Source organism: Typha latifolia, chromosome 10 (assembly GCF_019914945.1).
Source record: "Typha latifolia isolate L0001 chromosome 10, TyphaL0001v2, whole genome shotgun sequence".
Classification (NCBI taxonomy): Eukaryota; Viridiplantae; Streptophyta; class Magnoliopsida; order Poales; family Typhaceae; genus Typha; species Typha latifolia.
Genome location: NC_133095.1, coordinates 203,088 through 468,126, shown reverse-complemented (window position 1 = coordinate 468,126; position 265,039 = coordinate 203,088). Strand labels below are relative to the sequence as shown.

The 265,039-nt window shown below is 38.8% G+C and overlaps 51 protein-coding genes, 2 long non-coding RNA genes and 2 other non-coding genes across 117 annotated transcripts in view; 24 read left to right on the top strand and 31 right to left on the bottom strand.

The window, feature by feature from the left end:
• Window positions 1-528: 528 nt before the first annotated feature.
• On the top strand, window positions 529-7,492 carry LOC140796636 (homeobox protein HOX1A). Of its 3 annotated transcripts, none has more exons than XM_073149710.1 (9): window positions 529-747; window positions 2,330-3,019; window positions 3,554-3,719; window positions 3,833-3,956; window positions 4,060-4,172; window positions 4,299-4,871; window positions 5,823-6,194; window positions 6,378-6,467; window positions 6,604-7,492. In XM_073149710.1, the coding sequence occupies exons 2-9, from the start codon at window positions 2,463-2,465 to the stop codon at window positions 6,994-6,996; spliced, it is 2,388 nt and encodes a 795-aa protein (XP_073005811.1). In that variant the 5' UTR covers window positions 529-747; window positions 2,330-2,462; the 3' UTR covers window positions 6,997-7,492. The 3 variants fall into 3 exon arrangements, with proteins under 3 accessions (XP_073005811.1, XP_073005809.1, XP_073005810.1); XM_073149708.1 differs by having other exon boundaries at window positions 6,378-6,494; XM_073149709.1 differs by having other exon boundaries at window positions 551-756; window positions 6,378-6,494.
• Window positions 7,493-8,300: 808 nt separating this feature from the next.
• On the top strand, window positions 8,301-10,829 carry LOC140796099 (cyclin-A3-1-like). The gene is made up of 8 exons (XM_073148968.1): window positions 8,301-8,954; window positions 9,065-9,297; window positions 9,400-9,475; window positions 9,565-9,641; window positions 9,781-9,814; window positions 9,963-10,112; window positions 10,234-10,368; window positions 10,446-10,829. The coding sequence occupies exons 1-8, from the start codon at window positions 8,625-8,627 to the stop codon at window positions 10,512-10,514; spliced, it is 1,104 nt and encodes a 367-aa protein (XP_073005069.1). The 5' UTR covers window positions 8,301-8,624; the 3' UTR covers window positions 10,515-10,829.
• Window positions 10,830-11,417: 588 nt separating this feature from the next.
• Window positions 11,418-14,531, top strand: LOC140796098 (TIP41-like protein). The gene is made up of 8 exons (XM_073148967.1): window positions 11,418-11,648; window positions 12,070-12,255; window positions 12,635-12,725; window positions 12,949-13,053; window positions 13,146-13,205; window positions 13,279-13,320; window positions 13,862-13,996; window positions 14,249-14,531. The coding sequence occupies exons 1-8, from the start codon at window positions 11,503-11,505 to the stop codon at window positions 14,363-14,365; spliced, it is 882 nt and encodes a 293-aa protein (XP_073005068.1). The 5' UTR covers window positions 11,418-11,502; the 3' UTR covers window positions 14,366-14,531.
• Window positions 14,532-15,176: 645 nt separating this feature from the next.
• Window positions 15,177-17,205, bottom strand: LOC140796097 (cytochrome P450 81Q32-like). Its single transcript, XM_073148966.1, has 3 exons — window positions 16,523-17,205; window positions 16,025-16,390; window positions 15,177-15,930 (listed from the first exon to the last, which is right to left on the bottom strand). Exons 1-3 carry the CDS (start codon window positions 17,144-17,146, stop codon window positions 15,319-15,321), a joined length of 1,602 nt encoding a protein of 533 aa, XP_073005067.1. The 5' UTR covers window positions 17,147-17,205; the 3' UTR covers window positions 15,177-15,318.
• Window positions 17,206-17,583: 378 nt separating this feature from the next.
• LOC140796207 (cytochrome P450 81Q32-like) lies at window positions 17,584-21,254 on the top strand. The gene is made up of 2 exons (XM_073149129.1): window positions 17,584-18,697; window positions 19,058-21,254. Exons 1-2 carry the CDS (start codon window positions 17,810-17,812, stop codon window positions 19,676-19,678), a joined length of 1,509 nt encoding a protein of 502 aa, XP_073005230.1. The 5' UTR covers window positions 17,584-17,809; the 3' UTR covers window positions 19,679-21,254.
• Window positions 20,060-21,254, top strand: LOC140796208 (uncharacterized). The gene has a single exon (XM_073149130.1). It carries the CDS (start codon window positions 20,060-20,062, stop codon window positions 21,053-21,055), a length of 996 nt encoding a protein of 331 aa, XP_073005231.1. The 3' UTR covers window positions 21,056-21,254.
• A 2,180-nt stretch (window positions 21,255-23,434) lies between these two features.
• LOC140796210 (uncharacterized) lies at window positions 23,435-24,132 on the top strand. Its single transcript, XR_012110420.1, has 2 exons — window positions 23,435-23,612; window positions 23,752-24,132. It is a non-coding gene; the product is annotated as an uncharacterized lncRNA (long non-coding RNA).
• Window positions 24,133-24,312: 180 nt separating this feature from the next.
• On the bottom strand, window positions 24,313-31,773 carry LOC140796206 (CSC1-like protein HYP1). 2 transcript variants are annotated; one of them, XM_073149127.1, is made up of 12 exons: window positions 31,356-31,773; window positions 31,011-31,166; window positions 30,218-30,281; window positions 29,646-29,855; window positions 29,173-29,367; window positions 28,414-28,712; window positions 27,868-28,144; window positions 26,435-26,707; window positions 25,643-25,876; window positions 24,855-25,085; window positions 24,655-24,745; window positions 24,313-24,585 (listed from the first exon to the last, which is right to left on the bottom strand). In XM_073149127.1, the coding sequence occupies exons 1-10, from the start codon at window positions 31,631-31,633 to the stop codon at window positions 24,930-24,932; spliced, it is 2,142 nt and encodes a 713-aa protein (XP_073005228.1). In that variant the 5' UTR covers window positions 31,634-31,773; the 3' UTR covers window positions 24,313-24,585; window positions 24,655-24,745; window positions 24,855-24,929. The 2 variants fall into 2 exon arrangements, with proteins under 2 accessions (XP_073005228.1, XP_073005229.1); XM_073149128.1 differs by having other exon boundaries at window positions 24,655-24,738.
• A 412-nt stretch (window positions 31,774-32,185) lies between these two features.
• On the bottom strand, window positions 32,186-35,416 carry LOC140795975 (probable receptor-like protein kinase At5g61350). Its single transcript, XM_073148808.1, has one exon. It carries the CDS (start codon window positions 34,932-34,934, stop codon window positions 32,397-32,399), a length of 2,538 nt encoding a protein of 845 aa, XP_073004909.1. The 5' UTR covers window positions 34,935-35,416; the 3' UTR covers window positions 32,186-32,396.
• A 1,620-nt stretch (window positions 35,417-37,036) lies between these two features.
• LOC140796901 (transcription factor bHLH112-like) lies at window positions 37,037-38,734 on the top strand. 10 transcript variants are annotated; one of them, XR_012110552.1, is made up of 7 exons: window positions 37,037-37,461; window positions 37,540-37,614; window positions 37,717-37,785; window positions 37,951-38,016; window positions 38,135-38,185; window positions 38,277-38,451; window positions 38,532-38,734. XR_012110552.1 is itself a non-coding variant. In XM_073150079.1 (7 exons), the coding sequence occupies exons 1-6, from the start codon at window positions 37,174-37,176 to the stop codon at window positions 38,449-38,451; spliced, it is 711 nt and encodes a 236-aa protein (XP_073006180.1). In that variant the 5' UTR covers window positions 37,037-37,173; the 3' UTR covers window positions 38,532-38,734. The 10 variants fall into 10 exon arrangements, 9 of the variants coding, with proteins under 9 accessions (XP_073006180.1, XP_073006178.1, XP_073006182.1 ...); XM_073150079.1 differs by having other exon boundaries at window positions 37,720-37,785; window positions 38,287-38,451; XM_073150077.1 differs by having other exon boundaries at window positions 38,287-38,451.
• A 524-nt stretch (window positions 38,735-39,258) lies between these two features.
• Window positions 39,259-41,013, bottom strand: LOC140796421 (cytochrome P450 81Q32-like). The gene is given in 3 exon segments (XM_073149459.1): window positions 39,259-39,975; window positions 40,054-40,223; window positions 40,225-41,013. Coding segments are annotated over 3 exon segments (1,596 nt in total). The 5' UTR covers window positions 40,934-41,013.
• A 2,339-nt stretch (window positions 41,014-43,352) lies between these two features.
• Window positions 43,353-49,467, top strand: LOC140796972 (uncharacterized). Of its 5 annotated transcripts, none has more exons than XM_073150202.1 (10): window positions 43,353-43,862; window positions 45,493-45,861; window positions 46,357-46,440; window positions 46,534-47,067; window positions 47,424-47,559; window positions 47,667-47,829; window positions 47,933-48,061; window positions 48,157-48,351; window positions 48,485-48,607; window positions 48,933-49,467. In XM_073150202.1, exons 2-10 carry the CDS (start codon window positions 45,597-45,599, stop codon window positions 49,044-49,046), a joined length of 1,743 nt encoding a protein of 580 aa, XP_073006303.1. In that variant the 5' UTR covers window positions 43,353-43,862; window positions 45,493-45,596; the 3' UTR covers window positions 49,047-49,467. The 5 variants fall into 5 exon arrangements, with proteins under 5 accessions (XP_073006303.1, XP_073006301.1, XP_073006304.1 ...); XM_073150200.1 differs by having other exon boundaries at window positions 43,364-43,862; window positions 46,357-46,446; XM_073150203.1 differs by lacking the exon at window positions 43,353-43,862 and adding an exon at window positions 44,603-44,858.
• Window positions 49,468-49,780: 313 nt separating this feature from the next.
• LOC140796639 (probable WRKY transcription factor 4) lies at window positions 49,781-52,506 on the bottom strand. The gene is made up of 4 exons (XM_073149712.1): window positions 52,183-52,506; window positions 51,200-51,795; window positions 50,965-51,120; window positions 49,781-50,601 (listed from the first exon to the last, which is right to left on the bottom strand). Exons 1-4 carry the CDS (start codon window positions 52,450-52,452, stop codon window positions 50,301-50,303), a joined length of 1,323 nt encoding a protein of 440 aa, XP_073005813.1. The 5' UTR covers window positions 52,453-52,506; the 3' UTR covers window positions 49,781-50,300.
• A 1,188-nt stretch (window positions 52,507-53,694) lies between these two features.
• Window positions 53,695-56,864, bottom strand: LOC140795961 (uncharacterized). 3 transcript variants are annotated; one of them, XM_073148788.1, is made up of 7 exons: window positions 56,458-56,864; window positions 56,277-56,371; window positions 55,714-55,828; window positions 55,466-55,584; window positions 55,200-55,386; window positions 54,836-54,979; window positions 53,695-54,392 (listed from the first exon to the last, which is right to left on the bottom strand). In XM_073148788.1, the coding sequence occupies exons 1-7, from the start codon at window positions 56,761-56,763 to the stop codon at window positions 54,102-54,104; spliced, it is 1,257 nt and encodes a 418-aa protein (XP_073004889.1). In that variant the 5' UTR covers window positions 56,764-56,864; the 3' UTR covers window positions 53,695-54,101. The 3 variants fall into 3 exon arrangements, with proteins under 3 accessions (XP_073004889.1, XP_073004891.1, XP_073004892.1); XM_073148790.1 differs by having other exon boundaries at window positions 54,836-54,976; window positions 56,458-56,853; XM_073148791.1 differs by having other exon boundaries at window positions 55,200-55,323; window positions 56,458-56,853.
• A 659-nt stretch (window positions 56,865-57,523) lies between these two features.
• On the bottom strand, window positions 57,524-60,314 carry LOC140796117 (eukaryotic translation initiation factor 5A-2-like). The gene is made up of 6 exons (XM_073148991.1): window positions 60,186-60,314; window positions 59,969-60,100; window positions 58,694-58,816; window positions 58,551-58,607; window positions 58,377-58,451; window positions 57,524-57,902 (listed from the first exon to the last, which is right to left on the bottom strand). Exons 2-6 carry the CDS (start codon window positions 60,089-60,091, stop codon window positions 57,801-57,803), a joined length of 480 nt encoding a protein of 159 aa, XP_073005092.1. The 5' UTR covers window positions 60,092-60,100; window positions 60,186-60,314; the 3' UTR covers window positions 57,524-57,800.
• A 1,254-nt stretch (window positions 60,315-61,568) lies between these two features.
• LOC140796115 (mitotic checkpoint protein BUB3.3) lies at window positions 61,569-65,422 on the bottom strand. The gene is made up of 9 exons (XM_073148990.1): window positions 65,216-65,422; window positions 64,987-65,117; window positions 64,598-64,680; window positions 63,726-63,980; window positions 63,264-63,336; window positions 62,695-62,775; window positions 62,368-62,446; window positions 62,163-62,263; window positions 61,569-61,912 (listed from the first exon to the last, which is right to left on the bottom strand). Exons 1-9 carry the CDS (start codon window positions 65,318-65,320, stop codon window positions 61,849-61,851), a joined length of 972 nt encoding a protein of 323 aa, XP_073005091.1. The 5' UTR covers window positions 65,321-65,422; the 3' UTR covers window positions 61,569-61,848.
• Window positions 65,423-66,165: 743 nt separating this feature from the next.
• LOC140796559 (uncharacterized) lies at window positions 66,166-72,381 on the bottom strand. Of its 5 annotated transcripts, none has more exons than XM_073149606.1 (5): window positions 71,880-72,381; window positions 71,134-71,191; window positions 69,977-70,200; window positions 68,943-69,741; window positions 66,166-68,458 (listed from the first exon to the last, which is right to left on the bottom strand). In XM_073149606.1, the coding sequence occupies exons 3-5, from the start codon at window positions 70,196-70,198 to the stop codon at window positions 66,372-66,374; spliced, it is 3,108 nt and encodes a 1,035-aa protein (XP_073005707.1). In that variant the 5' UTR covers window positions 70,199-70,200; window positions 71,134-71,191; window positions 71,880-72,381; the 3' UTR covers window positions 66,166-66,371. The 5 variants fall into 5 exon arrangements, with proteins under 5 accessions (XP_073005707.1, XP_073005708.1, XP_073005706.1 ...); XM_073149607.1 differs by having other exon boundaries at window positions 69,977-70,209; window positions 71,134-71,179; XM_073149605.1 differs by having other exon boundaries at window positions 71,134-71,179.
• A 4,437-nt stretch (window positions 72,382-76,818) lies between these two features.
• LOC140796495 (uncharacterized) lies at window positions 76,819-78,866 on the bottom strand. Of its 2 annotated transcripts, none has more exons than XM_073149539.1 (5): window positions 78,672-78,866; window positions 78,488-78,561; window positions 78,308-78,387; window positions 77,483-77,634; window positions 76,819-77,078 (listed from the first exon to the last, which is right to left on the bottom strand). In XM_073149539.1, exons 1-5 carry the CDS (start codon window positions 78,817-78,819, stop codon window positions 77,002-77,004), a joined length of 531 nt encoding a protein of 176 aa, XP_073005640.1. In that variant the 5' UTR covers window positions 78,820-78,866; the 3' UTR covers window positions 76,819-77,001. The 2 variants fall into 2 exon arrangements, with proteins under 2 accessions (XP_073005640.1, XP_073005642.1); XM_073149541.1 differs by having other exon boundaries at window positions 76,819-77,072; window positions 78,672-78,855.
• A 659-nt stretch (window positions 78,867-79,525) lies between these two features.
• Window positions 79,526-83,218, top strand: LOC140796860 (probable inactive purple acid phosphatase 2). Its single transcript, XM_073150007.1, has 2 exons — window positions 79,526-80,266; window positions 81,588-83,218. The coding sequence occupies exons 1-2, from the start codon at window positions 79,574-79,576 to the stop codon at window positions 82,827-82,829; spliced, it is 1,935 nt and encodes a 644-aa protein (XP_073006108.1). The 5' UTR covers window positions 79,526-79,573; the 3' UTR covers window positions 82,830-83,218.
• A 2,043-nt stretch (window positions 83,219-85,261) lies between these two features.
• LOC140796380 (probable WRKY transcription factor 57) lies at window positions 85,262-88,867 on the top strand. Its single transcript, XM_073149387.1, has 4 exons — window positions 85,262-85,730; window positions 86,958-87,101; window positions 87,481-87,879; window positions 88,482-88,867. Exons 1-3 carry the CDS (start codon window positions 85,429-85,431, stop codon window positions 87,863-87,865), a joined length of 831 nt encoding a protein of 276 aa, XP_073005488.1. The 5' UTR covers window positions 85,262-85,428; the 3' UTR covers window positions 87,866-87,879; window positions 88,482-88,867.
• A 2,633-nt stretch (window positions 88,868-91,500) lies between these two features.
• LOC140797009 (uncharacterized) lies at window positions 91,501-97,478 on the bottom strand. 2 transcript variants are annotated; one of them, XM_073150256.1, is made up of 3 exons: window positions 96,873-97,081; window positions 95,517-96,768; window positions 91,501-91,637 (listed from the first exon to the last, which is right to left on the bottom strand). In XM_073150256.1, the coding sequence occupies exons 1-2, from the start codon at window positions 96,948-96,950 to the stop codon at window positions 95,584-95,586; spliced, it is 1,263 nt and encodes a 420-aa protein (XP_073006357.1). In that variant the 5' UTR covers window positions 96,951-97,081; the 3' UTR covers window positions 91,501-91,637; window positions 95,517-95,583. The 2 variants fall into 2 exon arrangements, with proteins under 2 accessions (XP_073006357.1, XP_073006356.1); XM_073150255.1 differs by having other exon boundaries at window positions 95,517-97,478.
• Window positions 97,479-99,599: 2,121 nt separating this feature from the next.
• LOC140796379 (UDP-glucose 6-dehydrogenase 4-like) lies at window positions 99,600-102,630 on the bottom strand. Its single transcript, XM_073149386.1, has 2 exons — window positions 102,353-102,630; window positions 99,600-101,300 (listed from the first exon to the last, which is right to left on the bottom strand). The coding sequence occupies exon 2, from the start codon at window positions 101,287-101,289 to the stop codon at window positions 99,847-99,849; it is 1,443 nt and encodes a 480-aa protein (XP_073005487.1). The 5' UTR covers window positions 101,290-101,300; window positions 102,353-102,630; the 3' UTR covers window positions 99,600-99,846.
• Window positions 102,631-104,466: 1,836 nt separating this feature from the next.
• LOC140796386 (uncharacterized) lies at window positions 104,467-105,478 on the top strand. Its single transcript, XR_012110445.1, has 2 exons — window positions 104,467-104,658; window positions 104,753-105,478. It is a non-coding gene; the product is annotated as an uncharacterized lncRNA (long non-coding RNA).
• Window positions 105,479-105,620: 142 nt separating this feature from the next.
• On the bottom strand, window positions 105,621-118,334 carry LOC140796385 (sister chromatid cohesion protein SCC2). Its single transcript, XM_073149398.1, has 28 exons — window positions 117,805-118,334; window positions 117,603-117,712; window positions 115,961-116,097; window positions 115,783-115,882; window positions 115,434-115,684; window positions 114,928-115,035; window positions 114,694-114,805; window positions 113,322-113,418; window positions 113,044-113,230; window positions 112,530-112,964; window positions 111,846-112,369; window positions 111,567-111,774; window positions 111,412-111,462; window positions 111,163-111,321; window positions 110,921-111,088; window positions 110,472-110,771; window positions 110,240-110,392; window positions 109,724-109,893; window positions 108,832-108,940; window positions 108,364-108,525; window positions 108,180-108,284; window positions 107,885-108,112; window positions 107,656-107,789; window positions 107,306-107,572; window positions 106,933-107,227; window positions 106,537-106,629; window positions 106,295-106,420; window positions 105,621-106,093 (listed from the first exon to the last, which is right to left on the bottom strand). The coding sequence occupies exons 1-28, from the start codon at window positions 118,038-118,040 to the stop codon at window positions 105,854-105,856; spliced, it is 5,265 nt and encodes a 1,754-aa protein (XP_073005499.1). The 5' UTR covers window positions 118,041-118,334; the 3' UTR covers window positions 105,621-105,853.
• A 579-nt stretch (window positions 118,335-118,913) lies between these two features.
• Window positions 118,914-119,736, bottom strand: LOC140796657 (expansin-A2-like). The gene is made up of 2 exons (XM_073149730.1): window positions 119,650-119,736; window positions 118,914-119,533 (listed from the first exon to the last, which is right to left on the bottom strand). Exons 1-2 carry the CDS (start codon window positions 119,729-119,731, stop codon window positions 118,914-118,916), a joined length of 702 nt encoding a protein of 233 aa, XP_073005831.1. The 5' UTR covers window positions 119,732-119,736.
• Window positions 119,737-120,596: 860 nt separating this feature from the next.
• On the top strand, window positions 120,597-130,025 carry LOC140796083 (uncharacterized). Of its 4 annotated transcripts, none has more exons than XR_012110403.1 (18): window positions 120,597-120,953; window positions 121,082-121,118; window positions 121,216-121,295; window positions 122,598-122,663; window positions 122,748-122,819; window positions 123,354-123,426; window positions 124,581-124,618; window positions 124,691-124,807; window positions 126,035-126,148; window positions 126,250-126,330; window positions 126,421-126,489; window positions 126,826-126,903; window positions 127,035-127,196; window positions 128,088-128,195; window positions 128,482-128,550; window positions 128,635-128,647; window positions 128,800-128,933; window positions 129,466-130,025. XR_012110403.1 is itself a non-coding variant. In XM_073148945.1 (18 exons), the coding sequence occupies exons 1-18, from the start codon at window positions 120,945-120,947 to the stop codon at window positions 129,830-129,832; spliced, it is 1,737 nt and encodes a 578-aa protein (XP_073005046.1). In that variant the 5' UTR covers window positions 120,597-120,944; the 3' UTR covers window positions 129,833-130,025. The 4 variants fall into 4 exon arrangements, 3 of the variants coding, with proteins under 3 accessions (XP_073005046.1, XP_073005048.1, XP_073005047.1); XM_073148945.1 differs by having other exon boundaries at window positions 128,635-128,697; XM_073148946.1 differs by having other exon boundaries at window positions 120,621-120,953; window positions 121,219-121,295; window positions 128,635-128,697.
• A 254-nt stretch (window positions 130,026-130,279) lies between these two features.
• LOC140796084 (14-3-3-like protein GF14 iota) lies at window positions 130,280-132,884 on the top strand. Its single transcript, XM_073148948.1, has 7 exons — window positions 130,280-130,650; window positions 131,247-131,553; window positions 131,740-131,827; window positions 131,892-132,001; window positions 132,072-132,220; window positions 132,337-132,389; window positions 132,490-132,884. The coding sequence occupies exons 1-7, from the start codon at window positions 130,590-130,592 to the stop codon at window positions 132,493-132,495; spliced, it is 774 nt and encodes a 257-aa protein (XP_073005049.1). The 5' UTR covers window positions 130,280-130,589; the 3' UTR covers window positions 132,496-132,884.
• Window positions 132,885-133,367: 483 nt separating this feature from the next.
• Window positions 133,368-135,116, bottom strand: LOC140796457 (uncharacterized). 3 transcript variants are annotated; one of them, XM_073149494.1, is made up of 6 exons: window positions 134,853-135,116; window positions 134,693-134,765; window positions 134,171-134,222; window positions 134,015-134,084; window positions 133,717-133,818; window positions 133,368-133,607 (listed from the first exon to the last, which is right to left on the bottom strand). In XM_073149494.1, exons 1-5 carry the CDS (start codon window positions 134,925-134,927, stop codon window positions 133,732-133,734), a joined length of 357 nt encoding a protein of 118 aa, XP_073005595.1. In that variant the 5' UTR covers window positions 134,928-135,116; the 3' UTR covers window positions 133,368-133,607; window positions 133,717-133,731. The 3 variants fall into 3 exon arrangements, with proteins under 3 accessions (XP_073005595.1, XP_073005594.1, XP_073005596.1); XM_073149493.1 differs by having other exon boundaries at window positions 133,368-133,818; XM_073149495.1 differs by having other exon boundaries at window positions 133,368-133,818; window positions 134,693-134,753; window positions 134,853-135,115.
• On the top strand, window positions 134,998-135,071 carry TRNAK-CUU (transfer RNA lysine (anticodon CUU)). Its single transcript has one exon. It is a non-coding gene; the product is annotated as a tRNA-Lys (tRNA).
• Window positions 135,117-135,350: 234 nt separating the features above from the next.
• LOC140796456 (protein CANDIDATE G-PROTEIN COUPLED RECEPTOR 2-like) lies at window positions 135,351-137,715 on the top strand. The gene is made up of 6 exons (XM_073149492.1): window positions 135,351-135,821; window positions 136,412-136,603; window positions 136,846-137,008; window positions 137,090-137,192; window positions 137,277-137,358; window positions 137,478-137,715. The coding sequence occupies exons 1-6, from the start codon at window positions 135,531-135,533 to the stop codon at window positions 137,553-137,555; spliced, it is 909 nt and encodes a 302-aa protein (XP_073005593.1). The 5' UTR covers window positions 135,351-135,530; the 3' UTR covers window positions 137,556-137,715.
• A 711-nt stretch (window positions 137,716-138,426) lies between these two features.
• LOC140795927 (PLASMODESMATA CALLOSE-BINDING PROTEIN 2-like) lies at window positions 138,427-140,488 on the top strand. Its single transcript, XM_073148749.1, has 4 exons — window positions 138,427-138,706; window positions 139,088-139,327; window positions 139,422-139,455; window positions 139,979-140,488. Exons 1-4 carry the CDS (start codon window positions 138,655-138,657, stop codon window positions 140,199-140,201), a joined length of 549 nt encoding a protein of 182 aa, XP_073004850.1. The 5' UTR covers window positions 138,427-138,654; the 3' UTR covers window positions 140,202-140,488.
• A 714-nt stretch (window positions 140,489-141,202) lies between these two features.
• LOC140796028 (uncharacterized) lies at window positions 141,203-142,939 on the bottom strand. Its single transcript, XM_073148864.1, has 3 exons — window positions 142,503-142,939; window positions 142,060-142,398; window positions 141,203-141,974 (listed from the first exon to the last, which is right to left on the bottom strand). Exons 1-3 carry the CDS (start codon window positions 142,791-142,793, stop codon window positions 141,462-141,464), a joined length of 1,143 nt encoding a protein of 380 aa, XP_073004965.1. The 5' UTR covers window positions 142,794-142,939; the 3' UTR covers window positions 141,203-141,461.
• Window positions 142,940-143,942: 1,003 nt separating this feature from the next.
• On the top strand, window positions 143,943-150,440 carry LOC140796358 (probable inactive purple acid phosphatase 1). The gene is made up of 12 exons (XM_073149356.1): window positions 143,943-144,395; window positions 144,575-144,666; window positions 145,256-145,322; window positions 145,434-145,556; window positions 146,143-146,235; window positions 147,205-147,334; window positions 147,659-147,740; window positions 147,914-148,046; window positions 148,322-148,527; window positions 148,632-148,757; window positions 149,411-149,720; window positions 149,977-150,440. Exons 1-12 carry the CDS (start codon window positions 144,222-144,224, stop codon window positions 150,280-150,282), a joined length of 1,842 nt encoding a protein of 613 aa, XP_073005457.1. The 5' UTR covers window positions 143,943-144,221; the 3' UTR covers window positions 150,283-150,440.
• Window positions 150,441-151,040: 600 nt separating this feature from the next.
• Window positions 151,041-158,371, bottom strand: LOC140796357 (uncharacterized). 2 transcript variants are annotated; one of them, XM_073149354.1, is made up of 15 exons: window positions 158,148-158,371; window positions 157,775-157,898; window positions 157,478-157,666; window positions 156,525-156,718; window positions 156,273-156,408; window positions 155,784-156,170; window positions 155,597-155,661; window positions 155,334-155,448; window positions 154,874-154,979; window positions 154,189-154,282; window positions 153,001-153,194; window positions 152,414-152,513; window positions 152,222-152,338; window positions 152,018-152,074; window positions 151,041-151,460 (listed from the first exon to the last, which is right to left on the bottom strand). In XM_073149354.1, the coding sequence occupies exons 1-15, from the start codon at window positions 158,247-158,249 to the stop codon at window positions 151,356-151,358; spliced, it is 2,085 nt and encodes a 694-aa protein (XP_073005455.1). In that variant the 5' UTR covers window positions 158,250-158,371; the 3' UTR covers window positions 151,041-151,355. The 2 variants fall into 2 exon arrangements, with proteins under 2 accessions (XP_073005455.1, XP_073005456.1); XM_073149355.1 differs by having other exon boundaries at window positions 157,478-157,697; window positions 158,148-158,288.
• A 229-nt stretch (window positions 158,372-158,600) lies between these two features.
• Window positions 158,601-163,904, top strand: LOC140796985 (cell division control protein 48 homolog B). Of its 3 annotated transcripts, none has more exons than XM_073150218.1 (12): window positions 158,601-158,860; window positions 158,960-159,004; window positions 159,814-159,869; window positions 159,995-160,144; window positions 160,249-160,356; window positions 160,509-160,608; window positions 160,852-161,136; window positions 161,211-161,380; window positions 161,947-162,075; window positions 162,607-162,700; window positions 162,784-162,861; window positions 163,467-163,904. In XM_073150218.1, the coding sequence occupies exons 1-12, from the start codon at window positions 158,729-158,731 to the stop codon at window positions 163,767-163,769; spliced, it is 1,650 nt and encodes a 549-aa protein (XP_073006319.1). In that variant the 5' UTR covers window positions 158,601-158,728; the 3' UTR covers window positions 163,770-163,904. The 3 variants fall into 3 exon arrangements, with proteins under 3 accessions (XP_073006319.1, XP_073006320.1, XP_073006321.1); XM_073150219.1 differs by having other exon boundaries at window positions 158,619-158,860; window positions 160,252-160,356; XM_073150220.1 differs by lacking the exon at window positions 159,814-159,869 and having other exon boundaries at window positions 158,644-158,860.
• Window positions 163,905-164,322: 418 nt separating this feature from the next.
• LOC140796077 (large ribosomal subunit protein uL13w-like) lies at window positions 164,323-166,037 on the bottom strand. The gene is made up of 4 exons (XM_073148937.1): window positions 165,716-166,037; window positions 165,523-165,639; window positions 165,301-165,388; window positions 164,323-164,610 (listed from the first exon to the last, which is right to left on the bottom strand). The coding sequence occupies exons 1-4, from the start codon at window positions 165,985-165,987 to the stop codon at window positions 164,467-164,469; spliced, it is 621 nt and encodes a 206-aa protein (XP_073005038.1). The 5' UTR covers window positions 165,988-166,037; the 3' UTR covers window positions 164,323-164,466.
• A 712-nt stretch (window positions 166,038-166,749) lies between these two features.
• LOC140796076 (protein LONGIFOLIA 2-like) lies at window positions 166,750-172,268 on the bottom strand. Its single transcript, XM_073148936.1, has 5 exons — window positions 171,619-172,268; window positions 170,778-170,842; window positions 168,429-170,675; window positions 167,810-167,960; window positions 166,750-167,694 (listed from the first exon to the last, which is right to left on the bottom strand). Exons 1-5 carry the CDS (start codon window positions 171,779-171,781, stop codon window positions 166,865-166,867), a joined length of 3,456 nt encoding a protein of 1,151 aa, XP_073005037.1. The 5' UTR covers window positions 171,782-172,268; the 3' UTR covers window positions 166,750-166,864.
• A 2,692-nt stretch (window positions 172,269-174,960) lies between these two features.
• Window positions 174,961-179,752, bottom strand: LOC140795878 (uncharacterized). Of its 3 annotated transcripts, XM_073148649.1 has the most exons (8): window positions 179,442-179,752; window positions 177,106-178,928; window positions 176,769-177,033; window positions 176,594-176,675; window positions 176,403-176,469; window positions 175,815-176,000; window positions 175,632-175,692; window positions 174,961-175,547 (listed from the first exon to the last, which is right to left on the bottom strand). In XM_073148649.1, exons 1-8 carry the CDS (start codon window positions 179,467-179,469, stop codon window positions 175,375-175,377), a joined length of 2,685 nt encoding a protein of 894 aa, XP_073004750.1. In that variant the 5' UTR covers window positions 179,470-179,752; the 3' UTR covers window positions 174,961-175,374. The 3 variants fall into 3 exon arrangements, 2 of the variants coding, with proteins under 2 accessions (XP_073004750.1, XP_073004749.1); XR_012110377.1 differs by having other exon boundaries at window positions 176,785-178,928; XM_073148648.1 differs by having other exon boundaries at window positions 176,769-178,928.
• Window positions 179,753-180,192: 440 nt separating this feature from the next.
• Window positions 180,193-189,631, top strand: LOC140795879 (serine/threonine-protein kinase 1). The gene is made up of 18 exons (XM_073148651.1): window positions 180,193-181,107; window positions 181,808-181,896; window positions 182,658-182,765; window positions 182,955-183,062; window positions 183,573-183,663; window positions 183,820-183,872; window positions 184,419-184,481; window positions 184,619-184,663; window positions 184,823-184,858; window positions 185,694-185,749; window positions 186,194-186,275; window positions 186,465-186,587; window positions 186,684-186,789; window positions 187,429-187,576; window positions 188,322-188,556; window positions 188,728-188,928; window positions 189,019-189,104; window positions 189,201-189,631. Exons 1-18 carry the CDS (start codon window positions 180,402-180,404, stop codon window positions 189,298-189,300), a joined length of 2,436 nt encoding a protein of 811 aa, XP_073004752.1. The 5' UTR covers window positions 180,193-180,401; the 3' UTR covers window positions 189,301-189,631.
• Window positions 189,632-190,273: 642 nt separating this feature from the next.
• On the bottom strand, window positions 190,274-195,296 carry LOC140795880 (cleavage stimulation factor subunit 50). 2 transcript variants are annotated; one of them, XM_073148653.1, is made up of 14 exons: window positions 194,959-195,296; window positions 194,779-194,862; window positions 194,557-194,681; window positions 194,298-194,370; window positions 193,676-193,759; window positions 193,448-193,534; window positions 193,248-193,318; window positions 192,893-192,944; window positions 192,714-192,771; window positions 191,964-192,064; window positions 191,691-191,845; window positions 191,459-191,567; window positions 190,723-190,779; window positions 190,274-190,645 (listed from the first exon to the last, which is right to left on the bottom strand). In XM_073148653.1, exons 1-14 carry the CDS (start codon window positions 195,055-195,057, stop codon window positions 190,490-190,492), a joined length of 1,311 nt encoding a protein of 436 aa, XP_073004754.1. In that variant the 5' UTR covers window positions 195,058-195,296; the 3' UTR covers window positions 190,274-190,489. The 2 variants fall into 2 exon arrangements, with proteins under 2 accessions (XP_073004754.1, XP_073004753.1); XM_073148652.1 differs by having other exon boundaries at window positions 194,557-194,699; window positions 194,959-195,212.
• Window positions 195,297-195,789: 493 nt separating this feature from the next.
• LOC140797034 (uncharacterized) lies at window positions 195,790-200,364 on the bottom strand. Of its 2 annotated transcripts, none has more exons than XM_073150301.1 (6): window positions 200,122-200,364; window positions 198,550-198,931; window positions 197,797-197,993; window positions 196,949-197,090; window positions 196,380-196,533; window positions 195,790-196,262 (listed from the first exon to the last, which is right to left on the bottom strand). In XM_073150301.1, the coding sequence occupies exons 1-6, from the start codon at window positions 200,190-200,192 to the stop codon at window positions 196,231-196,233; spliced, it is 978 nt and encodes a 325-aa protein (XP_073006402.1). In that variant the 5' UTR covers window positions 200,193-200,364; the 3' UTR covers window positions 195,790-196,230. The 2 variants fall into 2 exon arrangements, with proteins under 2 accessions (XP_073006402.1, XP_073006403.1); XM_073150302.1 differs by having other exon boundaries at window positions 197,797-197,988; window positions 200,122-200,246.
• Window positions 200,365-201,468: 1,104 nt separating this feature from the next.
• On the top strand, window positions 201,469-207,257 carry LOC140796290 (PI-PLC X domain-containing protein At5g67130). Of its 5 annotated transcripts, XM_073149252.1 has the most exons (10): window positions 201,469-201,623; window positions 201,741-202,228; window positions 202,314-202,436; window positions 203,044-203,181; window positions 203,276-203,374; window positions 204,338-204,641; window positions 204,963-205,186; window positions 205,850-205,936; window positions 206,477-206,577; window positions 206,985-207,257. In XM_073149252.1, exons 2-9 carry the CDS (start codon window positions 202,145-202,147, stop codon window positions 206,510-206,512), a joined length of 1,095 nt encoding a protein of 364 aa, XP_073005353.1. In that variant the 5' UTR covers window positions 201,469-201,623; window positions 201,741-202,144; the 3' UTR covers window positions 206,513-206,577; window positions 206,985-207,257. The 5 variants fall into 5 exon arrangements, with proteins under 5 accessions (XP_073005353.1, XP_073005356.1, XP_073005357.1 ...); XM_073149255.1 differs by lacking the exon at window positions 201,741-202,228 and having other exon boundaries at window positions 201,498-201,623; XM_073149256.1 differs by having other exon boundaries at window positions 201,615-201,887.
• An 89-nt stretch (window positions 207,258-207,346) lies between these two features.
• On the top strand, window positions 207,347-209,921 carry LOC140796289 (UDP-arabinopyranose mutase 1-like). The gene is made up of 4 exons (XM_073149251.1): window positions 207,347-207,856; window positions 208,732-208,982; window positions 209,077-209,245; window positions 209,439-209,921. Exons 1-4 carry the CDS (start codon window positions 207,347-207,349, stop codon window positions 209,781-209,783), a joined length of 1,275 nt encoding a protein of 424 aa, XP_073005352.1. The 3' UTR covers window positions 209,784-209,921.
• An 85-nt stretch (window positions 209,922-210,006) lies between these two features.
• On the bottom strand, window positions 210,007-210,078 carry TRNAD-GUC (transfer RNA aspartic acid (anticodon GUC)). Its single transcript has one exon. It is a non-coding gene; the product is annotated as a tRNA-Asp (tRNA).
• Window positions 210,079-210,314: 236 nt separating this feature from the next.
• Window positions 210,315-215,533, bottom strand: LOC140796874 (uncharacterized). 3 transcript variants are annotated; one of them, XM_073150031.1, is made up of 5 exons: window positions 215,312-215,533; window positions 212,788-214,372; window positions 211,594-211,707; window positions 211,261-211,410; window positions 210,315-210,820 (listed from the first exon to the last, which is right to left on the bottom strand). In XM_073150031.1, the coding sequence occupies exons 2-5, from the start codon at window positions 214,201-214,203 to the stop codon at window positions 210,680-210,682; spliced, it is 1,821 nt and encodes a 606-aa protein (XP_073006132.1). In that variant the 5' UTR covers window positions 214,204-214,372; window positions 215,312-215,533; the 3' UTR covers window positions 210,315-210,679. The 3 variants fall into 3 exon arrangements, with proteins under 3 accessions (XP_073006132.1, XP_073006133.1, XP_073006134.1); XM_073150032.1 differs by having other exon boundaries at window positions 214,737-215,500; XM_073150033.1 differs by having other exon boundaries at window positions 215,347-215,445.
• A 534-nt stretch (window positions 215,534-216,067) lies between these two features.
• On the bottom strand, window positions 216,068-219,451 carry LOC140795883 (ACT domain-containing protein ACR4). 10 transcript variants are annotated; one of them, XM_073148661.1, is made up of 10 exons: window positions 219,280-219,451; window positions 219,144-219,175; window positions 218,997-219,060; window positions 218,847-218,922; window positions 218,710-218,755; window positions 218,468-218,582; window positions 218,295-218,371; window positions 217,614-218,207; window positions 217,381-217,485; window positions 216,068-216,742 (listed from the first exon to the last, which is right to left on the bottom strand). In XM_073148661.1, exons 4-10 carry the CDS (start codon window positions 218,858-218,860, stop codon window positions 216,428-216,430), a joined length of 1,266 nt encoding a protein of 421 aa, XP_073004762.1. In that variant the 5' UTR covers window positions 218,861-218,922; window positions 218,997-219,060; window positions 219,144-219,175; window positions 219,280-219,451; the 3' UTR covers window positions 216,068-216,427. The 10 variants fall into 10 exon arrangements, with proteins under 10 accessions (XP_073004762.1, XP_073004769.1, XP_073004766.1 ...); XM_073148668.1 differs by having other exon boundaries at window positions 218,468-218,598; window positions 218,847-218,891; XM_073148665.1 differs by having other exon boundaries at window positions 218,847-218,891; window positions 219,280-219,448.
• A 2,622-nt stretch (window positions 219,452-222,073) lies between these two features.
• On the bottom strand, window positions 222,074-222,905 carry LOC140796420 (senescence-specific cysteine protease SAG39-like). Its single transcript, XM_073149458.1, has 2 exons — window positions 222,902-222,905; window positions 222,074-222,660 (listed from the first exon to the last, which is right to left on the bottom strand). The coding sequence occupies exons 1-2, from the start codon at window positions 222,903-222,905 to the stop codon at window positions 222,074-222,076; spliced, it is 591 nt and encodes a 196-aa protein (XP_073005559.1).
• A 782-nt stretch (window positions 222,906-223,687) lies between these two features.
• On the top strand, window positions 223,688-226,276 carry LOC140795887 (two pore potassium channel a). 4 transcript variants are annotated; one of them, XM_073148678.1, is made up of 3 exons: window positions 223,688-223,858; window positions 224,899-225,838; window positions 225,957-226,276. In XM_073148678.1, the coding sequence occupies exons 2-3, from the start codon at window positions 224,937-224,939 to the stop codon at window positions 226,108-226,110; spliced, it is 1,056 nt and encodes a 351-aa protein (XP_073004779.1). In that variant the 5' UTR covers window positions 223,688-223,858; window positions 224,899-224,936; the 3' UTR covers window positions 226,111-226,276. The 4 variants fall into 4 exon arrangements, with proteins under 4 accessions (XP_073004779.1, XP_073004781.1, XP_073004780.1 ...); XM_073148680.1 differs by having other exon boundaries at window positions 223,721-223,858; window positions 224,880-225,838; XM_073148679.1 differs by lacking the exon at window positions 223,688-223,858 and adding an exon at window positions 223,867-223,992.
• A 432-nt stretch (window positions 226,277-226,708) lies between these two features.
• LOC140795886 (meiotic recombination protein SPO11-1) lies at window positions 226,709-231,276 on the bottom strand. 9 transcript variants are annotated; one of them, XM_073148672.1, is made up of 15 exons: window positions 231,092-231,276; window positions 230,920-231,019; window positions 230,283-230,356; window positions 230,021-230,176; window positions 229,675-229,748; window positions 229,325-229,341; window positions 228,818-228,887; window positions 228,706-228,742; window positions 228,466-228,513; window positions 228,327-228,385; window positions 228,215-228,246; window positions 228,018-228,123; window positions 227,382-227,502; window positions 227,229-227,292; window positions 226,709-226,993 (listed from the first exon to the last, which is right to left on the bottom strand). In XM_073148672.1, exons 1-15 carry the CDS (start codon window positions 231,144-231,146, stop codon window positions 226,867-226,869), a joined length of 1,140 nt encoding a protein of 379 aa, XP_073004773.1. In that variant the 5' UTR covers window positions 231,147-231,276; the 3' UTR covers window positions 226,709-226,866. The 9 variants fall into 9 exon arrangements, 7 of the variants coding, with proteins under 7 accessions (XP_073004773.1, XP_073004774.1, XP_073004771.1 ...); XM_073148673.1 differs by having other exon boundaries at window positions 230,021-230,122; XM_073148670.1 differs by having other exon boundaries at window positions 230,920-231,276.
• A 697-nt stretch (window positions 231,277-231,973) lies between these two features.
• Window positions 231,974-232,742, bottom strand: LOC140795888 (uncharacterized). The gene has a single exon (XM_073148682.1). The coding sequence runs from the start codon at window positions 232,510-232,512 to the stop codon at window positions 232,159-232,161; it is 354 nt and encodes a 117-aa protein (XP_073004783.1). The 5' UTR covers window positions 232,513-232,742; the 3' UTR covers window positions 231,974-232,158.
• A 1,055-nt stretch (window positions 232,743-233,797) lies between these two features.
• LOC140795885 (alpha-1,6-mannosyl-glycoprotein 2-beta-N-acetylglucosaminyltransferase) lies at window positions 233,798-235,661 on the bottom strand. Its single transcript, XM_073148669.1, has one exon. It carries the CDS (start codon window positions 235,214-235,216, stop codon window positions 233,909-233,911), a length of 1,308 nt encoding a protein of 435 aa, XP_073004770.1. The 5' UTR covers window positions 235,217-235,661; the 3' UTR covers window positions 233,798-233,908.
• A 1,709-nt stretch (window positions 235,662-237,370) lies between these two features.
• On the bottom strand, window positions 237,371-238,783 carry LOC140796469 (uncharacterized). Its single transcript, XM_073149513.1, has 3 exons — window positions 238,575-238,783; window positions 238,189-238,270; window positions 237,371-238,026 (listed from the first exon to the last, which is right to left on the bottom strand). The coding sequence occupies exons 1-3, from the start codon at window positions 238,755-238,757 to the stop codon at window positions 237,461-237,463; spliced, it is 831 nt and encodes a 276-aa protein (XP_073005614.1). The 5' UTR covers window positions 238,758-238,783; the 3' UTR covers window positions 237,371-237,460.
• A 10,572-nt stretch (window positions 238,784-249,355) lies between these two features.
• On the top strand, window positions 249,356-254,648 carry LOC140796664 (oligopeptide transporter 3). The gene is made up of 6 exons (XM_073149737.1): window positions 249,356-249,968; window positions 251,120-251,217; window positions 251,923-252,492; window positions 252,846-253,101; window positions 253,209-253,391; window positions 253,482-254,648. The coding sequence occupies exons 1-6, from the start codon at window positions 249,465-249,467 to the stop codon at window positions 254,094-254,096; spliced, it is 2,226 nt and encodes a 741-aa protein (XP_073005838.1). The 5' UTR covers window positions 249,356-249,464; the 3' UTR covers window positions 254,097-254,648.
• Window positions 254,649-255,195: 547 nt separating this feature from the next.
• LOC140796941 (mitochondrial import inner membrane translocase subunit TIM50) lies at window positions 255,196-262,455 on the top strand. Its single transcript, XM_073150159.1, has 10 exons — window positions 255,196-255,676; window positions 256,147-256,235; window positions 256,834-256,870; window positions 258,755-258,816; window positions 258,917-259,030; window positions 260,218-260,322; window positions 260,395-260,493; window positions 260,845-261,001; window positions 261,116-261,218; window positions 262,057-262,455. Exons 1-10 carry the CDS (start codon window positions 255,418-255,420, stop codon window positions 262,100-262,102), a joined length of 1,071 nt encoding a protein of 356 aa, XP_073006260.1. The 5' UTR covers window positions 255,196-255,417; the 3' UTR covers window positions 262,103-262,455.
• An 861-nt stretch (window positions 262,456-263,316) lies between these two features.
• LOC140796249 (transcriptional adapter ADA2) overlaps window positions 263,317-265,039 on the bottom strand; it is an 8,559-nt gene continuing 6,836 nt past the window's right edge. The window contains exons 12-13 of the mRNA XM_073149190.1: window positions 264,020-264,337; window positions 263,317-263,667 (exon numbers count right to left, since the gene is read on the bottom strand). Of these exons, the coding sequence (XP_073005291.1) occupies window positions 263,461-263,667; window positions 264,020-264,337 (525 nt within the window). The 3' untranslated portion in view covers window positions 263,317-263,460. The remainder of the gene's footprint in view (window positions 263,668-264,019; window positions 264,338-265,039) is intronic.

The window sequence follows — 265,039 nt, the reverse complement described above, 5'->3', positions numbered from 1 at the left end:
TAGTTATTGAAAATAATTTTCATCCTTCATAAATTAAAGGGTATATAAGATATTTTACATATATGACTAGATTAATTGATAAAAAGATTAGAATTTAAGTATTTTCTTATTGCTTATTTTTATAACTGTTTTCTTAATAATAGAACTGTCAACTTCTACCAATTTATTATTATTTTTATTTTTTATAAAAAAATAGATAGCTAAGAGAGAAATAAAATATGACTAATTTACCCTTACAATTTAGAAAAGTGATATATATATATATATATATATATATATATATATATAATTTAGAAGGGCATACATGCAAATAAGGAAAATTGGAGGTGGTATAAGTAAAAGCCTCACTGAAATAAAAAGACGTACTCTAAGCCCAAACACGGCCCATTTCTCTAAGAGGCGAGCCTGCTAGATCTGTGGCCCATAATAAACTACAGATAGCGGAGTTGGGCCTTTGATTTCTGTCCAAGTGGCAAAGATTAGAGAACTTTCTCTCTCTCTCTCTCTCTCTCTCTCTCTCTCTCTCTCTCCCACATTATATCTGCAGAGGTGCTCGTTAGTGCCACAGTGGAAATTAGACAAACAAGTAGAGGGCTATCTCAGGGCACTCGGTTCCGCTGTCCTGGGCGAGAAACACGGCGCGATCGAACGCATCGACTGCAAGTTTTCGACCGCTCACCGCATTCTCCGTGGCCGAAGAGAGCCATAGCCTGCGGTCTGCCGAGCCAAGCGAACAAGGACGACAAGGTACCAACGGTAAAATTAGCCCTCGTCTCTCTCTCCCTCTCCCTCTCCCTCTCCCTCTCCCTCTCCTATCTATCTATCCGCAATCTTGAGGACTTCATTACTGGGACTGACACTGACCTTAATCGCTCGTACCTCTCTTCTATCCTCCAAGCAACCAAAGATCCAACTCGTCACCTTCACTCTCCTCTCTCTTTCCATCACTACATTCTTGTGGAGGAGGGTAGAAAGTAGTCCTATTTTAGGGTTTGATTCATTTAAGAAAGAATTCAGAAGAGAGTTAGATAGATTATTTGTGTTTATTCTGCAAAGAGATAGTAGTTCTATTTTTGTGGGGGGTATAAATAAAGATATCCCTCACGCTATTCTCGAAACAGAAGCAGAAAATAGGAAAAAGAAAGCAAAGAAAGAGAGGGGCCAATTTTTCTTGTGATGATATCGTAAAATCCCGGCAAAAAGCCCCTCTTTGCACCCCCTTTCTTCACCGCGTAGATTATTACGGTTAGTTCCGGCTCCCTTCGTCTTCCTTTCTCTTTTTCTTTCTTGTGTTGTCTTAAGTTCTCTTTCCACTTAATTTCTGTAGATTTGATTGTACTTCATCATGGCGGCATGCTGGTGTCCAGATTCTGGAAAGATTTAAGAGGGTGAACTCATTGAAGTCGCCTTTGTTGTGAGAGTTTAGGTGAGATTAAATGGGTTGAGAATATGCAGCAGTTGATCTGTTAAATTATTCAAGATTAGCTTTGGGAAACCTAGTAGGGTGGTCTTTTTAAGATGAGGCAGGTGGTGTTGGTGGTAATGTGGGTGATCATGAAATTAGGATTGAAGTAGAAATCTTGTGCATTAACTGCAGTGAGATTCCGTATGCCAGAAAATAGGATGATTTTGAACAAGAAATCAAGTTTGGGAGTTCTTGATTACAAATGCTAAAAGGAACCTATGTTGAGCTGACGAATGTCAAGTCTAAACTTCTTTTGGAAATTATTGCCTGTAATAGTAAGTTGAGAATTGCTTTTGAATTTGAATTTTATTGGTTCCCATGTAACAAGTAACTGAATGCGAGTTCACTTGCAACATAGGTGAGCTCCCATATGCGACAAAAGTAGTACAAGCTAAGAGAACAACAATTGAGATCCTCTGCCAAGTTGCTCATTATGTAACTAGGAAATTGTTAAGCATAACAAACCTAACTTGGTGTAGAAGCATTCCCCAGCTAACAGTGATTGAACATCAGACTTTTAGTCATCTATGGTAGAAATGCAGTAAATGGACAGTGCCCATAAGGTGTCGCTATTCTATTAAAGACAGAAGGTAACTTTCAAAGTTATACACTGTTTCAGCTCTATTCTTTCATATCATACCACATGTGAGCGTATGCTAGCAACTATTGATGTTGCTACATCTTTTGCTTTTCCTTTAAATAATCTCTTGGCTTTCTCATTCCTTGTTTTCTTCCAGCTGATCTGCTTCTCTTGGTAAATAGGTAAATAATACTACCTGCTAATATGTCTGTAGTACTTATACAGTCTTCCTGTTATTTTTTAGAAATACAATTACATATATTATTTGTTTTTTAACTATGTAGGTACGTGTGCGTACTTGATCAGGACGAAGCTCACTGGTTCATTATGGTTCTACGGGTGCCTTAGCATTGCTAGTGTGATGATCCAATTGTTTCGCAAACAAAATCAGTTTTAGATCTTTCTTGTGGGGAAGAAATGAATATTCCCGGCCGTATTGAAGACAATAATGATGCTGGAAATGATGCATGCTTTAAGAAAGATTCAGAACTAAAAGAGCAGGACCTCAAGTCAGAAAATGGTTCTGCAGATATTATGTCTACATGTCCTGATGGTGTAGATCCCAACAAACTGTCTGTTGTAGCTGAGCACGAGAGAAAAGTTCTGTCTAAATCAGAAAAGGAAGATATGACACAAGGAATGAAAAAGTGCTCCAAGAAATTATCACAGAAGGGGAAGAGAGTCCCTCAAAAATTAAGAGGTAGAAGATATTCTTTAAGATCCTCTCAAGATGGTGTTAGAGTACTTCGATCTATGTCAAATGTGAAGAGTAAGAGTCCTGCAGAGGCAATGAAGCCTGCGGTACAGGCTGTACAACCAATGACGAAAAGAAAAAAGAAGAGGAGAAAAGCACAAAGAACTTCCAATGATGAATTCCTGGCAAGTAGGAATCGAGTGAGATATCTTTTGACGCGGATGAGCTATGAGCAGAACTTGATTGATGCTTACTCTGGTGAAGGATGGAAAGGACAAAAGTATGCCGTCTTGAAATTGCATTTTAGATGTTCTTTTTTCATAACTGCTAAATTCTTGATCCGACGTTTTTAGAATTTTGCCTTTTAATATTTTTAAATGTAATTAAGTTGCTTTTTTTTCTTTTTAAATCATGTAACATTTTGTGTTGTTAATAAATGCATGAATGAAACACATTGAATTGGTATCAACAGATATGCCAGGCATTAAATTTAGTGTTACGTCAAGTATTTGATTGTTTGATACTAAAAGTAGAACTAGAAAGTATCTAAAATGTGAAAAATGTGACTGGTACGCAACCATCTCATTTGGAGTTTAATTGATTTTAAATACATCACATGGGAAAACCCTCTATTGTTTAAATTTGTAGACTTACCACATCATGAACATCATAAGCAAAGCATGTCTTATCATCTTCCTGCTTTCGCTTAGGTGGTTTTACCACTACCTAGCATGTTTCTTTGTGTTGTAGTTGCTACTTGATAATTTTTCATATTGCTCTTTCTACCATGGCTAATTTGTCCTCTAAATTGCAGCTTGGAAAAGATTAGACCTGAGAAGGAGCTGGAACGAGCTAAAACTCAAATTTTAAAATACAAGTTAAGATTACGTGATGCATTCCAGCGTATAGATTCTTTGCTTTCTCAGGGAAAGCTTGAGGAGTCTTTATTTGATGCTGAGGGAGAAATTTGCAGTGAGGATGTATGTGAACTTGTCTGACCATACCAATGTACAATCTCATTTCATTTTATCCTGTATTGCTGTTTAGATTATTAAGACAGTAACCTGTGGAACATTACATCATCTTATTGCAGATTTCTTGTGCCAATTGTGGTTCAAAGGATGTGACTTCTAATAATGATATCATTCTTTGTGATGGAATCTGTGACAGAGGGTTTCACCAAAAGTGCTTGAACCCTCCTTTGCTGACTGAAGATAGTAACATCTGAACCTCTAAATATTTGTGTTTAAATTTTCAAGTATTATTTGGTAGTGGTGGAACATTTGAAAAATGATGCTAATTAATTGCTTTTTCTTGCAGTCCCTCCAGGAGATCAAGGGTGGCTGTGCCCTGCATGTGATTGCAAGGTAGATTGTATCGACTTACTTAATGAATTTCAAGGAAGTGATCTCTCAATAGAGGATTCATGGGAGGTAAAACTTAATGTAGTTCATTTTTGTTTGAAAATTTTGTATATTAAAGCTATCTTATTTTTCAAGATGTATGAACCAAGTCATAATCCAATAAATGGCTGATCTTTTCTTCTTCTCTTTTTGCAGAAAGTTTTTCCTGAGGCAGCTGCTATTTCAAACGGTGCTAAGCAATATGATGAGTCAAATTTTCCTTCAGATGATTCAGAGGATGACAACTATGATCCTAATATCTTAGAGTCTCATATAGAGGATCAGGAAGAAGGATCAAGTTCTGAAGAATCAGATTTTACTGCCTCATCTAAGGATTCAGAGCATTCAAAACAGAAAAAGCAGTATGATAACCTTGGATTCCCTTCTGATGATTCAGAGGATGATGATTATGATCCTGAGGGTCCAGATCCTGATAAAGATAGCCAGAAAAAACTATCAAGCTCAGATGAATCAGATTTTACATCAGACTCTGATGATTTCTGTGCTGAGCTTGTTATTAACTCAGGTCTGGGTGAAGTTTCAACATCTTCGTTATCATTTCTCAAGCCAGTGGATCATGGTGATGCAGTCAAAAGTGTGATGGATAGCAAGGGGAATTCAGTAGGCCAGGAACTCTGTTCTCTAGAGGCTGACCTGAGACAAGAGCAGGTCTCACCCGTTCAGGGAAAAAGACAGCGCTGTCGCTTAGACTACAAGAAGCTATATGAGGTATGTTCCCTTCTTCTACACATGCATTTCCGCACATGCATATCTTGCTTGAAGACCTATTGATTAAAAAAAAGATTGTTATTCATTATTTCCAGTGTGCCTCTTTTGCAACAACAATTATATCCTTCCTCATAAATTTTGTCAAGTAGGTAGTATGACAACTTACTGAACTTGATATCATGAGTTACAACATTGGTCATCCCATTTGTCTAACAAAACTGTGAACAGAAAACTAAGACTTTTATATGTAATATCTAGGCCTGCTCATGTGAAAATCTTAGCATATTAAATGTATTTCAATTGATATGAAAAATTTATGTGTATATATATATAGCCATTGACTGTGCCTTCCTCTCTGAAAGACTACAAATATTATGTTAACTAATCAAAAGTCTGATATTCCCATTTGCCGCAAAAATCTCTGAAGGTGGTACATATATCCTCGAAACATTAGATTGATGCTCTAGTATTACACAAGAAGGATATCTTGTTCTCAGTGATATGTTGCCAACTTACCATTTAATGGACCTATCTTGGTTAATATTCTTTTCGAATTTGCATTTTCATGTCTTTGTCATTTTTCCATTACTGTGTAATGGTAACCCCACAAGTCACCTATGGGTCCCTTCTCGTTCACCCAAGCCCACCATTTTTTTCCCGTCCCCCAAGCCCATCATTTTCCTACTCTCTCCTCCCATGAATTGTTACGAATGTGAATTTGATAAATCATGTAGGTGTGCACTATGTTCTACTGATGCATGTTCTCCCTTCAGCTCTTGGTACATCCAACATTGATGGATATTGTTTGAGATGCTGATTTATAGCCGAACACACGTGTCTATTTCGCCTTCTTAGCTTGTTTGTTATGGGCAATTTCAAATTTGTACGTTGTCCATTATATGTCATCTAACATTTCTCATCTGTTTTTATATGGGATATTCGAATTCAAAGGAGACTTATGGTAAGGAATCTTCAGAGTCAAGTGATGATGAAGATTGGTCTGAAAGGAGCGCAATGAAGAAAGGGAAGAAAGATGAACATTGGACTACCTGTGAGGAATTGCACTCCACAGAGAGTCGGAAGAGCTCTAGGAGGACTGGGGTCATGCATAAGGATGATGCGGCAAGAAAACTAGATTTAGGTCAAATACAAATGTCACAAGCAGTGCATGAAAGCTCTCCAGGGGTTGCACATCAAAAGTTGCACTCTGCTGGCATACACGATTCAGTTACTAGACAGTATGCTGATGCTCGGGAGCCTGATTCTAGTGGTGCCAACTCTTCTACTGTTCAGAAAAAGCATTTTGGTCCTCTAATTTCTGAGGTATTTGAAATTATACCTTTCTAGAATTTTTTATGGTTATCTCTATACTGCTGGTTTGAGTGAAATTTTGTGCAACATGCTTTACTTCATCTTTATAGTCATCAAAGATTGTGAGTTCCTTTAATTGCATTTACTGAAAATTAATTCTTGTGTTTACTCTTGTTTTATTTTATTTGATGGCAGAAACTTCGTGAATATTTCAATGTAAACCGATATCCTAGTCGTGAGACAAAAGAAAGTATGGCACAAGAGCTTGGCTTGACATTCCGTCAGGTCCTGTCTATCTCTCTCTATATATGTGTGAGTGTGTGTGTGTGCATGGGTTTCAGTCTATCTGCTTGCTTATCTGGGTATGTTTTGTGGTGTGTTTTGCTCTTTTAGTACTGATACCAGAATGTGTTGCTTGCAGATCAGTAAATGGTTTGAGAGTATGCGTCATAGCATGAAAGTTTCTTACAAAGAAGCCTACAACCCAGCAGCTTCTACCACTGATAAAATTTCTCGCACCTGTGACCCAGCAGCTTCTACCACAGAGGAAATTTCTCGCACCTGTTATCCGGTAGCTTCTACCAGTGAAAACAGTAGCAGGTTGGCGAGAACTAGAAAGAAAATTTTCAAGTCTGATAAGGTGGTAGAGAACTTGCCGAGCAAACAAGAGGGGGCTAAAGATTCAAAAGGCGCTCTAAAAACCAACATTGGATCTGCAAATGACATAAGTGGTGCCGAGAGATTGAAAGAAATTGCAGACAGTAGCAGGAAAAAGGCAATATCACGTGAGCTGAGGAGGAGAAAGAGCAGGTAATAGTCGTCTTAGCTAGCTGCAGTGGGATAGTTATGGAAGAGAGCAATCTTGGTGCAATCAAGGATTGTCTGTATTTCAAAGTTGAATGGCAGAAATCTTCTAGCTCATCAAGACATGCCTTTGTTGTCACTTTGTAAATCAGTTATCCATGGTCTAGCAATCTAGCATAAAAAACTATCAAGGTCGCTGATGATTCGTACATATCTGGCAAAGCCTCTTGAGAAGCTAAGCTTATTTGCAGTTTTCTCCTTAGATGCATGTCTGGCTACCGACAGACAGGAAGGATTTAGTGTAATTCTGACCCTCCATCAGATGCCATTCATTTACAAATTCTCCAAGATTTAAACAGCATAAAAATGTAACAATTAATGAATTTTCTCATGCATGGACACATGGTGGTGTCAGTGTTCTCACTGTCTCATTAGTCATGGGACCTTCACAAGATGTAAAGCATGTTATATTTGAGGAAAGAGATGTAGTTAGTTTCCAAACCTAATTCTTGTTTTGGTTCCGATGCCATGGTTGTCTATTTCCAGTTCCAGACATGTATGTACCTATTATAACTAGTGGGGGCAGGCTTAGACACTTCAAATTTGGAGGAAATATAACTGATGTTCTGTTTCAATTCTCATGCTAATGTGTACCGGTTCCTAATTTCATAAACGTTTATCGGTAAATAATAGGATCTAGCAAAGCTTTGTGCTGTAGAAAATTTGCAACTACGAGTTTTAAAGAAACAAAAACGTCGCGACTCTTTGACAACTTTGAGTACTGAGGTTTGGAACTTTGGATCTCACGGTTGACGTAAATATATTTTACTTCTCTATATTAATGTTTAACATTATTTTACTCACATGTATTTTTAAAAGTCATTATCTCTATATTTATGATTAAAATAAAATTATTAAATATTTTTGTTAAATTTAATTAAGCATCATGACTATTTTAGTTATTTAACAGCATTATATTAAAAATCTGCATATCTTTTCTTAACAAATATAATATAGTATTTTAGTGATGCTCAATTAAATTCAATTAAAAAAAAATTAATTATCTCACTTTAATTATAAATATATAAAGACATTTTAAAATACATAATAATAATAATAATTTTGAACATAATTGCATGGTGTGTTTTTTTAACTTCAAAAGTTTTGGCAAAGTTAGGGGCAAAAGTGTAAATAAACAACAAGCCGGGGAACGAAATAATTTTGAGCTCCAGCTCATGAAAAACGAAAAGACGTCCGTCCCGCTTTGGAGCTGAATTAAATCCCCGCCAATGTCGCGTCCGCCACTCCCGAAGTCGAAAACTTCCCCCACCCAAAATCCAAAAAACTCCCCAAAATTTCCAACTTTCAAAACATCCCCCAAAATCCAAACAAGCTTCCTCTTCGAAGCGCGCCCGCTTCCATTCAACAGGAATCATTCCTGTTTTATTTTCTTTTCCCACTCTTCTTCTTTTTTCGAATTCCTCCCTCTCCAAAAATGGCGGCTTCTTCTCATCTCCCCTCCTTTTCTACTTCTACAAACCCCCCACCCCCAACTCCATTCCCACCTCAGTCCTCCTCCCTTCCTCTCAATCCCTGGCACTAACCCTAGCGAGAGGATTAGACGAAGGGAGCGGGGAAATGGCGGAGAAGGAAAACCTCGCCCCTCGCCTCACCCGCGCCGCCGCCAAGCGCGCCGCCGCAGCCCCATTAGCTGCCGAGCCTAATCACCCAACGAAGAGGAAGCGCGTGGCTTTGCGGGAGCTCCCCAGCCTCTCCAATGCCATCGTTCGCCCTTCTCCCGATCTCCTCCTCAAGCCCAAGATTAGATCCGAGGAGGGGGAGACGGTGCTGATCGAGGAAAAGAAGAAGCTTTCCGTAGATGTCGGTTGTGATCTTGAGTCGGTTGACGACCCGCAGATTTGTGGGCATTATGCATCTGATATATACCAGTACCTTCGATCCATGGAGGTAGTCTTTTCTATCTGTTGGATTGCGCAAGTTAGGTCCTTTTAGGTGGGATTGTTCTTGCAATGGCGTGAATTGATTTGGGTATTGGTTATTTTCGGGGGATTTTATAGGTGGAACCGAAGAGAAGGCCTGTGGCGAACTATATCGAGATGGCTCAGACGGATGTCACTGCTAATATGAGGGGGGTCTTGGTGGATTGGTTGGTTGAGGTGGCAGAGGAGTACAAGCTTGTGTCGGATACTCTCTATCTCACAGTCTCGTACATTGATAGATTCTTATCCTACAATGCTCTCAATCGGCAGAAGCTGCAGCTTCTTGGGGTGTCGTCTATGCTCATTGCATCGTAAGCTCTCTTATTAACTCTTTTGGCTAAAGATCGTTACTTATTGCTCGTCATGATCTGTTTGTTGATGAACGCGCTGTGGATTGGGATTCAATCGTGCAGGAAGTATGAAGAAATCAGCCCTCCTCATGTTGAGGACTTCTGCTATATTACCGATAATACTTATACAAAGCAAGAGGTAAATTTTCTGCTCGTTTTTTATATATATTTTATCAGATCTGTTGCTTCCAGAGCCTATGAATGAACTGTTAGCTTGTGAAAATGCAGGTTGTGAAGATGGAGAGTGACATACTAAAATTTCTCAAGTTTGAGATGGGCAATCCTACCATTAAAACCTTTCTCAGGTGTGGGCCTTTTCCGAGTTTTGAACTTAATTTTCATTTTCACAGAAGAAATTATGCGTGTTTGCATGATTACATTTCTTTTGATTGCTTCTCACAGCAATACACTTGCCTAACTCTAGTTGGTGTTTATTGTTATCAGGCGATTTACAAAGGCTGCTCAGGAGGATTCCAAGGTGAATATTAGTGTGTATTGATCTTTTCAGTTTGGTTTTTGGTGAATTTGTATTGGTCTTTTTTTAACTAAAAAGAATCTGAAGACTGCTGATTAGTCTCCATTGCTAGTTTGGGTCACTCATGATGGTTAAAACTACTCTTTTGCAGTTCTCGAATCTGTCATTTGAGTTCCTTGGAAGTTACCTCGCTGAATTAGGTCTACTGGATTATGGGTGTGTTCGGTTCTTACCGTCAGTTGTTGCTGCTTCAGCTATCTTTGTTGCAAGGTTCACTATTGACTCAGAAAGCCACCCTTGGGTAAGAGAATGTTTAGCCTACAAACTTTTAAAATTATTGAATCTATTCTTTCTTACATGAATGACACTATATTATTCTGTTTGACTAACCGTGATATGTATATATATATATATCTCTCCAGAGTGAAAAGCTTCAAAATTGTACTGGTTATAAGGTGTCTGAGTTGAAAGACTGTATCCAAGCAATACACGATTTACAGTTGAGTCGAAAAGGGTCTTCCTGGACAGCTATAAGAGAAAAATACAAGCAGCATAGGGTTAGTATCTTCCAATCAAGCAGCTTACTTGGTATTTGAATCCATTTAGCTGAATTGCATATACTTGTTTGTAACAGTTCAAGTGTGTATCGTTGTTGCAATCTCACCAAGAGATTCCTGTCTCATATCTTCATGACATCAAATGACAGCCTTCCAGATAAGATTTTGATGCACTGCCAGAGTTAATGCTTCATGAGATTTCCTAGCCTGGAGCAAGGATAAAGTGCCATGTAAATTACAAACTCAGGTTGTGAAGCTAAAAGTTCTTTGGAGATGGAAGTTTTCAACCTTACATTACCCTCAGGAACACAGAATGAATCTATTTCTCGAGTAGCCGTCGATGTTAAACCTAGGCTTTTTTGTACTAATGCATACAAACAATCATCCTTAGCTCCTGGAGTTGAGATAGCCATGTATCATAAATCTCATGACTCAAGATTTGCTGATCACAATTTTGTAAATCTTGGAATCTTTAGTTTTTTCTGCTCTTTTTCTTTCACTCAACACTATGCTTTTCTGTACCAGTTAAGATATTCCATCATCCTCTATTTGTAGATTTGAGGTAGAAAGGGATTGAAGAAATATATGCAGATAAATCATGTGTCTATTTAGAAGATCAAGATCAACTGACCTTTTGGCAGTTTGCCATGAAACTTAGGACGTGAGATTTATTATAAAGAAAATTTCTTGCACCATTCAGATGATGTCTGGGTACCATGACTTCTAAAAATTTCTTTCTTTGTTTGCAAGAAAGTTTTGAAAAATATTTCTAGGAATCAATAAAGAGTTTGTTTGCAAATACAGGTGCAATAAAGGAGCTTTTCTGCAAATAGACTAAATTTTAGGTGATAATGTGCACACGATCCAAAAAAGAAGGGGTTTATTTTGCAAATAGTCACAGGAGTTAAAAGAATTTATGATGAAAAAGCTCCTCTCTTTGTAAATTTGAAAACAGAAGGATGGTTTATGCAATAAGATCAAATACAGGTGATTATTTGCAAAAAACCAACAAAGAAAAAGGAAAGCCTTTTTTCCGGGTCAGTCGAATCGGGCAGTTCCAATCCGACCCGTTTCGAAGCCCTAGTTACTCTCGCCGAGTCGCCGTGGTGAAAACGGAAATAGGGGAAGAGAGAGATGGCGGAGTGGGGTGGCGCAGAGGAGAGCGATCTGAAGGCGGCAGGGGCGGAGAAGCTTCTCGAAGGGAGATGTGGGATTCGAATGAAAGGTTGGCTCATCGAATCCTACAAGCGCCCCATTCTCAACTCCTCCGCCCTACGCGAGTACGTGGATTCTTCTTATCATCTCCAAAACCTCTCTTTGATCGCTCTATGATCGCTTCTTGATTTATTGGAACTCGAATTGATTAATCCAGACTATTCGGTTACATTTCAGAATCTCTAGGAGTTGGATCTCAGCTGTTGCTTGTTGCTTTTGGTAGTTTTTGAATTATTCATTCGAAAAAAAGATAAAGTTGAGATTGTAATCGAAGGAACACACTCTTTCTTTTGTTTTGAAATTTTTCGTAAGAAAAGGATTTCATTGCCCGATTGCCGGGAAAACCAGATTAAATACTTGATATATTTAACTAGGTTCTTCACAATTCCGTAGGCAAGAACTATTTTTTATTTTTATTGTTTAATGAAAGCGTTTACAGCTGTAACGATGGAATGCTGAACTATTATCTGCTTTGGTTTCTTTCAGGTGGGAAGAAAAGCTTGGAACATCTCATTTCCCAGAGATGGTTTTTGGAGAGAGTTCTTTGTTTCTCATACATTTTAAGACTGGTGTTAAATTGCACTTTAATGCACTAGATGCTCTTAGGGGATGGAAGCAGGAGTCATTGCCACCGGTCGAAGTCCCTGCTGCTGCTAAGTGGAAATTTAGAAGGTCCATTTAAATGGCATTCTTTGCATGTTAGGAAGCATCAGATGCTATATTATATCAATATAAATTTAGTCCCGATTGGTAACTTCTTCTTTTCTATTGTATATGGCCTAAGAGGTAGTTTTACAAGTTAGTAGGATCTTAAGAGAAACTAAAGTTAATCTTCTTTTGTCACCATGGTTGCAATAGAGAATCAAACTTGTTACATCTTTGCTTGAAGTAATGGAATTTTACCTCTAAGCTTAAAGGAGTCTTCAAATTTCCCTCTGAGCTTTCTTGAAGAAGGGTCTTGTTGCAATTCTCTAACTAAAGTTCTTTGAATACCGCTTTTAAGCAGATGAAATAAGATTAATCAGGTTCTTATGATTTTTTTGTCTTTCAGTAAACCCACAGAACAAGTGATCCTTGATTATGACTATACATTCACAACACCATATTGTGGCAGCGAGACAATAGAACCAAGCAGGGAAAAGGTTTGGACTTTGTATTCTCTACTAAAAGTAACAAATTATAATCATTCAGATTTTTCCTATAACATCAGTGGCCAGATCTTGCTTTCTATTGACTTGTTATATGTTGCAACCATAATGTCGTTCCATGCTTATTCACAACTTGATTCATTTAGTTTGTTATATATAGATAGATAGCTGAGAACTACACACTAATTCTCCCTTTCAAATGTTGGTTGGGGTGCAGAGAATTTCAGATGATGGGTGTGGCAACTTGCACTGGGAGGATACTGATGAACGACTTGATCTCGCTGTGCTGTCATCAAAAGAACCTATTCTTTTTTATGATGAGGTTGTCTATGCAATAACTGAGTGATGGTTTAACGCTTTCTTTATTATATTGATGTAGCAGCATCTTTTAACCAGTATAATTTACCTACATAGGTCGTTTTGTACGAAGATGAGTTAGCCGACAATGGAGTATCATTGTTGACCGTGAAAGTGGTAAGTGGTTTTAAATTGTTTGACTATTAAATTGGGGATCAGTTGTTACAATCTTGTTATCACTTATCTGCAGCGAGTGATGCCAAGTTGTTGGTTTCTTCTCTTGCGTTACTGGGTAAGTTCTACCTTGCTTTTTTAATGCATACTTCTTTATACATATTTCCTATCAGATATGCCCTAGAGTCTGGGACCCAATTTGTGTAGTGACCTGACTCAGCTAATCTGTAATAGCAAGAAATTATTCTGATATAAGAAGAGTTCAAAGATAAACATCTTAATCTGCTAGACCTAAGAATTGAGCTATGATATCTTCATCTAGGAGATGTTCAAATATCATTCTACCATCTAGTTGCCATGATAGATGTTTTTTTGGGATGGAGTTTGGCCTAGAAATTAGATAATTGTTGTCAGGTCATTAGCTGATAACAGAATCAACTTGGAGTAGTCTTCCATAACGGGCTTATTAATCACTAGCTGGTAACAGAATTAACTTGGAATAGTGCTCCACAACAGGTCTTATTTGATGAAAGAAAGATTTTGATGATCATGATGATAGTATGCCAACTTTTCTTGGCTTAGTTTCCAATGCATTAAAACTTCTGTTGTTTTGACATTTATTATTACTCTTTCAGTGGCTGAATGTGTTATGTTGACAGCTTAGAGTCGATGGTGTACTAATGAGGTTGAGGGATACTCGAATATATTGTGCTTTTGATAGTAATGACAATGCTGGACCCACAGTTCTTCGAGAGAACTGCTGGCGAGAAGCAACAATTCAAAGTTTGCGTGCTGTAAGTGTTCATGCACTTCAATTCAGTTGAATTTCTTTACATGCAATTATGTTCTTCAGCTGATCAAGAGTAACTACCACAACTACTGCTTCCAGCTAACTATTTGACAAGCCAGAATAAGATAAGACAGGAGCCTGCATTTGATGCCAGCCTCATGCATTAGGAACCCTCTTTGTTTAAACTTTTCTTTTACAGCTAATTTAAATTTTTTTAAGAGATGAAATGTTTTTTACATTTCATTGTATTTTGTAGAAAGGCTATCCTTTGGATCCTGCAGCATATGGAGATCCAAATGTCATAATTCAGAGGCTTCCTGTGGTGATGCAAAAAACCCAGAGGCTGAAGATATCCAGCTTAGCTGATTCCTGAAATCATCACTTACAAGATGTATGATATCACATCAGATGTTTTTATTGTCTTTCCAGTTCAAATCACTGTTCCATGTATATTGATTGGCAACCAAGTATTGTGGACTCTTTAGATACAATCCCTTGCTATTTCTATCAGCTGTAAATTTAATTAAGATTTTGAATTATCTGGGCTCGGCGGTGATGCAGTTTCAATTTCAAGTTTCGCCAGGGTGACTTTGTGCAACAAATGCTTCGTTATTGTGATCCTGAGGTGTTTGTTTCGTGCATGAAACACTGAATTGGCAGCCATATAAGTGGAGTGGCACTTAAAAAGTATCACAATACAGGGGAAAGCATCGACCAATATCATTCACGGAGAAGACGTTCGAGTCCAGATGATAACTGAATTGTCAGATAACGATAATGTCCTTTTTAGTTAGAGCTGTTAAAAAAAATTGCCTGTTATGACACACACTCATGAGATTAGCTTGAGATCTAAAAATAAGCCGAGCTGAGTTAAATCTTTTAACTCGAAAAATTAATCAAGTCTAGAAAATTAGCTCATGTTTTTTAATATAATATATGCTGTCTAATTTATATTAATTTGTTGTAGCGTAATTGATTATGATATACAACTGTGGATCTTTTCTTTTCTTTTTGGTGCACACAACTGGTGAAAAGAATTGTTATCATACTCATCACATTGAAAGATTTTAAGAGCGGTAGACAAATGATCTTTTGACGCATTTATGTAACATCAAGTTCTTTCTCTCACGAGTATGTATGTTTAATTAGATGCCATCGCATTCTCACAAATATGACATTTGAGGTTGAAAATAGAAACCATAGCCATAATTATTAGATGAACAAGACTCTTACAAACAAACAAACAAAAATCATAGACCTCAAAGGAACTTAAATATAATCACAGAAACGAGACTAAAATGATAAACAAGGCAAACATAAAACAAATCAGAGAGTCGAAAGAACATCAATGATGGTTTTTCGTGGTCTATACCAAGCTTCCAATGGCAAGAGCTTAGGCATGGTTAACCCCGAGCCTTCGGTCATATCTACCTCTTCTTCTCCGAGTCTTTCCCACTCAAAACACTGGAGAAGAGTCCCTAACACAAGCCCAACCTCTCGCAGTGCGAGGCCTTCTCCGACGCACTTCCGCCTTCCCATGCCAAAAGGTATTATCCACCGTCTCTTTTCCCCGTCTTCAAATCTCTCCGGCATGAATCTCCGGGGCTGCTCCCATATCTTTGGATCCCGCTGAATGGAGTATGCGTTGACCAGTAGTATCGTGCCGCGTGGGATGGTGAAACCTCCAACGTGGCACTCCTCGGATGACTCGTGGGGCAGGAGGAGTGGGGCCACGGGGTAAAGCCGGAGTGTCTCGGTGATGACGCAGTTAAGGTAAGGAAGGTTGGAAAGGTCGGACTCATCGATCAACCGTTCTTTTCCTACGTGTGCATCGATCTCCGCAATGGCTTTGTGTAAAGCTGTCGGATTGTTGAGTAGGAGTGACATTGCCCATTCAATTGTGGTGGACGAAGTATCACTTCCTGCAGACACTACACTCTTCGAAAGGCAAAATTAAATCATTATTAGAAGAAACGAGAAAGAAAGTAAAAGGTAGAGAGATCTAAGAGGAGGTATAATAACTAAAACTCACAACAAGGAGGGCTTTGATATTTAGATCGGTATAGTAGTCGGGATCCATCTTTTGCAACAGTAGCAGTTCTCCAACAAGAGTCTTCTTCTCTTCCACCCCCCTCCTCTTCTCATGATCTATCATTCTTTGGGTCAACTCATCCCTCTCCTTGGCAAACCTCATCAACTTCTTCTTCGTCCCTCCAAAATCCACCCACCTCATCATCGGCACGAAATCCCCAACATTCGACGCTCCAACCAGCTTAAACCCCTCCTCCATTACCTCCCTAAACCTCCTCGCCTCCTCCTTGTACAAGTACTTCTTCCCCGCCATCATCCGCATGATCACGTTAAGCGACAGTTCATATAGCCTCGACTTCATCTCCACCTGTTACGTACTTAATTTACTCTATCAGCCTAAGTTTTAGGAAATTAATCTAAAATAATGATGTATTATAAGATCACTTGTTGGGAGTTAGGCTTTATCTCGAATTCAATAGAGTAGAGTCGACAAGGTCACCTTGACTAAGGACGACTCATCCGTTGACATCGTCCTCCAATCCAAGAAGAGCTTTCGAACCAGCTCTTTGACCTCGTCGGAGCGAACGTGAGACGAGGAGAGAAGGCGGTGGGCGGAGAGGAGCTTCACGGTGGCGATCCGGCGAAGGTTACGCAAGTGGGGCCCATAGCTGGATAGGCCGAGCGTGGTGTAGTTGTACGAGACATGTTCAAGAGAAGGGAATTTTGGGCGGTCGGCGAAGGTGACGTCGTTGGTGGTGAAGCACTCGTCTGCTGCGGAGCGGGACGAGACGACGAGGACGCGGCGGGAGCCGAAGCGGAGGAGGATGACGTCGCCGTGGAGGGCGGAGAGGGTGGAAAGTGCGCGGTGGAAAGGATTTTTGATGAGATGGAGATGGCCGAGGAAGGGAAGGGAAGGAGGGCTTGGGGGCAAGTTGGTCTTTCTATCCCTCTGTTCGGAGGAAGAGTAGAAAAAGTAGAAGAAGAGGAGGAGAGCAACGGCGAGGGAGAGGAAGAAGAGCTCGAATGATTCCATGGTTACTAAGCGTAGAAAAAGTTGGGTCTTTTTATCCCCTCTGTTTAATGATTTATTTGCTTTGTTCAATGTACATCTTAGATCCGACATCTGAGATTAAAAAAAAAAAAAAAAAAAAAAAGAAGGTCACGGACTTCTGAATGGACTGTACGTTAATCATCAAGCTTAGGAAAAATGAAGGGATGAATTCCACGTGTCACCGTAAGGTGAAAGAAATGTATCAAATGTCTAATTTGACCTTGATGGATTTATCAATTTGACTAATGAGACTACAATAATGTAGAAGATAAGGTCGAGAGATTTTGCACATGACTGAATTATAAGATAGAGTTGAAACGATATGCTTCTAGATTCGAACTCCTAATCCTATCTATTAATTTTATATTAAATATAAAATTGTGTGACGACCGACCACGAGATAATTATCTCAATCGAATCGTCACCGTAAATGTTAATATCAACAAAAGAGAAAGAGTAATGAAGACTATGTAGGCACTATCTAAAACCTTAGTGGGTTGGTCAAGACTATTCCACATGTTATCTACGCCACACAAAATGTTTTCTGTTGTTACATGTGGAGGAAAGATATTGGATAGTCTTAAAATTAATAAGAGAATTTTTGTTGTTTTTTTTTTATGGAAATTATATTTATAAAATGACGAAAATATTCTCACAGCTAATATTAATCGAAATATTTGGTGTGCAAATATATCATAAACTTTTGTTTATCAGCTATTCTTAAAAACCAACGAAATGGTGACGACAACGGTGATCTATTGCTTCCTCGCCGTCCTCCTCGTTGTTCTTTCCATCCTCCGACGAAACCCTAACGCTAAAGCGAGAAGAGCCCCACCAACGGTCCCCTTCGCACTCCCCGTGCTCGGCCACCTCCACCTCTTGAAGCAACCCATCCACCGCACCCTCGCCGCCCTCTCCTCCCGCCACGGACCCGTCCTCCTCCTCCGATTCTGCACACGCCGCGTCCTCGTCGTCTCCTCCCCCTCCGCCGCCGAGGAGTGCTTCACCACCAACGACGTCGCCTTCGCCAACCGCGCCAACCTTCTCTCCGACAAATACTTCAGTTACAACTACACCACCATCGCATCCGCCCCCTACGGTCCCCACTGGCGGAACCTCCGCCGCATCACCGTCTTCGAGCTCTTCTCCCCCGCCCGCCTCGCCGCCCTCTCCTCCGTCCGCGCAGCCGCAGTCCGAACCTTCCTACGCCGCCTCATCGGCTCCGATCCGCACGACTTCCGAGGCGTGGAGATGAAGACGAGGCTGTCGGAGCTGACCTTCAACGTGGTGGTGGAGATGGCGGTGGGAACGGTGGGGGAGGAGGAGGGGAGGAGGTTTAAGGATTTGATCGAAGAGGTGTTCGAGGTGAGCGGGGCAGGGAGTCCGGAGATGTTGTTGCCGTGGTTGAGGTGGATCGGATTGAATGGTTTGAGCAAGAGGATGGCAAGGTTGTCAAAGGAGATGGATGAGTTATCCCAGGAGATGGTCGATGAACGGCGCAGGAAGAGAGCGGAAGAAGAGGAGACGACGACGAAGAAGAAGACGTTTGTGGATGTGTTGCTGGAGATGCAGGATAAGGAGCCGGATTACTATACCGACAACATCATCAAGGGAATTCTCCAGGTAATTTAATGCTTATAAATTAATCAATTAGATAGATATCTCCACTTATCTCAATATTCTTCCATAATATAAAAATTTATATTCCAAGGATATAGGATGTTGAAGACATGTACGCTTTCAACTTGCAAGTTGTTATTTTTGTTTACTTTTCTTCCTTTTTTATTTATTTATTTATTTAGAGACTAATTAAACAATTTTCACATTGAATACTGGAAATTGGTAATATAGCGCGACCTTTTTGTTATTCTAACCACACGTCTAATCAAATCCGGTGATTTTTAATCTTTACGAAATTACTTGGAATAAAGGGTAACAAACTTGATAAATTGTTATTATTTATTTATTTATTTGAATTTTCAGAACGTTATGTTCGCCGGTACCGACACTTCGGCGGGGACTATGGAGTGGGCACTGACTCTACTCCTCAACCACCCGGAATCACTCGAGAAAGCCCGAGAGGAGGTCGACTCGCGAGTCGGACAAGAGCGACTCGTCTCCGACTCCGATCTCCCCAACCTCCCTTACCTCCACTGCGTCATCAAAGAAACCCTCCGCCTCTTCCCTCCCGGCCCACTCCTACTCCCGCACGAGTCTTCCGAGGACTGCACTGTCCAAGGCTTCCGTGTCCCGCGTGGCACCATGCTGTTGGTCAACGTCTACGCTATTCAACGAGACCCCGAGTGGTGGGACGATCCGACCGAGTTCAGACCGGAACGATTCGAAAACGGAGAGGTCGAGGGGTTTCGTAGTTTCCCGTTTGGGTACGGGAGGAGGAGGTGCCCGGGAGAAGTGTTGGCCATGAGGCTCATGGCCTTGGCTTTGGCTTCGCTGGTCCAGTGCTTTGAGTGGGAAAGAGAGGGCGATGAGTTAGTGGATTTGGAGGAAGGAGTGGGACTCACCATGCCAAAGGCTAAGCCGTTGGAAGCCTTGTGCAAGCCTCGGACAGAGATGCTTCCTCTTCTTCTCTCGCAGATTTCATAAGATTTTACGCCACAATCCAGGTGGAATACTGCTCCCTACGTCTTTTATATATATGTATGTATGTGGAACATACGAATTACCAAGCATATATTGACGCGTGGGGGAGAAACGTATTTTACAAAGTTTGGATTTTAATAGTGATAGGTAAGGGAATTTAAGAATTAATCTTAAACGAATAATTTTAATTGAAAATTGATTAGTTTAAATTAATGTGGGTGAGATATAAAAATGAAAAGTAGATAGACCGGATAAAAATATTAAAATATAAGATTATCCGGTCTATCTAGAGAAGAATAACATCTATACTTTCCTGTGTCTCCGGACCGCAATTTCTCATCTCCTCGTTCCTGGAAACCCAAATCAAACCTCGCAACCACCACCATGGACTCGTCGCCGGCAACCACCTGGATCGAGATGCTCGGCGGCGTAATCCACGAGTCGAAGCGCGTCGTCTCCGCCCACTCCCGCCACTTCCTCGCCCTATCCGTCCTCTTCCTCCTCCCCCTCTCCTCCCTTCTCGTCGCCTTCCCGTCCATCCCCTTCTCCTTTATCTCTAACCCTAGCCCTTATCCACCCCAATCCCTCCTCCGCTCCTCCTCCTCTTCTCCCCCTTTCTCCGCCGCCTCCTCCTCCATCGTCGCCGCTGTCTTAGCCGCCGCCCTCCTCCTAACCCTCTCCGCCTCCGCCGCCGTCGCCCACAGCGTCCACCGTGGATTCTTCGGCCGCCCCGTCAAGCTTCTCCCAACCCTCCGCTCTCTCCCCGCCTCCCTCGGCCGCCTCCTCCTCACCCTCCTTGCCGCGGTCCTCCCCGTCGCTCTTCTCGTCACCCTCGTCTCCTCCCTCCTCCTCCTTTCCCTCAAATCTGTCTACTTTTTCCATTTCTCCAACACCCATCTCGCCGTCATCCTCATCTACTCCGTCTTCTCCACCATTTCCACCATCGGCCTCATCTACATCCTCTTGAATTGGTCACTTGCGGGTGCGATTGCTATCATGGAGTCGAGTTTTGGCTTCGGCGCCCTCAAGAGAAGTGCCCGTTTGATCCGTGGGATGCGGCTGGCCGCGCTCTGCCTCTTCCTCTTCTTTGCCGCCGGAATCGGGAGTATGCTTTGGGGTTTTAGTCTGGGTAGGGCGGCGGGTGAGGCTGGGGGTTGGAGCAAGGTGGTGCCGGTGGTGGCCAGGACGGTGTTCGGCTCTGGGATCATCGCGGTGCTGCTTCTGTATTCTATAGTGACGAATGTAGTGCTGTACTTATACTGCAAGGCGCTGCATGGGGAGCTGGCGGAGGAGATCGCAGGGGAGTTTGCTTCGGAGTATGTCTGCCTCCCTTTTGACAACAAGAAGGCGCCGCATATTGTTTCAGTGATTCTGCAGTGATCGCGGAAGGTTCAATGTGCGCGAACGAGGTTTGATGAACTCTTGATACTTTATTGTTGCTTCACTGTTGGAATGTAGTATCATGATGCTTACATCGTGAAACTTGTAACTTTTTTTATGCTATACTTGTGCAAACTTCTCTTTGGAGACTAACTTAATGGTCGGTACATATTGTGAATAATGGGAAACTGGTTTTTAATTTTCCTTCTTGTAGACTTATTGCTAGTTCTTGAATTTGGAATGACTGATTTTGAAATACATGGTCATAGAATTTCGAGATATATGTTATTGCTTTGCTACACAGTATTGCTTGGTGCGCATTTATGATTTGGTTTGAATCTTTTAGTGTTGTTGCTATCGGCAAGCAGAGTCTTAAGTCCAATTGCTGGAGATCATGTCTTCATATGAAAATCATAATGTAGATATGGATAGGAGATGTGGTGGTTAGTAGAATAATATTTCGGTGGGTAATCATCAGTAGGGCATAGCTCTTATTCATTTGACATTAAGAGAAAGAAACAAAATATATTTTCGATCAATCATTTGTTTCTATAAAGCTCTGTCATTGTACAACTACCTTTTAAACTATCTTGTTAGGACCAAGATCAAGCATGTCACAAAGAACCTATGAGATTTATGAAAAAAATTATACTGACTGCATATTTCTTGTTTTCTTCCTTGCTTAATCAGCACAGCTATCTGACCAGAATATTAATTTTCTAGGATTTCTTTTTCTTCCAAAACACATCGATTCTACACATTTTTGTTTTACACTCCACTTATCTAGTATCTTACCTAACTCATTGCAAAATCAGTTTTCTTTTGGACTTTCCCTCTGATTCATAAAATTAGTGAGATATGAAGGTCTGTTCCAAAAGGGATGATTATGGTCTATAGAGTTCAAGAAGTAGTGCCAGCTTATGCGTTTGGTGTCATCCATTAGTTTAATTGCAGCTATTTGATGGATGGAAGGATGTTCTAGAGGTAATACATATCAAATTCTACTGTGGCTGGAGTCCTAAAGTAACTCTTCCACAATATTGAGATTGTTTACCTTTCTTTTTTGCTATTTGCCTCCTCCACTTCTTTGTTATTCACGAAAAGGAGAACCAGTTGCACTCTTCAATAATCAAGAATCAATATGATGCATTCTGTCCCTCTTAGATAGACAGATAATCAGTGAACTCATAGTCTGTGCTTGTTAAAAATGTTTGTGTTAATCTGTGACAACTTCATGTAGACTAGACTAGACCAATGAGTCCTTGCATACTTGCATGAATGTGATCATGGTAATATTTGCTTTAATATATTGTTGGGGTAGGAAAAATTCACGAACGGGTACGACATGGTATATTGTAATACTTATGGGCATGGTTTGAAGTTTCAACTGAGATGAAACAGTAACAACCAAAATTTAATAAAAACTATGGTCGAAACTCATTGGTTAATGCCAAAATTATCAAGATTTCTAGTTTTGACTTTTATTTTGGACCACAATAGGCTAAAACTATGAGTAGGCAGACCCATCAGATGAAAGATCAGACATAATTCCTAACATTAACAAATATGAAGATGACTTAACTCTTAACACATCAAAGGATTTCAATTTCCTTATGTTACGTGGTTACAATCATCAGAAAGATCAATCGTAGATCACTTCTGTTTATCAGTGCATTCTCCATCCTTCAATGGGTAAGATAGATTCTTCCATGCCTCAGCTACTTTGTGTGACACTGGTATAATATTGGACTAATTCTTACATGCTTCATCTAACATGGCACACTTATGTGTTGTACTTTGTGCCGTGGATTGCCTACAATGCTCTACTTACTTGTGATTTTACTCTCTAAGTATCTACTATCTGTAACTTGTAACCTCACTAGTCACTACGATTCTCGTTAATTTTCTTTCGCTTGCTCTTTGACAGTAAGAATTGCATTAGCTGATTCTTGTTGAATCAAGTAGATAACTTCCATTTATTTATATAAGTTTAAAGAATTTCATTAATGATCAACTCCGGGTCGTTACATATCTTTGAATCACACTCGTATTTCATTCATAGTTCCTTGCTTTTTGATTATATAACCTTTCTACTTATCCTGTTACTGCTGCCTGTTCCTTGGCCTTCGTCGTATCTCAGTTTGGGCTAACTATTCCCAGATCAACTGTATGTAAATACAGGAAAATTGCAAGAAATCCTGTTCAGTACTATAGTTTGGTACTGGATTTTATTATTGAGTCGACTGTAACTTTTTGGCAATGGTTGCCAAAAGCAGCGCCATCTGTTGATGATATAAGGATTGGATTGCTAATATCGAGTACTGCATCTGAACCCAAGTTAACGTATCTTCAATTTCTATTCTCCAAATTTCTTTTTAGGTGTGGGAGAGTTGTTTCTCTCGGTGAAGTAATACTAGAACCTCACCCACCTCACAGCCGGACAGCCATCCGCTAGAACCTTCTCGTACTTCCACCCTCGTTCCCCTGCCTTTTTGCATGCCTTTCCAAACTCGAATCGGATCTCCGTCCTCTCAGCAATCCAACGGCGGCAATGCTGGTACTCTCACTCACTCACTCTCTCTCTCTCTCTCTCTCTCTCTCTCTCTCTCTCTCTCTCTCTGGAAAGAGGAAGGATCGATTAGGGATCGAGAAGACGAGATCTGAGGTATATTAATTGTGGGACTGTGGATTTGCAGCAACCCCAGATCATACTATTGCAGGAGTGGGGCGGACACGTCGCAGGGGAAGGTGGCGCAGATGGTGAGCAACATCAACGCTTGCACTGCTCTGGGCTCTCGCGGGATGGACAAGATCATCCACGAGGACAAGTGGAACGCCACGACGAACAAAATACTTATTGCATGGTATCATTTAATATCTATATAATTCTTAGCTTTTCTGTGTTTTTCTGTTATTCAGTATATAAATAAAATAAATTAGTTTAAATTTTGCATTTGTTTCATTATTACATCGAAGCTCACTTGAATTTCAGTTTGTTTGAACTTACAACTTATGTACTTTTTGTTCCTTTTCCTTTTGACTTATACTATACTTAAATAACTTATCCATTTTATGTATCATGAGGACTTGTTTTTTTTGGTGATGGTGCTGTCTGGTGGGGGTGGGCGAGAGGACTAATTTCTAGTTGAGATGTGCAATAGTTTCAGGAATAGTCCTGCGATCGTCTATTAACTATTATCAACCATTTGGTTAGTATATGCAGCAGGTAATTACTTCTCATGCAATTACTAAACCAGTACCGTATAATTTTTTTCCTACTGCTTTAATGCTCCACTAATGAATCTCTAGGAGATTTAATGTACCAATCTACATTAGCATTACAAATGAACGCTCTCAGATAACACATTAAAAACAGACGAGGTGGAACGAGTTGATGAACAATAGTCCCCATAGAGAACGCAGTCAAGCTTTCTTACTGGGACCATATGACGTCGACCAATTCATTATATGCCTCTACAGTGCAAACCCACTCTTCGTTACAGTGCCTTGGCTAGTTCAGTATGATCTAACTGCAGGCAAGTAACTTGCATCAGTAGCTTTAAAGTGAAACTGTAAAAACCGGCAGATCGGAACACTACCTCAATATATTCCTCATGAATGAACAGTCTGTGTCTGCATTTCATGTAAGAATGGCTTGCATATAGCCATACTGGTATCATCACCTAGATGCTTCAAGAACAGCAGATGTGGCGTTATACGAGTTGCACAAAGTTTTAAAAAAAAAACAGAAATAAACAAAAGAAAATTTCTCAAAAAAAGAAGAGTTAAAATCTCATACCTTCGACATGTCAGCTGAACCGCCTGGAGGAGCATTAAAACAACACGCTAAAGGTGGGAAGACTCCCAAGCTAGATTAAGAAGGATGTAGCAGAGGGGAGTTCTGCTCATTTGTGTTAAGAGAATGGTGAATTGGCATCAGCGCTGGGTCACGATACGCTCTCATTAGATTATTGAAGAACTCACTAATTGCTGGATCATTCTGATCTGCTCTGTCTTTCTTTATCAGAGTCTGCAAAAACAGATTCCAAATATAGACAGATTAATATGAAAACTAGCATCAAGAAGTAATAAGACCACTAGAAAATAGATAGAATAAGAAATGGACGTCCTAATTTAAGTGTGGAGTCATCTAACACTCCAACTAAAGAAGGCCTCTTCTATAGTAATAACCAGTGAAGTAGTAACAAGTATGAGACATGAGGCTTGTTCCATAGTAACAACCAATGAACCCTAAGAATTTTATATGTAGACATAACATGAAAATCTCAACAATATTTCACTTGGACATGCACAACTGAAAACATTGGAGTCTATTGCCCTAATTAACCATGTCACTGTAACTTCTACTGGCTACTCACCATTGTAGGTAAATGCATGACCTTATTCCAATGTAAAATACTTCATACCAATGTGATCAAACAAATTATAAGCCTAGATGGTATTAAAGAATATAAGATCAATAAGATCGACAGATTGCCTTTGGTAAACCTCATAAAGCAATATTATTGAGAAGTTTTATAATTCATCTCTTCAAGGCAGATTAATTACTATAATTAATATTAGTACCTCAGCAGAATATGCTTGGAAAATAGGCAGAAAACGTTTCCTGCAGTACTCATTAAACAGCAGTGTGAACACTGGAAGTGGCAAAATCAAGCTTGATGCAAGTGGAAGCTTCTTAAGCCCAAATATTCCAATTGCAACTATGTGCATAAGTATCAGAGAAAATATTGTCGAATTGTGCACAAGGGGCCAAAACCTTCCACCAGTGTCATACTTCGGTGAGTACACATTAAAAAGCTGCATAAAATGTTCAGACCCCATAAATAAACAACATGAACCAAAAGAATGACAATCATATAATCAGGGAGCAATCACGTTATAGAATAATTAACTAGAGTCAAAAAGAAACAAATCAAAATACAATGAAGGCAGTGAAAAGCTTCAAAATCAGCAAAAGTTTCAATGGGTAACAGGGCAAAATTAAATTTATGATATATGCATGCATGCATGATTTTTGTTTGGAGGAAAATTGAGGGAAACCCCAGTAAGGACTCAGGACTATTCATGCTATTGCAAATCCATATAGCATAGATGACAGACAAAATTTACATGCATGTAGACAAGTATGCCCATAGGTACATTTATCTCTTGTATGAATAAATTCTTTTCTAGAATGTCATTAGACCATTTGATATATAGTAAAATTCAGGATTTGAACACGTCAAAAAAATAAATGTCCCGTCACTCATTTGGAATCCTCAATAAAACTTCCTACTATATATTTGATTTCTTAAAGAGGTGAAATTATAAAACAAGAGAAAAGAAAATAATGCAGAGATACAACAGTAGTCTCACCTGATTACGGTAGATAATATATCCAATGCAGAAGAAAACCAATATAAATGGTAGAATAAGTGGAGCTAAAAGAAAGTATGTGAATCCAAGCAATCCAAATAAGAGAATTCGAGGTATTTCACTATGATAAGGAATTGATGGGATCCTGAAGTCATCACCCTTACAACTTGAACAATGTTTGCCTAACAAATGACCAATGAAAGACAAGGTCTGAGTGAGTTCTGAGGATACGCTAGTCCATGACGTCACCACATAGGCAATGAAAAAAGAGGCCTGAAAGGTAGATATTAATTTATCAATATGCATGTAATACTTTTAAGAAAAAATAAGAGAAAATGAATGAATATGTGTTGCCTATTTGTGTCCAGTCACGTAGTAACATAGCCAGCTCACAAGCAAATGCTTCAAGTGAAACATATGCCCATCCAAAAATAAAAGAAAGATTAAGTTCAACATACTGCATATATATGTAATTCTATGATAAATAAAAGGCATAAGGCATGTTACGAGTACTTCATAATTGCTTATTTGATGTGCACCAAACCAATACATACAAAAAGTGATAATATGCTGCAGTAAGTACCATCTTACTAACTCATATATATATATATATATATATACCATACAGCTGCGAAATGTTCCGTTATATGAAATTTTTTCGATCATGTCAAGGAACTAGGATATATGGAAATGTTCTTTGTTTTAAGTATATTGATAAAGGAAAAATGGTAAAGGAACCTACAGCAATTGTTTGCCTATGACAATCAAGACAGATTATATGAATATACATATGTATATCAAGTGTTGTTGGCGTGGTAGTCAAACCAAACATACTAGCAAAATGATATGAGTGCAAAGAAATGGACAAGAGTGAAGAAAAAGAACTTTTGCACCTTTACGTGCTAACTGTAGCATATCATTTGCAAAGAATGAGTGCTAGTCAGTTTGGTATAAGTGTACTATCTGTAGCACGTATGAAGATGCGAAATTTGTGTCCCTCAAAAAGTTACTTCATAAAATGTAAGTCATCTTTCATGGCCATCTGAACAAAAAAGGACATATAAATAGCAAATGGACGTGGAACACTTATCTTCCATATTTTGCAAATACTTTGACCATTCTTCTTTACTACTTATTCTGTATTTCATACTTCATGGATGTAAACCTGCTAATATCAAATGCACATGTGCCCCCATTTGCATCTTTGTAATGCATATTGCAGTATAATCCGGTGAGGATGAAAGTGTTTTTGTTCCTCAAAACTAGTTAGATATATTTCATGGAAAAAACTCCTCCAGGTAAATAGAAACTAGCTGTAACATACACAACTAGAAGATCACCAGAATATCATGTTTCAGCAGTCTGAAATAAATAGCTTCTAAAAAGTACAATAAACCTAATGTAACAACTCCTAGAGAGACAGGGAGACTTACTTGAGCTGGTACGACAACAGCAAGTCTTTCAGGAATATTCTTTGGATCAAGAATTATCTGAATCTGACTAGTAACTGATCCTGTAAGCACATTCGCAAAGAAGAGACTCCATATAGTAAACCAAAGCATCTTACTGCAAGCACTTTTCTCAATCTCACTTCTAGAGATATATCCTTGCATGGTTGAAAAGGCGATCATGATGGGAGGAACAAAAGATGAAAGAACGTGAAGAATGAGACTGGGAAGATAGCCAGTAATTATTTGACTCACAACAGCTCTGCAAATATATATTACTTGCATCAGAACATTTTTCAGTAGTCCAATTTATAGTTGATGCATTGCTGATCTAGTATTAACCATAAAAGAAAGATGGCCAGGCAGATATATATACGTAATATAAGAGTGACACAAAAAAATATATCTTCAGTTATTGAACCTACCTGCAGCATTTATAGAAGAAGCAGTACAACTTCACTAAGAAGAATCACTCCATAAAAAAGAAAACGATACAAGCATTTTGAGACATTGCCAACTTGAAAGACTTACATCTTCAGTATCTTTCTCAGGAAGGGCAACCAAATCTCTAGCTGTTCCAAGTAGGTTAGCCCTTGGACAAATGCCGCTACTATAAGAAAAACAACTATGAGAAGAAATGACGCGACAATAATCACCAGCTTGGAAATCCATCTTTGCATGAATGACGTAGAAAAGAAAGGCCAATAAACATCCTGAGGTTCAGGGGCTTGCTCTGTTACCCACTCTGTTGGATTGATTGATTGTTGAATGTTAAGAGCAGTTGCAGCACCATAACGAGATCTGAAGCTAACAAAGGCAGCAGGAACTTCCTACGGTATGAACAAGAACTTCAATAATATGAACTTCCAGGAATACAAAGCTAAATTCTCAGAGAAGACCCCAAGAAAGTGCAAGCGTGCTGACTTGGATAAAAGAAAAGAATATTATTATAGGTAATGAAAAATAAATGAAGCAAAGAAAAAAGTAGAAAGGATACTACACGAGGAAAAAGAGTTGGTAGATATAATTATTATAATCTACATCCCCAAAACTGTGCAGACAATAAAGTAAATAATGCAGGCTGATGCTGTCATGAAAAATATCAATAGTATGTAAAAGCATGCAGCATAAAAAAGACATAACTGATAGCAGACCCTATGACTTAAAACCAAAATTAAGAGGTTCTGCAAACAGCTTTTCAAGGATCATCCATATCAACTACTAATTTAAAGGGACAACTGACAAACAATATCTAGAAGCTGACTGAAATAAGAAGCAAAATGAGTGCACCTCTCCAGTCATAGAAACATCTGATTGTCCTATTCTCACATTCTCTTCCAAATCTTCCAATTGCTTTGTGTAGTGACCAACAAGATCATTTTTCTTCCCAAACAAACCAAGAAAGCAACTCCTTTGGCGGTTTTGTGAAGAATGTGGCGTGGATTTTAGGTGAGTGAGTCTTTTATAAAGATTCTCAGTATCTTCCTGGACAGGAATTAATGAAACGATCATTATCAAGAATTGAAGGTAAGACAGTACATTGCAAAACATTGCAAATTCACACTTAACTAAGACATGGAAATGATTAAAATTTTAATGCCAAAACATGACGGTCTTCAGAATAATCTGCAATTCAGAACAATAAAAGAAAATAGGATTCTTGGCAACACAAGGCATGAGATAACTAATGCTTCTTTGCAAATTAAATTGCAGAGACTCGTATAGAAGGTAAGCATTCTCTGGAATTTGATGTAAACTCTTACAACAAGACGCCGAAGCTTGCTTGTTTGATGAACCACGGTATGGGACAAGTATGTTGAGGGATGATACTCCGTGAAGAAACTCTCGATAGTATCGCTGACAGAAATCCCCTCACCTATTGGTACACCTCGGACAAGGATTGTGAAGTGATGTGGTAATAGTTTTGATGCCATATAGTGGGCAAGCCTCTTACCTGAGATGTATTTATACTCCTGCAGATTAAAGAAAAAGTTATGCTAGTATATTAGCAACTTTATAGCCATATTAAAATGAGGAACTCTGCTGATCAGTAGAGTACTAAAGGTATGTAAATCAACCACCAGTAACATTTTTGTGGACTACCTCTAAAGGATACTTATGGCACACAAAAGTCACATCCTAATAACATGAGCTAATTTCCTTGCACTATAATTTTCATTAGAGGAAAAGAAATCAGGAACACTATAGTAGGTAAAGCAAAAAAAAAAAAAAAAAAAAAAAAAAAAAAAAAAAACAGACTAACTCCTAATGAAAGTTCTATGGGAATAAAATAAAAAATAATAAAAAAATTAATAAAAATAAAAATCTGACTTACAAGATATAATAGGTAGCATACTATTCCCGTAATAAGGTATGCAGCAGAAAAGTGAAACCATAACCTGCAATTACAATACAAGCTTAGTAAAGAGCAAGTGTTCTGTTTTGGTTTTACACCAAAGAAACCTGTGTGAGATGAAATTAGTTAACAGAAAATAACAAATTATATGCAATTATACGAGCAACAGAGATTCACAACGAACACATAAGAAATTACATAAAGAGGTTCCATCTTGTTATGAGTGATTTAATAATCATGTAAGGGCGTGGATATGTTTGTTGCCATCTTTAAGGAGGTAACCTCAAATATCCTCTTTGTAAATTTTCTTCAATTGATAGTTGATATGCTTGTTGTAATATTTAAGGAGGTACGTCAAATATTGTAAATTTTCTTTAATTGATAGTGGATACACTTGTTGATAAACCATGGATGTAGCCCGGATTTGGGTGAATTACGTAAATTTAATTATGATGGTGTCATACTTCTCTATTATTATTTTCTTTTAATTATTATGCATCTAGTCTGAATCTTGGCTATTTATTTTGAATTGGTTTGTTAATAATCTAAGTGGGTTGAAGTACAAGAGGTCTCTCCGTCCTGTTTTTTTTTTTCCTTCACACATCTCACGTCATAATCACTAGGCTATCGACATGCTATTATGCTATTGACAGTTTCTCATCCATCTTATTCCTCAGCTTATACAAGGGTTAGATCGATTTCACGAATGCAATTATCAGCATATTCTTCCGCAATTCTAAGAGCAACAACTTAACAAGCAAATAAGACTCACCACTTCGATCCATCCTGAACATTCGAAATGCTGAACATATCCAACGACTTATTCGGCAGATCTGAGAAGTCAATTTCTCGCAACTGATCCCCAAAATAATTTACCGGAAGAAGAACAAAGATCCCTACGGCCCCCGCGACCGAGAAAACCCTCAAACTGCATTAAGAACCAAATCAAGAAACCAAAAACCTAAACCGACACAAGAGCGAATCGAGATCGAGATAAACAAGAAAACCTAAAGATAAATATCCGCAAGAAAACAACGGCGTCGAGGCAAGATGTATCGAGAAACCAAAACCCTATATCGACACAAGCGTGAATGAGAAACAAGAGAAGAATGATAACCTAAAGATAAAGATCCGCATGAAGACGACAGCGTCGAGGCCGGAGGAGGCTAGGAGGTCGTCCTCGGATGGTTGCCACGCTCGCCGTACCCATCCCGGCGAGGGGAGGAGTCTGTCGATGTGGAACTCACTCGGCTGAGATCCGCCCACGGCGATGAGGCGAGGGGCGTATAACCCGGAGCTCCACGGCTGCTTCCGGAGGATGGAGTAGAGGGCAAATAAGAGGACGGTGAGGCCGAGGTTGATCCCCACGGCGGTGAGGAGAGCTGAGACGATCATGGATTTCCTTGTTGATTCGAAATTAAGAAAGCTCGAGTTGTTAGATGTTAAAAAGGGAGTGTGAGTGTGTGACCGAGACAATTAGGTGGGAACGAGGAGGAGAAGAAGCCTTTGCCGCGCAAAACCGAGCCCTTTTAGTACGCAAAGCAAAGCAATGTGTACTCGATCATTAGATGCTTCCGTGTCGCACGAGAGAGCGGAATCCGATGAGCGGATGGCGGTCCATTGGAGCCACGACTTTTACTATTTTCTTATTCATGAAACAAATCTGATAATAGGAAAAGGATCCCATCAAATGTAAGAGGCTGTAAATTTTCATGTGAAACGCGTTATCCGGGGTAACTCTCGTGGCCTCGTCCTTATCTCCCGTTTGTATTACTACAGCTATCGAGGAAGTTTAATTGAATATATTATCCGCTTTATAATTATATTACCGAATAGGTCAAAAAGTGCTATTTTAGCTTTTATGTTTGGACCTGGTAGTATCATTATATAGAGAATTTAATTTGCATGCAAATCATTCGGAATTTAACCAGAAACAAGACCGGCCTCTTAATTTACAACCGATAGCATAACCAGAGAGAGAATTCTTAAAGTACTTTGCAAACACGTCCTTATTCGTACAACCTTTAGTAAAAGTTAAAAAAAAATTTCACAAGAACAAAAGAATAACTAACTAACCATCTCCAATTGCAACACATTTCACCTCAATTAAATCACTTTAAAGATAACTTTAAACACGCCGCGATAAATTGAATTTGTTTCATCTCCCTTGCATCAACGGAGGCGGCACTGCAGTCCCGGAGTCATCTCCGACGGCGACGAATCCGGCCACCTCTATGCTCTTCAACGGAATTCCATCTCCATTATTCTCCACCGACGAAGGATCGCACTTGGCCTCTCCCTTACTCGCCTCTTGGAGCTGCAAGGCGCACTCAAGCTTCCATAACACATCCCCCATCGACGGCCGATCGACGCCATAGTCGGCCAAGCACTTTTCTGCCGCCTCCACGAACTTCTCCAACGACTCTGCCTTGATCGTCCCGGCGATATGCGGATCGATGATCTTCTCGAGAAGGCCTTTGCGATGCCATTGCAGAGCCCACTCCGCCAAGTTCACCTGCTCCCGGGGCAGCGCCGGGTTAATCGCCGGCCTCGCGCATAAGACTTCGAAGAGCACCACCCCGAAGGAGTACACGTCGGATTTCTCCGTCAGCTGCTGACGTCGGAAGTACTCCGGGTCGAGGTACCCGAAGCTCCCCTTGACGGCGGTACTGACGTGGGTGTGTTCTAGCGACGGCGCCGCCTTGGAGAGGCCAAAGTCGGCGACTTTGGCGATGAGGTTCTCGTCGAGGAGGATGTTGGTGGTCTTCACGTCGCGGTGGATGATGCCCTGCGCCGCGCCGGTGTGGAGGTAGTGTAAGCCCTTCGCCGCGCCGATGCTGATCTCCAACCTCTGCTTCCATGAGAGCGGCTCTTTGTCACTGCTACCGTAGAGGTGGTCTCTCAATGGGCCGTTCGACATGTACTCGTACACCAAGATCATCTCGCTGTTCTCGTCGCAGCATCCGATGAGCGACACGAGATGCCGGTGGCGGAGCTTGGATAGCAATTGTATCTCCGTTTGGAACTCGTTGATGCCTTGCTCGGATGAAGGATTTCCACGCTTGATGGCCAACGTCGTGCCGTCGTCCAGCTTCCCGAGGTAGACCTTGCCGAACCCTCCGACACCGATGACGGCTTTGTCGTCGAAGTTCTTCGTCGCCTTCTGCATCTCGGCGAAGGTGAAGTAGCGGCCGACGCCGTAGGTGCCAGAGGAGAAGAGGCCGGAGAAGCCGCTCTTGCTCCGGGTGTCGCCGAAGCGAGTCCTCGACATCTTGCTGCAGCCGCTCAAGAAGCTGGATTGACTCGTGTTTATGGGGAGGAGCCAAGAAGTGAAGCTGTTGTTCTTCTCGTCCCATTCCGTTGGTTGACATCTCCGTCTACATAGCATTGTTATAAGTAGAACTAAAGCAAGACCCAGAGTTGCGAGGCCCAATCCGGTTACTACCATCTTCCCAATACTCCTCTGGTTTCCATCAGTAACGGAGTAGAGTCCGTCCAAGCTGCCAGCTTGGTTGCTAATCTTCATAATCTCGAGGCCGTTAAGAATGGCGTTTGGGTCGCCGGAGACAGCTGTCATGGACGGGCCGACTTGAACTCTAATCGTGGAATTGATGATGGATGACGAGTCGAGCACTAAGTCTCTGTAGTAGGCTACCGCGAGGCCTAAGGTTAAGGAGGAGAGGTCGAGGTTGGCGACGCCCATGAGGCCATTGAGGTAGACGTTGAAGTAGAGGTTGTCGAGGGTCTTGCTCACGATGTCGCAGAAATGGAGGCGGATCAGGTACGAGAAGCCAGGCTCCGCCGCCATTTCCCACGTGATGTTAAAATTGGCGTTGCTCGTGTTGGACTTCGCCATCTGCTTCGCCGTCGCGTAGATCATTGGCGGCGCAATCAAAGGCGTGAGGGAGCCGTCGTCCGGGTACTTGATCGTGCTCATCGGAACCCACGCGTCGCTCGCCGCCATCGGAATTTTTAAGAAGGAGGCGTCGGACTGCCACGTCCTTGCTAGCGTGTCGTTGGACGGAAGAATTAGGCCGCCGCCCATGGTCAACCGATATACGACTTGCAAGGCGTTGTTGGAGAAGTCGACGTCGCTCTTGGGGGAAACACCGGCGGTGGTGTTGGGGATAAGGTTGGGCGGAGCCGACACCACCTCGATGGCGTTGATGAATGCGGCGGAGCCTTTTTTCGGGGAGAAGAGGAGCTTTAGACTGTCTCCCTGGGTGTTTACCAAGTACTCTTTTAGCACCGGGGAAGGAGCGGTGGATTGGAAGGAGAAGTCATGGAGGAGGACGAAGTCTTCGGTGGAGACGGAGAAGACGGCGGAGGTGAGGTTGTGGTCCTGGTTGGCGAAGGGGAAGAAGTGGAGGCGAAGCCAATGGCGGCCGGGTTGGGAGATGAAGAAGGTGTAGGTGGAGGGCTCGGAGAAGACACGTGCGGTAAGGTAGAGTGGGGAGACCGTAGAATTAGCGGCGGTGGAGATCTTTATGTCTACTGGAGTCGAGAGGAAGGAGGAGGACTCGGGGTCGGAGCGGAAGGTGCGGCCGTCGTCGAGTCGTGTGCTCCCCGGCGCTCCGCAGTTGAGGAGGTAGTTGTCACGGGGATCAAATATTTGTGCCGGTGGTGGAATTGCATTGGCGATGTTGGTGGTGGTGGAGAATAGAATAATTAGGAGGAATAGAAGAGAGGCGGCCATTGCTATGCTTCTTGGCGTGGGAAAGAGAAGCACAAGAAATCAATGGCGATCACAGCTCCTCCTCATAGGAGTAGGAAGGAGTAGTGAGGGATCATTGCCTGGGCTTGGCTTTGGATAGAGAGAGATAGAAAGGGATAAGTTTATCAAAGACAAAAAAATTTAACAATAGTAGCTGAGGTTTTGGGTTGGAGGCACGTAGATCCCGGCCGGTTACTGACGGTCCGCTACGTAGTGGAGAGCCATCAAGGGGAATTGGTCCTAGGTGTCGTATTTTGATTGATGGAAGACGAGAAGATCTAGGGGTCAACCTCTGTTAGTGATGGGCCCAGCTATCTAATGTATATAATATGTATGCCAATAGTGGGAGACATGCTTGATTGCCGTTGGACTGCGGACGTGGGAGCCTTGTTGCTTTAAAAACCGCGTTGTCCAGCTGTCAAGGGCCCCCAAGGAAAAGTTGACTGGCTAAGAGTAAGTGATAGTTGCTATGTTGACTTTTTGACCGGTGCAACATTCATACAGGTTAAACTAACGGGCCAATCCAGAGCTGTTTCAAAACGGTTGGGAAGAGAGGCCCATGGGAGCAAAAGGCTGACGTAGAGCTAAGTCAACCGAAGCAGGTCCAATAATTTTGATTGATGATGCACGCATTAGACTTGATTCTTGATCAGATGTGTCATATTTGATCGTAACCTTTATCCAACTCAATCAAAACACTCGTCTAGTCTCATGCAACCATCAGTCCAATCGCATATCTATATTGGCACATTTGAAAGCAACTATTCTCCAATTCGAATATGAGACTTGTCTAGTCGTCACACGCATCCTGAGTCCTGACACATATCATATCATATCATACTATGTATATATATATATATATATATCTTAGGGTCGTAGGCGTCACAACATTCATTTAAGCGCTAAATATATTTACAGATTTAATATAGAATAATAGGAGTAAGTAGGAAGTATAGAGAATATATATATATATATATTTATCAAATCCGAGAGAGTTAAATATAGACAGAATGCATCACTTGGAGGAATAATTTTGAAATATATATTAGCAATCCAATTTCCGTTCACAGTGATAATAAGTTCAACAAGCATTCAACTTCCTTAGATCCACATTCGCAACAACAAGCATGAAAGTTGATGAGAAAAAAATGGTACTAAGGATTGCAGAAAGAAGAAGCTAACTCTTAACCGGATGAAAGGTCCTCGATGACTAGTTGTTGACAAATCTTTGAGTAATCAACAAGCAACAAATATAAGTATAGAAGAAAAAAAAAAAAAAAAAAGCTAAACACAATAGGGAAAGAAAATATAATGCAATAATGGATAAATTCAAGCAAAAAATGATTATATGCTGAAGAGAAAATCCACATAAATAGATCAAAGCAGTGAGAATTTTCCTGGTAGGATGCGCTTGGGGATAGGAAGGAAGATTTAAAACCCTGACTAGCTTGTCGTGTATATTGGTACCATCAATCCGTGCAAACATAAGCTGCTGCTTAATAGACCATAGAGAGAATTAGAGCAAACATAATTTGTAATATCATGTACTCGACTACAGCACCTGATGCTATACTTCTATGTCATAGCCAATCCAAACTATAAGTCTCGTACCGGATATTAATTAAAGGACATCAATCATTTGTCCTGCTCTTTTAATTTTATTTGTTGGGGTTAAATTTTGGTCCTGCTTTTACCGTCCATCTCTCTCGTGATTTGTAGTACTGACTACCTGAGAGGAAGCAAATAAAAGTAAACAAATCATAAGCCACTAGATCGAGCCAAGTTCGAAATAGGCCGTGATAATTTGACCCAATCTTGATCCCAGTCCAAGTCGCTCGAGCTCGATTAGTTTTACATGCCTAATTTTGGAGCTCGCTGGTTTGGTTGGACTGGGGTCAGCGTTTTGACCGGGAGACACCAACCCGAAGTCTGAAGCAGCCTCGAAGCATCCGATAAGACAAAGTCCCCTGGAAACCAATAGGATGCTGTGGGCCCTTCCAAAGAAGCACATCATCCACCGTCCGTTGAGTTCGATATATAAATTGCTTTTCTTTTTTTCCTCTTTAAACTCTTCTTCGAGCTGGAATGGGTCCATTGGGTTAAGCTCTGAGCGTGTGAAACAAAGAAAGGAAGTCTTTTGACTCAGGAATACTGCTCTGATCTCATCTCCCGTTCTTATTTTGGGAGTGTTATTCTATTAATTGGGTCTTGAAAAAGGTTGATGGATGGGTTGGTGATGGAGGAGGAGAACCAGATGGAATTTGAGGAGGCGAGCTACTTGGAGATGCTGGGTTCAGGAGAGGAAGAAGGGCACCTCCTCTGCCTTCCTTCTTCTCTCTCTTCTCCACCCTCAGGTTCCTACTCGTCCCATATGCTATGTTTTGGTGGGCATGAAGAGGAGGTCTTTCCTTTCCATGGCGTTCCTCAGAAGTCTAGTGATTCATCTTCTATGTCTTCGCTCTCTTCTTCTCCGACTTCTACCACCTTCTCCAGCTCCAAGTCATCGAAGGTAATCCTTTCTTACTTAATACTTTCTCTCTGTATCTTTGCTTGCGGTGGCTCATACCCTGAAGTTCGAACTAATCAGAAGAAGGTGGAGAGTAGTGGAGATAGGAATAAGAAGCTCAAAACTAATAGCTCAAGTGATCGTGGTACAACCAAGGTAATCTGTTTACACACACATACATACATATATATATTTTTTAATGAAAAATTATATGTGCTTGAATTAGTAAACAATTTGGGGGTTTGTTGAGGAGAATAGCAGGTGAGGAAGGAGAAGCTGGGGGAGCAAATCATGGCGTTGCATCAACTGGTTTCTCCTTTTGGAAAGGTAATTAATTAAACTACCACTCGCACCACTCAAAACTTGATGAAGTTATAGTAGAGCATTAGAGCAAGTAATAACTGGTAGTAATTAAGAGACACTGATGGGCGCCTAGAAATTATCTCGTGTGCTTTGACTTTTGACTTTGACTGGTTGCGGGAATGCATGCAGTCGGATACAGCCTCGGTTCTGCACGAAGCGCTGGGCTACATACGGTTCCTGCATGACCAGGTTCAGGTGCAGTAATCTCTCTCTCTCTCTCTAGATTTCTCTTCTCTTCTCTTCTCCTCGCACTTAGCTTAATTTCTCTCTCTCTCTCTCTCTCTCTCACTCTCCTACATTTCTTATCAATTAGGTTCTCAGTTCTCCGTACCTGCAATGCCTGCCATCCTCTGCCCACTTGCATGTACAAGACAATTTCCTCTCTCTCTCTCTCTCTCGATTAAGTAATTGCCTCTCTATCATTAACTTGCAGTTAACTCTGATAACAATTTTAGTTCATTCCAGGAGGGAATAATAGGAGGAGAGGCAAGAACAAGTGATCTAAGAAGCCGAGGGCTATGCTTGGTACCGGTCTCCAGCACCGAACACGTGGCAAACAGCAACGGCGCTGATCTATGGTCCCCGGCGTTGGCAAAGAACAACTTCTCTTCTTCCTCCAGAAAGCACTAGGTCTCTCTTCTACCTCTCTCTCTCTCTCTCTCTCTCTCTCTCTCTAACATGGAAAATGACCATTTTGGGTTTCACACCAGCCTCGGGTTGCACAGAGGAAGGGAAGGTGTATAGGGCAGTGAAGGGAAGAGCGCTTATTAAAAAAAAAAAAAAAAAACTCTTTTTTTTTTTTTTTGCATGTGGAGTAGTGTCAATTACTGTATGTCTGCTGCTTCTCCTTTCTTCTCACGTACATTCTTGGAACTACCTGGGATTGATTAAAATTTGAAAGCATCGATGGGTCGACAAAGCTTTAAAATAGAGTGCCAATTGAACTCATCGAAGTCCTGGCGCTTGACACCGTGCAGTCAGTCATTTGGTTCTTCTCTTCTCTATGACTCGCTGAGACAAAGGGGGACCCACCTGATCCGATTAATATAAATCTACGGTAACCATGGATGGTGACCTCGGAAGAAGCTGACATGTTCTGCTATATAATTATGGATTTATGGCTGCGTAATATTCGTTCTCAGCAGCTATCGTTGAATAAGTTCTGTGATGTCTGTGGGTAGAGTTGAAAACGATAGGATTTGGGTAGGAATATGGCTTATCCGACGTGCTTAATGCCAACTTCCGAGTTAATTGGTGGTCCTGAATCTATAAGAGCTTGATGCTGACTCTTTTGGGCTTTCATAGGTCTGGGCCAAGCTTTAGGATTCGGCCTGATTCTACGACCGAGAACTTTGGATAGGTCATTTATTCGATTCAGCCTTATGGGGGGTGTGCCCAGTGCCCGACATTTTTGGGCCGGACAAAATAATGAATGAACTATAGTCTAATAGAGGGGCAAAATCTCATTTTTGCTAGCTTGGTTTTATTGTGGGACAGTAAAAGTATAATGAGTGAATGTACATGTACATGCGAATCCATATTCATTTGCGAGAGAACACTAAGCATCTCCATACGACGCTTGCACAAGGCTTCCAACGGCTTAACTTTGGGGATGGTGAGCCCCACTCCTTCCGCCAAATCCACCAACTCATCGCCGGCTCTTTTCCATTCAAAGCACTGCACCAGCGAAGCCAAAGCCAAGGCCATGAGCCTCATGGCCAACACTTCTCCCGGGCACCTCCTCCTCCCGTACCCAAACGGGAAACTACGAAACTCCTCGACCTCTCCGTTTTCGAATCGTTCCGGTCTGAACTCGGTCGGATCGTCCCACCACTCGGGGTCACGTTGAATGGCGTAGACGTTGACCAACAGCATGGTGCCGCGCGGGACACAGAAGCCTTGGACAGTGCAGTCCTCGGAAGACTCGTGCGGGAGTAGGAGTGGGCCGGGAGGGAAGAGGCGGAGGGTTTCTTTGATGACGCAGTGGAGGTAAGGGAGGTTGGGGAGATCGGAGTCGGAGACGAGTCGCTCGTGTCCGACTCGCGAGTCGACCTCCTCTCGGGCTTTCTCGAGTGATTCCGGGTGGTTGAGGAGTAGAGTCAGTACCCACTCCATAGTCCCCGCCGAAGTCTCGGTACCCGCGAACGTAACGTTCTAAACAACAAAAGTAAAAATCTAGTCGTTACCTTTAATTTATAGTATCTGTATATATGTATAAGAAAAGGCTCGTACTTGTATAAAGCCCTTGATGATGTCGTCCGTATAGTAATCCGGCTCCTTCTCTTGCATCTCCAGCAATACGTCAACGAACGTCTTTTTATCGCCAATCTCAGATCTGCGCCGTTCATCCACTATGACCTGGAATAAGCTATCCATCTCCTTCTGCAACCTGACCATCGTCTTATCCACAGTACCTAACCCCGTCCACCTCAACCACGGCAAGAAGTCCTCCGGATTCCCACGCCCCGCTCACCTTGAACAACTCGTCGATCAAATACCTAAACCTCCTCCCCTTCTCTTCGTCCACCCTCCCCGCCGCCATCTCTGCCACCACGTCGAAGGCCAGCTCCGAGAACCTGGATTTCATCTCCACTCCTCGGAAATCGCACGGATCAGATCCGAGGAGGCGACGAAGGAGGGATCGGACGGCGGCTGCGCGGACCGAGGAGAGGGCAACGAGGCGGGCCGGAGAGAAGAGCTCTAGGGCGGCGATGCGGCGGAGGTTCCGCCAGTGAGGACCGTAGGGGGAGACCCCGATGGTGGTGCCGTTGTAGCCGAAGCGAGCGACGGAGAGGAGATTGGGGCGGTTGGCGAAGGCGACGTCGTTAGTGGTGAAGCACTCCTCGGCGGCGGAGGGGGAGGAGACGACGAGGGCGCGTCGTGAGCCGAGTCGGAGTCGGAGGACGGGGCCGTATCGGGAGGAGAGGGCGGCGAGAGTGCGGTGGATGGGTTGCTTCAAGAGGTGGAGGTGTCCGAACACGGGGAGGGCGAAGGGAACCGTTGGCGTGGTGCTGATAGGGTTAGGGTTAAGGATTTGGAGGAGATTGGGGAAGGCGACGAGGAGGAGGGCGAGGAGAAGTGCGAGGACGCAGTAGATCGCCGTCGTCTCCATTGCGTCTAAGGAATAAAGAATACATTTCCTTTTGCTTTAGAGTATATAATTCGAAACAAGTCCAGAATACAACGTGCCAACATAATTCACCAGTGGAGTTGGATGGTTAAAATTGGTAGTTTTTGGGGCTTCATATGTGGCCCATTTCATTAAATGGACTCTATATATAATCAAATTAGCTTTTGGTCCAAAAGCTAGAAGTGAGTTTCTATTGGGCCGGAACTTGTTCAAGCGAGATACTCCCTACCAAGTCGGATTAACTTTGCCACAGAGCAATTAGCTAAATTCCAAATCTAAATATATTAAATAATCATACTTTGCCTATCGATACTTCAAAATTCCAGATACTCCAAAGTAGGGGATTCACTGAATCTTCTATTATCTGGAGGAGGGTAAATCAAATATACTAAAATTTTATAATATAAGGTGTCTCCATTTAGATAGAGACACCCCTTCTGCAAAAGATAGGGAGCTTGATATCATTACCGTTAGTCTCGATGATATTTTTTCAAAGCCACGTGGACTCACTCACATAAAAATCAAACTAAAAGGCTTAAATTCCTTCATTTTCGTCACTGAGATAGTGCTCGTCCATTTTAGGTGCAATGACTTTAAAATAGAAAAAGATGGATGAGAAAGAGAGAGAGAGAGAGACTATGTTACCTTTTCCTGGTAGCGTATAATGCAAGTGATTGATTGTCTGACTCGTTCTCTCCCGTAAAGAAATTTATTGTATTTGATCTCAAAGAACGGGATAGTTGCTTCCCATGTGAATGTGATCCAACGAGTCCAGCCAAAGCCAAGCCAAGCCAAGCCAAGCCAGCTTACAAGTTATTAATGGTGGGTTGTTGTTGGGCATAATGCATTTAATATTTCCTAGAATTGTAGATTAAAGTTATATAAATAACCTCTTATGAGGGTGCCTTGTTTATAAGGACAGAGAGAGATAGATCTATCTAAGTTTTCCAATCCTTATCAGGCGCATCGCACGTGCACGTGGGGATACCTTTATTGCTCGGCCGCTCACATGTCCCCCCCCCCCGTTCAAACCCACCAAATCCAAGGCCTTGGAAGCATCATTAGCTTATTAAAACTCATAATTTATATACTCGAGGCGAATTTATGACTTCCAAAATACACGGCTGTAGGAAATTCCAACAATCACGTCCTTAGAAGACCCGCTGTCTCCAAATAGTCCGCCCAACTCCAGCCGCAAAAAGTTAGCCTTTACGTAGTCAAAAACGTCCACGTAGTGTTTTCTGGTCAATTTTACCATAAGGACCCTCCTGCGCAAAGAAGGAAGAAGAAATTCTCATTCCGCACCTTATATTATACGTGTTTTTTGAGCTCAAAAGTATTATATATTAATTAACGCTATCTTTCTTTTTATCATTTCCTTCCGCGAGTATTTTCCGTAGCATATTTATTTTATAGAAGATGACAAGATCATCCCAAGTCAATATATCATATAATGGCATAGTACTAAGCGGCGCAGCTAAGCACACGTTATTTATTCCACAGGCTACTTCCGGCACTCAAAAAAGAAAAAGGTCAGTAAGACCATATTATTGAACTCCAAAAGAGCAAAGAGAGAGACAGATCTCTCTCCATTTGGATCTCTCCATTTGATGGATCTCTTTGGTTGGAGTGTGGGTATCAAACGAGTGCATGGTTGTCGTCCACCTCTTAATAGAAAAGCCATTTGCTGACGTGGACGATGCACTGACGCAGGTGGGGCTTTTAATTACTATGTAGCATTGTGCCACATAATAAGGTCGACCTACCACTTGAGTCGTTTGTCATTTATGAACCAACTTTAACACGCTGTACCAGAAAACACCCTTTTATATTTGTCTTCTTAGTAGCAGGGAAGAGATTTAGAGATATATATAACAAAGTGGCCTCACTTTAGCTTAATATCGATAAAAGGATTGGGTACTAAAAGATAGCTAGGTAGCTAGCTAGCTCAATCATCATTGCCACTTTCACTACTATCTTATCACCCCCATTCACCGACAATTCTTTATTAATCGATGGGACATCTCACTTTACTTTATTTATTTATTTATTTATTTTCCCTTTATAGTGGTAAAAAATTAGCTGTTAGTAATACAAAATAGTGGAAAAGTGACGCGTCTTGTCTATTAACTGTCTCTGCTACTACCTAAATTTTGGTCTTTCTACGGTCAGATCCAAAGTCGGGATAAAGGAAAACAATGTAGTTTAGTTTAGGATTATGAAAATGGAGATAACTATCTATTCATTTACTGCTGGATTTGATGGAAGAGTGGTTGTTAATGTGGTCAAACGAGGTGGGCCTACGTGGACTGAACCTTCGTTACTTAGTTGCAAGTTTGTGATTTGGACTTTAGTGGGTGGGGATGAGATTTTTATCTATATTTTATGTTGTTTTATTAACAACACTATTGTACCGATAAAGTAATAAGACACCAAAGAGAATAATAGAACTTGGATTCATCGCCTCTATACTGAATCCGTAGCAGTTGCATTGATTGCCACTCTTGAGAGATCGATCGATCGATGCAGGCAGAAGAAGGCAAACACAAAAGATTTTGGCGGGATTTTGTCTATTTCCAAATCCAAGCCGTGGATCGTGATGCGATGTTACTTTCTTAAGTAGCATCATTACTACTCCTATGAAACTAAACTAATAAATTTCAAGGCTAAAGGGAAGGAAGACTCGAAACTCGCGAAAGCCGAAGCAGTGGGAGAAGAGAAGTAAACGGAGGCATCTTTCCATTCTCTCCTTCCTGTTATTTTTATTTTTATTTTCTATTCTTCCAGTGGAAGGACGAGCTCAGCTTGGGCTTGGATCGCGTGCGACTGCTCTTTTGTGCGCGATACAGTCGTCTTCTTCTGTCTGGACGAATTGAGTCTTCCCGTCTTCCGTCGGATGCAATGCTGATAGGTTTGGATTGATCCCCCTTCTCTCTTCTCATCAGCCGAGAGGATTAGAAACCTCGGAATGCGATCATCGGCTTTCTAACTGTTTGTTCATATGGGTTTTCTTTCTTTTATTAAAAGATCGATCCTTTTCTTTTTCTTTTTTGTCCTTCTTCTTTTGAATCGGTGGGTTTTCAAATTCTTTGGTCTAATATTTGGATTCTCAGCTGTATAATGTTGATTTAGTTTTCTCATGAAATGCTGTTAATCTTTAAAATGTTCTTGGACTCCGTCACTATGAACTCAGTTATTTCGAAACATAGTCTAAGTTCCTTTTCTTTTGTTTTTATGCCAATATCTTAATCACCAATTTGCATCTCATTCGTTTTATATTGGGTAGTTTCTGGTTCTTCCCCTTCTAAGTTTTATACTAAGTCAACTTTTGGAAAGATTAAACTAATTGCAAGAGCTATGTAATTTACTTTGGCAGAGACCCCAACCTAAAAAGTTCCATAAATGATTGATTTTTCGAGATTAAGTCTTTTCTTCTTGTGAATAGTTCTTTGATGAAGACTGCTTCAGGAGTTGTTTTGTGATGCCCCCCCCCAAATCATCAATCCCTCCCTTTCCCATTGTTTCCTTTGTAACCACCGATTAGGATTGGAATCCGCGTCAACTCTTGTATTGAGAAGTCACATCTACTCGATTTGTTGGTTGGGCTACTCTGGAATCTTTTATTAATAACACGGAGATCACGTTGTGGTAGCGATATGTTACTCAGCTTTTGATGAGGTATATGTAAGCTGTCATGGATATGGTGGAGTGCTCGTCCGTGAGTAGTAGACCCTCAATATGCCGAGCTAGATTATTTACACCATAAAAAGGGCCTAGCTTTTCGTCCACTATTTTTCTTCTCTTTTGAGTAAAAAAAATTCTGCCTTTGAAGTTTACCCACTTTCTATCATTTTGTTTCAGAGCTATCCACTGTCTAAAATCAGATTCTTTTACATCAAACGATTAGGTAAGTGTCGATCGTAAAAAATCTGTCTACTTGTTATTCGGGATTTCTGCACAAGTATTTGAATCAGATGATGGATTTGATCGTTGTTCTGGCTTTTAGTTATATCATGTTGAATTTTTGGAATTGCATCCTACATTGTATCTTCACTATGTTGCATTCTTCAAGAAGCTATGAAGTTTTTATCCTTGAAAAACCAAAGTAGGGAAGTTATTACGTCTTCAGTTACTATGGACTTTCTCGATGGTGTTTCTAGATGAATGGTTATGAAGATCTCTACTTGATTACATTTTGAGGATTTATAGAGAGTAAACTGAGAAGCAATGTGCTAAAGAAATGATGATCATGAGGACATCTAGTTCTCAAAATCTTTAGCCCATCCTAATTTCTGTGCCTTTTCTATGCTTAGCACATCCAGATACATGCTAGGAATGCAGTCGGAGGATTTCATTTATATAAGTAATACCACCTAATTCAGTAAGGAGTCTTTTCATATGGGCATCACTGCTTGCTTTACATATATGAGCATCATAAATTTGACTACACATGAACCACTAAACTATCTTTTAAATCACTCTGCAAGAGTTGATTATATAGAATGTGTGATTATCTCTTTGACAAAATATATTCTTTTCAGGTTCATCTATTTTCTATATTTCACAAGATCTATGCTGGGTTTTTTCCAATAGGGCAGCATAGAACACAAGTTCTGGTGTTGCTGTATCATACAGTATTATCATCATGGGTTCCTGCGTGTCCACATCAAACAGAAGATGTAAATCTCGGAAATTCTCTCTTAGAGTCAGAAAATGCCGTGGAAAGGTTTCTGCGGCAATCCCTGATGCAACTGTTATCCGGATCAGCAATACAGGAGATTGTTTTACTCAGAGTGAGGTTATTCATGTTGAGACTTCGACAACCACTCAGCAGAGATCAGAGGTCTCAAATCTGATGTTCCATCTCACTCAGTTGCAATGGCATCATAGTCAGATGGCTACAGGAAATGGTATCTTAATTTCACATTTTTTACTTATGGTAGACATATCAGAAAGAGATGTAGGATTTTGATCACACACTGATAAAGAAACTCATCTAAAGCCATTAGATGTTATATAAATTGCCAATACAGATTTAGGCTTGTCATTTGGTTTCTATCAGTCAATATCTTGTTTTGTTCACTAGGAGTGCGCTCTGGTTTCCACCATCTGTCTATATCATGTGGATAGATTGCTTCAGTGTCATTTATGAGAGTAATAGAAGCCCATAACCATAACTTCAAAGAGAGGAATCTGTACAATATGCAGATTAACATTCCATTCAGATTCTAAAAATGCCCTGCTGCAAGCCAAATAAGACAGATTCAGAAAATACATATTTCTTGTGTTGGATTAAGTCGATCAACACGCTGATCTAGTATAAGTTATTTTCTTTTTTATCCTTCTTATTACTGTCTGAAATTCGTAGTCCCATAATTACTAATTTGAGCTTGACATGATTGCAGTAGTGTGTGAAGAAGAAGCATGGTTTGATTCCGTCAGTGTTCTTGAGTCTGATTCCGATGAAGATTTTTCTAGTGTCAATGGGGGTATAGGTTTGCCTGACATTTTCAGTTAATCTAATCACTTGTCATTCTTACCCAGATTGTCAAACTTATTTTTTTGGTGTTCATTACTTGCAGACCCTCTCCCTGCTGTAACCAATGCAATTGGCACAAAACTGTTGCTGTCCGAAGAAACTTCATGTTTTGTGGATGCTGTACATAACTTCGAGGAGTTTTTTGATTGCTGCCCGGTAGCTCTTGCTGTTGAAGAGTACCTTAAAAGAGATATAGGTAGAAGACAAAAGTTTTTGCATGAAGATGAAATCCGAGAACCCAACACATCCAAAACCATACACCCAGAAGGCCATAGCATATCTGTTCCAAAGGTTGAGGAGGAAAATGGTAGAACTAAAGGCACAGAAAATGTTACAAAGTTAAAAAATGTTGAAGACTTGGCTGGTAACTTTAAAGATTTAAAAGAAGATAGTCATGACAGACAAGAAAAAGCTGTTACATCATCTTGCACACCTCGGCTAGTTCTTTCTGGAAATTCTAGCAGCAAAATCCAACCAATTTCTAGTGATAGCCCACGATGTCAAAAGAGAAAGTCAGCGGTTATTAGGCTTTCATTCAAGAGAAGATCCTATGATGGAGATGAAACTACCGAAATCAGTGAGTTCTTTGAAATATTCTGTATTTCTGCTTTCCAGTAGATAGCATGTTTTGGTCAGTATGAGAGTAACAAGTATTGAGAATGGGATTCACTGAAGCTATACACTATCTAACCATACAACTTTTCATGAGTTCAGCAATAATCTATGATTTGCAGAGATTCCTCATTAACTGTGTTGGTGAGTATCTGTTAAAACAATATCATTAACAAGATTAGTTTTAACTTTTAACTAGCTACCTGGAAACTTTTTCATGTAATATTATTTCAGACAAGACCAAAGTAATCTGTTGTTTGTTGGCTACAACAACTTATCAATTTCCTGTATGTGACATACAATTTCACCTTTGTCCAATAGGTGCTTCTAGAAGATATCTGTATCGTCCTAGAGCGGGGTTATCTGTCCCTTGTTCTGGAGGGGACAAATCAACACAAGGATGTTGGTCCATTCTGGAACCTTCATCCTTCAAACTTCGAGGGAAGAGCTACTTCAGGCAAGAATGACTTGATAAGCTCATCTTTGTCGTTATACTGCGTGAATATACTTTTATGTCATGTAACTGTGTTGGTGTATTCTGAAACTTCATTTGTTTCTCTGCAGAGATAAAAAGAAATATCCTGCTCCAAACCAATCCCCATATATCCCTATTGGTGTTGATTTATTTTTGTGCCCCCGGAAGATAAATCATGTTGCCCAATACATTGAGCTTCCATCTGTAAAGGCACATGAGAATGTTCCCGCCCTACTCATTGTAAATATTCAGGTGATTTTCATACTAAGCTTGAAGTTTTGGTCAACTACACTGGAAATGTTGCATGTCAAGTTTGACTATTCATTATGCCATCATAATGCATTGCTTTTGACAGATGCCTACGTATCCTACCGCAATGTTCCTTGGTGATAGTGATGGGGAAGGAGTAAGTCTAGTTTTATATTTCAGAGTCTCAGAGAACTTTGATAAAGAGATTTCTCTTCAGTTTCAGGATTCTATTAAGGTAAACTGCTTATCAGCCTAGAATAAATATTTCACATTGTTAGGCAGTTTCCCAGAGAAGCTACCTCCAAACTGATATTATCTGGTCCTCTGCAGAGATTTATCAGCGATGAAATTGAGAAGGTTAAAGGATTTCCATTAGACTCCAATGTTCCTTATAGGGAGAGATTGAAAATACTGGCTGGATTAGTGAATCCAGAGGATCTACGTCTAAGTGCTGCAGAAAGGAAGCTTGTACATGCTTATAATGAAAAGCCAGTCCTTTCACGCCCGCAACACAACTTTTACATGGTAAAGAAGCTAGAAAGGCTACAGATTAGTATGCTTAGTATTTCAATTCAATGATGCAGTATCCAGTCGTCTGCTTAGAAGTAGCATGTGCATGAGGTTATGTTATTTATAATCCTGTGTTGATTATATACAGGGTCCAAATTATTTTGAGATTGACCTAGATGTACATCGGTTTAGCTTCATATCAAGGAAAGGGCTTGAAGCATTTAGGGAGCGTCTTAAAGATGGCATACTTGATCTTGGTTTAACTATCCAGGTATAATGCTTATTAATGCACCTTTGATCTTCCTTTCAATTCCCTATAGTCTGTTAAACAAGAATTAACAGGAATAGTCTTTATAGTGAGAGTTATAAGATGTTCTCTGGCCTTGTGAAGAGTATCATGCTCAAGAGTTCTAAGAATTAACAAGGTTTTAGTATCCAGGTGTAATGCTTAAGATGTTCCAATTTCCTCCTAAAAGAAACTATACCTATCGTATTAATATGAGCTCTAAGCTTGCACTCTTGATATTATTCTTTTAAAAACCTGTCTTGGTTGTTAAGTGCTTCATTACAAGCCTACTCGTCGCAAACCAACGCAGGCACAAAAGCAGGAAGAACTACCAGAACAAGTCTTATGTTGTGTGAGGCTGAACAAGATTGATTTTGTCGATCATGGACAGATACCGACACTCGTGGCACTAGATGATGACTGACATCCACATCAAAATTTTGCTTTAGCTTTCTATTAGTCATGGGAGGATGCTGCCTTTCTTACACCACACCACGATGACAGCTGGATGGACGGACGGACGGATCCGTCCGACGGAGAACAGAGCTAACTTGCTCTCTGGACTTATAAAGAATTAAGTTACCTGGACGAGGAAAATGTTCTGACATTGAGCCCTCCTGTCTAAGCATCTGGATGGTCCTTAATGGAACTAATTTAAAGAGATCATCCCTACTAATTTAGGCACACTACATCTATCCCCTCATTGATGTCTTTACAATTTTCACTCGTGTACCTGATGTGTTTACTAAATGCTGATGTATACGCAAATCAGGAACAACTGTAAAAAGATGGGTGGGTTTTCTGCTTGTAATAAAGTAAGAAAAGTACCATTTGATTTTTTGTTACTATCTGGCACTCTGTCAAGCTGCAGTTTGCAAGTTAAAGGAGAATCAGCATTTGGAATGATACTTTCATCTATAATATTTAAGTCCATCTAAGATTCGATCTCTTTGGACTCAATATAGAGCAGATCAACAGAAGCATTAATAGTTACATACCAATTTAGTTCCTTTTTTTTGGTATTATTGGAAGAGCGTTCATACCAAAGTCTTAAATCTATAGAAAGAAGAAAAAGAAAAGGGCTCGTACAAATATCAGTCTGAGAATATGATACCCTGACCATATCTTAAGAGGAGGAATTTGGAGCACCTGGAAGAAGGAAAAAGAAATATTGTACACCTTTTCTCATTCATTCATCTTTTTCTTTTCAGTATTGTCAAACAAACAAGCTAAGGATTTATACTTACAGCCTCAAAAAATATCAATACAAGAGTACGACAATGCACTTCCACCAGCAACAACCACAACAGCAATCAAGCGTTCCGTTATACCTATATGATTCTCCATTCAACTCTATTTAGTTTAAGATTCTCCACTCTTGCCACCACTGTTTATGCTTCTGCTTCTTTTTGATGCATCTTGGACTTGAATGCATTAATTCAAATATCCTGATGAGGAAAGAATCACATCATATGTGCAGCAGTGCAACTTCTTGGTCAGATAGAACAATACTTTGTAACATTTACAAAGAGCTGCAGCTTTCTAACCAATATCTCGTTCTGCTGCCATTTCAATGATTGAACAGAAGCCTCCTAAATCTGCATACTATGTTTTTTTTTTCCCTTCATGTACTCACTCAAAAATCCATTTTCATGCAAAGCACGCAGAAACAAAGCAACTAAACTATCCATTTTTCTTCTTTCATCTGATGAATAATGACAGGTTGTTGAATGGCATTTCTCAAGTCACTTTCACTTATTGAGATTTGATTATTATTAGAACTGGGATTGATTGCTTTTGGTCGTACGATGCTTGTTGCGGCAGCCAAACTTGTAGAATTGTGGCTGCTACTCCTAGCTGCTGGCACATCGTGGTTATGTTTTCCTTCGTATGTCGTTAAAACAGCTTTTCTATCTGTCGAAGCCCTTTCTATGTGTTTCCTAACATTGCATCCCACATTGGTGCACTTGTAGTAACTCCTGCACATCACAAAAGGAAATCTCATCAATGTAATGTTGGTAATCTAATACTTTGTTATGCCAACAAAGGAAAGGGGAAAAAACCAGTTAATGAGTCATGGGAGTGTATAAATATACATATTAAAGGAAACACATGGCTTAGTGGTTTTGAGTTAATATCAAATGGATCAAATTCTAACATCAGCCAAAATTCGATAGAATGTGGTACCCAAAATGCAACTTCAGCCATCAGTTTCATATGTTAGATTTTAATTAGCATAATAGTTCATGATAACACTCATTCCACTGAAACCTGAATTCAGTTGGACTGCATCTAAGATCTGAATAAGCAAAACAGAAGACAATGAACAAAAAAGTTTATACCTTGGATGGGGATTTCCTTTCACAACTTTCTGCCCATATTTGCGCCACCTATAACCATCATCTAGAAGATCAATTTCGCTCGTTGTTTGTACAATAATCTTCGGCTCGGTCACTGTTTTGTGAGGGGTTGATTCCTTAACTCCCATATCCATGTTCCTGTTCAAGCAAAGAGATTTTTTTCAGAGACCGTGCTACATAAGAATTATTTGTTTTACTAACTCCATGAATTGATAACCTTCTTTTCGTATCAGGCTTGCTATCTCCCTCATCTGTTGCAGCTTCAGTATCATCCACTTCCTCGCCTTCGCTTGAACCTGACAAGCTTTCAGATGCTCCTCTTTTGGATGTGGTATCACTTGATCCAGGACAATCTTGCGCGATATCACCATCCTTGCTACGCCTACTCTGTGGCGGCCGCTGATGACTGTGCTGACCCTTGTAGATTATCTCCGTTATATGTCCGTCATGCGAACGCTCAACCTTCTTCTTGACTGGGCATTTTGGGTAAGTACATTTATAGTAGCTCCGGGGAAACTCACCACCCTTCACCTGCTTCTGCCCATACTTCCTCCAATTGTATCCATCATTAGCAGGCTTATCGACGATAAGAGTTGTCGGCTGATGTTGCCTACTGAACTGAAAACTGTTAGGAGAATTGAAGATTGCATTATCGAATGAGATGGGCGGCATCTGATGATGGATTGAAGACATATGAGCAGCAAAGTCAGCCGAGCTTGTTGTTGCCTGTGTTTGAGAAGTTGGATATTCTGGTTGAAGAAATCCATATGAATATGAGTTGGCGGGTTGTTGGTGGGGGAATTCGTACAGGCCCTGCATAGTTATGGATCAGCCAAGTTAAGTTAAAATGCTCGACTTCTTTCCAGAATAACATACAAAAAGAGAGAGATTTTGATCCAAAAGAGAATAAAAAATTGAATAAAATAGCCCAATTGCAAGATTTATTTTGATCCATTTCACAATTGTTCATGCAACAATTTCATCAAACACTTAAAGCTTTACGGAAGAAGATATCAATCTCATTTGAATCATTTCAATAAACACAGTAAATTATCTTTATAGGAAACAAAATCCAATCCATGAACTAGCATACAACATCAAACCGCTCAAAACATCCCTATATTTAATCATTCACCTTTTAACTTATAATTAGCAGGAGAAAAACTAAATAATAATCGATTTTTTAGAGCAACGACTCACCGAACTGGGCGAGAACAAGGTCCCTGGAGATCCAAGAAACCCAGTGGAGCTAATCCCAGGCGACATCATAAAGGACGGCGAATGCGTGGACGCTATGCTCTGCCTCGAAGTAAACCCTATCTCTCTAGCCGTCGCCAAATCATCCGCCGGAGAAACCATTGATCCGGTCATGAGCTGGGAGAAGGAGAAGTACTCCAACTCGTGGTCATCGGGGAAGAAGCTCGACGGCGGCGGCGCCGCCTTCGTAGCTCCGTTTTCGCCCTCTGGCATTGAGAAAAGAGAGGTTGGGTTGGGGGGGGGGGTAAGGAAACGGGAAAAAGATGCTTCCTTTTTTTGGTCTTTTAGGTTGAGTTTTCTATTTGCGGTTTCCGACCGGCCGACCGTTGATGGATTTGATTGGATGTTTTCGGTTTTGTCTTGGAAAATTGAAACGTCAACGCTCGTGGGAGTTAAAACTCCCTCCAAATCAATCTTTAAGATATAGGCGTTGACTTTGGAATGATTAAGATATACTACAAGCAATACCCCTTCGCAAGTTTCAAGTGACAGGAATGATCTTTACGAATTTAGCATTTGACGAATAAAATATAATATAATATAATATAATATTAGGAGGAGACAAATTTGTAGTGTTAGTTTAGCTATATAGAGGTCTTAATATTAGGCCAAATTTACTTATATTTTCTTGAAAGAAGTTGAGAGCTAATCTATGGTTCTGCTAACTTAGTTGCTCCCATTAGCTATAGGTAATGTGCGATCGATGCTTCTTTTGTATTATAAATTTATAAATGGTGCTTTATTTTGCTAGCTCTGAGCTGCATCATTACATCCTTCCAACAATGCTGGTGCTAATTGTGGAGGACCAGTACTAGTTTCTTCTTCTTTTGGCTTTCTATTATGTAGTGCTTGGAAATTGGAACTGACCCAATAAAGACATAGGGTCAAAGAAAGCCAATCACCAAAGACTCTTTAAACATTCACTTAGAAAACTACTTTAATATGTTCTATTCACTAATCCCAGAGTAACATTACAAGAAGAACAAAATTTGATACCACACTAATTCTCCAAAAAAATTGTGGTATCTAAAGGTGTAAATGAGCTGTAGAAAATAATGTTAAAAAAGCGTGTCTTGATGAGGATATTTATTATGCTTCTTTCAATGGTGTTGGCAAAGAGATAAACACATCGCCTTAGATGTCTTTTTCTTTGCTAATTTTTTTCCTTTTTTCTCCAACGCAAAGTCTTCAATGGGATTTCGCGTGCCTGCGGATGCAATCTCTATCATATCTTGTAACAATTGGTGCATTTTTTAACAAAAAGAAAAAGAAAAAGAAAAAGAAAAGAAGAATGAAGTCTTAATAATTATAATAATATTTGGTCCGCATAGTAATCCAAGAAAGATTGAGCTAGAGGGCGTGATTAAGATCTACCAACATATGAATAATATCAAATTGGTTATTAATAGTGATGGAAAATATAGGAAAATAGGTAGCTTATCTTGAATGCTAAGATATAAAAAAAGCATGCATTCACACTATAAAATACGAATTTTAGGGTAGAGTGCATAAAAGATATTCAGAGTATATGCAAATTCAAGTCTTTTCATGGGCCTACAGAGTACGAACGGAGGAAAAAAGTGAAAGATAAAAATAAAATCTGGGATTTGCTTCTGTCTAAAAGACCATTTAATCCTTCCCCTAGACTTTGAATCTGTTGGACTATGTCTTGTAGTAGGAAGCTTGACGGTATTAGGAGAATCATGACCGTATTGTAGAATGACATCCTATTATAGTTCTTCTACTTACGCATGTGATACCAGCAGAGTGTTGCAATGTGGGCTTCTGGATCAACTGGCTCATTGCATGAACAATTCTGAAGGCCGACAAGATGATCGCCCCAAAATATGAATGCAGGCTGCTCATACTTTGGTTTCGTAGAAGTAAGTCGATGAGACTGCCAAGCCCTCGACGTCATAAGTGCGAACGAGCCGCTGCCTCTTCCCCGATGACTCCATCCAGCAGAACTCTAGATGGAAGGATTGTGATTGTGCAACACTCTTGCCAACGTCAGATGGGCAACCAATGTACATTCCTCCAGGTAGCAATGTCATCTGGAATCCTCCATCAAAGACAACCAAGTTGTTGTTTACTGTTCCAGTCCAATGAACATTGGTTGTCGTGCTACTCCCTCTGCTGGTCGATGTAATGTCCTACATGAGTATTAAAAGGAACTTTGGTTATCTGTACAAGAAATTATGAGTTCAGCATACCAGGGAAAGATCATCCTAGTTACTATGAACTTGAAACTATTTGTTAGCAAGGCTTGTGTAAAAGTAAAGCATAAGTGTAACCCTGGTAAATAGAAGCAAGTAGTGCTTTCTATATGCCCGACGAATATTGCAAACATCCATAAAGATCTGGTTCGACATGTTCACAAGAGTTACAGTCATAATCTGACATTTCCTAAAGCTCTCATTTGTCAGGATTTATCCATGAGCATCAATGTTGCATTTTCAACTTTTTCATGTATTGCGAATGTTGTATTTTCTTTTCTCTCTGTGATGCTCGATTTCTTCTGGTAGTAAACATATACCACATAATTTGGGCTTTAAAGAAGGTATAACAGAAAAGGTGAATAGAAACATAAGCACACCTGAATTAACCGACCCTTATCCATTTCAAGCAAAGCAATTGTATCAGCCTCAGCTGCTGTTGCTCCATAAACGCCACTTCGTTTAGTTATGGAGTGACCCTCCCATCGCCCAAGTAGTGGAGTTATTCTATCTAGTTTGTCCTGCTGGTAATAGCAAAAAAGAAAAAAGAAAAGAGAAGGTAAGGAGGACCCACGATCCACAATAAAATGTTCTGAGCTGGCAGTTTGTTTAGCAAACAGAAGCCAACTTTGCACACAACAGCTGCATAACCGCTTATAATGCAATGATGCATTTAAAAATATAGTATATCATAAGATATCTAACCAGGTTCTAATTCTGGAAAATGTGGCCACATATACTAACCTCAATGTCAGAAAACGAAGAAATAAATGGTGCCTCATCTCCTGGTTCTTCAACAAAAACAAGAAGCGTGTCAAGAACTCCTTTTGGGTCCAGTATGTGAAAAGCTCTTGCTCGCCTCTTTCTCCTGAGAGAATAAAGGCAACTCTCACAAACAATGGATGGCCGACGAGAAGGTATCTTCAAGTTTCTGGAAGAATAAGTTATAAGTCATAGAATATACTGGTTTTCATGGACTGAAATCTTGGTTGCTGCAGGAAAATAATTACTTGGGATATTCTTCACCAGTGTCATCTTCTCCAAGCACACCAGCTCGAAGGACAGTCTCTAGCATCCCAGCAGTCTGGTACCTCAGAGAAAATGCTTTCTCTTTAGGGAAGAATCCAATCTGCACATTCAACAGAGCAGTGATGAAAAAAAAAAAAAAGAATGGAAATATGGGGAATTTAACAGCTGGAAGTAGACAGATGAACAAAGTTAGTGTTTTCCAGTGCTTCCAGTATATATTCCGTGTCACCTGTTGATATTTGTCAACAGTAAACATGTTAGTCTCTTTGATTTTGTACTCCATCCATTCAGATTCAGCATCATCATCCACGAATGTTCTGGAAGGAGGCTGCTTAATGTACAACCTACAAAATTGAAATATGACTAACTAGGGATCCAAGTTTCTTTATGTTGAAAGATCAGGTTAACTTGACAATGCTATCCTTAATAAGCATTTTAAAGAAGTGTAGAAGAAATTGTAAGCAAACATCAATCAACTTCTAAGTGGAATTAAAGATGAACAAAGTACGTTACTAAAGGTATACATTTCCTGCATTTAACATGCCTACCAAGCTTGGAAAGCACAATTTTACAGAAGACACAATGCTCCCACGTGCATTGATCTTCTATGATCACACAGTCAACTAAAAACACTTGAATTACACCATTGAATAAGGCATAAAGCTTAAAAGAGCCAAAAGGATTACAATTTTGACCACAATGTGTGTGTGTGTGTGTGTGTGTGTATGATTAGCGAGAAAAGACAGCGCTTTATCAAGCATAAGATAAGTGACTGAAGTTAAACAATCTCACGTTTGAATGAGGCTGATAAGTTCATTCTCTCCATAAGAGCTCGCCGAAAGCTTCGTGCTCACATTCTGCAACAAATTCCCATGGGCGTCGAATTGCTGCAAACCCAAAAGCCAAAACCAATTACAAGAAATTAAATTTGGAGACAAAACAGGGTAAAAGCATAGAGCTTGTGAATACTAACGTAGAAGGAACCATTCCATTTCCCCAAATTAAGCTCGATGAACCGGTTCAAGACGTCAATGCCCATGGACTTCTCGCCCGGCCCCAGCTCCATCACGGAATAAGGCTTCTCTGCTGCTCGAATTCCTCGACTATGGCTTCTAAAGGATCGGATTTGGAGCTCGATGCCACTCTTTGGATTAGAAGAACGAACTAATTTAGACGATATGGGAGTCAAAAGATGGTGCCTTTCGACAAAATTCGACCTCGATTTCGAGTAACTCAAAGGAATTCCCCTGGTGCAGTTAGGAATTAGGGTTTCCGCCATGTGAGCAGTTTCAGCGGGAGAGCTTGCAGCTACCGCGTGCTTTAAAACCTTATCCCATTCCTTCGTGTTGCTAAATGATTCGCTTGTTATACCCTATGATGCAGTCATAAAAATGTTTCTAAAAAGCTATTATACCTTGTTCCGTAGTCATTAATGATACAAGGAAAATTGGGGACTTTTGCATATATGCCAAAGGAAAAGACTAAACCATATTTTTCAAGATAATTCTTCACAAAGATTCTGCTGAGACGGAGGTTGTTAGTGCTATACACCTTTTAGCAACACTGAGAAATGACTGAAGAACATAATTGGATTCTGAAATTTTAATTAAAGTTTTGCGACAGCAAATTCTTATACGTTAGCAAAGTATTAAATCTTGCTAACTATGTGACTAACTGATTAATCGAAGGAGGGAACAAGGATTTTCGATTCGCTGGGTTAGATCTCTATCCTCTAATCTCCATTAGCTGACGTTTCTTTTGCCCATTGTGATAATTTATTGCCAGTTTATCAACAAAAAAAAGAAAAAGAAAAGAAAAACCATTCACAAAGAAAAGATTTACTGTTGGATTGAGGAATCCAGGATACTATTGCATACTTTCACGAGATGCAGAAAAATTACCCGCTATTACTAGTTGTCCCGAGCCTGGAAGAGAGATACGCAGCTGTCACAGAGGACTAAAGCACATTGTTTTCTCCTGCTTTCTCTCGATTACCAATGAACTAAGAATTGCACAGATTTTCAGCATTAAACAAAATAGAAAGATCAAACCACCATAAGCCATAAATACTTTGCGTCACAACCAGCATTAGCTGTTCCATACAAGACACAGGATACTTGATAGACACCCCGTCATAGGCCATCTAAAGATGGTTCAACCTGAACCTCAACTAATTTACCCATGAGCCATTGTGAAAACAAAAAAAACCAGTTGAATTCGCGAAAAAACAAACCTATATGTCACCTGAATATATAAATAATCCGAAAGTTGGCTATTACAAATTCTCTTGCTTAAAACTAACACAATATGCAGAAGCTACTTAGGCCCAATGTCCTTCAGGGCACAAATCTGTTCTTCACCCATAGCAGACATCACAGTCACAACCAGATCCTTTCCTTCCGCAAATCCATCCTTGATCTGGAATTCAACAACCAATTGAAAATAAGGGCTAACATTAATCCAGTGAAAAAGCTCTCAAGACATATCTAGTGTCGGAATTCTCTACATATACATTCTCCCCCAAACCAAAATTACAAGAAATTGCAACAGAGGAAAAGCACACAGTTTGAACGACCTTACTGCAACTATACGTAATCTTAGATAGCACAGACCCATTATTGAGATACAAATTACAAACGGTTTCAAACCTCTATAGGCCGTTAGTTTCTAAAATGTTGCAAAAATAATGCAGTTGAAGGTTAACTACAGTTACTTTCAGATAATATTCTAAACAAACTTGATATGCTGCAAAAGAATCTCATATAAATAGTGGCGCATGATGAAGGATATCTACCCTAACTTTCAGAAATAGATCCGACACAAACTTAATATGATACTAAAAGATAGCACACTGCAAGAATAGGGAATGTGCAAATAGTCGGCGCCACTGACCTGAGAAAGCAGACTATCATCAGTAGGAAGCCTCAGATCATCTTTAGTGTTACCATTTTCAGTCAGCAGACTCACCTGTCATAAGAACCCAAGGTCAAAGGCATCAGATTACTAAACAAGAAAGGAAAGATAAACAAAAACAAGGAAAAATGAACAAGAGAGTAAATAACATACAAATCCATCTTCAGATATGTCAATCAGTTGATAGTCAGTACGATTAACATGTGGAACCTGCAAATTACAAGCAGCAATACATATATGCAAGCGAACAACAAGAATTAAATGAATGATGATGAGCATGAATGCAATTAACATACATCACAGTTATGGGATGAGGGAACAATATCTTCAAGTTTCTTTGCAGTGAAGATGTCTATGGCAACAAAATGGCATTTAGCATGTCCATGTTTCCCAGTCTTGGAAGTGGAAACCTCTACAACCTACAACAACAATTAACGAGTTAACATGCAAGAATAAAACTAAGAAACATCAGATATATGAAAGGAAAACATATAGCAAGAGCTTGTAGAAATTCCATCCAGATAATCAAGTTGCTTCCCTAGAACAAGGAAACTATGTTCCTAAGACTATAGTAAGTAACACTAGACCAAAAGCTCTTCTTTTTCAAAGCAAGATTATGAAAATTTTAGTCATGTAAGTTTCACATGCAAAATAATCACTTCCTTGTATCACTTTCAATTCATAATTCCAAAACTAGAAGATTATAGCAGTCCATCATTTTTGTTTAAAAACAATGCAAATGCCCAAAAATGTTCTGACTTTCCCCCCCCATAGTCGTGTCTCAATGGTGAAGCCCTATTTGTCTCTACACTACTCTCTTACTTTGGTTTCTGTTATATCAAAATTGAAACAATAATCAAGATCAGAGAATAATAATAGCTAGTAGCTTCCCAGCTCTAGATAACAACAGTAAGGAAAATTTAATTTGAAGCATGTCGAATGTTAAACTTCAAGTGGACAATTTAATAAGACGACCTACAGGATGAACCATGAAACAAAGAGAAATATCTACTTCAAGTGGACAATTTCATAAGCATTCTCTTCTGCATAGTTAGTAAAAAAAAGCTGAAAAACAAAATAAAACGAAGAACTAATGAAAAGAGATAATCCACACAAAGATCAATGACATAAAATCTATATTGCGTAAAAATATATATAATATCAAAAACGAGAATACACGGTCTCTTGACAATGTCTTAGTACATGTAACACAACCAGATCCTATAACCATTCTATCCAGGAATTACAAAGCATAATAATTTTGATATTAAACATGTCGATATCCAAATATATAAGCGCTTCATAGAGCACGTGCAAGATCGCAAAGAATCCAAACAAGGCCAGATACGTAAATAAATCCAACTAGACAATTCCGTTTCGGTCAATCCACACAATGTGAATTAGTCAACATACAAATCGGCACGAATAATAAAAGAACCATAGCGAGAAGGTTCACAAATCACTGATCCGAAGCATCCGCGGAGCATATCAACCAAGAAATAGTTCCAAGTAACGAACGAGGAACAAGACGAGATCGGATCGATTTCAAGGTATCAATCAGGAAAGCAAACCTTGCAGGGCCTCCCCTTGATCACAATGTATCCGTTCTTCCGGATCGTCCCAGCCTGCTGCGGGTACGTCTTCGAGGCTCCCGCGTCGGCCTTCGACTCGAAGTGGTGCTCCTCGTCCGACATGATCAACACCTAATCAAGAGATCTCGATTGCTTCGAATCAAGAAAGAAGAGAAATCGGTAGATAGGAGAGAGACGAGGGGACTCGAGGGTTCACCTGAGGAAAAGGAGAAGGCGGCGAGAGGTAGCGCGAACCTACAGATGGATGGCAATCCGGATTATGCCGCGCGCTAGGGTTTTCCGCAGACCCGCTTTAAATAGAAGATCCGTGATCCGTGATCCGTATCATCTTATATGCACGTGGACGGTGGATCTTAGGGCAAGGCTGTCCTTGCGTTAGGATTACGCTGACAGGGGGAGGGCGGGGGCGAGGATTAGGCCTAAGCAAATCACTGCCTAATCCGAATCCGCATCCACATTAGATGATTTAGATAAGGATAACTTTATTCTATTTTCCATGAATATCTGGTTAACTTCTTCGAGCATATGCAACATAATATACCTATAAAAGTTGTGACTGGAAATATGAATTTGTATTAATAAAATTTTTTAGTGTGCATTGTAAATATAAATTATACGCATTCTAATATAATAATATATGTATATGTATATATATATATATATATATAATCAGTATTATATACTAATATAAAAAATTAAATATAATTAATTTGTAAAAGCTCCAGAACTCATAGATGTGAGGGTATCTATCCAATTCTTATCTAAACTCCGGTGCATAAAAACCTGTATGGATTGTTCTCATTTGCTCATTTTGTGACTAGGTATAGATTCGATTTTCCACTAGCTATGATTAACCTTTTTAATTTTAGCATGATATAACATGTGAACAAGATACACTTATTTTAAGAGAAAAATTAACAGTGCACCGCTAAATATCAATACTAAGTATTGGAATACAAATTAGAACTCTTATATAAAATGAATATCTATTATTAACTCTAAAATTCTAATCTATCTACCTATATCCAAATCCATATTGGATACAGATATTAGATGATAATAAAATTTTAAATCATATCCTAACTAAACGGATAATTTTCGAATAGATAATCAAATCTTAAACGAATATTGATTAAATTTAAAATAATTATAATATTTTATTTAGATATAATTAACACAAAATTATTAAGAGTTTTACAACAAATAATTTTTTTGTATGTCAAATTTATAAAACTAGAGAAATTAATCTCTATAAATAATATATAACATATTATTAGTAACAATATTAATATTTACTATTTAAATAAATAAACTAAAAACTATAAATTATTTTAAAAAATATGCGAATAAACAAATATTCGATATCCGTATTTGAATTTATATCTAAATCGAATAAAATTTTTTTATTCAAATCTAATCTGAATCGGATTGGAAGCGGGTCGGATCGGAGTTAATCCGACCCGTTTTCACCCCTAGATGTTAAGGGGAGTGCAGCCAATGTTGCAAAGCTTAAAGATCTTTTAGGAAACGAAACTGTGTAATTTCAAATAAACCATGGCACTTCCTAAATTGAAAGATCTATAACAACAGCGAGAATAGATTAAACATTGATGAGAATATTTATTATACACCACCCACCCTAAGTGAAACCAACTTAACACATTCTTCCTTTTTCAGAATGTTTGAATAGAAAACGAGAACGAAATCGAGGTGACAAAATAATCAAAAGCGTGACAGAATAAAATGGTTTAGGAATAGTCTTGCACATCTTACCGTGAGCTAGGCATAAAATCAATCTTTACATTGCATAAATATACAACATGCAGTTAAAACTACCATCTTTTCATGCAAAGCCCCTACTATGATGAAGATCGCATGGCCAAATTCTCTAATTCTTGTATGAATATCTCTGGAGACTCCTCTCTGAACCATAAAAAGGTTCAAAGTTAGAACGGATAAACAAAAATGACCGATCAATTTGAGGCAAAGTTAAAACCACAGTAATTTTTCTCCAATTCAGTCTGTTGGTTACGTTTGATCATTATATATATGCTTGTTGCTTTTAAGAATTAACATAGCATTCGTGTATATTTATATTTATAAATTTAGATAAGGCATATGCATCAGTAATGTGGCGAATATGTATGCAAGCTGTAAGGAAAAAAAAACTAACACTTCAATTGCCTCCTGGTACGTATAGCTGGACGCAACTGCCAGAAGCTGACCATTGTAGTTGTATGATAAGGAAGCCACACTATTTGGGTACCTCGGGAACTGCATGAGAAAATATACATTTAGATTCTTAAAGCTATACATAGTAGGTACATGGTTAGGAAAGAATTAGCAGTTGGAAATGATGGCTATAACTAGATATGCACCTCAAACAACTTCTTTCGGCATTGAGCATCCCAGATGATAGTGTATCCTTCATTATCTCCGGTAACAAAGGTATCATAGCTACAGAAGCACATATAATATTAGGTTTTCTACTAAATCTGACAAGTAAAATCTTGCCTGCTCACCGGGCTTTGACCGGAAGCCTTTGATCAGTAGATTATTTAGAACTTCAAACTATTCTATTCTAAAGTAGAGAAAGCTCCACTTTCTTTCCCATAGCGCTGTAAGCCCTTCTGTCCCGCTTTGGGCGCTTTGCCCCTTGTTTACAGAAAGAGTTATGAACTTACTAAATGAAAACTGATGCATACCATGGATGAAGAGCAATGTCATTTACGTCAACCAGATGAGCTCTTCCACCTTTTGATTTTGGGTGACACCGGAAAACATATCTGTTAAAATGAAGGTGAAGATTTAATACAGAAACAGATGGTCTTTTCTCTTCTATAACCAAATGTTGTACATTTGCAAATGATTCTTATATTAATTTTTATAGCTTTGTTTTCTTTTTTTCGTATTGGTCTTCCATATTGAGCCCAGAAAAACCATGAAAGCATATACAAGCTGAATTCCTTAACCATGTATTTTTCCAGGATTACTTCCCCAGACCATTACAGAAATGTCAGCGTCTATCCAATGCAATGATCAAGTCTATGACGAATTTTGTGCAGATTTCCAGACAGAGACTGCTCCATTTAGAATGCAAATGTTCAGCATAACTATGTTGAAAAGAGATACCACTAGAAAGTTGAAACAACCAATCTAGTGATGCATGTAGCTTCTTGTGCATGGAAGCTATAAAAGAATCCTGTGAAGTATAGCCTAAAGTAATGCTAGCATGCAATGTAAGCAGAAGGGTTAGTAAGTACCAAAAACTGACCCCATCTCACATTCCATTGCAGGATCAAAGTACTTCACTGCAACACATCCGTCTACTGATCCAGTGACATATCCTGGAGATTAGGAAAGCATAACTGTTAAAACTGGAACTTATAGAACAGGTAATTTCTAAAGTAGAAGATTAAAATGCTTCAAATTAGGCTAGATGTGGAAGAAGGTATGAGATTTATTTGCTCGACAAAGTTTCTTCTATCTTCTACTATATTCAGTGTAGCTAATAAAGTTTCTCCACCAGCTTGCAGTATCCATATACTATACTCCAAATAAAAAGCTTATCTGATGTTCACATGTGAACTTTCATACTTTTCTATGTGCTAATGGACAGCTCCATATGTTTTTTAACTGGGCATATAATCAACAAGACTTAGACCTGTCAGTTTAGGAGTTAAAGAGCACCTGAATGATGATGACATAGGAAGCTGAAAAGTGGGGGAATAAATACCGTGGCACTTTGGAAATGAACGAACACATCTTATTTGAAAATCCATAGATGATTCTTTTGTATGAACTGGTCCTTTTAAATTTCGCAGATCATGCATTTCTACTGTCGTCCCAATAGCTGCTAATAGATAAACTCCGCATAGTGACATAGACCTCACATCTGAATCTATAGTACATGCGCATAGAGAGTTTCCACTTCTCATGCGTGTATCCCAAAACTTCAATTTCTTGTCAAGACTAGAAGTCACAAATTGTCCTGAAAGGGAATCAAATGTTAGATACAGTGGCCTATATAATATCAATAATTCAGCAGAACAAAATGTTTGTATACACATTTCTTACTTTCAGTTAGCTAAACCATAATATTGTGGGAGTAACAGTAACTTGAAATTGTTACTAACCTTGTGAAAATATATCAATGCCAAAACTGCAACATTGTCAGACTAAGTTGGTCAAATAGTAAAATTACTGACATCTAACTAGCTTTGCTATAATATCCTTCTTTTTTCTATCTTGTTCCTTTTTCAAGCATAATATGACACTATCACCATAAGAATCTTAACAGGTTCTTAAATATGTAGAAATAATTTATCTGTCATTTTTAAAAGCCGATGTGTGGCAATAACCCAAATAATATCATAAATATGTAGAATAACAAACATCATGAGCAATTATTTCTCATGATTATCATGCAGAACTGCACTAGAATTGGGGAATGGATCCAGGAAAAAGGTATTTGAAGACAAAACGGGTCATAACATAAAAAGGACCCAATTTTACAGATCATCATGGTCCTCTTTGACCTCCCAGTAAGTAATATTCCACCAAATTAAATAAGACGCAAGTAAGAGAAAAACATCGGTGGTTGCATACCAGTTTCCTCAGAATACTCAATGCAGACAATTGAATCATCATGCTTTCCTACTACATCTTGAGTTCCTGAACACAAGTTATACCTGAGAGTATTCCCATAAGATGAAGCTATAATCTTAATCTAGAAGTAGATTATATGATAGATATAAAGTTCAATATGGAAGTAGATTATATAAAGACTAACAATAGCTGGATAAATAATCTAAGAAAATGCTAGGAAAATAGAAATATGTGACAAACAAGAGTACGCAGCGTATTTTCCAAGTTAAATCATGTAAGGGGCAAGTAATATCTGTCTTTAAAACCCAATAGATTACAAGATGAGGGTTCAAAATTGACAAAACTCGTAATGGAAAAGAAAGACTTTTTTTTCTAAAAAAAAAAACCACCTTCGAATGAATCCATCTGAACCAGCAGTAAGAGCAGCCATGTCGTTCTGGAAACAGCAATCGAGAAGAGCACCTTCTAAAAGAGCTTCCAATCTAAGCACTGATCCATCCACATCGTACAATCGTAGAATCTAAAATCGAAACACCCATTAGATTTTGCTCAAGAGGACCAAATCTGATGAATAAACTAAGCAGAATCAGGAGAAGAATAGAGAATCGAGATACTGACAGAATCCCAGGAGGAGATCAGCAGATTGTTCGACCTCGGCGCGAATCGGATCCTCGAGATGGCATCTTTGATGGGTTCTCCGAGCTCCAACCGAGATCCCTCCATCTAATCGTCGCCAGTTGCCTTAATCCGAAAGACTCCTCTATAGATTCTATCTCCGCGAGACGAACCCTAGTTTTGAAATTGGGATCGCGATTGAAGATTCCCGCCAAACTTTTGGGGCATCGCTATTTAAAAAGGTCAAGCTTGTGGATCGGATCGGGTCAAGCTTTTAACGGATCCGCTAAAGACCCGAAGTCAATAAAATCAAATAGGAGGAATTATGCTTGCAATTGCATTATGATAAAAATTCACTGATATTTTCATTATTATTATTTCAATATTTTTGGCTTAATTTTACATCATCTGCAGCTGTTTGGAAGAGAGCTTAGAGGAGAGTGTTATAAAGCAAAAGAACATTGTGTCAAAATTATCCAGGATAGATGATAGCAGTTATTGATGGCCACCTTTCCTCTTGCAAGTAATAGTTATCACAAGAAAGAAGGGTTGCCACATTGCGGCAATTTAATGCTGAAGAAAGCTGAAATAGAATTTGGTAATCTTTAGGTTTAACATCTCAGGAAGAAAACAACATTATCCAGTCAATTCATCAAGTAATTCATAGACATTAAAGTATTGTAAATATGAAAACAGACACCAATACAAACATGCTATCTGTTGATCTATTTTTGTCCCAAAATTTTACGTGTCTCAAATTCTCCAAGAATGTTAATGCCCCTGCATGCCTGCATGATTCTTGCTTAAAGATGAACAAGAAGTTGGGCATTCGTACAAGCTCCAATTGTCCATGTATTTTTCTCTTTAATCTAACAACATATACAAATAAAATCTAGCAAACATAATAATATGGTTAAGCATCATTGCTCTTCATCCAAAATGTAATGTGGTCGTTTTACCAAATAATCCAGCATTTATTGTTTTTTTTTCGAATGTACAAGCTGTTTTTAACTCAAAGCAGTCACTGAAGGCTCAAATTAAGACCGAGAGAGCATGCACAAGGCCATGGCACCGATACCTTGTAGCTGCTCTGTAGAAAATTTCCATGTGAAATTCCTCTATAAAATGATAATTTTGTAGATTATGGCGCTAACAAAGTTTAAGCTACAGGTGCTGGGGCATTGCCCGATGGACATCTTGGCCTGCGACAACGCCTTGTTGTCCTTCCCCAACCTATCATACTCCTTCCATCAGTATCCATGTCAGTACTGATGGAATGCAATGGTGGCAGGTTAACCTGGATCTCTGGTATTGCGACCGCCAAACTTCTAAGTTGCCTCCTTCCATTTGCTTGGGACCCATTTCGGCCTGTCCGTCTAGTTAAACTTGTCTGCCAAGATCTACCAGATGCTTTCAGCAGCCCTCCAATAGTTTGAAGATCCTCTGATACTTCATGCCTGGACAGCGATGCAAGCCCTGGTAAGATATCTTTCTGAAAGTCTCGCCGCTGCCGCCGCCTTCTTGCTTGGCCTCTCCGAGGCTTTGTTAGTAACAGTGAAGCAGCTCCAATCTCTTCTTCTTTTCTATTGTCGATTACCTTCTCGCTGCAACAGTTATCATCAATCTTGGTTTCTTCAAGCAGCAATGTCATGGACTCGAACAGATCTAATCCATCATCCAAGGACTCAGTGACTCCAAGGTCCATCATCAGCACCCCAGGATTCTCGGTGGACATAGCGACCTCAGCAAACCAATGTAAAGTATCACATGGAGGAGGAGAGGCTGGATGTGATGTGATTCTGTCTAAACAAGCCCGTGTATCCATTGACATAGCAACAATATTCTTTGCTGCCGCTATAGCAAATGAATCATGGCAGCAGTCTTTTTCCTGTGAACTCTCTTGTTTTTCTGATAGAACAGATTCCTTCTGGAAATTTACAATACCCTCAGCCTCAAAGATTGGTGCTTCCAGATCCAGATCAATCTCAGAAGTAGTTTTTACACAAACACTTGGTACTGAGAGTTTTGATGGAACCTCACCCTCAGATGGTAGTTCAGATAATTCTGAGTTGTCTATAAATGGTAAGGCATCATTTAGATCAATGTAATCCCTCAGGATTTTGCTATTTTTCCCAATGGCCCATCCAGCAATGAGACTCTGGCTCTCCTTGTCCGAACTGGCAACCTGCAAGTCACAGGTTATGTTGGTGTAGCATAGGCCTTCTTTCTCAATCTGTTTGTTAATGTCAATTAAAGGTTTTCGCTGATGCGAAATAGGTGAGTACGTAGTGCTTTTCTGAATCTTGTCGCAAACAGAAAAACCAAGAATTCTTGCAGCAGTATCCTCAGAAACCTCTAAATCCTTACCATGTTTGCTCTCAGATTCTTGACCAACTCTACTGGAGCTGGACACAAGTTGAGAATTACCATGTGTAAAGCTGAATGCTGTTTGTGAACTTTTCATGTCAACAGATTCATTAACAGCTCCTTTTGTTCTGAGCCAGGAAATTCCTACTCCGGTCTCCTCACCCTTACATTCAAAACTGACAGTATCTTTATCTTGTTGGCTTTCCAGAATTCCATCTGTAAGTGCTTGATTCAAGTTTACATTCTTGAGACATTTGGAATGTGCATGCTGCAAACCCTCAGGACATCTGCCTCCAAAGTTTCCATATGGACTGTTGCTACTGCTGTTATTGTCCAAATCACTACACATCATCGAAGGGTGTTGTAAATGTGACACAGAAGCTTGAGCGGGAATACTTTGGCAAAATCCGTTTATATAAGGAGCCTCACTTTGAGATCCAGGGTCTAAGGTAAGGTTGCCATACGTTTTCCATTTTTGAGTTGCAGTGTCAGTGTTTTGAATAGTAATATTGGTACTTCTCTGAAAATTCATAGTTGGTAACATGTTGAAGCATGGATGTGCTTGAACTGCAAGTGGGATTTGGCTTATGCTTGAACTGCTCCCAGTCTTACCAGAGGATGGTACGAATGGAAATGCATCACCAGGGTGGTCCATCTGAAGAATGGAGAAAGAAGCAGGCATCGGAAGATCTGCTTGCCCTGAGTTCTTGGAGCTGGAAAAGTAATCTCTTCCAGAGGTTTTAGCACCATCTGTTTTTCTCATGAACCAATCCATTGTTTTACTCCGATCTGGCTTCATGTCTACTTGTTCAGATGATCGTCCGAGCGCACCATTACAGCTTTCTAGAGTGGAAATTTTTAAGCTGCATACACTTTTCCCTGTAAGATCGATAACGAGAAAAGAAAATAAGACAAGAGACGACTGAAATCATTCCATTTATAAAGCATCACTAGCAAAGGATTAATGCAAACTTCAGGTTGATTATAATTGGACATAAATAAGATAACAGCATGCTATAAGCCAAAAATAGTGCTGTTCAGGGACTTAACGTCTTGATAGTAATATAGAAATAACAGGGTTAAAGTCCTATCTAACTGAACATTCATGGTAAAACCATTTAGTTGAAGAACCAAGAAAAAAGGCCTCAGTTAATACATGAGAGAAGTTTTACAGTGCAATAGACTTAGAAGCTGCTTAGTGCTACTAACTGCAGATGCTGCTTGCTGACTTCAAGGACTTCTCTACAAGACTCTGGGAGATAATGAGCTATACGTGCCAATTTAAAAGGAAACCTTAATGAAAGAGGTAATGGACATCTCTATGCCCCACTGCTACAATCTAAATTGATCGGAAAAGAATTACCATTTTCTTTGTTACTGGTGGGCATAACTCGTTTCATTCTCTCATTTGCATCAAAGAAATTCGAGCTAGTCCTTTCATCAGCATGCACAAATTTTAAGAAGCCCCCTTTTGAGTCAAAGAATCTTGTGTTTGATTTAGTTGGCAAATGATGCCAGTGATCCTCTTTGTTACAATTTCTCAGGCCAAGAAGATCTGTAGATGCTGAATCTGCTGCACCTTTACAGCATGTCCCTGTCGTAGGTTCATTCAAATCAACCACTTTGTGGCCTCTCAGGATGTTTTGCCTCTGTTTATCTGAAACCCAGCTGTCTTCTCTGCAACTAGGACTCTCACTGGTAGCTCGTGTGAGTTTGACATCACTCCCATGATTAGTATTACAGCTGATGTCAAGAGGATCTGCAGGTTTGAAAGATGATTCAGCAGCATTTTTCTTTCCTGATCTTTCCGCATCTTCATTCTCGATATATTCATCAGCTGGAAGTTGAAGGTCAAACATTTTCTTTGACCTCTGAAGCCCATCTTTTGAAGACGCTGTATTTGGAGAAGATTGAACGCTATCTTCCTTAAGAAAGTTTAGTAAGGGCTTCATTTCAACCGGCCCTGCAATATGGGAGCTTTCATATGTGGTTCTCAGAAAAGGCATCTGCCAAATCCTTTTTGTGCCTTCAGATGGCATTTGAAACATAAAAGAATTTGACTGTGATGTATCTGGTGGCATTGAGCATCTAGGTAACTCTTTGCTTTGAAACTCTTGCATCAAATCCTTCTGTATTCCGTAAAGACGGTGAAGTTCATAAACCTACATCACAAGAAAAACAGTGTTAAGTAAAAAGAAGCAAACGGGTAACCATAAGAAAGCAAATAAAGAGCTCCCAAGATATACTACCAGCTCAACAATTTTTTAAAATAGTAAGCCACAGATGATAAAAGAGGCAACTAAAAGAAGAAATAGTTTTTTTTTCCCTACTGACGCTTAGAAAGGTCTATAATAGATTGTCTTGCACCTTTTGAATTGATAGTATCAGAATGTTCACCTGTTTCTTAAATGTAGCTTCATGTTCAAGCATCATCTGCTTCAGCATTTCCCTATCATACTGTGAGCCATAGGTTGGCCTTGCCATGAAGCCACCAAATGGAGGCCCACTCAACATATTCTCTTCATAGTAACCACTCCAAGTACTACTTACATTCACATTAAGATCTCTCATTGCCAAATATCCTGGTAGGTAGCTTTTACCCTCCAATTTAGTTCCCATTCCTGCAAATTCTTTATTGTCATAAAGAGCACAATACATAACAAAGTTGAAGATCAGAAAATTAGATAAATATTGTCCCCTAAGAGGAAAATATAAATACAGAAATCCTTAAGCTACCATAAAGTTATATTTTCTAATAACAATGAGAGATTCAGTAGGGTCTTCAGTAGTATACTAGTATGTTGAGTTGTTGACCATATGCCCATATTAAGAAAAGGTCACAGCTTTAACACCAATGATACTAAAGTTACAGCTACATTTCGATAGCTTCCAATCACAAAGAATTTTCTTTTGTCACCAGATAGGTGAGATAGAAGAAAGTATGTTGCAACAGATACATCATACTTGCATAAGCATGTATCATGTCTACAAAAACATATTACAACAGGAATAATGAATTTGGATCTAAAAGAGCTAAAACTCTCACTATTTCCTGGAGCAGGAAGGTGAACATTTTACATCACTATGTAAACAATTAAATGCAGATCCTATTAGAACAAAAAAAATTTAGCATTAGCATATGCTTTCTTCATGCTTGGAAAGGGATGTTCATGGATTAGAGAAGATAGTCAAGTACACAAGAAACATTGAAGAATGTCTTTGCAAAGAAGCTAAAGAACAGATGGTCAGAGTACAATTTTGCATCACGTTCAAGTTTTCAGTTTCTACTAACAACATGAAAATATGACATTAACCATAACAAATTGTGCAACGCCATGTGAAAGTAGTTCCTTATTAAGATATAAACAGAAAAAAGAAAGAAAGAAAGAACGAAAGAAAGAAAAGGCATGCCGGTAGTTCAACAAGTTGAAATTAAATGCTGCTGAAAGATCTAATAAGGTATGCATGTGAACAAAGGCAATGAAGATATTCATTTAGATTAAAACTAAGTAGGTTCTTGATGTTGCCAAAACAGTATGTATTTCGAAGATTACCGAATTAAGATGGCAACAGCGATGGGCAAAACCTTCTCACTATAACCTGAATTCACAACTGTCGAGTGTCATGCAACAACACAGCAAGGGTCTGAATCAGACTGCTCAAAAGAAGTGGACTCTCAAAACATGTATCCAATGTGAAGCTTCATAAGACGCACAACAGAACCAATAATTCCAAAAGTTGGGATTAAAAAAGATTAAATCTAAAAATAAAACAGAAGCAAAGGTTGTTGGAAAGTTAAACAGAAGCAAATCTACAGATAAAATCTGCCTTGAATCAACATTAAGTGTCCAAAAGACGTGCTTTAGTAACTTTAGTTCGCCTTTTGGCTAAAAGGCACCAAAAGGAGAAGGCCTTCAGATGTCAAAATGAAGAGAAAGGGCAAAATTATGGAGTGCAAATCTCTAAGTAATAAAACATATTCTGATGTTCATAGATTTTTGCTGAGAACTCGAACAGAATTAGATATAAAAAGTTGACATGAAATCCAAATAGAGAACCCTTATCTGACACCGAAACCAAAAAGATTTCCTAAATCGTGGGACAACAAAGCCAACAATACCATGGGGAAAAAAAAAGCTAACAAAGAATAAAAAGGCACAAATTGCCAAAAGCCCACCATCGCCCAGCTCCAAAACACCGCAAATCCACCGATCCAAATCAAAAGATCTCCTTTTACAAGAGCCATCACCACCCAAATTCAACCAAAGAATACAACAGATCATGAAGCAAAGCAAATTACCTCGGCCAACTTCGTCAGTGTTCCCTGGAGCTCCTCTGAAGCGGATTCAGCATCACTACTCGAAACATCTGAAACCCAAATGGCCGCGGCGCTCCTTCCATTGGAAGAACAAGAAAAGATCCCAACTGTTCCCAACTCCCGCACGACAGAAGATAAAACCAACCAAAAGAGATAGTGGTAGGAGTAAGGAAATAGGAAGGTGGCTCCAAAATAAGAATATAAAGAGATCAAGAAGTACTAATGGAAGAGGAGAGGGTATATTTCCACAGCCATTGGAAGGAGACCAAGCTGCAGATCGACATCAGATTGAGAGATATCGATCTCGATGTGGGCCACAGAATGTTAGAGAGAGAGAGAGAGAGAGAGAGAGAACCCAAGGAGGAAATCTCTCAGAAGAACATGACCTTCTAAGAACAGTGACAGAAATATAACAACATATGGATCTTTTTTTATTATTCTCTCGACCTTTCTACAGCCCCTCCTCTTTGATTTCCTCCACCTCTCAAAATATATCGACCTTTATTTATTTTTTTTGTTTTTTGGGAGGAAGTACCATAAAAATGGGATTTTTATTTTCTCCCTTCTTTGTGGGGTTCAGACTTCGGAGATTCTCTCCACTTCCTCTGCCTTTCTGGGAGATGAAAAAAAAATAAACAAATAATTAAAAATATGACAATACCCACAACTGCTGCTGCAAGGACAGTACACAATCCAATTCCAAATCCACAAAAATATGACAATACCACCTATATTTTCTCATTTACTACTCTTATTTAAAATATTTACTTAATCCACAAAATTCTTGTTTTCTCGTCTCATTTTGGTCACAATACGATCTATTTCTTACCATTTAATGAAAAACTAATTGGGAAAAGAACATTATTAGGTACATCTTATCTTTGGCTGCTCCAAAAGTTTTCAGCTGATTAAAATTGTGGGACAGATGCGGGACCCAGTTGGGGTTGTGACTTCTTTGTATGGTTAAAGAAAGTGTGGCTGTGGACAGGGGAATGCCATAGCAGTTCACATTATTTACCACTTTGCAGGAATGGCAATTTGCAATTGGCAAATGGCAAATGGCATGACTCGTTTGCAACTTGCAATGGATGTATGGAAAGTGATTACCCCAACTCCTCCTCATGCTACCATTGCTTTATAGTTATAATTTATATTAATGGTAGGGAGGAGTGGGTTGGAGATGGGGATTGTTAATTATACTATTAGTGAGGGATTGGAATCCTCGGATCAAATGGATCTTTTGTCTGTAATGCTTCAATCGGCCATCCATATCCCAAGGTTCTATGCCTTTGGCCTACTACTACTATATGCTTAGAGTGCAAGGGAGATGCACCAAATGGGGATGGGCACCCAGAAAAGCACTGAGGCTAATCATGGGTCAGACTTTAAGGACATGGATAAGAGAGAAGTGCTTTATATAATGGATTATTTGGAGTATTTATATTGAATTGGTTTGAGGACACCTGGGTCAGATCAATATTAACTGAAGAGTGATGCTAATTTACAAATGTACAATGCTATAAGGAACATTAGCTTGACGTTTTTCTCTTCTTTTTTCATCACTTAGGCAATAAGAGCAAATGTGGCCCAGCATTCAACTCTGGGTCATAAGAAAGGCATGAGGCTTTAAAATCCTAGTGGGGTTACAGTTATTTATGGTTGAGAGTGGAGGTGAATATAGAAAATCCATGGTCTCCATCCTATCCCAGACCTGAATTATTCGAAATTAGATTACAGAAATAGTATGAAGTTTGTGGTTAGATGTCTCACTTACTGTGACGGTAATACTTGTCTCTTGCATCTAAGCGGTCATGGTTTCAAGATCAAAGACCTGCTTTTTGTTTGCCTTTTTTGTACCTGGGTTCGCGGCTTTAATGATCTTATCACAAGAAATTGCTTAAGTTTAGCTTCAAGGGTGGTAAAGTGTAAATGGTTATAACTGGCAGAAAGGAAAAGAATCAGCAGGCATTGATGGCATGGCTCACCATAAAAGCTATATTTATGATATCTTCTGGTACCTCAGGCCCTTGTGGAACATGGGGGTGTATCTCTAGTACCCTTCATGTGAAAGCAACCTAACTTTAACCCAGACCTGCCCTTGTGCTGTTGCAGGTCCAAGGGAATCCAGCTCTCATTCTTCCTCACAGGGGAGTGGATTCTGCAAGACAGAGGTTTTAGGAATTTATTGCAACTTGGGCAATTATGGGGTATAGTCTCATTAGATGCCTTCAAATTTGAATTTATTTTTTTGTTCTATATAAAAAAAAATTATCCTTTTACTCTATCTATGTTCAAATGTGAAAAAGGAGTGCTATATATATGTATAATTCTCAAGTAAAGTTTATGAACTGAGCTACAAAAGCAGCAGATGAGATGAGGGTGAGTACCAAGAGACAAAATACATTATGCATGAGAGGAAGATGGGACCATTCATTAGGAATCAATAGGATCGAGTACAGAGTTGAACCAGAAAAGATGTTATAATTATTGACCTCATTTGGAACTAACATTTGATGAAGAGAAAACTGCAGTCAAATGTTTGGCCAAACACATTAGTAATCTAATAATGTTTTTAGGACCAATCACAACTCACTTGGTCATCTTCCTCTCCTTTGTGGTGCTGTACATTCGCTGTCATCTTTAGATTAATCTATCTATTATCTATCTGAGTAAAAAGCATGAGGCTGTGGCTCTACTGGTAGAAAAAAGGAAGCTACTTTACCAACCTTTTGGTGATCTTGACCTTCTTAAGGCCAGATGTCAGAAAAGGCTATTAAGGCTCAGTGGAGAGCTAAACATCCATAGTAAGAATGCCTTGAATGTAAGACTTTTTAGAAAGGCCAATGCTGCTGCTTCTACTTTATTGTCACATTATATATATATAATTCAACTTTGATCACTTAGTTTATCAGATTAGAGGAATAAGCACTAACTCTTATGTCAAAAAGGACTCTTTTTTTTCTTCTTCTTATTTTTCTCATTTTACACCCTACCTACCTTAGTATTTGTTGCGGTTTAATTCTTCTTTTTAAGAGGAATTGTAGTAGATTCCTACAATGTCGGATGTGGAGAATCCACCAACTACAATAGTCGACAGCGGAGGGTATTCGCGTCATTGTCATTCACTAACTACCTAAAATATTAATTTCATATTGGTGGCAGAAACGTAATAACATTCAATATCCGATGGCATTCACGCTACCTCGTACGACGTCCAAGCTACGCGTATTCTTCCGCTATCTCTCTCTCTCTCTCCCATCATCCCGAGGAGGATTTGCCCCCCACGAATCTTGGGTGGATCTGGGTGACCTGCGAAATCTCCAAAATGCTCCTAATATGTCAGAAATATTACGAGAATGACCTTGCGCCTCGACTTTGGAACTATTCAGAACCCCACGCCATTATCGGAACTGACGAAGTGGACCGTAGACGGCACCTGATCCCGTGCCAAGTGTCCGGAATGCAGAATTTCCTGCAGTCGTTAATGCAGACGATCTTCTCCGAAAGCGGACAGTGTTTAGGATCTTCTGTCGCCTTTTAGATAGCGACCATCTAACGAGGTCGTCAACTGCGAACCCAATACAAATTCTATCCGAGTAGAGCGCCGGTAGATCTCACGACACCCGGAAACTATATTATTAAATATATAATTCTTCCGTAGGCTTCTCCTATAATTTTATTTATATATGTTTACTTTATTATAATTATATTTAAACTGAAATAATTATATAAATTTTTTCAACGCATTCAAGGTAAAAAGGGTCAAAATAATAAGGATCAAATTTTAGATGACAAATATATTAAATATATGTATATTTTTATAATATATTTGTCATTATTTATAAAAAAATTTTAACTAGTATTTTTCTAAATTTGATACGTAGATTGATGGAGTATGATAACAAAAATAATAATTCTAATTTAAATATAATTACAAATGTAAGCCTAACCAAACCATAAGGAGTCAGCAACTCATTAATTCCACATTTTATCATTATCGGCTCTTTATTTTTTTAAAAATTCTGATGCTTTTTTTTTTCTTCTTTTTGTCCTGTGGATTGTAAGATTGGTTCACATATAGTATGAAGCAATATGAACCACATTGAAAGCAATGCATCCGCATGACTCCATAGCTAACAAACAAGAGTACATTAAACATACCTATCAAGCATATGGCCCATTATTTATTAACCTTAACCATCATCACATCCACCTGTAACTTGTAACTGTTAGGTAATCCACATTTAACAACCTTAACCTCTTATTCTCGAATTGAGTCCAATTTAAAACATGAAGTTATTAAGCTTCGTAAATGTGCAAGAATTATTTCTCTTTAAGCATTGGATTCTCATAATCATCTTTGTTTTGTGCATCCCAAATTGGAGCATCCACACAATTGACTTCTATCATTAGATAATGACATCAATGTTCTTATTTTAAAAAGGGTTTTTCTTTTTCTTTTTTTGGTTGGGCCTGCAAAATGTTCTTGTGAGGGGAACGTGGCCCGGCCCTTTTTAACATAAGTGTATTTTTCTCACTAATATAATCCTCACTAATTTCTCATTAACTTGGTTTTTAGATGACATCCTGCGGATTAACTTTTGACAACTATGGTTTAACACATGGGACGATAGTTTATATATCAAAATATAAATTAATATCAACTTTAGACAATGATAAGTATTATTATTATTTTTCCCAATTTTATTAGATTTATATGCAAAATTTCTTTGGTAGAGTGAAAGAGTGAAAGTTCATTATGGCTAAAATTGCATTCTATATTTCTATGGATGTCGATTCAGGTATAGTAGATTACATTAAAAAGTAAAACCATGACACGATTGAAGCATAATTGGATTAATCAATCATAAATATACGTGGTAGCCAGCAAAACAGAATAAGAAAAGTTACTTAACAAGCATTTACATGATAAAGAATAGATCAAACAAACAGGAAGCATTATTTAAGTTATCACTTCTCTTAAAAGTGTTTAAATAAAACCTCCCAAGACTTCCACACATATAAAAGATGGAGGCTTTGTGCAAGTAAAGTTAAATTGCTTAGACTGTACATGCCATAACAAAACTATTTGTTGACGTGATACTTAATCTCTTCCATTGAACTCATCCTCCTCTCCAAAGCAGATGCCAGAAATACTCATCCGGCCAATATTTACTGCAACTAGAACATAGAGAAGTAAGTAATAGACAACCAAAACTTTTGCATGCATATGTAAATTTCTAATTCTGTATACTCGTCTAATATTGGTCATCAGCGTGGGCAAAATGGTTATTATAGAGGGGTTGAGGCATTTGCACAGCTAGGGTGTTCAAGTTTCCTTTGGCAAACAACTGAGAAGAAGGAAAGATTGCACGATTCCGTCTCTATTTTGAAGAGGCTTACATAGTGATCATGAAGTACAACATGTTGCCTAATGTTGGATAAATTAGAGAAACAAGAAGTGTTCCTCAACGAATTCTAGATGCTCATGTTTATTAATTTTTCTATCATTTTCTCTACTATAATATGATAGCACAGATTCAAATTTCTAGATTATACACTACATTGTGATCTCCTCTGCTTACCAACAGCATCTAGTCCACACAAGTTGGGCATATACTTCCTAACGTGCTCTTCAGCAGCACTTTCTGCCTTCAGTGTTTCACACTCGAAAGAAATGGAAATCTGTTGATTCCCATGCTTCTCTTCAATCATGCCAATGACATCCTTTTCCCACCTGTATTTGAGTAGTGATAACTTAGTGACACGAATTTTGAGTAATAAGATAAAACTGTATAAGAAATGAGAGCCGATTCAGAAATCTCTTCAAAAGAATAGTCAAAAACCACTATTAAGTATAGCTATTTAATATGCCTATTATTTAAATAGCTAGAATCATCAATGTGAGCTACACAAAGGTAGCAAACGTTTGCACCTTGAACAGCAAGGGCAGATCAAGTATATCACAATTTGGTTAGAGAAATTATACAATTTCCTGAACCTAAGAACGGAAACTCTACAGGCAAGAGGCATACATGATACATTACTAACAAGCACAAAACCCCCCTCATTACAGACTGAAGATAGGAAAATGATTTGCCAAGCCTGACAAGTATACAAGAAGTATCCACACTATTAACTTTTATCTAAGTTTACCTAACAAACTTAGGAAAAATACAACCCACCCACCATTATCAGGGACTAATTATCGAATTCATGATTGTAATTGGGAATTGATCATACCAAACTACATAAAAGAAAATGATTTGCTATGCCTGAAAATTCACAACGCACAGTATCACAAAGGATAAATCTTAGATATTTCAGGCAAAAGGAAAACGTTCCATAAAAATTAGACATTTGATCTTTGTGATTGGTCGCAATGCATCCATCCGTAAGAGAAAAATTACCCATGCGCATTATCAATATTTTGGAGTCGAGCGGCATCATGTCCTCTGCGCTCCACCACCACAACTTTCTCTCTCTTGCTCTGTCACATGCCATTACATACCATCTAATAAGAATAAAATGTGAACAAAGGAAGAACTCAAACACAAGAAGAGACCTCGAAAATCTTATCTAGGTCTTACAGAATAATCAATGATGGAGAGCTTTATCAAGCGGTAATCTTCTCCTCTGCTGCATTCCCTCTCACAAGATAATTCTTACCTCACAAAAGCACAATAAAAACTTATAAAAAAGAGAAGAATCGATTCAATCGCCATTAGTGGAAAGCAGGAAGTGGGTGAAGAAGAGGAGAGTGGGTATCAGTACCGGTTCCATGGAGACCATAGCAGACGGAATCGGGGAGTCGGATGAAATGGCCGGAGATGGTGCCGCAAGGCAGCAAACCGATCGACGCGATCCCTTCCATCTCCGCCGCCGCACCTCGCTTCGCCTCACCTCCTGAACCCATCTCCATTCTCCAGTCTTCACTCTCCTCTCTCCCTCCCTTGGAAAGGAGCCGACTTTAAACTTAGTAATTTGGGCTTTACTTCATGTTGGGCCTACAACATGTTCTAGGACAGGCAGGCCCTTTTGTATATTTTCACCGGTATACCCCCTCAGAGTTTCATATATATATATATATACCCCCTTATAAATTAAATGCTTTATTACATAAATACCCTTCGACAAGAAGAATTTTGAGTTAGAATGACATATGTGTAAATAAAATATTTTTATAAGGGTGTATATGTAAGAAAAACCTATATAAAAATAATAAATCTGAAATACATGGTGGGTGATAGCGTAATGTACACAAAACCAACAGTTTAAGAAATATATCAGTCCAATACCAATACCAATACCAATACTGAGGGGTGAAAATGGGTCGGTTTAAGTCCAACCCGCTATCCAATTCGAATTCGTATCCAAATAAAAAATATCGATCCGTATCTGATACGTTTTTACCCTACTAATGGGTCGTTGGCCGTTGCAGTTGGAATCGGAATCCAGCATGACTTTATTCCGCTCCTCTTTGGTTACACCTTAAGCAATGTCGTTATCATACACCAACCAATCCAATCAAATCAGAACAAATACACTCCAATCCAGCGGCCACAATGACTCCATCAAACCACGTTTCCCCTCTTACCCCTACCTATTTATACCCACCAAATTTCACACCAGTGGGAAAAAGGAATTTCCCTCTCCATCACGAAATTTACTTCCCCATGGCTACCCCAAATATCCTTCTCCTCCTCTTCTTCGCTTCCCTCTTCTCCTTCTCCCTCTCCTCCCAAGTCTCCCTCTCCGTTAGCCCTAAAACCCTAAGCAAATCCAACCGCACGGTCCGGATCCAATGGTCGGGGATCACCTCCCCCTCCGAGCTCGACTGGCTCGGCATCTACTCCCCCCCAAACTCACCCAACGACGAGTTCATCGGCTACCTCTTCCTCAACTCCTCCCAGAGCTGGCAATCCGGATCCGGATCCGTCGAGCTCAACCTTGTCAACCTCCGCTCCAACTACGCCTTTCGGATCTTCCGGTGGACCCGCGACGAGGTCAGCTACCGACACCACGACCACGATCACAACCCGCTTCCGGGGACCAAGCACCAGCTCGCGGAGTCGGAGGAGGTCGAGTTCGAACCGGGTTCGGGGCCCGATCAGATCCATCTATCGTTCACGGATCACGAGGGCGAGATGCGGGTGCTGTTCGTGACGGCGGATGGGGCGGATAGCTTCGTGAGGTACGGATTGGAGAAGGATGGGTTGGTTCGGACGGTGGGGACGGAGGTGAGGAGGTATGAGAGGAAGGATATGTGCGATTTTCCCGCGAATGCGAGCATTGGGTGGAGGGATCCAGGGTTTATCCATGATGGCGTGATGAATGATTTGGAGAAGGGGAGGAGGTACTATTACAAGGTGAGGTGGATTTGTCATCTGTGATGTTTGGCATTGCTTATTTTGTTGATATTTCGCTATAGCCTATAGGATTTTAAAAGTTGCCCTTTTTTTAGGACATTGAAGCATGAATTCCTCTGGATTTTTTTTTGAAAAGTTTTAACATTCGTATCAATAAACAGCTTAGTGTAGTGAAAATGTTTGATTATAGTCCGATCCATGGAGGAAGACTCAAATATCTTTTACATGATATTCTAATCGGAGTCATCGGATTGTACTCCCTTCTTTAGTATTGGGTTTCCTTGCTTAATTCGCAGAAGAAGAGTTTATCCTTGTTTAGTCTCGCTCTGGTCTAGTACCGACGCCCAGGTGGGTACATTGCTTAAAATGGCTGTTCGTTCTTAACAAACTTCTATGGGGTTCACCATTCACACATACACGTTGTTGTACTTCTGCTTTTCTGCACCGTGCGTCTCTATGTCAAAAAATCATTTCTTTAGGTTCGTTTTCGGTAAACAATATCTAATCAGTGGTATTCCAGTGAGCAAGATTTGACTGTGTACAATAAGATGCTAATCTTTGTCTTTTTCTCTTTTTTACTCTTGAGTGGTCTTTTGTACTGACATTTAGTGCCTCACTATTATCTATCATTGCATTTGAACTCACCTGACTATTTTGTTATATAATACCTATTTGCTGCACTTTCTTTAGCTGCTATTTTGAGAGAGTTGAAACTAGTGTGCCTTTCTCATTTTTAGAATAAATTCTTATGGTAGTATCTGCTGAATTGGGCATTTTTCCTGGACCAATTAATTTGGTCCTGTTTCATTGTTGCTTTTTGCTTGAAATTCACATTGTCCAGAAGACCTAGTAATATTTAGGACTCTATTATTTGATGTGTTATGATGACTCTTATGTACAAGATAGACGGACCTCGCGTAATTCATGAGCCATGGTAGTTGATGCATAGAAATAGACAATTAAGTATTTTAAAGGGCATATCTGTTAATACTAGTCAATGATGATTGTATACCATGGTATTCTGATCGACTTCACTCCACGCTGTTTTTCGCTCAAGTTCATGTATCCAGCAAGTGGAAACTTACTTTAATACCTAGGAAGCATGTTTTTTTTTGTCAATTTATTTTTCCTCTTGTTCCTATTGTTCTCAAAATAGAATAACTTCTCTTTCTTTTCTTGAGAGCTTGGCAGCCTGATGATCTCTATGCTGTTACTTAGCCTAGTGAACTTCATGCTGGTGAAAATAGCTGTTGTCCTATACTGAATGTGTATCTATCCTGTGTCTTGAAGACTTAGCATGCTGCATTATTCTTTCTGACAGGTTGGCAGTGATTCGGGAGGTTGGAGTGACATCCGCAGCTTTATATCACGTGACAGTGACTCCAATGAGACAATCGCATTTTTGTTTGGTGATATGGGTACCTATGTTCCATATTCAACCTTCTACCGCACACAAGAGGAGAGCAAGTCAACTGTGAAGTGGATCCTCCGTGACATTGAAGCCCTTGGGGATAAGCCTGCATTTGTTTCCCATATTGGGGACATCAGCTATGCCAGGGGATTTGCATGGATATGGGATGAATTCTTCAGTCAGATAGAACCAATTGCTTCTAGTGTACCATACCATGTTTGCATAGGAAACCATGAGTATGACTGGCCATCACAACCTTGGAGACCTGGATGGTCTTATGGTGTCTACGGAAAGGATGGTGGTGGTGAATGTGGAGTTCCGTACAGCCTCCGCTTCAAAATGCCTGGGAACTCTTCTCTACCCACAGGAACAGGAGCTCCAAACACTCTGAATCTCTATTATTCCTTTGATGTCGGTGTTGTACATTTCCTGTACATATCAACTGAAACCAACTTCCTTCCTGGCACTGAGCAGTACAACTTCATAAAATCTGATCTCGAGCAAGTTGATAGAAACAGAACACCTTTCATTGTTGTGCAGGGCCACCGCCCAATGTACATGACATGCAACGGAGAAAGGGATGCTCCACTGACAGAAAGAATGCTCGAGTATTTGGAACCACTTTTTGTGCAGAATAATGTAACCCTTGCACTATGGGGTCATGTTCATAGGTACGAGAGGTTCTGCCCTATGAAAAATTTCAGCTGTGTCGATGTGTCCTCAAGCTTCAAATCTGGAGGTGCCCCTGTACATGTGGTGATTGGAATGGCAGGCCAAGATTGGCAGGCAACCTGGGAGCCAAGGCCTGACCACCGAGACATGCCTATCTACCCTCAACCTGAAAGGTCTATGTACCGAGGGAGTGAATTTGGTTACACAAAACTTGTTGCTACAAGGGAGAAACTAACACTTACCTATATTGGAAATCATGATGGGCAAATACATGACATGGTTGAAATTTTCTCTGGTCAAGTTTTGAGTGACAGTGACGTTAAGGTGGCTGTTGAGCCTACAATCTCATGGTATGTGAAAGGTGCAAGCATTCTGGTGTTTACAGCCTTACTTGGCTACGCCCTTGGTTTCATAACACGTTGTAGAAGAGAACCTGCACAGCGTCCTACATGGGCTCCTGTGAAGAATGAAGAAATATAAACACTATGCATTAGCAGCAGCACATCCAGACAAGTTCAAAGGGTTCAATTCTAATCTGTCCTGGTCCAAATAGCATCAAATTATAACCATTCTGATGATTCGATCAGGCATGAGATTTGTGGATCAGACCTTACGCTTGCGTAGGTCCAACATTCATCTCTTGGAAGGCCTTCTTGGTTCTTCCCTTTCATCTGTCAAAACATTATGAAGACTCTCGCCATATGTGATTTATTGTATAATCCATGTAAATTTCTTTTGCAGTCCATTTTTCTTCAGCTGGGATTACAATATAGTCTTTTTCAGTGAGATGTAAAATATTGTGCTTTAACATGGACATAAATCATTATGATGTTTTTGGTGCAATCGCGCTAATTGCACTCTGTTTAAAAGTCTTAAAGAGTCATTGGTAATCTGCATTTTGAACAGCAAGCTGCATCCATTGACCTTCCTATCTTCCTTTTGCAGAAATAAATTGGCAGACTAGCTGCCCATATTAATCATTCAGATAGTGACAATTTTTTTTAAAAAAAATTAGAATTAAATGATCTGGTTTAAATCTTTTTGGACGTATTGTGTGTATACTCTTTCGCTATATGTATATACTCTTATTGTAGAGATTCCTTGATTTTGATCAAACCAAAAAATGCAGTCTATGGAATGATTGAGAACCTTCAAAACATTTATGAACAATGTAAGATCTGAAAGTATTTGCTAGGAGCAAGAGTGCTATTGAGTTATGATTGCTACAGTGCTGCTTGATTACTAGTATTATTTACGGCAGTTTCCTCATCAACAAAGGCCACCATCACGCAGTAGCAATAACAGCACTGCATAAAGAGACTTGAGCTGAAAAGAACTCTCCTTGTGGCAAAAGACTGAATGGTGGTGGTGCAGCATCGCTTGCTTCTTAACAAGAACAAGCCAAGCAAGAAGGCCTACTCATGAGACCCACGTAGATGACTAGCATCCATAACTTAAAACCAAGTACTTGTAGCTCTTTCTCTCATATGATAGTTACATTATTACCTATCATCGTCACGACTATCACAATAATACGAGTACGAAGCTACTTGGCGACGAGTAGCAGTCATGTCATGCCTAGGCCTAACAAGAAAATGAGGCCCACCCCGCAAGGGAAGGAGGAAATCACGGGAACCAATGTTGTTGATCGCCAACAGTAGGAGAATCAAACCCTTATTTATTTTTGGAGTCTTTAGGCCATGAAAACAAACAGTAACACTAGCCCTGAATCAAGTGACTGGTCAACTCTAATCACATCCAACTAATTCAATGCCCACAACCTTCCAATCCTTTCCAATTCATCAATTTGATGAATTCTTTGATAGGGTTTGATGAAATTATTAATTCCCCCTCATCAAAGTTTTTAAAAAAAAAACAAAAAAGTGCAGTGTCCATGACCAAATTGGGTGGTCCAGTTTAATACTTTAACTAGACTCCCCACGCTATTAAGCTAAAAAGTGGTTAACTGACTTGGAAAGCATGAAAGCTTTGTAGCTTCCAAACTCATGAGCTGTTGACTTGTGTCACTCTACGTTCACACTAATCTCCAACTTAAAAATTCTTACCCAACTGTGTTATTTACTTTTAATAATTTCCACCTCTTCTTTTATTTTAATTTTTTTAATCGCCCTCATTTAATCTCTCTCTTACGTCATTGCCAATTGTAGGAAGAAAGATCAAACGACAGATGGCTCCATTTAATGGTACCAGTCAATCAAATCCCCCTCTCATCAATTAATCTTCCAATCAATTGGAGGATCCCGTGTGCTGCCTCGCACACCGGATCACCCTTTGTGCCGTCGACTCCACCAATAAATTCCGCTGATAACGACAGGCTTCCTTACGGGCCAAGTTAGGTTTCAAAAGATTCGTGCTGGGCCCCATACACACCCCCCCCTAATGACCAAATCGCACTCCCAAATCTTACCATTGACACTTAATTACTCGACTAGTTAGTTAAATTAATCCCTACATTAACATCGCCGTACTACACCGCCCCACCAGTGATATCTAATCCCCTCACCTCTAATTAATTAAGCTTAGGGGAAATGCGTCGAGATCGTATCCGTACTGTCGCAAATGGTTTGACGCCCGAGTTGGCTCCCTCACTTATTATCAGATTATGAGATTTCGCGGTTTAAACCCTGTAGTTCTATAATTTTGAAATTAGAATGACTCGGGTAACTGGGCAGCAGGCTTTTTTTTTTGCAAATTGACTATAATTCAGGGTGCTACATGCAATTTTTATTTCCCGAAGAAATAATTAAAAAATGCGTCCTTTTTCTCTTTTCGTAATTTAGAATTGTAGTCGAGAAAGCGAGAGGAAGGAAAGTTCCAAAAGCCTCGACGCGTCTACTCCAAACACCGAGAAATATTAAAATTAAAAGCGAGAGAAATTTTTTTTAAAAAAAAAAAAGATTAATAAAAAAGGAAGAAGAAAAGAACACCGCTGTTGTTTGTAGTAAGAGAGAGCTAGCTAAAGAAAAAGAGAAGAGAAGAGGAGAGAAGAGAATAGAGCTCATCATACCTTATGCTACCTATCCACTTACTTATCCGACCTTATTCTATTTTTGGGTAGATGGAGGATAAGACGACATGGAAGAGCCACTATGCTTCCGAGATCTCGGCGTTTGATGAGCTCATCGGCGGTGGCGATCGGGAATCCAGCATACTAAGCGAGTTCGGATGGAGCATACCTTTGGATTCCGGCTTGTTCCCGCCGTTGGATCTGCCGGAGTCGTCGAGATCGGCGTCGATGCCTCCTCCTCGGGAGATCGGATCCGAAGCGCCGGCGATGTCGGCGAGATCCGGCGAACCTGCGTCGTCGAGCTCGAGCGAGGAACCTCCGCCGGAGGCGGAAGCGAAGCCGGCCGAGATAGAGTGAGTAGTAGCTCCCAATCGGTGGCAAATTCGTAAAAATATGATAGTTTTTTTTGGGGGGCCGAATGGCTCGGATTGGGAAAGAAGCTACAACTCCTCCGAGCTCCGCCAGTGGCAAATTCGTAATAATACGCAGGGGCAATCTCGTAATAGTCTATATGCGGTTCGGATGTGAACGTAGTCTTCGTCGCGGCGGGAATTCCGCGTTTTATCTTTCAATGCATACGCGGTTTTTGCTTCTTGGCTATATTTTATTTTTCATTATTAATTTCCTACTCCGATGCATGACTTATAGATTCTATTGCTTAATTAATTAGAAGTGGACTCAATCCTTACGTAGTTGTTACAGTGGAATTTTTTATAGAAAGTATTATGAAAGGACGAATAAAATCCTTCGGTATGAAATTTCATAAGTGCACGGATTCATGCACCGTACAAAGTTTTGGATTGATTCTTATATGATATAAGAAGTTATCGGAGGAATAAATTTCTTTTCTCATGTTGTGATGAGCGATATTTGGTGCGTTTATGATGTTAACAGTATTTAAATTATCTCGGCTGAATTTTTTTGCTTCAATGTTGAAATGAGTATCTCTTAATTTTATGTACTTCATTTCATCTTTGCAATCTAGAGATAAAGGGTTAGTTGTTTTTTTTTTTCCTTTTAATTAGATTGACTTCTAAATTTACTTAAAAGTTCATTCCATCATTTGTGGGTAATATGAAACACTAAGTTAGCAATAAGGAATTCAATCCTTTCATTTTTAATGTTTCCAATCCTGATTTTATTGTGACACCAGAATATCTGCTCAAGATTTATGAACTCCAGTTACACGCTTTATTAGCACTTATTTGAAATTTGTTTTACTAATTTGTAATTAGTTGCAATTTGTTTCACTTAGCTGCTTTACCTTCTAAAAGCTTGGTGGTCGTCAGGAATAGCTTCTAGCTTTTATTGCTAAATTAAGGAGACATTATTTGGTTCGCATTAATTGCACTATATGCTCTCTTAAACCTATTTCTCATATTACTCCTACATTATGTAGTTAGTCCTCTTTGCAGTTGCTATTATGTTTTACTATATTCTGTGTTTGTTTCTTAGTGAAACATAACATATTCCTTTCTGCTGCTGATATTGACCTACAAAACTAGCAAGATGCGGAAAGTATTTGTTCAATTGCAAATATATATCATCAAGCTTGATACATTCTACCACTTTTGCCGTAGGAATAAAGCGGTTAAGAAGGGACAGAAGCGTGCCCGTCAACCGAGATTTGCGTTCATGACCAAGAGCGACATCGATCATCTCGAAGATGGTTATAGATGGAGAAAATATGGGCAGAAAGCTGTGAAAAATAGCCCCTTCCCTAGGTATCTAGTTCATTATTATTATTATTATTATCTTTATCCTGATTATTACTTCAATTTCACTGTTAATATATTCTCGTATAAGAATTCTCTTAGGGTAAATTACAACTTGTAATGTTCTCTTCAAGTATCAAAGTTATGATGTGTCCCTGCCTCACTAGACAAAAGCTGACCTAATTAATTGAAGTCTATTTGTTGGTTACAGCGCTAGTGTACATATTAGACCACTACTTTATGTTCTTAAATATCAGCTAGAACTTTATTTCTTACCATGCGACATAATTATGCCAATAATTTTCGACATGATATATATATATATATATATATATATATATATATATATATATATATATATATATATATATATATATATAATTTGCAGAAGCTACTACCGGTGCACAAACAGCAAATGCATGGTGAAGAAGCGAGTGGAGCGCTCATCGGAGGATCCATCGATTGTGATCACGACCTACGAAGGCCAACACTGCCACCACACCGTGTCCTTCCCACGCAGCAGCGCTCATGTTCACAATGCAGCTACCTTCGCAGAGCATCTAGCAATGTCGACGGTGCCGCAGTTGCCTCATCCATCATTAATGCAGTCGTTCCTCCATAACCCTCCTCAGGGGGATGCCGCCGCTGGACATGTACTGCGACCGTCGCATGGAGATCGCCAGCTCTTCATGCCAGGAAGCAGTTCATCATCTGTTTTTGTGGACGAGGGGTTGTTGGGTGATATGGTACCTCCTGGAGTAAGAAAAGGATGAGCATAATAATTAAGGTACTACTTTATCCACAACTCTATATTCTTAGTCTTCTTAATTTTCCCTTATAAAATTTACTGTTTTATGCATCCATGATATATATCGCTAAAATAAACTGATTAAAGTGCATGCATAATTAATTTTTGGAGCATATTTGGTGCAACTCATCATAGGTACAGAAACTAAAAGATGCCGCACAGGATTTGTTTTAGGAAGTACCTAACATTGTAGACCAAAAAGGTACTTTCCGCTGTTGAAACTTGAAAACATTCATACATTGGGAGGGGTGGAGAATCAAGAAGGGTGCACGATAATAACATTTATGGCTATAATGCAGTTTTGAATGATAGTGTGTCTTTCTCTCTTGATGCACTGATAATAAAAGTCATTGTTTTGGTGGTTGCTGACATCTATCTTTAAGAGGAAGTTAATATTCACCTTCCTTTTTCTTTCCTTATTTTCCGTCTTTTAATTTCCAGTACTGTGGAGTTTCATATCTGCATGCAGGTCCTTGCACCATTCCTTTTTTTTTTTTTCCTTTTCCCTGTATACTTTTCATGAAAATTAAATGAACAACTACTCTATTATTACCCTATATGATTGTTGCAAAATCTTGCAGGTTGTTTTGGAGTATTAGATAAATCGGGCCTGTGGAAGAAGTTTTGATTATTTAGGTCTGGTGCTGTCTATACGTACACAGAACCTGCATGTAGATCCACAAGACTAATATTAATTTTGAGTAGGAATTTTATTTACTCGCGCGTTTGGACTCCCAAGGTTGGCAGTTTTTGATGCCACATAGTCGCCGGCGTGCAGTTTCCCTTCTTTTTTTTTCTTTCTATCTTCTTCTCTTTATTCATCTTGGATAATGATCTTTATGTAGTCTGCTTATTTTTGTACTAATCTGTTTGTATGGAGTAGTATATTCTTAAGTTTTTTTAATACATATGTATATATAAATGATTGACTAAGATATTTTATGCATAAAGAGTATTAGTCTCATAACCACACTCTTTCAAGTGGAGTAAAACTGATCATTGTCATTTTATTCCGAAGAATTCTTTCGTTCCCATGAGATCTTTTATTTTTAATTTTGTTTTTGGATAAGGCGGCATAGAATTCTACACCCAAATCAAAGCTTCTGCATGCCTTTTTTATTTTTGTTTCTTTTTGGGGGATGAAGTTCTGCATGCCTTGAAAAACTCAATAGTCGATTCGCGTGGAGTGATGATAGTATTGATTGAATACTGCCTCGGGATTCCTTTCCTAAAGCGAGACGTGGCCCACGGATGCAGGCATGCTGCTCTTTCTTTTAGCGACCCAATCAAACTTTGGAGAATTCCTCCAAATTATCACCTTTGGGGAAGAACAAAATGGATCTCTAAGAGAGATGCAGATTAAATAAAACATCAAATGAGAGTTAGATGATACAAGAGTATAAGAGGATGTTCAGGGAAAGATGGTTCACGAGAAACAGCAAAAGACATCTGGGCATTATTTGTATGTTACATAACATACCTCTAGTACATCATGTTAGGAAAAAAAAAAAAAAAAAAGTTGAACTCTAAAGATTTCACAACTTTATCATCGGGTAGAAGATTTAATGCTGTGCACGAATCCCATAACATAAAAAGACTCAAACTTCAATTAATGTTGAGTAACTTTGCAACCCAACCACTCTGATTAAATATTCCATTAAAAGGGAGATATCAACCACCGAGTCTTCTACCAGTTTGTAACAATCGGCCACATTTCCTCCAAGTTACTGGATAAATCTGTCTCAAAAAATGCCTAGCAATGGAAACACACTAGAAGGATTCTCTACAATCTCTTGGTCAAAACTCAATGCACATACTTACTTAACAAGAGCCACATAAATAGTAATTCAAAACTAAAATAGAAATTGGATACATAAAAGTACAAAGATGGTCAAATCCACAGACAAGAATGAGTGGCCATAGAAGACTTGCAGACAAATCTATAACAATGTTTAACTTATTGTGTGTCCTCGGATTGTCATTCTTATCATGCTCAATTGAATACTTTACTGAACGTCTAAGTAAAAAATGCTCCGCAAGCACATTTTTCCAAACAAGAGCTACTTGATTTACAACTCTGAATATTGGCATTAGTCAGACTTTTACTCCTATACCAAATTGGAGCATGTCACGTAGCAACACCATAGATCTTAATTTGTTTACCCGACAATTTAAACAAGAGGAATCATGCAGAAATGCCTACAACAATGTAGCAACAAAAGTCCAACTATTTACAATTGCATCCAAATTAGGTAACATTTGTCTCCTGTTGTCTCTTTACCATAGCAATATGTTTCTGCCCAGCAATATGAAACTCAAAGACCTTTTGGCTGTTGCAAACAATATTGCAAAGTGAGCACACTCTAACTGCTGAAGCAGCAGCCCCTCCTTCCAAAACCTTCCGCTTTTTAGTCTCCAAATCTTCATCGGATGCACATTTAGCCTTTCTCTTCATTTGCTCAATTGCAGCTTTTCCTTTATTGGCAGCTGAAGCATCCTTCATAGCACTAGCCACGAAGCCCACAACAGCATTAGAGGAGCTAGGCATCATAGACTCTTGAAGCTTCTGCAAGTTTCTCTGGTGCTTCTTACCAAACTTGTGGTTGTTAAGGGCATCCAGACTGTTACAATTAAGCTTACAGACCTCACAGTAAACAGATTGAATGAAATTTGGTACTCTCAACAAGCCCTTCTTCAAACCACTTTTAGATGCTGGCTGTCTTCCTAAAGCCTGAAAAATAAAAGATGGTGAGATTGATTTTGACAGCGGAAGATTCAATAATCATGGGAGAATTTGACTCTGATAAAAGAAAAACAAAAACTGAATGATTAGTGCAACAACATCACTGAAAATGCAGTTTCTGGAATTACCCTTTTCAGAAATATATTCATAATGATGCAACTTTCTTCATTACAAGCTGTCATCAGCATTCCAACATAAAGTATACTCCTGCAGTCTATACCCATTACCCCACAATGATATCATGGAACCCTTGCCAGTTGCCAGAATGCCAGGATACTCATCTTCAGTTATCTTTTCAAAACATAATGTCTTCCTTACGGATGATAAATTATTAATCCTTTAAAGTGGAAAGCCAATGAGGCAATCCAAATTTTTAACATTCCACGGATCTCCTATTGTTCTAATCTACAAATAAGGATAATAACAACTGTAACAGGAAATGATATACATCACACTCCATCTCAAGTAAAGGTTTACAAGATATGATATACTCACATATAAATTTTATAACATATTAACATCACGTTGGTAATTAGCATTTCAACACATCTAAGCTGTAGTCGAGCACTTACAGCAAAATTTAGTGCACACTCCAATCAAAGAACAAGCAGCAAAACAAGACAAAATTAGTAACAAGTTTCACCTTTTTGGCTGCTAAATAAGACTATCAAAATGGCATATTATTTCCTAGAATCAGCATATGCTAGCATACTGCTGCAATATAGCCTCAACTTTTGCATGAATCTCTTAAGATCAGACACATAAAACAACATAACATAATATCTGGTCAAGTTTAATATTCATTTATCTGTTCTACCTTCATCAAATGCTTCTCACTGGTCAGATGAGAAGCAAACACCTTCTCACCATTGCAAACGACATTGCATATGGAGCACACTCTTATAGAGCAAGCTGCAGCACCTCCTTGAATAAGCTTCTGTGTTTTTGCTTCCAACACCAAGGAGTTTGTCTTGGGCACAGTATTACTCATCATCTACAGGACAGGGAAAAGAAAACAAAAAAAGAGTCAATTTCTACATTTATAGTTTTAAAAAAAAATTCATCCATACAGATCGACGTCCGCACTTGTGTGTTTGTGTGTGCATTTTCTGCTGACAGTCCCACCAACGCAGACAAAGAGGAAAGAATGTCTATTTCTCAAGAAACATTTTATAGTAAGCAACACGAATAGACACACACAAATGGGGAAGATGTGTTTCCAATAAATAATTCCACAACACACTTACCTTCAAATCATATGTAAGTGATATAAGCATACATAATATCTCTTAAGACTAAGACAGAGAAAGTTTCAACTTCTTTATGTACTAAAGTGATATAAGCATACATACTTACATAGTATATCAGGCATTTATAAGTGATAAAGGGGTGTCGCTGTGTCACAAAGCTTGGGCTTGGGGTCTGGGAGGGAAAATGAGCACAACCTTACCCTTTTTAAAAAGAGATTGTTTTAAAGACTTACAACACATAATCTCTTGGATGCAAGGGCTAAACCTTACAACTACACCAAGTAATACCCTCGAGTTCTATAAGAGAGCTGAACCCAATATAGAGTTTTCTGTGATTGCATATATAGTACGAAATGAAATGAGGCCATGAATAATATGGCTAGATCACTTATGACAAAATCCAATAAGATGACTTGAACTTGATAGAATGTATAGAGATAACCTATTAATTCCATTAAGCTGTTTTGACTCAATAGTAAATGACCAAAAACCATTTCCAGTCATCAATTACACCGAAAAAGGAAATCTTAGTTGATAAGTGATAGCTAGCATGTAAGCTGGTAAGTCATGCCACAATGCCACGTTCATATTTGGTACAATAGCATCAATGGGTGGATTTGTTCATCGATGCTATCATCCTAGCAAATCAAATTGACAAATGCTTTAACTAAACATAACAAATAAATAAAAAGATACCAACCACATTCCTCATCAGCATTCGACAAGTGCAGGCCTACTAACACCAAATATCTAAATCATCCGAGCACAAAATGGGGAAAGGAAAAAAAAAATCAAAACGCGCATAGTATTTCTATAATAAATGATAGAAAAAATTATAACTCACATGCCAAAATCGACATAAGATTAGGGCATAGAGAAGAGAGATCACTTACGGGTTGATAGGTGATGGGAACCACAGCATATTGCGGCACCGAGTCCCCTCCTGCCGGACCATAGTTATACGAGGCGACGGCAACTCCGGCCGGCGCCGGCGGAGCCGGAGGATATGAGTAGGCGGCGGCATCGGGGGGTACCGGGTTGGCATAGACGGGAATGGGACTGGGGTTAGTAGTAGGGTTAGGGTTAGGGTTCGAGAAATAGGAGAAGGAGGAGGTCTGGTGCGCCGCCGGCGCAGTGTAGACCTGGTGATGCGCGCTGTATTCCATCTCGGCGGACGGCGAAGGGGAGAGAGAAAATTACTAATAATTGGCGATTAAAAGTTTATCGAAGAAGAAGATGACGTCAACAAATTCGGTAACCATACTAATATTCTTCTTTCCCCCCCTTTTCTTTTTGGACTTAAAAATTAACAGATTTTTGTTTCGTAAAATATATTTTGTTAAGGAAAGCTCGTGGGCACAAATTTTTATTTGTTGAAGACAATTGATAATATGGCAATAATGATCTTTTAATATAACTCTCATATTTAATTACAATCATAAAATAACACAATTATAAAAACACACACACAAAAAAAAAAAATTTCTTTACTTAATTTGTAGCTTTGTTGTGCTTCCGCAGATAAAAAAATATAACTCTTTGAAACTCGAATGCTAAGAAGAATTTCTAACTAACACAATAGAAATATTATTAAAGATAACAGAAAAGAAAAATAAAAAAGATATGACGGCGAAAACAATTGAGAAATCACGACCACAATGAGGGACTAGTGGATGAAGGTGAAGCCATAGCCCCAGGCGATTAATTTCATAGGAGGACCTTCACTAGCAACTGTATGAAGAAAATCCAAGTGCTTAGACATAAAAGGAATTTGAGCTTGACGATATGAGATCATAGCTGACAGAGTTGCAGAAGAAGCAAGGTTGCAACAAGTGTTCAAAAGCACGACGAAAGGTGGCATTGGATGGGAGGGGCTAAAATCCATCGAGGCGACAAGGGAGGGAAGGGATGAGGGGTCAAAGATAATAAGGATAAGGGAGTCAGAGGAGGAATTAGTGTACTAGATAAGAAATAAGAGTGGAGAATAATAAGAGACCATCATAGTGGAAGAGTGACGAGGGCAATGATGTCAGTGTCAACGAATAGAGGAAGAGATGAGGAAGAAGGTGAAACAGGAGGCATGAAAGAAGCGAGGGGCAAGAAGGGGTTGGGCTCCTGTCAGTAACTCAAACTAGGGAAAGGAAGGGGAGGAGATTACTGGTGGCAAGAGAGATCATCTAGAAGAGTGGAAAAGATCTATAGCTAAACCCTAGCAAAGGTAGGTTTGGAGACCAGTGAGACTGTTTGTTTTTTCCTTCTTGTAAAATATTATTGATGAATGTTGAGCTTCTCTGAAAAGATTGAGTTCAGTCTCTCTACAGATCCTATCAGTCACCATGGACCACCTAGGCCAATTAAGGTCAATATTAATCGACTCTCGTGACCTCCATTACATACCTAGCATTGAGCTCTCTATTAATTAAGATCAAGCTAATGTATGAACTATAACCTACTCTGGATTGGATCCAGCAAAGATCCAAGTAGATTTGTTGCTTTAACCAGCAATTAAACTCAAATCTTAGTCAACTTAGCTACAAATTTGAGTAATATTTTGCAAGCTCGTTTTGCCAAATAAGTGACAACTTTGTAAATGTTACTTACCATGTCATATCTGTGTATTAAGATAAGATATGGATTCTGACAGGTTGTGAATGTGAGGGGGGGAGTGGGGAAGTCCTCTAATTAAGGGTCATGCTTCCCAATGCTAAGTTCAAGAAAAAGAAGGAAGAAAAGGACATGGACTCACAAGTGTGATGGGCTGGATACAGGAGGGGGAAGAGATGTGCATGAGGAGCATTTAAACCATCGCAATAAAGATATATATAAGTGTGTGTGTGTGTGTGTGTGTATGCAGTGATGTATTCTACTACTTGGCTAAGCATGGAAAGAATAAGGACACCAAGATATAAGTAAGGGAGGTGGGGGTTGTCATGTGTTTCCGTGGCCAAGTGAACGACAACCAACTTAGAGATCACATGTCCTCTTACTACTATTAAAATGGTAGACAGAGGTTGTAAGATCTGAACACCCAAATCATTTCTGGCCCAGATATGAATCTTCTAATCCCAGGTCAGCTATTGTTTTGTTCCCTTAATTGCTCGGTTGGGATGCTTTCAATCTGCTCTACTTCATAGAAAAATCCCCATAATTCACAATTTTAGCACAAGGTCAGAGAAAAGCCAAGCCTTTCTTCCTAACTGGAGCTGACTTCTGAACTTCACACTTCTCTTTAAGATGAACTCAGGATAATGGCAACTGGGTTGAGTTAGGACTACAAAGTTTCACCATCTCAATTACATTTGACATCTTCATAGAAAGAGAAGAGGCATTGTTAAAAAAACAACATTGTGAGACAAATAAAAATTCTCACTGACAAGCAAACTAAAAGAGCTGGAGAAGCACCTGATTGTTCTTTTAACATTTCTCTGGACACTGTATCAGAATGCAAAAGAGAGAAGAAAAGGCTTCCTAACTAAATCCAATCAGTATTTCTCAGAAGAAGAAGAAGAAGAAGAAGAAAAACGTGAGAAGATAACAAGACCAAATCAATATCAGTAAGCTAAACTGTTTTTTAGCACTGAGCTTCATCAATAACTCATTCAGCTCATACAGAAAATTCTTACCTCAGTTGGTGAAATCAAAAGAATGAATGTAACAGGAACTTATTCACTGTACAATCCTCCACCCTCATCAATTTGAGATCACACCAACTAGTGTCTCATGCTGAAGGTTGCTCGCGGTCGTGGCGCACCATGATTTCAGTTCAGAATTCCCATTAGTACTAACAGAATCTGCAACTGTGGCAGCTGGAAAATTGAGATCCAACAAGTCGGGTGGCATCTCGACCAACTGATGCTGAATCACAGTGGCTTCTCCATTGGAACTTGAAGCAATGTGAGACTTCGTGTGGCCTCCCAAAGCCTGGCGTGATGAGAACATCTTGCCACAAGTGAGGCACTCATGGCCTTTGACCTTCTTCAGTGATCCATAGCTTCCTTTTATTGCATTCTGGTCAATGGAAGCGTCAGTATCCATGCTGTTCCCGCTACCGTCGGTCGTGGCCGAAGCAAGGCAGCTCTTGAACCTCTTGTGGCTTGCTCGGTGGCCACCGAGAGCTTGGTAGGAGTGGAAGGTCTTGTTGCAGGTTGCGCACTTGAATTTGCTTCTTTCCTCCCTGACCTTATCAAAAGCACCATCAGAAGCATCAAGACAATGGCCATTGACATAATCTTTTCCCAATTTAGCATCCAGAGTCTTGGATCTTTTCCTTTTACTTGGAGAATGCTTCCCAACTTCGAATTCGATTCCACTTGATCTCTTTCTGACCCCGAATCCAGTAACATCACAATTCAGATCTTTCTCACAGTCCTCAAGGGAGTTTGGCTTCTTGAACTCATCACCTCCAACTAGGCCATCATCAGAAGCATCAGATTCCACCTTCTTGAACGCATCTCTCCGATACCCACTTCCCGAAACACCCAATTGAGATCCCTTCCTCTCCAATTCGAGCCTCTTTGCCTTCGCCATTTCACTTGCATCAGAAACCAAATCGCCATCCCTTTCACCGACCCTCCTATCCTCCAAAACCACAGAATTCTTATCAGAGGATTCCTGAACAGAATAAAATCCATCCCAGTGATCTACATCTCTTGACAGCATCAGAAGGCTAATGGCTCCCTCCTCCGCCTCTTTGTCGATCTCGGTCGCCGGAAAAGAGGATGCAGGGATCGGCGCCGCCCTCCTCGATCTCTTTCTCTTCCTCGGCACCTTTACTGTGACCACTTCATCATCTGAATGGCTCCAAAAACTCATCTTGTGACCACCAATGCTCAAAGAACACTCATGCTCTTCTTGCTGCTGTTCTTGCTCCCCTTCCTCCATTGAACAATGGCTAGGCCTCTCAGAATGGCAACTCATATGCGCAAAAAGAGCTTTCCAAGAAAATAACTCCTTACCGCACTCCCCGCACTGCATCTCACCTCGCAGAGAAGACTCCGCACCGGAATCCGACAGCCTCCATGTCTTCTTGGGGTTCTCCCTGAGCCCATAACCACCATTTGACCCAACCAAGCTCCGGCTACTCTGCGGCATCTCGTCGGCGTCCAAAGAAGAGCTCGCCTTGTGGATGTGAGACCTCATGTGCCCACCCAACGACCTTCCTGAAGGGAAGCTCTTCCTGCAGTACTTGCATCTGTGTTTCTGAATCCTCTCTCCTTCCATCTGAAACAGGGGACGGTGCTGAAATTGGAGAACAGGAATAGAGAACCAACGAAAGAACTCAAATGGCTATCAAAGATTTCCTCAGAAATTTTGAATTATCGCTCTTTGAAACCATCTGAGAGATACCCAGATGGGATTTTATTGGATTCTTTGGGAAGAACAAGATCCGGACCACTGGATTCCAACCCTGCTCTCTGTTGCCCTCCACTCTGCTCTCTCTTGGGGAGTGTTGGAAATCTACTCTTCTTGAATGAAATGGGTCAGCTTCTCTTTTAGCCTCTAGAGAGAGAGAGAGAGAGAGAGAGAGAGAGAGAGAGATGGTTCTTTTCTCTCTTGTGTTGTTTTATTAGGGTCACTTTTGGGCAATGGATTGGAGGAGAAACCCATGCATGGAAGCAAAGTAAAAATAAAATAAAAAAGGAGAGAACGAGAGATGAATAAACAGCACGTGTACTCAACTGAGGATCCTACGCTATCTGATCAGACGTCAATTATACCTCCACGTAGAATTACTGGAGATCTCTAGGTGGTGCGACGACTCCCCCAAAACTACCTTCCTTTGTTTTGTTCTGTTCACAAGGATGACTCGCTAAAGCTTCTTGGATTTGTATCTAGTGCACGTGTCGGGATTTAAGTTGGTCGAATTCGGTGTTTGGTGCTTCGTATAGGAGTCGCCGGTAACGGAACTGGACTCTAATCTAAACTTCTTCTTTTCTTTTCTTTTTTCCTTCCTTGTTGTTAAGTGAAAATTTTAATCTTAGCTGGTTGTTTAAAGGTCAGATGTGGGGTCAAATTTAGATAATTATAGGATAATCTAGGCCGTCCGATTGAAGGATCCTTCTGATGGATCATCTATGGATGATGGATGTGGGGACAGGGGAAGGGAGTTCCACAAAGACATGGGGCTTCATCAATTTCATCAGGTGATGTCACTCACCAAGCCTTTGTGAGGGATATAAAAATCCCCACTAACATGTAGAAATTAGAGAAAAAAAAATCTTGATTTATAATACTAGGAGATAATAGAGAAGAAAAGCAAAGATTAGCCTGAGTCACTAATAAGGGAGGAAGAGACTTTCTCTCTTGTTTTTCTTTAAAGTTTCTCTCTGCCCTCGTCTATTCACCACCCTCCGCATGTTTGTCGTTGTCTTCTAGCTTCAATCTCTCTCTCTCTCTCCCCCCACTAAGTTTTTCTTTGCCGCTCGCCTATGGATGTTCATCATCGGCCTTACCCACCTCCCTGTTGTCGTAGTCCACCTGCCGCCTATTCGACTTGCCCCCCCTCCTCCATCTCTGTTTCATTCCCTCACTTCATTTGTCATCATTTGCCACTGCTTGCTTGTTGCTATCTGCTGCTGCTGCCCGTGGTCAAGCTTGCCTCCTTTCACCTCCTCCATTTCCAATCTACTCTCACTTCACTTGCATTAACCTTGTTGGTGGCAGCCACTTGTTTTTTTTTTAACAGGGCTTTTGTTGCTACGCTGCTTCAAGATTTAATCTAAATAAAATTAAAATTGGTCATTCCTATCCAGATCATGTAAGCTATTTGGACTCATTTCCTCAATATATTAAGCTCGTATAACGTAATTGGAATTAATAAAAGCATCAGCGTATGGGCTTTTCATCACAAATAAATAAGTGATGCATCCTCCTTTTTTAATTTGTATCTCAATAGATAACTGATTACCCAATTGTACTTGTTTATGTCTTAAACATTATTATGAACTCGAGAAAGGATCTTGGCATTTAATATGTGGCTTGGCACTGTATGATTTGTTGACCTTGGTGGGCTGCCAACCAACCTTTTAGCCTGCCAACGAGGAAATTGACCATTAAAACGTTCAGATTTCAAAGCCAATGGAGTTGCAGAGCTGAAAGAGATTACACAACTAAGAACTCATAACCAATTCAAAGTATTTAAGCAACCCTTATTTATAATCATATCCTACAATATATATATTTTCTGGGTTCAATGAATCAAGAATCTTTGTTTCTTATTCTGTTTCCACTATGCAAACTGCTGCTACTTGATGTCACCACATGACTTTCTGAGCTTCTTGGCTGATAGACTACATGCCTGCATGTCTGATGACAGCCACCAATCACGCCGACCATCGCCGGAGACCAACCTAGTATGACTATGGCATACAATGATCAGACGCTAAATCGGTTTCGGGCTGTCTCAGATTACGTATACTCTCTTTTGTCGGCTGTGCTCATGTGCCCTCTGCTGCACATCCATGTTTGTAATACAGGATAGAGGAAAATAAAAAGAAGTTTAAAAATTAGTTCCCTATATTTCCAACTTATAAATAACTTGAATTATTCTATGTTGCTGCTTCTGCTGTTAAGTGATTGATCTCGAAATTTTGGATTGTGTTCCATATCATACATAGGATCCTAATATAGTATAATATCTTGCACCAATAAGGCTGTATAATAGATAAATACTCTGAATTGACAGAATTGAGGAAGAGTCCAAACAATAATATCAAGAACCAGAAAGGAATTTTAATAAAATATCTCAAGTTTCCAACAGGAAGAGAGTAGATATTAGTACTACAGACCCCAAATGATACAAAACTGCATCAAGTGATGTCTAACTGCAAGGTAGTACAATAAACCATAAAACAAACCAAATCTCCGTCCAGAAATAACTGTAAAGAATGGTCAAACTCATCTGACACTAACAGAGCTCTTTAGTCCGAAGACATTGCAGCTGAAGAGCCTCCATTAAGCAACTGCAGGCATATCCTTGAGCCATTGGTCGAGCGGCTTGCCAATTGAGTACACGATGAACCCGATTTCCCTCAGTTTCACAGGATCCACCACATTGCGGCCGTCAAATACAAAGGCGGGCTTCTGCATGTTCTCATAAATCTTCTCAAAGTCCAGTTCCTTGAATTCGTCCCATTCCGTCAAGATGCAGACCCCATGAGCTCCCTTGGTGGCCTCATACGCATCCCATGTCACACTCACCTGCTTCACTGCAGACGGGCTCATTGGTTGAAGGTGAATTGGGTGGTCCCAGTCAAATTTGTTCATGGCAAGGTCACGTTGTATCTGGTCCTCAGTCACCTGTGGATCATAGATGCTTATTGTGGCCTTGTCCCCCAAGAGACCCTTGCAGACGTCAATTGCAGGAGTTTCCCTCGTGTCCCCAGTATCCTTTTTGAAAGCAAATCCCAGCACAGCAATCTTCTTCCCAGACACAGTGTTGAACATCGAGGACACAACCCGGTTCACGAACCGGCTCTTCTGATAGTCATTGATCTTGATGACCTGCTTCCAGTAGTTTGCGACCTCAGGGAGACCATTGCACTCACAGATGTAAACCAGATTAAGGATGTCTTTCTGGAAGCAGGATCCTCCAAATCCAACACTGGCATTCAAGAACTTTGGTCCGATCCTTGAGTCCTTTCCCACGGCGTAGGCAACCTCAGAAACATTAGCTCCAGTGGCCTCACAAAGTGCAGAGATAGCATTAACAGAAGAGATCCTTTGTGCCAAGAAAGCATTGGCTGCAAGCTTGGATAGCTCTGCAGACCACAAATTGGTTGTTAAAATGCGATCCTCTGGAACCCAATGGGCGTAAACATCTTTCAATGCCTTGACAGCTCTCTGGCCCTCTGGAGTCTCCCGACCACCGATGAGTACCCGGTCAGGCTTGAACAGGTCCTCGATTGCCGTACCCTCAGCAAGGAACTCGGGGTTCGAGAGGATCTGGTAGTTGATGCCTTTACTGTTGTGAGTTAAGATCTTCTCAATGGCCTCAGCAGTCTTGACAGGGACAGTTGATTTCTCGACAACTATCTTGTCGGACTTGGAGACATCGGCAATCATCCGAGCAGCACTTTCCCAGTAGGTAAGATCAGCAGCCTTGCCTGCTCCAAGGCCACGTGTTTTGGTAGGAGTATTCACGGAGACAAAGATAATGTCGGCTTCGGAAACATGTTTCTCAACATCAGTGCTAAAGAAGAGGTTCCTTCCCTTGCACTCCTTGACCACATCATCTAGGCCTGGTTCATAAATCGGAAGCTGATCACTGTTCCACGCTGCAATGCGAGCAGTGGAAATATCGACAACGACAACCTCAATTGAAGGGCATTTAAGGGCAATAACGGCCATTGTTGGACCCCCAACATAGCCAGCTCCAATGCAGCAAATCTTCACCATTGTTTGCTGACCTGAAAGTTAATTTATCAAAAAAATTAAGAGATACAGCGCAGAACAACTAATTCTAAGATGATTCAAATTACCATATCAGAAATAATTAAAAAGACATGACATGCTTAGAAATGAATAAATAAAGTAGTCCTGATTCAGAAAAAAAGAAACAAAAATTCCAGCATTAAAGAATACGAGGTTGGTTTCTGCTAAAATTAAGAGCAGAATCAATGGGTCATCTGTACACACTCTTCACAACTATCTCTACGTTTGCATTATATCAATAGAATTTTAGATAATTGATTCCAGTACAACAGAGGAAAAAAATGGGCAGCAAATAACTTAAATTAAACCTATATATCTGATTGAAAAAAGGCATTTAGCAAACTAACAGGTTGACCACATGGATTGCAAAACAAAGCGACTCGGTTATAATAAGAGGAGGATTTACTATTTAGCCATTGTGAACTTTACAAACTAAACAAGAAAAGTCTACTTTAGACATGCGTCTACGCAAGATCTTAGAAAGGTAAGAAGGGAATTACCAAGGGCATACAACTCAGGGACTCAGATATTGCTAATGTCATGTGATCACCAAAGGAAATGAAAATTTTAGGAATCTCTGGTATCCAGTGATTATCATCTCAAAAGGGCTTGTGATATCATCCACCAAGGAGAAGTTAAAAAGTTGTCTATCATACCTCGCAGCAGAAACAGTCAAACAGGTATACCACTCAGATCCACATAAAGATCTGCAAGAACTACGCACCCACACAGGTTTGTGCCCACATTTAACACAAATACAATCTAGATCTGAAGGGAAAGGGCTAATGAAAGGAGGCAGATTCACCAGATCTCAAACTAAGAAAACCTCTAGAACATAGATCACGGGCAAACGAGGAAAAGAATGCAAAAGATCATATTATTCGAAGGCATAATGCCAGAAAATTAGAGAAAACAATATCTTGTAACCTGAAACAAAGAAATAAACAACAAAGACAGAAGCCAGAACACAAACAGAAACCAGATCTCATCACAAGAGGTATTAAGAAGACGATCAAGAAAGTTTTACCTCCGACAACACACCGATCCAATTCCCAAGTGGAGTATTGCGAACCAAACGGGCCCAAAAAGAGACCTTTTAGAAGTGGCAGAAGAGGAGAGCAGGGAAGAAAATTTCCTGGTATGCAAGAGAAGGCGACTTCCTCCCTCCTTAAATACCCAAACCCACGCGAGATCTACCCACCCCTTCCTAGTTCTTTCATAAAGTTGCAATATAAAACGTCCCATTTGAGAAGCTGAGCTGGACTAATCAACACGTTTCCAAGCAATCCATGGGCTACGACCACCAAGTACCAACCCATCCGATTCTTAAACAGTTATACTGGCCTAATCAAACAATTACCTGTTGTAATATACTTTACTCTTAAATCCCACAATATTTGGTACATTGGAATAATTTGTTCATTAAAAAGAGAAAGAAAAAACGCTGGCTCTCAGATTCCCAACACCTCTGTCTATGGAGCCAAGAAGCAACTTTTATAACAAACAACACAAAGTAGTGAATTACAGTCATCACATAATAGCAACTGTTTGACCACGTAAAAGCAATACCACAAACATCTCATCTGCATAAGATTACTAGTCGTAAGAATTACCAACCAAACGACGCGCTTTCCAACCGCATTCAAAAGACCATCTTTCACCACCGATTAGGATTTCTTTTACCATTTCGGTTACACGTAATGGAAGGAATCTTAAGAAGCCGGGAAAGACAACATTGAAAAGATTACGAAAGGCGACCGCTTTGAGTGAGATAGAAGCGAAACGAATCTAATCAACCGACGAATCTAAATCGAAATTTACTCAAAATGACAAATAAGAAATGGCGGACAAGTAAAGATAGATCACTGCAGGATAATATCCAAGAATAGTAAAATTCTAGAAGAAACAGTAGAAAAGAGAAACCTTTCTTTTATCGCGAAAAAGGAGAACACTAGTAGTGCGGTTACTTCCTTACAGCTATTCGATTCTGTACATCTCCACATGCAGGAATTTTCTTAATGCTATTCAATGCAGTATGTATGTGACACTTGAATTCTTCTGACCTCGTTCATTACTTCATTCGACGAAATAGACATTGTAAATATTAATGAATTATTTAATAATACAAAAGATTAAAGATTAAAGTCTACAAAGATGCCAGCTTGCATCTCGACTGGTCTTTGACTGCCCAACTAAACCGTGACGACTTCCGAGTTCCAACGAGCAAAATTCACTGAGAGCGGTCAACGTATTTTTAATTAAAATTTAAGTTGGTGGATCCGGATGATTGGAACTTGTCCATGTTCTAAGATGCTTTTACTTTTTTTTTTTAAGGGACATTAAAGATAATCGAAGCTATACAAAAGAAATAGAGAAAATAGCTTGAGCAAGGCTAACCATTTGGCAAACATTGACATCAACCTCAAAAGATGGAGAAAGATTTTCTTTTGGTAGAAGGAAATAGAGTGGCTACTCCTACTCCCAGGACAAGGGTGCCATGCGGGATTATAAACTGGGGTCTTGTAATCTCCTCATTGTTAATGCTTCACTCAGCACGGTTGGATAGAATTGTTTCAATCTAAGTTAACCAACTTTCAGTTTCAAAAAAGAAAGAAAAATTTGCATAAAGATATAAGAAAGGTATTACAAGTAGGTACACAGAGCATAAAGGCCCAGCTGCTGGTAATATTATAAACAATATTTTAGATATTACAAAAGAGAAAACACATCTAAAGTTTTTCAATTAATCAAATATTAAAACGTAGGCATTTGAAGAAAAAAAAATATATTTTATTAAAATGGTATCAATAGAAATTTATTAATAAATTCTTACTCCACATAAAAACAATTCAAATTTAGTGGATGGGCACCTACGTAAAATAGATAAAAGAATATCTAAAACTACTACACCTAATATTAGTTAAAAAAATGGCTAAATAATAGAAGGAATATAATGCATTTAAATATTTAAAAATGATTCTAAATAAACTAATAGTTCGACCGACCGAGGTGACATGATCTCTAAAACCGGGTCAATGTTCGTCTTCCTTTTACGCATAAAAATCCTATTCCCATTGTAACTGGGAATATTCTCCTACTTCGGCTAGACTTAAGTTCATGAGGAACGAGAGCGAAAGAAAGAGAGCACTTACCACAAGCAAGAAAAGTCGTCGCTATAATGAACAAAGATATGGAAGACCAGTATCCGGATGGAGTTAGGTTTACACCAACTGAGAAAAAAACTCATCAATTCCTACCTCATGCCATCCTCCGCCTTCGAACATATAGTGAAGGGGGTTGACATATACTAACACGATCCTTGGGTCCTCGAGAGTATGTTTAATTGTATTCTAAGTTAATTAAAACAACATATATGCAAGTTAAGTGGTGTTTAATTGTTTATTTAATTTGCTGCGTAACATTGCAGTTGCAGATAATTATCCGGTCGGAAGGGTGTAGGAGAGATATTATTTTACAGCGATGGATGAGAGGTCTAAGAATCTGAACTATAACCACCGGAAGGTTGGTAATGGGGTTGATTTCTGGAGTCAAACCTTTAAGGCTAAAGAATTACGCGACGAAGAGGCCGGGCTCATCTTCGCAATCCAGCCATCTCTGGTTTGCTACTTGATCAAGAAGGATGAGGATGAATCAAGCAAGTGGAGGAATAGTATGGGAAGAGTGATCAGTTAAAGACAAATTGGCAGATGGAGGAGTATTTCACCATTGAGATTTGAGAGTCTTTCCCTCTGAGAGCTCTTTCTTTTATGCCTTTTTCATTCTCTCTTTCTTTGTTTTGATCCATCAAAGGTGCTCCCTTGTTTTATTGGTCTTTGTTGTTTCTTTACTAGGTGAACAGGTGGGTTCTCAACAAAATTTATGACAAGAACGACGACGAAGAGGAAGGAGAGCAGCAAGAACGACGATGAAGAGGGAGGAGAGCAGCAATAAGAGCAAGCAGGGCTTCGCGAGTAGAGTTGTTCTGCTAGTCTTTAGAGAGTAGCAGAACTATTTCTTTGTAAACAAAGCGACCATAAAAGTGGCCACGGTAGCAGCCCTTCTGCAGCCTTGATACAGGAATTCCTGCAAACAAGGTTGTTGGAAGATATTAACTGAACCTCTTACTAGTTCAAAGAAATTTTAGCCGACGTAATCCCATTTTGTATAAAGTTCCTGCAACTGGGGTTGCAGAGGATGTGCTCTGGAAGAAAGCACACTCCCGAGCCCAGTTAATCACAGCAGAAATCGACTAAACACCAAAAGAATTCGACACGGCACTCCAGAAAGCATGAGTATACTGAGAGAAAAAAAATTGGATTTCCATTAATATGGAAACTGGAGCACAATCTACCAGTCTTGCCGCATCCCCAGACAAATACAAAAAGGGGCACAGAGACTGAGAAAAGCTCCAGTTCAATGACAACCGAACTGTAACCAACCTTCCTTTTTTTTTTGCTTCTATGTACTAATCCCCATATCCACCTGATTTCTGGAGAAGACCTATAATGTACAATAATGAAACAACATTTCATACTTGCACCCGTTGTCTGGTCACCCTGCCACCGTTGCTCCTTTGTCCACTAAAGTCGAGCCTTCTCGGGCCCCCTGACCAGTCTTCGTCGTTGGCTTCATCTTCATCACCATCCTCGCCTTTCGCTAGAGCAGATTTTCCACGCCTGGAATTCCTAGGAGTCGGCTGTTTCCTCTTGACTGTAGCTGTATAGGCAACATAATCCATGGCATCTTCCCTCAGCAATGTCTTGAACTCCTGCAAGATGGCATCAAATTACAATATGAAAGTGAATTTATTAATAGGAAAATCATATGGGGCATAGAAGGTTTTGATCCTTTTATTTAACACACTGTTCTCAACCAGTTATAGAACATAATCCTTGCCACAAATGTAACTACACAAGTTACATAGAAAATAGAAAGCTTGAGGAGGCTTCAAAACCTACTTCACAAATACCTGGTATTTTTGTATCATATCTTGGTAGCAGGTGGGCATACTGATAGAAGTGTCACTGATGTTGAATGAAATGTTCTGCTTAGAGAGAGTCTCACCAGACTTTGGCTGTTCCTTCAAAGAAAATGCCTGATTTGGAGTAGGAAAAAAAAAACATCTTTTTAGATAATTTACATGATCTGCCATGGGTGGACAAGTGATTAGCCAGATAATGAAGGGGAACCAAAAAAAAAAAAAAACTCAACCTGACAGCGAGCATCATTTAGACTGTACACAATTTTCAAATGCCTCTTCAGTCTCAAAAGAAGTTGCAAAGCTATAGCCTCGTGACAATCGGCCTGAGAAACAAGAGTGAAAATAAAAAAGGAAGAAAAGTGTACAATAAGAGGCAAAGATGACATGTTAAATTGTTATAGAATCTGCATATATGAGGAATTCAGGAGACACTCGTACTCCTACAAACTAGCATGATAAGTTCAACCTTAGTTGGTGTCTTAACAGGGCAAAATGAAACATGTCATTCTAGTAAAAATAAGGAAATGCTAAAATTTTAGCATCAGTATACTACAAAACAAAATAATAAGATCATTAAATTCTAGCCCTGAAATTATTCATGCCTTGCAGCTCTAACTAGAGATCACCTGAAACTTTTGCACGCCTTCTTCTGATATACTACATATCTTGTCAGGACTCATTTCGGGATTCCCTATCATGTTTTGATTATCTGAATGATGTGATCCTGATTGGGTTGTAAGATAAAGACTATCACTAGAAATCTTCGCTGGGTCCCGCTGTAGCAAGAAGGAACTCCACAGTTTCATATTGGCCTCAAGTGCCCCAGCTCTTAATTGAATAACCCGATTTATATCATAAATCAGGTAAAGAGGTTCATCAGGACATGTGAAAGGGAGAGATGCAAGAACTTCTGTACAATACCTGCAACAGATGAATGTTTAAAGCCAATCTGTTAATAGTATGTAAAGAGCACAGACCTGATTCTGCTGCAGTACTTACACAAGAAAGCTGACCGAGGAATTATTCCAGCTATCAGACTCAAATTTACGAACTATTGAGTGCACAAATTTGTTCCTTGAGACACGATTTGCTCGAATAAGCCTATATATTCGGGATATCCCTGGCCTAACAAATGCAATGGGATTGCCATCTGGTTTTCCTTTCATAGTTCCTGATACCATATCATGATTGCTCACTATGGACTCAAAAAATTTGAAAGACATCTGTAAGCCATCACCTAAACGGCTTTCAAAAAAGGAAGGGTATCTGCAAATATAATTTAATTAGCCAAGATGCTCCAATTCACTAGGGATATACTGCAAATAATAATTTCAACTAAATGACCATACTTTTCATTCATGTTCATGAGCAAATGATGGGCCAGCTTTGAGTTCACTTCCAGCGGATCAGTTTCGAGTGCTATAAGGTGTGGAACACAAGTAATTGGATGAACTAGACCTTGGCGGAGAACAATTTCCACAATCTAGAAAAAAAAAGGGTTAGCACCAATGAGAAGGGCAACAGCCATTCCACAGGCATGGCAAGTGAAGATATATGTCAAGAACCAAGGTAATTTACCTTGAGAGCAGACTGACGAACTTGATCATTTACATCCAAGCATCTTTCAAGAATACAATCCCAATATAACTGAATGATTCCCCCACACATGTTAGTATCACCGGCACCCGCAGCCACAGGTACTTTTCCACCATCTTCTGCATACTGACTAGGAGGCTTACTGGCAGAATCTGAGAGTTGGCTTTCCGCATCAGCAAGATACTCATAAAGGTTTTGCAATGCTTGCATCTGATCACATGATTAAATGTCACAACAAGCTACACATCATGCAAAACATAAAGGAAAAGATATGTACCTTTAATCGATAATCAACACCAGAAGAAAGTGATGCCTCCACCAGTTTTAGAATATCCTTCTCCAACATATACTCAGGCTTAGCAATCAAAACATAACCTAATGCCTAAAAACCACAAGAATGAAATTCACATGTCGAAAACTGGAAGAACTTCAAATAACATATTTGGATAATAAAATCAGACCTGCAAAGCTCGGACTTTTAAGCCGAAATCCTCCATAAGAAGGTACTTCTTAAGCAATGAGAGACTCTTAACAATATGGAGATGTTGATTGTCACCTGTGACAATTAGTTCATTGCCATACCTAAGGAGCAGCCCCAGACAGAATAGAGAGCGCCCTAATAGCTGAATTTTGCGCGAAATCCATTGTCAGATGATGTATTTGAGAAAACATGAGTAGTTGCATAAATAAAAATAAAGTTTGTACAGAAAAAACATAAAAAAAGTGATAGATAAAGTTCATTCTCTTCCAACGTAATAAAAAGGTTATATTTTAAATGGGTAAAGTTAATTCGGAAAACTACAGAAATAGACACCCACCACATATACACGGTAATTATACATATACATCTTCGTAAACGCAACATAACATTTCAGCATTATATGTATATAAAAACTAAGAATTAAATAAACTAATAAATAAATGATTACCTGTTTATTGTCAACACTGGGACCAAGAAGATGTTTGAAGAAAATCTGAACTAGGTACTCCACTAAACTTGCACCTTTGCCAGCTATTTTACTAAGCGAACAGAGACACCTGAATGGAAGTAACATAATCAGTGATTATTACTTTGCTAAGGTGTTACCTGAAAGGTCAGCAAAAATATAAAGAAGAAAGAGTTACAAGCGATAGATGAAACGTATAAAAATAGAATTGATAAAAAAACTGCATGGTGAATACAATTCTACAATCAACCATTAATACAAGAGAAGGAAAGGAAACTATATGAATCAAGCAAACAACTAGGATGATGCAAACTTTCTTTCTCACAGATGAGAAAATCAAATAGTAAGATAGCACCGACATCAGCTGCTGCAAAGAGCTGATGAGCTGAAACAAATATGCTGGAAGGCATAGGCAATCAGGATCCTTCCACTCAATTGGTTTCTCTATAAAGAAGACAAACAAAAATTGCCCAGTAGATGGCAATGAGTCTACTATCTAGATTGCTCTAAGTATATTAATGCTTCACTATAGAAAGTAACATAAGCTAAAATAAGAATGCTATGAGTAAACGCAGAAATTGTGCAAGTAAAAAAGTAACAGATAAGACAAAGCAATACAAAAGATAACTGGAAGACGAGTCTGATTATTCTATTCCACCTATTAAATATCATCTAACTCTCACTATATCACCAAGCAGATGAAAGAAGAGTTTCTTGATAGATAAGACATGAAACCATACAGAACCAAATATTGAGATAACCATCTAATTCCACATGAAGGAGATGAATTCTCAAGAAACAAAGACAGCATCCTCAACGACAGCAAATACCATTTTAGTTATTAAAAAAGGAAGGATAAGAAGGAATTTAGTACTTGATACAAGCATGAACAACTGTCAGGAAAGAATGCCGAACTATCATGTGTTTCAGATCCTGTTCCAGTTCTGCAATGAGACTTTGTGGTGGCTTCCGAAGTAGGGGGAGAACAGCATCAATTACAAAAACTATACTTTCAAGCAACTGAGCAATTGATTTGTTGTCAACCTGCAACCAAATATGTTGGATCAACCAGTGTAATGCACACACACACACACATATATATATATATATATATATATATTTGAAACAATGCATATGAAATCAACAAAACTTTTCTTCCCAAGTAGTCAGATAACAATGAAGAAAATCTTGATGGTAACTCATCATTTTCATAGTCAATGCAGAGAACAGATGTAGTTGACCTGGAAAGTAGTATCAGAGAGATATAGGTAATAAACATATGAACTACTACTCTGTCAATTTGCAGCTGTCAAATATCAGGTGCATATGATTTCAAGAATTGTGCCAAAAAGTCTATGAGATGCTATTAATACAAGAAATTAAAAATCACCTGATTCTTAAGGTATGGCTGAAGTGTCACCACAAATTGGGAGGGATCAGTTGCTGGTGCACATAGTGTTGGTGCAACAACACAAAATGCATGCAGTGCAAGCACGTAAGGAAGTGCACGGACTTCTTCTTCATCACTAGTTCCCTCTTCAACCTACAATAGAAAAGGAGTAAAAAAAAGGCTGTTGATGTTTATACAAAGAACCAACTTATATCCATCTAGAGATCTGTACCTGCAATATTCTTTCCAATAAGCGCTTACAAATCAATTCACAACGCCTACGTACAGATGCCAGAGAAGCTGCATTCACTCCAGTAGCTTTAGCTGATTGTGGGAGAAAATCAAGTGCTAAATTGCGTTTTATGATTGTCACAAGCAGATGATGGTTAGGCATCTTCCTCAACATATCAACAATCTGCTCAGTCTTAGTCGCCACTTCCATAGGCACAGAACTACCATCAGCAACATAGTGCTTATTACTTCCAGTGGATTCTTCAAACCAGAACTCATAAAATGTTTTGCATACAAGATCCTACCAATCAGTGCATCATTATACATAAGATGGAATCAGTTAATACAAAGTTCAATTATTCCATGAACTTTGATATAGAAGTTGAATGCACTTACCTAATCATTCAAGAAAAAGAAAAGATAATATGATTAAAGAAATATGCAACTCACCTGGACGCTAGACTCTTCATCGTTAACACGAGAAATTATCTCGATAAAAGCATGTGTTCTCTCTGAAAAATTAGGATTGGAAGTACAAAGATCACGGATAATCTTAATGGCACGTTTGCGTACACTCACTCCCGTGTCCTTTATCCTCTCAGCAACCTTTTCAAAGTACTGCAGAGCAAAGAAACAACATTCTAGTATAACTCTAGGAGATGCTGGAAGTGTATTTGCATGTGTTTACTGACCTTCAAACCAACATCAGGGTGAGAGGCAATATGCCTACCAACAAGTTCAAGAGCAGCTTCACGAACTGAAATTGCAGAATCACAAAACCTTCCTTCGACAGCACATTGGACACGTTTGTCGCACAGCACCTCAGGGTCAGCTTCAACTATACCACTAACCTAAATATACACGAAAGAGCAATAGATGCATCAACTTGGAATGATAAAGAGATAAACATATGACATGCACCATAAGTTATAAATGCTTACAGCACGTAAGGCCTTGGCTCTTATTATTGGAGAGTTTTCCCTCAAGCTTGCCTAGAAACAACAATTGATATGAACTTCACTATATATCTTACATCAAAAGTAGAAAAATTTGCAATTGATGAAACAGGAAGAGAAAGATACAGTGTATTATTTACCAGAAGTAGGGAAAGTATCTTATCAAATCCTCTAGAGAAGGAGTTCTTTTGCCCCAATGCTAAGCAAATTTTCTTAGCCCAATCTCTTGACAAAAGTGAACTGCTACCAGAATCTCGCAAAATCTCCTTTGATTTTAATCTAGCAAGATAGTAGATTATTTTGTCCTGAGATAGAGGATCATCCTTATACCATAGGCAAAGATGGAACCTGCACATAGTTAAATAAATTAACTCTCCAAAAAACTTAACGAATCTAATTCAGAATTTCAAGTAACACACCATCGCGTAAACAGATTCCCATCATCTTGAGAGCCAGCTTCCTGCAGATAATTCAAGAGAATTTGCTGAACAACTTCCAATCTTGTAATGGAGTCAGAAGTTTCAGACCTGTTGGTGGGTAAGTCTGCGTTTCTTTTACCATTGTCTTTACCCTGTAACTTGTTATATGATTGTAAAACACTGAGTTGCTTTCTGCAAAAGCATATATGACAAGACCAGTCACGAAGCAAGGTTTCCTGTCCAACTCCCATGCAATCTGAATGGAAGCATCTGCCACAAGCATGACAAACTATATTTACACCTCTCCCATTAAGACAGATAGAACAAGCATCTTTCAAGCCATCAGAAGTGTCAACACTTGCACCAGCTAGCTCTTGCAAGATCCAAAACTTATCCCTGCTGCAAACTACAGAATCACGTTTCAGCCTTGCTGCAACAGTCCCAAGAAGCTCAATAGCTAAGCAACGAGCTGAGATGTCCTTAGATTTCAACCCAGCATTTTGGAGTAGCAAAACACAAAGAACCTGCCAATATACCACCAAGACATCTGAGTTAGTGCTGTTTCATTCATTTAAAAACATATATCAGGGTGTCAGTGCATGCCAGGAGAGTCTTTGATAAATTGGATTTTGTTAAAGATTCTCTAATATCCTCAGTATTAGCAGCAGTTATGGAGAATATTACCTCGAGTATAGGAGCAGAAGCAGGATATTCAGGCAAGTTCAATGTCATCAGCAAATCCATCACAAGATTCTCTAAGACCGCTTTGGGCTCAAAAACATCCTGAGTTTTAGCAGTAGTAGTGAAACGCTGAAGAACACTAGTCCAAAAAAGGCAGCACACCTCAGTTGCTGCTTCATGACACTTAACTGGATAACCTGCATCTATTGAGGCATCTAAAATGGAATTCCAATTAACTGTTGTTCGTAAACTGTCAGGAAGAACTGCACTAAATTGAACCAACTGAACCAATAAAGCTGTTATCATCTGAATCTGCTTTTGTTCTTCATCAGGAAGATGGTAAGTTCTAAGGGCACGTTTTGAAAATTGCAACTTACGAAGAAGCTGGATTGTTTCATCTATCAAGAAGCTCCTGTGCTGTGTGTATGAAGCAAACACCTGTACTAAAGAAAGATGCCAGTGAAGACTTAAAAAAATAATTATTTCAAAAGCAAATGTCAGACAAGTGACTTATTACCCCACAAATTAAATCGATAGACTTCAACTGTAAAAGCTGTATGTTATCCACCAAGAAAGTTGAAAAGCTTGTTTTCACTAACTGAAGAATGCAACTATCTGAAAGGCGTACTACTGAGAGAAGTTCTCTTAAAAACCCTAAAATCAAACAAAGCTTCTGTCCCACAGTATAAACAGCTGCAGAAACCCTGACATGAGAAAATACAAGAAATGATATAGATAATAATCAAGCAGAAAGTACAACTAAACAATGAGCCAACTAGAGGATATAGAACAAACTTGTTCCCAGCAGACTTCCTTGTATTAACACTACGAGTGTTGCGCCGCTTTTTGCCTACTGAAGCATTATTAGTTTCATCCTCTTCATCCTCATCGCCTAGAAAATTACCCAAAAGTAAATAGATAATATATCCCCAATATCAAAAATGAAGTATCATCTATATATACCGACAGCATATTGTAAAGTGGTAACATTCTGCTAGTGTGCTACTACTTGACTACTTGAGTGATTCAATGTATTGAATAGCGGCCACGGATTATAGACAGTCACCCCCACAGACTAGCGCCTAAGCTAAAGGCGGGCGCCAAGACTGTCTAACATTTTTATATATAAAAAATTAAAAAAAATTATATATGATATAATATATATTGTATGTAAATTTTATCAAACTAATTCAGATTAATCAGATCAAATTATACTTAGATTCAAACTATTCGACACTTATATAGCAAATAAGTTTAAGGTAGTATCATATTCTTATGGTAATTTGAGAAGAATGAGAGAGACTTTCTCCCATAGCAACATAGAAAAGATAACATGGCCTAAGCTAGCTACTCTGCCACCAATCACTTGACATCATTTCTCTCTCCTCAGCCTAGCCCAAGAAATTGGAGATAAAGATAAGACCAAGAGCTCGAGCTTGGGAGAGAGAGGGAGAGTAAGAGAATGAAAGAGACACTTGTCGTCCAGCCCAGCCCTTTGTGCGTCGCTTTCCTCAGTCTTGCCCTCGTCAGTCACCCTCCTCAGCCCAGCCCTCATGCGTCGCTTGTCATCATGTGACGCTGCTACTTGCCACTTGCCATCCACCGCTGAGAGAGGAGAGAGCTCGAGAGAGAAGGGATTGAGAGAGATTAGGGTTTTAGTTTTTGTTGGAGATAGAATGGAGAAGGAAGGTCTTTTTGTTAACTTTAACTTTCCACCTAACCTGCAAAGCCCGCCAAGTCAGCCTACCAGATAAAATTGGCTCACCAGGTGGCAAATTGGCCCGCCAAAAACTACAAATGCATAGTATGAGCAGCTAGGTTAGCGGGGCATCCTGTGTGCCACCCGCCAAACACTTTTCAAAACCCTATTGTGATATATCTATATGCATACCATAAAATGAGTATGAAGGAATATACTGGTTCATATCTTAAAAGTTAAAGGAGTCACACGGCCATATAAATTGGTGCAAATAACTTGGTAGATGTTCATGAAGCAAACAATATAGACTTCAAGGTGTCTGCACAGAGGCCAAAAACCAAAATGATCTTGATTACTCAACACCAATTCCCATTCATGGAGTTAAAAATAACATAAAATTTAGATTACAAAACCCCAGACAGAAAAGAAAAATGAATATATATTTGGTTCAATGTTCAGTGTCTTTACCATCATTTGCACCAATTTCATTTGGTTTTTGCAGATTACGGTAGAATGGGTTACATGCAGCGACACATTCCATGATCTGATGTCTTGAGAAATCAAGAATCCGCTCGATAATCTGATAAAACCATTGTAAATAGAATTATATATATACAGATAGATAGAACAGCAAGTCAGTTTAGTTAGGAAAAAAAATACTAAATCTGATATGAGAAGTCCAAAAACAGTAAGTGAGCATACTTCTTCTCGATAAAGTTGCTTTGGCATATCTTGGTGAGTCATAATTGCCAACATTGCATGTATGGATTCCAATGCACAGAGAATCGATGCCTCAGTATCTGTATCAGGCTGGAATAATCACACACACATCAGAAAGTAACATAACAGAACAAGTATATCTTCAAGTAAAATACAGTAAATATCATATACATGAGAATACATTCGATTTTCTAATAATGCTACCAAAAACAGGCATACAATATCTCAACAGCATTAACACTTGATGTACGTGCACCAATATTACGTGCACCAATATTAAGATGTCCTCACAGCACTCTTGCTTACTATACTTGGCAAACGTTTGTTATAAATAACAACATACTCTTACTTTCTGGTTGTTCCAGACATATAAATGGTGCACAATTTAAAAAAATTTCCTAGTTATACAAACTGAACATTAATAATTTAATTAATACCAGATAAATATTCCATATGTACTCAATATTAGTATTGCAAATTATACTTACATTCTCATTATTTTCAATGGATAAACCTTGTGCACACTGGATCTGCCGATCTAGAACATTTGTGAGCCTCGTAAGAGTATCAAGAGGAATCAAGTGCAAGACCTTCTTTGAGCGAGCAGATGTAATTTCATTTACAAAAAATTTCAAATCGGCCATATGAAGAGATGACCCCTCGGCACCTTCTACGTCATCAGCAATCTCTGCTCTTCCACAGAAGTCTTCAATTATCTCACAGAAGTTCATGATGATATCTGAAATGTTTGATATTTATGAACACCAATGCAAAAGAAAGAAAAAAAAACAAAAAGAAAAGATAATTTTAGTAGAAATAAAAGAAAATGTGGCAAACCTTGATGATCAGGGGCATCTGAACCTGAGGTTAGAGGCACAGTATCACTTTCCTTTTTTCTGACTTTTGGTTTCTTTGAAATAGCATATGTAGGTTGGTTCTATAATTTGTACAAAGAGTAGAGGTTTAGAAAACAAAATACAAAATAAAATATATTGACCGGAGTAAATTGACTCACATGAACCATATTTCTTTGCAAATTGTCATCAAGAGAACCTTCCTGTTCCCTTTGTACATGAATAGCATTAGTTACAATTTGCTCAAAGGGTTTCTTCTCTGGTACGTGATTACGAGAGCTCTGCTCCTGAAGTGAACCTGAGAAACTTGAACAACATAACAGAAAATTAGCATGGATAAGCAAGGAAGACCAACCTTAATAAGGCTGACAACAGCAACTAAAAAAAACCAGATGTTTGACTTTCCTAAAAAGTAATGTGCTTAAATCAATAAAAAATCAAGCTCATAAAAGTAAATCTGAGGACTATATCAGACTATAACAAGCACAAGAAACCTAAGAATCAGACAGAACTATTATACAAAAAATTCATAGATTACTCACATAAACAAATATATAAAAACAGATATTTTCAATGTAATTAAAGGGATTACCAAGCACACGAAGTTCTATAAAACATTTGATAGTAAAGACCTCACTGGATGATTGGAAGCAACCAAAGCCTCTATAATTGGCAGTATTATCAGTTCCTTCCAATTTCCAACTTTCTCTTTTTACCAAATGATAGGAAAGACCTACTTATTTTGTTCATGGCTTCAGAGAGAAATACATCTTAACTGAGGTTTCTACAAGAACTCTCTGCCGATGCATTAACTAATAGGCTTCTAGGCTTTCCAATTAAATCACCAAGAAACTAGAAGAACACGATATGTTCATGGGCCAGTCTAACAACAATAATAATAGAGCACTATGTCCAAATATCATTCAATCTATTATGGGAAACAGCCCTTGGTTGCATGCGATATGTGATCTGAAAAATAATAGGATAGCAATGATGGGTATGATGGTGATGAACTGATGGTTGATTTTCAGAAACAGAGAAAATCAAGCTAGGGACCTTCCTACCTTTTCAATCTTAATGCTAACCAAGAATTTCCAATCTCCTGTCCTATTTATGGCAATTTAAGTTAAGTCAGACAGCGCTCCTCCTTATAACTGCTACATGGTCTCCATTGGATAAGTTGGAGTGTTGAACCATCTTCAATTGTTATGTATTACCAGGTGATGTTGTCTGAATTGCCACAAGTTCATTCCGTTTATTCTGTTTTGGACAAGACTCTATTCCTACAACCTCATGTTGACATCCTGGAACCTACCAATCTTAAGATAGAGCATGGCCAATCTTATAAATATCTTATAAATAACAATAATAGCTTCAGATATATAACTGGCAATGCATGATAAACCAAAAACACTTCCCACCACACTACTTTAATTTTACAAGTAATTTTCTTCCAGATCTATATTCATCTGAACAACTAGTCCAACTTGATGGGAGAGGTTCACTGATAGATATCACTTGGGCAACGGAAATTTTTGGCCAAGTTTTAGGACCCAACATGAGCATGGAAACCATTTGAGGTGAAAAAAAAACCCAACAGCATACAATGAAAAAATAACAAAGGGAAAGTTCTTTACTGCTTCATAACATCAGTTAAAGGGATAAATTTTCTTGCTCAGCACCAAATATAAAATTAAAAGAAAAGGACAACAAAAGCCATTCTGCAGGAAGAAAAAGTATCTAATGACAAAAGTTTCGACTGTTCCAGGATCATTCTATATCCACTAACTGAGTACAGTTTACCTCGATAGTAGCAAGTGAATGCTTCCGGGTTGTACTTGAGCACTTCTTGATAAAGCCTCGAACACTCCCTCGGGTCATTTGGAGCAGTTCCGGCCTTCTCCTTCAGATTACTAGAAAACAAAATCCAAACTAGTCACAAAAATGCAACAGCATAACAACTCCAGATTACCAAACCCTACACCAAACATTCTCATGAACTTACAGATAGCTAACATCGCAGTTCCTGAGCAGCTCCGCAATTGTTCCCGCGTGCGCAAGAATCTCCGGCCTATCAGCAAAACGCGCACCGCCGGGCTCGTCAGAGAGCTCGATCTTGTGATCCGGGGAGCCAAAGCAAACAGGAAGAGAAGGAAGGGATAGGGCGGGAGCGATCTCCGAATGCGTCGTGTTCGAGAGGCGGCACGCCTTCTCGTACCCGATACCCTGGTTGAACTCCATGGATAGAAAGCCCAAAAAGACCGAAGAAGAGATCGACTAAGAGGAATTCGAGGTCGGGAATGGGCAAAATTAGGGTTTTCGAAGGATTAGGGTTTCGGAATGAGAGACGAAACACTAGATTCGGGAGGGAGGAGAGGAGAGTGGAGTGGCGGGGAAAGGAAAAGATTTGGGTGAGAGGGTTTTCGCCGGGCGGTGTCGACTTTAGTAGCGGCGAAGTGGTGGCGGGGGTGAGCGACTTCGTCGATTTTGCCCTTGTGATTCTCGTTAATTACGGACCGTGGAATGGCTTCTTTTGGAAGGCCGGGAAGTTTCAACTATTTAGCGATTCAAAATGACTAAGCTACCCCTAAATAGTAATGACAGGCGGGATAGATTCTATAATTGCGTATAATCTAAAAATTACCCCTAAAAATCAGCATATTTACGGAGACCTGGGACCTGCTTCTAATTGGCTGCTGCAACAAAATCTTTTAAATTAATCTAGCATTTTTATATTATATATCTATTATCTCTGTGGTTATCTGTTTATATCGCGACAAATTTCAACTATAGAGACATCAGAGAATATCCAACTATAGAGAGTTGTGGAGTCGCCTCTCGGACTCTGCTCTCTTTAATTCACCTCCTGCTCATTAATTAAGTCGGAAGAAAGGACGAGGAGTTTGTGATTTGTGAAGCAGAATACGAATACTAAATATAGAAGAATATACATATATCAAAATGCATAGATTTTGGTCTATATTTTTGTCTGAATTATGTTAATATAAGGTTGACCAAAAAAAAAATTTTTTATTAAAGTTGCATTTAATCTCACTGCGGTAACATATATGAAATCATCAAAATTAATACTAAATATAGCCTCAGTCATGTTCTTCAAAATTGCGCTCCCTCAAAGTTCTGGCCGAACTGCCAGTTCGCCGGAGCAACATCATCGGACTCCACCATCCTCCCGTCGCTTGCCGTCACCTGGAACGACAAGCCCTGACCGACGATCTGCACGTTGGTCTGCCAGTTCTGCCCCCAGTTCCTCGTCATCGCTATCCACCCCGTCTTCTCCCCCTTCACCGCCACCGCCGTGACGTCCCCGGCCCCAGCGACATTGTACACTAAGACGATAATCCAGTACGGGTTTCCCTTGATCTCGAACCGCATCCCGTCCTTTTTAACGCAGGGCACGCGGCGGAACTGCACCGGGACGATGCCGGCGTGGTAGCCCTTGACGATCTTGACGAACATGGGCATGGAGAGGTCGAAGTGCTTGAGAGGGGGGTTGCACCACCCGCCGTCGTCGTTGGGCTTGGAGTAGTTCGGCGGGCAGAAGTTGCTGGCTGTGATGGTGATGCTGCCGGGCGCGCACCATTCCGGGTCGTCGTAGCATTGGAGCTCATAGCAGGCGCCGCAGATGAGCCCGCTGTTGAAGAGGGCGGTGCTCAGCGCCGCCGTCTCGAGGCCGTAGCCTTGCTTAAAGAGGTCGCCATAGCCGCAGGCTCCTTCTGCATGATATAGTCAAAAGATATCTTTTTTGAAAAAAAAAAATCGAACTGATTGTTATATCTTCAATGGAAATTAAGGATAAATCTCCTTAAAAAATTGTAAGAGATACACTCACGCATAGTCTCTCCTCCTGACATATCCCCATAGAAGGTGGCGTGCGCCGTATCCCAACCTTGAGCCATGGCTCTAAGCGCCATGGCAACCATAGTTACTGCTAAGACATAGAAGAACACCTTCGTATCCATCTTCGCCACCCTCTACTTCCTTTCGATTGAGTTTCTGCTGCTTTATTGTGTAACGTAGACGAAGCGAGGTGATATTTCTAGGCAGTGCGTGGCATTGGATAGAAACTTGGCAAAGTAGGCAAGTTTGTGCCATTTATGTCCAGCGATTGAGATTTAAGATAAATTTGTAGGACCATTACCTTTTCATTTATTGCAATAGAGCCACTCTTATACTAATTGACTTGCTAATTTGGGATTTCTAATAACCATTCTAATTTTTCTTTTAATCCTTCAAGAGCTCAAATATTAAATATGAGCCGGACAAAACGTTAACCCCCAGTAAAAATATATTTATATTTTATTAAATTTTTACCGAATATACAAAGTTATTCAGTCTGGCACCGAACTGCTTCTTTAAGTCAACACACTGATGAGCAGTTGAATAGAACAGAGCTGAGCCACCAAATCAAGAAGTCATCGATGTCTAATAATTTATCCATAACAAAATTATTTAGAGTTGGCTTTAAACTTATGACCCCTTGGACCACAAGTTGATCACCCTCCCAACTTTCTAAAATTGGGCAATAATAACCATTATACTTGTATATTCCAATGAAGAATTAATTCCTACTAGTATATATATATCTTTTGTGAATTAATTCACACCACTGTCATCTATTCAAGCCATTCAACAAGTTAATTTACTGCTGTTGAAATCTTTCAGTACTCTGCTTTCCGCGTTCCTTGGAATATATATGCGATATAAAGATAACTATTCTGTTGTGCTAATAATTTTAAAATGCATAAATTGGAAACTCGTAGTTGCACGCCATCTTCTAGGAGTGAAAATAATTTCCCCTTTGTTGAGGTTTTCAGTGCAAATTATGCGAGAGGAGAGTAATAACAACGAAGAATTCCACAGACGTTGCCGATATTTCTCAGGATCTGAAGCGGCTCGGATAATATAATCGTCGGCGACTTGTTTGCTATGTTACCGCGGCGGCAATTTACTATTTTAGCCATTTAAGGCTCGGTGGCAATAGAGCAATTACGTCAAACTCTGACGTCAATAAATATCCGCTGCTATTTTCTCCTCCCGGCTTTCCGACTTCCCTCGTCGTCTTTCCCTCGCTAGGGTTTCAACTCGATCGGTTCGGAGCTACTCTCCGAAGTACTCAATTTGACAATGTTTAAGGTATTCGATATCCGATCCCTAATCCTCTAAATTCTTACGCGTAATCTGGATAATTTTTCGATTTCGAGCTGATATAAACATCCACGATGACTTCAGAATAGTGATATCATTAGCCATTCTATTTGTAGGTAAAGAAGACGTCGTATGGTGCTTCTAATGAGCAAGGTAAGGTTTTCCTTCTGATATTAATTCTTTAGTAGATTATATGACAAGCGGCATGTGATACGTCGAGAGCTGATGGAGTGTGGTAGTGTTTCTTCAGCAGAGCATCGTTTTGTTAAAGGCTCGGAGATATTTGTTGGTGGTATGCCCCGTACTGTGACGGAAAACATGATCAGAGAGGTCTGCTTATATCCACACCATGTGCCTTTGTTCTCTTTTGCTCTTTTCTTAGTGAACAGATTCAAGGAGAAATTAGCACATATGTAGCTTAGCAGAAAATTACTTGTTAGAGTGTGATCATTTGTTCTTCTTTTCCTCTTCAAATTGTTTTATTTTTTTGTTGGATATGATCATTTTTGAAGAGAGGAGATGCCATAAAGTAATGGAGGAGGAAAAAAGATAATTTTGGTCTTTTTAAAGGATCCAATATTTAAAATATAATCTACTGATCTATTCAAGAGATTTGGATGAGAAACCAAACATTCTGAAATTATTTGTATTACAAAAGGAAAGGAATTTTACATTGAATAAGAAAGCAAGCTGTGACGAGTTCAGAATTGAACAAGATTTGGTTTCCCAAGGGAAGACGTGTTTCTAATTTATACAACAAACAAAGGTCATAGATTCGTAGTGGCCCAAGGTGGATTTCAGCCAAATTCTATCGTTTATGCCTGGAAATCAGCAATTTTGCCATTTAAGAAAAGTTTTATTTTGCTTATATCTTACGGTGTAGAACTCGGAATTTGATTTTATTTGTTTCAATTTCTTAGTTTGACTCAAACTAGGATTTTGAGTCTGGATCAAAACTTTCCACAAATGGAATGTTTTTCTTTTTGGCAGATTAGGTTTTTTTGACTCTTTTGTTAGCTTATAAATAGTCATATAGGCGTGTGGCCAAAGGGAATTTTTTTAGTTTGGTTTTTTTCGTAATGAAAATTTGAGAGTTTTCTCAATCTTTCGATTTTTGTGTTTCTCCAAAAGTTGATGCCTTTGATATGGTTTCCTTAGAATAAAAAATTAAGGAAGAACTTCCCTCCATTAGTTGTGCACAATCAATGGACTGAGGTTATCTATTTCTTCTTCCATGCTTCTCTGCATCAAAGTAACCCTGGAATTTAGTTATTAGATTGTACGTTATGTTGGAAGCGTTAGATTTAGTTGTTCAAGGCCAATAGCAGTGGGAAATCATGTTATCCTTTACAAATTTATAAGGAAAATGTTGCACTTTTAGGTTTGCTGACTTCTAGTACATTTCATGGAACACTGAATGTGACATTTATTATAGACTATACATTGACTTTTTTGATATGGAAAAGAAGTGTATCTGCACACACCTTACCCTTCTAGCTGCAAAGAGTTGAATCTAGAAATTAATGTGGTCCTGCTAAGCTTGTGATGAATTTGATACCAAAAGGGCAATTCATTTAGTTGCACTGTATGCGGCAGAATGGTTTACATTCTTTTCTTTACGATTTTTTGCAGCTGTTTTCTCCTTGTGGAGAGATCATTGAAGTACGAATGATGAAGGACCAGAGTGGTAATTCAAAGGTCTGACCTCCCTTTCTCTTCATTTGGACTACTTTTAAGGTTATGGCCAACTGTTAAGATACTTATTATTTGGGATCTTTTCAGGGATTTTGTTTTGTGCGTTTCATGACTAAGGAGGCTGCTTTGCAAGCTCAAAAGGAAAAGAACAGAGTCATGGTAAAGAATATTAATCTTAGTTGTCACCCTTATGTATTACCTAACTGTTATTTCTATTGGTGCAAGTATGTACTATTGTGTAGAGTCTGTAGACATGTTTATGTGGGTGGAGCTTGCATTATTAGTTTCATTGTTATTATCATCTCAATTCGAACTTTGTGCCATTTAGAAAGGATGCAATATATGTTTCTTTGTGAACAATAGACTATTCTCATGCAACTTTTTATTGTTAGAAGGATTTATTTTCTCTGCACCAAACTTTCTCTGGACACCTGGACACCTTCTTAGGATGATAATTTATTGTTAGAATAGTGGCCGCCTTTTCCCAGTACCACATACAGTTGTAGCATTAGAAGTGAAAGTTGGCTGGCAATTGGTTTTAACATTTCATGAAAATGTTTAAGATTGACATCAATAATTGGGTTGAGATTTTTCGTACAGTGTAGGTGATAACCTTTGAAATTTCATCACGTAGATTGTTGTTCTGGAGTTCATTATATTCTAGTTATAATTTTGTATACTGACCTCTTTCAGCTCCAAGGAAAGAATATAGGTGTGGCTCTTTCGTCAGATCAAGATTCCTTATTCTTTGGAAATCTTCGGAAAGGTAAGGTAGTTGCATAGTTTTGTCACACATTCATGAATGCGTCCACATATTAGGTTGACATCTCTAATTTATCCATTGCTTTGTTAAAATATGGCATTTGCATCAATCATCCATTAACAATAGAATTTCCTTGAGACAAGTCCAAGGTCTCATATAGGATAATTTACTTTGTTATACATATGTATTCTAAAATTGAAGGCTATGGAGGTTTATCCTATGAATCCATGAGCTTCAACTATAAATCAATATTGTAGATTCCTTTAAGCATCATATATCTAGTTTAAGTGCTATGGTTGGACTAGGGGTGAAAACGGATCCGATTAACTCTGCCTCGACCTGCTATTTGACCAGATTTGGATTGGATTCGAATAAAAAATTTCTATGCAATCTAAATACGGAATCATATACAGGCAGGATTTTTGAAAAAAAAGAAACGGATATAGATTCAGGTACGGGTAAAAAACCTGAATACGGATACGAATATAGGTTGAATATAATTTTTCGGACATGGATATCGGATATCTGTATAGTTGCATTTTTTTGAATGGTTTACAATTTTTAGGTTGCTTATTTAAATGATGAATATTAATATTGTTACTAATATGTGCTATATATTATTTCTAGAGATCGATTTTGCTAAATTTATATGTATTTGACATGCAAAAAAATTATTTATTTTTGAAACTCTTAATATTTTATGTTAATTGCCTCCAAAAGAAATATCATAATTCATTTAAAATTCGATTTGCATCAACCGATCCTCTATTCGAAAGTTATCTAATCCGTATATGTTTAGTTAGAATATAATTTTAAATTTTGCTATTCGTCCAATATTCGTATCTAAATTTATATTTAGATCTAAAATATAAATCCGAATGTAGGTTAAGCATTATTCGGGCTGTATTCGATCCATTTTCACCCCTAGGATGAACCTTGCTTTCTATTAGAAGGCTTCAAAACCAGTTCACACAGTTATCATGTCATGTCAGCTACTGGAAACTTTTAAATAGCTTGATGCAGCACAACTTTTAACCTTGTACCAACTTCTATGACAAATGCTTCTTGGTTATGATATGGATACTGTGTCTGTCATTAATACAACTTTTAGCATCTACTTACTACATTTTATTGTTTTGTTTGTTAATATATTCTAGAATGGTGCTCAGAAGAATTTGATAAGTTGGTGCGCCAGGTACACATTTCAGTTGTTACACTTAGAATTATCAAATTTGTCTTTAAACACCTCTGCTTCTTGTATTTGCAGGCGTTTCAAGATGTTTTATCTGTAGACCTTGCAATGCCTTCAAGCTCTGAAAATTCTTCTGCTGGAAGAAAGCAACTGAACCGAGGATTTGCTTTTGTCCGATTCTCTTCTCATGCAGTGAGAATGCTGAACTTGTTTAGTTTATCTTTCTCTTAGTTGGTAGATTTACATATTGTCGTTTGTCTTCATTACTTCTTGCAATTTGCTTACGGATGCACGTGAAGCGGTTTTTTATATCATTCACCTCTGCTGTTTGGTAATTCTTAACGATGATTTCATTGTTTTTGTGGTTGACTCACATATTGGTTTATCTTGCAGGTCTCCACCAATCTCACATTATCTACTCATAAATTTATATCTTGATGCACTTATATCAGTCAAACCTTTTTACAACATTTTATTTGATTTCCACTTGTGCAAACTTTGAGCATTGCCCTTGTAATTTTCTTGTCAGTATTGATTGTAAGTTTGTAACATCAGAGAGAGGGAGGGAGAGAGGGAGAGAGCATGTTTGGATAGAAAAAGAATTCTATAGGAGTTTGTGGGGTTTAGATTTTCCTTAGGAAATTCCAGAGGGATAGGAAACATTTTCCATTTGGGTGTTTGAAAAGCATTTCACGGAAAAGTTTCTGTAGGAACTAGCTCTCTCCTAAGTGGGGAAAAGAATAAGTATGACCTTATTTCGTTTTCCTATGCTACTTCCTCACTCTTTTCTTTCTTCCTTCCCCATTTCTCTCTCTCTCTCTCTCTCTCTCCCTCCTCCTCCCCTCTCACCACCCTATTATCTCCTCCTCCTCCTCTCGCCACCACCTCCACACATATCCTCCTCATCCCCCTCCGTCTCCCTTTTCTCTATTTTTTCCTCTAAAATTTCCCAGAATACCCAAACAAAAAAATTTGAGTCAATCCTAAGAGGATCATATATGATCCTTTAGTTGCACTTTTTTATTCCGACATGTTAAAACTCTTATTGAAAATTTTGCCAATGTACCCAAACAGGCCCTAAGATCAAACATATTCCTTGACCTTGTGTTTCTAATTGTTCTCACAGTTGATTTTATTATGTCCAGAATTATAATTTGCCATAGCACGTTGTTACGTGTTTGCTTCAGTCCATCATGACTTAGATCTAAAAGACGGGAAGCAAGTGTATCTGTAAGATTATGATGGAATTACTTCTAATTATGTCAGTTGCAGCTAATCGCTAATCGTGATATTTATCACTATGATTGCATCAATCTTCCTCATCTATCATATCATCTTGGGAACCACTTGTAAAAATCAATAATCTGCCAAGTAGATCATAGACCTTTGATCTTCTCCTCTTGAAAATATCAATCACAGGATGCTGCACGTGCATATCGCATTGGGTCAAAATCAGACTTTCTGCTTGGTGGGTTGCATCCCTCAATAGACTGGGCTGAAGAGCCTGAGATTGATCCAGAAGAGATGGCAAAGGTAATGGATGTTTATTTTTCTGTTGGGATATAAAGATACATATGTAACTGATCTTACATTGATTTATAATCTCACTTTATTCTTCTTCACCTCTATTCCAGATCAAGACTGCTTTTGTTGGAAATTTACCAACAAGTTCTGATGAAGAGTATTTGAAGAAACTCTTTGAACCACTTGGAAAGGTGAATCAGTGCTTAACAAGTTCAAGTTAGTGCTAGGTTGCTAGGTTCTAAAGCAAAGTTTTATCTATCATGCTATTCTTTTTCTCTTAGGTGGAGAGGGTAGCATTATCAAGGAAGGGCCATTTTCCAGTTGGATTTGTTCACTTTGCCAAGCGTTCAGTAAGTGTTGCTGTGTTCCATTCATGAAACTCATCAACACATATTTTTGCTTTCTTTGCATCTTATGTGCCCTATAATCATATCCTCCTTTATTGATCTGAATTGAACTAAGAAGAGAAACAGTTCTATTTATTTCGCTTTTGGTGATTATGGCATAAAAAGCCTACTGATGATATCACTCTTGGCAATAGATGTAAGATAAATATGTGTAAAATTCATCTAAATGTTAAATATTTTGTCTGACTGTCATCTTGTGCAGTTCCAATTTTTTTCTCTTATGTGACATCAGTGGTGCACAAATCATGTTTTGGAATTTTTAGGTTTTTCTTTTGACAGGACCTAGATAATGCAATCAAGGAAATGGATGGGAAAACAATACAAGGACCCCATAGAGGCCCAAGTTTTAAGATCCAGGCATGTCATGGAATAGTAGCCTCTGAAATTATCTCTGGAGCTGCTCGTCATTACTTCGAAGTTTTATATTTACTTCTGCTAGTTTTAGTATAATTTGCAGAATCACCTGGGTATGATTTATTTCACTCTAGGTGTCAGTTGCTAGACCTGCGGGAAAGGACAGGAAGCGTGTCCGTGATGAGGCCAAAAGTGAACCAGGAAATAAATCCAAAGATCCACCTGATTATTCTTATGAGAGTCATGTTCATGATTCATTGGATCGGCAAACAAAAGCACCAAGACTTGCTAATATGGTAGTGTCCACTATTTTCTGCATGATCACTCTTGCATCTTCTTTCTTTAAAAGGATGCGAATTGACAAACTAGTTTTAATCAAGACCATATTGCAAGGGGTAAAATGAATGAAAACAAGCCTTTATGATCTAATTGTAGTTATTCACGATCGGGAGTGTCAATGGGCTGCATCGGCCTGAGCAACCTAATAGCCAGCCTAATGTTTTTTTTGTGCCTGGAAAAGGTATTGTTTCAGCCTGAAGAAAGGGCAAGATCCTAACTGGGAATTCCCTGAAAAAACTACAGTTGCCTGAACCTGGCCCACTCCAAAAGATTGCTTATTTTCCACCCAAAAAATTCTTCAAGTGAGAATTTAATGAAAGAAAACCTAGACAAGGACTTACTATATGAATCTCAATATAATTGTTTCTCTACTGTCACGCCCTCTATTTTGAAGCTTCATCTAGAATTGAGATCCTGTCTTATCTTGGTCCATCTGGGGCTCACATGGCACCTATGCATATCAAGGGAAGTAGCATAGCAGTACTGTTTTCTTATGTTGCTTGGATACAAAAAGAAGCATCATCCTGCAAATAGTTACTGTTACATCCAAGCTTTTACTCCCAATTATGTGGGTTGTCTACGATTCTACATGCCGTGAAATGTCACTTTTCGCTTCATTTTTCTAGCATTCCTAAGATATCATGTAGTAACATTCTGAATTATAAATAATCTCCAATTATTTGCTTTGGTTATATTTTCTTTTGTAGTCTGTTTTCTTTAATTGGAGTATCATAGTTTACCAGTCATCATTATCTAATTTGGGGGGTGGGAAATTATGAATGCTATAAAATATCTTTAGTAGCTCAAACTCTCTCTCTCTCATTCTTTTTTGGGGTCCTGTTGTTTAGGTGCCTGCCTCTGCAGATCCATATGAAACAGCTGTTTTATCATTACCTTCAGCAGTAAAAGAATGCTTGCTTCAAGTATTGCGTCTTGGAATTGCTACTCGATATGATGTAAGCTATGCTAATTAACATTAGTGTCCCTTCTATAATTTTTCTTTAACGCGTTCCTTAATCAACATAGTAGGCAATGAAAGAGAAATGTTGGGAAGAAGTCCTACTTGTAGAAAAGCAATATGATGCATCCTGTCATTGGAATGAATCAGGCCACCTATTGCTTGTCTGAAGCATTTCCCCCCTTCTTTCTTATAGTATTTCTTGTTAATTTAGCAAGCAGAAAGCCTTGCAACCATTATTCTTTCATTTGTTTCATCGATGAATCTATTTCACTCTTTGGCAGGTTGATATCCATTGCATTACTAGTCTCAAGGAGCTTCCAGAATCAGCTGCTATAGCAGTCCTTGATCAGGTTTGTAATTTTCATGCACACAGTTGTGTGAATTCCATTCTCTGATTCAACCTCTTCATCATTCTTCTTGGATGTGATTTGCAGTTCATATTATCAGGTAGATACAAACTTGATAAAGGAGCATACTTTTCTTCTTTGGTTGCTAAGGTTTATTTGGCATTTCCTATTGTTCTTGAACTCTCTTTACCCTCGCTTGTGTTTTATTTATTTATTTTTCATTGAAGATCCTCTCTCTTTTGTCAATCGCAGCACCATATGGATAAGTTTGCTTTCCGAGGGAACCCATCACTCCTCCCAAGAAGTAATTATATAGCCAAGGATTCTGCACTGCTTAAATTAAGAGCCCCGCATCATGGGCAAGGAATTGATCATTCTTCTGCTAGGTCAGTATACATTTGCTTGGACTGTCACGTCATTTTTTATTTATCAGGTCTTTTTGCAACCTTTTCTAATTTTTAATTGTAACTTACATCAGTGTCTTCTATTGAAGAGTTTCTTCCAGTTCTTTACTCAGTATTTAGAGTTAATCATTCTTCGCATTTTCTTATCATTTTTCTTTTCCGGGACAGTCTCCCATCTCATATGAATTTTCATTTTGTAGCCTGCCATTTTAGTTGATCACCCTGCTTAGTTATTTTTACTCTCTATCTAATGTTAGTGTTGCACAAAGACAACTGACGAGCTCGTTGAGTCATATAACAAGTCGTATGTAATTCTCTTCATGCTATCAAGTCTAGTAGTTCAGTAGAACTCCTTTCTACTTCAATGTTAATCTCTTGTAAAGTATTTGTTGAAAAATTCGTATATTTTCTGTCAATTATTCACTTGGTATCTTTCTAAAGAGCCTCTTGCTGCAGCTGGTGAACTGTTAGATTGCATTGGGAACTTTATGAGAGACATCTAACTTGTTTGCAGGTACAGCAGCTATAGCTCCTCCCCAGGTGTATATCCCTATACTTCTTCACTCCGTGAAGATCCCCTCTTGTCCCAATCAAGTGTTACAAAATTGGGAGAAACCACATCCTCGTATGGAAAGCTACATCCATCCTTCAGGGACTATAAGATCGGCAACAGTTCCGATTCTCAGTTTACATCCTCCGCTGAACGCTCTGCTGAAAGTCCTCGAATCAAGTCGGATCCATTCGCCGAACGCCCTGCTGAACATCCTCAAATCAAGTTCAATCCATTCGCCGAACGCCCTGCTGAACGTCCTCGAATCAAGTTTGATCCATTCACCGGACAACCATACAGGTTTGATCCTTTCACAGGTGAACCTTTATAGCCGATGACAGGTCAGGTCGTCAAGTCTGTTCTTATTAGATCGGCAGAGACCATAGGGACATGACTGATGTTTATCCTCCTGAGTAACGAATACCTCATGAGTTTTTTTTAGTGATTATTTGTAGCGAGACAGCCGGTGTTGTAATATTATGTTGTTTGAAGACCATATAACAACTTATAAATATGCTTGTTTATTTTGGGTGAGTTTGTAGGCTAATTATGAATTATACATAGGGGCTAATCTTTCTCGAAAACAAATAAATAGATTATATTATGAGCTCAATACATCAAAAAGAGGCACATAATATGCAATCTATATTCTTAATTTTTTTCACAGAAAAATTTACGTTCACACGCATTCAAACTCGAGATTACGGATTAATACATCATCACCATGCAAAGAATATATATATATATATATATAATTTTTAATTTTTCCATTTTTCAGTATTTTGAGAGACGACAGCCAAAATGGGCCCCACGTGGCCACGTCCCCATATCACGGCGAGGGCGGACTGATTGGACTAGCGAACCCCACGACTCCGTCCACGTGACGAATCGTACGGTGATCTCTCGATGAGGGAAACGGACGGCTGGATCGCGGTCATCGGGTACCGGAAAGGGTTCGAGCCTTTAACGGTCCCACCATCGTTACAAGTACCGCCCATCGCTCTTTTCGGATCATTTGATCTCTCTCCAACGCAGTTACTTTTTAGGGTTCGAAGAAGGCTTTGGTTTTTACCTCGAGAGGTGGTGAAATGGAGAGGGAGAACCATGTCTACGTGGCGAAGCTCGCAGAGCAAGCTGAGAGATACGACGGTGAGTGCTCTCATCTGATTTCGCCTTTTCTTATGGTTTATTCCGTATTTTGGTCCTCCTTCTGTCATGTAGATTCGAGCTATTACCGATTTTTCTTTGCTGAAATCTTAGTCTAAATTGTCTTGTGCCTACTTTTTTTTTAAAAAATTGCCTTTTTAAAAAAGATTGTCTTTTGCCTACTTTTTTTTTCTTTTAATTTTCAAAGCTTTTTCTTCATTTCTCTTTGCGATTCCGTAATATTTTTAAGTCTTTCGAGATTTAGTTTTCTTATTGACGTTCCTCTTTGCTGCCATTTTTCTTAAGGTTATGTTACTGGGATACGAATGACAATTGAAAAGTTTTGTAGCAACGGATAATTTTTCCTGAAAAAAAAAGAATTTTTATAGAAGGATCGTATGTTTTAAAGTTGTGCGGCAATGAACCATGACAAATGAAGATATCTATTTATTGTCATGTTTATTCCTAGTGTTGACAATGGTAATTACCTCCTCAAGGTACACCAAGGACGACTCTTTGTCAACTTTTACTAATAGTAAATGTATAATTGCTCGTTCGTACATAAGATAACTATCAATTTGATTGCTATCTTAATCCAGAAATGGTTGAAAGCATGAAGAAGGTCGCTGAGCTTGACGTTGAGCTGACTGTTGAAGAAAGGAATCTCCTTTCGGTGGGTTACAAGAATGTTATCGGGGCTCGCCGAGCTTCATGGCGCATCATGTCCTCCATTGAGCAAAAAGAAGAGTCAAAAGGGAATGAACAGAACGTCAAACTGATCAAAGGTTATCGCCAGAAAGTTGAAGATGAACTCACAAAGATATGCAATGACATCTTATCCATCATCGATCAGCATCTAGTTCCTTCTTCTGGCTCTGGAGAATCTACTGTATTTTATTACAAGATGTAAGTTTAGCTGCTACTTAATCTTTTTTGCTTGTATTTTTCATAAGCACAGGCGGAGAGTGGAGAATCTACAGCTTTCTCTATTAACCGTCCTGGGAGTGGAAGCTTGTTAACCAATTGCTGCTTGTGGGAACCTCTGGTAAAGCTTTTTTTTTTTTAGTACTAAATTCATTGTATGTGATACAGGAAGGGTGATTACTTCCGTTATCTTGCTGAGTTCAAGACTGACCAAGAAAAGAAAGAAGCTGCTGATCAATCTTTGAAGGGCTATCAGGCATGTCCAAATTTTGTCCTTGTCATAAATCTTTGCTCTTTTGATATATTTCCTTTTATTTTAGGCTGCCTCAAACACAGCCAGCAGTGATCTGTCCCCTACGCATCCTATCCGTCTTGGTCTTGCTCTGAACTTCTCAGTCTTCTACTATGAAATCATGAACTCCCCTGAGAGGTATTATTTACATTCAAACATTTGAAAAATGTTCAGAATTATCTTTTCAATAATGTCAAAACATTTCCAGGGCATGCCATTTGGCAAAGCAAGCCTTTGATGAGGCAATTGCAGAGCTCGATTCCTTGAGTGAGGAGTCGTACAAGGATAGCACTTTGATCATGCAGTTGCTGAGAGACAATCTTACGCTCTGGACATCTGATTTACCTGAGGATGGAGGTGATTTAGATTTTGATAGATAGTCTCATATCCTTCCAAAGATGATATATATTTACTCCTAGTCCTTTTGACCCATAGTCTTACTCTCATATGCTGAAACTCATAATATTTTGCAGCCGAAGATGGGTACAAAGGAGGAGAGGAGGCCAAAGCAGCTGCAGAGCCTCAGGTGCATAGCGATTCGCCAATTAGTTCTCCCTAGTCGTGCTTTTATTGCATGATATTGTCTTTCAAATATAGGTTTAGTAACTGTACTTTTCTTGTTGCAGAACTAGCGAGGATGGTTGTGTCGGTAGACATGCAATGGAGGCATACTTTTGGAATTGAGAATCCTCAAGAGGGTTGCAATAGCTTTTCAATCCATGTATGGCATCTGGGTCAAAGCAGGGAATCCTCCTTTTCTCTTCGGTTATCAGGATAAGAACGTGGCTCCCTTGATGTATCTAACCTTCCTCATCGTTGATCATCTCCCGTTCTTTCTGCCCTTTTTATGTTTTATTTGAAAGCGCCTTCACTGTTAAATGTCTTAGGTTAGTGAAATGATGTATTAGGTGGTGGCGTTGTTTCCTTTTCCTTATTTGTACTGCTAAACTCTGCCGGTTTCTTAAGGCTTCAAACGAACGACTACTTACTAAGAACCCTATGAAAGAAAAGTGTTTCTGAATCTCTTTACTGGCACTTCTATGGATTCTTTTACTGGTTCCTTATTATATTATTAACCTTACTCGATTGGTGTATATGTAATTTGTGATCTAAACTTGTACATTCTCTAGTGTAACGGTGACATCTCACAAGGGAAGACGATTGAGTTGCATTAGTTGGCTATTAATTTGTACTAACTATGGCAGCCTTGTGACAAGCAAAATCCACCAACCACAATTTTTTCTTTCCATTTTGCAATGCCATATATTACATTCATTATCAGGAGCAAATATTTTTTTTTTCATTTCCTTGGGGCAAAATGGATTTGGCAAAATTTCCCCTGCAACACTTTCTATATACTCTGTTATTTCTGACATTAGTCAAAATAAATGAATGCAAGAATAGCCAATAGTAGAGTAATAGCAAACCGTTACCAAAATTTGTGTATTCTACGACGGTCAACTAGGTGATCACAGAAAAAAAAAAAGACTTCACACTAGCAACAGGAGAGTCAACTTTTACCCTTGATTTCCTGAAACAAAATAACATTTACATATATTTGGCAAAGTGGCAAGAGTATAGCACATGGAACAGCGCTTGCTTGGAAAGGCTATCCAAGTTATAAGAATCTTAGGAAGGAAGGCATCTAAGTTCTCAGATGAAAAAAACAAGGAACACAATTCAGATGAAAAATGAACTGTTGATGAGTTAGAAGCCGCAACCCCATTAATCCCGAAATTAAGCTCTGCATAGAGTTGGCAAAATCAGGACTGCATTAAGAATGCTAAGATTGAACTAATGCTTGCCATTCTTGAAAGAGGTTGTAGTGTTGATAGAATGCAGATAACAATCACCCTAGATAAGACATGCTACTCCTCTTCCTTAATGTGGTAGTCCTGCGGCAAAGAGAATTCCTCCTCTTTATTGAATTTCTCAATCTCTTCATCATCAGGTTTCTGCGTAAGAATATTTTCTCACTATAACATTTGAAAGTCATGGCATTTACAACTAAACAGAGTTATCCATCATTCATCCAATTGTGGACATCTAAAAGCTTTTGTTTTTTAAAAATGTCCAATACTATTTCTAGCCTACAAGTGATTATTATAATAATAAAAACAAGTTAAAATAACGTAGAGAGTTTTCATTCACCAGCATTTCTAGGTTGAAGAAGCGGTCTAACAGTTGCAAGACCTCATCTGCTGAGAAGTGTCTATCCAAGCTATAAGAGTGAGACAATATCAGTTATATGTATAGTAATATCAGTTGATCAAATGTTCAGGATATACTTTAATCATCAAGACTTACCTCTTCTGCAGATATTCCATCAATCCAAAGAGAATGAAATGACGATGGATGCCTATTCAAAATTAGACATTTAACATGAGTTTAGATATTGTATCAGTATTAGCGAGAATTTAGAATATTACTGATAATAATAGCTTCCTTCATACCAATCTCCGATACGAAAGTATGAACACATATTCAGTATGCATAATTGGAGTTCAATTTTACAAACAAATTTTAACCCGATGATACTTAATATTAACATATTGAGGAAATACAGAGAAGCATTACTCCCTTATTTACGGGGATTCAGAAGTGAGTCAAGGACTATCCACCTCAAACAAATTGGACGAACCGCTTTTTCCAAATCACGGATATAACAATCTCTTTCTCTAAATTTATCATCACCAGGCAAAGAACACATAATTATCGAGAGTTATTATATATAACAATAGGAGTTCAAAAAAGGGGATTAGTAACACCTAAAAGGGTCATGCAACAAATAATGGTAAATTCTAGGAAAAGATAACGAAGAAGAATTACCTTGCAATTTAAAGGGGGGGTAGAATTCCAGAGCTTCCAACACCCTCAGTTCTAACTCCACCTGCGATTGCTCCTATACAGCGCACCAAATTTAAATAAAAATGAATAAATTCAAGATTAAAGATAATTTTTCTCGAGAAATAGTGATAAAAGAAGGAACCTTTGGGAGAGACGAGGCCGAGGAAAGCGGAGCCTGCGAGAGCCCGTCTTGTTCCTCCTCCCCCGGAGCTTCCATTTTCTTCTTCTTCTTCTTCTTCTCCGTTAGACACGGGAGATCAGAGGGTCCAAAACCCTAGGTTTTTTCTTCTCAGTCTAGCTCAGTCAGTAGAGCGCAAGGCTCTTAACCTTGTAGTCGTGGGTTCGAACCCCACGATGGGCGTAATATTTTCTTCTCTCCTTTTTTGTTTTCTCCAACTTCAGTATTGGTGCTTTAATTCTATTCTAGTATTTATACCAACTATTAATGAAGGACTCCATGCTAATGCTAGCCCAAGGCCTAATTAAACTTGCCGCACGCATAGCAAAACTATTTAAACTAGTCCAACTTGAGACCTAATTGGATATCGGGTAGGTGCAAGAAGAATGATCCGTTTATCTTTTTGACGCGTTACCCGGATCCGAATACTGCCAAGTCGGCAAGTCGGCTCGTTCTCCTCCTCCCTTTTGACGATCGCAAGTTCGCAACTCTACGGCAAAGGCGAAAGAAAGCTCAGTAGAATTAGGGTTGGTTAGCCTTTTGAGTTTCGATTTCAGTAATCTTCTCTTTCTCCTCTCTCGCCTTCCCCAAATTCTAGGGTTTTGTGTTCTTCCGGATGCCCTTCTTCCCACTGCCGCGAAGATGAGGGAATTTGAGCAGCTCGCCGGGATCTCCCTCTCGATGTCGCCGGATGCGGCATTTCCGACCGATGGAGGCGGCAGGTCCGTTCTCTCGTGGTGGCTTACGGATTGCCACGGACTCTGGTACAACCTCGCGTTGATCGTGCCGTCGGCGCTATTCGTGGCGTACCTTGCTTACCAGGCTCGCAAAAGCTTCGCAAAGCTCACCTATGGCCGATCCTATATCATGATCGCCTATTATGCCCTTCTCTGGGTCGTCAGCGTTCTCAATCTCCTGTGGTGTCTCCTCCAGGTACTCTTCGATACTTTTTCTTGGGCCTCGTTGACGGCATCTTTGAAATTAATGCTGTTGAGTTATGTGTCTATCTAGTGGGTTGTCAATTACTCTGTGTTAGTCGGTGAATTGTCAGAGCATGAGGTATTTATGCAAGTTAGTTGTTCGGGAATAGTAAGAGCATGAAAAGATTGTTGCTTTCCTTATTCTCAAAAGGAAACTGGGTGGGAGCACAGACCGACGCAACTTGTTTCGCCTCTTTAGTGAGTTTGAACAAGTTTGACATTTGATTTTATTGACGCTGTGTGATCTTGGGCGAACCAATTTGGTTGCAGACTTTGTGAAATTGTGTACGAGGACCAAACTATCTTCTATTTCGACTAACACATCATCTCATATTTATTTCCTAATTTTCTTCTGGTTATGTTTGCTATTCTGCTTGCTTTATCTACTTCCATAATGTTTTTCTTACATAAGAAGGGTTCCTCTCTGCACCAAACTTGATTTTCTAGATGTTACTATATGCATCCTTTTTCATGCCTTTATATCTCTATTCTAGTATATGGTGCGATGTATCATCCTCTTTTCTCTTTCTTCTTGGAGGACAGGCATGGGAATGTACACCTACTAAAGAGTTCTCTTGGAATATGCTATCGTTGTTTTCAAAATCCGGAATGTTGTTCCTGGAAATCAGTCTTATGGCGTTTTTACTTCAAGGGAATCATGCGAGTGGTTTGGAAGCTTTGACACATACATTTGTCGTATCAGGAGTCATAGTTGCTGCTGATATTTTACTAAAGGTATGCATTTTTATTAGAAAACAGTAGCTCGACTGCTTGGGCTGAAACTAATGAGGATTTTTAGTAGCTTCAGTGCTGCATGGCTATGTAGCTACTTACCTACTTGTCTGATCACCGTCTGAGTTTAATTTTTTTTTGCAATGGAGGGGGCAATCTTATGTACCGTTAAAATGAACTTGTCAACAGCCTTATATTTGTGAAGCTTGTAATTAGTATTACTCTGAGATGGATTTGTTCTTCAGGCTATCTATATATTTGGTTTTGGTGTTCCACTGTTTGTCGACACCAGTGAATCGTCAAATCGAGTGAAGTGGGGACTGTGGATTGTCCACAAGTTGTTGCTGACCGCAGTCTATGGCTCGGTTATGTTCATGTACCATTCTAAATGGAGAGAAAGGTTACCAGGTAAATCAAGTGACTCATATCTATAACTTCTAAATTTAGTCATTTATTTGTTACTGGATGTTCTTTCCCCTTTTGCTGCAGCACGACCAGCATTCTACAATTATATATGTGCGATGCTCCTGTTGAATGGCATATCACTGTTCGCTTGTGTTCTTGTGGGCAATGGAGCTGGGTTTGGTTTCTGGTATTCACCATAGAATTCTTTGGAAGATGGATTATTATTTATCATACATTTGGTGTAAACATTTGATACTATCTCTGTCCACAGGTTATACAATCTCACAACAGTATGCTACCACTCTCTTTATCTACCACTTCTGTATGTGACTTTCCTTGCAGACTTTTTCCAGGTATGGTTCGTTGCACTCTTAAATCTTGCATTGGTATTTGCTTGATGTTGGGATATTTTTGCTTCTATTTGAACTGATACAGTTATGCCTTCTGTATAATACGATTTTAATGCTTACAGGAGGAAGATTTGCGTTTGGAAAATGTTTACTACTCTGAGATGAAAGATGCTGGTTTCTTTGATGCTGATTGGGATTAGTATTTCCATGAGCAGACTGTATGATATCTTCTTTCATGTAAAAAATCTGCATACTTATCAATGTGCAACATTCCTATTTCCAAGTTGAAATTGTATGAACTCATTAACAATACAAGTTCACGCTTCTTACAATGAATGAAGAGCTGTAAAGTTTGTAGCACTGTGTAGTGCAAGTATTGCGAGCGAAAGACTTTCTAGTGATAAAGAAAATTTATCATGAACAGGAAGAGAAGTACTCGGCAAGACCAATCAATATGATCAATGTTGAAAAAACCATCAATGTGATCAAAGGAATTTACTGCCACAAAAGCATATTCTCGAGAGCTGTTCAGTAAAAGCTATTTCACGCAAAGTATGATTCACACATATCCAGCCATTTTACTAGAAGAATCTTTAGGCTGTGTTCAGTTGAGGAATAAGACTAAATAAGTATCATTATTTTAATTTTTAATATTAAAAAAAAAGTAATACTAGTATTGATTATTTTAATGTTTAGTTTTATACTAGAATAAAAAAATGATTATTATATTTTATATAATATAGAATTAATATTAAATTATTAAAAAATAATAAAATTGTATTAAAAATTTTAACCCGGAAATACCTTAAGTATATGTTAAAGTAGTGATAATATATATTTTTTTGAAATGATATTGGTTTTAACCCAAATGATGGTAGAAGAGAATCCAAGTAGAAGGTAGAAGATAATAGAATAAGGTCATTAATCATGTACAGAACTATCCAGTCAGCAGTATGAATTTTGTCCAACCACATCATGACAGCTAGTAAATCAATAAAAAAATGGAAGCAGAGCGCATTGGGCCCCACCCCCCAACACCAATCACAGGCAGGGGCTTTGGTTGAGTCCAGAACTTCCCATTACTCCACACATGGGTTTGCTGCCGTTTATAAGGGCCAGAACCTAAAGACAGTGTAGCTCACTTCCCTAGGACACACTCCTACAGAATGGTCTGGCAATAAAATTGTGGGTATTAAGGACTGGTAGATGTAGACCATCCTTACTAAGCAGTAACTTTCTACTCAACCAGTTGCCTATTGTCCCAAAGCTCCTCCTCTTTCTCTACACAAGCAAGCAACCATGGCAGTTCTAGTGTGTGTGGTTCTTATCTTGGCCATGTTTGGTGTATCAGGTATGCAAGCTCAAGCCATTTCATGTCATCCTACAGGTTTTCGATTTATCTCTTACGTTGTTGAAAGATCCACTACCTTCCTCTTCTTGTCAACAAGCCTCCTTTACTCACCACTGTCCTAGGTTTTCTTGTGCTTAATTTCCTTGAGAGTAATTAGTAACTGAGGTGAGATCAGACACATATCCCCTCCTCTCCTCTTAAAAGGTGGCCCCTTTGGGGGATTATATGATGGGAAAAATGAAAAAGATGTCATCTTTCAGTTTTAGTGAGATTTCTGTGGGGCTTTCTTTAATTCTTTCTTCCATTTTCACAGTTTGTATTAGTTTGGTAAGATGAGCTGAGCTTTTGTTCCTTTTCTTTTTTCCCTTTTTTTTGTGGAAGATGGTGCTTGGTGTGTGTGTAGGTCTGATATGAGTGACAGTGTTCTCCAAAAGTCATTGGACTATGCTTGTGGAGCTGGGGCTGATTGCAACCCCATTCTCTCAAATGGAGCTTGCTTTCAACCCAACACAGTGAGAAGCCACTGTTCTTATGCTGTTAATAGCTACTACCAGAGGAAGGGGCAAGCTCAAGGGGCTTGTGACTTTGCAGGCTCTGCAGGTCTCACTGCAACAGACCCAAGTAAGTCTTGAAAAAATCTCTCTTTATAGTCTATCCTGATCACATTTCAACACACTGAGATGAAATCTAACTACAAAATTTCTTTTGTTCGCAGGTAGTAATGGTTGCACATACCCTGCTACCCCCAGGTATGTTAATGAGTAAATCATACTTCCCTTTTGACTTCTTCTCTTTTTTCTTCTTCTCTGAAGTAGGGTTTATTCTTTCCTTTCGACTGATTGGTTGCTTTACTGCTTTGGCTTCAATTGTCAAACCTTTTCTTTTCAGTGATACTTAATTTTGTCACTTCCTACTTTTTCACTTTATGTCACTATAATACTGCATTACTTAATTTTTACTCAGGGAATAAAGATCCTAAACATCTCCATCAACTATTAATCTTCTGGATGGATCTGATCCCCTTCTTGTTCCATGTTCCAGCTGGTTTCTTCCAAACCTTTTGATTGCTGAGATTCTATATTCGCAGCATGAGATTAGATTTAAATACTCTGAGGCCATTAGTAATAATTTCTTTCACTAGGCCAAACTATATATATATATATATATATATATATATATATATATATCTCTTCTAACATCCTTCCTTGTATTTATTAATTTGCTATGTTCAGCTCTACTAAATAACTTTTTTCTTTTTCTTTCTTCCTCCAGTGCTGCAGGGACAACAAGCACACCATCAACCACAAACGCTTCAGGATCAACATCAACAACACCCACCACCTTCAGCCCACCTGGGTCAGTCTTAGGAGGACTAGGCCCCTCAGGAAATACCATATCTTCTGATAGTAGTGATGGCGGCCTTCCCCCTGAGGCCAGGATTCTTCTGCAGCTCCTTGCCATTTTGTTCTCAGTCATGGTTTACTTCAGTGGTTGATCAAACATTAAAGAACCCATGGTTTTGGAATGAATGGTAGCCGACAATTTGTGAGTATTTGGAGGTTGTGTTATTGTCCATCTACTAGAGATTGTTTCTCTCTCTTTTTCCTAGTGGCAGGCAAAAAAAGGAGTGTTGAATCCATTCAAGTGAGTGGTATGGAATGAGTTATTGGCTGTCTCTCACTTGTTAAGACTCGTCCCTTCTCTTTCCCTTTGCGTTCCCTTTTGTACATTTAGGGAGGCAGCAGACATTTATTAATTGACTTAGTTTACTGGTCTTGTGCATCTGTCTGTCTCTGGCACCATCATATTCTGTTTCTTTACATCATTCCACGTGAATGCCTTTCTTTGTCAAGGTCTAATTTTCAAACTTTTCTTAGTATGTCAAGAGAAGATAAAAAGGATTATATTGATATGAAGTAGGAGAGATGTCAGAATCTAGAGTTTCTTGTGAACTGGAAGGATGGTAATCTGCAAATAAGAAATAGAAGAAAAGAAATTTGTCAATATTTTTTTATGGATCTGGTAGTCTACATACATTGCTCTCATCATATTGAGCTTTCAAGTTTTAAGAAATTTGATGTCAAGTTTGTAATAAGCTGTGGTTTTAAACTGGAGAACAATATGGTGCTCTGATCACGGGAAGGTCCTTGACCGATGCATCTAACTTTAGAGGCTTTTCAGCGTATAATAAGGAGCTCTGTTTTCTCACTTTGATTCCAGGCTTTTCCTGGTAAAATTTAAGTTAACCACTAATCGCTTGATCTGCACCTGTGATGCTTGTTGAAATGCCTACAAGAAAGCACGTCGCAATTACAAGTTCATTGCTATTAGTATTTGGTCTCCTCCCCCCTCTGTCTGTCTCTATATACTAAAAAGAGTTCTACTGATTAAAGCTCTCTTAATACTTTTTAAGGTGATCAAATGAATTGATTCTTTTGATCCTACAGGTCCAGTGTCAATCATGCCCCATAAATTGGAGGCCCAATTGCTATAGGCTTTATTACACGTAGAACTTTCTTGATTTTATTTCATTTATTTTATCGCAACTCATACAAAACTACAACTACCTCTATGCACGGGTAGTAATTTCCTTCAAAAATCTTTTTCAGTTCCCACCTTCGCTCCCTTGATATTAACATAGCATACAACATCTCTTACAAAAAGGGGTTAAAAAATAAAGAAGGAAGAAGTAGAAGAAAATGTGAACTTTGAACACATTATAGTAATATGTATGTGTATATATATATATATATAGTCATCCGTTATTCTGGTCGTCGGCGTCCTGGTCCTTCTTGAGATCGGCCGGCGGCAAGAAGTAATCCATCGTGAGGCCCCAGACGTTGAAGTCGACCTCCTCGATCGTCCACGCCTCCTCCATCTTCCTCTTGTGGTTGACTGAGCCCTCGCCGTAGCGGAAGAGCGTGACGGCGGTGCGTCCGGCGTGGGCGATATTGATGCCATTGACGTAGCGGTAGTCGTGGATGACGGACTCCATGCTGGTCTCCCAGAAGATGCTCTCGCCCTTGCGGCGGCCGGCCTTCATCCGGAGGAGGTGGGAGTCCTCGAGCTGGATCAGGAGGCCCGTACGCTGGCTGAAGTACCCCCAGATCGTGTGGTGGATGATGTCGAACGTGGAGGCGCTCCGCGCTTTCAGGATGGTGGGGTTCGCCTCTAGCTTCAGGATGAAGCACTCCTCGCCGTTGATGATCCGCTCCCCGATGCACACCGCGTCGGAGAAGAGGTTGGCCGTGGATCTAGGATCTAGGCCCTAATAAGTAAACGTGAAATTTAGAGCAGATTGTCTTTCTTTAGTTCAAATATATGCGTATATGTATAGATATGTGTGTGTATACCTGGAGAGATCGTCGCAGTGGGCGTGGCGGTCCTCGGGACGCATGGGTCTGCTCGGACGCCGATTGCCTCCACGCCACCTTGCCGTCACTCCCGGCGCTCATCTTGTGGCCGCCCATGATGAGCTCAAAGTACCAGAGCTCGGGGCTCTTCTGCCAGAGCACGTAGCCTCCGATCTCGCCGCTGCCCTTGGCGGCCACGCTCTCGTCCCCCATGTGGAACTCTGACGCGCACATCCGTACCTTCCCGATCGCGTACATGCTGTGTACCGACCCCAGCGCCGGCTGCCCTCCCGTTGCCGCTACGTACTGCTGGATGATGTACTTCGCCGTCGACGCTTGCTTTGGCAATCGGACAATTAGCACCCATACATGTGTTAAAAAAATTGCATTCTATGCGCAAATAACTAGCAGGCACGTAACATGAATCAAAGTGTAGATGTTACAATGGAGCAGTCGCGGATGGAGCGGCTGAAGGCCTGATCGTGCGGCACGGGACACGGAATGAGTGGCGAGCCGACGACGTTGAGGAGGAGCTGGAGCTCGGCGTTACGGCCGGAGAGCTGCGACGGGGAGTCGATGGCCTTATCAAATGCCTGGGCCTTGAGCCACGTGCGCATGTTTTGAAGCCGGGCACCACTGCCACCGCCTTTGGGGAACATCTCATCAGGGATGGGGACCTCAAGGACGGTGTCAAGGCCATCTTCTCTATCAAAGTTTGGGCAAAGCTTCCTCATGGAATGGAAATGGATGAATGAAATAGTTGGTAATGAATGGCAAAGGGGTGAGAGAGAAGCCTCTGAGGGAAGGCCCAACCCCACCCTCGCCTTCTCTCTCTAACCGCTGCTTCGTTGGACGTAGCCACGGATAAAAGGGAAAGAGAGATACAGAGTCAGAGAGAGAAAGAGGAGGTGTACATTTGTGTGGCCAATCACTGCCTTGCCGTGGTCGTAGTCTGGACTATTTTTACGGGGGCATCACAGTAATTTCCAGTCCACCATATTCCTAGAAGGCTAGAATCCTATTCTCTTGTACTTAATAAGGAAATTTCGTAAGTAATCTTTTATTTTTTTTTCTATAATAACTCACTCGGAAACTAATCGTTAGCAGCGCATATTATTATCACTTTCATTATGGGCTGGATTGGCTGGCCCAATAGAATATATTTGACATTCGCTGACTCATCTGCACATATTGAGGAGAATTCATTAGGGTGTCCAATCTGGCAATAATAAATAAATAAATAATAGGGATAATTATATTTATTCACTGTAACAGTTTTTCTAAGTAAATCGTAGTAGAAAAAATCACATAGATTCTTTAACTTAGAAAAAAATATATATATTCAGAGAATATACGTTAAAAATAATAATACTTAAAAATATTTAATTTTAATTAACCCTGAATAATATTTGAGCAAATAACAAATACTCAAACCAAAATTCTCTGGGGATGGTTTCTCCATTATACTGGTTAACATGACTGTTCCATAGATTTATAAAATTATATATATAAAAAAAAGGGATTCGTCTGACTTGGAATGCACATCATTGACTCCTTTTTATCCGGCTCTTGGGAATATTCCCTTTCGCACAAATTCGAAATTTCAAGTTACAAAATTGTATGAGTATTTATTTTTATTTTTAATAAGCTAATTATAGTATAGACAAAGAAATTAATGGTCTCGATAGGTTATATTAAATGAGTTAGCTTAACTCTTAAAGGAAATCGGACATAATAAAGATGGATCAAGGATTCAAGGTATATAGCACTCCAAGTGGACAAATTCCGTCGTAAATTCCTGTACGGTAGAGTGGAATTTAAACGCTAGCATGCAAGGTAGGACCAACTTTTTGCTAGTGGTGGGGATCGGTATCTTTGGAGCGACTTGCCCTTTTCTTGATTTGATGGGATTGGATTAGCTTCGGTTCTTCCAGCTCTGGCAGTGTTTGTTTGTGAACGCGAATTTCTTTCTTTCCTTTGACACCCTGTTTGTGTTTTTGGATTCTTTTCCTTCTCTATTTCTCTCCGTGGTCGTCAATCTTTAGTAGTTCTTCGCTTTTGATCAGTGGTCCAGTTTCAAAAGGAGTTGCTTTTCGGGGGGCATTAGCTTTGGCTAATGCTTTAAATCCCACTCCATTTCTCGGTTCAGGAGTCTGTGAGCAATGTCGAGGTGCTTGGCGTCAATCTTGTGGGTGCTTATTTCATGCCTTTCTAGCTGCGGCACTGGGATGGCTGGTGGGGAGCAACCCCTGTCAAGAATCGCCATCCACAAAGCTTCATTTGCCATTAACGATGCAGCCTACGTCAAAGCTTCTCCACTAGTTCTCGGCTTGAAGGTCCATTACGGAATTTTGATGCATCTTCTTTTTTCTTAATAATGTTATGTAGTTTGATGAACTTATGTATCGAACTTGTCATCCGAAACTATCAAGTATTGTAATGCGTATGCGTAAAAGAACACCTTTTGATGGATCCAAAAGAATATAATTCGTGATCTTCTATTGTCATGTTGTAGGGGCAAACTAAGGAGTGGGTGAGTCTGGAATACAGCCATCCAAATCCCTCAAATGATGATTGGGTTGGTGTTTTTTCTCCTGCAGATTTCAGGTAGTACATCTCTTGTGTAGTCGAATTGACTTCTCTGTTGAGACAATGCATTTATGGGTACAGTTGCTGACTTGCTTCTGGTTTACTAAGAACTCTTAAGCTTCCTTTTGGAGGAAAACAGCACCTAATTATTTCGTAACTATTACCTGTTAAGTATCAGCAGCTAACTCAGTAAGGGCTGTTTGGTTTAGTGCAAATCTGAATGTTGAAAAAGATACTATGGTAAATTTTTGAATGTTAACAAGATATGCAAATGTAATAAGGTATAATTATGGTCTTCAGTATACTCGGAAATAGTCTGATCCACATTAGTCTACGCAGCTATGTTGTTAAGACTAAAGATAGGTTCATGCAGATGGTTGACCGGTCAAGGGAATGGAAGTTCCCTAAAACTATGTTTGAAAAGATGCGTTTCTTAGGCATTAAGTGTCACAGACATAGTTATCTGACTAGATATTTGTGAACCAAACAGCACCAAGATGAATGTGAAAGGATCTTTAAAGCTAGTGGCCACCAAACAAATAAAGTAATTCTTCTGATGTAACTTTGTGAAGCCTGATCTCATTATTGTGTCATTTTCAAATGCCAGCGCTTCAATCTGTGCACCGGAAAGTGAAAGGCAGTATCCTCCATTACTGTGTACAGCACCTATCAAGGTTGGTATTTGTTGTGCCATGTTAGATAAATCTAACCAAATGTCAACATTGAAGAAATGTTCTGAATCTACTTCACAAAAGTGAAATTAATGACATTTCATACTTTTGCAGTATCAATATGCAAACTTCACAACCAGAGATTATGATAAAACTGGAAAAGGATCTTTAAAGCTTCAGTTGATCAATCAAAGGAATGATTTCTCTTTTGCACTATTTTCTGGTGGTCTTTCTAGTGTATGTCTCCAAACCAACCTCTTAGATGTTTTACGTATCTTTGTTCCATAATAATAATACTGTAAAGAAAAATGGATCTTTTATATGTTTCTGTACATTGGTAATGGAAACTGAAATAATGTAGTTATTGCTTTACACTCTTCTTACCTAAAAGGACAGGCATAAGCCCATGATACAATTATTTCCTTTATTTGAGAAAATGCTGTTAGAAAATGATGGTACAAAGATGTTCCATAATTTGAACAAAAAGCAGGCCCCTTTAGCTCCAATGGTGATAAGGTCGTGCGCCATAATACTAAGAAGTGAAAATACTAGCTAATATTTCATTTAAAAGTGCAGTGACTACCATTTCACACTTATATAAGTATAAAGATACATCTATACAAGATCATGGTGTAATATTAGACACTCATGTAAGACAGATGTCAGCTGTCTCAAGAAGACACCTCACTGACTGGGTCGAATAGCCATATATTGGTCTAGTCTCAGAAGTGGAGTTTATCTTGATCACATTCTCAAGTACTAAACTTACTTTTATCATTTTGAACCAATTGGTATAGCTAACCTGAGTGCATGGTTTTGACAGCCAAAGCTGATTGCTATATCAAACAAAATAACTTTTGCTTATCCAAAGGCACCTGTCTACCCACGCTTAGCCCAAGGAAAATCCTGGAATGAAGTAAGTTCCACATGCCTTTTCTTCTAAATTAATGATGGTTGCATCTGTCAATATTTACTAATTAGCAATCTTTTTATTGATAAATTTCGTTTTTTCTGTATCTTGTGGTGCTTTCAGCTTTAGTTACAACAGAAGTATGTGAATATTTTGTTCTTATTACCATGTCATAGAAGCCACTACTGCATATTGTAAATATCGATCTCATAATAGATTATCTTTAGTATATGTACAATGCTTGAGAAAGATGAATTGATGGAGAACCTCCATGTGAAAAGATCTATCTGTTAGTAGTACTGTGAACTATAAACCTAGTTATACGATCCATTCATGATACGGTTTGTGGTGGGTAACCAATGTTTCTAATTCATGAGCAGTTATTTACTGCCTTAAGGAAATCTTTCCCAGGAAGCCATGTGAGACATTTGTAAATGTAAGTAGACTGGATATATCAACACTTCAGTTTAATGGAAGATATGTTTCAAAAGTCAATTCAAGATCAGTCTGTTTACCCTTCTAGTCTCTATCATGATACGTGTGGTGGGTAACCAATGTTGCTAATTCATGAGCAGTTAGTTACTGCCTTAAGGAAATCTTTTCCAGAAAGCCATGTGAGACATTTCTAAATATAAGTAGACTGGATAAATCAACACTTCAGTTTAATGGAAGATGTGTTTCAAAAGTCAATTCAAGATCAGTCTGTTTACCCTTCTAGTCTCTATCATGATACGGTTTGTGGTGGGTAACCAATGTTGCTAATTCATGAGCAGTTAGTTACTGCCTTAAGGAAATCTTTTCCAGAAAGCCATGTGAGACATTTCTAAATATAAGTAGACTGGATAAATCAACACTTCAGCTTAATGGAAGATGTGTTTCAAAAGTCAATTCAAGATCAGTCTGTTTACCCTTCTAGTCTCTATCATGCTATGGATTTCTTCTCTTTAGTGCAGTGATGTATTGATATGATAACAGATGGCGGTTACCTGGACTAGCGGATATGGTATTAATGAGGCGGTACCTTTTGTTGAATGGGGTACACAAGGAGGATCCCAAACACGTTCAGCAGCTGGAACACTGACTTTCAACCGAAATAGCATGTGTGGTATGGCTTCTTTTCTTTCCTTCATGCATAATTTGTTGCAGTTTGATGATAACTTGTGTTGATTCTATCATATTGCTAATTAAGCATAAAAATGGAGGACAACTTTCTTGTGCATGCATTCTCTTTCTCAGATTTATATGACTGATTTCAGAATAAAGTGGATTAAGATGACTGAATCGGGACTCTATTTTGTACAATAATATGGTCCAATTATTTTCCTATGAACTTCAGTATGTCATTGCATGACTACGAATCTAATAATGGGGGAAATGAGGTATTCTACAGATCTTCTGATTTCTGATTGTTTTCTATTATCCTTTGCAGGTGCACCTGCACGAACAGTGGGCTGGCGCGATCCTGGTTACATACATACAAGTTTCTTAAAGGACTTATGGCCTAATTTAGTGTATTTATCTCTTTTAACTCTTGTTTCTAGGCTACCCTACTTAATCTTTTGTTCAATCATTCTATTAGTCAGATGGCAAACGTCCACTACTGATAGTTGGAGCTTTCTGGTTGTTGAAGCATTCAACCATCTGCAGTTTTTAAAGTCAATATCTTTATATGTAAATATTGCAGGTATACGTACAGGCTTGGACATAGATTATTTGATGGTACTTACATTTGGAGCCAGTCATACAGCTTTAGGGCATCTCCTTATCCTGGACAAAACTCTCTTCAGCGTGTTGTGATATTTGGTGATATGGGAAAAGTAAGACTTCGTCTTTAGCTGTAATCTTGTCGTCATGCATCAGATGAATCTCTTACCTAACTATCATTTAAGCAACTAATTCCATTATGTGGCAAAAACTTTGAAGAGGTCCACTTTATTTCTTATTATGACATGCGCATTACAACATCACTGATGCAATAATTAGATGTCTTGCCTCGGATGACCCTTTTTCCTTACTTCAAATTGAATATTTTCCAAGAGAATAAGCCTCTCAGTGTTTTATTGTAATTTGTCTTTCTTGCAAAAATGTTTAGGCAGAAGAAGATGGTTCCAATGAGTATAACGATTTCCAGCCTGGCTCTTTGAACACTACCTACCAGCTCATTAAGGACCTAAAGAATATTGACATGGTTCTACATATTGGAGATATAAGTTATGCAAATGGTTATTTATCACAGTGGGATCAATTTACAGCACAAATTGAACCAATTGCTTCATCTGTGCCTTATATGATTGGAAGGTCAGTCTTGTTTTTCTAGACTTCCCAGTTCCCCGCATAGATCACACAACATACTATTCTCATGTTATTAGTGTAATAATATATTGAATATATCTTCTTTTCAGTGGTAATCACGAGAGAGATTGGCCTGGAACAGGATCCTTCTACGGCAATGCTGATTCAGGTGGAGAATGCGGTGTTTTAGCAGAAACCATGTTTTATGTCCCTGCAGAAAACCGAGCAAAATTCTGGTACTTTAATAGCAACTCTTGTTTCTTTTTGTCTAATGTCCTCTTTTACTAATATAAAATAGATTTTGCCCTTCTCAATCACCTTTGTTGAATTAAACTACACAAGACCCCTTCCAAAGAAAAGAACTTCAATTCCCTGGATATAAATAGGCAACTATCTAGACTGTAGTATAGCTTAGTGATCTACTGTTTGATTAGCACATGAGATCCATAAAATAATGACATAAGCAAAATTACAATACCTAAGCTGCAAGGCATAGAGTTGTAAGGCATCAGTATCTCCCATAATTTGCATGCATTATTTCTACGACTCAATAAAAATTGGTCGGCTGTGACTGTTAAACATTAGTGATTTATTTGATCTGAGTCGTGATAAAATTTGTCTTTTGGAACAATGTTAGGAGATGTTTGTTTTCTTCTTGGTACTATATATATCAAGCATCTCTATGTCAGGCCTTTAATTGTCTATGAAAGTACAAAGTGAAAAACCAATTTCTCTGCTTGACCCTGCTTATAGTTCCCACTTTGAAGGAACTGCACTTTGCTTGTAGTTTAATACTGAAATGGTAAGGTTATAGATGCCATTATGTCCATTTGATTTCCCAATTGCTCAAATAAACCATTAGTCCACTAATTTCTGCTATATCTCACAGGTACTCTACGGATTATGGCATGTTCCGCTTCTGTATAGCTGACACAGAGCATGACTGGAGACCCGGGACTGAGCAGTACAAGTTCATTGAGAATTGCCTATCATCTGCTGATAGACAGAAACAGCCATGGCTGATCTTCCTTTCGCATAGAGTTCTCGGTTATTCTTCTGCTGATTTCTATGGTGTGGAAGGATCGTTTGAAGAGCCAATGGGAAGAGAAAGTCTCCAAGAGCTTTGGCAGGAATACAAGGTTGACATTGCCTTCTACGGTCATGTACACAACTACGAAAGGACATGCCCGGTCTATCAGGTAGTTTTCTTCACCCATTATGGTACTGGCAATATGCTTTTCAGGCTCTTTTTTTTTAAAAAAAAATAATCCTTGAGTAACTTATCGCATACAACCATTTGGTACGTTGATTTCATTTTGGTATTGCTTTAGAATCTTTTATCCAACAGTAACTGTTTTCCAATAAACACATTGAACTAGATATAAATTTGTCTTCCTTTCTGATTGCACCTAAGGTTCATACAACTGCCCTTACATTTTCTACTTACATTTGCAGAATACGTGCATTCGTAATGCATCACACCATTATAGTGGTCCCTTCAAAGCGACGACCCATGTAGTTGTTGGAGGTGGAGGATGTTCCCTTGCCTCATTCAGCCCCATCAGAACTCGTTGGAGTTACTATCAGGACTTCGACTACGGCTTCGTGAAACTGACTGCCTTCAACCATTCTACCCTGTTGTTGGAGTACAAAAAGAGCAGCGACGGAAGGGTCTATGACCACTTCACGATCTCGCGTGATTACCGTGACATCTTAACCTGCACGGTGGATAGCTGCTCGAAAACTACACAGGCTTTCTGAGCACGATAGCATATTTCACCCCTCTGAAGAACTATTCTGCAATGGAAGGAGGAGCTTTTTCGGGTCACAGCAATAAATTTAACAGTTTATGGATGTAATCGTTAATGCACTGATACTAGTAAAGGAAAATAAAGCTTACGCATGTGTTTGTTTAGCTACCTTAATGTGCTGAATGTCATTATCGGTGTTCATGGATGTAACCATTAATACTAAATCACGCAGAGAAATTAGACACTTGAGGCAAGGGAGGCTCGACACTGTCTCTAGACTCTGGTTGTCATACAGTTCCAACTCCTCCTTCAGGGTAAGCAGGAAAGCTGCTGCACTACCGAGGAGGACTCCGAACTTGATCGGCTCGATTAATTTAACATCCCTAGATGACACCATACTCGAGCTTCCCAGATACATCACTCTACAAGCTAAGGGGACTTGAATTCATATCTTACACGCACTGCCGCATATTCTCTCAATAATAAAGTTCAAAGCTTCCAGCCAAGGCATACTACACATTCCACAATCCATACTTTTTATTTTCCTTTCTTTTTATTAGACACAACCCATACTGCATTACTGCCAAGCAAGGCACAAGTACAACTATGCCACATCACCAGATTACACCGTCGTATTCTTTTCTTCCTAGTATTCCTTCCTTACTGCTACTTTAATAAATAAAAATTAAAGTAGCAGCCAAAATAAAGAAACATGTATTAGCAGTAAGAAAGGAATTATATATATATATATTAAAGTAGCAGCCAAAATAAAAAAAAAATTATATTAGACAACCCATAGTACCAAGCAAGGCCACGGACAGCACCACATGCAGCGCGCACCTATTACCATCTAAAGAGTCAACTCGACAATATATGCCTCACAAGGTCTTATGGGTCTTTAATAATAAATACATTGAATAACGACATCATGCCAAAAGTATTGTTCGTCCATTCTGCAAGGATGCCAGGCAGCACAAAAGGCAAACAACCAAGTTCGCCAATCCTACAAGATGTATAAAAAGATGTCGCTGGATCAGACCTTTGCAAGCAAGGAAAACCATTCCTTCAGAGACTCAGCTGCTATCATGTTGGTCCGCGAATTATGGCACTCCCTGCAGATGCCTGATTTGCAGCACGATTGCTTCCGAAGTTTTTTCGATTTGATTCTCTTGCTATTCTTGAACCAAACTATATGCAGTAGAGACCAAAAGTTCACGTCAATTAAAGTGACAAGCAACACAGTTTAGCAGCTCCAAAAACAGTGTTTCAATTAGCTGATAAGGTTACTGGAATTATCTGTCCTATGTCAATGTAAGCCAAAAGAAAACCTAACTCTCAGCCCCCCAAAAGCAGCACTACTCCCCAGTCTAAATTGCACTAGTCAAACCCATGTGAATTGGAATCTCCTGTAATATATATATATATATAAAGATACCTAAATGGAGCAAATATCTCTATAGACACCAGTGTCCAGGAATATTTACTTCAGGAAGAAATCCAGTTCTCCTTCCTTGCTTTTCTTATATTCTATTTTTTATAACCTTTTTTTAATGTCTGATCTGGCGTAATCTTTTTCTCTCTCTCTATATATATAGTTTTCTTTCCATAGATCTGATACAATATTTACTTGGGCCTTAAAGTTAGTTAAGGATTTACACGATTCCATTTTTGTTCAATTTCAACAGAAAAAGGATATAAACAGATAAGATTTTGTTATCTTAAAGTAGCAGCAGTTAAAATGATACCTGGATTGCCCTCTTTGGTAGAAGAGCAGCTTCATGTAAACCCAGCAATTTCGCAACCTTTAACAGGTGAAAGAATTTAAATCAGCATAAACATAACAATCTCATCTGGCCATGCGCAAGCTCAAATGGGAAGATGAATTAGATTCACAAAGGAAAAAAATTAAAGAAATATCCTCTCTGCAACTATCTTGATTGAGTAAAAACCTCTCTCAGAATCTTCTTATCACCCCTTCCAACAGGATCATCAAGATTAGCAATCTCCCATAGAGGAACTTCTAATAAAGTCCGTATGACATCCTCGTCAAGGAATGGAAATCGAGCCTACATAATGAGAGGAATAACATACAGATATATTAATAGTGTAAAGAAGTTTGAGGGTTGATCTTTCAACAGTACCTCCTTCCCATGATCAGAAATGCATCTGTCATCTCTACCCATATTTCTTTTCCAGATCCTTTGCATATCCAATCGCATTTCATCATGAAGTGCAATACATCTGAAAGAAACGAAGGCCAATAAAAGTTAATATCCATTACTGCCAGCCTCCAACATCTTACAGATACTATTAATATTAATAGCAGTGATGTCATTTGAAAGACAATTTACTACAGACAACAATAGTTGCCAAGTTCAGACAAAGCAACTCTACCTAGTACCTAGGAAAGTAGGTATACATGTTAGATGTCAAGGCAGCATGAGAAAATGCATCTAAATCTAGGTATTACAGTTGACAAGACCGCAAAATGAATAAAAGATCATCCGAATTCTCAAAGAAGTAGTTAAGTCATTATAAGTTGAGTCAATGGACAACAAAAACACATTGTCCCCTTTAGTCAGCTGTTTCAGGAACAAGTCAAGATGTTAGGATTGGAGATTACAAGAAAAGAAGAGATACTCATCCTTGCAATATGAGAGTGGTACAGAAAGGAGCATTCTCATAATTGTAACAAGACAAGATAAATAAATTCATATATTTAGCATACCCTCCCAGCCTATATTTTGTCCTGTGCCTACCATAACCAGCACACTGCTCATCAGCACCAGAACCAACTAAGAGAATCTTTGACATTGATTTATATCTATAACGATGACAGCCTTCTTGCAGATGGCAGATCTCATCATCCACCCAACCATCTCCTTTAGCAGCCAACCACAATGCTATACCAATATTCAGATCCTGTGACAAAATACAAGATGGTCCTATAAAGTTAATAGTACTAATCCAGAAAGTACATGGAGAAAACAGGCAATGATGAAGCAAACTCAACAACTATGTACCACCAAAAAAAAATGTACCAGACCAGAAATATCCATAGTTAACCAGATCAATAATTGAGCATGCTAGGAGAAAATTTTCCAGCAATGGAAAAAATATTTTGACTTGAAATGATACATCAGTGCAGGAAAAAGAGATTAGACTTGGACCAGGAAAATAGACAATAGCAGGGAAGTAAATTAGTAATGCATAAAGTGATGCAAACATTTGAAAAAAAGTACACTTTTGTAATGCATTTTCTTTGGTAAAAGTCTGATAATCTTTTTGTTTTGCAAAGTAGAAAGTCAAACATCAAGAATGACAAGTAAATTCTAGATGTATTATCATATTAGGTGTGCCTTTTGCTTCCAGCATTGGAAATGTTTCAGCATCTTTCCTATTCCCTAGTCAATTGGATTCAAGTCAGTTCCATTTATTTTGGAGAAAACGCTTAATGAGCTAAGATAATTTGTCAAAATTTAGACTTACCAAAGATCTTAAGATATAGTTCTTCTGGGTTGAAGTACTAAGATCAGAGTAACAACAAAGACATGGACATTCTTTCCTTTCCTACATTTATAGTTCAATTGCTCTATGACCGGAAAGGTTCTAAGCCTTCCAAATGGTGTGACCTTCGAAGAGACTGCTTGAGAGCTCTTGGGTTAAATCTGAGTGGTTATATCTGCCAATGTCCTCACTCAGGGAGATTTAGTAACTTTATGTCAGCAGCAGTGGGCCTCTTGACTTAACAGTCAACATAAAAGCTGTTTCTAGTTTCTGATTATTGTTTCTCATCTTTACATTTTCTCAGGAGCAATTGGATGTTAACGTTTTGGTATATCACGAGTTAATTTATAAAAGTGATTGTAGCCTAACAGCCTACAGCTCTTATAAGCAGAAAAAAGATCGCATGTACCATGTAGGTCTTTGCAGGATGTAATAGCGTCATTACATGATCAATTTCCCATTCCAAGTTGGACAAAGAAGCATCAATTTCTACAAGTCGCCACCTGTAATCTAGAGAAACTTAACAATTAAAATAGAAAAGAAATAGCTGAAGACAAGTATTATAGTAGGTGGCAAAGCAAATATATGCAGCATAAGGATCACATCAAAGTGCAACAGGCAAAACAAGAGATATATTATGGCGATTGAAGCAATCAATATCTGTTAATCCTAATCTTTTCTTTTTCGTTCAAGAAAAAACTGGCTGCTAATCATGTCAGAAGGTGTCCTGCTTAGCCAATCCTTTCAGTCTGTCCTACATTATCCTTCTACTAACATCTTTCTTTTTTAAAATTGAACACCAAACTTTCCCATCCTTGAGATAAACCAAGGAAACACTGTAAAACTAGTCAAATGTTGGGGAAAGAAAAGCAAGAAATGCAACAAGGTAATAGGTAGGAATGTAGGAGTGCAAAGAGAATGTCAATTTTTGTCAATGAATGAGCACTAGTCAATTCTCAGGATAGTATTATAACAGATAAGGAATTGTGTATTGTTAGCAACAAAGCATCAAAGCTGGGGCTCTGCTTCTCAAGACAAGTCCTATGATAATATAGAATAATCAACTAGTCTATTTAATAAAAATGCCTTATTACCTTCTCTGCGGAGAAATTCTTTGAAGTTCCTTTACTCCTGCTCTTGCAGAAACTCTATCTGGAGCATGCTGGCCATCAAAACTTACATTTAGCAAATCTATCGTGCCTGCAAGAAAATATTTATCAGCTCCAATCGAACTTCCTAGCTTGACAAGAGGCAGTACAAAAAGGAATTCAACATTTTCCTTTTTAAAATTTATGAAACTTATAATGAATAGAGAAATGGAATAACAGGACATGATGAATAGAAAATATGTCCCTATGTGTCCGTGTTCATCAATCCGTATTGAACAAAGTACTGCATAAGCAACAGACACTAGTTGTATGATTTGGTTGCAACAAGCATTCTGTCTAAGGTAATGATTTCTCAGTTATATATCTGCTGAAACCCATTTTAATTAGTGCACTACATGGATATAAACATGCATATCTATTACGCAAACGAAAATTAGAAACTTACATTTGGGGTTCAGACATTGGTCTAACAATGCTGCAAGTATCATAGAATCCAACCCACCAGAAAAGAGAAGTGCTATAGGGGCTAATGCTTCTTCTCTGACTCCCCACAGAGTTGTCTGTGAATATTTTATTATAAATGCTTGTATCAGAAAATTGACTCTACTAATAGGATAAGAAAGAGGCACTAAAAATGCTCATACAAGGTCATATTTATGATAACAATCACTTAAAAGAAAAACAATATGGTGCATTACAGCATCATACCTGAGTTCGTCGCATTACAGACTCTCTTATTGCAATAAGTACCTTATATTTTGGCTGATCATACCCTGCATAAGAGAAGAACTAGATTTTGGAATTCTTCCAATTAAAGGGGAAAAAAGAGGAAAAGCTTCCACAGATGACAGAAAGGCCATCTTTGTAACCTGGAATGCTTAGTTACAACTTTTACCTGATTGTACAACAGTATTGGTTAAAGAGCTATAAGTATCTGAATGGTTATCAGCTGCACTGTAATGCAGTCTGTCCGAGTCACTTAAGGTTAAGAGAAACCCCTCCTGTTCAAGTGGTTCATCATGAGAATAACTTTTCACGACCTGAGGAACCAGAAGAGTCCTCTCCCATTTAATCAATTTATTCAGTAGAGGGTTCTCCCATTCATGTTTCCTAACTTCACCAAAGAATTCTTCCTTCACAGAGAATTCATTGGTCTTGAGGCCTTTCAAGTGAACACTGTATATTCCACAAGGAAGCTCCTCCCAGTAGCAAAACTTGGATGTTATCTCCAAAAGTTCAGGATCTTCCCCACCTCCGAAACCATTAACTGATGAGTTGAAACCTGCATGAATTAATCTGAGCAATTGATCAAGTCATTTAGATGGACAAAAGGTCTAAGAACATGCGAGCATAAAAGCAGTCATTCCGATCTAATTGATTTTACCACAATCCTTCCTGACCAATGAAGTTGGTGATACTGATGAAAGAACAAATTGTGAATCATCAGATGTTGGCCAGTGAACTAGGAGGCTTCGTCTTCCAAGTGCATCTCGACCAAACCATATTGTTTTTGTCTTTTCCTGATAGTGAAATGTTGGAAAATTAGGAGAAGTGGGAGAGAGATTTAAGAAACTCCAATTTATGGTTTCAAACTTTCAATGAAGTAAACAAGAGGTGCTGTAACCATTCGAATTACCTGCCAGTATATCAAGGCCCATGGGCCTTTAATTAAAGAGAGAACCTCAGGAACTGATTTCCTTCCATTTTCATTACAAGAGCAAGCTTTATCAAGTCGACTGAAATCACAGGAACAACATCTCTCCAATGCATAAAGAAGAGACTCAGCATCATTTTTATCGCATTCAACATGAACTCCCCCAAATACCTCACCTTTAGAGTTTAGAGACACAATTTTCATATTCAGATGTGTTCAGGTTTAAGTTTTTTTTAAAAAAAATATCAAACATATCTAACATGCAAATTATGGAGCGAAACTAGCCAAACAAGGAAACAACAATTACTGTAGAATACAAAGATGTCAATATCATTGCCAGAATTTTTATGAAAGTACTACCTGAGCCAGAAAATTTAATACATGAAGCCATATAATTCAATCAAGTCAAAAACGATTTCCTTTAGAAAAAAATTCAAGTCAAACAATAAAATGATGAAATAAAGTGCCAATCAACGGAGAGTTTCATAAAAACAACTGACTTGAATTAGTACCAAATAAACTTTAGTTATGATATACTATGCATTCTATGCTGTCACTTCTTGATAATCATAAGTGTGCCATGATTCTTTCCTTGTTCAGAAGTACTTAAGAAGCAGGTGGTGGCAGCATATATACCAAAAACATTGTAAGATCAAGGTGATGAAATTTGACTTGAATACGAAATGTCTTGGCAGGATATAATTAATAATTAACAACATGTTAATTTTCACGTGAGTTGCACTTCAAAGTAACAGTCCATAAAATGTGTAATGAAATCTTATGTCGCTTATTGATTCTGTGAACAAAAGGAGAAAAAAATAGTAAGAAAGACAAAGTAAATCGCAAGAACATATTATGAACATACAAAAAATAAATTGGTCCATGATTTACAATCAAGTGGAACCACATTAGCGGTACTGGATAAAAGATAATACCATTATACACAAGAATATTCTGAGAAACAGCCACAAATGGCTGAGATATAGGAACTCCTCCCCTAAGCTGTAATGTTGCACCAAGGAAACACATTTCAGCAACATATTTTGTTCTCATATCACTGACATCTTGAATCTCAACAGCTTGTATCCTTAATAACGGGTCTCTGTTATCCACTCCTTCATCACCTATATTGTCAGGTAGATATTGACTCTTAATCTGGATATCAATTGCAACATATAGTACATTACTCACTAATTAACAGAAACATTATTGGGACGAGAAAAAGTTATTACCTTCGTTTGTAACAAAGGTTTCACATTCTGAACCAAGAAGGACCTTTCTGCAACCAAGATTATCGGGACCTCTTCTGAGTAGAGAAGCTTTAAGCTCACGTATTGGGAAAACTGGTTCATTCGCCTGCACAACCCAAGTCAACTATTAGCAGTATTTCAATCAATTAAGGCATCAAAATTGTCTACTCGCTTCATAAGGACTCGAATGCTAATTAAACTTCAAATCAAGCACAACTTACTACTAGCGGAGACTATATTTCCAAGTTCTTCTTTAAAAAAAAAAAAGGAAAAAAGCTCACTTACTTACTTGAACAAAGAAATCATAGAGAAGCTACTCGATTTCAAAGAAAGAAAAAGGAATTATATTTCGCACCTCTTTAGAGTTTGGAGGTAAACCTCGGTTTCCGCGCGATTCTGAGTAGGGTTCGAATCCGAGTATTCGAACTCCCGATACGATTAGAGCGATCCCACACATTTCTTCTTCTCGATGGCGTCGGCGAGGGTGGGGGGGAGCTTTGCCTTGGCTTCAGCTCGCGGTCTATTGAGAAGAGAATCCCAAGGTGCCAAGGGGAATCCGGCTTCCTCGAGGAGTTCGGTGCCGATTAGTAGAGAATTGCTCTTTTATGCCGAATAACGTACGGGTACTCAGAGCCCACGGGCTCGAGGCTCGCCTAGCCTGACAAGAAATTTGTGGCCCAAACTAGACAGGGTACAAAGTCCACCTGACCCGATCCGATCCGACCCGACCCCCGTTTTTTTTTAAAACTTTTTGGTCCTTTTTGCAAATAACCACATACATATCTGGACATTGCAAAAAAACCATCTCAAATTTAACTATTTACAATTCAAAATAGTCTCCGCTGCTTCCCGTCCTCCCTCAATACTCATTACTCAATAGTAGTTCTTCCAGTTGGGGGGATAGAACCCTACTAGGGTTTTTGTTTCTTAATTAAGATGGTAAGCAACAGCGAAGGTTGGCGCGCGGAGTACGCCATTGCCGGCAATAGCAGAGCCCTCGAAGCTCTTCGTGAGCTCATCGTATATCCTTTCCTATATTCCAATGAATCCCGAAAGCTAGGGCTTAAGGTTCGCATTTTCCTCGATTCTAATATTTGGTTTCTGCTCTTTTGATTTGTTCAAAAAAATTTGTTTGGTCTTCAATGAACTTTTGGTGTTCGACTGCAGTGGCCCAGGGGATTGCTTCTTTATGGTCCGCCGGGAACCGGAAAGGTATCGATTTTCCATTCAAAATTATTATTATTTTTTAATTCTACATAAATAGGTCGACGTAATCGGTTAGTGAAATCAGGTTTTTCTGTTGTAGATGTGTGAAGTAAGATATTTTGCTTAATATTAACTTGATTGTGGAAGAGGTAATTAATTAATGGATTTCTCTATCTTGAGTCATGCATAAACAATCAATTATATATTATTTTTCACTGTAATCTTCTGATTAATCACATGCATCTCATCCTATTTACCTCCTGTTAGAATTTGAAACCCAGGAATTTTTATAGTCCTCCAGTGAAGTTGGTGCTGCCACGTGAGTAAAGCTTGATAACATTGCTTCCAAATTTACCTAGTGGGTAATTTACGAGTTTAGTTGATATGTATATGGTTATCTAACAGGCCCCTTTAGATTTATAATTTTCTTCTTCCTTTTTCGGTGCATACCATTTGAGTTAGATTATAACCTACTTTTTGTCTAGAAGCCTACATTAATACATTATAGTGGATTCTCCTGTAATGAAGCCAATTATACACATGTCAACTGGTTGAAGGTATAATAGGGTCCAAGGATTTTCATCTGTCAATTTTTTTATTGGAACCTTCTTCTTTTAAGCTGTAATCAAGCTGACCTCATGCTATTGGAGAAGGCTTGGTAGTTGACTTTGAGATTAGTTCTGTCAATTTGTTCGCATTCCATTTTCAAACAACATGATTTTGATGGTACATATAGAAAAATTTCCAGATTCTCCTTTTTATTGGTGTAAATTTACCTGTATGCTATCCAATATTTTCATGTCTTCATTTCTCAGACAAGCCTGGTCCAAGCTGTCGTTAGAGAGAGTGATGCACATCTAACAAAGATCATGTACTGAATCCAAACTTTATGGTGACCCTGCTGTGTTGCACTGAGGATGATGCTAGTGATGATTATGTTAATTATTAGCTTTCTATTTGTCATAATGCTTAACTGCATGTGCTTTTTTGTTACAGTTCGTCTTCTGTTCATAGAGCACATGCTGGTGAAAGCGAGAAGTTTTTACGGGAAGCATTTTCTGAAGCATATTCTCATGCATCATCAGGGAAGCCCTCTGTCATTTTTATAGATGAAATTGATGCCATATGCCCTCGCCGTAACAATAGGTACATTTTTTGTATTTGTTTATGCTTCATTGCATGTCACATCGGATTTGCATTTGATTTGCATTTGAATATTTTCCTTTACTTGAAACAATGATTTCACCCAGGAGAGAACAAGAGTCTCGTATCGTTGGTCAACTCCTGACATTGATGGATGGAAACAAGACGTCATCAAAATCTCGTCCTCATGTTGTTGTTGTTGCAGCAACTAACAGGTCAGAATTCCACCAAGAATGTGATCTGAGAAATGTATCTATATATCTTTCAGTTTACTGGAGATTTCATCCTTGTGGCATCTTTTGTGCTAGATAGATATTTCCTCCCTTCTGTATTTGACGAGGGAACTGTCTCTTATCGAACTTATTAGGGTGGATGGGATTGATCCAGCACTACGTAGGTATGGGCGCTTTGATTCGGAGATAGAAGTTACAGTTCCTACAGCAGAGGAACGTCTGCAAATTATTGAGGTATGATTCCATTCTCTTAAATTGGTATTGATAATTTTTTTCATATCTAGGATGTCAATAAATCCCACTCTCCTTAAATTGGACAGATTTTGGCCCAGTAACTTTATTTAATGGAAGTCAAACAGAGAGTAGAGCCTGAACACTTCATATGCTTGAAACTTAGTTTCTCGAAGCGAATTATTTTATTTGCAAGCTTTCTTCTTCTCTGTAGTACTCTAATGATATTATCTTAATTTTGTTTAGCTCCATTCAAAGCATCTGAATTTGGACCAAAATGTGGATCTACAAGCTATTGCTGCTTCCTGCAATGGTTATGTTGGTGCTGATTTACAAGCATTATGTAGACATGCTGAACTATTAGCACGTCGCAGATCATCAAACTCTTCAGGGAATGGTCATGATATGACATTGTTAGTGGAAGATTGGGAATCTGCCAGATCTGTGGTTCGTCCAAGTATCACAAAAGGTGTAAATAAAGAAGTTCCAAATGTATCATGGGATGAGATTGGAGGATTAAAAGATTTGAAGGTGAGAATAGTTATGGTTCGAAGTGAACACTACATTTTGTCGGTATCTTTTTTGTAATGTTATCGCTGCAACAGGAAAAGCTCAGACAGGCTGTTGAGTGGCCCATTAAGCATGCTGCCGCATTTGATAGACTGAAAATATCACCAGTTCGTGGCATTCTTCTGCATGGCCCACCAGGATGCTCGAAAACTACTCTTGCTAAGGCTGCAGCTCATGCTGCCCAAGCTTCTTACTTTTCACTGGGGTTGTTCCTGGACTACAGTTGTGCTTTCTGATTTTCTTTTTAAATCCATTTGCAGGCTGTCTTCTTGTGGAAAAAATATATTTCTTTGTCTACCTTCCAATTTTAGTTTATTGGAGATTAATTAAGTTATCAAGTAGTAGGACTATATTTTCTGTTTAATCAGTACATTTGTGAGTTTCTAGCTGTTATTTTTTCTCTTGTTAGAATTGTATTAGTTTTATTACTCCTTTTCTCATTAAAGACAAGTAAGACATATGTTTGTAAGTAGTGTGCAATAATGTGATTTACAATATTCTTGTTGACTAGTTGACTCTTATTCAACAAATGAAAACTGAAATTTAAAATGCATTGTTGTTCTATGAAATTTCTAGTGACTACGAACTATCTCCATGTTCTAGCCTTTTTTCCTAATTTATAGTGGCGTTTAAGTTCTTTCACTTTGTAATTTGTACAACGATTAGACTCTATTATCTTTTAGTAAACCCACAGTAACTATCATTATGACTTTTGGTAGTATTATTAGTTTCTGAACTTACCATGGAATGATATTTCAAAATATTCTGCAGTTGTCCAGATATATACTCAATGTATGTTGGAGAAGGAGAAGCCATGTTACGGAGAACATTTCAGAATGCTCGTCTAGCTGCCCCAAGCATTATATTTTTTGATGAATTTGAAGCAATGTGTCCGAAACGGTAAACCTGACATTTTATGCTGTCTACTGGTCTATGCAAGCTACTCATTTTATTTTTAGCATACTACAGAATTGGTGAGACAGCTTCTCATCTCAGTTGCTGATTCTTGGACATGGTTTGATAGCACGATATTCATTAAAACATGCCCTTAATCAATGGTCACAGGTCTGTTTGTGAAAAGTATTTGTCTTGAGTGATTTAGGCCACAGTATACTCAATTTAACCTTCCCGAGTCTTTTTTCTTGTGTTAGTTAATTCTTACACTTGGCTTGTTTTACAAAATAACTTGAGTTTTCTTCCTCCTTGAACTGTGTATGCATAATTGTCTGGTGTCCCCAACATCCAGACGTTAATCATGGATCCACAAACACTAGCGAATCAAGTTCAGTTGCTTTTTCTGCTCTACATGGATTAATCAGAAGTTCAATTTCAACTTGTCCTTTTTTGCTGTAATCAATTGTGATTTCATAATGTTACTATCGACTTAATATATATCTACTGAGTTGAAACCTGCTTGCAATATCTCTGTAGTGGTCATAGTGGGAATTCTGGTGAGAATGATACAGTTGGAGAAAGACTCTTGTCTACTTTGCTGACAGAAATGGATGGACTAGAGCTAGCTACGGTGCACCTGCTTAGCTGAAGACCTTTAACTTTTATTCTTGTTTCCCTAGCTTCTCATCTAAATATATTTTTCCTCATGTTCAGGGAATTATTGTATTGGCTGCTACAAATTTACCACATGCCATTGATGCTGCTCTTATGCGTCCAGGTCGCTTTGACATGGTATGTGGTTATCTGTATCTGTCAACTGATGCTGGCAACCAATTTTTTTGTCAAAAAATGCTTTTCTGTGTTATTATATAGAACTTTTCTCTTACATTTCATTTGATGTCAGCATGCAGTATTATAGATCTTGCTTATCTGCATATGCATTTGTCTTTTAACCTCCTTTAAATTATTCACCCTGAGCACTTCAATTTGCTGTCAAAGTTTCAGCTTGTGCACCTTGGAATCTCAATTGTTAACTCATCCGTATCATTTTTTTAAATAGAATTTGATCCTCAGAAACTTTGTCATCTAAAATGTCATCTTAGGACAAGTTTAGCTACTTGATTCATCATTTTGTCTTTACTTTCTATTCTTTGGAATAGAGGCATAACCTAGTTGAAGGAAAGGTAAGTTTGCCTCACCCAAGTAGGCAAGTGGTCATGGTCTCGGATAATAAGTATAAATTTGCATACATCTTGTGGTCGTCATCTTAATGACCACACATTTTAACCAGGGCGACGTAACCCTCGTCGCCCTGGTTTCCTAGTTCGTATCATGTGGCTGTATGCATATACTTTGCATCTATAAAAGGCTTGATATTTATAATTTTATTATACCAGGTGTTGTATGTGCCACCGCCAGATCTAGAGGGTCGTTATGAGGTCCTCAAGATACATACACGGAAAATGACGCTAGGGGAAGACATTGATCTTATGCGGATAGCAGAATGCACTGAACTCTTTACTGGGTCCGATCTTAAAGGTCTATGCCGTGAGGCTGGATTGGCGGCTATTAGGGAAGATATATCATCTTGTGCTGTGCATCGTCGTCATTTCCAGGTCGTGTTAAATTCAGTAAGGCCTTCTTTGACGAAATCACAAATTGAGCAATTTTCTTCAGCACTGGCGCATACCCGGAGATAAAATTAGGACTCTTTGTAATATGAATGTGTCATGCGTGTCTTCATTTTGAGTACTAAAGAATTTCCAAGATCACATCACTTGTACGCTTATTGGTAATTAGTGAAATCTTAACTAATTTATTTCTTTCATTTCCCATGGGACATTTTGTCACATGAATATTCATTCTGCCAATACCCATTCACAAATATCGTCGCACCAAATGACATAAAAAGAAATTGTGAGAATAGTTGCATAGTGTGTGGCTTAGTCTCGTATGTGCTGCTATTTCTTTATTCAAACAGCATGACTAATCGCTGTACCAATTACCCTGCTATTATTTGCTATTTTTTATTTGTTCACTAGCTAGTAGAAGAATCCATGACAAACTCATTATAAAATCTACAGATGCTCACATATGGACCAGCTGGAGCTAATATGCACTGAGCTAGCATTCGAAGTAGCTTAAAAGAATGAATTAAAATCGTTATGAGAGAATCATTTTTGACACTGGCAACATAAAGAAATTTTTGGATATCATAGGGTAAAAGCAACATTTCACAGGCAGAAATTTGAATTTCACGGAAGTAATTAAAGAGACTTTGAAGCAATCATCACAATGTACTGCTTAAAGCTGCAGGCAGCTTCAGATCAAGTTATTAAGCAATAATAATAGAAAATTCTCTTTCAAAAACGTTTCACAAAAAAGAGAGTAGCCCTATCAGTATTTCAATGGTGCCAGAACATCTAGATGAGACCCGAGCTTCTCGTCAGCAACCTTCTCTGCCTTGAGACGAAGCTTCGTCAGCTGCTTCCTCCGATCGTATGCAACTTGGGCCTTCTGCTTTCTCTTCTCCTCCAATTCCTATCAAAGATATTCACAGTAAAGGACTAAGCTAAAAATTCATATTTACCTACAAAATTGCATGACAAGATAAACAAAAAAACTCAACATCAAAGGATTGTTTTAGCCAGGATAATTCAATGTGCTATTCTTAATCAAAAGTCAATCACAGATGTCTTAGTTAATTGTTTCAAATAATAAAAAAAACTTCCAAGATCGTTCAAATAGATTTCTGCTGGCTAAATGTTTTTAGAAATCAAAAATATATTGTGAACTTCAAAATCCTTTTCATTCGATATCAACAAGCCATATGTAACATGACTGCAGATTCTTTTAATCTAATTCATTGTCATGGTTTCACTTTCAGCCCTTGACTGAAATATCATCATCAGGGTGTAGTTGATGGCGAATGAGGGACAAAAGGGTCAAGGAGAAGCTAGGTATGTTAAGAGATCGTTTAGGTATGTTAAGAGATCGTTACAAAGGTTTATATTACTATGAAACACTTCCCCCCTGTAAAAAGGGGAAAAAATGCAATATCTGAATAACAAATGGTGATAACAAGTAGCTATATTTAAATAGGTGCCAATCCTGCTAAGTCAGACAACTAAGCTTCACTACAATTTAAGCATCAATAATACATTAATCACACAGAAATCTCAGTATCTGACTAAGTTATCCATAAAAATAGGAAAGGAACCATGACTTCACCTTGATCGTATCATAGTGGCTCCATCCAACTTCCTTGGAAAGCCTACCCAATAAGCAATACTTGTGTCCCGGCTGAAGCCTCAACACCCTGCCAAACAAATTCAAAAGATATAAACCAAAAAATCAAAACTTTCCTCGATGAAACGTCAAGAAAAAAAACATAACTTTCCAACCAGATACGAAGCTTTTCTGAAAAAAAAAATCGGAAAAAGTAGTGATTACTTGAGGGCGTCAGGGATGACCATCCGCTTCATCTTATCGTACGGAGGCGGAACTCCTTCGTAGGCCTTGAGCCTCGCCAGAGCCGCCGCTCCACGCTTCGTCTTGTGGGGGATCATCCTAAACAAAGCAATCAGGTGTCGCGAGGAGATCCAAGAAAAGTTTCAAGATCGAGATGAAGGTAGATGGTCTATACCCTCTGATGGTCCGCCAAAGGATCTTGGCGGGAGCTCGGAAGTGGATTGGGCCATGTGACGGCTTGGTGTTCATGCGCTTGCGGAGGAATCTCAAATACTTCATCTTCTGCCGGACGAGGCCACCGGAGAGGCAGAGCTCCTCGCATCGCACAACCACCACGCGTTGACCGTTGAGGAGCTCCTTCGCCACGATCGAGGCCAGCCGGCCGAGCATATGGTGGCGCGCGTCCACCACCACCCGACGAGCGCAGATCCCCGAGCCGGACACCATTTTCTGCGGCGCTCCTCGCTAGGGTTAGGGTTTTGCGAGAGGAAGGTGATGGCATGAGCTTGTCCTTCGTGGTTTTATAGATTGGTTGTGTATTACGGGTTGCGAATGGGTTGGGTCACCCGTTAACCTTTAGGATCCAACCCGGATCTGATTTAGCTCAGCCATATGACGGGCCTAGATTGGGCCGCCAAAGGCCCGAATTAAGGAGGTAAGTTGTTTTTTTGCATATCAGCGCCTATACCTTAGTCTTATAACTTATTCCATCTAAGAGAAGGTAGTTTGTTGCAAATATAGAGCAAGAGAAGAGTCGATCAGTAAATATGTCAAAAAAGGGAGTCATTATGAAATAATGCTAATATAGGAGGTGATTTGCAAAAACCGCGACGTCCTCGAGGGTTTTGGATTCCCGCCATTCGGTAACCAACCCACCGGAATATTAAAAGTCTAAACCCTTGATTCTCATCTTCTTCTTAATCACATTCCGTTACGAACCCTTGCTTTTCAATTCCTGCTCGGGCTCAATCCCACTATAGGTAGAGCTCCTTCTTCGAGGTCCATGGAGTAGTCAAATTCTTGCTCAAGGTGGCGTCTTTTCTTTTCTCCCATTTCAAATGCAATTAGTGTTTGCTGGAAGAATCTTGCTGGAAGACATTGAGGGGTTGTTCTTGCATCCTTCAGTACATGATGCATATTACGAATTTGTTGTATTCATAAGAACATAGGAGTTGATTTGGCAGTTTGCATCATAACATGCTGGTTCAATTGGGTGCCACAAAATCTTTATTTTCTTAAAACAAGCAATCTTTACAGAGTATTTTTATTATTATTCTGTGCTCTCCTTTATCTAAATAAAGCAAGATTATAAGATCCATGGCTCTTAGTGGAAAAGCTTCCTTCTTTGTCTGCTTGCCTTTGCTTGCAAACCAGACACCGCCTCACCAGTAATAACCTCATCAATCAGTTCCTTGAAAATTGACCTCTCAATATCTAATACTACCGGCGGAATCTCCCTACCAAAGTTTGTCCAGCCTTCTGATTTCCTCAGGACAACCTGACCTGATAACATGTTACGATCATCGTTGCAGCTGCCTTTCTCATTTTTTAGCTGTTCGATCTCTGAACACAATTCTTTTAGTAGGTGGAGGCCACTAGGAAACTTTTGAGCTAGATTCTTAGCTCGGCACGATTGGCCAGGGAGAAAGCCTAGGCTTGTTAGCTCCAACTTTTGAGTCAGAAGCTCATTCACCATGTCAAATATGAGCTTGCGATGCAACTTATTCGGATCATACTTTGACCGATTTATGTTTTGATGCATATTTGCAGGTTTTGCAAGCCAGCCTGACTTCCTTTGCTCCAAGACAAGGAATAGATCAGGATTAATTGGGTAGCCAGAAGGATGGAGCTGAATTGGCGTTGAACCTGTTTCTCCAGAACTTAGGTCTTTCACCAGAAGGCCAGAAGCTAGGAGTATCTCAGAGACGTAGCGCTGGTCTGTGTTTTGCACTGATCCCTGTGTTTTGCACAATGAGGCAATGTGATCGGTGGCTGGTACCTCCTCATTAGTCAAACTGAGTTGCCTGAGCTTCTGAACTAGGTTCTCAATGTTTTCAAGCTTCTTGTGATTGAATTCAGTACTCAACCTTCTTGGTGCATTGTCAGGCAAATCTGCTGGTTTCCAGCAGTACTCTGAATTTTGGTACTCATTATCTGCAAATTCAATATAAAATTAGGCTCTTAGTGGTTCTTTTATGAAATTTGCATCTTTTATGTATGATTAACTGAACATAAACAGAAAGGTTAAAAAAAAAAACCATGTTCCGACCTCTGAATGCACTTGAAGTCTTGCTCATGGGACGGCGCAAGTCATCCTGGGAAAATGAAGCATCTAAGACAGAGATTGGGCTTGGCTGTTCTGGAACAACAGTTGCAAGCTCCTTAGCTGACAGATCCTCATTCAAATAGTGTGATGATTCCTGAAAAAGTCAACCGTGAGGCACATCATTATTTTGTTAGCAATAATCTGATAAAGAAAACACTGTTGAATTCCATAGAAAAACTTTTTTTTTTCTTTACGCATCCAAAAGAGAAATAAATCAAAGAGGCTCTTATGTACTCATTTGTTCCAGTATCAACTTTCATGTAGTCTTGTGTACTATAAAGCAGATAGATGCCCTTAGAATAACGGTGTGCTACTTGCCTCTTTGTGGCTGAGACTCTCTTATTCCATCCAATTCACATATATAAAAGCCTAATGCTTTGAATAAAAAGCCTAGATTCAGTGATTTAGGTAAGATGTATGGTGACTATGGTCTACTCTTAGGCCTCTCACTAGTGGTTAGATATGTATTTCCTTTTTTTTCTTTTTTCTTTTTCCTTTTCTAGAGATGCAGCATATAGTGAAATTCAGTGGAATATGTGGAGTCCAAGGGTAATCCTTGTACCTTTTTTTTCAACATTGAAGCTGCTTTAGCATTCCTTTCAGATCCTGATGGACTCTGGCTGCCTTGCTGAAAGAAAGAAATGTTCATTTCTGCTGACTTATCAGCACTCGTGACTTCCATATCCTCCTGTGATGCTAAGCTAATATTGCTATCAGACCTCAAAGACATCTCATCGCCCTGGTAGCTCAGGCTCCTTGTTCCACCACTTACATCGCTTGATTGATCATCAGTTTGTTGTGCTTGAGCTGGTTTTCGATTGATCTTTCTTCTCGGCGAAGATGAATCTGAATGATTCCTGTTAGCAGACTGTCTTTGGGTCTTATTTGACTCGGAATGAGGAATAGGTGGCCTGGATCGCCTGTCTACATCATGTTTTCTCTGCTGTAATCTTGGGCTAGTCGATTTTGGATTATGTACTAAACTTCCACTGTTTTCTCTTAGTAACTGCTGAGGCCTGGGTGACCTTTCTACAGCCTGTGAACGGGATTTCTGACGACCATTTTCTTCTCTCCTTTTATTGGATTTGTCTTCAGCGACGGGCAGCAGTCGAGAAGCAGGCACTCTTGGGCTGCCCTTACGAGTTTGGTCTTTCGCCATAGTGCTGTTGATAGAAGCTCTCTTTTGATCCGTGGGAACACTCGTTTGCAACTGCGGGAGACCTGGTAAGCCTTCTAATGGAATGATTGAAGAAGCAGAAACACCTGATAAGTCGATGGACTTTGCAGGCCTCATGATCACAATAGGAGATTTGAGAGCTCCTGCTGCATTGCTCTCTTTCATTACTGTGTGGACTGGAAAAGAAATCTGCTTGTTGTTCATGTCGTTATTTGATCTCGAATTCTCATCAGCTGCAATTTTTCTGCTGGAGCTTTTACTACCTGATATTTCTGAAGAGTAGCCTTCATTTTTCTTGGTTTCTAGTAGGCCCTTTGCTTGCATTGCGTCCAGTATATGTTTAAGAGCCCTGAGGTCCTTGTCTGATTGCTGAAACTCTAGCTCCTTCAGCCTTTTCTCTATCTCACTATATACTGATACAGTTTGCTGTTTTATGTGAGGGTCCTGGTTTCCAAGTGTTGCTTTTGGAGGAGTGTGGATCCTATCTTGCTGCTTCCAAGGAGCTTTCTCAATTGGGAGCCTAGAGTTGGACATGGATCTCATGACCGGGTCAGGATTCTTTTGTGGTCGTGTAACCGGTTCCCTGAGGGCGAGGGAGCTCTTCGAGGAGCATGAGGTTTGATCTGGTTTTCTGTTTTCAATGAGTTCTGATGCCTTACGGTTAATATCATTATTATTCTGTCCCTTTGCTTCACAGTCTTGTGCTGATTCCATCACTTCCTGACTTCCAAAGTCCAAGTTGGGAAGCGCTTCCAATCCCATGAGCTTTGCGACAACACTAGGTGGACGGTTGTAGATTCCCTGTTCTTGCTGAATAATCGACTCTGCAGCGGCTCTTTGATTCATGGTACTTCTGCTTACATCCTTCAAACTTGAGTTTGGCTTGTAGTCAAAGTTGGGAGTCCCAAGAGAATCCTCTCTGCTATCTAATGACAATCTTGGAAGCTCTCTGAGTTTGGATGAAGGTTTGCAGTTATCTGGAAAATTCAGAAAAGGACGTGAAATTTCTCTCCCATCATATGAGAACCGAGGAGCATTCGTTGGCGACGGATGAGAGAGAAAATCTTTGGCGTCATACGACAATCTTGGCTGCTGGTTGGCTTCTGAGAAACTGCAAGGAGCTTCTTTAAGCTTAGCCAAGACTCGCAGTGATTCACTGAAATCCATGGGGACCTTACTATTTCCTTCCTCACCCCTCATTGATGATCCATTTATTGACTTGGGCATCTGCATGGGCCTTGAAGAGTCTTTGTGTTTCAGCTGATGATTCTTGGCTTCCTCTTTTGTTGAAGTTCTAACTGATAAACCACGAATTTCTCTGTTGATAGAGTCCTTTACGACATCCCGGAAATCAAGGGACAGGCGACCGGATTGAGCTGATACAGTGGGTGTCTTGGTGCGAGGTGCAGGATGAATAGGCCCAGTATCAAATGCAGAACTCTTCAACTTCAGTGAGTTCTTTGTGGACTTGTCCGGAGATAACATTCGGTCAACAGAGGGAGCCTCTTGTAGTGTTGACCTGTTACATTCGAGAGACGAAAACGACGAACAGGATGAAGATGAAAAGGAATTTCTTGATGATTCAACTGAAGCTCTTCGGTTCTCATTCCAGCTGTTGCTAAAGTTTTTCTCCTGAAGACAGATTCGTGATTAAATGTTGTAAGTCTTCGAAAGTCCACAAACAAAAGGAAAAAAGAGTAGCATGACTACATGGAATACTAATGGAGCTCTTACAAGGACAATCTGAGAACATGCAACATGCTCTGCTCCAGCACTTCTACCATTTAGCCGAGCATGGCCTGTAGGAGAATAATTCGCTAAGTTTGGGAACATATAAAGAATATTGGCCAATTGTATTCATGGGATTATGTGTAAGCAATGAAAATAACTTTATAACTTTATCCAGATACATAGAGAAGTTTGAAGACAAATAAATACTCATGTTGCTTCCCCTGGAAATAAAAGATAATCAGTCACATTGAGGAAAGGCAGCACTTCAGTCACTAATAACAGTTCTAATAGCTTCACTTCACTTCTTTAGCATCACTATTTATTCATTTATTTATATCATAAATGAGAGGAGCTTATCAGAAGCAGGACTTCATCATTAAAGAGCATATCTGATGAAGGTTTTCTTACATTGTTCAGTTGCAACTTGCAAGTGAATTTAGTCCATCGTTTGGGAAAAAGGAACATATAAAAGAAAAAGGAAAAGTCCGTCATTCAAATTGATGGGATCTCTATCCTGATGGGAACAACTATGCTCAGACGGGTTATGAGAAACAAAGCAAAATTCACAGGCGATTGACATAAAATTTGGCATGAAACAGATTCTGCTATATGAATGTAACAACTAGAACTTTCAGTTTGTTTGGCTGAACAGATTGCAGAAAGTCAAAAACAAAACAAAGGGGAGCCTATATCAAGAATGACTCGGAACATTTTTCTGAGAAAAAGAGAAGTAGAAATTGGAAAAGCAGGTTATATAGAACAAGAATTGAAGAAAAGGCCATGACCATTATGAAAGAAGGATTCTTTCATTTCCTGCTGCTGGACTAGACAAAGATGGTGGTACCTGAAGGTAGAAAGCCTCTATTGCTATGTCCATTGAGGGGCCTCCCACTCCCAGCGATGAGATGTTGCCGGTCGAACATTTGGAAGATCCCAGTCATGCACCCAATTTGCTTCTGCAGCTCCGGGTTTTCGTCGGCAAATGCGTGTAGAAACTTGGCTGACATCCTCCAACCTATTTATCCAGGCTCGAATCTCCAAATCGTTGCAGTCCCCAAAGGCAAGATCAGATCATAATTATCCAAGAGAACCCTCACAGGGACTAATTGCTATCCTTCCAACTCATTTGAAGTCTTACAGCTCCACCCTCAGGTTCCTTCCAACTCATATGCTACCAAAACACACCATTACTACACACCAAAAAGCCATCTCAGGCCCTGAAAAAGGTGAAGAAATATATGAATGGAATAAAGGAACCCCCCAACATCATCTGTTGAACCCAATGTTCACGAAAAGGAATTCACAGAAGGTAAAGGAAGGATAGGTGACTCTGAAGGTCGTCTTTAAAGGATATCATCAATCAGGAGGAGGGATAGCACTGCATGAGATTTGCTGTGGGATTTCCTATCCCAAATGTGGCGATAGATTCCATCATGAAGTAGTTTTGGATGACATGTTTAAAAGTCTGTGGGTCTCAAGTGCATTGTTCTCTTCTTCCCAGGCCATGTGCCTAACCATGCATTAATAGTAAACCCCAAAACTACCTTACAACTTGTTTGTCCATGTGACCTCTTTTAGCTGTTGATTAGCCTTCAATGTAAGAAATCGACGAAGAAAACTCACATAATTGGGAAAGTTCATGTGTTAATCTTCCTACTGCAACATCACAATAAGTCTTACTCCTTTTTACCATGTAAACAAATAGCAATGTGGCATTCATCTCCAAATGTGTCAAGAGATCAATGGGTGCTAGGATGATGAGTTCCAGTTCAATATATATATATATATATATATATATATTGTTTCTTTAACATTCTTGGTCAGAATTATTAGAGAAGAACAGGATGGCAAACAGCGCATTTATAGATGCCCTGTGAGAGAGGGCACTGCTTGAGATTAGGCACAGGCTTGGTGGGTAAAAAATATTGTGGTATCTGGCAGAGGAATCTAATGGGGCTCACACTCACACCTCCATCTTCTCTTCCTTTAAAACGCCACCCAGATCATTGTGCAAGGACAACAACGTAAGAAGATAGATGGATAGAAGCTGTGGGCTACCCTTCAAGTAAATTAATAGAAGATAAATGTAAAGAAGAGGTTTTATTCTATTGAAGCACAAAGCAAGTTATAAATATTGTTCTATAGATGGGGGCATCATGGGTAGTTAGTGAGTGAGCATCCATTGATTTCTAATACATTTAAAAAGAAAAACCTGTTATTAATTGATAAAACAATCCAAAGAGAATCTGATGAGTACATCAGCCTACCAAATGTAGAAAGTATAGAAGGGGGCAGAGCAATTAAAAAAATAGTAAATTATAGTCTTCAAGGGTATCAACTATCAAGGCAAGGAGTGGGGAGAAATTGACAGTGGAAGGCATTAAGAATTTATTTTTATTTTTATTTTTTATTTTTTATTTTTTATTTTTCAAAGGAAGCATTAAGACTTGCAGTCCACTGCAGAATGGAGAACACATCAAGCAGGCACCAACCTTTCTCAATGTCCTGACACCAATCACATGCTACCACACCCAAGCTCATGTACAAGCCCTTTGTTATTATATTCGAATTACAACTATTAGACGAACGACAATGTCAATTGCATCACCACCTACATTTGTAATCTTATCGTAGGAAACAAAAAAAATTAACTTTCTCCTTTTTAACTATTTGTAAGTCAACTCCTACACATTGTGGAAAAGACGATTTGCAAATACGTCGTATAAGACTTAGAATATATATATATATATATATATATATATATATATATATATATATATATCTTGTGATCCTTAGCCAGTGGCTTATAAATTATGCTTCCAATTGGCGAGGGATTGCAGGAGAGAGAGAGAGAGAGAGAGAGAGAGAGAGAGAGAGAGAGAGAGAGAGAGAGAGAGAGAGAGAGAGAGGGGATAAGATGGAGTGGAGAGGAGGGATGCAACATCACATGCATAAAGTTGGGAGATCACATGGAGTGGTGGGCATAGTTTGGAGCAACAAACTTTAGACCAATCAATCCCTAGCGTATTCCAAACGAAACAAGAAGCATTTGGACAACTAGATTGCCACATGATGTCCTGATTTTCTAAGAAGCTTCCCCACCAGAACACTATCATGTGCCCCAGGGATTTTATCAACTGTGGGATAGCTGACAAAGTCTTATCATCTCCATAGTCCATACCCAATGAAATCTAAATCTGGAGGTAAACCAGGAAGGGCAAGCCTGATGTATATCAAAGAATATATATATATATTTTTTTTATTAAAAAAACACAGATGGATAGTTATAGATTAGGTGAAGATCAAGATCAAAAAACTTGAAGATGGCGATAGTTATAAATATCACTTGATTTGACATGCAACCTAATGTTAATTAGAGACCCAATGAAGAAAATGATTCCATTTCATTTAGCTGAGACCACGCAGTAAAAATACGGTCTAAAATGGGATAAGATGATGATACCTTGCTTGTGATCTTTAGTTTTCTAATCACTTCGCTCGTTATCAATCTTCAACTTAACAATGCAACATTGCTTTAGCTGTGCAACTTCTTACGGTGTCCCACCATTAGATAAGAGAAGAATATTTTATTGTGTAAGGAGTAATCTTTAATCACGAAAAACAATCAAGTCTAGTGGGAAATTTGTGAGGTGGTTTGGTAATCACTTCGATCGCTTTCTCCTCACTATAATATTAATGCTTCATTCTTTAATATAGCACAAGCACAAGCCTCCATGCACGCACAAGATTATTTAAACTACAGCTTCCAAAAAGACCCATTTAGTATGAAATTTCGTATAACGCGCTAAGATTATGTCAACACCGAGTCACTGAATAAGAATCTTTCAACTTTTCAGTACATCGATCAGATCGTGAACCTGAAGTATATTTTGGACAATTGGATTGCTCGTGAAATATGTAAACTTCCAACCAGTGATCCCAAAAGTTTTTTTAAGTTGATCTGTTAGCTGAAACGTATGGAAGGTGCAGAAGCTTTCTATCATCCTTAATTGGAGACAAAGGTTGGTGAAATCCCATGTGAGCTGGTTAGTTGAGACTGCGACGTGCTAACAATGTGGCTACTGTGAGCTAATAGGGACGACTCCAAGCAAGTTGTAGTATGCTGAGACATCGCCAAGTTGTAATATTTTGAGACCATGCAATCTGGTTATTGTAGAACATCACAGAACAAACAAATATAGAGTTGAGCTTTTCAAAATTTTGAGACAACTGTTAAAAGGGTCTGCACCATTTAGGCATTTAAACAGTTACAGGTAAAGGATTCTTGTTACAACTTACAACATCTCTGTAATTTTCTTGCCACAGGGACATCAACCACATCTGGTAACTTATGGGACGTTTGGAAGGGGTCTAGAGGTTAAATACTATGACTTGGCTTTGCCTACTATCCACAGATATTTTAAAACGCTTCAAAATAATCTGGAAAGGTAATAGAGGACAAAAAAATAGTCCGCCGTATCTTTACTAAGCGTTCTTCACCGTATTTCATGCAGATTAAGAACTGAATCAGTTTAACACCCACTACTGAGACAGCATCTCTTACCTTTTCCCCAACTGAACTACAAAGCCATCAGCATCATCAAGTTAAAACTGCAGATTTCTCAACTTGATCAATAATTTGCAGGTAGAAGTTCCAGGATGGATCAGTATCTGCTATGGCAGGCTGACCAAATGGGTGCTCCCTTACATAGCTTTGAACATCATCAGTCATTGCTAGGCCTTCAAGATAAAGATGAAGATCTCCTCCTGGACCTATTTATAAATATCACAAATTATAAGTTGCATAATTAAGGATCACATTGAGAGGTGTTCATGACCTTGTGCTAAAGGACTTACCCAAGGAATTGTCATTTTGATCCTTGAAACAATAGGGGCGTGGGAAAATAGCAGTATGTGACTGCATAAAATTAAGATAAGAAAAAAGAAAAAGAAAAAAATATCGCAGTTAGCATAAATAAAGCAAAACATGCTTAAACTTTGTTAATTATTCATTTAAGAAAGCCATATCAGAATCATTACAGGATTGCACAGGGCCTTGTAAGGAGAATCATCCACAAGCAAAGTATTTGAGGCCGAGTACTCTCCCCTCTCCCAGGGAAGATCAGGTTCATCTTTGTTCCACAATTTCTTTAGCTCCTTCAAAACTAATGGCTTATGAACATTCTCAATGGTTTTAAACCCTGTGATAGTGCACTTGGACTGGTCCTGGCCAAATTACAATGCCAAAATATTGAGAAAAGTACTCCTTAATAAATAGTAGCATTTTGTGAGGCACAAAGGAATAAAAAGTTGTGAGCAAGTTTGATAACTATGAAACATAGCGTCAAGACAAGCCATTTTCACCAGATCTATTTAGTCAGCATACAAAAGAAACAAGAAATTTTTAAACTCTCGTTCTAACTTTGCTAGAGAATAATTGAGCATCATGAGTAGTCAAAGATCCTTACACTCCTTCATTTAACGTTAAGAAGAGGAATATGCAAGTAAAAGACTAGATGAACAACAAGATTGCAAACCCGCCACTGGAGAAAATCAGAGTAAAACACACAGCATGTCATTCATGAAAAAGAATAAGCCGAGGCACTTCTGAAGCTTGGGATTACTTACCCAACAGAATAATAAGTTTTGTTTCAAATCTCCCATAAGAAAATCGACCACATCATCAACATTATATCTGCAGAAAATGTGATAAGGAACACAGTCAATTTATATAAAATGAGGCATATTAGAAATCAGTAGAAGCAACTAGTTTATGAAGAAGAACTAAAAAATAAATCAATGAAGCAAATTAGACATACTTCTTTCTCGAGGACCAGATGCCTATCTCAAAGTTCTGAAAGCAAAATTTTAGAAAATCGTCGCAGAAGGGCCTTTTAAAAACTGATAGAAAAATAAAATGTATGCATTAGAACTAATAAGATACATATTTATACTTGAGGTAATTAAAAGTCATAGAGTCAGCAAATAATTTACCTAATTTGCCGCTAACCTTTTTATGTGCCTTGTGAGCATAAGCATAGTACTGATTTATGTCAGCAAGCAAGCCGTTCAGATCAAGCACAAGCAGTTTTCTCCTGCCCATCCTTATTACTGACCCCTTAGGTGACAGAGAAGCAGCCTCAATTTTTTCATCTTGTCCATCAGTTTTATCTGAAGAGATAGCATTCTCGGGAACATGAATTATTAATGAGGAAGCCACTTCGTTCTGCTGATATTCATTTCTGTGACTGTGTGTACACTGCAGAGAACTATTACTGGATGTAGCTTGTTTCATATTCTCTAGTGCAATTTCACATATTATTTCACTTACCTCTGTAGAATCTTTGACATACGAGCCATCCTTGAGAATCTTGCCTTCTAGTGTACATTCTTTATTGCAAGCGTCCAACTGATTATTTTGCTTCCCAGGTGATGAAGGAACATTCTCTATGCCACCTCTCGTTGGTGGAGGCAAACTTATTGCCTCCCTGAACTTCGCAGATTTTGGGTTTCCTTCTGCAGAAACTGCACACAATTCCAAAGTTTTGGAAACAACATTGGACCAACTGCCACAATTTTGTACTGTTGAACTGTCGAGGACTTGGAATTCACCTGTCAGATGCTGAGTATTTCTGTTATCTTTATTTGGTGTACATACACTAAAAGAATTGTCTGGATTGCCAACATCTATGCTTTGCAGCAATGCAGCAGACACATCCCCAGGGACTCGCTTAGTTTTGTATATGTGGCAACTTAACCTTTCTATATCCTTCTCCTCAGCTATCTCAGGGGACACCTCACCCTTGTCAGAATTGGCAACTACATGTCCTGCCAAAGCACATTTTTGCTTTTCTGCAGCAGCTAATAAATTACCAACAGTAGATGATTCACTTCTGGCAGAGCCCATTTCAGCAATTGCCAACAAAGATGTACAGCCACCTGAGTTACAGCCTGCAACAACTAGTAAAGAGGGGTCTTGCACAGAGCAAGCTTTGGGAGAATAATTCTTTGGTCTTCTATTGCTCCCTTTAAATTGCTTCAAATTAATGCTTTTCACCTCCGTAGAACTTGAATGATTTTCAGGTGCAACAAATTTCAGCCCCACATAATTAGCATCAGTTATTTTAGGAAATTCTTCCTTCTGGAATTCACGATCAAATGCTTCATTACTGCTCATACTTACTTTGTCTATATTCACGGCTTCTAGCAAGGGTTTGGCATTATCAGGAAGTTGAGATGATGCATCACTGGCATCTTCTTGGCTACAGAGGGAAAAAGAAACATGTTTACCCTTCTGATTGGCCTTTTTGTTTCTCTTGGTATAGGTAAGTTTGACGCCGCATGCACCTAATTTGCTTTCAGCTACCTCGTTACTCTTCATTGAATTGATGCATACACTTTCTGTCAGAGTATCTTCTTTTTTACAAACTATTGGGCTTAGATAGTTGTCATTGGGAACTGTGGTGAGAGTTGATTGAGATCCACTGTCTGCTGAAAAAGAGTCTCTCGTAGGTTGCAATGAGGAGCCAGAGACACTGCCCCTAAAAGAGATCCCAAGTATGTTGTCACTCCCATTGTGATTTGGAGTGTTAGCCTGCTCTGCATTTGTATCCTTCACTTCTAATGTGGGTGCATCCATAGGAACCATAGCAAGGTTATCAACAGAACCAGTATCCGTAGATGCTAAGACATCAACTTCCTTATTAGCAAGTGGCATCAAAATATCACTATTCAATGCTCCCTCGAGCTTCTTGGTCTCTGAATTCAGTTCCATGGTTTCTGAAACTAACACAGTGTCTTCTTGCATATTGTGTAGCAATAATTTATCAGGTGCCTCTTGTTCTTGTTCATGTTCAGTTTGACATGCACTATGCCTCTTCTGCATGACTGTATGGTCTTTAACTTTTTCTGATCCATAGTCCACTTCACTAGATGGAGATCCTCCAGCACACTCCTTGTTCTCTTCTGAGGAGACAGTGTCAATAACTTCAAGGTCCTGTCCTCGATCACCGACCGAGGAAAAGACGAGCTTTTTCTTCTCTGTGCTATTTTTCCTACTATATACATTTCTCGTATCTTTCTTCCCCATGGAACCAACACTTGCTGCAGATGGCGAACTATGCTTCTCTCTCTCTCTCTTCCGCTTCCCTTGCACTGGTCAACATATTGCACAAGACAATACCTCCAACCAATCAAACCCCAAGGAAATCTAAACCAACTAACACTATCAACTGAAGCGAATCGAGTAATTTTGCAAGAAACAGTAGTAAAAAGTAAAAAAGGAATTCTACTTTCTCATCAACAAGCTAAAACCCCAACTCAGGAGTCAGGAAGCTAATCCAGAAAAGCCAAATTACCAATAAAAGCCCACCCCACAAATCTCATTCGGTTTTACCTGATGATTCCGTCCCAACTGGGAACACTAGCAAAAAAGATACAGAAAAGTTGAAAGCACAACAAGCACAATTTGAGTTCAAACACATCGATCAGCAGCATTTTTGTGTAACTATAGCACCAAGTTACTGGGAAAGGAAATCGAGAGATACTGAACGAACTAGAGTTGGATTTCGCCGGATCCGAGGAAGACCCCAAACTAATTCGAGATCTAGCAATCCTAATTGTGTTAGAGACTAAATCCCTATCTATACTTCGAAATAGCAATCGCACCTGACGCTACGGCTTCCGGTTCCGGCATCTCATCTGCCTCTTGGCGGCGCCGTCTCCGTCTCCGTCTCCGTCTCGGTTTTCTTCCTCACCGTCGAAGTACACCTTTTTCGGATTTCGTTTCATGAGATCCTTCGCTCTGCATCTTTAACATGTCCTCTTATACGAGTCGAACTAACGTACTCCTCTAAAGTAAAGAAAAATGATTGCTCGTCTCATGAGATGTGTTTCGGAAACGCGTTTCTGCTGTTATCGTGGTCTTGCGTATTGGGTGCTCTGTGACTGTGGAGGGAGTAGTTGTCATCCTCGGGGGTGGGGGAAATGAATCGATTGATTACTTGTGATGGAAGGAAGACACCGGATGACATTTGTCTGTGCTACACTACGCACGCTGAGATCGTTGCTCGTGCGTAGTTGACGGTAATGATTTATAGAGTTTTTTTACTAAACTGGTTCGAATTAAATAAATAAGACAATGACATATTATATTTGATTATTTATGGGACTAATATTACTCTTGAAAACAATATTAAGAAGTTTGGAATAAGCAGGAAAAGTTGTAACTCGAGTTTCTACAAGTTCCAGCAGGGGAGAGCACCTCCTAAACTCCTCCCATGCAATGCAATGCAATTTTATTTTTGTGTGCACATCCTGCTATTTGCTTTGTCTTTCTTTCCAAATAAATTGCAAGATTGGATGATTGAATTTTGGGTGAAACACATTTTAGTGCAACGATGACAATAATATATGGTTATAAAGTAGAATTAGTTTAGAAACTATAGAAACTATCCTCCCCCACCCCCGACTCGACCCCTAGCCAGCTTAGCTCAACCCCGACTCACCACGTCCAAGATCGACCTGTGTCGTTTACAGTTTACTCGTACACGCCTAGAACCCCAGCTCTACCCCTTCCAGCTCCAGGCTTCCACATCCCCCCTCCCACCTCTCTCCTCTCCCTACTCCATGGACTTCTCTCCTCGCCCTTCGTCCTCCCGGAACCACCGCGCCAAGAAGTCCGATCTCTATTCCACCGTCGTCATCCATGGCGACGACGGATCTCACACCAACACTGACGGCGCCGCCGCTGCCGACGACGACGACGACGACGATGAGGACGCCTCGTCCCTCCCTCCACTCTTACAACGCCTACCTAAAGACTTCGGCGGCGCCTCCTTCGACGACGACGAAGAATACGACGATGAGGATGACGACGAAGAGATAGGGTTCTCCGGCACCGTCGTCGTCAAGCGCGGGGGCGGCACTGCCGCCGCTCGTCCCTCTGCCTCGCCTTCCGGAAGGAGGCCCCACCGCGCTCCATTTTTGGATCTCAAGCGCACAAGCCCTAGGACCCGATCCGATGCGGAAGATCCCTATTCTACGTTCTTGATCCGGTCGACGGCGCGGTCGAGCGGATCGAGCCCTAGGGAGTCGGTTTCTGGGACTGTAGTGCGTAGGACTGCTGGCGGAGGAGGCGGCGGAGGAGGTTTTGGATCGTCGTTCATGAGTGGGGCGGTGGAGGGGTTGAGGACGGGGGAGGCGGGAGGGTTTGGGCACTCGGAGGAAGGGAAACATCAGCCGCACCCAAGGAGGAAAGCGTCGGTGAGCTCTCTCTCGGAGAATGTAGCGAGGGAGGATCCTTCCACGAAGTATGAACTGCTCCATGAGCTGGGTGAGTCTTTTGATCTTTATTGGATTCTTTTTTTCCTTTATGTAATGGTAGACGCAATTCTGTGCTATCTTCATCGACTCGTTATTCTTTCTTGTTTAAGGAGAATTTGTATGAAATAAATGTTCGATTAGTGTTTGAACTTTGGATCTGCTGGAAGAAGTAGTCATTTTGTGAAGTCGTAGGCTGCTTGAGGAGCAGCAACTTGAGCTGTTGAGCTTGGTGGAATTTTTGTGCTCCACATCTGTCCCTATGTGGCATTGGAGAAGAAATATATTACTCTTCTCAGATTGCAAGTTCTTAGTATGGAAAACTTTTTGTTCTGCTGTAGCAAGTAATAATTTTGTATTTGTAAGAGTAATTTATCCCAATGTCTTTGTTGGTCTACTCCAGAAACCGGTGAATGTACCTCAATGTCTGCCCACTACTCTTTTAATTGTGGTATTCATGGTTTTAGGCTTTTATCTCAATGCATCCTTGAAAGCAATACCTATGAATGTGCTGGAACATTTCATCTAGCTGATGTTGTTTGTTTTTATTTTTGATAATCGGGTGAAACTACCTTGATTTCTAGTTTCTATAGGTATTTCACTGTATGAAGTTCTTCTAATTTGTATTGGAACATTGTGAATAGAGAATTTATAAATTTTTATGATGATTTTCATCTGCATATTCATTATTATTATTGGTTTTGTATTTGTAGGGAAAGGCTCATATGGTGCAGTTTACAAAGCCAGGGATCTTAAGACTTCAGAGCTTGTTGCTGTCAAAGTGATATCCTTAACCGAAGGAGTTAGTTCCTTGTTCACTTGTAGAGACATCATGTCCTGTCATATGTGCATAATTTATTGCATATGATAATATCTTATTATAGTCATGGATGTTGGACTTTTTGGAAATTAGTCCTTCACTTGTCAATGTCTTCCATATGAAGAGAAACTCTCCCGAGGTGATGCATCCTTCATGACATTGTGGTCTTGAGTCTTGAGTCTTGACTCTTCATTCCTTGAACTGAAAATTAATGAGTCAGTTATCTATGGTATTTCATAAATTAAAATGATGTACTGACATGCTTCATACTTTGTTTCCAGTTAATAATGAGATGTTCATTCCCATCCGCTTCTTTTATAAGTGCTTCTTGAGTAGACACTGGACAACTGAAAGTCTGAAAGGTTGGGATTTGTAAATGGAAAACCTAGAAACCATAATGGTTTGTGGCCTTAGAGAACTATTGCAGATTTTCAACCTTTTATTGGCCTCCCTGAAGAGACACTGGTTGTATGTTATTTTAGGAGGAAGAATAGATGAAAAGTTTGGAAAGGCTAAATCATATCTGGAAGAAATTTTTTTGTTGTTTCTACAGCTGACACAGTAATGTAGAAGAACAATTTCTCGTCTTCTTAGTTTTAGTGCTTAATTTCCATGTGAAATATGCTTTTCCAGGGAATATATCTATATAAGATTTTCTTGAATAATTTTCTGTTTTCTTTTCAGATGTGCCTAAGGAGATGTATATATACCTTGTTCCTGATATCAACTAATATAAATTTCAGGAGGAGGGTTATGATGATATTCGAGGAGAAATAGAAATGCTACAACAGTGTAGTCATCCAAATGTTGTACGCTACTTTGGAAGTTATCAGGGAGAGGAGTACCTCTGGGTATGGCCAAACTTGAATTCAGTGTTCCAATTACAATGGTTTTCCTTTTACCAATTTGGAAATTGGTTAGAAACTTAGAATTGTAATTTGGAATCAGTCTCTGTCACATGTTAATGTTAGCCAGTATCCTTGCTATGTGAAATATCAGCGGTACTTTTGAATTTTCTATCAATGTTAATTTATCTGCAGATAGTGATGGAGTATTGTGGTGGTGGAAGTGTTGCTGATTTGATGGGTAGTACTGAGGAGACATTGGACGAGTCCCAAATAGCGTATATTTGTCGGGAAGCATTGAAGGTACTTCACATGTTAAGCAATTATATATGGAAATGGACATTGTTTTGGCCAATTTGCACAACCTGTTAATGGACAAATTATGTAGCAAAAGTATCCTGTTTGCCCTGGTGCTTAAATCAAGTTTGTCTCAAGTGAACTTGCCTCTATTTGTTATCTACATCTCCAAGAGCATCCAAATCTGAATGTGTGCTGTTCAGTAACCAAAGAAGGTAGTTAAAGCATAAGATGAATTTGGCTCTATTTCTATTGTTTTTTCTGCTAATATATGCTGGAGGTAAGAAATACTTAAAAATGGTTGAACATATTCAATGGAATCTACTTAATGCACTAATAGCTCTTGATTCCGGGATGATCTTTCCCGACATTGAGCTGAACAGATGCCAACCCTCATTGGTTGGGAACCGGAGCTTGATGATGATGGTTGTTGTTGCTGTGGTCCAACTGTTCATTAGTTCATTTCTATGTATATTTCACTTTTCATATAATGACATGGAACTTTTCCTGATGTAGGGTCTTGCTTACTTGCACTCAATTTTTAAAGTCCATAGAGACATTAAGGGTGGCAATATTCTGCTTACTGAGCAGGGAGAGGTAAAGTTGGGTGAGCACTACTGTCCTAGTGTAATTCTTTTGCATGTCAATGTTTTAGTATTATACCTTCTTGCATCTCGATGATATTTTTTTATTCCTTTGTGCTACAAGTTTTCTGCTTTATGAAATGGATGCTGAATTTCTCGTGTGACAACCATTCAAACAGGTGATTTTGGTGTTGCTGCACAGCTAACCAGGACCATGTCGAAGCGCAACACGGTAACACTTGTTTGGCCAGCTTAGTTGATTGCTTCATGTGTGATGCCATTCTTTTCAATTCTGTGAATGCTTGGAGGTTCTTTTGTCACGAGTCTTTCTTTTTCTTTTTGGGTTTGGTATTAGAACATGTTGGCTTGAAGATGCCTTATTAGTTGCATGCACATAATCGAAGCATCAAATCTTGTTGTACCTTTGCCCTCACACTTTTCTTCTAAGTACGATTCTATTCCTTTGTGCCATTTCACTATCGCATGACACCTTGTTGTATTGAAATGAATAGCATATATAGATCTAGAGTTGCTATAAGGCTCTAAGCATTCTCATATCGTGCAGTCTTGTTCTTCTATGTGTAACTGATATGCATAGAAAACTACAATGATGTGATTCATCTTCCACTAGTTTTAACATAACAACCCTCTCCGGTGCTCTCTTGCTATGCTACAGTTGTACATCTTTTTTTCATTAAATATTAATGTGTATTCATATCTTAATTTTCGACCAAACTGGAATCCATATTATTCCTTCATTCTTGATTTCATTGTTCAGTTTATTGGCACTCCGCACTGGATGGCTCCGGAGGTTATACAAGAAAGTCGTTATGATGGAAAGGTAATGTCTGTACTGCAACATTCTGATGATTTAGCATGCTTTTCATGCTGTGAACATATAATAGAACTACTATCATGTATATCTTATTATACACTCGCTGAGCTTTTCTTAGTGCTTGATGTTCAAAATTTCTCTAGGTAGATGTCTGGGCTCTTGGTGTCTCGGCAATTGAGATGGCAGAGGTACATTTCTTGCACATGTTATACTGTTGAGTATTGTTTTGTGTTGTTCTATGAAGTACTAATAATTTTATGCTTCTAATTGCTAATATTTTCTCTTTTTATACGCTGGCTGTGATAATTCTTATATAATCGTTTTACTCTTCTCTCTGTCTATATTAGGGTCTACCGCCGAGATCTACTGTGCATCCAATGAGAGTAAGTTTGTATTTCCAACTTCTTAGCATTTCTATTTTTCCAATTGATGAGCATTCTCGTTCTCCTAATATAACCTTGTAATTGATCTCCATTATCTATCTTGAAAATTTAGAGTAGTTGGATTGCATAAATTTCTCATATATTCCTTTGACATATCTCTTTTATGTTACCATGATGTATTATACAGTATCATCTGAAATCTTAAGCCAGAAAATAAAAAGTTTATTAGATTTGGTACCTTGAAATATTGGCTTATGTTAGTTGAATATAAAATTTTACATCAAAAACCTAGAAAAGTGTACTTATTTATTCAGAAATACATAAACTTAAAGTAACTTCTTTGACTATACAATAAATCTTCCTTCTTAGTGTAAGTCTAGTATCTGAGTAATATATTCACCCATGAAATAAAAACTGTAAGTACTTTTGACAAATTCTTTTTTATAATTATGCCCCATATGTTGAAAAAGTTTAGGTAAAATGACAAATAGGGAAACCCTATTGCAGATCTCAGCAGTGCTCCTTATCTGTAAAGTTCTATTATCATGACAATTCTACTGGTTTATTCTTATCTGTGAAGTTCTTTCTTCATCTTTCCATATTGCAAAGGTATGAATTTTCCTCGCGTATGGCCTTCTACCCGATTTTTTTCTTAGAATCTAAATAATTATTGACCATATGAAAACTTTAGAAATTTTACTTGCTATTGCAATTAACACTGGAAAGTTTTAATGAATGGCGATAATGTTTAATGTTAACTTTGTTAGGATTATTAAAACTATTTGTTCTTGGTAATTGTTAGTTGTTTTTTGGTCTTACTTGCTTTTTCTGATAGGTGATATTTATGATATCTAGTGAGCCTGCTCCAATGCTTGAGGATAAAGAGAAGTGGTAAGTCTTTGTTACTTGTACCAATGTATTTTATGCATATCCGCATTTCTAGGTGTATGTCCATACGCTCCTTGATTTGTTGGTCAAGCACTGATCGTATGCCTGCAGATTTGACGTTGCCAAAGTTTTATGGATAATAACCTCTTCTTTTGACATATTATCATTTTCTTACATTGATGAGTATTTTAAAATCAACATTCTGAGTTTCCTGGTAAGATCATGCAAGAATCTTAATGGCATTATGAGATCTTAATTGAACACATAAAAGTTGTGACCTTGAATCTAAGTATCCCTAATTAAAGAAGAGAGATCGGGAAGGAATATTGTTTTGAATACTAAACGGCATTATGAGATTTTATATTTTACTAGTAAAAATTTTGACCTGATAGTTGTACCATTTTATTCATATGCACTTTCTCTGTATCCTGTTATCTCTTGTTGCAGGTCCCTTCTTTTCCATGATTTTATAGCTAAATGCTTGACAAAAGATCCCAGGCTTCGTCCTACTGCTACTGAGATGTTGAAGGTATAATTATCTTTTCATGATTGCTTAAATAAAACATTTCTCATTTCTAGGAGGTTGGCGCCTAAATCAATCTTATGTAGGCATTTGTAACTTCTCTACCCTTTGGACTTGGTTCTTTGTATACATTTGTTGCATTTTTATTTAAAATAACTTTACCATTTCAATAATTATTCTTGTTATTTGAAACAGCACAAGTTTATTGAAAAATGCAACTCCGGAGCTTCAAAGATGTTGCCCAAGATTAAACAAGCAAGGCAAATCAGAGCAGTAATGGCTGCTCAAGCACAAAGTCGCCTATCTGCGCCTGAGAATGTAAGATCAAGTGATAATCATCAACACATATTACCTATATTTTCTATTACTATCTCAGGAAATTGTACCATTGTCTCATTTAATTTACCATATCAGCAAGTGGAGCAAGAGAGAATCACATATATAAATGAGAACAGAAGTACTATTCTTCCAAAACCTCCAAAACATCCAGTTCATGAAGACCATGCTGATGGTGTTTCAGGTAACACTTGAGTAGGTTATTTTACTGAATTCAGTACTTGTAGGTATGGATTTCATTAGTTAATAGAGTATCTATGCTTTAACCTTGTGGTGGCTACTGCCTAACTATTTCCTAACCTTTTGTGGTGGCTACTTCCTAATCATGCCCTAACTATTTGTGTAGCTTCTTCCTAACGATGTCCTAATTATTTGTGTGGCTTCTTTCTAACGATGTCCTAACTATTTGTGTGGCTATTCAATCTTTAGCAATTTCACTCAGAATTGATATAAAATTGTATGCTGTCTGCTAAACTGTCATCTGGCCACTAAAATGAGAGAGGATACCTAAAGAATAAGTGAAATATCAAATTGATACATATGACTAATTTTATATGTAAAGTATGAGCAGAAATAATTACACTTTCTGCTTAGATCCTCTTTTGCTAGCCTTGGAAAACAATCTACTTGCACGAACCTGAAGTTTCTAAATAAATAGATAAAGATGTTCATTCTTTTATTCAGCTTCCAGCACCTTGAATAATTGTTGTCTTTCTAACTCTTGGGAGTTCATCAATGCATCTTGTATTTTGTCTACCCATGAATCGAAGTACCACATAATGCTTAAGCAGAATTCTTAATAGCTGAAATTCGTCTCATGTAGGTGAGTTTGGTACTGTTATAGTTCACTCTGAGGATCGGAACGAAGTCAGTGAATCATCTGCTTCAATGAGGACAGAGTTCATACCAGGCCTTGGTGATATCAGTTCTTTCACTCATGATCCAAGGAGAGAACAAATGGCAAACCTTTGGTACAGTAAATAATCAAAAGCTTCATTCTTTCTTTCATCTATGTACAATTGGCCCTTAATTATATCATCTAAGATTCCTATAGTATGAAGACTGCATTTCTTTGCATCTACATGTCATGCTATCGAATATTGATGCTTACTCATTGTACCTTATTATCTCGTTCATGACATAGTATGACTGCTTGTTTGTTAAGATCAAATTTAGTAGGTTTTTTCTCTTATGGAGTTGCTTCCTGTTTACCAATATGGGTCCTTTTCTATTCCGGCGTATGCGTCATATGAAATTCTGGTCATGAGGACAACCAACATGTCAGAGTATGTTCAAGGAAATACCTCTCTTATTTTAATCCTTTCATGTTTAGTTACTAATGTTATTAGTTTCACTTCATGGAGACAATTATAAATAGTTCATTCCAATAGCTGGATTTAACTTAGACAACTATCATTATCTTAATCAAAATTAGAATGACCTCTGATCCTCCAATGACTCAACTTCCTTCAGTGCGTGATTACGATGAAATGAAGTCTCTTGTTAAATGATGAAGACTAGCAGGTTACGCATAAAATTTGATATTGCATCACCCTATCGCCACTTGTCTAAGCAATAAGCTTTGTCGTCGATTTCTTACTTGTTGGTGTTTCTCCAACGCCATTTTCTGATAAACTGCAGGTTCATTTTCTGTTTAGATAGTTTATTTGCTAAATATTGGTGAAAAATGCAATTCATTTATGATCTTTTGGATAGGATGGAGAATGCAATTGCTACCATTGTCAGTAAGCAATCAGATATAGATCGAAATACTGAAGTACAAGCAAGAAAAGAATCACCATCTTCAATTGGGTTGACTGAAGATCAAAAGATTTCAGAAGGCATTTTGTTGCAAGATCATCTGAGCAATTCTGCAGTTGGTGTAGGTAGTAATAAGAATGTCCTGAACAGTGGTACTATCAACCGTAAAGCATTTTCAGTGCAAGATAAGGTACTGCAATCCTTAGTCAATTTTATTCCCCAAAAGCACATCTATTGCTTTTTGATGCAAGAATAACTCCAAGCCTCCAAATTGTCTAGAGCATGGGCTAGTATTCTTATTTTTCTCACATGTAAATGCAATCATATTGTAGTAAAGTTTGATGGTTTTCTTGTCTTGCAGCTGTGGTCTATTTATGCTGCTGGCAATACGGTACCCATACCATTTCTAAAGGCGATTGATATTTCTCCATTAGCTCTGGTATCAGATAATGTAGTTGGGGATAGACTTCCAGGTTCAAGTGGCAATGCTGCCCTGGAAGCAGTTAGAGAGCTTTTCAGTGGTGACGGGCAGACGAAGAAAGGGCGTAAAGGGCAGAATGAGGTTCCATTGGCATTCCCTGTTCTGTTTCTTTTATCTGCTTACTGTTACCACGAATCTAGACTTACCTTTTACTGCTTGATTCACCTGTAGGTGCAACTTCCTCCTGGAGTACAACAAAGATTAACTACAAGTCCAACTCTGATGAACTTAGCTCAGGCTTTAGCTTACCATAAAATGTGAGAATTGCTTTGATCACTTGACGTTACCCAATAAGCTAAATTATTCATTGCTGTTCCTGTTGATGATTTTTCCCCATTTTCACAATCTTTCAGGTGCTATGAGGATATGCCTCTCCAAGAGCTGCAAGCAACACAGGAGCAGCAGACGATTCAAAACCTTTGTGATACACTTCGAACTATTTTACGTTTGTAGGCATGCCTCAATTAAGTCAAAACCAAAGCAGGATAGTAAAAAAGAGCAAGAAGGCATGTGATGTCCCTGTTTGTTTTAGTTGATGGAGGCATCATGGAGGTTGTACTTACTAGGCAGTAATTTTTCATCATGTAGCTTGCTTCCTGTGTTATGTTAAAAGTGTTCTATTGGAAAATGCTCCACAACATAGTGTCACTGATCATCCACATCGGTACATATTTATTCTCGGTCGCACCTTGTAGGCCTGTGCAAGTTGTAAGATAATCGATTGTGTGTAACAATGTACTTGGATTAGAAGCTAGTGATACTGCAAGGATGGCATATTTGATTACATTTTTCTACGTTGATCAATAACTTTATTTTGGAGAGTAACTTGATTTGTGAAGCGAACCGTTGGTGCTTAAAGGGAAGAAAACTAGTTGCTTGTCACCCACTCGTAGAGACAAAACAAACTCACTTTGTTTCCTGGTAGGAGGATATGGAAGACCGAGGAGCACGCAATTAGACTTATTTTAAAATAAGCCTCCTTATTTTAGTATAGTAACTAAACATTTTATATTATTTTAGTATATTATTAATTCAATATTTTCTCTCATTTTATTACATACAATTTTTTAAAATTTATTTATTAATAATCTAACAATACATAATTATTAATCATATCAATAAAGTTGCTATCTCCTCTCTCTGTGCTGGGTAATAATCTTACAGTGTAGAGTATTACCCCCACTATCGAGTGTGCAAGGTTATAACTCGATATACCTACACAGTGTGAGTATTACTCTGCATCCTGAGTGCTAGATTATAACCCTACATACCCGTATAATGCAAAAAAAAATTCGTCATTTAATTTCAAACATCACCAATTTCTAATACAATTTTATTATCCTTTAAAATTTTAGTATCAACATTATGTCACATTAAATATAATTATTACTCCTTATACTATTATTGATCTAAATATTAATATAGCTTATATTAGTATTAGCTCTCTTTTTCTAGTATTAAAATTAAAGTAGTTATACATATTCCACCCTTATTACACAAGTGAGCAAAGCCTTGGAAACCATTGTACATAAAAAATTGCTACAACACAAACAGAATAAATTGTACAGAAGGGGAAACAGTAATCTGTAATAACACATTTATAATGATTTTCTCAGGCAAATTGGGCAAACCATTTGCTCACCTATGGGTTTTCTTTCCAGAATCTCACAGACCTGTCATTGCCACATGTAACAAACGCTGCCTCCGCTGGCGAGTGTTCTAGCCACCTCGGTGCACCTATGTGGTTAGATGGCCACCTTGCTACCTTTTCTGCAGTGAGAGCATCCCAAGTAACAACCTGAAACCAACCATATTTCAGCCAAACCTATTATGAGAACATGTAACAATTTAATTGTCTGTGGAGTGAGTACTGACCTCATTGTTAGGTTCATCAACTGATAAAATGAATTCCTCTGTTTCATTGAAGACAGCCTGCAAAGCAAACCAGTTGGGAAGACGTGGGTATTCAATCAATTTATACAAGACAGGTCGCTGTCAGCGACAGCCTGGATACAATCTCTATGACAGACTCAAGGCAGCACTTCAAATTCATTGTTGCTAAATGCTAATTGTGATCTAATCTGATATTCTGCTCGCACCAAAAGCAATCGGTTCATTTTTTGCATTCTTTTAAATTACATTTTGTATAAGATATTCAGGTGTAGATTGACATTCTCTACTATACAAATAACTGAGAAAAAATTGTTGCAGTGACCAGTGTCATAAGAGCATGTTGAAACCATGAGAACCATTTGAATGGAATATTGTTAATGTAAATTGAACTGTTCTAAATGTTCATGTCACTTAGGTTCATGTATCATTCAAACTGAATGATATTATGAATAATTTGTAGAGTGGCAACTGGCAAGCATAGGACTATAGGAGATATCTCAATATTACACAAGGGGATCGTTATTATCAAAACATACAAGCACTAAATTTAAAGCTTTAATGATAATAAAACTTGTAGAAAAGAACTGGATTTTATTGATGGAATAAGAGACAATATTTACCAAAGTATTTGTTTCTGGGAGGGAACAAATACTACTGAGAACATGATGGATTCGCATAAAATCAATATAATCAAAGTGAATGTGCTATGATAACCAACCTGGCAACGCAACTGTGTGTGAACTGCACCAAGATATTGTTTGACAAGTTTTCCAGTGCCAACTTCCCACAACTTTATAGAAGAATCCTTTCCACAAGATAGAATAAACCTAGAAGGTTAAAGTTTTGAGATGCTTATATAAGCAAAAGGATGACTATAATTTATAAATAAGATTATCTGTTAGTAGAGGTTAATAGAATGAAATATCTTACACACCCCAAAAAAACTATACCTTTGGTCCTTTGTGAAACTTGCACTTGTGGCCTCTGTTGACCCATGTGCCCCAAGTATGGGCCGGACACACTGTGCAGTCACTCCATCCCATACGCGAATAGAACCATCTTTGGAAGCTGTCACATACATGCTGCCATTAGAGGAATAGCGCACCTACACCAGAAGATGGAGTTCTCAACAAAGAACAGGAAATACCAGGTTATCATTATGAGATCGTGGTGCACTCTATCAAGATTTGGACTTTTGGAGGCAAAAGAAGAAACAAACATGCCTGGTTGATGGCAGCATTAGCCTTTAGCTCTTGCAAATTTGCTGATAAGTAACACTGGAAAGTATTGATATCATATAGATGTGCAATGGGATGATCGGTCCCTGTAAATAGGTTGTAATACATCTGTCATTCATTTTAATGGAAAGCAGAACTCACCTCAGAACTATTACAAAATACCAAAAATTTATTTTCATACTGTGCTCTGTTTAAATCCAGATGGCACTAGAATGCGTTATATAATAAATACATCTTGAAAATATTTTTCCTATCAAAGATAACAACGCAAATGTCCACGACAAACAAGTGTCAACATCTCATGTTTTTATCACTAAATATCAGCCTCGGTAAGAATTAGAGTTTAGAGTGGGAGTATGTTAATATACATATGCAGAGTTTTGAACAGTAAGAATTGGAGTTTTTATTACTAAATGGGATGCTACATCACCGATCAATTGCTGCAGGATTTCACCCTTTTATCATCAACTACATAGAAGCAGCTTTGTGGATAATCAGTTATCCAAGAACTACCACAACAAAAAAGAAATATTATCAGAGTCAAGCTTCTGTCAGGTAGAACATGGACAACCCTGTCCTTACTAGGTAAACCAGGCCAATTCACCCAAGGGTTAGTCATAACCTGGGACAAAAATTTCTCACAATATAATTGCAATTTCCCATGTTGAGGCAATTAATGGAATTTAGCACAAGGATTGTGAAAATAATAGAGAAAAAGATAGCAGAAACAAGTACCAGCCAAGAGATATTCCCCAGAAGGATGAAAACATACAGATCTCACATTATGAGTATCCTGTTTTCACAAAAGAATCAAAATGAACTTGTCCTTTCATTTGGTTATAGCAAGCAATAACTCGATCACACAGAACATCAAACTAATGAACAAGTTAATATAAATTAGAGGTTGTCAGAACCTGAATAACTCTAAAAGCTCTCCTAGCAACTGTCTTCGAAAAATCAAAAAACCTGAAAAGAAACTATCAGATATAGATGATTATGTATAATACAAGTATTGTAAAAGAATATTAGGACAGATTTAAAAATGGAACTTATACTAGGTTTAAGCAGAGATAGCCTCACAAGCACAAAAAGTAAAATCTTAATATGAAATCAGACAAGAACGTATAGACAACATGCGAATAAAATGAACAATCTTAGTAATTAGGGATGAATATGCTAGAGTGAAGCTACCACCCATTCAAACAGCCCAACACATAAGATCCACTGGTCTAGGTAATATGTCTATACATGTTCTCACAGGATACATACTTAATGGTGTGATCCTTTGACCCCGATATCAATATAGTATTTTGAGGATGGAAATCCAGGTCATTGATAGGCTGCAAAGCATCAAAACCCTTGAATATTAGACATGATATACTCACAAAAGAACATGTTAATTGATGATCTATCACATCTAATAGTGCCATTACCAGTATTTACAAAAAGCTTTAGTAGAATTCAAGTACCTGTAGGTGGTCATAAAATGTTCGGATAACAGGCCGAACAAGGCCATCTCTTACATCTCCAAGCATCATTTGCTTAATTTTTGAAATCTGTAAAAAAGATAGAAATATTAAAGAGAAGGTAAGAGGATGGAATGGCGTAAGGGTATTATAAATGATGAGTGGACTGTACCTCAAGAAGGTAGTGGATGGAATATGGTAAATGTATGAGAGGCAATGAGTGGACTGTACCTCAAACAGCTTGATCGATGTGTCTGCACTACCAGTTGCAACAAATCTACCATCGGGACTAAATCTCGCACATCTGGCAACATTCTGTACAGAAGAATAAATCACATAAAACTTCAATACATTAAATGCTGCAATATCTAGAGACATCATTAATTGAAGGTTTGAAAAATTACATATGCCAAGTGCACAACTGTATATAGTAACATCTGAATGATGAAAATAATTGTAATTAAGCCTTCTCTTTAATATAAAATAAACACAAAAATAAAGAGAACAGAAAAAAAAAATTGATGCCACAAAAGACCTTACAGCTTCAAAAAAGTTCAAGAAATCCCTCGAATTTAAGAAAATTGATGCCAACTAATTTCAGCAGCCTATGAAAATCTATGAAAGGCGACTACGAGATAAATCCAAGGAAGAAAGCTCAGAAGACCTGTTAACATTCAAACATTAACATTCAAACATATCAACTTGCAGGGACACCAAAGAACATAACAGGTTTGCCAGTTGTTGCGTAGAAGGACCTAGCTACCAAATTATGTCATCTCAAGGGCCTAGATAGTTAAGAATAAAAGGTAATAAAAAAAAACGGGTAAGAACTGATAAACATTCATTTTGATACCTTATGCTCTGAAACATGTCTTGTCTCATGCTTAGGGAAACTCTTTGATGAACCTTTAGTATCCTGCACAGCACTGATTTGATAATTACATTAGCCAAAAAAGAAAAACCTACATGCAGGCAATATCTTAGAAGTAGAAAATGATGCATTAAGGGCTAAAGGTAACATGGTCTTATCATAATGTTAGGACGCCAATTTTGGCAACATTAATGACTATGACATGGGTTTGAGTTTGCAACAGAGAGAAAAGCCAACTGACCTGAAATCTACAGAACTGGTTGGAACATGTACGGAGCCATATCCTGCCGATATCCCTGCAACGGAATCAAAGATAGCACCAGAAGGAATTCCTCTCGAGGCCTCATCTCTCTCCACAGCAAGACCCTGTTGACACCTCAGAATCTAGCATCTCCAAGAACCCTAATAAGCTAAATAGACTAGAGTAGAAGATTTCAAATTGCAACCGTAATAAAGTGCAGACCTTGGCAACAAGTTCAAGAAGCTTGTTTGGAGGGGCTTCCGTGCTCAAGGGCGTCATTGTCGCCGACGCAACTGCATTCGCAGCCTGTGTGTAAGTCAAAAGTAATAGCCAAGGAATCAGATGAAGCAAAAATAAACCCCCAGAATAAAGAAGACGGAGGAATAGGATAAGGGGTATTGCCTGACTGAGATTGTTGTCGCGAAGGTGGGCAACGATAAGGGCATTAACCTGGCGAAGGAGCTTCCCCTCATTAAGCGTTAGCTCTAGACCGGCCTCCATTCCTCAAAGCCACCGGGGACCGAGTGGATCCGGTGCTTCCCCCGCAGTGACCAGTGTAAAAATGGATCTAAAAAAAAGAAAAAAAAAATCCAATCTTTTACTACGAATTGAAGGCAAAACAAGCAATTCGAGCGGGTCTATTGAAACCGAAACCCTAGCTCTTAAACCTCCGTTATGTTTATAATTCTCCGCTATTAGGAGCGAGCACTAGTAAAATACTAAAATAAAAGGAAAAATATGATACAGCTAACAGCTGATATATATATATATATATATATATATATATATATATTCGAAGGCACTGTAGGCTTCTCTTTGAGCGCCTAAAATTCTGGTTAGTTCCTTTTATTAAAAAAAATTATAATACCAACATTTTTTAAGGAATAATTACACACATATTCCACCATTTTTTACCTTTAATTTGTAAATATTATGTGATCATCACATGATCAACTTTACATGATAGTTTCAAACGCTCTGAACGAAACATTTGCATCAAAAAGTTCTTAAATTTTGACTTTTTAAAAATATAAATGCATATATTTTTTACATAGAAGACGCGCCTAAGAAATCCATCTTGTTATTTTAAATATGTCAACCCACTCTAAACACTAATTAGATCCAATCTCCCATTTCGAAATAGTTCTAATTGGGGTGGAAACAATCACAAATAGTAGGTTATAATTAGATATAAAATATCGAGAAGACCAACAACTGACCAATACAGACACATTAAAAAAAAATGGAGGAGGTTATATTTGCTTCAAGTTGTCCTTATTACAGGTAACAAATAATCCAACCTGAATGAATTATTACTATCCCAGAAAAAGTGATCATGACAAAAACTCACGGTTATCTCTGTTTCTAGTGCCTGGAATATTGATGGATAAAATGCTCTCCCTCCAGAACATTATGGGAGCTTTAAACAGTAAAGAATTTCTACAAATTCTTAACTAAAGTTTGGAAGATCGAACACTACAACATCCATTCTAGTATTCTCACAAATGGCATCACATCTTCCACCTTGTATCAGGTAAACCGTAACAGGTTCAGATAAACCAATAATGCGCTTCCTGATCAGGCCATTGGTTGCTCCAATATTTCCTGATTGCAGAATCTTTAAGGAGTACTCAATGCCATGCAAATCAGAACTCTCAATGGAAACATATAGTTTCAGAGCTCTTCAGATTTAGCACACAGTCGTTCTGAAAATTTTACAGAGAGAAGGTATGTTAAATTTTTTTTTTTAAAAAAGCACTAAATGGGAAATGGAATATCAAAATATAGAACAGGATTTGCATATGATTAGAAAATGTCCGTACTCATATATTCATAGGCTACTATCATCGTGGTGCCCCATGCTGACATGCTGAAAAACCTTGGACCTAGTCCTCTATATAAACCCTTCCATCCATCCTCAGCAATCAATCTTTGAACAACTTCTCTTGCAGTCTGTCTCTTCTGATTATCCATAACCTACATACCAACAAAAGAGAAGCTTGAATAAAAGGCAAAGTAATTGTTGGCAAGTAATAACACAATATAAGAAGACATTGATAGTCAATGTGAAGAGAAACTAATGGCACTGCAAATCATTAAAAAAAAAAGTGGCCCTTGTATGCAAGCAATTTAAAAGAAATAAATACAAGAGAGGTAGAGTTGCATATCTTGACTGGAAATAAATGTCATATAAGGCAAGTCGAATGATGTTTGTAAAGGAAAAAGGGTTTGATGCTCAGGATACCAAGAAAGCACGTGCAGAATAACAACTCAAGAACTTTGCTGTAAGTGATTCAACTGTGAAGTATACCACTACCTAGATCACTAAAACTTCTATTGACTTGTGTTATTCATTACTTCATCACAAGAAACTTAGAAGTATACACAATACCTGCAATCGAGTCTTGATCGTATCTATGGGTGTTGTGATACATGATGCCACTGCACCAGCAATAACTCCACCTGTAGCCTGAACACCAACAATTTTCCACTGGCTAGGAACATCTTCACTATCACGACTGTGGCCTAAAAGCCTGCTCAAGACATTAAGAGCATTATGTTGTAAAGCTTGTCATTTGCAAAAATCTGAGGCTCCAGAATTTCATTTGTCTTTAAGAGTAATGCTTCAGGTAGATGCTGAGGTAGGTTTTTTATATTGTTGACTTGAATAATACCTCATTCAAGTTTCTATCAGTTGAAATATAAAATATTTGCTTAATGCAAGGAAACACGATTAAAAAAAACAATCTAGGTTCCTACCAATAAAATGCTAGTGTATTTTATGTCTAAAAAATGTAACTCAATATACTTTGGCCATCTATAACCATGACATCTCCTTGCATGAAATTCTACCTCCACCACTTGCCAACAAAACCACAAGATTTGTTTAGGTATTCTGAATCAATGCATAAACAATGTCACGTTTGCAGAGAGCATAATCATAAATTTAGCATATCAATAAAGTATGAATCAGTAAGGCGATTACATGATAAGTGAATTTGCTTTAAAATCAAATGCCTGCAATAGAAGGTTGATAAGACTTTAGAATATTCAACATTAACATAAAGAAATGCAATATGTTTTGAAATAAGAACCATGTGTTACAACAAGCTTGATATATTTGACAACATCAAATAGACGCTTCAGCACAAACTGAAGGATTAATAATTTCATAACAATTTCAACTATGCATATCTATCCTCTGGTCATTTTATATTTATTAGAAAAGGTAATTCTAACCTCCAGATAATTCGTTGACTAGACCCATAACTAGCCCACCATACAGCACTAGATGGAGAATATGTCATTACAGACAGGCCAAATCCTCGGTACAGTCCCCGAATTCCTTCAGCCTTTAGAATTTTACGAACAACATCCAGTCCACCATTATACTTTGCATGACCAGAGTATCCTTGCACCATCAACTTTTGGCTAACCTAACAAAAGCGACTAGATTACCAAAAGCAAGAACGTCCAAGAATGATCTTTTTCTTTTTCATAATAATCAACTTATTAGCTCAATTAACCGCAACATCTTCAAGAACTAATAGGGCGATCTTTTCAAATAATAAAGAATCATTTGAGGGCATTTATTGTCCCAAAAAGTACATTTGAATAATACAGAAAATAATTTCAGAGCCCCCTATAAAATAAATATGACAAGGCCCAAAAACCTTGGAAGGATTATAGTTGTAAACAATGCTACATCTTATGCTTAGATTTTGTAACCAGAATAATAATTAGTGCGAAAGAATAAACAAAGAGGAAGAATAGTTCATAGCAGGACTATATCTTTATATCTGGATGGTTTAAACATGCCATGATGCCAACCATTTGGTCTTATCCATAATTAAGTAAAAACTTGACAACATTGTCTAAACCAATCCTTATCAGAGTAAAAGACTCCAATAGCTCTAATTTCGATGATTTTCAAGAAAAAAAAATAAAACTAACTCATAACAAATTAAAAACTAACAATAATCCAACTCATACCACATCGATAGGAACAAATACAGACTGCGAGCAGAGAGATGCTGACATGCCTGCAATGCCATTAGCAACAGCAGCCTGCACAGGCTCGGACAAATTAAAGGGATTAACCATTTTAAGCGAAGCCGCTTTGATTGTTTCCAGAGAAGTAAGGAATATGATCCTGGCAGGAATAGCACCGGTGATAACTGTGCCAAACCCCCTATATAGACCACGGATGCCATCAACCGCAAGAATATTTCTGAAAGCAGAAAATGCATTCTTCTGCACAGCATCCCCTGAAGCAACCTGCATCCTTGTCTTAATTACAGAGATTGGGTACAGAGCCACAGTGACACCACTAAAGATGCCAGCTCCTACGACATACAACTTAGTTTTGTCAAGCCTGCAAGACAGAATTAGATCTTACTCTGATGAGATATGGACTAACTTTTCGATATTATTGAGATAAATAACATGCAATGATTCCCAAAAAATTGGTCTTGATATCAACACTGGACTGGGGAAAAGTAAGAACAATTCATATCTTTTCCTTTTATTACATTGCCATGGAATGGGATATACATAAAGTAATGGGAAAACTATATTTTATCCTTCTATGGTTAGGTCTAAATTACTTCACCTCATATAATTTCATTTGTACTCCTTTATAGTTATATTCAAACTAAAACTATTATTTTTTTCTATCATATTCAATTAATTTACAAGTTGAAATTAAAGATACTCATTAGAGATAAAATTATAGATAATTAGATAAGTTTTTTTAACACATCTAAAATAATACAGTTCAGATTTCAAATGATAAACATATGACAAATATATTAAATATATGTATGTTTTTGTCATATCTTTGTGCTATGAAATTCGATCAATATTAGTCTAGATATATTGAAAAGCTTATTCAATTATCTATAATTTTTGTGACTAATGAGTATCTTTATACTTGACTTAGGTCAAAAAAAAGTAACAATTTTAGGGGATAAAGTAACACAAATAAAAAAAGATGGGTGAATGAATTTAGTCCTAACCGCACAAGAGGGTAAAATGTGATTTCTCCTAAAATAATTACTTTGCTTCTGCTTATTGGTGGATTTATTTTTCTTCTCCTATCTACCTCGAATGATCTTTCTTCCCTTCCTTTCAAATCAAAATCGTGATAGAACTCCAATTTATGTCTTGCTTTCTTGAAGATGTAAAGAGAATTGGGACCAAAAATGATTCCAGATTGAATAAAGATTAAAATGGAAACCCTAGAAGGAATCTAAAAAGGAATAAAAGGCACAGGGGATCCCATCTGATCGTCAGACAATTAATGGCAATAAAATGCCTAACCACTGTAATGGAATAGAAATTGCTAAATAAGGGAATGCAAATCTAGAAATACGCTGAACTCCATAGAAGGGATAGCAAACGTGACGAGATCAATAAACATTAGAAAGCGCATAATTAAGGTAAGGTTTAAAACAGAAAGATCATACAAAGAACAACCATGCAGGTCCAAGAACTCGGAGCAAGGACCACAATTGCCAAATAAAGATCATACACAAAGAAGAAGAAGAAGGATGAGTCTCATACTTGTCCCAGTTGATCTCGGTCTGGTCGAAAGATGGGACCTTGGGACGAGGAACCTCCTCCCTCGAATCCATGGCGCCTCCTCCGAGCTGCGAGTTGGGAATTAGAAGGGAAGGCCTCGAATCGCCTCCTCGGCTTCCACCGGAGATCAAAACCCAGGAAATCAAAAGAGCTCTTCTTAGTCGAAGATCGAGAGGCGGCGGCGACAAGGCAACGAATCGGAGTAGCCCCACTCGTCTTTTTCTTAAGCCCAAAGAAAAAGGAACCGCTGGGTGTGAAGTATATTTGTGGGCTTTCCAAACCGCCCATGGTTTGTCCTGGACCTTTACATGGGCTTACTCAAATTCGGCCTGGCCCAACCCAAAGACCAAGAGCGCACCCTCAACACCCTAGTCTGTAGCAGTTTTCTAATCTCAAGGAAGCATGCAATCTCTCTCACATCACAGACTTAACATTTTTGAGTGGTGGCAAAATTGGTGGGTGCTTCCAACTTCTTCCTAAAATGAATTAAGCCTCAAAATAAAGTCAATATAGAAGTAAGAAAGGAAGAAAGTCTTCACTAAAACACTTAAAAGAGAAGTTATATTAATGAAGTTTCACTTCTTTTTTATTTATTCGAACTTTAAATAAAATATAAGTAATATGTTTAAATTTTTTATATAGAAAAGAAAACGTAGCTACTAAATCACCATAACAAATATCTTTACAGAAGAGATAAGATCGACGATGTGTCATCCTTTGCCCTTATCTAATCCGATAATGAATAAGCTTGAAGTCACTCTAGTAACAAATAAGATTGAGTTGTTTAATTATCATAGTGTTTATCGAGTTCAGCTTAGTCATTTATGTTACTGATGCTTTTAGCACTGCGTTTTCAACTAAAATTTTGATCGGACATCACAACTCAGATGTGATAAGTCATGTGATGCCATCTCAATGTGCATACACAGATATTTGCCACTTACGAATACTTTATATTATCTCATCCGTAAGCCAGCATATAGATTTTTGAATATTAGGGCTCTACTACCTTATTATTGTTAATAAATCAATGTTGATAATACAAACAGTTCCAAGTATTCTATATGTCCGAATTGCATGCTTACGTTATAAACATGATAATCTTTTCACATCTCTGTAGTGTAGAACTATTCTCCACCAGCAGATGTCACATGTAATTATGTAATAAAGGATCAAAGTTTTAACATAAAATAAATATATAGTCCAACTCTCTACTAGTTGTTGTTTATTTATTACATTCTGGTGTTACTTTATGTGGATATCTTTGTCGAACATCACCGTTTGCTTGACGAATTAGTTTATGTGCTGTGATTTGGTCGTGTCCTACATACAGATTAATGCGAATTAAGTATGAACTCATCGATAAATCCGGCGACGACTTTCGTCTACACATCATAGTCTAGATGGCGTACCAGCGCTGCTCACTGATTGTTTCAAGTGTTTACCTTCTCCTTCGAATCCATCCATCTTAATTCTTTGACGAGGTAAGCAGCTCTCTTCTTCAGACAGCTTTCACTGCGGCAATTCGCCATACAACTGCCGTACCTTTCACATCGGTATGTAAAAATAAATCATTTGAGGTAAGCAGCTCTCTTCTTCAGGCAGCTTTCACTGCGGCAATTCGCCATACAACTGCCGTACCTTTCACATCGGTATGTAAAAATAAATCATTTGAGGTAAGCTGCTCTCTTCTTCAGACAGCTTTCACTGCGGCAATTCGCCATACAACTGCCGTACCTTTCACATCGGTATGTAAAAATAAATCATTTGAGGTAATAAGGTACGGAGGTGAATCAAAGCATCACTTAGATAACATCGACGAAGCATCGGAGTGTATTCTGATATTCCATCACAACCTACAATTTTGGGTTTTTCGTATTTCGACAACTTTGAGAAGGATTCTTTTGGTGTCTTTCTTCCTCCTCCTGATTTGTTGTTATATTCCCCTCCTTTCCTTCATATTTCCTGCAACTTTAAGAGTTTCTTCCTTCTTTCTTCGTCTGAAATGGGTCTTCTCAATGTCATGCATTTACTAATATGGGTGAATCTTATTGGCATTGCAACTGCATGTTCTAATGGGGGATGCAAGGTTGGAGTAATATAGCTGATATTTTCTCCCACTGTTAATGCACCTCTCTATGCTACTAAAAGTTGGGAAATTTTTCATCATGTAGCTCCATGATGACTGTTCGTCGGACAGCGATTGCGAGGTTGGGTTGTTTTGCTCTTCATGCCTGGACGAATTCGTAGGTTCGAGGTGCGTGCGGTCAGCAACGACAGACCAATTTACTTTAGTGGTACTACTTCTAGTCTTCCCGTTCACTCTATATTGATTCTGCTAGGTAGCAATCCCCTCTGCAATCTAAACTGAGTTACATGTTATCATTTGAAAAACAATCACTCATGGAGTTTATGTTTTACATGATTACAAACAGAATCCACAGTAACTGGTTCGATCATAAAGTAGCTTCTCTTTTTTGTATTTGCTTGTTATCTTTTCTTTTTTTCCAGTTAATGTTACTTTCCTACTCTCTTTTTTAATAGTTCCAAACCAGCTGCTAGTTGGTGAATACTTTTTGGGCATATTATTGCAATCTATTGTTCCATTGATATTTCTAATTTCTTAAGACAGAAATCCTCCACCCCTCCTTACTACAAACAAAAGGCACTTTTTTACACAGAGTACTGGTTTCTACCATTGCTAGCTTAATTTATGATGTGCACAAGCGATTTGAGGAAAGTCTCTAAAGTTAGTGGTGGTTCATTTGTCTTCTATTTCATGATTGATTCCTATTCAATAAGTCTAATAAGATGTCATTCACCTTGTAGAAAACCAGCCAGCTGGTTACTGATTAAGAATGTCTCCTGCATGTGCTAAGTTATATTTTCTTTTTCTGTGAGCAGAATAACTCATTGCCTTTCAATAAGTATGCATTTCTCACTACACACAACTCTTTTGCAATAAGTGGGGAGCCATCTCATACAGGAGTTCCAAGGGTCACCTTAACAAACGAGGAGGATAGTGTTACTCAGCAGTTAAATGTACATGACAATTCAAAGAGTTTTTTGTGACTCTTGCTTCTTTTGTAACTCCAGCATAATAGATACTTCCTGTATTTAAATCTTTGTTTTGCAGAATGGTGTCCGAGCCCTGATGTTAGATACATATGATTTTGAAGATGATGTCTGGTTATGCCATTCAACTGGAGGGGAATGTTACGATATAACCGCATTTGTGAGTATGCCATTCACATTCATAAGACCCCAGATTTTCTTGGCTCACGCATTTGAAAACTTTGGTAAAACATGCTCGATAAGAACATTTATCATTTTGTTTTAAAGCTACCAACCTTTTTTCGGTCAGAAGCAAGGCTGTGCAGTTGCCCAGACATTTGTTTACCATTTGTTGGCATGATATGTGCTGTGGCGCTTTGAATCTATAGAAGAAAGAACAGCGCCTTGCATTTCATTGGCAAGATCTCTTCACTGATCCTTTCTTAAAGATGAATTGATATTTGGCCACACTTGTAGAAGAGAGGGTAAAAGCCAAACTAAGCAGAAGCGGAAAGACAGCTAAATAATTATGCCTGATAGTACCAGTTGATGTAGTTTGCTACTTGTCTGGCACAACTCGATACAGCATGCTTTAAAAATCACAATTCAAAGAGCTGTTTATGACTCTTGCTTCTTTTGTAAGTCCAGCATAATAGATACTTACTCGTATAGTTGTATTTAAGTCTTTGCTTTGCAGAATGGTTTCTGAGCCCTGATGTTAGATACATATGACTTTGAAGATGATGTCTCAGAGGGTAAAAGCCAAACTAATTAAGAACAAGTAGAAACAGACCAAATCATTATGCCTGACAGTACCAATTGATGTAATTTGATACATGTCTGCCACTTTGAATGTCATGATATATATCGCAATATCAAAGATAGTCCATTGCATCGGTACTGATTTATATCTGACAAGCATGCATGGTGCATGCCATCCTGGGCATGAGCAACCTTTGATTACAACAAAGTTAGAAATTAACATAGTGATAAAATTGGTTTCCAATTATACAACTACTGTCGGATCAGATATCTCTAAAACTGTGTGCTTCATTTTATGCAGAAAATCCTTCTCTTCCTCCATAGTTCAACAGGCTGTAGTCATGGAATATTTTCTTCTCACTAAGTTTTTTCATTAATTTAGGAACCAGCAATAGATACTATGAAGGAAATTGAAGCCTTCCTATCGACAAATCCATCAGAGATCATCACATTAATATTAGAAGATTATGTCCAGGCACCAAATGGATTAACAAAGGTCTTCAGTGAGTCTGGTTTGTTGAAGTACTGGTTCCCAGTCTCAAGCATGCCCCAGAATGGGCAGGACTGGCCTCTGGTAAGCAACATGGTTGCTAGCAACCAGCGTCTCATTGTCTTCACATCTATCCGATCCAAAGAAGACATAGAAGGGATTGCCTATCAGTGGAATTACATGGTTGAAACCCAATGTGAGCAACAAATTCTTTTTAACTCTTTAATAAATTTTAATGTTCTTTTGTGATGGTAGTGCCACGTTTACATTTTTCTCATCTGGATGTGTTCTTATTAGCTTTAAAACTGGTAGCCGTTTTCTTTATGAAAGAAGATTACTTAGATATCATTGATATGTTTTTTAATAAACCATTAATTATGGTGATTTTATAAAGACTTAATGATAAGTTAATGATTATCTTTCTAGTGGTTTCAAGTACCAATGTGGACTTAATTCTTGTTTCTAGATTCCTTCCTAGCATTTTCAGGAAGCTGCTAACATTTTTGTGATTGCATAGATGGCGATGATGGAATGGAAGCTGGGAATTGTTTTAATCGTGCTGAGTCTGCTCATCTCAATGACACCAGCAAGCCTCTAATTCTGGTTAATTATTTTCCATCAATACCAATAAAGACAACCGCATGCAAGCATAACTCTGCAGATCTCATTGACATGCTCAATACATGTTACGGTGCAGCCAACAATCGATGGGCTAACTTTGTTGCTGTTGATTTCTACAAGGTATTATTTGGCTTTGCGTACTTAGGGAGTATAGTAGCTATTAACTCAATTAGAGTCCAAATGGTAAAGATTGCTATCTTCGTGAATGTAATTTGTGAGCGCTAAATGTGATAACAATCATATTACGATCACTCCACTTTTTCAAAAGTAGTGCAGACTGTCATGCAACTAACCCATATTCTTCTATACGTCATACAATCCACATGGCATGGAATAACTGAGAAGTCAGGCTTAACAATGCGAACTTTCTCGCACTGGACTTTGCATATTTTATTTTCTATTGGCATTGATCAACAACAAATAATAGTAGGTTGTTATGAAACTCATAATGGACAATTGGGTCCTATGCAATTTTCACCTAAGCTACAAGATTCGAACCCCCGGTATTCCTATCAATACTTCGGTTTTCAAGACCGACTGGCCAAAAAACTTGCGTTACACCGACATGGGCCGTCTACAGAACGTGTCTCCACACCAGACGGGCAGTCCCGTCCCGCCTCCAATGTTCACATTTGCACATCTAGCTCGCATGGATAAGATTCCTTTTATGCACACGTAGCTGCACCAAGAATCTCTGCCTGATATCTTGCAACTTAAACATATATATAAACTTAGAAGGTAACTAGCTAGTATGACCAAAATGTGGAAACCAACTGGTTGCAGCGAAGTGATGGAGGAGGAGCTTTTCAGGCCACTGACATGTTAAACGGGAGACTAATGTGCGGATGTGATGATGTGCATGCCTGTTTGGTAAGTCTTCTCTTGTATCTTTGTTATTTATATCGAAATGATTTTATCTTGTTAACTACTAAGGACTGCAATCAAATATTTTTAAAAAAATAGGAAATCCCCTTTCGTGAGCTACATCATAAGCTCGAATTCCTTATGTCTAAGTCTTGCATAGTTATGAAAGATCACTTTCCTTTTGTGTTCTGAAACTTGGAAGTTGGAATAGGTTGTTGGCATCCTGGGAGCATTGGAGCCTTATTACTCTCAATTCTATTCTAGATCAAACATGGACTTATTTTTTCCTTTAAGATCCATGCCATCTAATATACTAACACCACGTGAACTGTTGACGATAACAAAAACTATATTGCCAAGCTTTCTTATTAGTATGACATATTCAACAAGTATGATTTTTTAAACAAGAGAAATCGATTAGTTAAAAACAAAGATGGTTAGGAGCAGCACATTCCTTCTACTTTCCTTTATAAGAATAGAAGTATTTAAAGTGGAAGATAAAAATAAAATTTTGCTAACATGTCTCTTTTGAACTTTTGCCTCTAGCCTGGTTCTACTTCTGGCACATGCACTCCTCCATGATGGCAGTTATGGAACTACTTCTTGGCATGTCAGACATTAGTTAGTACTCGCAAACATGCCTTATGGTAAGTGACTCAAACTTAAGCTCTCACTTCATCTCCCATTATTTGTATGAGATACTCAAATGCACTCAATATATAGATTCAACTTTCAACAGTTGGAGATTTGTTTCCACCAAATATTTGAACATGCTACCTCAAATTTCTTATGGAAGAACCTCCATATCCAAAAGAAAGATGTTTTTTTTTTCTTCTCAAGACTGCTTGCCACATGACAGAAGGACAAACTAGGAGAAATTGAATTCTTTTGTTTTAGTTGTTAGGCAGGCAGAGTTTCAAAGAATTGAACTGTCGTTAGACCAACCAATTTTAATGTTTATGTTAAAATTTTCTTTTATATTGCTCTGAGATTTTGTTTATAAAGCTAATGCAATATTTTGTACCCTCATTTGCCATCTTTTGTTTTGGTTCAGGTTAAGCTGAGACGTATTATCTTGCATTGCTGCTTAGATGAGCTTAACTGTATGTAGCTGTTTGGTGTTCTTCAACTCTCAAGCAAATTTATGTGTGAATTCTTTTTATATACATAAAGGAGGCAGTTGACTCTGAGGTGGTGATGTTTCTTTGGGTTGTTTACAACTATTATTTTGACAGAGAAATCATAATGTAATTTAATGAAGATTTGTACCTATCGCCACCTATATTTTAGTCTTTCTTTATCACTTTTCAGATAAATTTTCTGAAAACCATTTGTTGTTCAAGTATAATTACAGTTTTATATTTGTGTGTAGGAAATATTAATCATCAATAGTAATAAGACTCGTATAATTCGAGAATGTTAAGAAAACTTTGTCGCAAAAAGAAATGTGAGAAAGAAAAATTAAAAGTTTTGAATCTCGCCTCCGCCGCACGTGCCGACTGGTTTTATAACCTCATTTCGCTCCTCTTCTTCCTCCCGCTCCAAGATCGAAACAGATCTCTCTTCTCTTCTCTCTTCCTCTATCTAGATCCGAAGCTAGCAATGGCGGGTGGATCGGTTCCGGCTACTCCGTTGCTGAAGGACGAGTTGGATATCGTGATCCCAACGATCCGAAACCTGGATTTCCTGGAGATGTGGAGGCCCTTCTTCCAGCCCTACCACTTGATCATAGTCCAGGATGGGGATCCAACCAAGACCATCAAGGTCCCCGAGGGATTCGACTACGAGCTATACAATCGCGATGACATCAACAGGATTCTCGGGCCCAAGGCCTCCTGCATCTCCTTCAAGGACTCCGCTTGCCGATGCTTCGGTTACATGGTGTCCAAGAAGAAGTACATCTACACTATTGACGATGATTGCTTTGTGAGTGCTTCCCTTCTCTTTCTTTTGTTTTCTTGAATTTGAGAAAATTTCGGATCCGGGTTTTTTGCTTTTAGTTGGAAAGGAGTTGGCGTTTGCGAGAAAGGTGGGATCTTTGTGAGAAGGTGGCTTCTGTGATCCAAACTGATCTCAGAGATTCAGAGATCTAACACACATAACCGTTCCTGAATAGATCTGACGAAGCTACAATCGGTTTACAAGTTTTGATTAGATAATGCATCTCCTCATAGAATTATGTCTCTAATTTTGGGATAGCATGGTCAAACTTAGGTCTCTGAGTTGTTTGCTTTACTTCATGGATCTAGCATTTGTGCAACCACAATTCGCACAAATTATGTCAAGTTATCCGTGAAAAATCCTGTTCTGGTGGACTAACAGCACCACATCTGGACACATCCTCCTATTCTGCAACCAGTACTGGACTTCTAGTGTCACTGATATTAGTCTTTATCAGCATTATCTTTGTAAAAGTCACAACTTTGATGCCTCCAGGATAATGATCCATCAGCTCCAGTGGCGGTGTTATTCCTTAAAGACTTAAGAGCATATTTTGATTGGTGATTTACCTTTCACATCACTACTGTGCATTAATCTGAATGTAAACTTATGAAGTATTCCTCTTAGTTTATCAATCAAGCAATATAAAAAAGATCTAATCTAACTGGTGGTACTATGCCTTCCTGCTAACTGGATTCAAATTGGCACAGTCAGCCTACATCTTATCATGAACAAACATGTTAAGGCTTTATTTTGTTCTGGTAGATGTGGTCTCTTCTTTTGTGAATATAGTTTTTGTCTTATTAAATCGATTATAAATATGATCTAATAAGCAACTACCGTTTGTCCTTTCCAACTAGGTTGCAAAGGACCCGTCAGGCAAGGATATCAATGCACTTGAGCAGCACATAAAGAACCTCCTCACCCCCTCGACACCCTACTTCTTTAACACTTTGTATGATCCCTACAGAGAAGGTGCCGACTTTGTTCGTGGGTATCCTTTCAGCCTACGAGAAGGTGCTCCAACAGCCGTTTCTCACGGTCTTTGGCTCAATATTCCTGATTATGATGCTCCCACCCAGCTTGTCAAGCCTCATGAGAGAAACACAAGGTGCTCAATCAAGGGAAATTGGAGCTCTAATATTTATAGTCTACTTTTTAATTCAACAAGCTTGTTAAGTTGTTCCTCACTTTTCTGCCACCAGGTATGTGGATGCTGTTCTTACTGTGCCTAAAGGAACCTTATTCCCAATGTGCGGTATGAATCTTGCTTTCGACCGTGATCTCATTGGCCCTGCAATGTACTTTGGACTTATGGGCGATGGTCAGCCTGTTGGACGTTATGATGATATGTGGGCTGGATGGTGCATGAAGGTGAGTGTTTCTACTTTCTACTACTAGTTGAAATTTTGATAGGCTTCCAAGTCCCCCTTTGGTCTTAAGTAATGCATTGCCCGCTATATTCTATTTCCCTAGATTGCTTCAATCTTTTGAGGGTTGACGTGTTTCATACCAAATGTTGCGATGTGCTGCATTCTCTTTGCCTCTTTAACTGTTGATAATTCAGGTCATCTGTGACCACATGGGACTGGGAGTCAAGACAGGTCTGCCATACATCTGGCATAGCAAGGCAAGCAACCCCTTCACAAATCTGAGGAAGGAGTACAAGGGCATCTTCTGGCAAGAAGAAATAATCCCTTTCTTCCAGTCCATTACCCTTTCCAAGGAGTGCACCACAGTTCAGAAATGCTACGTCGAACTGTCTAAGCAGGTGAGGGAGAAGCTTGGGAAAGTAGACCCATACTTCACCAAGCTTGCGGATGCTATGGTCACATGGGTTGAGGCTTGGGATGAGCTCAACGCATCTGGAAATGCAGCTCAAGTGCCAAATGTTTCAGCCAACAGCAAATAGGCGCAGGCAGAGACAACCTTTGGATCTTTATCTCCAAGTTTTAATTCAATACTTGTATGGGATACTTATTAATTTCTCTACACTTGTTTAAAAATTTGGCCTACTTTCACTCTTGGGAAATTGCACTTCCTTTTCCTACATTGAGATGAAATTAGTATCTTATTATGCAGCAATATGAAACTAAACTTATTAAAATTTCAAACAAAAAAGAAAAATATAGAAACGCCGTTGCCGGGGATCGAACCCGGGTCACCCGCGTGACAGGCGGGAATACTCACCACTATACTACAACGACTTTGATACATTTAAAAAGGTGTTTATGACTCTTGGTTCTTTTGCATGCTATCAAAATACGGGGGAAAAGAGTACAGAAGGTGAATAAGATGTCGTGGCAAACGTACGTGAACGACCATCTGACGTGCGAGATCGAGGGCAACATCTCATAGGAAATCACGATCCCTCGGCCTGACTATTATTCAAAAGATCCTGCTAAAAGAAAATTGAAATTGACAAAGTGAATACTAATTAAGGTACAGAGAACTAATCATTATTTTATTTTTTAAAATAAACGTACTAGAATACAAAATCAGAGGTTAATGTGAAAAAGAAAAAAAAACCCAACTTCTTTCGGTCAGTTGCGTGTAACCCCAACATGACACTAGACCAACAGATGAAAATACAGCCTCTAGAACATTGACTCTGGCTGCTGAAAACGTAGGAAAAGATTTATATTCGAACGTGCAAGAATACTTTAGGCACTCTAGTAAAATCAAACCAAGTGACAATACTCCCAGAAGCAACGAGGGCGAACGGCAATATTGGTACAAGAACTTTATGCGTCGTAGTCCACAGTACTGCTGCAATAAAGGGAAGGTGAAAGCTGCAAAATTATCCTGCTAAGCAACAGGAAGCAGCTTTTCTTTCAAGCGTGAAATAAATTTGAACGTTTCCTCTGCTTTGACCTGCTGTTGTATATCATTCCTAGAAACTCGGTCTGGATGGAATCTTCGTAAAGCCTGCTTGTAGGCCGCATTAACCTGATAGGACAATCGATAAAGTTAATAGAAACCATTACGATAGTTATTACGCAACAAAAGTGGTGTAAAAATATTTTGTCCATTCAGGGCAAGAACTTGAGCTTTATTAACTGGCGATGTCATAAATCAAGCTTTATCATTCGTATATAATATCTATATGATAAGATAACTAGGTACGGCTCATCGCCGATCATAGATTATATCAACAGATGTGAGCAAAATAGTGCCTCAGGTGAATGATAATATTGCTTGACAATGCTTTAGCCAGATACTTAGCACAAGCACTACTCAAGATTGCAATCCATCCTTAGTAGTGTTACTCGGTCGTCCATAGTATTTTGAGTTGTAATTATCCACAATAAATATGATTTGGATGATAAATCTTAAGATGACAAGACTGGAAATGATCAATGGACTACTTCAAGCAATGTCCAACAAACCTCACGTGCCAAGGGAAATACACCCCCTTCAACATGGATACCTAGCCCACGCAATAAAGAAGCCATGTCTCTGAATTTCCCTTCCATCTTCTCAAGTTCCTTTCTTACTTCAACACGCAGTTGTTCTTTAAGATTTATAGTTTCCTCATCCTGAAATGTTTACAAGAATAAATCCATAAGTCAAAGAAATACTTCAGTATCACAGGTCGAAGAACCATCAAAATTTGAGCAAATATGCTGCTGAGAAACATCAATAAGAAATACAGTTAAACAAAAAGGAAAGATAATATAGGAAAAAGAATGCATCAAGGAAGGAAGGCATCATTCGCAAACCTTTTTCTGTGATTCCCGGATCTCTTCCAATCGTTGCTTTTGCCTCTTTTCCATGTCAAGTAGACGTAAGCTTTCAGCTTTCCTTCTCCTCCTCAACCTTTGTGCCTCTTCAGACTACAAAAAAGAAAAGAGGGAAAAAGAAAAAATATAAGCACAACTTCACAGAGTATCAGCTGCCTATCAGATATCACATTATCTATTGGTACAAAATATCAACTTTATTAAAACATAATGACATCCTCTTTCCTATTTATAATCTTAGCACTCATATATGAAAGTACAGCACATCATTATACAACACTTACCAATATCCATAGATCCACCCTTATTTACATCTCACTTCCCTCTTGACAAGCTTGCACCATAACCAAGAAGAAAACTTTGCACTAACAACTTCAGCCTTATATCCTACTCTAGTTTAGGGCTGTCAAAAAAGTTCGTGGGCTCGGTTCAATATATATATATATATATATATATTTTTGTAACCCTAGAAGACCGTGCCCTCATCAAGCGTCCTCAGTCCTCACTGGAGCCTCATCGAGCGTCTTCATCAAAGCCACACCGAGCATCCTCACCGGAGCCGCTCTCATCCTTACTGAGCATCTTCTCTTCTCTCCCTCTGTCCCTAAGCTTGGATTAGTATCGGGGCTAGGGTTAGGGTTTCAATCATGGCCTTTGTGGGGTCAAGGCGGAAGCTAGCAGGTGTGACTAGTGCGGTTGAGGATGGAGACTCCTCGGCATTTGGTGGTGTTGATATTGGTGGTGTACTAATGTGAGAGCTCTACTCTGGTTGGTGTGAGAGATATATGAAGACTCCTCTGGCTAAACCCTTCGTCACTCCACTCTCTGACAAGCTCTCCCCACCCCTGGCCGAAATGAAGATGGCAAAAACGTCGAGGCCTTCTCCCTCCTCTGTTGCCTCATCGATGCCCGACCGTCGAGCTAGAGATGAGCTGAGCCGAGCCAAGCTGGCCCAGCTTGGCTCATTTACACCCCTACTCTAGTTTATTCATAATGGTAGACAATCTCTACTAAAATAGCTTTAAGTCCTATAGCACTTAACCAAGATTCTCCTTGTGGTTCAAGTAGCCTTGATGATCTAATGGTACAAGATTTCAGCTTATGATATGCAAAAAATATGCAACATTTGGAAACCTAACAAAAATATGAAATATTCCAGATCATTTGCCAAACCTGAATTTGTAATTGCCGTTGCCTAGATGCCCACTCTTCTTCCGCAGCACGCCTGTACTCAACAGATTCTTTGTGCTTTTCACGATCCCCAAATAAATTATTTTGAACCTCAGGAATATCTTCATTTGCAGTTGATTCACTAAGCTTTTCAGGCTCGCCAGCTAGATCATTCTGAACTTGAGATTTGTCCCCCGGTTCTGCAGTAGAGCAACAACTCTGCCCAGTTGCAGCATTTCCTTCACATGAAGTTTTAATTTCTTCTCCTAGACAACCTTCCTTAAATTTGTGGAGATGGTCGCTTCCATTATTAATTTGTGGTCCATCTGTCGGCTGATTACCAAAGCAAGACTTTTCAACAGAAGTAACTTGATCAGATAAGGCCTGTTTTCCTTTACATTTCGATGATGGCCTTCCAAGAGAAGAGTCATCTTTATGCATAAAGCTGGTGTTCCTGACTTCAGATGTACAGAATGAAGTTCCCACATGATCATGCTCATTCTTGCCAAATAAACAGAACCTGCCAAATTGAACATCTGCATCATCTACATTTGCCGGCTGACAAGAACAAGCAGTCCTGTAACAAAATTGGTTCTTATCTGTGAATCGAGATCCATATGAACCGTTTTCAGGAATCATTTCTTCTTTCTGGCATCCAGGTCGTTCATGGCAGATTCCAGCACCAAAATCTGAATTTGCACAATCATCATTCGTCTTTCCACAAAGAATATCATGCTGAAGTTCATCAAAATTTGACATGCCAGAGAAAAGGTTAGTCTTCACATTACATGAATTGCTCGGACTATGTTCGCCAGGTACTTCTTCAAAATGCTCAGAACTCTTATTTAGACAAGTTTCCAGATTAGGCATGCTTTCGGCGGTCTCATGCAGCTGTGCTCCTGGATCAGCACTTGATGCAGATACACTAACCCTATCTTCTGAGCCAATCTGACCGCCCTCTGACATTTTTTTTCTTAAAGCAGCTTTCTCCCATTGCTCACGGATATTTCCAGAAGTATCATCCAATATCTCACAGTCTGAACTGTCGCAATCAGAAGTTGCTACTTCAGAGGTGCTACATTCTGAACTTCCATTTACAAACATTTGAGACTCATGGCTTTCCAAACCATTTTGCAAAGAGTTATTAGAGAAGGCTTGGTGCATAGTTCTGGGAGTGTCATCACTTCCTTCATCCTCATCGTCTATACAGATAATATTACTAGGAGAACACTTTTCTGTTCTAATAAAACATCTAGATCCCTGTCGAGAAGTCTCCGGGGCATCGATTACAACAAAATCTGCCTTGCCAGTGTCAACATCAATAATTACCACATTCTCATAACTCTCTCTGCGTTTGCACCTTCCAAGGGTGGCTCTCCTACCTGAGTGAGTTCTTGCTTGATATTGACCCCTCGACATTCTCCCTTCATGCAGAATGTGAAAAAAGAATCTTTTCTATGCTAAAGAACGATCACCAAATGATGCTGATCTTTGTAAAACTCAGTCACAGTAAAATATCACTGAAAAATTTAACTGCAGCTGCACTGCAATGACAACTCTTTATCCAGCTAAACCTATCCAGCTAAACCTATCAAAAACATGCGGAAAAATAAAAAAGTTAGTAATCCTTTTTTATCAAGAAGGAATAACCACTGCTAGTTGCATAGACATGAAAGAAGTTATTTACAGTATCACACAACTTGCATGAAAACAATAGGCAAAAGAATGGCAGAGTAGCCTAAATAAACATTACAGGAACTATTGCATAGAGGTCTATTAACAGTCATATACAGACTTGAGGGTGCCCACATAACATCAGCAATCCAATGGAAGTAAAGCTAGAAAAGATAGGATATAGTTCTGATTAGAAGGTCTCAAGATACAAGGGAAGAAGCACCAGATAAATATCAGAAAACAAAGGAAGTCATCTCATCAAGAAGCTTATTAGTTACCTATAAAGGAAAGCCAAGTAACCAAGACAACCTCAAAGAGAAGAAGTTCAATTTAGCAACAAAAGTGCCACAGGGCCAAAAGAAATAGACATATGGATCATCCAAGAAGAAAGCCAAAATAACTGACAACAACAGCTCCAAGTTTATCGCATCTCACTATTACCCAAGACCTAATTTGGATGCCCGTCAAGACTACAAAGCTACTGAATCATAATATGATATCCTCTATACTTTATCGTGAGTCATGATCGCCGGCGACAAGTTCCATAAATCTTCTTCCCATATAATTAGCCCTTAATCGAAGAGAAAACGAATATTGAAGGGGGGGAAAAAGAACAAAACAAACTAACACATTTCACCCAACATTGTCCATGCTAACTGCTTTTTTTTTTTTAGCTTAATCTCTCCCCCTCAATCGAATCCATCCAAGACGGCAACACCTATAATAACCCTACCGACTTGAGAATTATCTCAGAATCAACCTTGAATCAGACTGAACAATAGAATTAGGGTTTTCATAGACAGGGGAAAAGAAAAGGAGAGAGACTCAGAAACCTAATCTTATAAATCCAAACCTGGATCGATAGGGTGAAAACGGGAGAAGGATTACTACTAATTTGGCTACTAAGTCGGAGAATCTTCGTTTCCCCCGCACTCCGTCGGCGCGAACCCGTGGGTTATGAAAGTTGAGGATAAAAAGAGGAGCAAATCGCCAAGGCCTTCTCGGAGAGGGGTAATTTGTTGATCGACTCCATTCGGAATCCAAATCACTATTAAATCCGCTTTGTTAGAAAGCCAAATTGGATTGTTGGAGGTTGGGTTGGGCGGTAAAGTCTAGTCTCTAGTCTCTAGTCTCTAGTCTCTAGTCTCTAGTGCTTGCGCGGGCACAAACAAAAACGCATCGCAAGCGCAACACGCAAAAATTAGTTGATGCTTATCATATTTAATAATTATTTAACCCATAGAATTACCCTTTCTGGCCCATCGTATAATACTTAGGCGGCCCAAACTTACACGTGTTCTATGAACACCAAACCGAACTCCATCTCAGACCACATGAAACGTTTTCCATGTAATTCTTGTCACAAATTGTTTCATATGTTCAAATAATAGATGAAACTGACTTCAAAGTAAAGTAAAATCTTTCAGAATCTGCATCAACTTAAAAGCAAGACCTTTGATTCCGAACTACTCTAGAAAGCTGTTCGACCTCATCGCAGAAAAATAGTGCACTTCGATTCACAGAAAGAACAATCGTTATCTGTGGAATAACTAGCAGCGAAAAATAAAACATAAAAGGCGCTTCCATCAACGAGCATGTAAAATATAAATTGATACTTGGAAAACGGAATCATCAAGTAGAATACGAAACGTTGATACAAACATCAGACCACACACACACACACACACACTTTGGAACGAGTGATCACGTACTTACATTCATAACTACAACGCATAAAGCACGACATGCTGACATTGCCATTGGTAATGCTGACATTGCCTTGAGCAAGAACAAAATGATAAAAAGAGGACCGGCTGAGTGGAAACAATCAGAAGCTAGGTAGCACATTGATTTCCCATTTCCTCTACCATCTACTTGGTGTGATATGTATGAATTTAGAAAAGGAGAGATATGTAGGCATTGAAGAGGGAAATAACAGATAACATTCATTCTGACAAAACCAAAGGTTTCATACAAATGAACTCGCCCTTAATAAGAAACCAAAGAGGAACCAGATAGGAGATCTCTTATTAGGGGATGTTGCTTTCTTCTTTTGGCCTCTCACTTGGAATACAGTCTGCCCCAACACTTTTTCGATGGTGGCAATGGTCTTTGGATCAACTGAATTTCCAGAGTAATCACGGACATAAAATGTCTTGATGGCTTTTCCTTCTCTTGTAGCCACTTCTGCCCTTGTGACTGTCAGGCTGTGCTCACGAAAGATGCGAGTGACTTCAGATAATAACCCAACCCTATCACTTGTACATAGCTCCAGCTTCACGCCCTGCAAACCATGTAATCGCATTTTCAAACATGTGCCATGCTATCTGTGTCTGTCAAAACATTCAGCATCCTCATTTATGGAGAAGTAATGACAGAAACCAAAAAGAAAATTCAATAACACTCAACCTCAACATGCTCTCCTACAAGAACCACCCAACATATTTCATGGGTTTATGAATCTAAGCTAGAGTGGATCACATCATTATCAAAACCAGAGTTTAAACAAATAGTTTAACCAACGACACTTCACTCGCCGCAGAAAATGGTGTAAGGCTTCATGCATACATATACATATGCATGTAATTATAGCAAACTCATACATATCTCATGTATATATCAACATATACATATAGACTAACTCCTCTATTATAGAACCTGTATACCTGTTTAATTATGAATCATATTATTGCTAGGTGAACACGAGAATAAAAGCAATGATGATTACATAAATATGCTATTGGGATAGATTGGACTCACCACTGCAATCCTTATATCAGCAGAACAAAGCATATCATGATTATTTATAGTATTAAAACATGCATAATAGCGGAAAATGAGAGCAACAAACATAAGGGTGAAAAACAAATCTACAAGAGACTCCTTATTTGGAAGAATTCTTAACATATTAGTTGGTGGTACCTCAGACACCCTCCGCTGTATGGCTGCTTCAAGACACTGAACTAGTCGCTCTTTTTCAGTGCTAGAATTGACTGAGGAGCCATCTATCTTCCGGATATAGAACTCCTTCAGGAAAGAACGAAAGAAAGAAAGAAAGAAAAAGGTTTTCCCCATGATCAGGAACATTGATCTATGCACTAAAGGAAGCAGAGATAAGTACTTAAAAAGGGTAATGCATGTATATGTAGAAATACCTGGTAAGCTTCTGGCTCCTCTGCACCAACATTCGCATGGAAAACCACATATTGCATATCTGTCAAAGCACAAACTGTGTCAAACAGCAGTTTTGGCCTATCTCTACATCGAATAGTGACCACAGAATAGTCCTTGTCATTGCAATCTAGAATAGTTACTTTAGGTCTTGGACCTTCCTCTGCAAGATCCTGATCAGGATTCTCAAAATCCCGATCGTCAAACATCAGTTGGTGAAGCCTTCTCTCTCTATGCGTAACATCCACAGAGACGACTGTCTTGGCTCCTCGTGAAATATTGTTCCCTTCGAGCAATTTATGAAGGCGCTCCTTTATTTTTAAAATTCTTGCAGTGTCTGTAATAGCTAAACCAGTATCCACATCAGTGACATGCATCACAGCTGCAACTCTGGCGTTGTGAGTCCATATCTCTGCATCAACTACATTGCACTTTAGCTCAGCAAGCACCGCGCTCACTTCAGATAGCAAACCTTGTCTATCGGTCCCAGTTAACTCAATCACCGTGTGGTCTGTTGAAGGACCAACTCCTACACATCTCCTCTTTGACGGGATATAGTAGGAATCTGCCCCTAAGGACTGTGGATATCAACTGAGCTTATTTAGATGGATATTTGCATAAGAAAGAAATTAAAAACAAAAGTACAAATGGCAGGTATAATTTACCTTACGGATGTTTTCCAGCGTATCAACGGTAGCTTCATCATTTAGCTTCTTCCCATCTTGATCAGTCACATTGAAAACTGTCAATTAGAAAGAGAATTTGTTTGCAATTACTTATTTTCAACTGGCAGGATATATATATGAACTAAGTATCAGTACACAATTCTAGACAATACCATCCATGAACCATCCTCCATCTGAGGTTACATAAGCTTTAGTTATGACGAGTTTGAGATCTATAAGCACCTGAATGGCCTCCAGGAGGATCCCTCTTTTATTTCCACTGTCAATCTATAAATTGAATGAACTAAGAGAAGGCAAACTCAATTTCCTAGTTCATATGAAAGAGGAACAAATCGTATTCAAGGTTTTCAACATATAGGAAATCGAAAAGGAACAAAAGCGAGAACAAGCTCACCGTAACTATTGTTGCACTGGGAGAAGCTTCATTGTCGATCACAACCCTAGGAGGAAAGGAAGATTTAAAGAAATATCAAAAAGGAAATGAAGTAAATACAAATGTTTGGGTATGATCTTGGATAGAAGAATACATACCTAGGCGGATTCATGTTCTTTATAAGCTTTTGATATTCATCGTCGCTGTCAGTTAAATCCGCATCTGAATAAGCAGCTGATGATGGGATGAAGAAAGAGGACCCTTCAATAAATGAATCAATTTTACGAGAAATATCTAAGAAATCATACCAAACTTGAATAGGAAGAGGGTGTGCAACGTTGAACTGGATATCTAATCAGTGCAAGAGTTTTTCTAAAGTATCAATAGAACAAAGTAAGTGATCATGGGAAACACAAATACCATTCGACCCAGTGAAGTAAATAGAAGAAACTCACCTAATAGAACATATGAGAAACAAAGGAGTCATCTTGAGCACAAACAGAGAAACCCAACTCCCATAATCAATTAAACCAACAGGAAAAATTCAAACAAAAAAAAAAGATGGAAGAAACCGTAGAAAAGATGGCATACCCATCAGGATTTAGTAGGAGTCGACACGAGAGCGTCTCCTCCTCCTATCACATAAACTACTACTATAAGTCTACAAGAGAGGAGAGCTCTCTCGCTACTTCCACTTCCACTCGTCGTCGGAGACGAGAACGAAACGAAACGAAACGAAACCTGAGACTCTCCTCTTCTCGTCTCTTTCCTCGTCTCTCGGGGATCTATATATAAAACAAGTGGAGGTGAGAGGTGTGTTGGCCCACATAACTCAACGACGTGGAATTATTTGATATTATAAATTTACAACTACTTTCTTATATAGAGACTATAATTGAGTAACTACATTTTATTTATCTGCCTTTTTTTTTATAATAAGAGGAGCTTATCCAACCAATCTTAATCAAGGGTATGTATATCCATATCCAGATCAAATATATATATACTCAGAGATAGGACAATTATAGAGCAAAATAATCAACCTAACAGTCCGTTAAGAACCTTACCAAGTTGTTACTATAACATCAAGAATCGTGATGTCTTATTGGTCCCAGTTAACACCGATTAATTCCTATTTTGTGGCCAGAGGTGTCACCGATCATATCATCGACCCGGAAAGGGACTTTCAAGTTGAGTAGAATCAAGTTTAGATCCTTAACTATAGCCTTCTATCATTCGAGCTAGGTGAGAGAGTGGTATATATATCCTAGTTCCCGAGTATATACGATATTTTATTATTATTATTATTATTATTATTATTATTATTATTATATATCTATATATGCCTTCAAGGTTACGTATTTCCCAAGAATATATATATCCATGCGTAAGTACTCTAATGGCTGGGTCGATCTCTATAATTATTATTGTGATAGTATCTCAAATGTAAGTAAACAAAGTTAATTAGTGGAATCACGTACCAAGCTAGCTACTGTCCAATAAGTGCAAGTTAATTTGCACCTACGTACGTACTTTAAATACAACCATTGGCTGAGATGCTATGCCTCAACCTACAGCAGTACAGTGCTGTCTAGGTATATGTATATGTTTGGCTCAGCTGTCGTTCTTTAGCAGGTGATGGACTACTTTGTTAATTGATGTAAGAGATAGAAGTTGAGCTACTATTGCTTGCCAATTATTTTATTTATATATATATATATATATATATATATATATATATATATATATATATATAATGAATGGACTATTTCACATTGATTTCTACACCCTATATATTGATCAGACAAATTAAACTTAACTGAGCAACCTATGACCTACCTATTCTCCCTCATGCTGCAATTGTAATAGTTTGATTTCATAAAATGAAAATTGATTATTTAAAATAAGTGTTACCGTCAGCGTTATATTAATATTTCACAATCTTTTGTACTCTTCTAGCTGGGAACTGGTCGTAGAGGAACAACATATTGTAACAATTAAAATGCATATCTGCATGGGACCAAGGTATAGATATATATCAATGAATTATGAAGCACTAGTGTTTGAGTCTTGAGGCAGTGGATATGAACCGTTCATGAATTCATGCGAGCGGTGTGAAAGGAGTTCTCTCCTTGTGGATTCCTCTTTGTAGTTTATTAATTGACCGTGGACATTACGATAATGACCGTGGATAAATAATACCGCTTAGTAGGTTCACGGGGGTCACGATGATGTGACAAGTAAAGGCTTTATAAATACATTAGATTCACTAAGTGATAAAAAGTTTAATTATCGAGCACTTCAAGGTGGTGGAATCTTTTAAGAATCTTTCTTAATCAAGAAAAAAAAAAAATCCTTCCAATAGCAAGGGGATCTGACATGGATACATGTCAGCCTGGGCAATTACCCGACAAGAGCCCAAATTTTAGAATTTTTTTTTAATTAAAGGTAATATAATATGGCAACATGCTTGCTTCGACCAAATAAAGTGCTTATAAATACCAAGCCTATGAACTAATTTCCTTGCACATTACATAAGCCGCCGTTGTATAATTAATATATCTGTTGAACAAATCTTGAAGCTAACTGCATGATAAGTTTTTTTTTTTAATATTTTTTTTTGTCAGCTACTGAAGGAATTTTGGGGTACTTGGCAGCATCTAATTGGCTTTGGCTGTCAGATGACATACGCAGTAGTCAAAATTAAAGTCGAAAAAATAAAAATAACAAATCAGAATGCAGGAAATTCCTGCAGTTGGGGCTGTTGGTCGTTTGTCTTATACTAGAGCACCACTAGGCAATTAATTAAGATGCATTATTGGGGCTTTAAGTCAGATTAGTCATCCAAATGATTGCAAGGTGCTAGTGACGTCCAAGTAATATACAGGCTAATGTCACCTTAAAGCTCTTACATATGTAAACTATAAAAGAGAGGTATCCCTTAATCTGGACTGCATGGAAACGTCATGGCCCAACTCCTGTAGATCTTCAGTTAAAATTAAGCCCAATTCAATGTGAGGCCATTTGGCATTTGCAAAGCCGACTGAACCTCGATTTGGAAAAACTTTTCCGATACTACTCCGAAGATGATGTACCTTATCCACAAAATTCATCGTCAGAATTCGACAAACTTAGGATCAATTATCAACCTATATATCCAGGAAATTTATTTCCAATATGACTGCAATTAGTGATAAGACAATCAGTTAGTAGGTATCAATTTGTATTCACAAGGATATATAAGAGGTACAACAACTAAAGCACAAGCACAGTTCACAAGGATATATCCCTCAATATTAATTGCTGCAATTAATATTACAACACCACACATGCATGCATATATAAATACTACTTATTAGTACGTACGTTATTAGCTAGTATATATTTACGCAGTTGGATATGAAGCCTGCATGGCAAACCCACAAAGCCCTTCCTTAGCCTTCACGTCCCTCTCCATCCTTATATACCCTTTCTCACCCCATGCAGATCCCCATGAGTTCTTCACCAGCCAATACTTTGTCCCGCCACTCGCCGTGCCGTAGCCGACCGCGGTCACTCCGTGATCGAGATCGGTCCCGCAATTCCCGGTGAAGATGCCGCCGGCATACAACTGGAAGGCGTAGCCACTTGCTTCGATGGCGACCGACACCGGCTGGTTGCTTACGGCCTTCAGAAGGGCGGCTTCGTTGTTCGCCGGCACGTCCTCGTATCCTTTGATGGTGGCGGCGAGGGAAGATGACTTCTTGCACGTGCCGCCCGTGCCTTTGTATGGGTAGCTAGATTCGGTGGTGAGGCCGCCTTTTTTTATGATAAAGTCAAAGGCGTCGTCCATGAGACCCCCGTCGCAGCCTTGGTCAACCCCGTTGACGTCACAGTCGACAAGCTCTTGCTCTGAGAGGGAGACCAGCTTACCGGTGCTGAGCTTCGTGACTCCTTCCATTGCAGCTACTGCGGAGAATGCCCAACAGCATCCTGTTAACACTTAAATTAATCCAGGTCATAAATTATATATATATATATATAGAGAGAGAGAGAGAGAGAGAGAGAGAGAGAGAGAGACAGAGACAGAGACAGAGAGCTTTTAATTTATACAGTTAAGAGTATAAATTACGCAATGCATGCTCAGGGTTGATGCATGGGTGCTTTTAAAGCGATTAATTAATTTGCTCAGTTTGACCCTTGTGAAGAAGAAGAAGAGGTACCACCTACTTACTCATCACGCAGTTATTAATACTCGGGCACTCAGTGGCTTCCAAAACTCTTTTCACACCTAAGCTCTCCAGCCAAAATGGGAATATATATCTATGCAGACCTCTTTTTTTTTTTTCTTTTTTTTTTATTTTATTTTCCATGCCAAACATTGGGCCGGGCTTTGATTTCATAGCCACTCCTTTTACGATATCCCTTTAGGCCTTTGGCCAGCAGAAGAATATATTGAATGAGGATTATCTTTCCAAAAGACACCAATTTAGGTTCCCTAATTGCAATTGGAATGCGAATTCTATCAAGGAGAAGTTAGGAGTAGGTGAATGGGCACCGTGCTGTCAGTTGAAGGTCCTCCTCATGAAGCGGCAATTTTGTGGCCCACCCAATCCCATCCCCTGAAATATCTTTCTGTTTAGTTGCCGTTTTCCAAATGATTGACCAAACTAGCCTTATTTTCATTTTTATTTACTAAAATAAATTGCCACTCAAATTTATTAATAAAAGGAATTTTTTACTGTAGCAATACCTAAATAAAACGTCGGAATGTTTAGGGTAAGAATCTATTTAAGTTAGTATTTTTAATTGCATAAATTAAAAATAGTTATTTTAGTAGCGTTTTATCCTATGGCTATAGTATAATAAATTCATATTAGTAATAAATTTGAAAAATAATTAAATATTTAGAAGAGAACTAGTCCGGTCAAAAACTCGCCGTTTTCCATTTTTTTTGTTGGTTATGTCGGCAGCACTTCCAGAAAGAATATATATATATATATATAATATAATCGAAATTGAGAGATAAAGAGGAAAGGTGGACAAGTGATATATCGTAACGGATTCCAGACTGAGATCGCTGTCACATCATCATCTTCCTCTTTGTAAATTAAGAGGACGAATTCGTTCTGTTAGCAAGTCAGAATCGCTGCGACTTTATTGCTCAAATTTGTGCCTGCGCTTCTCCAAGGTATAATTCTCGTTTTCTCGATCGACTTCTTTTAATAGATCCGTTTACCGAGATTCCGATCTTTGTCCTCTGTTTCGTTCCTGCAAGCTTTGCGTGTTTGCGATCCCTCTCTCTTATTCGAGACCCATTTCATGGTATCCGTGCTAACCTACAATTATTCTCCTGTTATTATTACACATGGATTGTTGTTAGATCTTTCGATCCTCGCTTCAAGGTTGAGAATATGTTGATCGGATCTTTAACAAGTAGTCTTTCCTTTTCCCTGTCCATTTGGTTAAATAAATGAGCTTTTGGTTGTATTACGAAAAAGTTCGCCGTCCGGTCTGTATTAAGTTTGATATCATGAATTCGTTTGTGCTGGTCCTTTTAATCACCTCTTCTTCTTTCTGATTTCCGACCCATTCATTCCTTGTTTAAGATTAGAAATTTAGAATGCTGGCATCTCCATCTACAATGATAGATTGGTTCTCTTCATTAAGTTACTCTGCTCTACTTTCAGAAGTCAACAATCCGTCTTCTTTTCTAATTTGTCTAGCTTCATTTGCCTTCTAAATTAGTTTTTATGTATTTGTGTACTACCTTCAAGTTTTTCCTTCTCTTCTGTACCGAGCAGTAATCAGTAAATAAACAACCTTTTTGGAAGCATTTGGAATGATATGATGAAGTGTCGTAGATTCATTAGAATATGATCACTGTTTTTTAATTGGGAAGCATTGAAAATAAGGAAAGCTAAGAATTTGGTTCAACTCCCACCAAGATGGAACAAAAAGAGCATATGTGCTATCTAGGACAGACATTTGTCCTATTAGTCTCACTTAGGCAATCTATCTCCAGATACAAGAGCTATATGAATTCTGGAAGCAAGAATCAATGGCATGGGGAATGTTATTTATGTAATTAAAGGCTTAGTTAATTGCAAATATAAGAATAATCTTAACGCAGTTGTCAGATTGATGTATTTACTTGCATATTAATGGTCTTAGCACATATATCACATCTCATCATACTTTTATCTATTTAGATCTGTTTTGATTCTCTAGGTGATAGAACGAGACCACAATCACTACGGAGTTAGCTAATGGCTTACGACTCCAATCAGCAGCCCTTGCTCTCGGGCTTATTAGATCCTCCCAATCAACCAAAGAAGACTCCAGCACCGAAGAACAGAAGATTCCGTCGTTCTAGGAGTTCCCCTTCTACAGAGGTCCTACGTAAATCGAGTGAAGGTGGTGGCTTATTTCCAGGTCCCAAGCTAATCTTTGGAAAATTCCATCCGAGTTTTAGGCTAATGGCGATATTCCTAGTTGTCTACCTGGCAGTGGGTGTTCTATGTTTTTACGTTGTGAAGGGTCAAATAGCTGGTAATAAAACTGATGGTGTTCTTGATGCTTTGTATTTCTCTATTGTGACGATGACCACGGTTGGCTATGGGGACCTTGTGCCGAACAGTGACACAGCAAAGCTTCTTGCTTGTGCTTTCGTCTTCATTGGCATGGCTATTATCGCTCTCTTCTTGAGTAAAGCAGCTGATTACTTTGTTGAGAAACAAGAAGTATTGCTTTTTAAAGCATTGCATATGAATCTTAAGGGCGGCGAGGCTCATATGTTAAGAGACATTGAAACGAGCAGAATAAGATACAAATTTTATACGACTGCGCTGTTCCTCACCGTGCTCGTTATTGTGGGGACTATGTTTCTTTGGAAGGTTGAGAAATTAAAATTTGTTGATGCCTTCTATTGTGTTTGTGCGACTATCACAACTTTGGGCTACGGTGATAAAAGCTTCTCAAGTGAAGGTGGTCGTGCTTTTGCTGTGTTCTGGATAGTTGCCAGTACGATATGTGTAGCTCAGTTCTTTTTCTACCTTGCTGAGTTGAACACTGAGCATCGGCAGAAATTGCTGGCCAAGTGGGTGCTTACTCGGAGGATGACATACGTGGATATTGAAGCTGCAGATCTGGATGGTGATAACGAAGTGGGGTAAGCTTACTCACTGTAAATTTCTTTACAGAATCTTTATCTCTAATTTGAAAATTTCTCTAGTCTGTGATGTTTAAAGAGTGGTTGGTATCTTTGCCTTTTTCTGTTCTCTCCGTAGTGCTGCTGAGTTCGTCGTATACAAACTCAAAGAGATGGGGAAGATAAGCCAAGAGGATATAGCACACGTGTTGGAGGAATTTGAGGATCTTGATGTTGACCAATCCGGTACGTTGTCAAAAAGTGACCTGTCTCTTGCTCAATCCACCTCATGAGGATGGGAGGACTGCTCATCACCGTCGCTGAACGCTCTACGGAATGATATATCTCATGCAATTCTGCTGTTAATACGTTGTTCGCCCACTGTTTAAGTTCTGAAATTTGCAGTTTTTGTGAATGGAGTTTGAGTTAAATCTTATTATATATGAGCTGTGGCAACAAGGATAGATCTGTTAGCTTCTTCTCCTTTCTCTCTTTACGGTGGTGATATGGAAAATGGAAAGAATCTGAGAAAATATCCCCATCCTTAATCATGTCAAATTTATTTTTGAGTGATTTGCTTGGATAGTGAGGTTTTCTTTTTCCAAATTTTTATGGGGGACAGATGGCCAATACAGAATCTGAGAAGGGAAAGTTGTATGCAGTTTTCACTTTTGATGGTTACTAAATCCCGCGTCAATTAAAAGAAAATTATGGGTCGTTGGAAGTCATTTTCCGTCTAACGTGCTGCTTCTTCTACTGCGAGTGCGACTCTGTGAGAATGTGGCACAGAATAGAGACAGTTTTCTTCTGGGTTAGGATCTATGTAAACAGGCAGCCGGGTTAGGGTACCTGAATAATTAAAAAACAAGGTGGAGAACAAACTGAAGGCTGTGAGCAAGAGAAGAATAATAATATTTATTCAACTTGGCTGCTTATTAATCAGATTAGCAAATAAGGCCAGTTATAAATTGTATCTGTTGAAGAAGCCCTGTAGCAGATTAATTTCACTGCATAAAATGGACCGTGCACAAACATTTCCCGAGTTACAGTCACATGTGCTTTCCATGTTGAATCTTTACAGGGATGTACTCCTTCGACAAAAAAGAAATTGAATACACGGACAGGGCTTCAATCTCAAATTTCACCCCTTTCCGCAACATGATCTCCAACTCCAACCTATCATACAAAAACAGACATCTTATCACATGTAACTTGAAATTACCACCACCAAAAATAAGAGCGTGAAGGTGACACTACAACCACTTATATCAGGAGTTGGCCTATGATGGTATGGAAAATGGATATGTATATCAGATGAGTTTGAATGTAAGAGTTAAAGGCAGTAGTGCAGTACTGCCATACCAAAAGCTCAAAAATAAAATATTATAATGTAAGAGTGACCAAACTCAACCTCCATTGAGGTGCTTCCTTGTGCAAATAGCATCTCGATAGCATAGCTTCCACTTTCCTTTTATCTACAGTATAAACCAGACTTCACTATTTGGCATTATGCATAAGATGTTGTCTTCTGCAAAAATTGAAGTATGCGTGATGAGGCGATCACCTTCAGGGGTCAAGTGAAGACGGCATCGATCTGGAAGGTGGTATTCCTCAAAATCAGAAGGAAAAACTCCAAGCCATTGTATCTCAGGCACACGCATTAACTTTGCATCATAAGCCATTTGCTAAAGAGAAAAGCAAACACACGCAGAAGCAGGATTATGGAGTCCACAACATGGAGTTCTAACAAGAGACAATCTTTTAAAGTAGTATCACAGCATATGAAATTCAACTATGATAACTGGCATCCATATTTGGTACTAAGAAAGCACATCTGCATAACATATCAGCAGTTTCCAGTGTAATGTGTACGCATATGTCAGATGAAGTCATATATGATCTCATGAATTTGATTGAGAAGAGAACCATTAATCCGTTATGGTCAGAAACCTTGTACATAGTTGGAGCAAGCAAAGTCGGCAAATCTAAGCTTATCTGGCCAATATATTATTTTGAAAGAAAAAACAGTAACAAATGCCCAAGTTCTATATTGTGAACTGGGCCATCGATAAATGAAGTACAAGTAATCTAGGAACGTAATAGAAAAAATCATGCATAATCATCTGCAGTTCAATATGAGTAGCATTTCACACATTATTAGGAACCAATATAAATCAGTTATTATACAATAAAACCTCACCATGGAACCAAACCTGTAGGTCGTCAGAATATCGAATCCATAAGGATCAGAATCTACCAAGCAATAGACTGGCAAATGCAGCTGCTCAACAAGATGGTGCAAGAATCTGCCAAGTATGACACACTATAACAAAACAAGCAGTAGAAAGCAAGCTGCTCTATCAATGTATAACTAGAAGAAGCCAAAGATGCACATACCTTCTTGTAGGAACATCTGGGTAGCCTCTTCCCTGAGTTGACAAAGCAATGGACAGTGCTGAAAACCAATTATTAATAATTTTGAATGCTAAGACTAGGTGTTTCTACTCACTGTAATGACAATGCAGCGATTGTTTTCACAAAATTTATCATTTGCTAAACGCTGGAACACTGCAAGAAGAGAACATTTTGCAAGTTCAACTATGGCAAAAATGTGTGACAAAAGTGAGGTGCTTAAAAGAAAGCCTTACCCGACTCCTTTTCCACAACAAGTATGTAATTGGCAACACTCACAACATCTATCAAAATTAACATAAGAGAATTTCAGTCAATCGAAAAAATCTCACTATCCTCATGGAGAATAGTGACTGCAGTCCATATTGAATATGGAAGTACTATAGCCAAAAGTCCATGCATCATTATCAATCATCAAAAAGCAGGTGGAAATGCAAAAAGTGCAGCAGGTCAAAATATGAAATCTGCCCAACTACCTTCCACATCTTCAATGCACACTGGAATGGGATATGCCTGCAAGTTGACCCAATTTTGCAATAAATTCATCAAAAGAATACAACTCTTACTTTCAGATGGATACATGCTTACAGTGTTTGGACTTCTAATGCAACAATTTTTCCTGCCAGCCTCAGCAAACCTTAACCAACCCATCACCAAACTGGGACCAGGGATAATGTATTAGAGGGGGAAAATGAAATGTAAATTCGAAATTTCCAAACTAATATAAACATTAGGAGATATTTTACATCATATATAGTCTTATCCACTAACATGCCTAACCAGGATAAAAAATATTAGGGGATAGAATGCCAAACACTGGGGCTTTAAAGAACTTATCCAAATGTGGAAAAGCAAAATCTCAGCTTACTTGCTTGTGATTTTCTAGAGATATCATTACTTGATTCTAAGGGAAAACTTGATTTCTTTCTAGACTTTACTGATATTAAGGAAAAAAAAACTAGAAGTCACTATAACAAATAATCATTTAAACAAGTCTCTTGCTGTAATATATCCTGACATCCATAATTTGCTAAAGTAAAAAGAACAGTTATAACAGGGTCAAATATTTCAGAATTTCAAGGCACCAGGATCTACCCTTTTCCCACAGGAACCTGCAAGTAGCAGATGGATAGCAGATTAGGCTCAGCTGTAAAGAAACAACAAGCTCATAGTAAAACTCAAGAGAGACAATATTCAACTTTATTTTCGTCATGAAGCAAAATAGATGATGTATTAGGAAAAAAGGAACCGATTTATCTAGATTTTAAAAAACAAGATGTCGCATTAAAGCATCAGATAAAATGACTGGAGCTCATTTGTATGGTATAAATATCTATAATAGTCCAAGTAAGCCCGTCTTGAGGTTCAACCAGACAGAGAAGAAAAAAAAAACAGAAAATCCATATAACCACAAATATCTACTACTACTTCATGATTTGACATACCACATTAAGATGATGGCAGCTGCATTTCAAGAGGATGCATATATCATTGATTGCATGGTCAACAACTGCTTGCTCTGCAGTTAAAGGAAAGGTTATCTTACCAAGTTAAACAATGGTAATTATGGAATTGCTTTACACCCTTTAAACAATATCTTCTTCTTGTAACCTGATTCTCCATAAAAAGAATAAATAGGATTTAAATTTTGACGTAAATGAAGCCACTTTCACATCCAGTTTTCCTCTTATGTGACTATACATTGGATGAAAACGAAGTTCCCAATAGCATCCAATATGAATAAGGGGTGCTTGAGCTCAAGATTTCTGAGCAATGTGGAAACATGCTTACCTGCGAAAACAGCAGGGTGAGTGTAATATATATCTCGTTTTGAACTGTGCTTGTTTTCTTGTAATAGTTGCTGTATTATTACTAGCACCCTGAGTAACACATCTGTATAAAGAACGAAAAAGCTGAAAGATGTTACATGATGATCTTGGTATATTTCTGAAACAAAAAAGGGACAATCAAAATATATCAGTGTCATGAATTTCCTGGAGCCAGCTGAAGGAATCTCAGTTAAACCTGAAAAACAACAAAAAGCTGAACCTACCCAATCGGCGCGCATGTGTTTTTTTCTCGATTGAGATTATCTCTTTGCCATTAGGCAAGTCATAGCTGCAACTACTGCAGACAAACAAAGATAAGGGCAATGTGAGGAAATATAACTATGAAAATGAATAAGTACAACCGAATAATATTTATTCACAAAGATGCACAGAACGGCAGCAAATATAACTAGCTGCAGATAGATCAACAAGTTTTTGACACCATGGAACAAGAACACTTTTCCTTCTGGGCAGTTCACATCACATGAAATGGGCATTCCATAAATTGTGACACACTGACACGGTCGGCACCAGCACAAAAATCAACTGTGACTTGTGACCATACATTTTTAAGTTTTTAACAGGACAATGTTTAGCGGTAAAGATACGAAAAAGTTGTATGTTTGTGCCGATGTAATATTAGTATTATCAAAGATAATTGGTAAAGTAAACAAGATATGAAACGAGCACACTAGGTTAACTAATCTTATGATTTCCAATCAGTTAACTCAGACTACACAAGAACGCCATCACCAAAAGAATCTAACATCGTTTACAATTCCCTGATTGGTAGCATATGGTGGAGAGACAGATGAAATCCTAGTGGCGATGCCAATATAGAATAGGAGAAGAGAGGGAAACCAATTCCCGGAGGGATCGGAGCAGTAGTTGCGGTAGCGATCTAGGGCGATAGAAGGAGAGCGATTGCTTGAGAGATCCTCGAGTAGGGATCGGACGAAACCTGCAGGAGAATTCATTCGAAGCCAAGTGGCGATCAAAAGAAGGAGAGATGAGATTGGCGATTGGGCGTGACCTTTGATCTTGTGGAGGAGATCGGAGGGATTCGAAATCGAGATCCTTCCCGCCATTCTTCTTCTTCTTCTTCTTCTTCACATGGAAGAAGTGGAACAGTGGAAGTGCTCGCTTCAAGCTAGCCCACCTTAATTTATATTGAAATCCAAGGGGCCAAGTGATACTTCAAGTGAGGTATGGGCTCATCTTGACTATAGTTTTCTTTGGACCAGAGTGACGTATTGCCCATTTGTGTCCCGTCCCCCTCCCTCCCTCTCTATATATATGGTGCTAATTCCAAGTCCAAGACCATCATGACATAGGGAGCCCGATCCAAGCCCAAAAACTAAACAAGCCTTACAATTCTTAGGCTCGTTCGAACCTAAAGTAGCAGCGACCTGGCCCAATCAGAGCGGCTCCTTTTTATTATATCTACTAATTAATAGCTTTTTTCGAGCTGTCTAGGAGCTCATTTGCAGTCCATCATGCACTGCACTGTAAGCACACATTCACTCCATTAAAAAGGTAAGGTAAGGTAATGTTTATATATATTTATTGTTTCTCTTGCATTTATCTCCAGCTCTCTCTCTCTCTCTCTCTCTCTCTCTATATATATATATATATTTTTTTTTTTTTAATGTACTTGTGAGCATTTCCAAAATCGAGGATTATAGAATCACGTGAACGCGACCAGGTGGACCAATTGCGGCGTCGAGGGCCTGCAGTTGCAGTCAGCACAATTGGTCAGTAGTCCAGACAGGGAAAGTAAAATTGTAAAAGGAACTAATAAAATGCATCGCCCAGCCAAAATCACAGCGTTATACCTTATTTATGCGTCACAAGAGCCATCACAAATCTCAAATTTTTTTTAAAAAAAAGAGAGGATAATTTACACCATTCAAAATATTTAAAACATATTAATTTATTCCTGGAGAAGACCCACTAAATTGTACAATTCTAATTTCTACCACATTATTATTCACCGGAACCAGAACCAGAACGCACACACTCTATCTTATTGGCGGTCCTCTTATCATCCACTATTACCTCGCCACGTAATGTGGTTCTCTCTCCCCCCCATCTGCTGTACTACGACTTCTGGTGCTCCACTTCCTCTTCCGGTTCCGCCTCCTCACCTCGCCCTCCCCCATCTCCCAAATCGCGAAACGCCTCCGCCGCCCTCCCGGCGACGTAGTGCATGATCTCCTCTCCGGTGGCCACGTCGGTGGACTCCCCTGGCGGCGGCGAGATCCGGAGGAGTAGGGCGACGGCGGCGAGGAAGAAACCTGTGGAGACAAGGAGGGGCCAGAAGAAGGAGACGACCGTGGCCAAGCTTGGACCCACGGCGAGGAGGGAAATGAAGGCGACGGCGACGGCTACGACTGTTAGGATTGGAAGCCTGAGCTCCACCATTAGAGCCAGAAGTCTCTCCTGAACCGCCATAGCGACAGAGGAAGCGAGACTGGCCTGGATGGATCTTTGGCTAAAGGGGGAGAGGAGGGGAAAGGAAAAGGACCGTGGCTTATAAGGTGGGACTTGGGAGGATTTGAGCTTTTGATGGGGAGAGGTGAACTTACACACCACGGAGATTCCTCCTTATTCCTACGGGGTCTTTTGTTAGCTTTCTATTGTCTTTAGAGGGGTTGGGCGAATAAGGTAGAGGTGACTATTCAAATAATAATAATAATAATAAGGTTAGAGGTGTAAGTTGTAAAACTTCTGGGGTTCTTTTTATTCCCGAAATGGCCTTTATGAGTCACCACGGGGAGAGAATTCCTGATCTGGTACTCTTTGGTGATTACTGGACCTTCGTAGGGGCTTTATCGGGTAATTCACATCTTTGACTTGTCGGCCACTTGGATCCGTATCGGCGCGGAGTGAGGACTGAGGAACCGATAGTCTGCAGATTCAGTTGCAGCAAACTTGCTACATCATCAGTATTCGCTTGTTCACGTGCGAGTCCACTCCATGTTAACATATGCTATATTCTGGTCTGGTAGGCGTCGGATCTCTCTCTCTCTGACGCGGACGGCTGTCGTTATCTCTCGTCAGCTTTGTAAACTGTGGATGATGGGTATAAGATTCCATGGATTGCTTTGCTTTCGGTGTTCCTCGTCATCATCCAGACATGGGCGGCGGCTTGATTGCATCGGGTGATGAAGAGATCGAGATAACAAAATAAGATTTTTATTTTTTAGTGGATCTCGATCCCATCCCGTTCTTCTTCGCTTCTTAGTAGACTTCCCTCGCCCTCGTTGGGGGCTCAACAATTTGAGTCCTCGGGGTTGGTCCCTTTACTGTAATTGAAATTTGCATCGTTTGTTTGCTGTCCCTTCAATTTATTTCCCATCATATTGCAAAAACATCTTCTCTTTATAGACTGGAATCATATATAAAACAGCACAAAATCTCCTCTATTTCTACTATTACACTTAACAATGCTCTCCGACTCTCTCTCTAGTGTTGTTCTTCTATCCATAAACATCAAGAACACTTAAGCTAAGAAAAATCAATCCTATATTAGCAAGCAGTAACCTCATCCAAGAGAGACGTTTATACGCCGTGGGATATTGATTGTGTACAGAATTAAGGAAAAGAAAATCTTTCACATTAACTCTGTGCAAATAGAGTAGCAGCTCAAAAACATGAGAAATTTACACCACCTGAGCCTAAGGATAAGAAAAAAGAATTACATATCTGTGAGAAAACAAGTATGACATGAAAAATATTCTAGGAATGCTGTGCCTCAGCAAATAGTGTATAAATCAGAGGAATACTACAGAATATAAAACCACATGGGTTGTAAACATGCGACAGAAGGCAAAATGCATCCATCCTCTCAACCAGATGATGCTTCCTTAACATGATACATGTATGCAAAACTCAAACAAAGCTCTCGGTCACGTTCGTCGCCCCAGCCTCCCCATCCCTTGAAACCTGCCTGATATCCACTCTGCTTCCGAATAATATGCACAGGCCAATCAGATTTGATGTTAGGAATCCTATCGATTTCATCTATGTTGAAACTTGCATTGCTATTATCAACACAGACGGTGCTTAATCCTTGCCCTTGATGCAACCCACACTTGCCAAAATGGGCAGCACTTCTCCTAGGCCCTCTCAGACTGTAAACCGGAGATCCAAATGAAGGATAGACAGTAGCCCACATTGTTATGTCCCAGTTATACTCATCAAAGGAGCAGAACTCCTTAGCTTTTGCATGAATCTTTCTCCAAATAGTCCTGTTAAACGCATAACCTATGTTTCCAACCTTCTCGGCCATCAGGGATGCCCAACCTTCTCCTTTTGAGTTCACATCCGAAGGTGCCAAGTTCACAGCACAACACTCGGGACATTTCCGAGGCTTCAGTTCTGTGAGTAGCTGGATAGTGCGGTATGCATTTGGAAAGATATAATGGTCCTCTTCTATGAACAGAATATGGCCCGCAAATCTCTTCGTCTCCTTCAAGCCATCCCATATAGTATTCATCATCCACCACCAATGGTGCTTCAAAGACACAATCTTTGGAGATCGGTGGTTCCCATACTGATCCTTGTTACCCTTACACTTTTTCTCTAACGGATCATCTTTATCGCGGCAATCTCCTGGCGAAACACCAGGGAAACTATCGGTGAAAAGATGCGGGGAGTAGGGTGCGAAGATCTGTTTAACCTGGCAAAATTTGATACTTCGAATGATCTCATCCATCTCCGAAAAGTACCCATCATGGCTAACTATCAGAAGCGTCTCCCCAATACCTTCCACCTGAGACAGGCTCTTCACTACTACTTGAAGGTATTGAGGTCGGTTGTGAACATACAAAACAATCGTTATATGATCCTTCGCCAGATTAGGAAAACGATCCAAGTTTCGAGGGGGCAATCTGTTCCTCTGCTCCAAAGAGAGAGACACCTCGTTCTGTTTCGGTAACTTGGGTTTAAAGTTGGAGTCCAGAACAACAAATTCAGCCTCCGAAGCAGGGTTTTCTCCTTTCTTATAGGAAGGAGAAATTTGAACTCCGTGAGGAACTACTCTGCTTCTGAGGAAGAAGATTATGACCAACACAGCAGATACTATCACCAGAACAAGAGGACACGCTCGCCGGAACCAAGAGTCCTTCATACGATTTCTCCTATGGAGAGCCATGATGTTATTCTCCAAATAGTTAGGGAAACATCTTAGATCCGCAACTCAAAACCCAAAAGCATGGAAACAACCAACCCCGTGAGTCAAAATCCCATCTTTGCTTCTTCTGACAGCAAAGGTAGGGGGGTGGGGGAGGGAAACTTTCGCCTGACCTACGGATTCGGATAGAGAAATCGAAGGCAAAGGACCAAGAGACCGACCTCGAAACGGATCAGACGAGAGGGAGAACATCAACCAGATCCATGACTCGGGCGGTGGTTTCAAGAGGCCAACCGCCGCCTCCCGTGTTTGGATCGGCGGAGATGGAGGACCTGGGTGGGAAGCCTCTTTGACTTTCAGAGGAAGCAAAGGAAAAGGGAGAGATGCCGCCTTCGAAGCTCCAAAGGACGAGTTGGGGATGCGATCACTCGCCGCGTGAGGTTACCCCAACCGCGTATCTCCAAAATATCCCAACAAGAGGAGAACTGGATTATCTACTTTACTTGTTTGTTACGGGGAATTATTTATTACGCTAGCCAACCAGCAACTTGTTATTGCCAAAAAAATAATATATATATATATATATATATATATATATAAACTTAATATAATAGAATTCTCAAGTAATTTGCATGAAAATAATAATGAAATAATTCTTGATATAATTAGAAACTGAGATCATTTAGGATTCGATAATGTTTACCGTGCAGCATATTGAAGTTTAGTATACAGCGGATATAGCAGGTTATTTGAGTCCAGTCAAGTGCTAAAAGTCTTGGTTGGTTTTAGCTTCAGGATTGGTTTTTTAAAAAAAAAGCGAAGTTCCTCCATCTTATTTGCATTGGGAGATCCAAGCAGATGGCGGGCCTGGACTGGTTCGGGTCTAATTTGATGACCAGGCCGCTTTGGGCCATTTATTTCCATGACATAAGCTGTTAGGCCGATCATTTGAAGGAAGAGAAAGGAAATCTTTTCAACGTCTTTAGAATAAGATGCCTTTTAGAGTGGTCCATGGGCCTCCCTTCACATGGACTTCGGTTCATAAATGATATCCTATATCCAACTAACAGTCTGTAATTATTATTATTTATATAAAAAAACGAACATAGTTACACTAGTGAGCAAGTAGCAGCCTGCCTATGGCTATGGCCTATGAGACATGAAGAGACGTAAAGCCCGCAAAAGGAACCGATGGAATAGAAACGTCACTTAATGCAAGCAACCACCGCATATCTCGTCTGGTGCCACGTCCTAATCACAACAACAACAACAAACGAGTGAAAGAAGAAAATGGACACCAGCCATGGTTCTATTCCCACTATCCAATACTAATACCATCGCCCACCACCCAATTAATAAATCCAAATTGAGCTCCCGTTTCGGCCACAGTGGGCTTACCTAAGTTGCTCACCCTTCAGACTAAATATTCAATAATGTTTTAGCATCTAGAGGGCCATATTTATGCAGCAGAATAGTGACGTTTAGTATACCGAGAATATTAACAGCTCGATCATTCGACTCGAGTCCGAGTGCTATAATTCTTGGTTTTAGCTTTAGCTTCAGCTAAGCAAGCTCCTCCATCTTATTTGCATTGGTAATGACGAGGGAGGGGCCTGGATTTGTTTGGGTCTTCATGGGCCATGTCTATGACATAAAAGCTCTTAAGACTTCCTCATTAGAATGAAATACCTTTTTAGGGTGGCCCATGGGCTAAAGCTCCTCTGGTAAATAATAAAATGCCACATAACCTTTTATTCTTCTGGGCCCATATCCTAGAATAAAAATGATAAGACGAACAAAAGTACACTATGAGAGAGGAGGAGGAGACGTAACCCTAAAGCCCCCAATGGGAATAGAAACAGCACTTATTGCAACCCGACCACCATATATGATATATCTTGGCTGGTGCCCCGTCCCAATCATGCCAGATAAAGGAGGAAAAAAGAAAAGAAAAAAAAAGAAAAAGACTCCAGTCATGGTCCACCTAACTAATACAAATCCAAATCCAGCTCTTCTAATGACATAATAATTCTTTATCAAGAAACAAAAAAAATTAAATGATAACTAATCTCCAACAAATTTATTTTCTTACGAAAAAAAGAAAATTTGGATAGCAAATCACATATATATATATATATATATATATTATAGTTTTTTATTACCCAGAAACAACCATTAATCAATAGCTTGTGGTCATCTTGCTCATAGAGGGAAAATGAGAGATTATAAGAGTAATGTGACACTGGTAGGTAGGTGAAAAGTAATTTACATGATAGTGCATGGGTATTGTGGGTCTTCTTCGCAGACAATCTTGTAGCCAACCCCGTCACAATACGGACGATAATACGGCGCAGGAGGTGGTGGCGGTGGCGGTGGCGGTGCTGGTGGTTCGTAGGACTTTCCACATGTGCAGCAACGGCATCCTCCATGTCCACGGTGGTCGTAGCATGGGCATGGGCACGGAAGCCAGCAGCAGACCGGCAACATCATAGGCGCTGGTGGTGGGGGCTCCGGCTTGGGTGGCGGTGCGGGCTTGGGTGGCGGTGGTGGATCGGGCTTGGGTGGCGGTGCGGGCTTGGGTGGCGGTGGTGGATCTGGCTTGGGTGGCGGTGGTGGATCGGGTTTAGGTGGCGGTGGTGGATCGGGTTTAGGTGGCGGTGGTGGAGGCCCGGTGGGTTTGGGAGGTGGCTTGATTTGGATGTCTTTGATGACCTTGCAATTGCAGTCCTTGCACCGCAGCTTCTTGATGAGGCACTCCGGATTAAATGGCCCGGAGACGATCACCACGTTGTTCTTCTCGTCGTACACGATCTCCTTGATGTTCCAGCGGTCTCAATTTAATTAATTTTTAACAATTTCACGGATGACAATAAAAGAAAAAGGAAAAAAAATTAAAATAATAATCAGTACTTTGTTATATATATATATATATATATATATATATATATAAAGACAAATAAAAACTTAATTGAGTGTTGTTGTAGATTAGTTACCCTGGAGCTGGCAGAGGATTTTTTTGATCTTTTTGTAGCAGCGGCAGCATTGGAGGTCTACTTTAATGATCAATGTCGATATCTGCAGGTATTCAATAATTACTTAATTACAATAAGCTTTGGTCGTTAATTGGTAGGAATACCACGCTCGCTACCTCCACGAATCACACTAAATTAACGCTCAAAATTTATTTTCCGCGGAAAGTGACCCGATCAAAAGAAATAAAAATTTGAGCAGCTTTTTCAGATGATGTTAGGAAAATATAAAAATAATGAAGGCTAGCTCAGGAAATCAGAGAGTAACGCTAACGCCATTATTTTCTTTCAAAATTTCCCCGTGCTTTAGGTTAAAAAAAGAAAGAAAAAAAAAAGGAGAGGAAGAGGACCTTCTCTGCCATTGCTTGCTTGCTTGAATGAATGGCTTGAAACCAAGTAGAGGATCGAGTTATTAGTGGAGGTAGAGGACGAAGAGAGGGGAGAGAGAGAGAGACGAAAGAGATAAGTGAAAGAAGAGAGGGGAGAGTAGGAAAGAGGCGAGGATGTCTACATCGTCTTATAACCACCTTCATGATAAATTTTCTTTGTTTTAAATAACTTATTGAAGGAAAAAAAAAACCCCCAAAAAAAATTAAAATATTGCGGACGATATCCATGACGACACGTGTTCGGAACTGTTAAATGTGGGTTGGCTACCAATACCATCACTCGTTTTATTCGTGAATTAATATGCCTCTCCACCAAATTGGATGCGATATGCTAACAAAAGAAAGAACACAAAGCAGAGCTAATTATTGTCAAGTACTACAGTACAAGCCTAGCTAATTAAAAACTTTGGAGGCATAAGCCCATCCACCGACTAATTACTAGCTCAAAATCAAGCAAATTAATTGTTTATTAATTAGTTAATTACTGTACTCTGTTTTATTATATCATTTTTATTCCTATAAGATTTGTTCACGCGAATTTTATGCTTTGGGAAGGGTCTCTTTTTTTAATATTCTGCAGATGTCATGTAAAGTGGTTACCGTAGTACGGGTAGAGCCATTAAAGAGATATTGGAACGCACAATCGCTTATTTAATTCTCAGGAATTAACCATACAATCAGGATTAGATTAATTAAGATGCAAGTAATTATATAATCCACGACATAAACACACAAACACAACACACACACACACACACACACACATATATATAGATAGATAAAAGTATAGGTAGGTAAAAAGTGAATTACATGATACTGCATTGTGGGTCTTCGCGGCAGACTATGGTGTAGTCGCACCACGGAGGAGGACGACTACAGTGTATAGGTGGTGGTGGTGGACAACACACTATAGGAGGAGGAGGAGGAGGAGGAGGAGGAGGAGGTGGTGGTGGTGGTGGTGGTGGGGGGGGGGGGTCGCAGGACTTGCCACACGTGCAGCAACGGCATCCTTCATGTCCATGACGGTCATAGAATGGGCATGGGCATGGAAGCCAGCAGCAGACCGGCCACACCGGTGATGGACACGGTTTAGAAGGAGGCGGGGGTTTGGGTTTTTCTGGTGGTGGTGGTGGTTTTGGGCATGGAGAACAAGGATGGGGACACGGCCGCGGAGGGGGAGGGCATGCCCATGGGTATGGGCATGGAGGTGGACATGGAGGAGGACATGGAGGAGGACATGGAGGTGGACATGGAGGTGGACATGGAGGTACTTCCGGTTTTGGTTTTGGTTTCGGTTCCGGAGGAGGCGGTTTGATCTGGATTTCTTTGATGCAGCAGCAGGCCTTGCACCAGAGCTTCCTAATGAGCTCCTGGGGATTGAACGGACCGGAAACAGTCACCACTTTATTCTTCTCGTTGTAGGCGACCTCTTCGATGTTCCAGCGTTCTCAAATTAATTAATCATTTGGATTAACCGACCAAAAAAAAGAGGCAAATTAGATACAAGAAGATATATTATATAAATATATGTGTATTATTATTTTTATTTAAAAAAAAATTAATGTTGTAGATTGTTATTGTTTTAGGTAAGTAGGTAGGTAGATGCATGTGTTACCTTGGAGCTGGCCGATGACTTTTTTGATCTTTTTGTTGCAGTGGGTGCATTGGCTGTCTAACGTTATGATCAATGTGGCCGTCTTCGTCTACAAAAGATTCATTCGCTCGTTAATTCCTACTCAATAATTCATCACTTACGAGATTATTCAAAGATATTGCTCACAATACCATCCATAGCATGCCCCAAGATAAATATCTTAACGAACAAGTAAAAAAATAAAAATTTGCTTTCGATTCCTGCAAACCAATGTTTCCCGTAACTGCGAAGTCTGCCTGCCATGCATCTGTGACTGCTGTGGCTGCATGAATGTCTCAAGTACCACTTTTTCTAACCAACTATTTTGCTTAAATAGTAATTATAATATATAATATATTACACTGGAATTATTTTTCATGTCTCATGTATTACACTTTTATTTCTGCAGCTTAGGATATCTTATTTATTGATAGCATTCACAAGGAAAAAGATTTAACACCATTCAGATTCAGTTGACGTTTTGGATCGAATAAATAATAATAATAACAAAAGTAGATAACCTTAACTATAAAATAAGGCTCAAGTAGGAAGGCAATTGGGGAATATATAGCATCTGAGATCATTGAATGAAAAGGAACCAATACATACGTCGGTCTACCACTTTAACATATAAATTTAAAAGACAAACTAAAAGAGCAAGGTCATGACATTAATTAAGGAGATGAGCATGAAGAAAACCCTTTTATTTTATTTTATTTTCCTATTCTTCATCCGTTTTTCTTTCTTTTAAAAAGAAGAGAGGATAAGAATTGACTACCTTCTCTGCCATTTAGTTGAATAGGCTTGAACCAAGCACGCACACGCACAAAGAGAGATAGGAGAGAAGAAGATAAGAAATAAGTGTGAGGAGAAAGTTGTGTGCGAAGGATGCAATTCGACCTCATATCATCTTATAAGCCTGGTGATGATAATTACTTGACTGAGATATGCACATAAAAAGCAACACAAACGTTACGGATAATTAAATTTCATTACGACTCATCTTTCGAGGCGTCAAATTACGTAATACGTACTATGTCAGCGAATTATGGACGTCAACCAAATTGGATGTGATATGCTAAGAAAGAACACACGAAGGGAGCTAATTCTTGTCGACTATAGTACAAGCTCAAGCCTTGGAGCTATTCACCTATCCACCCACTAATATGCTTCCATCTCCTCCACAAACCCAATGTTACATAAAAATACTTATTGAATTGTTGTATTATAGAATCCATCAATATGAGAACAAAACCAGGCAACTGGTTGATTAATTAATTTGCTCGTTGTACATACGAGTTAGTAGATTGTCGACCACGTGGAGATCGAATTCCCTAAGCATTATTCATTGCAACGTACATTTTTAAAGACTCGTTATATTTACTCATCCGTTGACCTATCTTAGACTCATGAGCCACTTCAATTATATGGTGTCTCTTTCCATTTTAATATATATTACAATAGAGCACTAACTAGTATGTACCTAGTTGTAGGACGAGTAGTGCAGAGCGATCATGAGTGATTGGACGCACGAATCATCTATGAGAGGGATGACACAATTAATTATTTGCTAAATAAGTAATTAAATTAATCCTCTCCACCTTCCATTGAGGAAAGCTTCCTATTTCTTTTAAACGAAAAGTAGTTGCACGGACGCTTGTTAACGAAGTTTCCTTATCTCTTTAATTAGGCTTTTGCCACTGCCTTTAATCCCTGGCCGCCTCCTTCTTTGTATTTTATACTACTAGAAACTGTTTAGCATGCGGAAAAGCTTGTCCACAAAGTAATTAGACATCACCATCTTAATTTTGTCCCTAGCTTTGGTAGGCCAACGTAACATGATGGGCGACGTCATGGATTATTACAAAAAAAATAATTAAAAGAAGAAGAAGAAGAAGAAGAAGAAGGAGAAGAGTTTCGATGTGGGAATTAAAAGTTATATAGGATATGCTACCGATGGATGGATGGATCCTGGAGATATAGCTAGGCTAGCTTCCTCTTTTAATTGTCACTACACATCTTTGAACTTTGGGTGCATGAGTCTCTTCTTAACACCAAATTTACCTCACCTTAGCTAAGTGGCCTTTATATATATATATATATATATATATATATATATTAATTTGAAGGTGGTGTAACTACTAGTTAACATCCTTGAAGATGGAAGAAACGTGGAATCTGAGCACATGGATTGTTGACTGGTTGATGCATGACTGTGTTGGACATAAGCAGGCGTCCAGTTGTTGCATAGTTAAAATTTGGCGAGCTCGTCGCTGTTGCCGCGATTTGCAAGTCCAACCTAACTGATACGACCGTTCACCAAGTTTAATTTCATGGGTAATTGACTCAGTTAATTAACAGCAAATTAAGTATGCAGCTCCATACATCACTCTTAAGTCTTATCCATATATCCGAGATAGATATACATAATGGATATATGCATTATTGATCTACTCATTAACCCATATATATATATATATATATATATATATATTATATTTATATATAGTACAGTAGTATATATATATATGATCTATCTAGTTTGGTACCTAATACTATTTACCAGCATTTTCACCTCCCAACTAATTAGTTAACATAACAATGCATGCAGAGTTATGTTAACTAATTAATTGCTGGGATGTCTAAATCACGACGCATGTGATTCTATTTTATGTAGTCGGCGGTAGCGACAAGTAAACTGATTAATTAAGCCATTGAGGCGGCTGCAATATGCCTCCACTTAGAGAGCCCCCCCTAATTAATTTCTGAATATATATACATCTACATAATGTACTTTCATGAATAAAAATATTGAAGGGTACACTTATTCCATAATTTATTTTAATGTGTATTATAATTTTTACGATTTAGCATTATCTATTAAACGAAGGGCACTATTAGAACTTTTGGCTGGAGCCATATAAATTTTGAGTGTCAACCCTAAATGTGACCCGTAGTATTAATTAAGCAGATGGAGGAGATGGGGAGACTATTAAGAAGAGTTACTGGCGAAAAGATTAAGCAAGTTAATTTGTCACATAGCTAGCTAAAACTATAAGCAAAATATCCTAGTAATGATCAGTACATAGTTTAATTGCCAATGGTATATTTAAGAGACTCATGATGTATGAGTATTTTCGAGTTGGAAATAAACTGGGAGTTTATGTCAAAAATTAATAATTTAATTGTTACAACAGTACAATCAAATTAATTAATTATATGCATGAGGCCTTGACTAATATTTCATTACTATGTATACATATAAATATATGTACCATACGACAGTGATGCATGCCCAATCATGGATTTATTAATAGTACATCGGGATTAAAACAATGCATACATATGCACTTTAAATTATCTTAATTAAGTACTAATGGTGCATTCTCTCAGCCATGGGCAAAAAGCATACCAACAAACATGTGTGTGTGTGTGTGTTCGTTAGATTTTCAACTAATCAGAAACAATTCACCAATCATCAATATACAGTGATTTATTATTGTCATTGCATGCAGCCAATATGAAATAGATGTTATTAATACTAGCTAGCTAGTTATGGGGATAATATTAGTAATTAAGGTAAGGAATCACAAGATGGTGCAAGCGGCATTTGGATACTCTCCTGAGTATGCATAGCTTTGATGTGAAGGAACATGTGGCACGTAGCCGTATGTCCATTGAGACGGATCCCAGTCATAATAGCCATAATTCATTGCTTCTTGTTGTAGCTCTGGTTCTGGTTGTGAACCCGGGTCCGGTTCCGGTGGTGGTGGTGATTGTGGTCGTAGTCGGCGGCGGCGGCGGCGGCGCCGTTGTTGTGGTTGTTGTTGTTGTTGTTGTTCTTGTTGTTGTTGTTGTTGTTCTTCTTCTTCTTCTTCTTCTTCTTCTTCTTCTTCTTCTTCTTCTTCTTCTTCTTCTTCTTCTTCTTCTTCTTCTTCCTTTCCCTCCTCTTGTTCTGCTATTGGACTGGGAGGCGGACCATTGATCCCTTCTTCCTCTTCTTCCTCTTCTTCCTCTTCTAACTCTTTGTCCACAAATGTGATCTTTCTTGTGTGCTTGCAACTCCTGCAGGCTTTGCGGTGGAGCTTGTCCACAATCCGATTCGGATTGAACCCCAGGATTTTCACCGTATTGTTATAATCGTCATATTCCACGTAATTTTGGATCTTCTTTTTATCTAAACCATTGTAATTAGATAATAATTAACATTTAATAGATAAAGAAGAGCATGCAGTTTAGTAGGTTAGTTAGTTAATTAATTTATTAATTGTTAGGAAATACATATCACATACTTTGGAGTTTGGAGATGTCCTTTCTGATACGTTTCATGCAACGGGAGCATGAATGATTTACTGTTATCGTCAGGACAGAGACCTGCATGTAATTACAACACTATAAAGATTATTTGGTCGGTCAATGTAGTGTGTATATATATATATATATGTGTGTGTGTGTGTGTGTGACAACAGTATAAAGTCATTCAGTACTAGAGGAATATTGATACGTAGTTTAATTAGCCTACTTCTTTGTAGTGCACTGACATACATAGTACTTTTCGTTATCAGGAAAATATATAAAGCTGTAGAAAATGATAACGCATGAATATTTTCCTACAGTATTTATGATTGCATTTTTTCCCTTTTTCTTTTGTGAGGAGATGTCCCCGTAGAAAAACTATACTCTGCAGTTTAACACCCGCAATCTGTAAACGTTTTACTAAACAATGTATTCGAATATGAGCAGTAAAGTCGTAAAAAGAAAGATCTCAGACTTTTCTTTTCTTTTTTCTTTTTTAATAAAAAAATATCATAACTAAAAAGTTGGCCATAAAATATAACTATGAAAATAACCCCCGATGCAAATTTCTTCAAAATATAATGCAATCAATTTCGATAACCACTGAACAAAAAATTGATGGGAGAAATATTGAATATAAAAGGGCAGTTGCAAGATGAATTGCAGTTGTTGAAGCACAAGGTAGGATAGAGAGAGTGAGAGTGAATAATTTTTAGTACCGTGTCTACTTCTGAAGCCATTGCCTCAATGTTTTAGTTAAGACGATGGATGAATTATGTGAGAGGCCTCTCTTTATAAAGTAGTTGGAGGTGAGACGGAGTTACTAGTAAGAAATCTAATTGCACTTAGAATAGAGATTGAGAAAATCCTATAATTTAGTGTTGCCTTTTATAATTATTACCATAAAATAATATAATTAAGGCATATAAAAGGAAGATCTTCTGAATCAGAACAATTAATAAATATACAAATAAGCATACTATGAAAAAAAAAATACCCTATGTTTAAAGCATATCGCAAAGTCGATCACATAAAAGGAAAATATTGGTAAGATATGAATGTGATAAATCAAAATTTCAATAGTTACCTTACATAAGTTGATTTGATTTTTATAATGATAAAGTAGGTAAGGATAAAGTGCATATAATCGATCGGTATATATTAATTAGAAAAGGAGAGAGGGGCTTAGTTGAGGTAGTTGTGTCTGACATTCTCTTGTGTGATTGTGGGCTTGGACTAGGTACCTTCTGCTGGCCCAAATGATGTTGCTGACAAATTGCACATAGACTATATTAATTTGCATACATAATCAGTATTTGCAGAAATGGGCAGCATTTGCGAAAGAGCAATAATAGATGATATACCCCTTTTGCACAATTCCACATCCTTCACTTGCGACTTGTGACTTGTGAATTGCGACTTGCGACTTGCGGGAGAGAGAGAGGAGGGTTGCTTAGCTTAGCTTTAAAGTGCTACGAATTGCAAATCGTGGGGTCACCCAATTTAATCCGGGAGGGACCCCGGACCCCTTGCCCTTGGGAAGATCTATTTCGCAATCTTTGGGTTTGACTTTCTCCAGCTCATAACGATCCACTTTTACTTTTCTTCTTGGATTGAATTGGATTGGATCGAGGGACAAACGAACCAAAAGTATAGTTGGCATGATGTGACTATTTTACAAAATAGTCTTCCAATTCTTAAATAAGAAAAAAATTAGGCTAGTAATTGGATGTAGCCGATATGGATCATTAATTGTGCATATATTGCATTCGGATTTGATCTCATTACAATATCATTGAATTTACGTGTGTGTGCGTGTGTAATTTTATTAATTTATTGATCGAGAATGTATAAGAGAGCAAGATCATGATGTGAGCCAAGATAAAAAAAAATTACTTGTCAGATTTTGATACTTAACTAACCCCCTTCGTATGGATGCCTTGCACGGAAAAAAGTATAGATATATAAGCCGTGTTAACCAAGAGTAGCCCGCCCACACTCTTCTTCTCTCTAATTTACAGCAGATTATGCACTAATCTTTGTTGGTCTTTTGATTCTAGTCGACTTTTTTTTTTTTTAAGCCCTAAAAATTTATTTATAATATATATATATATATATAGATAAAATATTCCAGCCAACCTTCTTTTCTCCTTTCCCTTTTTTCTTCATTTCAATCTTGTCAGTCACTTCATACCCAGACATGGCCGGTCGATCGATCGATCGATCAAATTTCTCATCATTGATAAAAGCAGCTAGAAAGTGTATCCGCTCTTTTTTTTTTTTTTTTCTTCTTATTTTTTTATTTGTCCTGAATTTATCATAAGAATCTAACCTACGGGGAGATCTCTGTGCACTGTACGGTCTTTCTACAACCAAACCTATAATGCATGCATCTGCCACGCATTATTAAGTATATATGAACAAACCTCCAAAGTTGGAATTAGCAACGGCTTTATCTTCGTATTAATTCCAAAATATTTGAATACTTACTATGAGCACACAGTCCCAAAAATCTCTCTATTGATCCTGACCTATGACGACAGTGTGGCCCAGCGCAGATCGGAAACCTTACAAATTACATCATGTTGGACAGGAAAGATAAGAGAAAGACTTAAGGGTGATCGAGTCGCCATAGTATACGACAGGAATAGATACTTGACAAGGCGAGAGAGAGAGAAGCCTTCCCCATATTGGTGATCTATTAGTTTAGGTCAATCATAATGCAAGGCGCCGGCGCCGGCGCCGTCAAATCACGAGATGGTACAGGCTATCAAATTGATGCTATTACTTTATTTTGACTAATTCAAGCCAAACCAACGCCCTTTTATTCGAGTTATCTTTGTACTGTTATCAATATAATATTAATATAATAATTTGATGTATGGATGATGCCTAATATGTAGTGGAAGTGCTTAGAGATGATATATATATTGTGTGTGTGTGTGTGTGTGTGAGGGGTTGGGGGATCAAGTCAGGCACCATATTCCTTCCTGCAAGTTGTGCATCTGCATCATTATCTGGGTGCTGCGTCTATTTGTCCTTGTCTGACATAGAACAAACCGATCGATTCCCTGGCAATTTTTATGTACCACAAAAAAATCATTTTCTCATATATATATAACCTTTTTAACTTTTGCGAAGCCTGCATGCAAACTTTATATCTAGCTCTTGAGTATTCGCGACCGTTTACCATTGTTACTGGAAAATCCCGCTTGTACTAGTTTTTAAAGATTCCTCAGCAAGTTGCTGATAATTAGTAATTTGGAATTTATTCTCTAGTTAAAGTTTTTAAGAAATTTCTTCTTAAAAAGTTATTGTTTCTGGCGTCAACGCCCAAGGTAGAAAACCTTTTTTGACGATGGAATAAGAAAGGGTCCCACACACTCACACTCACACTCACACATACACACACACACGCGCGCGCGCGCACGCGCACGCACGAAAAGGAAGGAAAAATAAAAAGCAAAGGAGCGAATTTGGCAGCTGGGTCAACCATTCGTCCACTCGTCTCTTCACCCAACACGTGGCATCCCCTCTTCATTTTATGAGCTTCTTACGCAATGCAATACTGCAATGTAGTAGTTAGTAGCTACAGCCCCATGCCTGACTAGGTAGGGTCTCGGGCCCCATACGCACCACTAGACTAGTCTATTATTTCAAACTTCAAACTGATTATATATTTTCAAAAATCTATTAGCTAGTAGACAGTAGGGGTGTCTGTTTCCTTGTTATTGCCACCTGGACTTACAGGTCAGACGTGGTGCCTCCCCACTTCCACCGTCCGAGTGTTCCGCGCCACGACAACCATGTGTTACCTCGCGCTCGTCTCGTGATCCGCACAAGTTTGCCCACGGCCTCCTCCCTCCCTCCCTCCCCAAAATAGACCGCAAAAAACTACAATTTCTTTATGACCTAAATGCCCTCTTCAAAATGACCAATCTATCTATCCCTCCCTCGCCTCTCATAATTTATTAAAACCTTAAAATGCCCGTTCCCGAAACCCCACCCAATTAGAATTACATTTGTAAGAATTTGTCGTTCATCTCCATTCTCCCCCCTCGATTAGAGATCATTGTATTTGTGTGCAGGTCATCCGCCTATCCGTGGAATCTTTTGTTGGCTTACCAAGTCAAGACAAAATTGGCTTCTGTACACCCAGCTGTAATCTAATCTAAGAAACATTGTCAGATCTTTTATATATATATTTTATGCGCTTTTCTACTGCAACTTGGGCTTTCTGCTGCTGCCGAAATGACAAAATAATACTTCAGCAGAAGCAGAAAAAGCAAAAAAAGAAAAAAAGAAAAAAAAGAGGCTTTCAATAAAAATAACACATATTCACCAGAAGGACATGAAAACTTTGTATACAAATAGCTGCTACTAGAACTTTATAACAATAAACGATAGTTTGGGTTCGGTAAACAACATCGTCATTATCATAGATTATAGATTATGTACGTTACCAAATTAGATCTCGATTAGTTAGTCTAATCATAATCATACAACACTAAACTGCGCCTGCGCCTGCGCCTGCGCCATGCAAGAGTGAGGTTATGCCGGTCATTTCACGGATACCAATATACCCCTTCGGAAACTACTGCCTCGTGTCAGGTATACCTTTGCCAAACTAATCAGTAACCACCCGTATACGGACGCCAAAGTTATTAACGTCCGATTCGAGTTAGTGCGCTTCGAGATTTGTCTTAACAAAACTATTAAGCCCGCATAATTTGCTATTACCATATTACTATGGTGTCTATGTGTGTATGACTATGTCCTCTTTTCCACCATTATATATTTTGCCCACCTCTCTACCCTTGCCGCTTCAATACACTACTCCGTTACCGAGGTTATCACACTAGAGGAGAGGAAGGAGGGGGGAGGGGAGGAAGGAGGCAGCTTTGGTCGAATCCATCTCAGAAATGGCCTCCAAGTCCAAGGGAGACCCAGACCCCAAGTCCCAAAGCCCCCCGCCGGAGGACTCTGACCGGTGCCCGGTGGAGGAGGTGGCCCTGGTGGTGCCGGAGACCGACGACCCATCTCTTCCCGTGATGACATTTCGCGCGTGGTTCCTCGGACTCACCTCTTGCGTCCTCCTCATCTTCCTCAACACCTTCTTCACCTTCCGGACGCAGCCCCTCACCATCTCCGGGATCCTCATGCAGATCGCCGTGCTCCCCATCGGCCGCTTCATGGCCTCCACGCTACCAAACAAGGAGGTGAAAGTGTGGAAAAATTGGAGTTTTAATCTTAATCCGGGTCCGTTCAACATAAAGGAGCACGTTATCATCACCGTATTCGCCAATTGCGGGGTTTCTTATGGCGGCGGTGATGCCTACTCCATCGGCGCCATCACCGTAATGAAAGCATATTACAAGCAGAGCTTGAGCTTCCTCTGTGGACTACTCATTGTGCTCACCACCCAGGTAAAAAAAGAAAAAAAAGTTCTCTTCTTTTCTTGCTCCTGTTCTTATTTATTTATTTATTTATTTATTTATTTTTCAATTGTGTTCTTTAATATAGTAGCTAGGTAGATAGCCAATGGATTTTTCATGGCTTCTTTTTCCTAACTGGACAGTAGTTCTATATCGAGTAGTTATTTCACTTCTTCCGGGGTTTACTGTCAACTTGGGATTTTTGGCCAATTCCAGGGAAGTTTATGGAACCCGACTTTCTCCTTAATTATGGACTAAGAGTCTCTTATGATTGAGGTGTGTATTAGGTGGTGGATAACGAACGAAGCTTATATTTTTTCATTACTTTTCTCTATGGTGTGGTCCCATTTAATTTTTATATATCTACCTCTGTGATTAGTCTTCTGGCCAAGGTATATACGACTGTTGTTTAAGGTTTTACATAAATAAGCAAAGGACCTAAGCACGCCCACCCCGATTGGCGTATTCCAACATTTCTTTTTGAAAAAAAATATATTGAGAATCTAGAATTCGATTTGTTGTGCGTTCTATATTTCCTTGGGTTTGATGCTTACGAATATAAAAGAACTGAAGATGCTATAGGATAGAAGGCAGGAGACATCACGCATGGGTCTCAATCACTTTATTTGTCTGTCACATGTCTTAAAAATGGTCCCTGTCTCTACTAGCGGCTACTTTCAACTTGCGCTGCGAATCTCTTTACTCTCTTCTATCCTAATTTCTTTCTCATCCCTTTCAGTCTTATAATAAGAAATGGATGTTTTGTTCTCTTCTCTTCAACTTTTGTTATTGTTCTCTAGACTAAGGAATATCATATCGTTAAAAGCTAAATTCAGGCTAAACTAGTATCATTTTTGTAAAAAATGTTTCATGTAGCAAAAGCAGTACATGGAGTATACATATCTTCATGATTAGTGGTTAAATTATCCCTTAAATTTTATTTCATAGACTATAATGAGCAATTTGGGAAGCTTAATCTGGATGGCAGAAAAAGAAAAAAAAAAAAAGGAAGAAAGAAGAAAAGTTTAATCTGCTCAGACCAAGAGATGCAAAATATTCGTGCAGAAAATAAACATTCTTGTCCTACTACACTATCTTGTTATTTGTTACATATTGTTTATGGTTGATCTTTTGCTTTGCAGATACTGGGTTATGGATGGGCTGGGATGTTGAGGAGGTATTTGGTAGAGCCTGCAGAAATGTGGTGGCCTTCTAACCTTGCTCAGGTTTCTCTTTTCAGGTTTGCTAAATCAGTTCTGTTTGCTGTTTGTCATCATTTTTATCTTTGAGCAGCCCAAAATGGGGGCGTTAAGCCGTTCAATTAAGTTACAGGGATGCATTGACAAGTTGTTTTGATCTTGCTCTTTTTTAGTTCTGACAGTTGTATCACTGTCTGCAGCAAGGATATCAAGAGAAGTAAGAGAATCCACCTATGATATTCTAGTGACTAAAAGATATCTAACTTTGGCATGCAGAGTTGCAGATGTAAAATTTGTAGTACTAAAAGAGGGCATAGCAATTAACAATCAGGCAAAGAAGCTTTTTATGTTCTTTTTGGCATTTTCAGTAGGATTCCGTACAACCATATAACTCAGTTCCTTCTCATTTAAGTTTTTCAAGCTGAATACAGAGCATGGTTCTTTTGCTTTTGCGTCCTACTTTTATTTTTTATTTTTTATGATTGGACAATTTTGGTGAGAACTAAATTGCTTATGGTCAGGGGTAAAAGAAGAGACAAGTGTACTCTTTCTTAATTTTATTGGTTGTCATTAAATGTTTCATAGCTTGATTTCACTTTTCAGTAAGAAGGAATATGATATAGCATATATACTGCTGTATTTTAGATCAAAAACTGAAGACCACTGAAGACCGCCGAAGAGAATTCGAATATGATGCTGTCCTTTTTATCTTAAAGATGCTCTTTAACTTTCAATTAATTCTGCAGGGCATTACATGAGAAGGATTCGGGATCTAAAGGGCTTACGAGGATGCAATTCTTTCTTGTATTCCTTGCTGTGAGCTTCGCCTATTATGCATTACCTGGCTATCTGCTCCCTATCTTGACATTCTTCTCATGGGTCTGTTGGGTATGGCCTCGTAGCATCACTGCTCAACAGATTGGATCAGGCTACCATGGTCTTGGAGTTGGAGCTTTCACACTTGATTGGGCTGGGATCTCTGCTTATCATGGCAGCCCTCTTGTTGCCCCGTGGTTCTCCATTGTGAACGTCGCAGTTGGTTTCATCATGTTCATCTATATTATTGTTCCCATCTGTTATTGGAAGTACAACACTTTTGATGCCCGGAAGTTCCCTATATTTTCAAATCAACTCTTTACAACTACGGGCCAGAAATATGACACCACCAAGATATTGACACCCGATTTTGATTTAAATGTGGCTGCATATGATAGCTATGGCAAGCTCTATCTCAGTCCACTTTTTGCACTCTCAATCGGATCTGGATTTGCGAGATTTACAGCGACCCTCACTCATGTTCTGCTCTTTAACGGCAGGTAGAGACCCCTATTGCACTAAAAAGTAAGTCTCTGTGTAAGGTTTAACATGAAAGTTGACCATGAGAATGGAACATTACGTGCTTGCAACTACTATATGGAGAAGCTCTTCTGAGCTCTCGTTGTGTCAGAACATCATGTAAGGTGGCACATTACATACTATAGGAATCTATAGTTCTATACAGGTTTCTTTTCTTTCTTCTTGGACCCTTGAGACTAGTTTTTTTTAAAGAAAAAAATTTATTGCTTGGTTTTGCAACAATTGAGTTATAGCTGGATTTTCATCTGGACATGTAACTTTTAGTGCTATCTTTCTGAGAAATAATTTGCTTTTTACTACTTTGTTCTTGTAGTGATATTTGGAAGCAGAGCAAGTCAGCAATGAACTCCGTGAAATTAGACATCCATGCCAAACTGATGAAGAACTACAAACAAGTTCCTCAGTGGTGGTTCCTTATTCTGCTTGTGGGAAGCATAGTTCTGTCACTAATGATGTCATTTATCTGGAAAGAGGAAGTGCAACTGCCCTGGTGGGGTATGATATTTGCTTTTGGATTGGCATGGATTGTTACTCTTCCCATCGGAGTCATTCAAGCAACAACGAATCAGGCAAATAAATTTTCTGTGCTTTTCCTTTTATTTCAAAACATACGTTAAACTGACAATTAATTTTGTTTTTGTGTGTGTGTGTTTGTTTGTGTCCATGAATCTTGCAGCAACCTGGGTATGATATCATTGCACAGTTCATGATTGGTTATATTCTTCCGGGGAAGCCTATCGCTAATCTGCTCTTCAAGATATATGGGCGGATCAGCACCATTCATGCACTTTCTTTTCTTGCTGACCTGAAGCTTGGCCATTATATGAAAATCCCACCTAGATGCATGTACGTTGCTCAGGTATTATACTTGGCACAGAAACTCGTTAAAAAAAAGAAGAAAGAGTGTATGATCCATCTCTATTGATGCCTAATATGCTTGCCTTGGCAGCTTGTGGGAACTTTGGTTGCTGGGATCGTGAACCTTGCAGTGGCATGGTGGATGCTGGATAGCATCGAGAACATCTGTGATGTAGAAGCTCTGCATCCTGACAGTCCGTGGACTTGCCCAAAATATCGAGTGACGTTCGATGCCTCGGTGATTTGGGGCCTTATAGGACCAGGACGTCTCTTTGGGCACGGTGGATTATATCGGAATTTGGTGTGGTTGTTTCTCATCGGTGCAGTTCTGCCAGTTCCCATCTGGGTGCTGAGTAAGATGTTCCCTGAGAAGAAGTGGATCCCTCTGATCAACATACCAGTCATATCTTATGGTTTCGCCGGGATGCCCCCTGCAACTCCAACTAACATAGCTAGCTGGCTCATCACTGGTACAATTTTCAACTACTTTGTCTTCAGATATCGAAAAGCCTGGTGGCAGAAGTACAACTATGTGCTATCGGCGGCGCTAGATGCTGGTACAGCATTCATGGGTGTTCTTTTGTTCTTTGCTCTTCAAAATGAGAATCGAAATCTGAAATGGTGGGGCACAGAGATCGATCACTGTCCTTTAGCATCTTGCCCCACAGCCCCAGGGATATCAGTTAAAGGCTGTCCACTATTCTAATATATATATATATATATATATATATATATATATTTATCTTCACTAATTATGTACGACATATATACTTCTACGTAGGAGACAAAGCTCATTCACATGAACATATATATATGCTTCTTCTTCTACTATTTCTGCACATCATGAAAAGTTGAGAGACAGACAGAGAGAGTTGGCAGCAGTAAGTACATACTGAATAATTGTATTTAGGCTTTTCATATTTGGCGAGTTAGTTGTTGCGTGGCTCCATCCAGATCTCCTACTTGTCAAACAACTGAAAGAGATGAGATCATGAAGAACAGATTGATCACTAAAAAGTCTCTGCTGGGCTTGGAACATAGCTAGTTTCATGTAGCACTTAAATTAGCCGAGTACATTTCTATGGCACTTAGATTGCAGATGTCTTATTGGCACTTGCAACAACCCTTTATCAGCTACTTCACTTTCTATAATTATATCTATCTTGTATCTTCTATTCCATGTTTTCCATTCGATCTATTACGTGGTTCCATGCGATTGAATCTAGTAATCAAAAGTCAAGCTGTAATACTTGTGTTACTCTGTCTTACTTCGAATTTACTCGCATCCATCGATCTCATTCATGTAATACATGGCTATGCACTTCATAATTAATACACATATCCTGCAGCCAGCCTATAGGCTAAGCTCTTTGATATCCCCCCCTCCCCAAAAAAAAGGAAACGAGAATTTGGAAGTTGTATAATTGAATACAAATTAAGTCCGCTTATTTGTTTTATTAGTTTATTAATTATCATCAGGGTTTCCATTCAGCAGTAGAATTAAAATTAAGGAATCTCGCATCTCTACTATATAATCTCTACTATAATGAACACAATCTTTTTAAGAGTAAAACATTCTTTCTCCACCATTATATAAGAAAATATATATTTTGGGTGACCATTTTTAACGAGGCATAGATAGTTTAGACTAGCAGTAAGACGAAAGAGAGCAAATTTCTCAATCCCTTTATTCTGTTCTGGAGGGTTAGTTTGATACTACAAACAAACCCAACATTTAACGACCGGTCCCAAATCATACACTATTTACTATTACACTTAACACTAATAAGAGCGTGTCTGGTCGCCCTCACTTCTCTTTTGTCAGCCAAAGACAAATCTTTCTTTCCTTTCTTTCTTCGCCCCCGCTCTCTTCTCCTCTTCTCTCCTCTCCTCTCCTCTCCTCTCCAAATTTAGCCGCCCTTAAACCCATCCTAAACCCTTCTCCTCTTTCTCCCTCTCTATATCTCGTCAATCTCTACTTCAGAAGCTACCGAAGGCAAAGGAGAAGTATAAGAAGAATCCTCTCCATGTCTCGGATCGCTCGATCTCGCGTTATTCTTCCCCTCCTCTCCAACAGAAGCCACCGTCTCTCGAGCTCTTCTCCTGCCGTGTCCGCCGATGCGTCCGCTGCAGCCGCTGCGGCCACGAAGGAGCCCTTTGTTGACGAGCAGTTGCCTCCACCGCCTCCTCCTCCTACCGGAGCTCGCAAATCACGGGGTCTTTTAAAGTTTGGAGTCTTCGCCGCTATCGCAGGCGCCATTGGAGCCACCGGCTACGTCACCTATGGTTGCTGTCTCATTCCTTCCGTGTTCTTTCGCATATTTGACCTAATTTTGTTTTCCTGTGATCTTTCCTCGTCTTTTTTTTTTCTTCTCCTATGTTTGAGGTGTGTTTTGGGTTTCAAAGATCTCGGCGACAAGAATGAGGAACATCTTGATATTGTGGTATTCTGTGTCTTCTCTTATCAATCAGTTCTTCTTGTCAACTGCTTGTGTTCGGAGGATTATTTTGAGGGCTTCTTTTTTGCATGATTTTTTTCAGTGATTCGAGTCTTATGATGATCGTTCGGCATCTCATATCTGTTAAACAATATATATCATCTCTTGCATTCCTTATCATCGCATTCCAAGAGAAAAAAAGAAAAGGAAAAAGAGAGACTACACTAAGAGCGTTTGATGTGCAAATAGGAAATTCTGTTGTCTATCTACATGCTCATTCTTATAAATATTTTCTGCTTTGCTTTTCTATGAGCACAGCATACTCTCTAGATGAATTGGATCAGAAGACAAGCACTTTTCGGAAGAATTCCAAATATGCAGTAGGGGAAGATGCATCTGGTTTTGAAGTAAGTATGCTTCCTGCAAGATATAATCTATATTTTGGACACATAAAGATTGCAAGATTAATCAGCTGAGACAAGTTGTCATTTTTTTATATTTGAGGATAATAAGATATGTTCATTTTGTCACCTTTTGTCTTTGAGTGAATGCCATGATACAAATGTCTATAATTTAAATCATTATGCAATATCCCCAATGGTTTTAGTTAAGAGTAAGGTGACCTTAGAGGCATTTTGTGCAGGATAATGATAAATGCTCCATTGAATTCCTGATCAATCCACATTGACTGCAGGATGCATTTAATTTAAATATATGGTCAAACAATGATGCTTAAAACTCATTAGGAAGTCCTCTCATACTATGATATCTACTATGACCAGTCTATATTTAGCCTCGTTACTTGTGTCCTCTGGGCTTAGTTTTCTAGCTTTAGATGGTGGCTCATTTTTGCTAGTTCACTTGTCAAACAAGACAAAATTCATCCAGTCATGAGCTACTTAAAAACAACTCAATCTTTAGCAGCTCAACTTGTCCCTGGTACTTCATTTCGCTCACACTCTGATTGATTTGGAACAGTAATCCAATTATATCTTTCTAATGCAGAAATTTCGGGCCATGCTTTATTCAGCAGCTATGAAAGGTAAGGCTTTGAAATATAACCTTATTCTGTTCCTATCAACTTGTTTGAACCATCTATTAGTTGCAGTAAGTTGTATTTTCATTTTGAGTGTATTTAATGTCTTATTATTTTTACTTTCTATTCACATTTAAATTGTTTGTTTGTATTTCTTTCTTTACCCTTCTGAGCTGCATATGATCAGATGGTATCTCTGTTTCAAGTTTATTCTTGTTCTTGTTTAGTTCTTAGTCCTTAGTTCTTACACTTAAGTAGTTCTCAATCTGCCAATCAGAAGATTTAGGCAGAGCATGTTAAACAATCAACCATTTACTTGGCTTAGTGGGCTTTCTTCCTCAAGAGCTAGATATGTTGCAGAAGGCCAGGACAGAAAACATGTGCTTAAACTGAACTTTTAGGCATTAGCTATGGGGATATGGTCCCATGGATAATACTTCTCTATGAGAGTAGGTTCTAGGTCTCCATAAAGGAGGAGAGTTTTGCTAGGTTGGCCAATTGGCAATATAAATGTTTAGTTAAGAATATTATGAAAATGTATTCAGGTACTTTCATTTCATCACCCATATGCTATGTGTTGCTCTAAAGTGTTAAGATGCAATGTCACATAAAGGTGGGTAGTTTAGGGTATTTTCACCATCTTGAACATGAATGAGTAAAAGAAGTTACCCACGTGAAAATAGGAATATGGTAATGCATTCAGAAAAACTATGCAGTCAGTAAGCTTGATAATTAGGAGAAGAATCTAATTATTTGTTAGCAGGAAACAAAATGGTAGGAATTTATTTTTTAAAGTTGAAAATTTGGATGTAAAACATTTAGTACATTAAGACAAAATATAAAAATGTGGTTGATATAATTGTAGGTAAGAATTTAAGGAAATATGGTTTAAAGGTAAGGAAATAGTAATATAAATTAAGCTTGTATTATTGAAGAGATACATAACGAATTAAAATGTTACCTTTCCTATGATGAAACAGTTGAATTATATTTACATAATAATAGATTTGGGTGATTATATAACATATGGAGTGTGTCATTAAAGCTCAAATATCCTCTTCTGCTGAAGCAGCCAAATCTACATGTTCAATACAAATTCTCTATTCAAGTCTCTTTTGTTTGGAAATTGACTGCAATATGCTCTTGATTTGTTGTTAGTAACAGTGTAGAGGTTATCCATACTTCCATCAATGAAACCAACCCATATGGATGGGTTTACACTTGATAGGATGAAGAGTTGTGCAACGACTACATGAGAATTCTAAAAGCCTGATAAATTGGAGGTACTAGGACACAGTTCAATCCATGCTACTATTAACTTAGAGAGTCGACACAATTCAATCCATGTTACTATTAACTTTAGAGAGTTACACAGTTCAATCCATGTTACTGTTAACAGGAGAGAGTAGAACTGTCATTTCAAGATTTGATTATCTATGGAGGCTAAAGCTTTGTTTTAATTAAAATATTGAGCATGATAACCTGGTACCATTTGGATGTGTTTCTGTTCTTTCGAATTTAGAAAGTTGACACAGTTCAATCCATGTCACTATTAATAGGAGAGAGTAGAACTGTCATTTCAAGATTTGATTATCTACGGAGGCTAAAGCTTTGTTTTAATTAAAATATTGAGCATGATAACCTGGTACCATTTGGATGTGTTTCTGTTCTTTCGAAAAAGGGCGGTTTGTGATTCTAGTCCCTGACAATAGTTGTTTTATCTTGTAATTTATTTGCACTATGTCTTTTGAATTCTTGTATAGTTTGTGAGTTTAGTTAAAATGACTTTGTTGAACTTTGATCTAATGGAGTTTGCAACTTATTTTGCTGTAACCTCTGGTTTTCTTTTTTTTTTTGTGGGATTGAGCATCCTTCTTGTTGATATTGCAGTCCCTGTTAAGACCATTGAGCTATATTTGGATATTAGGAGCAATCTTGAAGAACAAGTGCGGGTATGTAAATACAGTTAGCTTTCTTTGGGAATTGTTATATGTAGAAATTCTATTGTTGGTTTTGTTAATTGCAGTCCTTTTTCTGCTTTATTTTGGTTAGGGCTTTACTGAACCATCATCAGACAAGCTTCTTCCTGACCTACATCCTCAAGAACAACATGTCTTCACTCTTGTTCTAGACCTCAATGAAACTCTTGTGTACTCTGACTGGCAGGTATTCTTTATCTTCTTCTGTGATTCATAATTTTTCATATCTGTTCTGCTGGATATGTTAAAAAAATAATTGGCTGAAGGCTAGGAATGAGTTCAAATGTCTATTGATTATGAAAATTTTTCATTGTTATAATCTTTTCAGATGAGTTCTTTCCACTCATTGTACGGTTAAATAAAGTTGATTAAAGATGTTATTCTCATTACTTATATGTTTGGAGCATAATTTTGCATGCATTTTCATTTAAAACGCACACCATCATTGATAAGGTTGGACTGCTCAATACTTAATCTACACATGCAACTGCCTTAATCTACATGTGCAAATTCAAAATGGAAATATCATATTAACAGTTGGTGCTCTCTGCTGCTTCTTTTCTTGCTATTCTCATCTTGATTATTTGTTGGTAGAGGACATCAATATGCTGTATTGCTATTTGCCATTGATCTTCAACTAGTCTAATTGTAAGACCTGAGTTACGTGCATTCCTTTAACAGTATCACTGATACATGCAGTATAACTGAGATATAGTAACTGTATCAACTGTTACTGATATATAATTGTATCAAAGTATAATGGCATAGATTAAACGGTCAGTTTTGGCATTATTGAGTCTGAATTTGTTACATGAACACAAATAACAACTTTAGAAAGAAATTAGATGAGGATACGGGGGGGAGCATAAAAAGGGACCTAGAAAAAACTCAGAAGTGCAGCTATATAGAGGAGAGAATGCAACTTGAAGAATCTATTTAGTTAATGAATGAACGTATATTCTACTTTCATGTGCTTGTTGTGGGACCATGAATTCCCTCCTGAGGGAAGTCGTGGGACTCTTGGAGAAAGTCCTGATCATTTCTTCTATTTATCATTTTTCCTTCCTATTCTATCTCTCTTTTATCTTCTCATACTCATATTTTTCTACATTGATATTTGATAGAGTTTGAGATCTTTTGGAAGCTCCCAAAAAGTGATATCACATATCCAATCAGGATTTGACTAGCAGCTGCATTTAGTTCTTTGCTTTATTAGATTCATTCTTCTTACTTGCTTTCTAATTCTCGTGTAGTCATCTTACTTATGAAGTGACTGTCGATGTGCTACATGGTTTCATTTTGTTATCACTTCAATACTTTTCTCTTGTGATTATTCTATCTTTTAGTATGTAACAAATGATAATCTATTTTAAGCGTGAGAGAGGCTGGAGGACCTTTAAAAGGCCTGGAGTTGATGCTTTCCTGGAACATCTTGCAAAGTTTTACGAAATTGTCGTGTATTCTGATCAGCTAAATATGGTATTTCATCACCTTACTCTCCTTAACTGATGAATCATTTTTATCCAGTTTAACATCTATATTTGTCTTTAGTACGTTGATCCTGTTATCGAGAGGTTGGATCAGAAAGGTTGCATTCGCTATAGGCTGTCAAGAGCTGCAACAAAATACGAGAATGGCAAACATTATCGGGTATGCCAGAGTTTTCAGCCCTTCTTTTCTCCTCATTGTTGTTGAAGAACTTGCATTCCATGTCAGACAACGAAAGTTATAGTTTTCCATGGCATGCATATCACCTCTAAAGGATTCGTGCAAAAGCAATTACATTGAGCTAAAGTCTCAGGTTTAGCTTCTCAATATGTAATGCATCTTTTTCGTAGGTGACACCCACCAGTTAACTTGTCAAACTATGGGGTCCATTCTGCCTGTTATTGTTCTGTGATAGGAACCAGTTTGACTCTCTAAGAATGAACAAGTCTATTTTCGTCATTTATTGCCTACATTGCACAAAGTCTGTTTTTTGTAAGTAAATATTGCTTGCAGGACCTATCAAAGCTGAACAGGGACCCTTCAAGAATTCTGTATGTCAGTGGTCATGCTATGGAGACGAGTCTTCAACCTGAAAACTGTGTGCCAGTTAAGCCTTGGAAGCTTGAAAATGAAGATACTGCTCTACTAGATCTTATTCCATTTCTTGAATGTAAGTAATTCAGAAACAACTTAGCTATATTTAATGGTTCTTGTTTGCACTTTAGAGAATTTAGTCCACCTAAAATAGTTGATTTTATATTTTATCCCCAACAATTTGCTGCAGATGTCGCTCTCCATAGACCTGCCGATATAAGACCTGTGCTTGCATCCTATCAAGGCCGTGATATAGCCACCGAATTTATTGAGCGTTCAAAAGAACATCAGAGGTAGCACCTGCTTTTATTCATATGCTTCTTTAGTATAAGCGTTCAAAAGAACATCAGAGTTAATATAATAAGTTAGTGCTTATTTAGACTTGTACAATTAAACTGAAGAACCAAATGGAACTTTATACCACAATCAACTAATAAAGAATAAATTATTGAAACTGTATATTACGATAATCTAAGAGAGACTGAAGGTTCTCAAAAGCTGTAACAATATTTAAGTACAGGCTACCAATGGTAGATGTTTTTGATAACATGCACAGGGGTATTTAGCAGGACTCTCTTGTAACAATATCAAATGGCTTATGTTTATTCAGGGTGATTGATGACTCGTTCAGACTGTTACAAGAGCAATGATACAGTGCTTAATTAATAGAGCAGATATATTTCATTTGTTACTTGACAACAATGCATCCAACTGGATGCTCATGATGTAGTTTTCCGATGCCCAGCATTCTGTTTTTCTAGAAGGGCAGTTTCTCATATTATATGGCCTTAGTAGCTCAAGCATTCTGACAATGTTAATTTAATTGTTACAGTGGAGTTCGGAAAAATGGATAATACACTGTTGTCACCTAAACTACAGTGAAAGATCACTTAAAACCTCGTAAGCTATTTTTGACTATAAAATTCCCCATTAACTATGGACTAAAATGAGACTTTCTTTCTGAGAAGAAGTTTGCTTTAGAACTCTGATTCAAACAAGAGTATGCCATACTAATATGGCTTTGATGATGCAGCCTATTGTGTCTCCTTTTTTTTTTGATATTTTCACTGCTGGTTGTTTTAAATTATTTTTTCTTGTCATTTTGACGCTCGTTTACTTGTGTCTTCACAGGCGGATGCAAGAACAAAAGCAACATTCCCGGTTTTGGAAGCGATGATCGGTGCATGACTGATCATAATATCCTGTCTGAAGTTATGGAGAACTTCCAGTTGTTCAACTTTGCGACATTTTTAGTTAGCCCATCAACATCTGTGAAAGGGTCTGGCTCCATATGGTTTCTAATCCCGTAATTAGTCATTCCTTCAATTTTGGCAGAGCACATTTTCTATTTACAAGGTTACTATTCAATGATTTTGTTATACCTCAGTTGTTTCTTTAGCTGTGGCAACAAGGTAATACGAGAAATTGACGCCATTCTATTTGAACTTTGTTTTGATGGCACTGTGGGCATTGCTACCTGACTAATTTGATGCGATAACTCCCATCTTGAATGATGGTTGGCCCCTTCTATTTTTCTTTATTTCCTTATCTCTTTTTTATTTTTATTTTTGTGGTTCATTGATAGCTTTTGCTTTTGAATTTTGATCATGTGGTAGTGCTGCTGCTACCTGAACTGTTACTCGTGGTACAGAGTTTGACTTCGATATATATGTTATTATATAGTCATGAGGATTTTTTTTCTATTTTTTTTCCTGATGTTATGAATCTATGCTCATGGTTCCGGATGTGATGTGCTACGCTTTCTACTTCCTGCTCGTGGTGATGCGATGTTTTGATGTCTTTCGAGGTAATGCAGCTGTCCGACCGTTCTTAGAGAGTAGATAGCGGCCGAGCATGGTCTGCGCGATTGTTCGTGTTCATGATTAACAAGGAGTTTATTTTTGACCAAACTAGTTCTGTTGTAATTTTTTTTATAGATCAGTTCAGTGTTATTATCTGTTTTTAAAATGCTGAACTAATTAATATTTTATATATAAATTTTTTTAATCGATAAAAATACTGAACTGATTAATATTTTTTTAAGACAAGATTAGCGTCACTGATTAGTTTAATATTTTTATTAGTACTACAATAAATTAGATTTTATTTGATAATGAATTTAAGTGACATTCTATTTTGATTTTATATATATATATATAAACTCATTAACAAGCATACGAAGTTTCCAGATTTTAAGCAACGGGAACTTATCTTTCCACAGAACTGGATAAAAACTTTCTGCCGAGCAAACAAAGTGTTATGGTCGCATCGTTATGGATCATTAACAATGTGCAATATTCTGTACCGCTCATTTTAATAGATGTAGGCAGATAGTGCATGCAGAAAAGAAAATCAGACGGCTTCCAACCTGGAACCAACATTCAGTTCCCATATCATAAATCAATTGTTATTTTTATTGGAGATTAGAAAGTTGGTACACAGAGAAGGTTAGACATGCCGTTAAAAGTGGATATCTTACACCGGGCGAGAATAAGTCCAAACAAATGCGAAAATTAAACTCAGATATGCTTAAAATTAAACAATGGCAGACTCCTCATTGTGACCCAACTTTTTTATTACCACATCATAAACCCTGTCCACTTTTGCTGGGTCGACCTTGAAGAATCCATGGGCATCAGATTTCTTGAGGATAGTGCCCTTAAATATTTCTTGCATCAATACCTCCTGCATTTTGAGATAATGGCTGGGTAGCAATCTGCTCTGACAGCAGAGCTGTTTTTCCTGGAAAGAGAAAAACTAACCAAGTAAAATATATCTATCATAGCAACTTTCAACATCTCAAGAAGGTTATCCTGATATAGATTCATGCCATAAGGAACAAATTATCTGCTTCTATGTACGAATAATTCAAAACCACGAAATATTCACCATAATATATGCACCTTAGAACTGAAATTGAAACTCATGAATTGTAATTTCTTCCAAATCACCGCTACTAATTTCTATTAACTCAAGCTATTTTATAAACATTGCCATTTTATAGAGTAAATTCTGAAGTATCTTTGAATGAATGTAAAAAACTCCAGTGCAAGATCCAAATTTATTACTACCGAAAAAAAGGAAAGATTCTTACAGTTATGCTTAATAATTCTGCTCCTGGTAGACCAGTGATATCCCAATCATCCCATGACTTAGGTATCTGCAATGTCGGAGAGTCCTTACAAGAAGGATCAAAGCCAGCAGCACTTCTTTTGGAATCAGTAGTGCTTCGTGGACTCCCATCAGATTCACCTTTTATAGGCCGGCTTACCTTTGGCACTACTTTTGCACTTACCACAGCCTGACCACTTTCCTTCACTTTTTGGGCACTTGCTTCCAATTCCTTTTTCCTCTTTTGCTCAGTGTATGTTTTTGCTTCGGCCAATGTACGACATCCAGCAGCACGACATTCCTGAATGTCAAAAGGCAACTACATGAAGACAATACAAGGGAATAGCATCATTTAAAATCCCATGCATCACACTGTTTGAATGCTTCTCGGTATTTGGGGGGGGGGGGGGGGGTGGGTGAGGGAGGGGGCTTTCAGTTATATGTTATATATAGGGAGCTGAAACAAGTAAATACAGTATACAGTATACTAGGAAATTTAAATTTCAATGTTCTTTCTGAATTTGTTTTCCCAGAAGGCTCTTCTATAACTTGTCTTTCATCTGTCCTCAGCAATTAGAAAGACTTGTCATCTAACGAAAGGAGTTGCTATTCTAACAAGAATTGACATTCATTTGTATTTGCCCACCATTCCATTTACTGTTACAGCAGTTTGTCCAGTAACAGGCACTCAATTTATCAGCTTCCTCATTACTGAAAACTCTACTACTATAACTCATATCATGTTATAGCACTTACAATAGACAACGCTTTGGTGTTGTGAAACTGTAAAGCAACTGTTTTTGCTATTCAAGTACATAACAAAGATTTTTCTACTGAAACTCGTTTACTTGCCAGTATGTGGTAGATCATAGTAACCTTATGCAGATCTTGACAAAGCACAATTTGTCCAGAAGTATAAAATTTTAGAAGTAAACATGTTAGGAAAACTATTTTTAAGTACATAGTGAAATTCAAGAATAGCGGATTGGATATTAAAATAAAA

Coding starts and splice junctions, on each gene's coding strand:
- LOC140796559 (XM_073149606.1), bottom strand. CDS start 70,198: ATGGGAACTAAATTGGAGGGTAAAAGCTACCTACCAGGATATTTGGCA. Junction 69,742..69,976: donor AAGCTACATTTAAGAAACAG/GTGAACATTCTG, acceptor CTTGTGATGTAG/GTTTATGAACTTCACCGTCT. Junction 68,459..68,942: donor CACCAGTAACAAAGAAAATG/GTAATTCTTTTC, acceptor TCGATCTTACAG/GGAAAAGTGTATGCAGCTTA.
- LOC140795878 (XM_073148648.1), bottom strand. CDS start 179,469: ATGCCGGAACCGGAAGCCGTAGCGTCAG. Junction 176,001..176,402: donor AAAACTTATTATTCTGTTGG/GTAAGTAATCCC, acceptor TAATTTGGCCAG/GACCAGTCCAAGTGCACTAT. Junction 175,693..175,814: donor ACAAGGCCCTGTGCAATCCT/GTAATGATTCTG, acceptor AATTTTATGCAG/TCACATACTGCTATTTTCCC.
- LOC140796098 (XM_073148967.1), top strand. CDS start 11,503: ATGGCGGAGTGGGGTGGCGCAGAGGAGAGCGATCTGAAGGCGGCAGGG. Junction 13,054..13,145: donor CTATTCTTTTTTATGATGAG/GTTGTCTATGCA, acceptor TTACCTACATAG/GTCGTTTTGTACGAAGATGA. Junction 13,206..13,278: donor CATTGTTGACCGTGAAAGTG/GTAAGTGGTTTT, acceptor ACTTATCTGCAG/CGAGTGATGCCAAGTTGTTG.
- LOC140796901 (XM_073150077.1), top strand. CDS start 37,174: ATGGATGGGTTGGTGATGGAGGAGGAGAACCAGATGGAATTTGAGGAG. Junction 37,786..37,950: donor TGGTTTCTCCTTTTGGAAAG/GTAATTAATTAA, acceptor GAATGCATGCAG/TCGGATACAGCCTCGGTTCT. Junction 38,186..38,286: donor CATCCTCTGCCCACTTGCAT/GTACAAGACAAT, acceptor AGTTCATTCCAG/GAGGGAATAATAGGAGGAGA.
- LOC140796469 (XM_073149513.1), bottom strand. CDS start 238,757: ATGAAGGTGGTTATAAGACGATGTAGACATCCTCGCCTCTTTCCTACT. Junction 238,271..238,574: donor AGCAAGCAATGGCAGAGAAG/GTCCTCTTCCTC, acceptor GAATACCTGCAG/ATATCGACATTGATCATTAA. Junction 238,027..238,188: donor AATCCTCTGCCAGCTCCAGG/GTAACTAATCTA, acceptor AATTAAATTGAG/ACCGCTGGAACATCAAGGAG.
- LOC140796084 (XM_073148948.1), top strand. CDS start 130,590: ATGGAGAGGGAGAACCATGTCTACGTGGCGAAGCTCGCAGAGCAAGCT. Junction 131,828..131,891: donor AATCTTTGAAGGGCTATCAG/GCATGTCCAAAT, acceptor CTTTTATTTTAG/GCTGCCTCAAACACAGCCAG. Junction 132,002..132,071: donor ATCATGAACTCCCCTGAGAG/GTATTATTTACA, acceptor AAACATTTCCAG/GGCATGCCATTTGGCAAAGC.
- LOC140795885 (XM_073148669.1), bottom strand. CDS start 235,216: ATGGCTCTCCATAGGAGAAATCGTATGAAGGACTCTTGGTTCCGGCGA.
- LOC140797009 (XM_073150255.1), bottom strand. CDS start 97,113: ATGGAAGGAGAGAGGATTCAGAAACACAGATGCAAGTACTGCAGGAAG.
- LOC140796941 (XM_073150159.1), top strand. CDS start 255,418: ATGTCTCGGATCGCTCGATCTCGCGTTATTCTTCCCCTCCTCTCCAAC. Junction 259,031..260,217: donor TTGTGTACTCTGACTGGCAG/GTATTCTTTATC, acceptor ATCTATTTTAAG/CGTGAGAGAGGCTGGAGGAC. Junction 260,494..260,844: donor AGAATGGCAAACATTATCGG/GTATGCCAGAGT, acceptor TATTGCTTGCAG/GACCTATCAAAGCTGAACAG.
- LOC140796117 (XM_073148991.1), bottom strand. CDS start 60,091: ATGTCGGACGAGGAGCACCACTTCGAGTCGAAGGCCGACGCGGGAGCC. Junction 58,608..58,693: donor CCTCATCCCATAACTGTGAT/GTATGTTAATTG, acceptor TGTAATTTGCAG/GTTCCACATGTTAATCGTAC. Junction 57,903..58,376: donor ATGATAGTCTGCTTTCTCAG/GTCAGTGGCGCC, acceptor GTTGAATTCCAG/ATCAAGGATGGATTTGCGGA.
- LOC140795961 (XM_073148788.1), bottom strand. CDS start 56,763: ATGGCGGAAACCCTAATTCCTAACTGCACCAGGGGAATTCCTTTGAGT. Junction 55,387..55,465: donor ACTGGTGAAGAATATCCCAA/GTAATTATTTTC, acceptor TTATTCTTCCAG/AAACTTGAAGATACCTTCTC. Junction 54,393..54,835: donor ATAAGGGTCGGTTAATTCAG/GTGTGCTTATGT, acceptor ATACTCATGTAG/GACATTACATCGACCAGCAG.
- LOC140796290 (XM_073149252.1), top strand. CDS start 202,145: ATGGGTCTTCTCAATGTCATGCATTTACTAATATGGGTGAATCTTATT. Junction 205,187..205,849: donor TTGCTGTTGATTTCTACAAG/GTATTATTTGGC, acceptor AACTGGTTGCAG/CGAAGTGATGGAGGAGGAGC. Junction 205,937..206,476: donor ATGATGTGCATGCCTGTTTG/GTAAGTCTTCTC, acceptor TTTTGCCTCTAG/CCTGGTTCTACTTCTGGCAC.
- LOC140796208 (XM_073149130.1), top strand. CDS start 20,060: ATGGACTCGTCGCCGGCAACCACCTGGATCGAGATGCTCGGCGGCGTA.
- LOC140795879 (XM_073148651.1), top strand. CDS start 180,402: ATGGACTTCTCTCCTCGCCCTTCGTCCTCCCGGAACCACCGCGCCAAG. Junction 181,108..181,807: donor TGAACTGCTCCATGAGCTGG/GTGAGTCTTTTG, acceptor TTGTATTTGTAG/GGAAAGGCTCATATGGTGCA. Junction 186,588..186,683: donor GCCTATCTGCGCCTGAGAAT/GTAAGATCAAGT, acceptor TTACCATATCAG/CAAGTGGAGCAAGAGAGAAT.
- LOC140796077 (XM_073148937.1), bottom strand. CDS start 165,987: ATGGTGTCCGGCTCGGGGATCTGCGCTCGTCGGGTGGTGGTGGACGCG. Junction 165,389..165,522: donor GTCATCCCTGACGCCCTCAA/GTAATCACTACT, acceptor TTTGTTTGGCAG/GGTGTTGAGGCTTCAGCCGG. Junction 164,611..165,300: donor GCCACTATGATACGATCAAG/GTGAAGTCATGG, acceptor TATCTTTGATAG/GAATTGGAGGAGAAGAGAAA.
- LOC140796380 (XM_073149387.1), top strand. CDS start 85,429: ATGGAGGATAAGACGACATGGAAGAGCCACTATGCTTCCGAGATCTCG. Junction 85,731..86,957: donor GCGAAGCCGGCCGAGATAGA/GTGAGTAGTAGC, acceptor CTTTTGCCGTAG/GAATAAAGCGGTTAAGAAGG. Junction 87,102..87,480: donor AAAAATAGCCCCTTCCCTAG/GTATCTAGTTCA, acceptor TATAATTTGCAG/AAGCTACTACCGGTGCACAA.
- LOC140796457 (XM_073149493.1), bottom strand. CDS start 134,927: ATGGAAGCTCCGGGGGAGGAGGAACAAGACGGGCTCTCGCAGGCTCCG. Junction 134,223..134,692: donor CCCCCCCTTTAAATTGCAAG/GTAATTCTTCTT, acceptor AATTTTGAATAG/GCATCCATCGTCATTTCATT. Junction 133,819..134,014: donor TCTTCAACCTAGAAATGCTG/GTGAATGAAAAC, acceptor ATTCTTACGCAG/AAACCTGATGATGAAGAGAT.
- LOC140797034 (XM_073150301.1), bottom strand. CDS start 200,192: ATGGATTCGAGGGAGGAGGTTCCTCGTCCCAAGGTCCCATCTTTCGAC. Junction 198,932..200,121: donor ACCGAGATCAACTGGGACAA/GTATGAGACTCA, acceptor TCTGTCTTGCAG/GCTTGACAAAACTAAGTTGT. Junction 197,091..197,796: donor AGTCAACGAATTATCTGGAG/GTTAGAATTACC, acceptor TGTCTTGAGCAG/GCTTTTAGGCCACAGTCGTG.
- LOC140795887 (XM_073148678.1), top strand. CDS start 224,937: ATGGCTTACGACTCCAATCAGCAGCCCTTGCTCTCGGGCTTATTAGAT. Junction 225,839..225,956: donor GATGGTGATAACGAAGTGGG/GTAAGCTTACTC, acceptor TTCTCTCCGTAG/TGCTGCTGAGTTCGTCGTAT.
- LOC140796664 (XM_073149737.1), top strand. CDS start 249,465: ATGGCCTCCAAGTCCAAGGGAGACCCAGACCCCAAGTCCCAAAGCCCC. Junction 251,218..251,922: donor GCTCAGGTTTCTCTTTTCAG/GTTTGCTAAATC, acceptor TTAATTCTGCAG/GGCATTACATGAGAAGGATT. Junction 253,102..253,208: donor TTCAAGCAACAACGAATCAG/GCAAATAAATTT, acceptor TGAATCTTGCAG/CAACCTGGGTATGATATCAT.
- LOC140796636 (XM_073149708.1), top strand. CDS start 2,463: ATGAATATTCCCGGCCGTATTGAAGACAATAATGATGCTGGAAATGAT. Junction 4,173..4,298: donor CAATAGAGGATTCATGGGAG/GTAAAACTTAAT, acceptor CTCTTTTTGCAG/AAAGTTTTTCCTGAGGCAGC. Junction 6,495..6,603: donor CTATCTCTCTCTATATATGT/GTGAGTGTGTGT, acceptor TGTTGCTTGCAG/ATCAGTAAATGGTTTGAGAG.
- LOC140796860 (XM_073150007.1), top strand. CDS start 79,574: ATGGCTACCCCAAATATCCTTCTCCTCCTCTTCTTCGCTTCCCTCTTC. Junction 80,267..81,587: donor GGAGGAGGTACTATTACAAG/GTGAGGTGGATT, acceptor TCTTTCTGACAG/GTTGGCAGTGATTCGGGAGG.
- LOC140796874 (XM_073150031.1), bottom strand. CDS start 214,203: ATGTCGAGGGGTCAATATCAAGCAAGAACTCACTCAGGTAGGAGAGCC. Junction 211,708..212,787: donor AACGGCAATTACAAATTCAG/GTTTGGCAAATG, acceptor TCTTTTTTGTAG/TCTGAAGAGGCACAAAGGTT. Junction 210,821..211,260: donor TATTTCCCTTGGCACGTGAG/GTTTGTTGGACA, acceptor TTGTCCTATCAG/GTTAATGCGGCCTACAAGCA.
- LOC140796972 (XM_073150200.1), top strand. CDS start 45,597: ATGGGTTCCTGCGTGTCCACATCAAACAGAAGATGTAAATCTCGGAAA. Junction 46,447..46,533: donor TAGTGTCAATGGGGGTATAG/GTTTGCCTGACA, acceptor CATTACTTGCAG/ACCCTCTCCCTGCTGTAACC. Junction 47,560..47,666: donor CGAGGGAAGAGCTACTTCAG/GCAAGAATGACT, acceptor GTTTCTCTGCAG/AGATAAAAAGAAATATCCTG.
- LOC140796379 (XM_073149386.1), bottom strand. CDS start 101,289: ATGGTGAAGATTTGCTGCATTGGAGCTGGCTATGTTGGGGGTCCAACA.
- LOC140796289 (XM_073149251.1), top strand. CDS start 207,347: ATGTTAAGAAAACTTTGTCGCAAAAAGAAATGTGAGAAAGAAAAATTA. Junction 207,857..208,731: donor CTATTGACGATGATTGCTTT/GTGAGTGCTTCC, acceptor CTTTCCAACTAG/GTTGCAAAGGACCCGTCAGG. Junction 209,246..209,438: donor GGGCTGGATGGTGCATGAAG/GTGAGTGTTTCT, acceptor TTGATAATTCAG/GTCATCTGTGACCACATGGG.
- LOC140796358 (XM_073149356.1), top strand. CDS start 144,222: ATGTCGAGGTGCTTGGCGTCAATCTTGTGGGTGCTTATTTCATGCCTT. Junction 146,236..147,204: donor AAGGAAAATCCTGGAATGAA/GTAAGTTCCACA, acceptor ATATGATAACAG/ATGGCGGTTACCTGGACTAG. Junction 147,741..147,913: donor GACTTATGGCCTAATTTAGT/GTATTTATCTCT, acceptor TAAATATTGCAG/GTATACGTACAGGCTTGGAC.
- LOC140796099 (XM_073148968.1), top strand. CDS start 8,625: ATGGCGGAGAAGGAAAACCTCGCCCCTCGCCTCACCCGCGCCGCCGCC. Junction 8,955..9,064: donor AGTACCTTCGATCCATGGAG/GTAGTCTTTTCT, acceptor GGGATTTTATAG/GTGGAACCGAAGAGAAGGCC. Junction 9,642..9,780: donor ACCATTAAAACCTTTCTCAG/GTGTGGGCCTTT, acceptor TATTGTTATCAG/GCGATTTACAAAGGCTGCTC.
- LOC140796207 (XM_073149129.1), top strand. CDS start 17,810: ATGGTGACGACAACGGTGATCTATTGCTTCCTCGCCGTCCTCCTCGTT. Junction 18,698..19,057: donor TCATCAAGGGAATTCTCCAG/GTAATTTAATGC, acceptor TTGAATTTTCAG/AACGTTATGTTCGCCGGTAC.
- LOC140796083 (XM_073148945.1), top strand. Junction 128,698..128,799: donor TTTCTTCTTTGGTTGCTAAG/GTTTATTTGGCA, acceptor TGTCAATCGCAG/CACCATATGGATAAGTTTGC. Junction 128,934..129,465: donor ATTGATCATTCTTCTGCTAG/GTCAGTATACAT, acceptor ACTTGTTTGCAG/GTACAGCAGCTATAGCTCCT.
- LOC140795880 (XM_073148652.1), bottom strand. CDS start 195,057: ATGGAGGCCGGTCTAGAGCTAACGCTTAATGAGGGGAAGCTCCTTCGC. Junction 194,700..194,778: donor TTCTTGAACTTGTTGCCAAG/GTCTGCACTTTA, acceptor TGGAGATGCTAG/ATTCTGAGGTGTCAACAGGG. Junction 192,772..192,892: donor GAGCTTTTAGAGTTATTCAG/GTTCTGACAACC, acceptor TTGTGAAAACAG/GATACTCATAATGTGAGATC.
- LOC140796357 (XM_073149354.1), bottom strand. CDS start 158,249: ATGTGTGGGATCGCTCTAATCGTATCGGGAGTTCGAATACTCGGATTC. Junction 155,449..155,596: donor CTGTAATGCGACGAACTCAG/GTATGATGCTGT, acceptor AAATATTCACAG/ACAACTCTGTGGGGAGTCAG. Junction 152,514..153,000: donor ACAAAATATAGGCTGGGAGG/GTATGCTAAATA, acceptor CGTTTCTTTCAG/ATGTATTGCACTTCATGATG.
- LOC140796097 (XM_073148966.1), bottom strand. CDS start 17,146: ATGTCGGATCTAAGATGTACATTGAACAAAGCAAATAAATCATTAAAC. Junction 16,391..16,522: donor ATGAGTCGTCCTTAGTCAAG/GTGACCTTGTCG, acceptor AGTACGTAACAG/GTGGAGATGAAGTCGAGGCT. Junction 15,931..16,024: donor ATATCAAAGCCCTCCTTGTT/GTGAGTTTTAGT, acceptor TGCCTTTCGAAG/AGTGTAGTGTCTGCAGGAAG.
- LOC140795927 (XM_073148749.1), top strand. CDS start 138,655: ATGGCAGTTCTAGTGTGTGTGGTTCTTATCTTGGCCATGTTTGGTGTA. Junction 138,707..139,087: donor GGCCATGTTTGGTGTATCAG/GTATGCAAGCTC, acceptor TTTTTGTGGAAG/ATGGTGCTTGGTGTGTGTGT. Junction 139,328..139,421: donor TCTCACTGCAACAGACCCAA/GTAAGTCTTGAA, acceptor TTTTGTTCGCAG/GTAGTAATGGTTGCACATAC.
- LOC140796639 (XM_073149712.1), bottom strand. CDS start 52,452: ATGCCAGAGGGCGAAAACGGAGCTACGAAGGCGGCGCCGCCGCCGTCG. Junction 51,796..52,182: donor CCTTGTTCTCGCCCAGTTCG/GTGAGTCGTTGC, acceptor ATAACTATGCAG/GGCCTGTACGAATTCCCCCA. Junction 50,602..50,964: donor AAAGGAAATCCCCATCCAAG/GTATAAACTTTT, acceptor TGTGATGTGCAG/GAGTTACTACAAGTGCACCA.
- LOC140795975 (XM_073148808.1), bottom strand. CDS start 34,934: ATGGCCGCCTCTCTTCTATTCCTCCTAATTATTCTATTCTCCACCACC.
- LOC140796076 (XM_073148936.1), bottom strand. CDS start 171,781: ATGTCAGCCAAGTTTCTACACGCATTTGCCGACGAAAACCCGGAGCTG. Junction 170,843..171,618: donor TAGAGGCTTTCTACCTTCAG/GTACCACCATCT, acceptor ATTCTCCTACAG/GCCATGCTCGGCTAAATGGT. Junction 167,961..168,428: donor CTTCAATGTTGAAAAAAAAG/GTACAAGGATTA, acceptor TGACTTTTTCAG/GAATCATCACACTATTTGAA.
- LOC140796115 (XM_073148990.1), bottom strand. CDS start 65,320: ATGGAGGGATCTCGGTTGGAGCTCGGAGAACCCATCAAAGATGCCATC. Junction 62,447..62,694: donor GACATTGCTCTTCATCCATG/GTATGCATCAGT, acceptor GTGCTTCTGTAG/CTATGATACCTTTGTTACCG. Junction 62,264..62,367: donor GCCGAAAGAAGTTGTTTGAG/GTGCATATCTAG, acceptor TTTCTCATGCAG/TTCCCGAGGTACCCAAATAG.
- LOC140795886 (XM_073148670.1), bottom strand. CDS start 231,146: ATGGCGGGAAGGATCTCGATTTCGAATCCCTCCGATCTCCTCCACAAG. Junction 230,357..230,919: donor TCCGATCCCTCCGGGAATTG/GTTTCCCTCTCT, acceptor GTTTGTCTGCAG/TAGTTGCAGCTATGACTTGC. Junction 228,247..228,326: donor ATCGCTGCATTGTCATTACA/GTGAGTAGAAAC, acceptor TTGTCAACTCAG/GGAAGAGGCTACCCAGATGT.
- LOC140796028 (XM_073148864.1), bottom strand. CDS start 142,793: ATGAGGAAGCTTTGCCCAAACTTTGATAGAGAAGATGGCCTTGACACC. Junction 142,399..142,502: donor CCATCCGCGACTGCTCCATT/GTAACATCTACA, acceptor CGATTGCCAAAG/CAAGCGTCGACGGCGAAGTA. Junction 141,975..142,059: donor CACTGCGACGATCTCTCCAG/GTATACACACAC, acceptor TTTACTTATTAG/GGCCTAGATCCTAGATCCAC.
- LOC140796206 (XM_073149127.1), bottom strand. CDS start 31,633: ATGATCGTCTCAGCTCTCCTCACCGCCGTGGGGATCAACCTCGGCCTC. Junction 29,368..29,645: donor GCAAGCTTCGGCGTCTTGTT/GTAAGAGTTTAC, acceptor ATTCCTGTCCAG/GAAGATACTGAGAATCTTTA. Junction 26,708..27,867: donor CTGTTGTCGTACCAGCTCAA/GTAAGTCTCCCT, acceptor TCTACCTTTCAG/GCCTCTTTTTTCATTGCCTA.
- LOC140795883 (XM_073148658.1), bottom strand. Junction 218,208..218,294: donor CGCTGGAAAACATCCGTAAG/GTAAATTATACC, acceptor TGATATCCACAG/TCCTTAGGGGCAGATTCCTA. Junction 217,486..217,613: donor AGGAGCCAGAAGCTTACCAG/GTATTTCTACAT, acceptor TCTTTCCTGAAG/GAGTTCTATATCCGGAAGAT.
- LOC140796495 (XM_073149539.1), bottom strand. CDS start 78,819: ATGGAGATGGGTTCAGGAGGTGAGGCGAAGCGAGGTGCGGCGGCGGAG. Junction 78,388..78,487: donor TCTCCATCATTGATTATTCT/GTAAGACCTAGA, acceptor GGCATGTGACAG/AGCAAGAGAGAGAAAGTTGT. Junction 77,635..78,307: donor AATATTGATAATGCGCATGG/GTAATTTTTCTC, acceptor ACTCAAATACAG/GTGGGAAAAGGATGTCATTG.
- LOC140796456 (XM_073149492.1), top strand. CDS start 135,531: ATGAGGGAATTTGAGCAGCTCGCCGGGATCTCCCTCTCGATGTCGCCG. Junction 136,604..136,845: donor CTGCTGATATTTTACTAAAG/GTATGCATTTTT, acceptor TTTGTTCTTCAG/GCTATCTATATATTTGGTTT. Junction 137,009..137,089: donor ATGGAGAGAAAGGTTACCAG/GTAAATCAAGTG, acceptor CTTTTGCTGCAG/CACGACCAGCATTCTACAAT.
- LOC140796985 (XM_073150218.1), top strand. CDS start 158,729: ATGGTAAGCAACAGCGAAGGTTGGCGCGCGGAGTACGCCATTGCCGGC. Junction 160,357..160,508: donor GTTGTTGCAGCAACTAACAG/GTCAGAATTCCA, acceptor CGAACTTATTAG/GGTGGATGGGATTGATCCAG. Junction 162,701..162,783: donor ATGGACTAGAGCTAGCTACG/GTGCACCTGCTT, acceptor CCTCATGTTCAG/GGAATTATTGTATTGGCTGC.
- LOC140795888 (XM_073148682.1), bottom strand. CDS start 232,512: ATGGCGGTTCAGGAGAGACTTCTGGCTCTAATGGTGGAGCTCAGGCTT.
- LOC140796657 (XM_073149730.1), bottom strand. CDS start 119,731: ATGGCGCTTAGAGCCATGGCTCAAGGTTGGGATACGGCGCACGCCACC. Junction 119,534..119,649: donor GTCAGGAGGAGAGACTATGC/GTGAGTGTATCT, acceptor TATATCATGCAG/AAGGAGCCTGCGGCTATGGC.
- LOC140796385 (XM_073149398.1), bottom strand. CDS start 118,040: ATGGAGTTCAACCAGGGTATCGGGTACGAGAAGGCGTGCCGCCTCTCG. Junction 111,089..111,162: donor ACCCTGATGTTGGTTTGAAG/GTCAGTAAACAC, acceptor TTTGCTCTGCAG/TACTTTGAAAAGGTTGCTGA. Junction 107,790..107,884: donor TTCGTCAGTCTGCTCTCAAG/GTAAATTACCTT, acceptor TTTTTTTTCTAG/ATTGTGGAAATTGTTCTCCG.